At 35.5% G+C, this 288358-nt stretch overlaps 5 protein-coding genes and 1 non-coding gene across 7 annotated transcripts in view; 4 read left to right on the top strand and 2 right to left on the bottom strand.

The window, feature by feature from the left end:
* The window catches only part of LOC112048445 (UDP-glucosyltransferase 2), a 7570-nt gene extending 3088 nt beyond the window's left edge, over positions 1-4482 (top strand). Inside the window, exons 2-4 of the mRNA XM_024085976.2 lie at positions 1198-1420; positions 3513-3729; positions 4172-4482. Of these exons, the coding sequence (XP_023941744.2) occupies positions 1198-1420; positions 3513-3729; positions 4172-4481 (750 nt within the window). The 3' untranslated portion in view covers position 4482. The remainder of the gene's footprint in view (positions 1-1197; positions 1421-3512; positions 3730-4171) is intronic.
* Positions 4483-61241: 56759 nt separating this feature from the next.
* Positions 61242-226617, top strand: LOC112048444 (nitric oxide synthase-like protein). 2 transcript variants are annotated; one of them, XM_024085974.2, is made up of 23 exons: positions 61242-61441; positions 79139-79538; positions 182184-182320; positions 183039-183201; positions 199092-199183; positions 199658-199799; positions 202226-202365; positions 204515-204689; positions 205826-206007; positions 209744-209858; positions 210340-210579; positions 212145-212249; positions 214266-214327; positions 217681-217793; positions 220292-220521; positions 221499-221747; positions 221819-221972; positions 222382-222551; positions 222872-223082; positions 223757-223844; positions 223914-224184; positions 224263-224454; positions 225098-226617. In XM_024085974.2, the coding sequence occupies exons 2-23, from the start codon at positions 79263-79265 to the stop codon at positions 225206-225208; spliced, it is 3618 nt and encodes a 1205-aa protein (XP_023941742.2). In that variant the 5' UTR covers positions 61242-61441; positions 79139-79262; the 3' UTR covers positions 225209-226617. The 2 variants fall into 2 exon arrangements, with proteins under 2 accessions (XP_023941742.2, XP_023941741.2); XM_024085973.2 differs by lacking the exons at positions 61242-61441; positions 79139-79538 and adding an exon at positions 173085-173477.
* LOC112048449 (5S ribosomal RNA) lies at positions 74451-74569 on the top strand. Its single transcript, XR_002887022.2, has one exon. It is a non-coding gene; the product is annotated as a 5S ribosomal RNA (ribosomal RNA).
* Positions 226618-239029: 12412 nt separating the features above from the next.
* Positions 239030-286020, top strand: LOC112048436 (nitric oxide synthase). Its single transcript, XM_024085960.2, has 22 exons — positions 239030-239468; positions 265962-266098; positions 267784-267946; positions 269207-269298; positions 271306-271447; positions 273824-273963; positions 276232-276406; positions 278020-278201; positions 279044-279158; positions 279937-280164; positions 280873-280977; positions 281776-281849; positions 282439-282596; positions 282851-283077; positions 283168-283413; positions 283766-283919; positions 284005-284174; positions 284297-284507; positions 284588-284675; positions 284764-285040; positions 285221-285412; positions 285737-286020. Exons 1-22 carry the CDS (start codon positions 239217-239219, stop codon positions 285860-285862), a joined length of 3654 nt encoding a protein of 1217 aa, XP_023941728.2. The 5' UTR covers positions 239030-239216; the 3' UTR covers positions 285863-286020.
* A 423-nt stretch (positions 286021-286443) lies between these two features.
* On the bottom strand, positions 286444-287960 carry LOC128198108 (nitric oxide synthase-like). Its single transcript, XM_052881704.1, has 4 exons — positions 287711-287960; positions 287249-287406; positions 286752-286978; positions 286444-286657 (listed from the first exon to the last, which is right to left on the bottom strand). Exons 1-4 carry the CDS (start codon positions 287758-287760, stop codon positions 286487-286489), a joined length of 606 nt encoding a protein of 201 aa, XP_052737664.1. The 5' UTR covers positions 287761-287960; the 3' UTR covers positions 286444-286486.
* A 218-nt stretch (positions 287961-288178) lies between these two features.
* LOC112048432 (cilia- and flagella-associated protein 299-like) overlaps positions 288179-288358 on the bottom strand; it is a 5055-nt gene continuing 4875 nt past the window's right edge. The window contains exon 4 of the mRNA XM_024085954.2: positions 288179-288358. This exon is cut by the window's right edge and continues 34 nt beyond it. Coding sequence (XP_023941722.2) covers positions 288222-288358 — 137 coding nt within the window. The 3' untranslated portion in view covers positions 288179-288221.

Consider the following 288358-nt stretch of genomic DNA (forward strand, 5'->3'; position numbering starts at 1 on the left):
ATAGTTTTTGTAAATATAATACTTAATATGTGTCCCGTAATTAATGGATAATACGCAAATAGTTATTACAACACATTAAGTATCTAAAATTAATTTGAATAGTTTTCCAAAAATCTTTAGGGTGACCAAGTTATTTTTTTTTTTCGGATTTTTCAAAATTTTCTTTCTTGAATTAGTTTATTCAATGCTGTAGGTGCTGTAATTAAAATTTTGAAGATCTGATTTTTGTAATACATTGCGAATAAAATTATCAATATACTTTAATACTACATTTATAAATAATGTTTTATTTGTTTTGTAGAAGAAGCTTTGAATGCAATAATTATTTTTCTTTCATTAAGATGACCCGATTTAAAAAAATGTCCTGTAAAAAAGTTTATAACTTGGTCACCCTAGGGATTTTGGAAACTATTCAATTTAGTTTTAGATAATTAGGTGGTGTATTTGCATATTAAACATTAATTACGGGACAACCCTGTATATTTTTTTTTCGCTTATTCCCTAAAATGCGTACTAAGTATACTTTATTTGAGCGTACTATAATATTTTATTATAGCTTAACCTGAAAAATACTACATTTATCTCAAAAAAGGTTGGCAACCCTACAGTATAACTACACATTACATGTGCCAATTAATAGTTTTATGCCGCATGGCACAGTGGGTAGCCTGTTTTCTGCATGGAAGTGGGTTCGATTCAACTGGAAAATATTTGTTTGATGAGCATGGGTGTTTTCTAGTGTTTGGATGTATTTATTCATAAAACATGTAGTTCATAGATATATTTGAAAAAAAAATTCAACCGACTTCCACACACTCAGTAGGTATGCTAACACTAAAAATAAAGAAATGAAAATTGTGCTTGGGTAAAATGCCTAGCCGTAGTCACGGTCGGAGGCCCTACCACACACCCCCATCCGAAGGCCGATGTATAATAAAGTGCGCGGCCAGAGGCTGCGCATTTTATGTGCTTGGGTAAAATGCCGAGCCGTATTGTATAAAATTCATTATTAACAGACATCTACCAACTTTAGACCACCTTTCTGCTATTTTTCAAGTTTGTAAGATCAAGCTTTTTATTCAAAAAACATTGCCAGTTATAACAATTGTAGCATAATTACTTAAGGAAAATATTGTATGATTATTATTATTATTATACCAATTGTCGCAATATATTATGTTCTATTATAATTCACAGGATATAGAAAAGTTTATAAACAGCGCAACACATGGTGTGGTGTACGTCAGTTTCGGCTCTAATTTGAAGGCGAGCACTATGTCCTCTCAGAAGTTGCAGCACTTTATGGATGCCTTTCGGAAGATCCCACAGAAGGTCCTCTGGAAAATGGAGAATAGCTCTCTTACAGCTGGCAATGACAATGTGCTAGCTGATGACTGGTTCCCTCAACTAGACATTCTATGTATGTATTTTTTCCTAAATTAAGTTACTAAGTTCTTTTATTAACAAATTAATGATTAACCGATAACTGCGACCTGATATTAAGGATATACTATACTAAATCAAGATGCTAAATGGAATAGAATAGGTGTACTCTGACCAAAGTTCTGATGTCTTCTGATGTTAAGAACTTCAAACGTCCAAGCAAACGCCATATTTTTTATTCCTTCAGAGTTAGCGCAATACAATCTTAAATTACATTATGTAACTTCAGGTGAGCGGTGAACACAATCATGCGGTAAATTTTCAATGATAACAAAAAGCATAGATTTTTAAAACAGGAATAGTTATGCATAATGATATTAGTAAGTGGTACTTTCTTCAACCCGGGGTAAAGAAAGCAGAGGCTGTAATTATCAAAGCGCACATTTATGTCATACATATAACAAACAAAAAATATAATATGCAGAACATATGTTTATAACATATTTTTTGCTCGTAAAGAATTTATAGTAATGTGAAATGTGCGAGTTTTTTTTTTAATAGTAAAACGCACTGTTTATCAAGATGCTCCGTTTAAAAACGAACAATATTTTTTAAAATTTTATATGACAATGAGCTCTTGTTCATCGTCATCATCATCATCATTATGATGGGCGTCCAACTGCTTGACATACGCCTCTTGCATGGACTTTCAAACAAAACGGTCTCGAGCCTCCAGCATCCAGCGGCTCTCTGCAACCCGCGTGATATCTTCGGTCCACCTAGTGTGAGGTCGACCAACAGTGCGCTTTCCGGTACAGGGTCGCCATTCCAGCACCTTGGGACGCCAACGAGCTCTTGTTACTGTTGCTTAATTAATTCGACAATCACTTTATTATTTAATAATAAACTGAGATAGTCACATTGTCCAACATATTGCTTGGTACTTTATCACACGCTCAGAATTTGTCAATCCCTGCTACTCCTGCATCAAAATCTGAAATGGTATTTTAAAGTTCTCTTATACAACATCTCATTATAGAGCTCACTGTAAATTCTCTATTAAGAGCCAACAATGTAACGGCTATCCTATATAGACCGCTACAGTTTAGTACGGAAGTGATTGAGGCGGAAACTAGATCGCTTAGCCACTTGGTTGAACCTTGTACGGCCATCACCTGGAGTTAGTTTACGCCTCAGTTGACAAGGTTGAGGTTAAGATGAGTATTATCTAATTCTGAAGCTGCCTCCGGCCATAACTCTTGTTTAAAATTATTGTTGGACTTCCTACTAGCGAACTACGCATCTTTCGATCATCTGTGAAAACGAAGCTACGAGTATATTATGGTTGAAATACGAGTATGTCACTAGAATAACCAAACCATCGCCAAAATCATAATTAAAAATAAATTGCTGTTATTGTGTAAACTGCGTCTTGCTTATACAAAAACTAAACGGCTTGACTGATTAGATTTTTTTAATTCATGTGCTCGAGAAACCAATGTGGCAATATACGAAAATTACCACATAGATTTTCTTTGTACTCTTATATCGGGTATCGGTATCGGTCTTGGACATCAGCAAACTATTTCATTTAATTTGATACCGCCAGAAATAATCAAGAATGGTGGACAAACTTGGGCAAAGAAATAGACAATTCAAGTCAGACTTCGCGATTGTTGTAACTTATCGCGATTTGTGCAGTCTAGGTATGAGAAAAAATTACAGTTATAGAGTTTATTGATAGCTTAATTATATTATTATTTATACTTGATAACTTAATGACAGTTATTACATTATATATATACACTTCGTCGGTGACACGAACGCATAAGATTTCACCGACACTTTGACCCACCCAAAAAGTGTCATTGGGCGCGTGCCTCTTTCATGAGCATGTCGTTGACGAGAACCCATAATGCTTCTCACCATCGAATACGTTTGCACGCCTGAAGCGCTAACAGCAGGACATTCGATAAAACTGATCGTTTGTTGGTGTGCATGATGTCATACAGATGACATAGATATACTTATAGATAGTGAGTGACTAGCATAAGATTTTCCCCTACCAAAATGTGCCCAACGCGGCTTTGTTTTTTTTTAATAACATTAATAATTTATTTTGATTCCAGGTCACTCTAACGTCCTAGCATTCGTATCACACGGTGGTATGCTGAGTTTTTCCGAGGCGGCGCATTGTGGCAAGCCGCTCATTACGATACCCTTCTTCGGAGACCAGTTCTCCAACTCGGCGGCCGCGAGGGAAAGCGGTCTGGGCATTACCATGTACTTCCAAGACATTACTGCTGATACTTTGTCCGAGGCGATACGACAGTTAACATCACCAAAGTAAGTATGTTTTGGAGAAATTGTCAACATACTAACTCGCGCATTTGTAATTATGTATTCCGTGACTAAGCTACTTACGTTAATTAACGTAGGTCCTTAAGTTAATTACATAAGTAATAATGATAGGCTAATTATCGTTGACTTTGTATTTGTTGACAAAAGGATTAGATATTAGGGAAAAATAAATATAATTTTTATAATTAATAAGCATAATATTTTTTTTATGCTTAATAATAGGCTTGCGCTTGACTAAAATTATGCCTGATAGAGAGCAACGATGATGTCTAGATGACACACTTGAAGGTATTTAAATTGTATGTGGCAGGAAACACATTAGACGCAGGAAAGGCATTCCATACATTGGTTACTTGGATTAGAAACGAGTAAAATATTTTTTAAAAAACTGTAAAAGATGAAATTCTATAATATTTAATTGTTTTAGGATGCAAGAAAATGCTAAACGTGTATCAAAACTGTGGCACGATCGACCTCAAAACGTGATGGATAGCGCCATCTATTGGACGGAGTATGTGGCACGACACGGGGACGCGCCGGCTGCTTTGCCTTCCACGAGGAGGACGTGGTTCGAGAGTACGCTACTAGATGTCTATAGTGTATTGTTAGGCGTTTTGTTAGCAATTTTGTTTGTAGTTTACTTAATTATTAGCAAAGTAATATTAATATTAGCAAGTGTGTTAAAATTATTCTCAAATGGTAAATCGAATTGTACAGATAATAAAAAGAATGCGTAGAGGTCGGTTTCCGTCTTATATGGAAAATCGACATGTTGAAACATTATCCAAATATTATTACGGTGTGCATGGTCAGGGTTAGAAAAGTAATTATAATTTTAAATCATCTATTTATTATTGGTAGGAATACCTACCTAATACCCTAAGGATGATCTCAAAATCTAGCCAATCTCAATTTTAAAAGATTGTTTTCTTTAAAAATGTACTTACCGATTAGGTATATCCTGTATAAGGTTGTTTAAAAAAATATAAAATTACATTTACCTACGCACAATTGTACATGACTGTTTTCAACTGTACTTATAAATGTCAGGCTAGATTATATTGGATAATTACTCGATTATTTATTCTTTACAAGTTAGCCCTTGAATACAATCTCACCAGATGGTAAGTGATGGTGCAATCTAAGATGGAAGCGGGCTAACTTGTTAGGAGACGGATGGAAATCCACACCCCTTTCGATTTCTACACGACATCATACCGGAACGCTAAATCGCTTGGCGGTATGTCTTGGTCGGTAGGGTGGTAACTAGCCACGGCCGAAGCCTCCCATGAGCCAGACCTGGATTAATTAAAAAAACCTCAATCGGCCCAGCCGGGGATCGAACCCAGGACCTCCGTCTTTTAAATCCACCGCGCATCTGCCTCCGATTTCGGAGGGTGTGGGTTCGAATCCGGTCCGGGGCATGCACCTCCAACTTTTCAGTTGTGTGCATTTTAAGAAATTAAATATCACGTGTCTCAATCGGTGAAGGAAAACATCGTGAGGAAACCTGCATACCAGAGAATTTCTTAATTCTCTGCGTGTGTGCAATCTGCCAATCCGCATTGGGCCAGCGTGTTGGACTATTGGCCTAACCCCTATCATTCTGAGAGGAGACTCGAGCTCAGCAGTGAGCCGTATATGGGTTGATAACGACGACGCATACCACTGCGCCACGCCAGGCCGTATACATATTTTGTCATTATTTACCTACTAATTTGACTACATGGAGGTACATAATATTTAACTTTTAAGTAAGTAGGTATAATAATGCTTAATAATTAATACTAATTCTAAGCGCATTAATAATTAATTAAGTACGTAACTACCTAATCACTTAATTAGTATTAAGTGCACGTTGATACGAATTCAGTCTTACAGAGATTATTGGAGAGTATCTACCACCTAGTAGCTACAGGAAGCTCTAATTAAAGTGTTAATTATTTCCATTTGTTTTATTATATTAATTACCTGCTTAGATCAATTAAGATTTTCTTATTTTTCTAAATTAGTTTTTAATTGTTAGGGTTTTGCCGTGGCTATAGTTACCACCTTACCGGCAAAGATGTATGGTCTAGCAACTTACTCGTATGTCAGCCACTGACGATCAAGTAAGCTCACATGTCTACAGCGCTAGCGGTTTAACATCAGAGGTAAAATGATACGATCAATTTTATCGGCTGTCAAGTCCATTTAAGATTATTAATTTCATCAGAAAATTAGGTAATTAACAAGTACCACATATTATTATTTTTTATATGAAAATACTTATTTATACCGTTTCCAATGTAAAAGTCAACCTTGTTATTGTATTGTTGTATAGATCTACATTGGTATTTTCTGGGTCTCGTTTGTTATCAGACCTTCAATGATTTCTCGATAATATGGGATCAAGGATCGAATAAATTGTCGATTTAATGTAATATGATTAATGTTTATAATAATGAACTTGCGTATTTTCTAAGCACATTATGATAAGAAGATACATTATAAAGAATATTGATTCGACGTTTTCTTAATGATCTACCATTTAGTATGTTATTAGTGAATCATTATATCAGCCGATGGACGTCCACTGCAGGACATACGCCTTTTGTAGGTACTTCCAAACATCACTATCCTGAGGCGCCTGGATCCAGCGAATCCCTGCGATTCTCTTGATATCATCAGTCCATCTGGTGATGGGTGTCACCAGCGTAGCGTTTTCTTTCACTGCGTTTTCATTTGCATTTTGCGCTTATTTTTTCTTTTTCCTTATTAGTATTAAACTATAAGGGCCTCATAAAAAGGCACACAGCGTTCGATGGAACGAGCTATGTTCAGAATGTCTATATCCGTGATTGAATCAATCAAAAATGAGGTGATCCGAAGAAGAACCAAAGTCACGAGTCGCGAAGCTGAAGTGGCATTGGGCGGGGCTCATATTATTTCGAAGAGCCGATGTACGTTGGGTTTCCAAGGTGCTGGAATATAAAATATCAAAAATAATTTTGCTCGTTAAATTCAACTTAGTACTGCAATGGTAAATATTTTTAGGGTTCCGTAGTTCACAAGGAACCCTTATACTTTCGCCATGTCCGTCTGTCTGTCAATCCGTCCGCGGCTTAGCGCAGGAACTATTACTATTAGAAAGCTATAACTTATTATAAAATATAATAATAAAATATAATAATATATATTTTTTTATTAAAGAGAGTAAACATTTTATAAAGCTTACGTTATACTTAGCTATGTAGAAGTAAATAATAATAGACAATAGCATACAATTCCAACTACCCTACAATATTACGTGGATTTTTTATTAAAGTGTTTTACACTTAAGAAAATGGCTTTCCATTCACTTTGTGTGATTAAAAGGATCACATTACGCACCGATGCATTTTGTGTTCGCTCTTTAGAAAAGTTCATCATTCTACTTCATAATAATGGGAATCTATATGGGAACTGAATAATGAGTTTTATTAATTTTCCTCGTTAGTATCTTTTAGGTTTAAGTATGTTTGTTTATTTATTTATTAGCACACACTTTTTTATTCAGTTTTTATAGAGAACATTTGCCATATTTTTTTTCAATACGATCAACATTCCTATTCGTCTCCAATTAGTCGGAAAATAACAGTATATATATAGTCCACCGGACGGGGATTGAACCTATGACTTCTTGGTGTAAGTCTGGCCCCTTTACCATTGAGTTATTGAGGCTTATCATTCATAAATCATTGGACCTATTTTTATTAAGTTTTTGTGTAAATTCTTAAGTATGCAGGTTTCCTCACGATGTTTTTCCTTCACCGTTTGAGACACGTGATATTTAATTTCATAAAATGCACACAACTGAAAAGTTGGAGGCACATGCCCTGGACCGGATTAAGTAAATAATACATATTAATTAATTAAAAAATAAATCGCTCGGTACCACGTATAGAATAAGCTTCTTTATGGTTCGCTGTGTTTAATAAAATATTTTTATTGAAATATACCTTACAAATATCCTTAATATATTAAAAAAAAAAAAAATTTTTTTTTTAAATATTTTTATTGAAATATACCTTACAAATATTCTTAATATATTTGAAGTAGGGACAGCGTATTTTCACACGCTGATTCACATTCAGTCAAGTAACAAGCACTCACACGTTGACCTTTACTAGACGTGTTATCTTCCGGGTTTCTGCCCTGTTAGTGTTCGCAGTCATTTCTTTTAGCCTTCTACGAGTACTATTAATGTACATCATATCTGGCGGGATGACCGGTGTGTGGCTATTTTTTATTATTTTTATTATCAACCCATGTTCTGCTCACTGCTTAGTTCGAGTCTCCTCTCAGAATGAGAGGGGTTAGGCCAAATAGTCCATCACGCTGGCCCAATGCGGATTGGCAAATTTCACACACTCAGAGAATTAAATAAATTATATGGTATGCAGGTTTCCTCACGATGTTTTTCCTTCACCGTTTGAGACACGTGAGATTTAATTTCTTAGAATGCACACAACTGAAAAGTTGGAGGTACATGCCCTGGACCGGATTCGAACCCACATCCTCCGGAATTGGATGCAGAGGTCACTAGGCAATAGAAATAGAGTCACGCGACTCTAGATACTAAGTATCTACAGTTACAGTTCTTACAGAAGGGTAAATGATTATAACCGTTGTAATTATTTGTAACCATAACATTTTATTAATATAAATAAAAAATTAAGTTCAAGAAATGAAATTCTGTAGAATTTGCACGTAAGGGCGAAATATTGTATTTACTTTTAAATTGTTGACATCGTGTCCACATGTTTTGGTGTAAATAAATAATAATTTGAAATTTGAATTTGATAATTAAAAAGAGTTACTGCTGAGTTTCTTGCCGGCTCTTCTCAGCAGGTCCTGCCTTCCGAACAGTCCGTAAAGTTACTAGTCACAAAGTCCTTGTAAACAACCTACGAAATTGAAATTTATACGCTATTTTTAAAGCCGCGTTACGATTTCTGTGGAGGATTGAAATGTTCAGCCTATACAATCATCATGAATAGTTTCGACCGACCTTGAATATTCACCCGGTGAGCGATATCAGTAATGTGCATTTTTAAAAATTAAATATAATGTGTCTCAAACGGTGAAGGAAAACATCGTGAGGAAACCTGCATACTTGAGAATTTTCTTAATTCTCTAAGTGTGTGAAGTTTACCAAAATTGGCTAATAGTCCATTAGCCTAACCAGTGGCGTGCACTTCATAGATGCAAAAAGGCACTGTCTACCCAAAGGATTCTATACAAACCTATGTTGGACCATATAATACATAGTTGGACAAGGAACTTTGTAATTGTTTACTTACAGTGCATACCCTTGTTTAAAACTTTATGCTCGCCACTGGGCCTAACAATTATGAGAGGAGTAACTAACTCTGTAACTCGTGCTCAACAGTTAGCCGAATATGGGTTGCTAATTATGAGCGACGTCAACATCCAGATAACTGATGTCCATTATGACTCTTACCATGTTGACCTTTGCTATATGAGACGCCTCGCCTTCCGGGTTTGTGCCCTTTCTACCTTGATAGCTACTTGATGTATTTGGGCAATTTTTGACGAGTTGTGTATTTTTATTCGTATCACTTGTAGTCTGTAGTGTAATATTAAAGAGAGAATCCTAAATTATTCCTAACTAGCGGACGCCCGCGACTTCGTCCGCGTAAATTTCGATGTCACCTTTACTACTACCCCTACCCTACCCTACCCCTACCTTAACCTACCCCTACCTCTACCCTACTCTACCCTACCCCTACCCTACCACTACCCCAACCCTAACCCTAACCTACCCAACCTCTACCCCTACCCCCACCCTACCCCTACCCTAAACCTATCCTACCCCCATCCTACCCCTACCCTCCCCGTACCCGATCCCTTTCTTACCCCTATCCCACCCGTTCCCCTATCTCACGCCTATCCTACCCCTACCCTACCACTTCCCTATCCTACCCGTACCTCTATCCTACCACTACCCTACCTCTACCCCTACCCTACCACTACCCTACCCCGGCCCTACCCCTACCCTACCCCTACACAACCCGTACGCTTCCCTACCCGTACCCTACCCTACCCTATAACTTCTCTATCTTACTCCTACCCTTAGCAAATCGGTCCAGTCCTTCGAGAGTGGTAGTATAACCAAGGGAAATAGAGACTTCTATGCTAATAATATAAAGAGGTAAAGTTCGTGTGGTCGTAGGAGGTAATCTCTAGATCTACTGGACCGATTTGGAAAATTGTTATATCAATAGAAAGCTACGTTATTTGCAATTGTCATAGGCTATGTTTGATCCCCATATTCACACGGGAACGGGAACTACGTAAAAGAAAGCGCCGGGCGTCATATAGCGGAATCTCCGAAACTATTTAAGTAATTAACATACTGTAAAGGGCAAATCTTATCTCCATAATATCCTTGTAATTATTAAATAATTTATTTTAATAAGGATTAAAGTTTAGTTGTATAAATAATGACGTAAACCTAAGTATATAAAATTAATAATTTTTAAAACACAAAAGGTACTATATCTGCTAATATATAGAAGATAGATATATGGTGTCGCGGACTTTTTTGTAGAACTTTTAAAAATACATAAAGTCTCTATACATTAATTTCAATTTTACACAATAGTTAAGGCAGCGCATGCGAATTAGTCTATTTAAGAGGATTTTCAGTCCGACCTGTATGACAAAAACTGTGATAACTCGGCTAATATATATGATACCAATATAAAATATATATTGCCTATAGCACTCCCCGATAATGTAGCATTCTACTGGTGAAAGAATTTTTAAAATCTGACCAGTAGTTCCGAAGATTACCCCATTTAAAAAATGTTACAAACTTACAAACTTACAAACATTACCTCTTTATAATATTAGTATAGATAAATATAGCTTGCTTGTCCCTTATGAACATAACATGTTTTAGATGTTTATGTGAGGAAAATAGACAAATATCTTTTTTGTGTTAGATTTATCAAAATATCAATTACTAGCATAAGTAGTTCCTCCTATTTACGTCAACATACGGGGATAAAATATAGCCCATGTGCATTCATTAATTATCAACCCATATTCGCTCACTGTTGAGCTCGAGTCTCCTGTCAGAATGAGAGAAGTTAGGCCAATAGTCCACGCTGGCCCAATGCGGATTGGCAGACTTCACACACGTAGAGAATTAAGAAAATTCTCAGGAATGCAGGTTTCCTCACAATGTATTCTTTTCACCGTTTGAGACACGTGATATTTAATTACACGTGATAGCCTATGTTGCTCGTTGATAATGTAACTTTCTATTGGTGAAATATTTTTTGGAATAGGTCCAGTAGTTTCAGAGTCTACTCAATACAAAAAACAATCAAATCTTTCTTCTGAATAACAATTAAATAGTATAGAAGACATTGTAGACGTTTATAGGACATCACTAATCATTAATCAATTAAATTTTAACGATTCGTCAATCCGTTTAATAAACAGCTGTTCAATATCACAAATCCAACGGAAAAGCACATTAAAATCCATTGCCAAACGCATTTTTGCATCAATCATCTTAACGGCCTCTAGGAATAATCGCCGAATTTGCTCTAATGTACCATCCGTGGTGACCTCTGCTACAATTGTGGAGCAACCAATGCCGAGGTCGATGTAGACCTGAATCACTGGATGTGACGATGCTCTTGTTTACTAGCTATGTAACCAATTACCACAGTTGACATTCTGGAAAGCCAGGGAAAATACTAGGACGTTCTAGTAACATACTTGTCTAGGTTGACATTCTGGTAGTCAAGGAAAAGGCTGGGAATCCTGTGAGCCTCTAGGTATAAACGCCGAATTTACATAAAATATTTGTGCCTATATCTATTGTTTATTTAATATACTACCCGTAGTGATCTCGGCTACAATTGTGGAGCAGCCAATGCCGAGGTCGATGTAGACCTGACTCACAGCCTGGATGTGACTTTTATTAGCTATGTAGCCATGTAACACAGTTGAAATTCTGGAAAGCCAGGGAAAAGGCTAGGACTTTCTAGTAACATACTTGACTGAGTTGACATTGGATAGTCAAGGAAAAGACTGGGAATCATCTTAATAGTCTCTAGGTATACACGCCGAATTTGCTCTAATATTTGTACATATAAATATTGTTTATTTAATGTACTACCCGTAGCGATCTCTGCTACAATTGTGCAGCAACCTGACCTGACTCACTGGATGTGATGATTTCGAGTATACTTTATTTGCACACCACAAAGACAAAAACAAGTGAAATAAAAAACAAATTAGGAAGAGATCAGCATACAAAAGGCGGCCTTATCGCTAAGTAGCGATTTCTTCCAGGCAACCTTCGGTTTAGGAAAACTTAAGGACATCAGCAGGTGGCGTAAAACAAAAATAACCATAGTATTAGTAAAACACATACATACAAATAATTTACATCCTAATACATAAACAATATTACACAAATACCTACAATATTGAATAAAATACATATCAAAATATACTAATAAATACCTTATATTGAAAAGAAATAATATATACAGATCGACTTTACTGCACCAGATAATGAGACTTTACGGCATGATGCTGTTGTTTACTGGCTATGTAGCCAATTACCATAGCTGACATTCTGGAAAGACAAGGAAAATAATAGGACGTTTTAGTAACATACTTGTCTGGGTAGTCAAGGAAAAGACTGGGAATCATCTTAAACGCCGAATTTGCTCAAATATTTGTGCCTATAAATGATTTTGAATCTTTTTCGTTTTCTTTATAATGGAAAGGATTGTTTGTTAGCATTTTGATCACACTTAAAAATATTTGTAATAATTTTTGTATTAGTGGTCAGGGAAATTGGTAATCAATGGTCAAGTAAAAATCAATGCTTTCTTCGTATAGCGGACAAGATTAAAATGATTCCAGGCTTTTGTGTTTCGTGTGACAGCTACGAGTATTAACATAAATAACAATGATAATATGATGTAGGATAAAGTACCAGAACAAAGGTAGAAAAACCGGAGATCGTTCGATAAAACAGCTTTAGCGCACACTAGGTCATAAAATATGTCTGTATGTTCGTTAGCATACTAAATAACATTTATTACATTACACAAAGCGAGTTGTTGTACATTTTGTGGTTAAATAAGGAAAAAAATGGTTACAGTTAAAGATATACCGTGAGTATTTATTCTGGTTTTTTATTTGGGAAATTATATTTCAAATAGTAGTTATACGCAAAGCTTTTATTAATGTAGAATGTTATTACGTAGGTATTAAACTGGCAATACTAAACTTATCACTTGGGATATGAAAAATAGATAGCAAAGTACTGAATATACATGTTAAACTTCATCAAAATAGGTGAAGCCGTTTCGTATTTATTTAATTAAATAACATAAAACGTTAGTATAATTACTATATTGTTAAATATAACGTTAGTATAATTTTGAAAACATGAATATAGGCATTTACTATTGTATTTAACTATGGCAGCGTTTTCACCGTTAATTTAGGATTATATATATCATGCCAGCCACTGACGATCAAGTAAACTCATGTGCCTGCAGGGCTAACGGCTTGACAGCCGATAAAACTAATCGCGTGTTAGTCGCGATGTGCTTGATATCATGTCGATCAAGTGTGGGAGATTACTTGATGCGTCTGTGTCCAAGCAGTCGGTTTTGGCTACATTTTGAGTCTATTCATCATTATCAGCCTAATTAAATTACTTCAGGAGAAGGAGATTCTCGAATTAAATCAAATGCCCTTTCCCTATAGTTTTAGCGGACTCAGAAGTGATTACAAAAATAAGAAAACTAATGTCGAACATTTTCCAGGACAACTTAATAAAAATAAGACCCTAGCATGGCAGAGAATGACCTTGAGTTAAGTCACGCACTTGTGAACGTTGTGTATAGGGTTAAAGGATCCTTCGACTGTTAACAAAAACTCCCCTTTTCCACTCACGTCACTCTGCCCGCCTATCCCAAGTAACTCATAAAGAATTACACAACAAGAGATGTGGACGGCTCGAACGCCACGAGGACACTGAAGCCGTCCGTACCGCAAGTCGTTGTAACGCGGCGATAACAATAGGATAGGAGAGAATTGAGCTTAGTTGATTTACTCGGTATATCTACAATACTAGTAGTATCCCTGCCATTGTGCTTTACGAGCTACACCGTGTATTATCATGACAATAACACTCGTGAGCGCACAGACCCAAACTTGGTGCCGTCCATTCATAGCGTTCAACTCATATGCAAATAGCGGCGACGGGTAAAAATGGAAATGCAGATTTTTAATTAGGTCTCCAGCTTCGAGTGACGGAAGTTTTGAGTTCTGTTCTGTTGTTTGAATTCTTTATCTACGAGATGAAAAGATTTTTTAAATACAAATTATACATGTCAATTAGCTCAGTGGATATGACCTCAAGGGCGTAGTTTCGAATGCGGTCTTGAGCATGCACCTCCAACTTTTCAGTTGTGTGGATTTAAAAAAATAAATATCACGTGTCTCAAACGGTGGAGGAAAACCACCGTGATGAATACCTGCATATCAGAGAATTTCTGTCTGTCTGAAAGTCTGCCAATCCGCATTTGGCCAGCGTGGTGGACCTTTTTTGGGGGTGGAGATTTATAGATAAAGTATTAAGCAAAGAATTTGTATTGCCATACAACGTGGCAATACTGCCAGCCTTCTGGGCACTTTACCTATGATCGTCGATTCGGACGAATTCTACGACGCCTGAGCCTTTAGATATAATTTAAATTTAGTATATTTTCTTTTTAATTTTTATGATATGTAGTTATAGATTATTAAGCAAATTAATTAAATTATAAGATTAGTATTGTTATAAAGGCGGCCTTACGAAGCGGCGTAGTCCAAAATGGACTCAGCTCCTTAAAATAAAGATTGAAAATAAAAATTATGATGATGAAACATATCAATTAATGTATTGTCAATGTGTTGACTACAAAATTGAACTCCAGAATAGGATTAACTCTTGCCAACCTGCATTGGAACAGCGTGCTGCAGCTTACGGTGTTTGAGTCAGAACGCAAATCAGATTTTAAATTTCTCTGCAAAAAGTCGTCGGATCCTACATCCTTGAACGTACTCTAAAAAGGGAGCATCTTCAGGAGGATCATCTTCTTCTTCTAAATAAGACTTTTCCACAGCTTAGATAGGTCATCAATAAAGAAATCTCTGGGGTAAAATCGTCCACAAGCAATGAGTAAAAATAAAGTAGGTATACGTGCCCGTAAGTATGCCGTAGGAGTTTCTCTAAAAGGAGATCTTTTATTTCAGTAAAGGTAAACGGCTGGCATTACCGTTTATACGTCATAATGCAAGCCCACTTCGGTTTATGGGCCATCAGGATTGCACTATTTGCACTATACTGCTTTCAACTGCTCCCTAGAGACTGTTACATGTATAAGCTACCTCTAGCTTTTATGGTTAGGTTACAAGGATCGACTTAGCGGTACGCGGTTTGGCATGCAAGGTTTTTGCGATGCTGGTAAAAAATGTGAATTTTTATGGGTCAGTTTCGCTAGCATCTTGAATAACTATGTTTTTTTTTAACCATTAAAAGTACTCTGCTAACAATACAATTATTAGTACGATAATGGACAAACCCCGCTATATCCGCCGCTGTATGCGCCACTAAGTCTTGGTCTCACTTATTGAGCATAATCTCGGTTTTAATAATAAATCGATTTGAGTACTTTGAGCAAATTTATAAACGTCTTCGTTCATCTTATAAGGAATCGCTCGATATCTCCTAAATGGGGATACTTACTAGTATGTCAGTAAGTACCTACTTATTTTATTTAATAGTATGTGGAATTAATTAATAGGTCTGATTGGTATTCTGTGTTTAAGATTATAACGAGAAGTAGGTACTAAGGTTGGATTTCCAGATCGGAATCTCAATTTAGGATTTTTATGGATTTTTAATTGACTTTAATAATTTTTAAGTCGTGGCTAGTTAGGCTAGTCGTTACAAATATCTATTTAATTATTTATAATTGTGCTACTTTATCGTTGTCATGTCTATAGCAATATCTTTTCTATTTTATCTCTTATTAGCGGATGCCCGCGACTTCGTCCGCGTGGAATTCAGTTTTTCACAAATCCCACGGGAACTATAAATTTTTTCCGGGATGTAAGTAGCCTGTGTTAATTCAGAGTGAAGTCTATTTCCATTCCAAATTTCAGCCAAATCGCTTCAGTAGCCGCAGCGTAAAGGAGGAACAAACATACACACACACAAACATTCGCCTTCATAATATTAGTATGATTTCTATCTTCATTTTCTTTTTCTTATTTTAGAGTCTATTTTGACTTTTTAAGAACTTTTTACAGTAGGGTTTGTCTACGAGTACCTAAGGGTTTGCGTATGACTTAATAATTACTTAATGATAATAACTTTAGTTGTAACTAATTTCTCGGATACAAATGTTGTTCTAGACATAAGTACGTGTATCTCTACGATTAGGATTCTGTGCTCTCGTCTAATAAATCACACGCGTACAGAAGCTGCGCCATAAATCAACAGCGAATAATGGATAAATCAAGCTTCGCTTATGTTTCTATGTCAGAAATAAATGCAATACAATCTATTAAGTTGCTAGATTTTCTTTAAGTTAAATGAGGCAAGAGAAATTAGAAGGCTCAAAGTCACTCAGCGGGCGATGGAGCGAGCTATGCTTGGAGTTTCTCTGCGTGATCGAATCAGGAATAAGGAGATCTGCAAACGAACCAAAGTCACTGACATAGCTCAGCGAGTCGAGCGGCGAGGCCACATAGTTCGAAGAGCCGTTGGACGTTGGGGTCCCAAGGTGCTGGAATGGCCACCCCGCACCGGAAAGCGCAGTGTTGGGCGACCCCCCACTAGGTGGACCGAGGATATCAAGGGGGTTGCAGGGAGCCGCTGGATGTTGGCGGCTCGAGATCGTTGTGCTTGGAGGTCCATGCAAGAGGCCTATGTCCAGCAGTGGACGTCTATCGGCTGATAAGGTAAATGAGGCAAAGCTACTACGAGTGCATCTTCTTGTTTTACATCTGAAAGAAAATTAAAGCTGGTGGAAAATTTTGGCTGGTGGAGAGACTTCGGCCGTGGATAGTTACCACCCTACCGACAAAGACGTACCGCCAAGCGATTTAGCGTTCCGGTAGCGTGTAGAACCAATTGAGAAATTTTGGACCAATTGAGAAAACCTCAATTGGCCCAGTCGGGGAATCGAACCCAGGACCTCCATCTTGTAAATCCAACGTGCATACCACTGTGCCACGGAGGCCGTGTAGGTTGGAATAGTACGTCCTAGATTTACTACTACGGTAGTGCGTTATTTATGCTATTGCATACCCTAGAATGATATCAGACAAAAGGAAGTCAATGCAATGAATGTGATATTGCTACGTGATATCATTCTACTATCTTGTTGTTCAGTGGTTAGTTTTTAGCTGCTGTGGGCTAGTAGTAGTCAGGTTCGATTACTGGTGCTGTTTATAAAATTGTTAAAGGGTTTCATATTAGTTACTTTGTAGGACTCTTATAAAACGCTTTGCGTATTCTTTTCTCATACGCACGGCTAGGGTTTTGAATACCCTTCCCAAGTGTGTGTTTCCTGAGTCTTATAACGAAGCCTTTGTCCTACAGTGGGATATTTGTAAAAGCTGATGATGATGATAAAATAAGATAATGAAATCATTTTACAGGCCTTTTATTTGATAAAATACCGAGCAGAGATCGAGGCAATGGCAACATAAAACTGCAATAAGTAGTTAGTAGTTAGTACCGTTCTTTGGAATTATATACCTAATACTTCAAAACTTTATCATCATGACTTTAATAAATAAAATTCTTGAGAGAAGATGAAGAAAATAGCCCTATAACGAGCAAGTCTTGGCTACAGCAAAAATATTAGAAGAGGCCAGACTATGTAGTGAATAGGATCAAAATAAAGAAACTCCTATTTACAAAATACAATAATTCAAAATGTTTACCAATACGCATGGTGCCGGACACATTAAATTCATTCACAAACTAAACGTCGGTTAAGATAATAATTATCGCTTCGTTTCGATATCAGTCATTCACGTTGATTGCAAAACAACGCACAGGTGCGGAAAAGCTCGACTCTGAACGCTATTAAAGTTCTGTGCACATACATGTGTTAGAAATTTTAAATATTGGTCATATCAAGTCATGATACTACGTCATGATACGTTGGTATTGACGTACCAAGACGTAGTACCATGATTGGACCAATATTATTTAAAACTAGCGGACGCCCGCGACTTCGTCCGCGTGAAATCCTACTACCCTACCCTACTCCCACTTTACAACTACCCTACCATACAGGGGATGAGTAGGGACTCAACCCTACCCCTACCCTACTCCTAACCTACTCCTACCCTACCCTACCACGCAATGGAAGCTTAAAAAATGGAGTAACTTTTCCCGTTTTCCCAACATTTCCCTGCTCTGCTCCTATTGATCGTAGCGTGATGAAAGTACACTATAACCTGCCTCGGAAAATAAAGAATAATTGTACCAAGTTTCGTTAAAATCCGTCGAGTAGTTTTTGTTTCTATAAAGAACATACAGACAGACAGACAGAGAGACAAAAATTTTACTGATTGCGTTTTTGGCATCAGTATCGATCACTAATCACCCCCTGATAGTTATTTTGAAAATATATTACATGTACAGAATTGACCTCTCTACAGATTTATTATAAGTATAGATTGTTAACACATGCGTGAGTTAGGATTGGATTTTTGTGATTCTTACGCAATGGCTATCTAAGTCTCATAGCTCTAGGGTTAATGGGCTGGACCCAAAATCAGTAGATCATGATCATGATCCTTGCCCTCTGGATGTTTACACAATTAATGAATTAACTAACAAGGACATAGTCGTGAATAACACACAATTGATTAATTTGTTAATGACAAAGATGCTTGGTTGGAGGCAGTTGAATAGGCTTGTATCTTCACACAAGAAATGGAAATAACAATTATTATGTGTAATCATAGTGATTATCGTCAGCAATGACGATTTTAAAAGAGCTGCTGAGGTTTTTGTCAGCTTTTTTCAGCTTAACCTGCCTTTAGAACCAGTGATAATACCTACAAATAGTGAAACTTGAGGTTTCAATAGTTAAATTAAAGCCACTTGAAATAAACGAATTTTGAATTTAGTTAGAAAATGGTTCGTTCTAATGTAAAATGTTATGAGGCCTGATGGGGCCAAAAAGGGGTGATAGCTTATTTAGAGGAAGTTTTAAAAAGAAAATTACTTTATCAATGTATTGTGTTTATGATAATAGCTATAATTAATTCGCGTCGCGTTAAATTTGTCGAAATTAAACCCAAATAATTAATTCTAAACGCATGCAATTAAGCAATGACATTGATCCAGATTTCTTATAAAACTAATTAGGTAATTTAATTATTTTGCAGATTAGATGTTGGTCAGGGATGTTACATCTTATTACCAGTTGGTGGTAGGTTGGTAATTTTAATAAAGGTGATTTATCATTTTACTAGCTACCGCCGCGCGGTTTCACCCGCATGGTTCCCGTTCCCGTAGGAATACAGGGATAATATACAGGAAGAAAATTTTTTTAGGATATTTTTATATTTTGTACATAAACAAAATTTAATGATCACGTATTTTTTCTTTTTTTTTTAACTCAAAAATAACAAAATTATCGTTAGCTAAAGTTATTTACTTTTGAACAGAATTTTAGGGTCACCCTATTGTGCGTTTATTTTATTTTCGTTTGATACCTAAAGAACGTCACCAGATCACTTTTAAGCTAAATATATCTTGTTTAGTAATAATATGTACATTATTTTGTTATTTTAGAGACATAAATTAAAAAAAAATTACATAAAATGTATCGAACTGTTTGTAGATTTATATTCTATTAATGATACAGAACCACGAAAAAAAATATCCGCACTAAAGACCGAATCACCCTGTATAGCCTATAGCCTTTCTCGATAAATGGGCTATCTAACACTTAAATAATTTTTCAAATCGGACCAGTAGTTCCAGAGATTAGCGCGTTCAATCAATCAAACAAACAAACAAAATCTTCAGCTTTAGATACAAGTTTTTTTATGTATGTAATATGGCTACGACTTTTCTATTCGTTACGTCGATAACGTTACATATCGATGTCGAACTTTGACCCCTATACAGTTTTTTAGTTTTCGTGAGCGTTTTTGATCGTAGAAAGTCAACATGGCTAGGCCAGCAGGTACCGGATCGATGAGGATTTTTTAAATTTTATTTCTAATTATGTTTTGAATAATATTACCAATTATCAGCTTTATGGAAATGTATGTATCCTCGGGTGTTTAAATTGACTTTGTACATTAATCGGACTATTATTGTACAAAGCCGGTAAACAGTAAGCCGGTAAGTGTATGCAATAAGTAACGTTGAAACAACTTCACGGTCAAAGGTAAACGCACCTACCTGAACTTGACTTCGATACGCGCGTATGTCTCGAACTTCGCGCTAAACGCACATCGATTTGTCGATGTATCTACGCCTACGTATGACTGAATATCCATGAATTGTCTATGCTATGTGAACTCTGGATCTACTGAACCGATTTTGAAAATTATTTTACCACCAGAAAGCCACGTGAGTTTGAGAGTGCCATAGGATACATTTTTTTATTTTCCATGTTCTCACGGGAACCGGGTGGGTTATGAACGTGAAGAAAATACATGGGAAGTATGTTAGAACAGTGAAAGAAATATGAAGAGAGGCAAGCGATCAGAAAGCTGGTGTTAGTTTCAAGTGGAGGTGGGCTTGCACCAAGGATCTTCTTTAAGCCCCTATTTGTTTCTCCTAGTAATTAATGCTCTGACATCCGACATACAGCAAGAAGCACCTTGGTGCATGCTGTTAGCCGATGATATTGTTCTTGTCAGAGAAAACGCATCTGAGATACAGAGCACTCTGAGAAAATGGCAGGAGTAATTGAAAAGTGTTGGCTTACGAGTCAGCTAAACGAAAACTGAATAATTATTCTTGGACTTTGGCACATCTCAATATTCCAAAATTGCCGTAACTGGTGTAACTCTACCAGCTTGCTGTGTCAAGAATGGATAAAGTAAGGAATGAGTATATAAGAGGTGGTCTGAAAGTGACGCCAGTACCAGAAAAATTGAGAAAAAAAAGTTTACCTTAGCATGGACATGTATGAAAGTCATATTACTAGAAAAATGTTGAATTGGCAGTGTTGAAATTGCCAGTGGAAGGACACAAGAGGAAAGAAGGCCGAAGAAGAGACGGTTGGAGTGTGTGAAAGAGGACATGTGTGTAAAGGGAGTGGATGATGAATGGACGAGTAATACAGACGAATGGAGAAGATTGACATATCCAAAAATTTTAACACAGAGTTCTTGGCTTCAGAACAGAAAGTTTTTACGGTCTAATGTTAGAAAAATATGTATATAATTAATGTTTTTTTTTCAGCAAATAACAAATAATTAGCATTTTAATTTAGCATTTGCAGTGGACGTCCATCGGCTGACATGATGATGATGAAAGTAGTGTACTCACCATTAAAGAGCATGGGGTGGCAAACTATCAGCTTTTATAAGATGAGGAAGGTGTGGTCATTACAGTCTCTTAAGCAGGGGAATCCTCATTTTAAATTTAAGAGTTGAACGTACTCTTGTACATAGTTGTATTGATGATCGTGCTCAGCAATACGTGTTATGAATTAACGGACAAGACAAGTATTATTCAAGCGTTGAGCTTCTAGCTTGACATAGGCCGTAGATTTGGTAATATTTGAAGATAAATCGGACAAAAGTTCATAGGAGCTATAGTCCGGTCAAAACAATTAACAAAAGTTTTTTGGTTAATATTTTTTTTATTTAAAAAATCGAGTATTTTAAGAAGAAGAAATACTTTATTGCACACAAAAATACAATTATAAATTTAAACATTAAAAACATAAATTAAACTTAGCATGCAAAGGCGGCCTTATTACTATAAGTAATCTCTACCAGTTTAGTTGAATAATTAAAGAATTACTTTTGTACATTAATCGTATCGTTGGTTTTATCTCTATTTAAAACATAAATTAGTTAGAAATAAAGCTAATATATAGCTTGTAAAAAAGAGCAATTTGTCATTCGTTTAAAAAAACTTTGAAACCGGGATAAATTTAACATTTCAGTGATAGTTACATTATCATCATCAAAATTCAAAATAAATTTATTTCAATTAGGCTTACTTTACAAGCACTTTTGAAATTCGAGTTATGCCATAATTTAATTTAATTTAATGGTGGTAATAATAGTAGAAAACTTAAAAAAAAAATTAATAATGTTTTGTATTTTATATTTATATTGTTAAAAATTAAAAAAAAAGAAGTAATAAATAAATGAGAGACTGTAGAAAACTTAAAATTAAAGTTACGAGGGTTCCAAAGCGCCTTGGTCCGAGAAGAGCCCACAACAAATTCAACCAAGCTTTATTTATTTTTTGTTTACCACCATTTTACAAACTTATCTAGAACTAAGCACACAGTCGTATAATGCAGTATAATACCAAGCTTTTTTATCATTTATTTAATCATTAACACTATGATTATATAAATGAAAAAAAAAAGCTTCACCATCATCATCATCATAAGCCCGTCATCCCGCATTAAGGTAGCGTAGTAAGCTTAAGCCCTAAATTATTACTTCTGTAAGGAGAGATGCCTGCTTCTGCAGTGGTGCATTTAAATAGGTTGATATGTTGATATAGATGAATTCCAGCCTAGTTGACAGCTCCAATGTAAGTCAATTACAGTTATTGCGTCATCGATTGCCTCCCTAGTCTAGACAGTGCAGAATGTATGGATATTTTGTTCCATTCCTGCTTACTGGACAACATTCTTGAAATAGCAGCTTGTGCAATTTTAATCATTATTATTTAATTTATCCAGGAAGTGCAGTGAATTATGATGAAAAACAAAGTATATTTGTTTTCCTGAATAGCTATTTGAATATTGTACAAGTAATTAATAACATGCGTCATTAATCTTCTTTGTTAACCTGAATCACTTGATGTTTCTCAATAATTTTACCCTATTTACGTTGTCATATATGTCGAGAATGTGACTAAACTATGCACTGTGTAAGGATAATTTATTTACTGTGTAATTCATATTTTAGAGTAATATCTCATTTTGTGAAGTTCGTAAGGTAATCAAACGGATAAAGGTATTTTTTTAATCTGAAAGGGAAACTAATAAAACATTATTATGCCTCAATAGCCTACGGTAAAGGAGCTGAACTCAACACTGAGAGATCATGGGTTCGATTAAAGCCCGTTGGATTATTGGAATGGACAACACAGTTTTCCGAATAATTGGAGGGGTCGAGGAAAACTGACAATATTTAGATATCAACATTATACGGATTATTTTGAAAGGTGCTGGAATGGCGACCCCGCACCGGAAAGCAAAGTGTTGATCGACCCTCAATTAGATGAACAGAGGACATAGAGCGGGATGCAGGGAGCCGCTGGATGCTGGCGGCTCGAGACCGTTGTTTTTGGAAGTCCATGCAAGAGGCCTATGTCCAGTAGTGGAGTGGACGTGCATCAGCTGATGATGATGATGATGATTACGAATTATTTTGTAATTATTTTCGAGATGAAGAAGAAAGGGAAGTTTGCAAGGATGGAAGGAGAAGTGGTCTCTGCGTACCTTTACATCAATGAAGAGTGATAATTATGTAATTATGTATTTTTGTGTTATAAAATGTAACCGAACTCGTTTAGTGACGAAGTTGTTGCTAAGTTGTATGATGAATGGAGTCAACAAACTTTGGATGCAAACTTTCCTCTCTGAAGAAATGGACTGCAAATTACATCGTTCCAGCCTATAGTAAACACTTCAATGCGATTCCCGACCACAGACCGTGAACCCGGCGCGTGCGCATGTTTATCTCCAACCAGATAATCCGAGGCCGGTATATAAACGGGTAACAAGAGCACCCGGCACCATTCGCGATTAAACCACCGCCGAGAGCTTCCGCGCGCCGAGGCCGCTCTGACCGTCATCCGAATTGATACAATTGGCACTTAGCACCCTTCCGCGATGTCTTCCATGAGATTACTAATTTTTGTCCTTCTAATTGCCGCACTGGCAGTCGACGCTGCACCGTTCTTCGACGCTATATACGACGCCCTAAATGGGAACACGAGAAGATCTTACGGCTACACCGGCTATGGCAACTACGGATACAACTATGGCTACAACAATGGGTATAGACGTGTTGAAAGGCCGAGGCAAGGGAAAACGTGGAAAGAACTCTGCAGAGTCCACTATCCTGATGCCGCCGCTGTCCCCGGGACAGGGGGAATAGTGTGTCCATACTGAGAGTCAGATCGCGTGTTCTACGCAATGCAATTGCTTCGTCGTCGCAACATCATGAGAATGGGATGATCTAGATATGAAAGGAAGGAAATACAACTTGCATAAATAATATTGTAAGAGAACATACAACAGTAAGGATAGAAAAGCCTTCTCATTTCGACATTTAACAATTGACACACTTGGAGAAATGTTTCGGGAGATTTTGGTGTCACCAAAGAAATAGTTTGCCCTCGGTTTTCTCGTATTATTAGTAATTTAGAAGATTTGATCGAGTTATTAGAATCTTTATTTGACTTTCATGTGTAGTGAATATTTACTTCTATATGTGTTGTGACGTCTGTGATAATATGAACTGGCGTGATATTGTAACCTTGTGATAGTTTAGTGGTTGTTCGATACATTTAGTGTTAAGTTTATTAGTTTAAGGTCGATGCCAAATGAACACTGCCTAGAACACGCGATCTTAGTCCTAAATCTTTGTAACAGATACTCGAATTATTGGCTTTTTGTACTTAAAAATTATATTGCATTATATTGCTTTTACCGTGTGTACCGCTTTCTTAGAGCAGCAGTAAAATTTACTAATGAATATGTAATTTGTTTCTTGTTGATTTAAAAAGGTTTGTGTTCTATAAAAGTTTTAGTGATATTTCGTGTCATTTATGTAGCTTTAAGTTATTTTAATTCCCAAGGTATAGTTTAAGTAGTTGATGTTTTAATCAGTTGGGTATTTCAAAATAATATCTAAATGTTTATTATTATTGATTGACAAATGCTCAAGTGGTTAGGTTAAAAGTTATCTTTATGTTAAGAGAGTGCTTTCTTTTGTCGTCAAATCTTTCTTGCTTTAAAAATACATTTGGTTTATTTCATTCAATATTCTATCATTTTGATGATTTATACATGAAACATGTTATCATTTTGTTGATTTATACATTCCGAAAATGTCTGAACTAATTTTCAAATGTAAATAATTCGTTTAACTTTTTGGATAACTCAGACATGACAGTCCTATTTCTTATTATATTTCTCAATTCCTTCATGTTTAGAGCCGCAGATTATTTTGTGCTGATACATTGTTTGTATTAAATGAAAAAGTTTGTTCCAGTTAAATAATGGGTCAACGAAACACAATTCAACACTTGTTCATGTTATTCTGTAAATAAAATAGTTACCTTAATACTTGTTTTTGAAGTTATTTAAACCTTTAGCTCCGATAAATATTATTTATGTTGTTTGTTACCGATGTCTTCTAGGTCGTGATTGTTTTGTTATGTTATTGGACTATAACTTTACCATCGAGTCGAATGGACTAAGCGCCTATAGACTAAAGACTGATATTTCACATTGAAAAAAACCTCTCTGGTGCAGTTGTTAGTGCTGTGGTTCTCAACAGAGAGGTCCTGGGTTCGATTCCTAGCTAGGTTTAGTTTAGGTTTATGTAATTCTGTAATGAATTGGCTTAGGTCTGGTCTGGTGGTAACATATACAATACATCGGCCGCAAATTCCTATTTTTTAAACTTTACTTAGGAGCTCAAAAAATGCTGGTCACAGGAATCGAACCCAGAACCTCGTGATCTGAAGTTATGACTACATAGGCTAACCACTGGACCAAGAAGGCAGCATATATTTTGTTAAAAACCTAAATATTGAATTGTTAATTGACTATAATTTATGACTAAGCCCTCATTCGCCCGAGAGTTTTTTTAACGAACGTTAAAAAAGCGTTCAATTATAGTAGAAAGTTATATTTTTTAATTATTTATAACGCCTAAAATTGAAAATGCAACACTGCTCTAAAAAAAGCGTCGTTTTTTAAAAACGCTGTCGTTGAACATACTTAGGAAATCCATTTGTCGTATTTGAACGCTTTTTTAAAGTCGGTTTAAAAACTCTCGTGCGAATTTGGGTTTACCTAACATAGTTGGAATAATCTTTAAACAGACTCGCTTTTTACATGCAGTGACCAATTCAATTAACTTGTCTGGCGGTTTGGTTGCTCATTTTTAGGATTCCGCATCTAAAACGCAAAAAAAAACATTTTTAGAATTATTAGTGTGTTTGTTAGAACTAATAATGTGATAGTTTCATCAAAAATGCCTCAAAAATGAAAGCCTGTGATGTGTGCTAACTCCGTGTTTTTATAAAAGCATTTTCAACCCATGTTTCCAGTACGTAAGTAGGGTAAGCATCTCTGGGGTTTAGATTAAGTTGGGTTTGGGAGGTATACTCTGATGCAATCTTTATAAAGTCTCCGAAATAAGGTACTCTACGTGCAGGTCATACAAAAATCTAGATGCGTGAAGCGCGCGCGTAGTGATGCCCTGTCGCCGCGCCCCTGCGTAACCGGGTATACCTAAAATTTTGCATCGCGCAGCTTAACGTATGATGTTTGGAAATCTCAAAAAGATTGCAATCTGACTATAGCTGGTTACAATCATCCAGACCCTTTTCCAAGTTTTAAACAAATTTACCTACAAATTTTCTTAGTTTTGTTTGGAAAAATCACAAATATGAGTTTAATAAATTGACTTATAATTTATTAAACTCATATTTGTATTTTATAATACGCGAGGAGATAAGAGGTATTTAGCGATAGCTCTAAGAATGCTGAGGGGCAGTTCCAACAGCATTCTTAGAGCTATCGCGGCAAGGCTCGACTGTATTTATGTTCGTCACTGCTGTGACAGACATATTACAGTGCCCATGCCGATACGGAAATTGTAAGTTAACCTGACAGACTTTAATAATATTGACCATACTGCTTTTCTATTGACATTTCATATTATTCTGACATTTTAACAATAGTATTTCGACTTCTTAATTTTACTTTTGTTTTATATCTTTCCTAATATGGGTGTATGCCTGAAATAAATGAATTTTATTTTATTTTTTTCATTATTTAATTTTTTTATCTTGCTAGCTGACGTAACAAACGTTGTTCTGCCACATAAATTATTTCATACAGAAATACTAAAGTTTCTACTAAAGTTTCTATAAAAAATGGAAACATATTTTCACCACCAAATGTTAAAAAAATATTTCGTTCAAATCAGCCTAAACAACTTTTTATTGTCTCAAACGGTGAAGGAAATCATCGTGAGGAAACCTGCATACTAGAGAATTTTCTTTATTCGTGCGTGTGTGAAGTCTGCCATCCGCATTTTCATTGAGCCAGCTGGTGCTTATATATGCCTAACCCCTCTTGTTCTGATAGGCGACTCGAGCTCAGTGAGTGAGATGTGTAGGTACTGGGAACATTATACGGAACCCTCTCTGTATGCGTATGTATTTACACTTGGCCGTCTTTGTTTACGAAGGGATCACGCATTCGCGTCGTTTGTGCCATTGAGAACGCATCAACGTTATTAACTGTATGATTACTACCCGCAACGGAACCGAGATGATATGCGTGAGGGGGGAGAGGGAGGAAGGTGTGAAAACTACAACGTTAAGTCCTACTAATATTATAAACGAGAAAAATTGTATGGATGTTTGTTACTCTTTAACGCCGCAACTACTCAACCGATTTGGCTGAAATTTAAAATGAAGATACATTATGCTCTGGATTAGCACATAGGCTACATATATTTTCATCCCGGAAAAATCTATTAGTGAAAATTTAATTCCACGCGGCGTCCGCTTTAATAATATAAATCCATCGTTTCATATTTTTTTTATTCTTTACAAGTTAGTCCTTGACTAAAGTTTTACTTGATAGTAAGTGACGATGAAATTTAAGATGGAAGCGGGCTGACTTGTTACGAGGAGGATGAAAATCCATCGATTTATACATGACATCGTAACGGAACGCTAAATCGCTTGGTGGTACGTCTTTGTCGGTAGGGTGGTAGGTACTAGCCACGCCGAAGTCACCAGCCAGACCAATTAAGAAAACTTCAATCGGCCCAATGCGCCACGGAGGCCGTCAAAATACCAATGGATCTCCACTATTAGGTATAATATTTTGAAATGACGGGCTATGTTAGGAGACCTTCTTTGCTAATTATTGTTAGGTCAAAAATTAAAGGACGTGTCAAAAAATACTCAAAAACTAAGCTTTTAGAAAAAATAAAAAGTGATTCGAATTATAGGCTTCAACACCGCGCACACATGCACAATTTTGTCTTTAATTTTATTATATATTTATGTATAATATATAGTTTTTACACTTTCCGAACACACAACTCAACATTGTAGACAATTTTAAGGTATTATTTGTTTAAATAACGTTCGTTGTTAACCACAACTAACATTGAGTTGTGTATAAATTTCCTCTTTTGAGCGCCTCATTTTATCATCTAACAGTATTTAACATCATTGGACATAGTTTATTAAGTGCGTGTATAGTATGCTAACATTGTCTCAATATATCAGTTTGTTCATGCTTATAAAGTATTTGATATAAACATTTATATTCATAAGCTTATAACAGAAGGTCCTAAACACGCAATGCTCGTAATAAGTTATACATACATCTATACGGTTTGTTTTTATTTCAATTGTATTTACATAATTCATCTTCCTAGAATACCTACCTATTATAAAGACAAAACGCTGTATTGTGTGTATGTTTCTAAGTGTGTATTTTGTTACTATTTATCGCCGCAACTACAGAACCTAAAATAATTTGAATCTACAATAGGAAAGAAAGGTTAGGTGCCATAATCAGAAATTCCACATAGACGAAGTCACAGGAGTCCACTAGTAATAAATGCTGTTATTTATTAAAACGGCTTAAAATATTTGTGAGTTGAGATTTTTCACTGGAAGACGTATTTTAAATATTTTTTGATTTTTAATATGAAGCATGCATAGGTATAAACCTATTATGTAAATGACTCAAGGTACCTATAATCAAATAACGTGATCTAAATGTAACAAAAATGACTCATAAAATGACATTATGTATTTGCCTAGTATTATGTTAGCAAGCAGTTAAAGTTGGTTTATGAATAATTTAATAAATTAAAAAACAATTTTCAACAAGTAAAAAAATACTGATATATTTTTTAGTTTAGCGAATTCAGTAAAATATCTACATTCAAAGCGTTTTTACGTGCTTAGAATTTTTACAAGCAATTATATAATAAAAAAATATACCCTTGGACTTGCAAAATGGACAAAATATTATTTGTCCTTATAAATATTGATTGCGTATCTAATGAGACGTCTGTTGAATTTTTATTGCCGTTAAAAATCCTTTATTCCATTTTATTAGTCATCTGGAGTAAAGTACCGCAGTTCGCAAAAGGAAATAACTCGATTATTATCTTTGCCATGTCTAAGGGTCTATGTACTTTGGTATTATTTACTTTGTACTAAGAATACTTAAAGAAATTTTCATTTTTGGTATTTTTGTTTGAAACTTTGATTGGACCTACTTTTTATTGAGTTGTTTTTAAATTACTAATGAAGAATATTTTTTTTCTTTACAAGTTAGCCCTTGACTACAATCTCGCCTAATGGTAAGAGCATGCAATCTAAGATGGAAGTGGGCTAACTTGTGAGGAGGAGGATGAAGATTCACACCCCTTTCAGTTTCTACACGATATCGTACAGGAACGCTAAATCACTTGGCGGTACGTCTTTGCTGGTAAGAATAAAAAAAAGAGAGATACCATTCTTAAGGAAGCAGATTTTCCAGAAATCCCGATTTTAGTAAAGGATAATAATATTACATGAGGGGAATGTTAAAATTGGTTATATTATAAAAGATATCGCAAATGTTCTTTAAAAAAGAAATATTTGGCTCACTGCTGTGCTCAAGTCTCCTCTCAGAATAAGAGGGGTTAGGCCAATAGTCCACCACGCTGGCCCAATACGGATTGGCAGACTTCACACACGCAGAAAATCAAGAAAATTCTCTGGTATACAGGTTTCCTCACGATGTTTATCCTTCACCGTTTGAGACACGTGAAATTTAATTTCTTAAAATACACACAACTGAAAAGTTGGAGGTGAATACCCCGGAATGGTATCGAACCCACATCCTCCGGACCTCTGGCAGAGGTCATATCCACTGGGCTATCATATATTGATTGATATTGAAGTAGGTGCGAAGACATAATGCCCTACTTTAAAACAAATAAGATAAAGGTGCCGCTGTACAATTTGGTATCTCCTATCTAGGTCATAGCGACCTGACCTAAATGAAGATTTGTAGCCCCTGCGTTGTTGTGCATTTTCATTGTAAAAATTGATCCTCAGATGGACTATTCTTATACTATCAGTCGTCCTCCGCACAGGCTTTTCGATAAGTTGAATGTTAAGGGAATATTGGACGTGTTTGAAAATGAAGACATTGGTAAGATTATTCAAAAATATATTAATAACTATTAAGTATTATTATTTGTTATGAGAAAAACATAGAAATACAATAAAAACTTAAGCTAACGTAGACTAATAGCTATACAAATAATGTCCCCGTGGAATGCTGGCATTTCTGCGTTGGACACTGTTCCATCGCCGAAAATTTTATAGACAAGAAAGAAAGGAATTACGAAAGAAAATAAAAGTATTGAAAGTGTTACTATCAGTTTATAAACTAGTGAAAGCCTGTAACCTAAGCAGAATTGGTGTACAGTAATGTGGGTCTAAATCTATATCCCTTGTCCTATAAGCCTGACTTTCTAGTGAGCCGTTAATATAGAATAGGAAAAACCTCTATTGACCCAGGCTAAGATACAAATAATAATAAATCGTCGTCATCAACCCATATTCGGCTCACTGCTGAGCACGAGTTTCTTCTCAGAATGAGAAGGGTTAGGTCAATTGTCCACCTAGCTGGCCCAATGCGGAGTGGCAGACTTCACACACTCAGAGAATTAAGAAAATTCTCTGGTATGCAGGTTTCCTCACGATGTTTTCCTTCACCGATTGAGACACGTGATATTTAATTTCTTAAAATGCACACAACTGAAAAGTCGGAGGTGTATGCCCCGGACCGGATTCGAACCCACACCCTCCGGAATCGGAGGCAGAGGTCATATCCACTGGGATATCACGGCTCAATAATAATAATAATAAATAAACTGTACTAATAATAATGAATATGATCGAATCAGAAACTGATGTGACAATCGGCAGGGCTTAGTTTAAAAGCGTTGGTCGATCCATTAGGTTGACTGACGACATCAGGTGAGTCGCAGGGATTCGTTGAATGCAGGTGGCTCAGGATCGTGATGTTTGGAAGTCCCTACAAAAGGCCTATGTCCTGCAGTGAACGTCTATCGGCTGATACGATGATGAAGATATGATGAGGATACAAACCCATGAGCTCTTCATTATGAAGTATAGCATTGCCAACTGCGTCAGAGAGGTAGCTAGTCATTTATCACAAACATGTAAGCCCCTTATATTCTACAGTTCGGAATTAACAGTGAGAAATGAGTTTGTTTATGATATCTACTAGTTTCAGACGATTGACGACTAAAGTTTCAAATTCCGAACTTTTGGATCATAAACAATTTTCGGCGCATTAGCTGTCATTTGGTATTGTGAGGAAAATTAAACTTTCAGCCTCACAAGTTTGAAAATGCCTACAAAATCCTACTTTACTGTAACACAATTATCTGCTCTATGATTTAGTGCTGACAAGTTGAAGGGCTTAAATATCTTACTATCTAGGTTAAGTTTGATTTTAATTCTTCTATACTTAAAATAAATCAGTAGAGAGGTCAATTCTGTACATGAAATATATTTCCAAAATAACTATTAGTGATCGATAGTGATGACAAAAATGCAATCAGTAAAATTTTTGTCTGTCTGGTTATAACCAAATAGACTAGAGAGCACTACAAGGCAAAGCCTCTCTACTTATAGGAGATACGAATTGAAACCCACTGAAACCCACTGAGCTGGTCCAATGTAGGCTGTGGGCTATATAGGGTTTAGGTTAACATTGTTTCAATATGTAATGAGCTCTGTCAGACTTTTTTTTTTTTTATTCTTGACAAGTTAGCCCTTGACTACAATATCACCAGATGGTAAGTTATGATGCAGTCTAAGGTGGAAGCGGGCTAACTTGTTAGGAGGAGGATGAAAATCCACACTCCTTTCGGTTTCTACACGACATCGTACCGGAACGCTAATTCGCTTGGCGGAACGTCTTTGCCGGTAGGGTGGTAACTCCCACCGACCAGACCTGGACCAATTAAGAAATTCTCAATCTGCCCAGCTGGGGATCGAACCCAGGACCGTTTTGAAAATCCACCGCGCATACCACTGCGCCACGGAGTCCTTCATACTTAATGACGACTGTCCGTCTGTTAACCGTATGTGTGACTCTACTAACTCCAACTGCAACTGAGGATTTCTTGAAAGAAATCATCATCACTTTCCATTCCTAGAACGAAGTTTGGCTTCCACAGTGCGCTTCAATTTTTTTTTCATTCTTTACAAGTTAGCCCTTGACTACAATCTCACCTGATGGTAAGTCAAAGATGGTAGCGGACTAACCTTTTAGGACTGTAGGACGAAGATCCACCTCTTTCGGTTATTGAATTACGGTAGATATGATTTTTGGATTAATACATTCTTAATGATTAGGTGTGAAGCTGTTTCAAGAAATCTTAAACATGTTCCTGTGTAAAAATAATAATTATTCAAAGTCATAAATATAGGTGAAGCTAAGTTATACCGCAATTTAATAAGTGGACCATCGATGTCGAAGTAACGCAATCAGCATACATTAATTGTTTCTTTTCACTCTTTTATGATGATCAGTTTCAATGTGCTGTTTGAAATTATTGATTCCAGTTCATTTATAATTGGGTTCTGGATTTATATTTTTTTGAAATTGTATAGTACAGATGTCCACTGCTAGACATGGCTTCTTGTTAAAATTTCAAACACTACAGTTTGCATCCAAAGGCACATGATCTGATCATGATCATGAGAGATAAAACAACTTCGTTTTTAGCGGAAATTAAGAGTGCAATCATTCGCCGTCTCGGAGACACTAATCAGGAATATCGTTTAGATAAACTGTATCTAATCTATCAAGTTTCAGTTGGAAACTTCCATAGAAAAGACTGCCTGATTCCCGTGAGAAAAAAAACGGTGCATAGTCACAGCTAGTAGTAAGCACTTTAAAAGTATGACTCAACTTCGTAACCAGCTAAAACATTATGGTATAACCGCTAGTAACGTCTTTTTGTAAGCCTTTACCAACTGACCAGGTAATAGAAATTCTAAAGATTGTTTATCTATCGAATAAGGCACGGTTATTGACTTGTTATATTTACTAATACCTACTGTGATTGATTTCGCAACTTAAGAAAGGCCTGACCTACTTTTAGATATTATTGTACTTATAGAACTTGAGCCTGCAATAGCAACACATACCTTATTTTACGAAGGCAACTGTTAAATCTCTTTCCATAGATAAATACAACCAATCATGGAGTATGGACTATGGTAGCTTTGGAAAGTAAATGGTTTCAAAGGCCATACCCTGAATGGAGATGACGACAGTTTTTTTTAACTAGCGGACCCGGTCAAACTTCGTGTTGACTTATATGCACTTCTTTCATACCCCTACCCTACCCTACTCCCACCCTACACCTATCCTACCCCTACCCTAACTCTACCCTACCCTCTAAAAACGTTCCATACTAAATAGCACGAAAGAATGATGTCGTCGTTCAAACAAAATTACAAATATCTTTGTTGTTTTTACGATCATTTGTATACTTCACATGAAAAAAAGTCACACTGAAAGCAAGGAAGCTGAAAATATACGATCTTTCATCTAATACGTCACAGCATTTTGATTGATTTTGAAATTGTACAACTTTATTTATTTTATAAACATCCCCACAATCTTTGTTATTTATGCATTAATTACTTAATATTAACATTATTTTCCCGAATGTCTCATAAAAATCAGTAAAAACTTAGTCATCCCAAGTGTCCAAGTTTAAAACGAATTTTTTTCCTTATTATATTTTCTACGACATGAGTATCGAGTCGCCCGACTTGGGACTTGTGAGTTGGGACATGATGATATCAGCTTTGTCGCAACCCTTAGCAAGAGACCCTTATAGGTGTTTAATTTTTATGGTAGGAGCATGGTCTGATAAACTTTCATCCTTCATGAATGAGGTATGTCTGGCTATTGCTGGCTCTTAGTCTTTTATGTTATAACTGCCTTATAAAGTATATTATAGGGCTCTCGCACACGAGCCACAGGCCACAACCACAAAACACCGTTACCGGCATATTTCCTGTACTTTTCATACATTTTATTTAGCGTTCCGGTACGATCTCGTCTAGAAACCCAAAGGGGTGTGGTTTTTCATCCTCCTCCTAGCAAGTTAGTCCGCTTGCATCTTAGATTGCATCACTGCTTACCATCAGGTGAGATTGTCAATGTCAAGGGCTAACTTGTAAAACATAGGCATAGAGCATAGGTGTTTTCCAGTGTCTGAATGTATTTATACATTAAATACGAGTAAGTATTATATTATGTAGCTGGCACCCGCCACCTCGTCCGCCCTTAGACCTTAATCCGACTCTAGCACAAATCCGTTCTTAGCGGACGTTTATAAACTACATCTTTGCGAAATTTCGTCTTTCTACAAAAGTGGTTTTCGAGATTTCGTGATGAGTGACCTTTCGCTTTTATATATTTAGATAATAAAAGTATATAATAAAATGAGCTCAGAAAAATAGTCCTTGGAAAGGCATACAATGTCTTGGCAGTTACTTATAATTATTATTATAAATTACGTAAAATAAATTACTTTTCTTTTAGTGTGTTACATCTTGTAAACTTTGCTCTTTTAAAATGCTAGGACACTGGTGGTCATTGGTTCTCTGCCCGTTGGGTTATTGTCTTTATCATTATCACCCTATATTCAGCTTACTGCTGAGCACGAGTCTCTCAGAATGGGAGGGATTAGTCGAACGCTGGCCCAATACGCAGGTTTTCTCACGATGTTTTTCTTTCCGTTTGACACATGTTTGGGTTTGGGTTTTTGTCCTATACATTCGTTACACATATTCGACGAGGTCGTGGCGCAGTGGTATGCGCGACGGACTTTATAAAACGGAAGTCCTGGGTTCGATCGGTCCGATTGAGATGTTTTAATTGATTCAGGTCTGGCTGATGCGAGGCTTCAGCCGTGGCTAGTTACCACCCTACCGGCAAAGACGTGCCGCCAAGCGATTTAGCGTTCCGGTACAATGTCGTGTAGAAACCGAGAAGGGTATGGGTTTTCATCTTCTTTGTAGCAAGTTAGTCCGATTCCATCTTAAATTATTTATCACTTACCATCAGGTGAGATTGTAGTCAAGAGCTAACTTGTAAAGAATAAAAAAACAGTCCTTATGACAAATTGGAAGGGAAAGATTAAAAAAATATAGACAATTATTCTTTTAAATATAAAAAAATATATTTTTGTTTCTGAAAACTATATCGAATATAAATAGACATCCGATAACTTTATCGCAAGTATCTATCGATCTGTCTCAGCTGGTAATACTCGTAGAATGTATTCATTCAAATAGTGATTTCAGACTAGCGTATTTTTTGCGCGCATACGTTTCAGCATACGCGCTTACACGCGCGCTTCATTACGCGCTTCAATAAGCCGGACTCGCGAAAATGGGCATATTTCGGCGTGTTCGCTCGAACCGGTGGTGTAGTGTCAGTTTCAACATAACATATATGTGTGACGAGCGAAGCGAGCGAACGAGTGTTGACGAGCTTAGAAGCGTGTCAACACTCGTACGAGTTGAGTTTGATGATGTTTAAGGCGTATGGACTTCCAAACAAAACGGTCTTGAGCCGCCAGCATCCAGCTGCAACCCGCTAGATGTCTTCGGTTTACCTAGTGGTCGACCAACACTGCGCTTTCCGGTGCGGGGTCACCATTCCAGCACCTTAGGACCCCAAATTCCATCGGCTCTTCGAAAAATGTGGCATATACATGCTTTAAACATGCGCTTCCAAAAACGAGCTCATACGCGCGTATAAAACGCTAGTCTGAAACCGTTCAAAATGCACTTCCATGTCTCCGGTTCTTTTGTTCCCCAGTCCGTAAGTAGATCGCTGTAATACTTGCCGAGTGTTGTCAAAGAGATCACTCGATCAGTAAGCTGTCAGATATAGGTCACGCATGATTACAGTTACGGGCCAGTGTTCGTTCAGTAAGTAGGTGCAATATCGAATTTGTGACGGCCGTGGCGCAGTGGTATGCGCGGTGGGTTTACAAGACGGCCCTGGGTTCGATCGCCGGCTGGGACGATTGAGGTTTTTTTAATTGGTCCAGGTTTGCCTGGTGGGAGGCATCGATCGTGGTTAGTTACCAGCCTACCGGCAAAGGTGTGCCGCCAAGCGATTTAGCGTTCCGGTACGATGTCGTGTAGAAACCGAAATGAGTGTAGATTTTATCCTCCTCCTAACAACTTAAACCGCTTCCATCTTAGATTGCATCGTCACTTAACATCAGTTGAGATTGTAATCAAGGGATAACTTGTAGAGAATAAAAAAACATCTCTGCTATAATAAAATAAATAATAATTATACGCGACTCCCCGAATGATTTATGTTCAATCAAGTAAGTAAATGTGTTGATTCTATTATTAATTTTCAAGATAAGAAACATCAAAAAATTTGCTATCTAAACAAATAAAAATACACTAAAAATATTTTTATTGTCAAGTACGCTCTATAAATTGTAATAATGACAACAAAATTACAAATTGATTAAGAAAAAAAAAACACAAATACAAATTCCATTTCGAATTTAATTCCTGTCACCTGCCGCAGACGTTTACAACAAACAACTTTTCGCCAAAACAGAGATAGAATTTTGGTCAAAATATTTTTTTTTAAACAAACGTCAACAAAACAAGGGTAGGAATTTTAAATGTCTTCACGTCCCGTCCTGAATCGTTCTCAGCGATAAAAAGGACCCGTCGACGATCAAAAGCGAACAGAATATTTTTCATAAAATTTTCTGCGAGAAAAATAATACATTTTTTATTTTGCCACTCGAATCCTTCACCGCTTTTTTGTTTTTACATTTATTTACGTTTGATATGAATAGAAGATATTTGATTTATTAATTTGTTATCAATTTGTTGTGATAGATAATAGAAACTAAAATGTGATTGGTTTAAATATGATATTATCGCTTATACCTTCCCAATACCTTTCCCTTCTTGCGTATCTTCAAAACTGGTATATGGACTGAATAGGCACCTTCCATCTTAGACTGTATTTACACTTTTTTTTTTATTCTTTAAAAGTTAGCCCTTGGTAACAATCTTACCTGATAGTAAGTGATGATGCAATCTAAGATGGAAGCGGGCTAACATGTAAAGAGGAGGATGAAAATCCACACCCCTTTCGGTTTCTACACGACATCGAACGCGAAATTGCTTGGCGGTACGTCTTTGTTGGTAGGGTTGTAACTAGCCACGGCCGAAGCCTCCCACCAACCAAAAAATTTACCATCAGGTTAGATCATGGTCAAGCGAGCGACTCTATTTGCATTAAAAAAAACCTTGCAAACTGATAGTAAAGTCACTTACAGCTAGATAAACTTGAAGTTTCAAAAGTGATTGTATAGTAACGGATTTGATCAATTTATTTACTTTTGTCTGTCTGTCTATATGTTTGTTCCAGTTATGACTTTCTCTTGCGGATTGCTGATATTAAAAGAAGTAATATAGAGAATATTTTATACCCTTATTTCTTCAGGAACGGAAACTATACACGGGTGAAACCGCCGGGTGTTAGCTAGTTATGTTTAAGAGTTATATAATAAATCTATTCGGTAATAAAAATAAATAAAATCATTGCTTTCCATCAGCCTTGATTGTGGTCAAGCGTAAGCCTATAACTACATAAAAAAATGAAAAAAAAACCTTTACATAACGCAATACAAAAGCAACTTGTTTTGGAAAAATATCCATAGACGGTTGTTCGTTCATAGTACAAAGTGAAACGTGAGTCATACAAGCGTATAAATCTTTTTCAAAATATAAAATTTCTGCCCTATATTTGTTCATTGTTGACAAAAAAAGGGATACATTTTTCCACTACATCATCATTTGGTAAGATAAAAAGGGTGACAGGGGCCGGATCTCGACCGGATAGACAAATTGGACCGTTTTCGCAAACATAAAACAATAACGTGTGTTACTCTCTCCAGTGGGCAAATACATGTTTTGCATCAAAAAAATCCTTTGTAGGGTTGGATAACTGGCGTGCAAAAGGTTATTTAACTAGGGTATGCACTGAATGTATTACACATAATGGAAAATTTCCTCTGAATTTACTAATAATGACGTAGATCTTGTTCGCTCTACCTACTTCACAAGCTCAGATGCAGGTGGCTTACCCTGTTTGTTCATACAAGAGGCCCGTGTGTAGTAGTGGACGTCCATCGGTTGATAACGCTGATGATGAATGTAGTAAGTACCCAACAAAACCACTTGATCTCGGCATCTCACGAACACACTAAGTGAGGGTAGTAAGAAAATTAATAATGACGTAGATCTTGTTCGCTCTACCTACTTCACAAGCTCAGATGCAGGTGGCTTACCCTGTTTGTTCATACAAGAGGTCTGTGACCAGTAGTGGACGTCCATCGGTTGATAACGCTGATGATGAATGTAGTAAGTACCCAATAAAACCGCTCGATCTCGGCATCTCACGAACACACTAAGTGAGGGTAGGAAGAAAATTAATAATGACGTAGATCTTGTTCGCCCTACCTACTTCACAAGTAAATGACTCCTCAAAAATACGCACTGCGATCGACGCGCACTCTACGTAATTGGCTCTCGATAATAGAACGGCTGAGGTTTTCTCGTATTTAATGGACGTTTATTGCCCTGTATAATTGGTATACAAAACAGCAAACAGTGACAAATATATACCTTGATCGAAGAGTCAAAACCATCATACGGCATTACCCATATTGGAACGACATTGTGGGCTCAAGGTGTACCTAAAACCCCTTTTATATGCCCGCGTGAAACCCATCTATAAAAGAGAAATATGGAATTACACTAAACACATTACATACAATAGTGCAGTAGTTAAAAAGTCGATACAATACATCAGATCATCAAAAGAATTAGGCAGCGTTTTAGGATAGACTTTTTCCGACTGTCTAAAAAAATATCTTCGTATTTCTAACAATTTACACAAAAACTTGACAAATTCTATATTTAAACATTCCACATGAATCACTCTATCAATCAGTAACCATATGAAAATCAGTAGTTTCGAGTTTATCATGAATAGATAAACAAAAAATAAAAAAATAAAAATTTTAATAAAAAAAATTCAACCGACTTCCAAGTCAAAAAATAACTAACTAAAAAGCAAAAAATAACATCTTACCTATGTGCTACCTTCTGATCAGTTTGAAGGCGGTGCCAAGCCCGTGATGTTTTAATTAAACACCATTTAACTACAAAATTTCTGTGGTTTTTTCAGAAACAGCTTTAATTAAAACACAACACTCAAACCCTACAAAACAAAAAAAGAATTTTCAAAATCGGTCCATAATTGACGGAATTATCGCTGGACATAAAAAAACATACATACAGCCGAACGTAAAACCTCCTCCTTTTTGGAAGTCGGTTAAAAATAAACATCTATGTGTTTAGTTATAAACACAGTCCTCTTTAGCGTCGTGGGCTGAAACACTCCACTATGAGCGTGACCAGCAAAATAGATACCATTATTACACCTGGCGTGTGAGTGTCCGACGGTGGCCATTCTAGTAACAAATGAGTGTCGCTAGAGCAGATTACCGCTGTCCGCCTCTAACGGATAGTGTCGTAAACGTGTAATTAGTTATTACGTTACAAACTGAATCGTAAAGGTAGCATTTCCGCACTAGTGTTCAGTTTCACGATTTTATTTTTTAAAGAAGCCGTGAAATTTGTCTATGGTCTGAAGTTTTAAAGTGTTAATTCATTAGTAAATATGTAATTATTACGTTACAAACTGAATCGTAAATGCAGCATTTCCGCACTAGTGTGTGGTTTCACGATCTTGTTCTTAAAGGAAGCCTTGAACTTTGTCTAACTATAGTTAGAACTAACTTATAGTTTATAAAACTTTCAGACTTTGTATGGTCTGAAAGTTTCAACGTGTTAGTTGTACTTCAAATTAGTGGTTTTCTGTAGTTGCTATGTGTACAGTCACTCGTATCTCAGTAAGTCGTTTTGCCTTTGAATTTAGTGGTTAGCTGGTTAGTTCACATATGTGTGTAAACGAAAGGAAAGTAAGGACCGTAGACACGCGTTGATAAGTTGTTATTTATCAATTCGTATATTTTATATTTTATGTATTGTGTATTTAGAGTAAAACTCAAAAGATTTTCGTTTCTTTGCTCTTGGGTTTGTTTGTATCATTTGTCTTAATAGACGTAGATGCAGCATTTCCATTCTAGTATGTGGTTTTTTTTCAATTGTTATGTTATGTTTTATTTGTTTAAATAAAGTTCGTTGTTGACCACGAGCAACATTGAGTTATGTATACATTTCCGCTTTTGAGCGCCTCATTTTTCATGCCCTAGTAACACATCTAACAGTATATAATATCATTGTTCGTAATATATATTTATGTATGATACCTTCAAACCAGAAAAAAAATTAAACTAACCAAGCCGCGTTTTCAATATATCTATCAACTAAAAGATTATGTGGATATAAAATAATAGATTATACAATAACTTATTTTTGACTTGAAAAATGTAGCAATGAATTTCTTTCAGAGCGCCACTATATCCGTTGCGAAATAGGCAAAAAGGTTAAATTTATTATATTTTATTTAGGATACTAAATATAAATGTTGTAATCATATTTTAGTGTTATGAAAGTTGTTTTCAGTGTGCATTTACAGACAGCTTTTTGGAACTAAGTTCATCCGGAGAATTTAGGTGTTACCGCCATGAAGCAGCTGGAGTTTTAGTTCCTCTTACTAACCTTCTTTTTTATATACAGACTTGTAGACTCATTAGATGTTCATGATAATGACTGGGACACTCAACGTGCTATAGACAAGGTGGTGTTATAGTGTATGGTTTAAGATCCGGCGAAATGAATATATATTCCATAAGCTGTATCACGTACTATACACCACTGAATAACTGGGAAGAAAGGGGGACTATTTCGTAGCCCGATTCAGAAGATTATTCCAGGACCAAGTTCAGTACCTACAATACTAACGAGGCGGTCTAAAAATACCAAACATCAAAAACAAAATATTAAAATCGCTACATCGAGGGCCGACGTCGATTAATTTTGATATCGATTCCGGTGAGTCGCCCACAATAGCTGGCAGATCGGTAGCTGTTAATTAAAAGCAAACAGGAGCCGAGAAAAATCGCTCCGCCAAGACAGCTACTTTTAATTTATCAAAGATTAAATCTAACGTAATCGAATTTCAAGTAAAATTCGTCTTATGGCACGCATGTTATTAATTTTTCGTCAGTGTTTATCGAACTAATTGAGACTTACGAGAGAGAGATTACTAATTCATCATCATCATCATTATAGTAGGGGAGCCGAAGAGGGGATTTTTGCAGTTACTCGAGCGCGGCAGATGAACCGTGCACGTTGTTCAGTACCTCCACCAAGTATGAGCCTTTAATATTGGTGGGTACGTTTAGGGCAACCAAAAATTTTCATCCTCCTCCTAACAAGTTAGCCCGCTTCCATCTTAGACTGCATCATCACTTAACATCAGGTGAGATTGTAGTCAAGGAACGACTAACTTGTAAATAATAAAAAAAACTAACTTTAGGAATACTCAACTAGTACGTTAGATTAAGATAAAATTGGTGAGTTGATAGCTGAGTTGATAGAGATGCATTTCGAAAATCTGACGATTTGAGTTGAGGTCTTATAGTTTTGTTATCGAGCCACGTGCGCGGTTAATTTTTTACTTATTTTGAATGAAATAATCTCCTGAATAATCGCTCATGTTTTCTGACGATTTCAGTAAGCCAAAGTGATAAAAGTTTTTTTCCCCACCACTAAAAGCGTAAAAAGTATATCGGTATCACCTGATTTTAATTGCTGTTAGGGGACTTCCGCGATATTGCTGAGCTCGAATCTCCTTTCAGAAACTTAGGGGTTAGGCCAATAGTCCACCACGCTGGTCCAATGAAACCTAATAATCCGGTCCTATTGCAAAATCCGTTGACAGCGGACACCTATCAACTATAAACTACCTCCCTGCCAAATTTTATCTTTGTACGGGTTTTCTTTTATATGGGGCGTTTTTCAGGGATCCGCGGCAGCACCGCAAATCTGACCCTTTAAATCCCTATAGTTCCGAAAGTAATGATCTCAGATACCCTGTTACTTTTACAAAATTGCTTTACTATTAGTGTACTTCTAATTTATATACAATTAAAAAAACTATCATCATGCCTTTATATATTTTGAAAGATTTTGAAACATAAAAAATGTATTTTTATTTGTTTATTTATCTTGAACAAAATGAGGATTTATAACGTGCTCCTTTTTATCAAACGTAAGAAACAATCCACAAGATCGATATCAAAGCTCCGACGAAACAGAATCTTCACAAGAATGTTCAATAAAACCAATCACCACGATAGCGTAGCCTGTTGCTCCGATATTCGGCCATAATTGCTTTCTGACGGCAGCTTCCTATTTGATTTTCTATTCGCATTTCTACCGAGTGTATTAGGTTTGCGTAGTGATGTCCAAAACAGATAAATTTTAAACATGGCCGTAATTTCGTGAAAATTAATTTTATGTACCACAAAATGCAACGCAATATGACACAATTTTAAAATACACAAATGTTGATAAACGGAAGACCATGATAATAAAAATGATAATGATAAGTGTTGATTGAATTTCTTGTTTCAATCATTGAAACGTTACAACTGAGTCGATCACATTAAATATTTGCTAACTGGAAGTTTGTTAATCTTAAAATCTTTAGGTATTTTTTAATTTGTTCTAGTCTATATTATTTATTATTCCCAAGTAATTTTGTATTCTCAAAGATTCGTGTGAGGTACTTTTTATGATTTAGCGCCGCTTTATGTACCCAGTGAAGCGGGGAAAACAATAAAACACGGCGTTTTAGTGAAAATGGCCTTCTCGGTATGTACCACGTATACTAGCTAAGAATTTAGCGTATGTACGTGTTTGCTGGTTCATTTAACGAATGAATAAGGTCGAAGCTTGTAGTACTATATATAACCTATTTTTATAAATGTTCTACTTTATATATTTTTAATTATAAATTGAAAGGAAGAGCCTTATGATGTTTTGTGGAAAATCGCCCATAACACACGTACTAGCTGACCCGGCAAAAAAGGCAAAACAAATACAAATAATGGTAAAACTAAAGCAAAGAAAATGCAAGAAGGATGATAATGCCTTACTAATGCGCTATCTCCTGATTTATAGGTACATTTAAAGAATGGAGGCTCCTCTGAGGATATTAGTAGAGAGTGCGAGAGGAAGCCATTAGGTACCTTAATTAGGGTGTTACTTCATATACTAGTGGGCAAACAAGATGTCGGTACTTATTTGTAATATTATTCCAATTTATTGACTGACGTGGTTCGCTGGGAAATGGATGTTCCATGTGTTGAAACATTAGCACCGTGACGTCATCAGGGAGACAGAATCAAGGCTGGGAGCCGCGGCAGAAAAAGCTGAAACCGGTAAGTGGCTCAATTATGCCTCTCTGACTGAGAGTTACATATTTGTTCCTTTTGCCGTGGAGACCCTTGGATCATGTAGCTGGGCTTGGGCTGGCTCATTTTTTGCACAAAGGGTCAGCCTGGATATCTAGTGCCGGAATGCAGCCAGTATTCTTGCCATTATTCCACATGGGCATGATTTGTGTATTTACTAGGGTATGTTAGCCTAAGTGCCTTAGAACTACTGTGAATCATGACCGATCGCGTTTGGGCTCGTATTTTCAAAATAAATTAAATTTTTTATGTATTCATGTCTTAAAAAAATTTATATATTTTTTTCAATCTAGTCGAACGATAATGAACAATGTAAGACCCTTTTAAAAAGTGTGAACTAGCCTATTCTGTTTCAGGAAGGTTGTTTGGCCTTGAAAGTAATAGTAAAGTGAAAATGGGAGTAATATCCATGTAAGGTATCCAAGTATGTACCGTGTACAAGGCACGCCCTGGGTTAGAGTTGGTCTAATATAAATCATCCCTTATACGACTTGATATCTATGCTAATATTAAAAAACTGAAGAGTTTGTTTGTTTGATTGAACGCGCTAATCTCAGGAACTATTGGTCCGATTTGAAAAATTCTTTTAGTGTTAGATAGCCTATTTATCGAGGAAGGCTATAGGTTATATTTTATTTATTTCCTACGAAAACGGGAACCACACGGGTGAAGCCGCGCGGCGTCAGCTAGTAAAATCATAAAACCTATTTCAATTTCCAGCATCAAACGGTCGTTCTATTTTTATACCATAATATTGTAGTGTATCTAAAGTTAGCACGAGCAATGAACAAGTGTAGTGAGGGAAATGAAGTGGAACACGATATTGAATCGGGGAATAATCTCGAATGCACCGCGGAGGCAACTGGGGCGGATTGATGCATGTGGCGGCAAATAGACGCGACTAATGGCGCAAACTGTACTGTTTGAATCATTTGCACCCTATCTTTTTAAGGAAACTATACGTGAGTTTTATTTTTATTTTTTAATATTTATATTTACACTGGTTAAATGTGTGAAATCGCAGGCACAGCCAGTTTCTAATAATTGTAGTTTAAGCAGGCAAGATATCAGGTTAGCACTATAAATCACCAACAAAGTATATTTAAGATGAATATGTATCTTCATTTGGATTACCACCCTTGTAAGTGCAGTTGAGACTCGCTGTATTCCTGAAAAGAAAAATTAAAACATTAGTGTGTCAACTCCAATTGATAATTATAATTTTCATTTTGATATTTGGGGATATTTATGTTAAGGAAGTTGTAGTAATTTACGTACGTTCTTAATTTTTTGTAAAATTGTAATAATGTACTTTATCATCAATGTAATTATCATACTCGTAAGTATGATGTTACAACCGAGACCGGGCATAAAATGTTCTCCGAGGCACACACGAGGTCTAACTACTTAACTTCCTAACTGCAGACTATTCCTTAAATTTCTTGAAAGAAGAATATCACTATTTCATAGCTTGACCTACATTCGAACTCAGAATGTTACGACTTATGATTCAAAGTCATATAGCATAGGCAAGCACAAGCCCAATGAGGCTGTTAATTCCTTTTTTTTTTTTTTAATTTTTTTTATTCTCTACAAGTTAGCCCTTGACTACAATCTCACCTGATGGTAAGTGATGATGCAATCTAAGATGGCAGCGGGCTAACTTGTTAGGAGTAGGATCCACACACCTTTCGGTTTCTACACGACATCGTACCGGAACGCTAAATCGCTTGGCGGTACGACTTTGTCGGTAGGGTGGTAACTAGCCACAGCCGAAGCCTCCCGCCAGCCAGACCTGGACCAATTAAGAAAACCTCAATCGGCCCAACCGGGGATCGAACCCAGGACCTCTGTCTTGTAATTCCACCGCGCTTACCACTGCGCCACAGAGGCCGTCAAAGGAGGTCGTTTATAGTTAAATTCACAGACAAGCACGTTTGACTAGTCAAAGATATAGAATATAGGAACGCAGAACCAATAGTTGATCGCATACATTTGTAATTTGTACCGATCAAATCAATATCGGATCGAAATTGCTAGTGTCTGGCATGCAGGCGAGAAGGCTACTGAGGCGTGTTGATGCGTTTGACACAGATATAAGCAATGTTGGTTACACGAGGGTTGCCATCAGTTGATATTTTCTCGGGGAGTCTCGGGAAAGGAGGACCACAAAATCCTTTCGTATAACGACAAAAACCTGGCTCTGCAGTGGGCCTATCGAAGACGATTAGCAAAATCGGTTACCATAGTGAGATAACGATTCCGAACAGTTCGGGACCTGTGAACCTAGTTCATATAATTTGATTTTACTTGTATTTTATTTTGCTGTTTTTTGCAAGAGCATTTATGTATTTTTCGCATTGTCATCAATGAGTTTCACAAGGAATGCTGAATAAAATTGTATACTGTCATTTAATTTATTTTTTAATAGGTAATGTTTTTATTACCCGACTGTAAGAAGGGTTATGCTTTCGCGCGTATCTTGTATGTAATTATACAAAAACTGAAAAGAAAAAAAACAAGCTCAGTCCAGAAGTGTAGAAAGCAATTAGAAAACAGTCGGGACCTGTAAAAAAATTTAGACGAAAATCATTCTATTTAATATCCCGACTGTTTTCTAATTGCTTTCTACACTTCTGGACTGAGCTTGTTTTTTTTCTTTTCAGTTTTTATATAATTTATGCAGTTTGGTATTTAATTGTTTAATTTATTTATTTATTGATTGTTGTTATTACTTTAAATCAAAAACATGAAAAAAACATTATCAAATCAAAAAAATGATTATATATATAATATTATATATAATTGAAATTACATTAATCTTACGAATGAATTTTGCATCTTCAGTTCATGGACTTGGAATCTTCTTCATTATTTGTTTTTTTAATGTATAAAATTTTAAAATGTGACGTCACTCAAATAAGGAACTCTCCTACTCTTTGTCACACAATGCCATGTCATTGAACCCCTCCCTTCCTTTTAATGTGTGAATTGATTTATGTATATTTATCCCTTCCTTTTAATGTGTGAATTGATTAACCTTTATCTGGCTGTAGAAGTTCTATATTTTTACAGCATATCTTTAGTTTCTAAAAAAAGGGAGAATAGAGAATCTTAAGCTAAACATTCTAGCGAAGAAACGCAGAACAAAATGATCTCATAAAATATTTTTTTTGGTAACTGTTAAAATCGTTTGAGTATAGGTTCTTTCAATACCCGGTCAGAGGATCGTGGGCATAGGTTCTTGGCCTGGTCAGAGTTTATAAAGCTCACCATGTAAACTTGGGCAGTAACATCGGAATTGTATCTGTATGCAGCCAAAGTAACTGAATCGTGTTGATGCATGTGGCAGAAAATAGCTACGTCACGTAAGCGTAGGGTTTTCCCCTTTAAATCATCGAGTTTTGATGACCTCGGGATTTATTGGACGTGCACGACTTTTATGTGAATACATTTAATGGGAATCAATTTATTTCCTTATCTATGGGGCACACGTGTGACATTAACTCGATATAAGTGTATGCAAAGATATGTCTTTTGTCATGTAGCTTTACCAATACATCATCTTTACCATCATCAGCTGATGGACGCCCACTGTTGGACTTACTCGTAGCCAGTGGCGTGCACAAATTTTTTAACTAGGGTATGCACTATAAGTGAAAATTGGAAAATTCTTTGTCCAACTAACTATTCTGCAGTCCGACATAGGTTTGTATTCAATCCTTAGGGTAAGCAGTGCATTTTTGCATATATGAAGGGCACGCCACTGCTCGTAGACATTAGTGACATCCATACACGACAACAATGAAGTCTCCAGCTGCATCCAGCGACCTCCTGTCATGAGGGGTCACATTCCAGCACCTCTTCAACTTCAAACCTCAAAGTTCATCAGTCTCGAAATATGTGCTCCGTGCTGAAACCTAATCATCATTACCATCATCATATCTTCCGATGGACATCCGCTGCAGGACATAGACCTTTTGTAAGAATTCCAAACATTATGATCCTGAGTCACCTGCATCAAGCGAATCCCTGCGATTCGCTTTATGTCATCAGTCCATCTGGTGACGGGTCGACAAAAACTGCGCTTTCTAGCGCGGGGTCGCCATTCCAAAACCTTGGGATTCTAAAGTCCATCGGCTCTTTGAACTATGTACCGCCCATTGCCCCTTCAGCTTCGCGTTCAGCTATGTCGGTGACTTTGGTTCTTCTGCGGATCTCCTCATTTCTACTTCGATCAAGCGGGTAACAGAAGAACCTATTAGTACTAGATCATAGCTTATGTATGTTGAAGAAACTATAACGAAAACCAGGATAACATTTTTTCATTGTCAAAGGAATTAAAATAGTTTTTACTATCAAATTCGAATTTATTAAAATGTCTTTTGAATGTCTCCGACCCACACACCGAATCACTCCACCAACTGCCGATATTTATAAAAGCAAATAGCCGGCAAATAAGCTTTTTTATGATTGCAGCATTTCGATTCGCGTGGAAGTCTGAATTCGAATATTCATTCAGCGATTTCACCTTTAATAATCGTGTATTGTTTCCATATTATTATCGGCCATTTATTATTGCCGTAATTGCAAGTTTCATTCTGATCTTTTTTCATTTATAAAACTGACTATATAACTTATATAACTTAAAATAATGAGCTGTGATAGCCCAGTGGATATGACCTCTGCCTCCGATTCCGGAGGGTGTGGGTTCGAATCCGGTCCGGGGCATGCACCTTCAACTTTTCAGTTGTGTGCATTTTAAGAAATTAAATATCACGTGTCTCAATCAGTGAAGGAAAACATCGTGAGGAAACCTGCATACCAGAGAATTATCTTAATTCTCTGCGTGTGTGAAGTCTGCCAATCCGCATTGGGCCAGCGTGGTGGACTATTGGCCTTACCCCTCTCATTCTGAGAGGAGACTCGAGCTCAGCAGTGAGCCGAATATGGGTTGATGACGAACTTAAAATATAATTTTCAATTAACTGAAAAAGTTGTTTTATGTTTTTGTAAAATTATTTCTAATTAGAATTAAAATATTAAATAACAATAATAAAACACAACTAATAACTTCAAGCGTAACATGCTCACACTTTGAAAAGATAACAAAAAGTTTTAATATAAGGTTATTCAGGGGTGGATAAATATAATTAATGTGGATAAGTATACTTTGTAATTTTGCCATATATTAGCATTGCCTCTGGTGTTACTAATATTCATGAGAGGCTTTTTTATATTCTTTACAAGTTAGCCCTTGACTACAATCTCGCCTGATGGTAAGTGATGATGCAAACTTAGATGGAAGCGGGCTAACTCGTTAAGGGGAGTATGAAAATCTATACCCCTTTCGGTTTCTACACGGCATCGTACCGGAACGCTAAATCGCTTGGCGGTACGTCTTTGCCGGTAACTAGCCACGGCCGAAGCCTCCCACCAGACTTGGACCAATTAAGAAAACCTCAAACTTTAATCGGCCCACTCGGGGATCGAACCCAGGAACTCCGTCTTGTAAATCCATCGCGCATACCATTGCACCACGGAGGCCCGTCAAAAAAAAGGCTTTAATTCACTTATGGCTAAGTGACCTACGTATACTTGTTTGCCCGCTATTTCTATACAGAATTGGTTGAATAGTTGGTTTGTTAGTTTGTTTGAACACGCTAATCTCAGGAACTACTGGTTAGAATAAAAAAAAAAATGTGTTGGATTGTCCATTTATCGAGAAATATAGCCTCTATATAAAATCACGCTACAACCTATTGGAGAGGAGCATTAATGAAAAATTGGACTTTTTGATAGCGAGTAAAAGCTTCCGTTGCTTGTTCTGCATGAAATTTTAGATTTTAAATACCGTGTGTGATTGCTCCCCTTTGAAAGTTCTAAAAAAAATCCGCGACAGCAATTATATGAAGGTTTGAAGGACACTATACAACCTTTTTTATGGTAAATAAATTTGATTATTATGATATTCCCCCTTCCAATAAAGTACGAGTAATTCGTCTTCGTTACAAATATTTAATTTTGAACCAAATTGCCTTGATCTTATCTTTTGCTTTCAATTTGAAAAATAAAATAAATAAATTGATAACGTGGTTTGATATTACAGTTTACATATCAGTCACTCTACCTTATAGAAATGTTTTTAGAAGGCTCAAAATCACTCAGTGGGCAATGGGGCGAGTTATGCTTGTAGTATCTGTGAATCAGAAATGAGAAGATCCGCAGACGAAACAATTCACTGACATAGCTCAGCGAGTCGCGAAACTGAAATGGCAATGGTCAGGCCACATAATTCGAAGAGCCGATGGACGTTGGGGTCCCGAGGTGCTGGAATGGAACGACCCTGCACAGGAAAGCGTAGTGTTGGTCGACCCCTCACTAGGTGGATCGATGACATCAAGCGGATTGCAGGGACTGGATGATGGCGGCTCGAGACCGTTGTGTTTGGAGAGAGGCCTATGTCCAGCAGTGGACGACCATCGGCTAATGATGATGACTCTACTTTATGCATACATTATTTGCATAGAGTATTTAGCAGTAGATATTACTCTACCAGCAAAGTACGAATAGGTATTTAGGAACAACAATGTGGTTAGTTCGAGCATTCCATTTACGCACCCGATCTCCTGAGTGAGTTTGTGCATTCGTGAAGCAAGCGCATTGTGTGGATATGGTAATATGAATGTTGTGTGTATTCTGTGTTACACTGCCCTATTGGTCGCTTAGCGAATGTGGCTTTAGATGGTGAGGTCCTAGGTTTTCAGTTTCGGATCTGACTGTAGTCTGGCTGTGAAAAAATGAGCTTTTCTTTATAATATATATTTTAACTTGGTGGCTAGCAGAGCACATAAGGCTAGGTAATTTATGCAGGTTGCAAATTCTAACATCAAATTCTAACTCGAAGCCCGCCAACCCGCTTTGAAGCAGCTTGATGAGTCTAAACCCCTCGAACATTGCATCTTGTGCTCTGAAGTCACATACTAATTACTAACGAGGCAGTTTAAATGTTAAGCATATTGTACCTATGCAACCATACTTATCGTTTAATTTGAGCTGTATACTCACAAAGTCTACCACAAAGAGCACTGCTACGAATTGCCTTTCAGTTTGAACTCTACCACAAAGACCTCTGCTACGAATTGCCTTTCAGTTTGAACTCTACCACAAAGACCTCTGCTACGAATTGCCTTTCAGTTTGAACTCTACCACAAAGACCTCTGCTACGAATTGCCTTTCAGTTTGAACTCTACCACAAAGACCTCTGCTACGAATTGCCTTTCAGTTTGAACTCTACCACAAAAACCACTGCAGCGAATTGCTTTTCAGTTTGAACTCTACCATAAATACCACTGCTACGAATTGCCTTTCAGTTTGAGCTCTACTGCAAAGACCACTGCTACGAATCGCCTTTCAGATAAAGCTATACTATAAATATCACTGCTACGAATTACCTTTCAGTTTGAGCTCTACAACAATGACCAATGCTACGAATTGCCTTTCAGTTTGAGCTCTACCATAAATACCACTGCTACGAATTACCTTTCAGTTTGAGCTCGACCATAAATACTACTGCTACGAAATGCCTTTCATTTTGAGCTCTACCACAAATACCACTGCTACGAATTGCCTTTCAGTTTGAGCTCTACTATAAATACCACTGCTATAAATTACCTTTTACTTTGAGCTCTACCACAAAGACCTCTGCTACGAATTACATTTCAGTTTGAATTCTACCATAAATACTACTGCTACGAATTACCTTTCAGTTTGAGCTCTACCATAAATACCACTGCTACGAATTACCTTTCAGTTTGAGCTCTATCATAAATACCACTGCTACGAATTACCTATCAGTTTGAGCTCTACCACAAAGACCACTGCTACGAATTGCCTTTCAGTTTAAGCTCTACTGTAGATACCACTGCTACGAAGTACCTTTCAGTTTGAGCTCTACCACAAAGACCACTGCTACGAATTGCCTTTCAGTTTGAGCTCTACTATAAATACCACTGCTACGAAGTACCTTTCAGTTTGAGCACCACAAAGACCACTGCTAAAAATTACCTTTCACTTTGAGCTCTACGACAAAGACCACTGCTACGAATTACCTTTCAGTTTGAGCTCTACCATAAATACCACTGCTATGAATTACCTTTCAGTTTGAGTTCTACCACAAAGACCACTGCTACGAATTGCCTATCAGTTTGAGGTCTACCATAAATACCACTGCTACGAATTACCTTTCAGTTTGAGTTCTACCACAAAGACCACTGCTACGAATTGCCTATCAGTTTGAGGTCTACCATAAATACCACTGCTACGAATTACCTTTCAGTTTGAGTTCTACCACAAAGACCACTGCTACGAATTGCCTATCAGTTTGAGGTCTACCATAAATACCACTGCTACGAATTACCTTTCAGTTTGAGTTCTACCACAAAGACCACTGCTTTCAATTGCCTTTTAGTTTGAGCTCTACTATAAATACCACTGCTACGAAGTACCTTTCAGTTTGAGCTCTATCATAAATACCACTGCTACGAATTACATATCAGATTGAGCTCTACCACAAATACCACTGCTACAAATGGCCTTTCAGTTTGAATTCTACCATAAATACCACTGCTATAAATTACCTTTTACTTTAAGCTCTACCACAAAGACCTCTGCTACGAATTACCTTTCAGTTTGATCTCTACCACAACGACCACTGCTAAAAATTACCTTTCAGTTTGAGCTCTACGACAAAGACCACTGCTACGTATTCCCCTTTAGTTTGAGCTCTACCACAAAAACTACACTACGAATAATTTATTTGTCATGTACACGCTTTCATGACTCGATGATTCAATGAAAGCACAACACGCTGATGGATTTGCTCGCTTTGCGGAGGCGATCAGGCGATGACTGGCGGAATAAATGAACGTTAAATCCCTCATAAGCCAGCTGGTTGCACTACTATCAGAATGTATACCAAGTTACATGTGCATATTAGCATCCGTAGGTATTATTATTGCAGTTTACACTATCTCAACCGTGCTAATATGTACTATCTCAAGCGTAATATAAGTAATGGACATTATGTTCTATACTTAAATTAAGAAAATAAATAATTAAAAATATTTCTTGATTTATCGTAGTTAATCGTAGTTTTTTTTTAATATTTTTACTTATTCCAATATAATATTTTGCTTTAATGTTGACGTTTCTCTGAATATACTAAAGAAAGGTCTCATTAGATCCATCCAGTATAGAATAGCACTGCTTGGATTCGAGCTTTTACTAGATTTAATATATAATTGTTCTGAACTCTGGTAGAGTTATAAAAATGTAAGCGGTTCTAGTATAGTAAACTTATGCCAAAAAATCCGTTTGGTGTAGGTAAATGTTAGTTTAGGCGTGTACACTGCTTATTATAGCTTTTTTTTTCAAAAGCCTGCAGATAAGATGCTCCTCGTATCTAAACGCAAAAACACACGACCCCAAAAGATTACTTACGATCATGTCTAACTGTCAGTCCTTCTGCCACACTTGGGATGAATCGAGATCCTCTGGCTAAAGAAAACACGCGTTTTCTTGATTTGTTTTTTTTTATCGCAACGTATATAAAAGGAGCTTACTTTCACATAACTTTTTTTCTTTTGTTTATCAAATTCATATCTCTTTAACTCTCGTTACACGTCTAATTCTGTTTTCGGCGAAATTGTATAAAGTAATAAAGGAGCGAATTTCAGAAATACGTTAACAATGCCAGGACCTCGTTCACGGGACCCTTGAGGTTTAATTCATTTTGTGGATGATGCTCAAGATCTCAATGATTTAATATTATGCTCTATTTTATAATCAAAATATCAAATACAAACCAAGTTTGTACTGTAGCTATTATTATGATACTGTGCTAAAACATCGACGTCTTTACAAAACTTATATTAATACTAAATAAATAATCAAATAAATACACACAACACTACTTAGCACCAAAGTAAGAGTATAGCTTATTTTATGGATACTAAGATAGCTGGCTGATTAAATCATGGCATCATTATTTTTTTGGCGATTTCACATTGACAACATTGTAATTCAATTCAGTTGTTTGAAATAAGGTCTATTTTTTTAGTTCCTCCTTTACATATAAAGTAAAGCCGTGAAGAGGTAACAGATAGACAGATAAACTTACTTTGGCATTTGTTATTTTCTATAATATAAAAATGAATCGCTAAATGTGTTGCTAAGCACAAATCTCGAGAGCGGCTGAACCAATTTGTCTAATTTTTTTTTACAATATTCCTTGAAGTACGATTGTTTTAGGATTTTTGAAAATGTACAGGTTATCAAGATTTTTTCGATATAAGTAAATTACCTGATAGGCCGGGGATGAGCATTCCCTATTGTATCTGTATATAATATTTTAAATGCAAAACGTTGTTTACATTTAAACAATTTAAATGTCCGCCATGAAACAACGCGTATCGTACACGCGTATTGTTTCTCTCAAACCAAAGCTACGATAAAATCATTATCACGCACCAAATTAACAAAAACCTAAAACCAATGTGTCGGAAAATACGCTGCGGTTTAACGTTGACACAACAAAATGCCCGGTTTAATATTTAACCTTATCTGATTGTTCATTTCAGATTACAACAATACTTAGAGCCTTTACACACTGACTGTTATATACGCGCGTTTGTAACATGAAGCGTTTTATTAAGTCGCCTGTTCTGTTGATGTTTAAAGTAGATTACTAACATTTTTTTATAAACCACCAAGATTTTTTGACTCACTGCGCTCTGACTCATTTGCGATATCACGTGATTAATGCGTCAACTTGGAAGATATACAAGTGTAGTTTTGTACACAAAGTAATTGCCTTTTTTCAATAAAGATTAAAGTATTAATAAATTAATATACTTACACTATAGACACATCATTACTGAGCCCTGAAGTAAGCGTATAGTCTGTGTTATGCCTGTGTGACTTAGATAGCGTATCAGTAATAAAAATTTTAATTACAATTCAAATTTATTTTCTAATCTAATCAGTATACGAAGAATCAGCTGAGTTAAGACAACCTCGCATTTTAGAATTTTCGAAACGTCAACAAAAAGCGCTGATTAGATAATTATGAGGTTTTTATTGTGTCGCCTTTAAAAGTTAGCAAGTTTCAACGTTCCAGACCGTCAGTTGTCTAAGTATAAAAAGTTTTTGTTTTTTTAAGCAAATCAAATCGTTAGCCGTCTGGTGGGCTTTTAAAAACAAGCCCTTCGAAATATTGTCAGTGTGAATCGGCTCTTAGAATTTATATGAACACATAACATTGAATACTTTCCTAAATATACATCATGAATGTGACACAATTTATCGATTACGGAGATTACAGCATGGACGTAAATTTTTTATGATGTTACGTGTTTATTAGGACTCATCATCATTATCTGCCCATTTTAACGGCTTATTGGCCTTCTTCCTTATAGGAGAGGGCATATGGAGCTTAGGCCCACCATGCTGCAGGGGTGAAAATGTTTAATTCTTTTGCGACCACTGTTACAAGTTAATTATAATGCTTAACGTGCTCTCCAAGACGGGGGGGTGTACCACCACTAATTTCCCAAATACGGGCTGATTTTATTGAAAATTTCAGAGTAGAAAGGAAACTTCATACCCCTTCGTAGATATTAGGTAGATGACATTTCTCAGTGGATTTGATGTTTATTCTAATAGGTTGTTATTAAAGACCATAATAGTGAATAGGCCAGAAAGACCTCTTATTCCGAAGCCACATAAATTAAACACTCGACCATTATGGATTAAGAAGTTCCAGCGGATGTTTTTGTAAAACGAATTAAAAAACAGAAGCGAGGATTTTTAAAACGACTTCATCTATATTCTGTACTGATATTTAAAGCTGAAGAGTTTGTTTGTATGTTTGATTGAACGCGCTAATCTCAGGAACTACTCGTCCGATTTGAAAAATTATTTTAGTGTATCATAGCCCATTTATCGAGGAAGGCTTTATATTATTAAATTGAGTTTGAGTTTTGAAATAAACGAAATATGACATACATACACGTAGAAGTATTTAGATCGAGCAATGAAGTCGTATATATGAATCAAGGAGACCTTGGAAATCTTATTTTATTATCGAAATTATGACTTTATAAGAATTTAAATTTTCAAAAAAATACTTGAGTAAATTTCCAGGCCTAAATGTATTTTTGAAAATGATCCACAATATTGGCTTACTTACGAACTGATGATATAACGCTTTCTGTTTGCATGTGTACAAAAAATATAACACTAACCTGCAGAGTATCGTAGTCAAGGACATAATATCAGGGCACCTTTTCACAGGCTGTTCAAATGTGGGTCAATTCTACATCTTACAGAATCTTTTGATGTCCGATATTTGGACGATATAAAACTCATACTCACTCATGGCCACTTATTTGCGTCTTTTAGAACAATTTTCTTTTTTATGAATTTTGTGCTATAATACAAAAGTAATATTGGTTTAATCTATGTTTGTATTCTCCAAACTTGATGATGATGATGATAATTATTTTAAAATGACCAGTGTTCGTAAATATTCATAACTAGAAAACGTCCATTTATTTTTTATTTTTTTTATTCTACAATCTCTCCCAATGATGATGCAGTCTAAGATGGAAGCGGGCTAACTTGTTAGGAGTAGGATGAAATGCACACTCCTTTCGGTTTCTACACATCGTACCGGAACGCTAAATCGCTTGTCGGTAGGATGGTAACTAGCCACGGCCGAAGCTTCCGACCAGCCAGACCTGGACCAAATATCAGCCGGGGATCGAACCCAGGACCTCCGTCTTGTAAATCTACCGCGCATACCACTACGCCACGAAGGACGTTTACGTCTGCATGAAGATCCCTTTTGCCAGATAACTTTCTTTCTTCACATAACAGCTTGATGCCGTAAAACTTACCCATATGTCGATGGCATGTACATCTGGTACCTGTGAAAATCACATGAAAATCCGTTGCGTAAGTTTTGAGAAAAGCGTGGACAAACAGACATTATCTATCAAGAAAACCTCAGGATCTGACATTTGGCTGTTTTGTGTTACCTTTACACCCGAAAGTACTTGTCAGTAGTTTATAATTGGTGCCTAGACCTGATATTAATATAAAAAACTAAAAAGCATTTTGTCCTTTGAATGGGAACCCGGACTTAATCCCAAAGGTACAGTTGGGGGTCGCAGTTAAGTGATACACGTTTACTGTTTTTGTGTACTGTTATGTGCGCGAGATCTATTTGCAAAGGGTTTTGTTCACTAGGGACGCAAACAAATCCCATATAATATGTTCGTGGGATCAGGCTATTGTTCACTACGTTTTTGTTAGATCTAAAGGGTAGATTGTATGTTCCTTGTTAACGGTGACGTGGAATGGTTATTTTAGACTGTTAAGGTTAATACACTAACTGCATGAGTGTCTTTATGTGTTTGAATAATAGATAGTAGGTAGGATTTGTCTGCGAAGAAACAATTTGTTCTGGCTTCGCGTGGATATAGATATAAGGCCAACATTTTACACTTAATAGCCTTTTTTATATAGCCAACTTCCTGAGTAACTTATGTAGTATTTCTACCCTCGATAATCTCCTTTTTGTAAGGACATCAAAACAACATTTAGCTGCCTGTATCCAGCGGCTCCCAACAACTTGACCATAGTCGATCCACCTGGTGGGGTCGACTAACACTCGTCGAAGTCCATCAATTCTTTGAAACCTACCATTGCCACTTGTAAGTTACTGTTACTATGTTGGTGAATATGGTTTTGCGGATTCACGCAGAGATACTTCGTCACTCCATCGCTATAGCAAGAAAACTCTGAGGCTTCTTATGAGGGTCATGATTAAAGACCAAGTCTCGGTTCCATTTATGTCATCACTGGTAACATGCACTTTGCGGAGACATTCGTCTGCAGGCGCTTAGATTTTTTTCCTAAACTTTCACATGCAGTATACTAATTTTCATCAAGATCGATCTAGTATCTATTTTTTGTATTTATTAACGCATTTTATTTTAGTCTTAAGACGAACAAAAATACTTTTCCGAGAAAATAACCCTATATTTGGTATTAGTATTAGTATTTTTCTATTACTCAAGTAGAGTGATAGAAAAATACCTTTAAGTACTTATTTCAGTTGGCACTAATCTAGCTGACAAAATCTACTTGCAAACGAAATCTAGCAAAATCTGGTACAGAATATATCAGAGATTTGTCAAGTGGTGCTAAGCCGAGTCCAGCCCATATTACCTGTCTTTATTTAATGGCGACACGCGGCCATAAAGCGTGCCGGGATAACGCCGGTCTTCGGTTAGGTGTTATTTGTCGAGAAATCTTTACCTAACCTTGGTTATTAGGATTTGAATCGTACAAATGGTGTAAAAGTACGAAAACTGGAAGTTCCTTGAAAATAAATAGATACGATTACATATATTTTGACTAGCGCTACCAGTGGCGTGCATAAGGTTTTTTAGTAGGGTATTTTTTTATATTCATTACAAGTTAATCCTTGACTACAATCTTACCTGATGGTAAGTGATGATGCAATCTAAGATGGAAGCGGGCTAACTTGTTAGAAGGAGGATAAAAATCGGGCTCTACACGACATCGTACTGGAACGCTAAATTGCTTGGCGGTACGCCTTTTGCCTATAGCCAGTTAAGAAAATCTCAATCGGCCACGGTTCGATCCGCGGCTGGGCCGATTGAGGTTTTCTGAATTGGTACAGATATAGCTGGTGAAAGGCTTCGGCCGTGGCTAGTTATCACCCTACCGGCAGAAACGTACCGTCAAGCGATTTAGCGTTCCGGTACGATGTCGTGTAGAAACCGAAATGGGTGTGGATTTTCATCTTACGCCTAACAAGTTAGCCCATTTCATCTTAGATTGCATCATTGAGATTGCAGTCAAGGGCTAACTTGTAAAGAATAAAAAAAAAAAAATCAGGTGCATATAGGAGTTATTGATAGACACACATTATCACGTAAACATACTGACATTCTAATTACAATAACAACTATCGCTGTAATAATGTAATACTTTTCAGAACTGAGTTATTTCATCTGTACGTGCCATATAAATACGTGGTTAATTTTTTTTTACTCATTATTATTTGCTTTACAACAATGTAAAAATAGTGTCTTCAAACGAGCTACTTAAAGGTATTTATGATAAAATTATTTTTAGATCGACAGATTCTACACATAATCGAAACAATCTATACTTGTAATAAATCTGTCTACAAATCTCAACCAAAAAATTATTCTACTATCCAAGAATCTTCCGATAATCAAAATGATATGAAGAATCTAATAAATATGTTCAATCAAATTATGAATCAATTATGCACCGTAACAAATCTACTCACCAATTTAATGACAGTCATGTGTCATTCGAGCAGCTCAAAATAGTTTTATGGAACCCAAATGGCCTGTCACACCACTCTTTAGAAGTTAAACTATTTTTAGAAACAAATGGCGTAGTATCGGAAAACCACTTCACACAAACGAGCTACTTTAAAATCCCGAACTACAAGTTATACCATACAATGCACCCAGATGGCACAGCTCACGGTGGTTCCGCTAACAGTTCCAGTCAAAAATGCTGCGCATGATTACCAATGCTCCTTGGTACATCAAAAATGATCGCTTGCATCGTGGACTAAAAATTAAAACTATAAAGACAGAAATTGCACACTCAATGAAAACATACCAAAAGCGTATTCGTAAACATCCAAATCAACTTGCAAGGAACCTAATGATGAAGAAACCTGGTACAACTTTCAAAAGGCTCAAGAGACCGAGCACCACAAGATGTCATGAAATAGACACTACATTATTATATTTGGGAAAATCACTGGATTTCGCGCCTTAATTCAAATACTTAAAATCCCGCTGAATGTCTCACGCAGATTGCAGGAATATGAAGAGACTAAATAAAATAAAAATAATAATAATAATAAATCTGTAATTCTGTACATGACATATATATCAAAATAAAAGGGGTGATTAGTTGTCGATGCTGATGCCAAAAATGCAATCAGTTAAATTTTCGTGTCTGTCTGTGTGTATGTTCGAAATAGAAACAAAAACTACTCGACTCTTTTTGTTAGAGGTCGTCCAGTTCAAGTAAGTAAATTCAAGTTTTGTTGTCTTCCAATCTAAAGAATATTGTAGCCGGTGAAATTATAGGAACATAATTGTAGCACTTAGAGAAATCCTTTATTCTTGTATACGCGTTATATTATATAGCTAACATCAAAGATTTTATACTGTTCGATATGTCACTAACGCGTCGAAACTAAGGCGAACAAAGTTGGCTAATTGACAATGCAGTTTTGTCGTACCATGTGCTGAACTTTAGTTTATAAACTAACTAACGTAACCTTATTACTTAGGCGTTGATTTTATGTTTGGTAATTATTTTTGAATAGTTGTTTCATTCAAAAAATGGGCCAATTGTTTTTTACGTTTAACGATTTTTATTGCGTGCACTTTTAAAGGTCACTTTGAAAAAAAATGTACTAGGCATCAGTCCAAAGAGTGAAAAAGAGGTTGTTAGATTATTTTATTGTTAGGTTCATGATAATGTTTGAGTAAAACTTAACTTAATTAATTATTAATTTGTTAATTTTTTGCATTAATATAAACTGTTGGTAAGTTTAGTAAAGTGAAAACTAAGCTATTAGGGTTCTAAATGCGCCTAGCCTAGGTCTTGGGTTCGATTTTCCACTGGGATGATTGAAGTTTTATTAATTGGTCCAGGTCTGGCTGGTGGCCGTGGCTAGTTACCACACTACCGGCAAAGACGTACTGTCAAACAATTTAGCGTTTCGGTACGATGCCGTGTAGAAACCGAAAGGGGTGTGGATTTTCATACTCTTCTATCAAGTTAGCCCGCTTCCATCTTAGATTGCATCATCACTTACCATCAGGTGTGATTGTAAGGGCTAACTTGTAAAGAATAAAAAAAAATCTGGCTGAGTTTTTTTATCACTATCTAAAAACATTATATAGAATTACATTTAAGTTAAGATAATTTCCCAAAGTTCAACCAAAACCGTCCTTGTTCAAGGTCAAGCCTATCTAAAACTTATCCCACTTCTGAACCCTTTGACAAGTTGTTAATAAGCCGCGCAAACACCTACATATCTGTCGACCTGAAAAACTTTTCTGCGGGCCGATTTTCCGAGAAAACTTTGTAAGGTGGAGCCTAAGCGCGCATGCGTGATACGGTTCCTGAAGAGTTGTTGGCCATTGTCGACAACCGCAGGCCACCGAGACGCCTGAAGCAGTTACCGCGTAACCTTTGAGCCATGCGAACGCATTCCATGCACTGCGCACAGTAACCGGGAAAACTTTGAAAACATAAAAAAAAACTTTAATAACTCGACTACGTCACAACTCGATTGGACAGCCTTTCCGTTCTTGTACCGTAAAGTTTTCTGAAGTTTGTAAACTTTTTTTTTATACGGGTGAAAATTCGTCTCTAGGTAAATTGATATAATATTCTATGCGCTTTTTTTTATTTAGCACTGATAATAATCTATGGTCAAATTTATAATACAAATTTAAACAAAATTACTTATATTTATCGATAATTAACGATTTATATTTTTATTTATTTTCTTCTTTAAAATAATTTGTTACAAACTATAAGCAGGCTATTTCCATACTTCACATTAAATTTAGACACTATAAAGGACTAAACCTATTATAAATAACTTATAATATGAATGAATATTGCATATTATTTATATCCTTATTAATTAATTTACTAAATAAGAAACAATCAAAAAACTACTGCGTAGTTAGTATTCGAGTAGGAGAAATATTTTGCAGTAGATACCAACAGACGAATACGGAGAGGGAAGGAACTCTCTCTACTCTACTTTGAAAGTTCTCCAAATAAAATAGTAAATTTTAAATCCGCTTTTTATATGGCTGGCGTTTTGTATTTAACTAAGCCTTAGTGTCAATTATTTCAGGTCTAATAGACATTTTTTTCGGTCAGTTAGTATATTGAAAATACCACCGTACCGATAGACATCTCCCTACGAACGATTTAGCGTTTCAGTACGTACGTTGCTGCGTAGTACACAGCCAGATGAATTATCTGTACTTCTGTTAAGTTAGCGAACTACAATCCTAGGCTGCATTACAACTGCTTGAATATTTAACTTAAAAAACCTCCGGCAGTCAATTATAAGAACGGTGTATACTTATTGTCTAAGATTCAAAATATTCTTTCATCATAATGAAAAAAAAATATCTTTGGATTAGATTATCCGACCTTCAATGCACATAGCTACAAACATTCTCCAATAATTAATTGTTTATAATAAAAAATATTACTCTTAAATATTTTCATTATAAAAAACTGCGCGTGGCCAGAAACAACTAACCCAATCAGAACCGAATAAACCGAAACCTGAACATCTTCTGCCTCTAGAAATAGCAAAATAAACGTCAGAGCATGCGATAATGTGATCCAGAGCTTAGGACCTATGCTCCTATTAAGTTAGCCCGCTTCCATCTTAGATTGCATCATCACTTACCATCAGGTGAGATTGTAGTCAAGGGCTAACTTGTACAGAATAAAAAAAAATACTATAGATAATAACCCCTTTGTAGCAAGTGTGTAGAGAACCTTGCCTTTAACTGAACAAATAGGGTGTATATTCTGTGTTATCAATTAATTAATATGTATTTTCTTTAAATGTTTGTTTGAATATTTTCTAATAATTATTATAATCTTGTAAATAGTATAAGTTTAATAGTAAGACAATTTTTTAAATAAGAGTTTTTCAAAAGTCATCAAAATTTAAGTCCAACTGAAAACATAAATAATAAGCAAAATGTATTCATAAACAAACAAAAACCATTTTTTCGTTATTAAGAGTATAAAGTCCGGTGCACCCGTTATCTATAGCAATTAACCCTTAAAATGCTTAGCAAGAATTGGCGAGCAAACATTGTAATTACTCATTAGAGATTCCCTGTGGTCCAAACGACCGCGATTAAACTATGAACACGTTGGCTTCGTGTTAAGTTTGTAGAGCGGTGTATGAGTAAACAAGCAAACGTGCATTGTCTCTGTTAACTTTGCAAATACAAAACGTTCTCGTATGGACCAAAAACCTGCGTTACCTAGACTTACCTCATTTTAGGAAGCCTCACAGTTGGTCAGCATATGTTTCCAATGATGGTTTTTTGTGGTGGGTTTGGTAGATAGCAGGTTTCTACCGTCGAAGTAAAAAGCGATATTTTTAATATTTCCCGCGACATAATATGAAAAACAAGCAGTCATTTAGTGTCGCAGCAACTTTTCGGACATCTTTCAGGATTTTTTTTTAAATTTAAAGGTCTTTATTAACATTTTACCACGAACCTGTCAGTCTGGTGACTTGCAATATGACTCCACATAGTATCATGTAGAAAATATCAAAAAATTACGTTTTGGCAAGCCAAAATCATAAATGGCCGATGTTCTATAGCTCGTACAAGATAGTCAGGGACTACCACGCGACGTCGCGTTACCGGCCACAGCGTAAAATGCCGCTTCACGCGACGTCGCGTGGTATGACAATGAAAGTGTTAAACTTTAATGATCTGTAGCCTTGAAACCTGATACTACTGTCCAAAACCACTACGGTCCAAACTCCTCAATTTGATTGTGCCTTACTTACTCATAACTATGATAGAGCATTAACTGAGGTATGTGTGGCTAACGCAGGCTTTAGGTCTAGTACTTTCGAGTGAAAAAGATTGTGCAAAATGAAATGGGAACCCGAATTCTAACCCGCAACAAGTCAGACAAATGTGATGTACATTCATTTATCTTGCTTTTACGAAAATGAAGAAAACAGGTAACAATATTCATGTAATTTTTTATAGTGGTATAACTGACGGCCTCCGTGGCGCAGTGGTATGTGCGGTGGATATACAAGACGGAGGTCCTGGGTTCGATCCCCGGCTGGGCAGATTGAGATTTTCTTAATTTGTCTAGGTCTGGCTGGTGGGAGGCTTCGGCCGTGGCTAGTTACCACCCTACCGGCTAAGACGTACCGCCAAGCGATTTAGCATTCCGGTACGATACCGTGTAGAAACCGAAAGGGGTATGGATTTTCATCCTCCTCCTAACAAGTTAGCCCGCTTCCATCTTAGACTGCATCATCACTTACCATCAGGTGAGATTGTAGTCAAGGGCTAACTTATAAAGAATAAAAAAAAAAGTACTTGTTGCACTTGTCATGCTTTTGAATACGAGTATCTACATGTGCGATATTAATTTGTATAAGAATCAATAACAAAGATGGACTGAAACGGAAACGGAATTAATCCATCTTAAAGCGTTTATTTGGTCTTCCATTTTGGAAAAAGGTCCCACATTTAGTTTCTGTGAGTCTTTTGTAGTATCCGCAGCTCAGATTTTCGCTTATTTTGTGTTAAAAACATTGCTATTATCCTAATTTTTATATACAAAATCGATAATCACAGTTATTACGATAAGGATATATTTTTTCTCGGTTTTTAAGAACACATTTATCTGATGCTTAACATTAATGGATTTTAATAATTAGAGTAGATCGTAACTTCCTAGTTCATTACTAAATAAGCAGTCGACAATACTTTATCAAAAATAATAGTATCATCAATACCACGCTACCGACGGGTAAGTGAAATGTGGCTATATTTGTGTGTACCTAATTCGTGATTGCCTGAAAGATAATTTCATTGAAAAAAAAAAATTAAAAAAAACATTATATTTTATACCTTCAGAATTTTATACGTGTGATTGAAGCATTATTACTTAATATATCGAAGAATACCATTCCCCATTTAGCCTGTTTGAAGTCAGTAGACGAGTACACTCAAAGGGGCTAACTATTGTTCTGGAAAAGGTGAAGCCCCAGGCAAAGGCATAACCCATCAAATAAGCAATGAATGAACATAATAGTGATTGGAAATCGAAGTGTGAAGCCTTCATGACCCCACTCTTATGTCATATCCGACAATGATGCCCATTGTCTTTTTTGTGCGAGCCTTTTGGAATGCCCCGAAGTTAGATTATTTAACGCCAATTTATGTAATGAAACGTCAGAAATAGAATAAATCGTTTAGGTTTTGTTCAAACAGTATTATGTTAGAACTAGAAACATAAATCAAGAAAAGAAAAATCTTTGTTTTGTTCTCTGCAATATTAGACTTTTATTGATTAAACACAGGCAATGACCAGGTATGTTGCTAAGTGTGGCTTAGCAAAGCACCTGGCCAATTGAAAGAGATCATAAATAGGCTTTAAAATAATTTTTTTTTTTAAATATCTTCTTAACTGCATAATGTGCATATTAACTACATACAATATCGAGGTAATACCTTTACATTCCGTTTAAAAACATATAGATGTCTCAAACAACTTATATTTTTAGTTTTCGTCAATATTTCCGAAGCTAAATAAAGAAAGGGTATAGGATGCTATGGGAAAATGTGTGAGATATTATGATAGTGTGGTATATTTTACTAGTGTATTACACTAATTCAGACTGATAGTGACCGCAATAAGATATATGAGAGATATTTCTAGCAGGAAAACAAAAGGTAACTAAAAATACTTACATTACTCGTATATCATATAGCAAAACTAATTATGTAACTAGTTGATTGAAATATATATTTTTCTTGAGGCGCATTTGGCACTCACGTAAATTTAATGTTATATTTGCAACTTTACTTATCACCGTAATACCAAGTTAACAACATAACCTAACGTCTCCAAAGTGACTTTGACTTTGAGTTGTTTTGTTGAAAGTGTCGTGGATTAATCTACACCTGGAAAATATTAAAATATGATTAATGTTTATGAAAACATTGTTAGAGTTCGTAAATTTAGTTTTTAATATGCTTGACTGTGATATCACCGGATGCTAAGGGATTGATTCATAGCGTCACATGAAAAATACAGTTATATATAATATTTACCGTATGGTTGTTTTACATACCAGAGTATACGGCAGATTATATTTGTAGTCGATTAAATTGAATCCCATTTTTGATAAAATTGGCTATATTATGTTATCTCTACATTGCTTTTATAGTTTTCCTTGTATTTTCATTATATATATCCTACTTCCGTGAATTTTTCACGTATCCATAAACAACCGTTTAGCTGGTAGAGGGGAGGACACTTGACTCTAATAAAAAATCAGATTTTAAATGTTAAAATTATAAACGGACCCCAAAATCGAAAAATTGTGTTTCCAGACCCACAACATTTTTAAAAGACCTAATCATAGTATGGCATGAGATAAAAAAAATGCACTTTACATGCAGGGGAGGCATCCTAAGAAAATATTTTTCATGATTTTATTTAATGACTTGTTTGACATTTTTAATGTTTATACTCATGCTAAATTACAGTTTTCTAGTAGTAAGAGTATCTGCGCTAAGCCGCAGACATATAGATAGACGGACATGATGTAACTATAAGGGTTCCATATCGTTAATAAATATTTTGGATAACGTCGGATTTATTAAGATTTCTCAGAAGGAAACATCTTCTCAAAATAGATCAATTCAAGCGTACAATTCATCAAAGAGTAAAAATTGTGAAACACATTCGTAGGTTGAACTAGCGCGAGCTCTCAAACTAATGGAAAACGAACGTATTTTATAAAAATGAAACGTACACTGTTGGCCTTTTAACTCGACTGGAGCTGTGAAAGTCGGCTTCATTCGCCTCTGCTGGAACTAATGCAGTGATATACTGAGAATCCTGTTTTATTTGAAACTTTAATGTATGATTTTATAACTGTATAGACATTCTGTGGGGGTGTCATTTCTTTAACATACCTTATCAGCCGATAGACGACCACTGCTGGACATAGGCCTCTTGCATGGACCTCCAAGCACAACGGTCTCGAGCCGTCAGCATCCAGCGGCTCCCTGCAACCCGCTTAATATCCTCGGTCTATCGAGTGGGGGGCCGACCAACACAGCGCTTTGGGTCGCCATTCCAGCACCTTAGGACCCCAACGTCCATCGGCTCTTCGAACTATGTGGCCTACCCATTGCCACTTCATCTTCGCTGTCAGTGACTTTGGTTCGTCTGCGGATCTCCTCATTCCTTATTCAATCACGCAGAAAAACTCCAAGCATATTCTAACTCCAGTTCGCTCCATCGCCCGATGGCCGCTGACCGCTTTCTTTAACATGTCACTACTTAACCGTTGTTCGAAAACTAGAAAAATGTATAGGGATAACCGATCTTTACCTGTCGATAGCAAATGTCATTCCCATACACTTTTTCTAGTTTCTAGTTTTCGAAGCGTTTGCGATCGTAGAAAGAGAATCGACGTGCCACTTGGCTACAGGGGGTTCTTTTACAATGTATACGCCAGCGCCCTACTGCAGCCATGCCTAAGATTGTAGGCCAGGGCTACATAAAAAAAATTAGGAGCGCGAATTTATTTTTAAAATTTTTTAAAATTTTTAAAAATAAATTCTAGACGAACTTAGGATAGGATAGAATTAGGATACTTGTATCTCAGATATAAGATATCCTATCGAATGTCTTGTATATAGCAGTAGATCTAGTAAATACTCGTAGACAAAGTCTTGTCTTTCTGTAGTAGTATAAGTATTAATAATAATTTATTAACAAAATTAGCTGACTTTAGCTGTCGCCCCGCGTAGTTCCCGTTCCCGGGAAAACGGGGATGACACTCACAAATAACGTGGCTTTCTAGTGGTAAAAAATCAAAATCGGTGCAGTAGGTCCAGAGATTATCACAACTTTTACCTCTTTATAATATTAGTATAGTCGTATATGTATAGATTAATATCCAAAATGCCTAGATTAGAAAATACCTAGATTTATCTATCTACATAATTGGCTTTCTGCAAATGAAACATCAAAGCAAATACGTTCCAATCCTTTTGATCAAGCACGCTTTTTACATAGCCATTGGCGCGGCTAGTGGAGGCATTGATAAAAGTTACAATTTACCTTCAAAGACTACAATACCTTTTGTCTGATGTCAAATGATATTACTACGAAATGACTGTGTTCAAAATGAAATTGTGATCAAACTAATTGAGTCTAATGAACTTTAACAAATAAGTAATTGGAATTTTAGTTTTATCTAAACCTAAGAGACACTTTAAATTAAGATTTGACAAAGACCTAATGCGATATCTAAATTTATAGCCTTTAGTTCAATATTTATAATCTATACTATATACCGAGCCGTGATAGCTCAGTGGATAGGAACTCTGCCTCCGATTCCGGAGGGTGTGGGTTCGAATCCGGCCCGGGGCATGCACCTCCAATTTTTCAGTTGTGTGCATTATAAGAAATTAAATATCACGTGTCTCAACGGTGAAGGAAAAACATCGTGAGGAAACCTGCATACCAGAGAAAATTAATTCTCTGAGTGTGGTGGATTCCTGGCTGGGCCGATTTTCTTAATTGGTCCATGTCTGACTGGTGGGAGGCTTCGGTTGTGGCTAGTTACCATCCTGCCGAGAAAGACGTACCACCAAGCAATATAGCGTTCCGGTACGATGTCGTGTAGAAACCGAAATGGGTGTGTATTTTCATTCTCCTCCTCACAAGTTAGCCCGCTTCCATCTGCATCATCACTTACCTTTAGGTGAGACTGTAGTCAAGGGCTAACTTGTAAAGGATAAAAAAAACCTTCGTAACTTCAATTTTAAGTTTTTAGTTTTATGGCTAATATGATAAAACCAACAGTTAAATATTAATAACAACATAACCTGATAATTCAAAAGTTATTGTAAACTAAGCCTACTTGAAGCTAATGAATGGTTTTGATTTATACTTAAAGCACTAATTCTCAACCTAATGAATTATTATTGGTCTAATTTGATTAAAAGTACCAACATATCGGGTAACACATTTACTTACGCTTTTGCGGAGTTTATAATCGTATGCGGGGCACATCGCGATTATATTTTCTTGTCTTTGAACTCGGTTCTTGATAATTTTCATTTCAGGCATCGTTCGCAAACTTCTAAATCTGATAAGAGCAATAGAAATCTCTATGGATTTCTATTAGTTTCGAATCTAAATCCACGGTGCTGTTGTTGCAAACTTTATTTATTACATTCTTTTAGCCTCCTACCTACATCTGTACTGCTCAAAGTATGTGAGAATAAAAAAATCTGCAGCTTTATTTTTACCCGACTGCAAGAAGGGTTATGTTTTTCGCGCGTATCTTGTATGTATGTATGTATGTATGTATGAATGTATGTAATATTCTTTATTACCTCATATCTTCCAAACCACTAAACGGATTTACGTAATTAGATAAATCGTAAGATTTGTCTCAATAACCCAAGTGTTCTTAGATAGGTGAAACTAAAAAAAAATAATAAGACGACTGTGAGACGCTATAGATTCTCGAGGTGAAATTTTTTTTATTTTTTCTAATATTGTAATATAGGTATCAAATTCAAGAGCCTTTTGTGAGGATTCTAAAATGGTATATCATGGCCATGTTTAAAAAAAACTACAATTAGAAAAACGTTATTTATTAGTTGTCTATACAAAATACGCGAGGCGGACGACTATTTATTTTATATTTGTGAAGTGAAGTTATAAAATAGGCTAAATTAAATATATTGGTTATAAAAATCGGCTAAGGGCGAGTCGGATTCGCCCACCGAGCGTTCCGTAGAATATATTGAATACTTGCTTAACCTCGGTTGGACGTATAAATTATCGTACTTTGTAATAAACGTAATAAATAAATCAGAAATTAACCATCTATCGTAACTAAAAAGTGTCAAATTTATTTATTTAACTAGCGGACGCTAGGTACTTCGTACGCGTGGAATTTCGTTTTTCACAAACAATCCGCGAGAATCATGAATTTTTCCGGGATGAAAAGTAGCCTATGTAATCCAGAGTAATATCTATTTCCATTCCAAATTTCAGCCAAATAGCTTTAGTAGTAACGGCGTTAAAGAGTAACAAACATCCAAACAAACATCCATACTTTTAATCCATGGTTCCCGAAGGATTTGTGAAAAACTAAATTTCACGCGGACGAAGTCGCGGGCGTCCGCTAGTTCTATAATAATTGCAAGTTTCAAATGGATTTCTTTTGTTGTATAATGTCACTGAAACTTTTTTTTATTTAAAAATAAACTTACACAATGGCTCATGATATTGATCAATCAGTTGCCTGAAACTTTCAGGGTGTTGTTATTACCCTAAATTTACAGAAATAGCACCTTTATCGGGCTTCTATAGTATTAAAATCGAATTATCGTTTATTAGATTAGTTTTGGGTTGTATTTTTGTTGTCACGATTTATTTAATGATAATGAAATAGATACATTGATTGATTTTAATTCTTTATTTGTTTATAAAACTTTCCTGTTTAGATAATTGGCAATAATGTATGTAATGTGTTGTTTCTCTTATTTCTCGATCAGGGAAATGATTGTTGCAACATTAGAGAATCAAGTTTACGTCAGATTCAGAGAAATTCAAGTACTTTTTATTATTTTGTATAATAGTCTTGCGTTTGCCTACAGTTACACCTAATTTTTTTGCTTAATTATGCTGTTTAAGTTAGGTAGTCGCAGTTTTAACTGAATAGTCGAACTGTTTAGTTAAATCATCCATGTGTAGTGTCCGTCAGTTTTAACTATAAAGATTTTTCTAATGAATTTGATTAAAAATTCGATTAAGGTGCTTATAGACTTGAGCATTCACTTGTAATGAGCATTATGTGTCACCGAAAAATACGAGAACATTTTTTGAATTGATTGAAATGGAAACATCGAATAGAGCGTTCGCTAGAATTATCAAGATGTACGAAACAATATTTGGTTCTATTCTTGGCTCGGCTCGTTATTTAATTCGACAAATAAAAATCGGCAAATGCTCGATGTTCTGTTACTGTGTGAATGCTCAAGTCTATCAGAACTTTTATATAAAACTGTACAATTTAAACTGAGCAGTTTAAATTGCAGGTATGTAGCGGATATCCATAAGGTATGATAGTTGATGCACCACTCAATTTCGAAACGAGAGAGAGAGACAGATCGACACCAGAATTCATACTATGCTAACTCGAATATTAAATACGTGAAATGTGTTAAATTGAGGTTTTTTTTAATGTGATAAAAATCGTGATGAGATATGCAAAATAACGGAACTACAAATCTTGTCGACCAACAGCGGCTAAATCTAAAACACCGCTCTCTCTTCCATGCCATCGCAACAAAAGATAGACCAACATTTAATATTGACCGACGATATACACAAGAAATGTCGTTGTAGCATCTTAGATCTAGGCCTTATTATGTGAACTGGCCAAACAGAGAATCCAATCAAACGTTACGCAAACAGCAAAGCTAACTTAAGTTGCTATCACATTTGAAACTAGTAAACGGCTAACATCTGCTAACTGAACTAGTAAAGTTAGTAAGAGGATCGTTACACCTTGAGTTGTTTATTGCTTGCTAGTTTTGCAGTTTGTCTTCAATAGTCACATTAGTTTGCCACTCAGTTGCTAACTTACAAAGCTGTTGGACAGCGGACTAAAACTATATTGCTACCTAGGTATTAGTTAATAGTTCTATATTATGTACTTTGTACTAGTGTTTAGCGGTAAAACGGTAGCTTCACTTATTAGATGTCAAAATTACATTCACTTTGAATGAACATCAAGCTATATGTCCTTTTACTAAAGCTGCTAGCTGTTTCCAGCCCAGTTTTGTTAAGTTTAGCGTTTTATAGAGGCTGAACAATGATAATTTTATATTATAGATAGGTTACGTCCCTACAAAGTCACCGCAAAAAGTGATCCGAATTTTAGCTATACCATTGAGCGCACAGATGCACAATTTTGTCTTGAATTCCATTATATATTTTGATGGTTTCCGTAGCGCAGTGGTATGCGCGGTGGATTTACAAGACGGAGGTGGTCCTGGGTTTGATCCCAGGCTGGGCTGATTGAGGTTTTCTTAATTGGTCCAGGTCTAGCTGATGGGAGGCTTCGGTCGTGGCTAGTTACCACCCTACCGACAAAGACGTACCGCCAAACGTTCCGGTACGATCTCGTGTAGAAACCGAAAGGGGTGTGGATTTTCATCCTCCCCCTAACAAGTTAACCCATTCCATCTTAGATTGCATCATCACTTACCATCAGGTGAGATTGTAGTCAAGGGCTAACTTATAAAGAATTATGTTAGTTGTGTTATGTTATGATCAGCAATGACATTTTTTTTTAGAAAGATTGGTACGGTGGTAGTCGCCTGTATGATATTCATAATATCCGCCCACTTTAGTATGACGCGAGTATATTACAGTGGAGGGATAATTGTGCCTCTGAGTATATGTCAGAGATTTAAAAAGCGGAGACGTACGTTTCGGCCCGGTTGGCATCAATCGTCAGGTGCGGTGTGTTAAAGATACCCTGTAGTACAGACTAATTATAATATTTGTATCTATATAGCATTGGTGCAAAGCCTATTGGTGTCGCTTGTTTATTAATATTACGGATAAAGAGAATATTTAACTAGTTTCCGTAACACTAAGATTCCCTTTATCCGTCTCTGATGTTAATACAGCTGTCCCGTTCATGTTTTATGTGAAAGCGACATTATTGTCGCCGATAAATATTAGAGCGCCATCGATTTGCGAAGCGAAAGTAGATAAGTGTCATCCCAAACTTTGACAAGATAAGGCAAGTTTAGTACGATCTGCTTCTCTTTGAGTTCGTTTCCATTATTAAGTTATTCGTTCCGTCTTTTTGTTATAATTTCATGTCGTTCAACTTATATAATCCATTATATTATATACTATATAATCCATAGTATACGCCTATTAAAACCACCACCAAAAAGGACTCCCGGGATTAGGAGCTTAGACTTTACTGTTTCATTCTTTTTGTATTAATGTTTGAATCTTAAACGATCGTTACCAGGTGTAAATTTTAATGACTGACATGAACTCTCAAACTATATAAATAATATTTATATATTTTCTTTTCTTTTAAAAATAACTGATGAGATTCTTGATAACTCTCTCGGTAGAATCTGTTTTTCGAACTGTTAGTAGAGTCAGTACATTGTGACTAACTGATGAGATTCTTGATAACTCTCTCGGTACAGTCTGTTTTTCGAACCGAAAGTAGAGTCAGTACATAGTGACCGACTTAACTTAATTCTATTCAATTTCATTTTCAGTATAGGTATTGCGTTCGCTTGAGAACAATTTCATTTTGGTTGTAAATACCAAATATTAGTCTGATTTAAATTACAATGGTTAAGCCAAAATAAAAAGGTCACTTAAGTATATTCTAACTTTATTTAGTAAACTATTAGTAACTAGCGGACGCCCGCGACTTCGCCCGCGTGAATCTCGATGTAAACTTTCAACTACCCCTACCCAACTCTACCTCTACCCTACACTACCCTACCCCCTACCCTACCCTACCCCTACCCTACCCTACACCTACCCTACCTTACCCTATCCCTACCCCTACCCTACCCCTACCCTACCTCTACCCTACCTCTACCTTTTCCTGAAATTTGCTATAAACCTTACGGAGCCCAAGACCTTTCCAACGAATGCAAAACCGTGGAAATCGGTTCGTGCGTTCTGGAGTTATAGCGTCAGGAAGGAAAACCCGACTTATTTTTATATAGTAGATGTTGAAATTATATAAGTATTTTTACAATAGCGAAAAAAAGTTTTTTTTAAATGTTCATATTTCTGAAAAAGCACGGCTCGGTTTTGTACAATGGAGACGGTCTTTTTGACACAACTTTGAGGACTATTATTACAGAGGCTTTGTTTCGTCAAAACGCTTTCAAAATATTGCTTCATTATATTTTTTTTGTCTGACGATTCTCCCAAGCTCCCTCACAAAACCACAGTGAGATCTGATCATTCGAACGAATTGGGGATTTTCTTTGGACAAAGTGTATAACAATTCATTGTATACAGTTTATAGCCTCAATAGCTCAACGGTTAGAGCGGTCTGACTCATCACCGAAGGGTGGTGGTTCGATCCTCGCTCCGTTGGTCTATTGTCGTACCCACTCCTAGCACAGTCTTTCCCGACTAGTTGGGAGGGCAATGGGAACATTGGTCATATTATACAAGATATGGCAAATATTCTTTTAAAAAAAAAATATCCAAGAGAACTTTTTCTTGGTTAGTAGGCTGTGTACAAATGAATAACAATTTATTTATAAAACAATTTATTATATAATCGAAGAAAAATATTTATTATTTTTAATCCATACTGATATTATAAATGCGAAAATAAGTCTGTCTGTCTGTCTGTTACCTTTTCAAGGATAAACCGCTAAACCGACTAAGATGAAACTTTAAACATTTTTGTGCCGGAAAAATCAATGCGGAATTTGAAAAAAAAAAAACATTGGCGCAAATGGAGTCGCGGGCGTCTGCTAGTTAATACATATATTCTAACCTTAAAATTTCACGACTCATATGCCAACGTCCATACCATGTTGAATACACCGGTTCTCGTCCGATCACCGAAGTTAAGCAACATCGGGCGCGGTCAGTACTTGGATGGGTGACCGCCTGGGAACACCGCGTGATGTTGGCTTTTTCTCTTTTTTTTTTAAACTTATTTACAATCATATCGAACTTCACTGCGTGTTTATGTGTAAAAGCGTCTATTCGCGCTGTTGTGACTCTTGTGAAAACGCAGTCTACTATTTCACTTTTCTTGATTGAAGAAGTTCGTCTATGTAGCCAATACCGATGCAGGAATGACATGGTAACAAGTGATTCGTATAACTTGTTGAACATGTTTTATATCTGTCAACTGGGGACAAAGCAGATGGTCCATTTCAGGTCCACTCTTGTACCCCGTATCATTATAATTTAAAAAATTCAAGGATTTTATTAAAATTTATTAAAGTGAATAAGTCTAACAAAATAAATATAAATATATAAAATAATAACCCAAGTTTTTGAGATATATCAAGATGGCGCCAATATAACAACTATGACATGACAATTGACAGCAAACGTCAAATCGATTACTGCATTGAAAAGTCATCTATCCGCCATTACGCTTATTAGTGTTGCATTTCTTGGGAGATAATGAATATTATTTCGGAAGAATTAAAGTAAATTCGTAGATTTGTAAATAGTTAAAAAAAGTAGTTAAAAAAATATCTTCTTTATTTCCGCTAGGGTACAATGACTGATCTCTATACAATTTTGGACCATCTTCTTTCCTCAGAAAGTCCTACACGGCAATACTTATGCGTACAATTAAAATGATGCATTTCGCATCTTGATGGATCTGCCTAGATATTGTCTATGATATGCCTCTGTCATATTTTCCAATTTTAATTTACTTTGACCATTATTTTGAATGTTCAAGTGAAAATGAGAATCTATCCTAATATTATGAAGCTGAAGAGTTTGTTTGAACGCGCTAATCTCAGGAACTACTGGTCTGATTTGAAAAATTCTTTCAGTGTTAAATAGCCCATTTATCGAGGAAGGTTATAGGATAGGATTATCCCCGTATTCCTACGGGAACAGGAACCACGCGGGTGAAATCGTGCGGCGTCAGGTAGTTGTACAATAAAGTTTTTTAAAGATCGTACAAATTCGAACCTCCGTAATATTGTCTTACTTATATTGTCTTAAATAACGCTTTTATAATCTCTCATTTATTTATTACTTCTTTTTTTTATTTTTTAACAATATAAGTATAAAATACAAAACATTATTAAAAATTTATAAAAAAATTCACCCTCCCGCTGCGGGACATTTGAGTGTCCAAGCAACCGGTGGTCAGGGCTCCAGAGTGAGGAACCTCTAAAATTATTAATTAAAAAAAATAAGATATAATTTTAAAAGCAATGTCTTAGCTCGACATTTTCTAGTTATAAGCTTTTCACCCGGCAACGTCATCGCTCATCTTCTCGCAACTAGACGCGTGACAAATTGCTGTCTCTATTACAAGCTTCTATGTTAGATCTTATCGAAGTTACGAAAGAACCTTGTCATAGTAATCCTACAAAATGCGACGTCACCGCCAAAGAAACTCAATTAGTGTTACTCATTATAGTAGCAAAAGTTTCACGTAATAAGTCTTAGAGAACTTGAACTTTTTTGTATCATATAGGCCATGTCATGTGGTAGGTATTTTTTTTTATTCTCTACCAGTTAGCCCTTGACTACAAGCTCAGCTAATGGTAAGTGATGATGCAATATAAAAAAAATATAATCATCCATCGATCGTAGATCGTTAGATGGGCCTCAAAGCGTCGCGGAATTGTCATTGGTTTCGCACATTCAGTACGTCATCACTCGTTTCACAATTCTCTTTATTCATGTTGTGGCTTGTATTTTTACACTTTCAAAATGAACACGAAGGCATAATTAAGGGATTAAAATAAGAAAAAAATAATAAATACTCGTCCACTCACACCAAGCGCTTGTTACGTACTAAGATAAGATGTGCGTCTGAGCGCACGTCTTTGGGTGATGACATAAAATTGTGCGTTCTCTAATATAGAGGGGCCCATCTAACGATTTATATCGATGTCTACATCCTATATATTTTATACTAGAGATAGGGCACTAGCGTATCAAAACTGAGGCGGACAAATGTGCATAAATTGTCTTAATTTCATTTAGTTGCAAAGTAAACAACGAAAGTTATTTAAACACAATACCTATATATTGTGTACATACATTTGTATGCTTAGGAAGTGTAAAACTATATATACATAAATATATAATGTAAGTAAACATGAAATTGTACATGTGTGCGCTCAGTGGAGTCGCTAAATTCGAATCACTTTTTGCAGTGATTTTGTAGGCACGTAACATAATATCTTTAGTAAAAAATAACTATTGCCGGGTGTCGAAGACAGAACCTTCTTTTAGAGGTGGTTTCAAAATATTAGGTATTCTTTTTTTAAATAGCGCAACTGTAGAATTTGAATCTATGACCTTTTGTATTAAAGTCCAACCTTAGATTTGAAACTACAAATAAACATTTTATTGTATTTATTGCAGCTTATGTAAATGAATTCTGAAATAGACTGCTTTACTTGACCTATTTACCTACGCTAAGTAAACTTTCCAAAGCGTATATTCTAAGCTAATTAACTTCATTAGTTTATCTTCAAGTTGCGGGTAGGTAATAGCTTTCCCATGCTACTGTAACGTTGAATATCTCTTGAAGTTCTCGCTTCAGAGCGGAAATGTACGTCACTAGGTATTGAGTACTATGACGCTATTATCTTCAGTCAAAGTTTCTGGGTGACTTTATCTATACTAATATTCTGTGACCGCAATTTAAAAATATCTCTGAGGATGAGAGTAGCGCGATGTTACGTTTTCTCTGTGTTACTTTATGGGGTTGAAGCCTGGACACTAACGCAAGTGATGTGTAGTAAGCTTGAGGCATTTGAGATGTGGGTTTACAGGCGGATGCTGCGAATATCATGGAGGGATCGTATACGCAATACTACTGTGCTGCAAAAAATGGGAAAGCCAACAGAAGTTCTGCAACAAGTCCAAAGGAGGAAGCTCGAATACCTGGGTCATATAATGCGAAACTCCAAATATCACCTGCTCCAACTTATTATCCAGGGAAAGATAAAGGGGAAACGAAGGCCTGGTCGTAGACGTACATCTTGGCTCAAGAATTTACGCCAATGGTTTAATATGAGTACCAGATCACTCTTTCGGGTAGCAGTGAACAAAGTTAAATTAGCCTTAATGATTGCTGACCTCCGATAGGAGATGGCACTATAAGAAGAAGAAGATACTAATATTATAACGCTGAAGAGTTTGTTTGTTTCTTTGTTTGGTTGAACGCGCTAATCTCAGGAACTACTGGTCCGATTTGAAAAATACTTTCAGTGATAGATAGCCCATTTATCGAGGAAGGCTATAGGCTATATTTTATTTTCAAAAAAATTAGGGATCCTTCCGGAAACTCCAATAATGTAACCCGAGGTGTATAAAAGTTTTGTTTACATGGCGTGCGCTGCAAAATTATTGATGTTACAATAAAATAATGTAGTACAACATTGCAGAACACATTATTTTCAACAAAAAATGTCGCGACAGCAGATATAGTAAATTTTGTACTCTAATAAATTAATTAAATCATATACAAAGGTTTAGGTCTTTATTTATACAACTAAACTTAAATCCTTATCAAAATGAATTACTTAATAATCAAGAGTATATTATAGAGATAAGATTTGCCTTTTACAGTATGTTAATTAGTCATATAGTTTCGGAGATTTCTAAAAGGCGGAAAAAATGCCGCTAAAAGACGCCCCGCGGTTTCATCCACATAGTTCCTGTTACCGAAAGAACACAGAGTAAAAAGTGCCTATGACACTCGCAAATAACGTAGCTTTTTATTGGTGTAAGAATTTTCAAAATCGGTTGGGTAGATCCAGAGATTACCCTCTTGCAAAAATATTATATAAGGGTGTGAAATAGGGATTGAAAGTTTACATCGATTTTCACGCGGACGAAGTCGCGGGCGTCTGCTAGTAGAATAACATACACAACTTGACGTTCAAAGATGAAATTTGACAAGGAGGTAGTTTACAGTTAGTAGAACCGCTAAGAACGGATTTTGCAAGAGGGCCGGATTAAGGAGGTTTAAGGGCGGATGAAGTCGCGGGCGTCTGCTAGTATCAGTATAAGTTTTCAGCCCCTCAATAACAATTATGTAAACGATATTATGTAAACGATAGTTAATGTATCAATTATCTTGAAAGTAAATTGAAAAATATATCAACTCCTATAAAAGCCCGCCTACGCACCCACTAAGCCCTGAGTGAAATTATCCATCATCATCATCATACATGAAGGAAATTTTAAATTTTTTTTAATTATTTATCATGAAATATGTAAAATTAACATTGAAACAAATGTTCACCCGTTTGCAACCTTATGATTTATTCATCAACTTTTTATAAAATATAACAACTATCCACACCTGTTGTCATTTAAACATAATTAGGATATATTCAGCACTTCGGTGTTTTATCAACTTTTAGTTTAAAACCAAGTTTCATAAAGTACCTAGCTGAAAGTCTTCACGCTACTAAAACTACACGATCAAAACTTTATTCATAAAACAAAGCGGTTGTTAGAGACGAATTTTCTCCCCTAGTTTCAGAATGTGATGCATTTATAAAGTGAAAATATTTACATAACTTTTAAAAGGACAGTCATGTACTTACGTTTGTTCGAATTCGGTTGATTTAAAAAAAAAAAGTTTTGTTTGAACCATCAAGATGATGTCCCAACACTTATCGAGCATGTTCGAACAGCTCGGGAACTTTACAAAGAACAATCTGACGAATAATAGCAAACTGGTGAAGGAGAAGGAGAATAAGTCAAGTGCAAACCACGTAGGAGCCGGCGGAGGCGGAGGCGGGAACCAGCAGCCGTCTCCCTCCCACAAACACTGCCCGGCGCAGCCTTTGCCGCCGTTGAAGAAGCCCTGCAAGCTCAGAAATGTGTCTTCGAAGGCCGAGTCTTATGACACTCTGTATGGAAACAGTATTTTGGTAAGTTTTAGATTTTACTACTATTATTAAGAATTTTACGGTGAAATAAACATATAATGTGCATGCATAAGTTACCAACATAAATGCAAGTGTGGCCAGCAACTAAAAACAAACAAAAACTATGCAACAAATCTTTGCTTTGCAGGTACATTTTTCCTAAAAAAACTACAGTCACTGACTGTAGACTGTCAGTCAGTACGCTACCTTAGTACCTACTGTACTACCTTATCTATCTATATGTATATGTATATCTATACTTATAATAGTAGTGGTCAAATTCTATATATTACTTCGCTATTTGAGATTTTACTTATACCATCTGTAACACCAAACGTTACCTTGGCATAAAGGATTACTAGCGCCATCTAGAACTTATAATAAAACTGTAACAGGTATTTTTTTTACATTCTGTACATTGAAGATATTTTGAAATTTTTTGCCGTGGGGCATTATGTAATCGATACTGAAGCAAAATGTTTTTTTTCGATTTTTTGTCTGACTGTATGTCCGTGTGTTTTTGTTATTCGGGCATCACGTTGAAACTACTGAATGAATTCAAATAAAACTTTTGCTCGGTTTGAGACCATAATATGGAGAAGGTTATAGGATACTTTTTATTGCGAAAATAAAATAAGAAGGGGGTGAAATAGGGGTTGAGAGTTTGGATGAAAATCTTAAAAAAATACGAAAAGTTTGCATGGAAAGTCCTTCATTTTTAGAAATATAGTTTTAAAAATTTGTTCTAAAATCTTTAAAAAATACGAAATATAATGTGATTCGAAAATTTTTATAATTCAACCCCTAAAGTGGTGAAATAGGGCTTGAAAGTTTACATTGATTTCCACGCGGACGAAGTCGCGGGCATCCGTTAGTAAATAAATAAATCAGAAAAAAGTCTGTTAGTTCAAACTTTGACCTTTGTTTCACAGGCAAATCTTTAACTCAAAATTAAACCCCGTAAAGGGTAAGATTTTGAGATGGGTCAGTGTAACTTTGTACTTCAGTATAACACGAGTGTTTGTGATGGCAGAACTGACAAATTAACAATGTAGTCATTGTTCTCATTGAGCAGGCAATCGTGTGTGGGTCTCTGAACAGCAACAATGGATGTTCGCGTCGGTTTCCCATTCGTGTGGATGAATGAACGTAAATAAGATCGATACAAATAAAATTATGATAACATTGACAATATTGGTGGTGTATGTTACGCTTAATGAATACACCGTTAATTATATGAGGTTTATGAAATAATTAATTTCTAGGACTCATTTTAATTAGATAATTTTAATAATAGGTAATATTTTATTTTTAATAATACCTACTATACTACAGCCTTTCTTGATGAGCCTTTACCGACAAAGAAATTAGAAATGAAGGTAGAAAACGCATGTCATTTCATAACTTATTTATTTTAAATTATGTATGGTTTGTTTATAAAACGTTATATATAATATATTAACCATATCTAATTGTTCTAAGCTTATTAATCAATAATTATTGCTTATTGTCATTAATCTAAGAACAAGTTAATTATAATTACTAAATCAAAAATCAAAATCAAAAATCAAAAATCATTTATTTCAAGTAGGCTCAGTTTACAAGCACTTTTGACACGTCAGTTGACTATTTGTAAAGATTCTACCACCGGTTCGGAAGGCAGGTTCTGCTGAGAAGATACCGGCAAGAAACTCAACAGTTGCTCTTTTGAAAAAGTCATACAGTATTATAATTTACAATTAATAACAATTACTGTTTACATTTTTTATAGTTTTACTTTCTGTGTGAAGGTGGAAGCTGATCCAACGACCTCCAAGCATCTTTATCATTAAGGAACTCATCAATGTTGTAGTACCCTCGACTAAGTAGATGTTTTTTAACACATTGCTTAAAGCTATGCATTGGCAGGTCCATCACAGTCTTGGGGATCTTATTATAGAAGAGTACACCCAAACCTACAAAAGATTTTTTTACTCTTTGAAGACGATATGCAGAAATAACTAACTTATGCCCGTGTCTAGTAAGACGTGGGTTTAAATCTCCTTTTCGTTTGTACAAATTAATATTTTGTCTTACATATACTATACTGTTATATATATATTGACAGGCTACTGTTAGTATACCTATTTCTTTAAACTTTTGACGAAGGGACTCGCGTGATTTTAATTGATATATGGCTCGAATTGCTCTTTTTTGAAGAACAAATATAGATTGTATATCGGCAGCCTTGCCCCACAATAAAATACCGTAAGACATTACGCTGTGAAAGTACGCAAAATAAACAAGCCTAGCTGTATCAACATCAGTAAACTGTCTTATTTTTCTCACGGCAAATGCCGCTGAGCTAAGTTTACCAGACAGTTTTTCTATATGAGCACCCCACTGAAGTTTACAATCCAAGGTCACTCCCAGGAAAACTGTGGAACTCTCCATTTCCAGTGTTTCACCATCGATCATTATAGACTTATCTAATTTTTTAACATTTGGCAATGAAAACTCAATACATTTAGTTTTCTTGGCATTCAAAAGTAGATTATTTGCAGTGAACCAATGCGACACATGTGATATGGCACGGTTTACGTCGTCAGAGTTATCTTTATTTCTGTCGGACTTAAAAATTAAGGATGTGTCATCAGCAAACAGTACAATCTCACATATGCCGCTGACATGGTATGGTAAATCGTTTATGTACACTAAAAATAGAAAAGGACCCAGAATTGAACCCTGTGGGACGCCCATTATGGTAGAGGAACCGTGCGACTTTATATCATTTATGCATACCTTCTGCGTTCTATCACTGAGATAAGAGGCAATGAGATCGAGTGCAACACTTTTGATGCCATAGTGGCTTAACTTGAGTAGAAGGGTGTTATGGTCAACACAATCGAACGCCTTGGACAGATCACAGAACACACCAATAGCATTCTTAGAACCTTCCCATGCTTCATAAATATGTTTTATAAGTTTAGCCCCTGCATCAGTTGTATTGCGACCTTTTGTAAAACCATACTGTTCAGGATGAAACAAGTTATTTAAATTAAAATGACATAAAAGTTGATTTAATATGATTTTTTCAAAGACCTTGCTAAGTGTTGGCAATATTGTAATCGGTCTATAATTATTAAGATCTGATTTGTCTCCTGATTTAAAAAGTGGTATCAATTTGCCATGCTTCATTAGGTTCGGAAAAATACCTAAGTCCACACATTCATTAAAAATAATGGCTAAGTGGGGAGCAATTACATCAATTATATTAGATATTACTTTCACTGACATGCCCCACAGATCTCCGGTTCTTTTTAATTTTAACAAATTGAAAGATTTTTTAATGTCTGATACAGTTATGTGGTGAAATTCAAAAAGAACGTTGCACTCTTTAACATTGCCTCTTAATAGTCTCTGGGCTTCCGTAGCAGACGAATCTAGTGAATCAGTTAACAAGATAGGAACATTCTGGAAAAAATCTTCAAAGGCATTAACAACCTCGATATCAGTGTTTACCTTTTTGTCATTGACAATTAATTCAAAACTGATATCCCGCGGTTTGATTTTTCCTGATTCTCTATTAATTATATTCCAGGTGGTTTGTATCTTGTTCTCAGACTCAATTATTTTCTGTTTGATGTGTAACGATTTCGCAAGAATACAAACACGTTTGAAAATTTTTGAGTAACTTTTGACATAATCTAAATAAGTTCGCGTTTGAGTATATTGTTTTTCCTCGTACAACTCGTACAGTTTGTCTCTACTTTTGTAAATGCCTACAGTAGCCCATTCGCTAAACTTTAATTTTTGGCTAGCATTAATGCGTTTAAAGTTAAAAATTTTACTAAACTCTCTGTCTATTGTCTTGAAAAGTGTACCAAAGAGCATGTCTGGATGATTATTTTCAAATGCAAGACTTGGAATTTTAGAAATAATTGTGTTTTTGAATCGCTTTAATTTACTTTCAGTTATTGGCCTACACTTTACCCATTGATTGCTATTGGTTTTATTATTTAAGATAGTAATTATTTGACCACTATGATCAGAGCTTAATTTATTTATTATCTTCTTTCTCTCAAGCACACAATTATAAAATATATTATCCAGACAGGTACCTGAAGTTGCGGTTATCCTAGTAGGTTCGTTAAAAGCATGCATCAAATCAAAACATTTAAATAAGTTAAGAAATCTAACAGATTTTGAGTTTTCTGTTAGAATATCAACATTAAAATCGCCGCAAATCAGTATTTGTTTGGAAGATGTGCACAATCGCCTCATTACATCTTCCATTACCTCTTCAAATTGATCAAAGTCAGCAGGAGGGGGTCTGTACACGCATACTATAATAATTTGTTCCAACTCCACACAAGAAAGTTCAACAATGCATTCCACAGAAAGACGAACTACATCTTTTCTATCCTTACATTTTAAGTTATTATGTAAGAAAATTAAGGAGCCACCATGACCAGCCCTTCTGAAGAACACAATTGACAATGAATAATTATTAATATTAAGAACTGACAGCTGTGAGTTAGTGAGCCAATGCTCCGTAATACATAATATGTGTATATTGAATTTTTCTACAAATAGTTCAACTTCTAACTCCTTGCCGTTGATGCTCTACTTGTGAATGATTATGACTATTACTTGTGAAATGATTAGTGATTTATACCAGAGTACTCATCAAGAAAGGCTGTAGTTATAGTTGGTGTTTCTTCTTAGCAATTTTCAGATAAAAATTCTCAGCCCGGAATTACCTATGAGGCAGTAAGATATTTATATTACATAGAATCTATTATTATCAAATCAAATCAAAAATCATTTATTTCAAGTAGGCTCAGTTTACAAGCACTTTTGACACGTCAGTTGACTATTTGTAAAGATTCTACCACCGGTTCGGAAGGCAGGTTCTGCTGAGAAGATACCGGCAAGAAACTCAACAGTTGCTCTTTTGAAAAAGTCATACAGTATTACAATTTACAATTGATAACAATTACAATTTCTTATAGTTTTATTTCCTGTGTAAAGGTGGAAGCTGATCCAATGGCCTCCAAGCGCTTTTATTTTTAGATACATTGATGTAAAATATCAACTAAGCGTGTATAATAATAAGTGTGCTTCTGCTCTTATATTGCGTTATAATGTTGCTTATCATTGAAAAGATAAAGCGACGCGCACTCTTTCCATCTAAGTAGATTTTCATGTATAGTTTTTCATACTTCATCTCTTTAATTGTATTGTGATAATGATGCTATTGTTCTGTCGCACTATAATTATTCCTTTAACATGATAATATTTTTTTTCAACATTCACATTATAAAGTAATAGTCTTCATTATTCGTTGAAAATTCATATTACAAAGTAATAGTGTTGATTTATTATTGAGAGTATTGATCTATTTATTACTGTAAAAAACTGCGAAATCGTAGGTTCTAAATTTAAATTGGTGATATTGGATTCAAAAAATGGTATATGTTAGATTTTAAGTACCTACCTACAAGCAGAAAAACAAAAAAATATGTCCAAAAAGTTTTTTGCGAATGGTTTTTTTTTTAATTCGCTCACAGTTACACTAAACGTGACCTCACGAGGGTATTCTGAATGAAAAATAAAGAATTAAAAAAAAATTAACTAATTCGTTTGAGATTCAGCCACAGAATATATATATTGTAGTTCAGTCAGTTAAAGAGATAACTGAAGTAAACTTCCACCAGGACGTACTATCATCTTCACCAAAAACCTTTTATTTTATTAAAGGAATATTTATATAACTAAAAGGTACTTATGGGATATGCTAACGCTGGTATACTGTTTTTAGGGTTCCTTAGTCAACAAGGAACTGTTATTGTTTCGCCATGTCCGACTGTGTGTCCGTTGTCGGTTACCACTAGAATAAAAATTACTCGTAGAATGTTAAGACAAATTTCATCTCATTCTGTTTCATTTCGATGTTAAGTCCTTAGAATGAATTATGTCTAACTTAATTACCACGCTACAATCCTAACCACCGAAAGAAATCCTACTATTAAATTAAAAGAATCGATATAACTAAAGGTATTCATTTAGTTACCCGCATTACAAAGCGTTTGTAGTTTTGTAATGTGGGTAACTAAATTTTATTGCTTGAACTAAACTACCTGCCACCAGAATTCACTACCATTCTGAAAACCAAAAAAAATCCCGTCATTAAATTCTATAGCTAGAGGTATTTGTTTAGTTACCCACATTACCAAGCTACATAAACCTTTCAATCCGACCATGTTATACAATGAAACGGAGCGAAGTTCCCTCACGTACGCCACTCGTGACCCACAATACTGGATCATTGGCTTCGTAGCAGGGTTTATATTGTATCTTACTTACTCATAGTAAGATAGTAGTCTTTTAACTTTGCCTTACATTTTAAAGTTATGATATATTGCTAAATTCTACTTTGTTTGCAACAATGTATTCGCGGATTTAAAAGTTCTGATCTTTGCTTGGTCTTAGATATGGTAATGCTGTTCCTTATTCATGACTGATTTAAGTTTGTTGTGACATTCATGGGTTGTCGGATAAAATTATGGTTGTAGCGAACCTTGATATTGGGGTGTTTCGTTTCCAAGATATCTCCGATGCAACCGATAACTAAATATGCCCCCCGCAATTTGTACAACAAGGTTGCCACTTCATTAAAGCAGAATGGCGAGATTGCATGTATTTTGGGACTAGCTGATAGAGGTATGCATAATGGAAACCTATTAATAGTTGTTTATTGTGATTAAATCACACTTCTAAATCTCACATCACACTAATATTATAAAGGCGAAAGTTTGTGTGTAAGTGTGTAAGTATGTTTGTTTATCTTTTACGCTGCGGCTATTGAAGCGATTTGGCTGAAATTTGGAATGGAAATATATTTTACTCTGGATTAACAGATAGGCTACTTTTCACCCCGGAAAAATTCATAGTTCTCGCAGGATTTTTGAAAAATTGAATTTCACGCGGACGAAGTCGCGGCCGTCCGCTAGTTAAGAATAAAGTAAATAGTAAGCAGCCTTGAAAAGCAGGGAGAAAAGATATACCTTAAATTAGTAAGTACCTTATCTATACATAAATGTGAAAAACACAGCCGCTGACATACAACTGCGTGATAAATAACGACAAGCCGCTTTTGCAGACGACTTTTTTGTTAATAAAATGCCCCTTTTTTCCTTTGGTTCCCGTTCTGTAAAATCTCAATATTTTTTTAATTAATATAAATGTATGAGTGTACGACACTTCAGAGTGTGACTCCCACTTTCGCCAACTTCCTTTATCTTACTTTACTTGTTAGCAAAAGTCGTTGTTGCTAAAAGCCATTTTGGAAAAAGGACTGTTTCCGATTCAGGTTTCCGAGTATATAATAACATATTGGTACACAAGTTAATCAACCAAAGCTATCATGTTTCGATTTTATAATTCAATTGAAACACCGCTTAGTAAGCTCGAAAGATATTTCCTGGATAATACAATAAGTCCTTGGAAGAAGTAAAGCTTTTACGTAGCGGTATCGTTGCCTGAGTGCAAAGGTACTTACAGATTTATTGTTAAAGGTTACACAACTTGTTTATGGAGTTTCAGAGAGGGGTAAATACGTTTTTTAACCAACTTCCAAAAAGGATGAAGTTCTATGTTCGGATGTATGTTTTTACAGATGATAAGGACAAAACAGTTTCACTTTTGTATTGAGTTAAAATTGATGTGTAATTTTCGAGAACCTTTCTGACGCATTTTATAGTACTGTGATGTTCATTAATGAAGCCTTGAATTACATTTGGGTTTGAGTAAATTTAGGATAATAAATTGTCTAAATTGACTCAGGTTTGGTCTGGTGTTAGGCATCGGCCGTGGCTAGTTACTACATTACCAGCAAAGGCGCCAAGCCATGTTCCTGTATAATGTAGAATTCAGAAATGTCAGAGATATGAGAATAAAACTGTACCTTTTCCAAGTTGCCCTGCTTCCATTTTAGACTACATCGTCTCTTACATTAGACGGGATCGCAGTCAAGGCTTAGTCATTTGAATAAAAAAAAAATTAAAACAATTATCAGGGATAGAATAGTTTGCCTTACATTGAACTATGTAAAAAATAATAAATAATCTTAGACTTACGCAAACTTAAAACAATCCTTTATTAAAGGCTAAGGCTACCTTTGTGGTACTTCAAATTACCTGAGAACAAAAAAAAAACATCAAGCGATAATTTTAATGAAATAATTATGAAAAGAGCTAATATTCATAAAACTTTATAGTTGGATCAAAAGAAAAATTCGCGGAACAAGTTTAATTAAAAAAAGGTCCAAGTTTTTAATTCTGCAAATAATTGGGTATTAGGGTGTTAAGTGCTTGCTTAGGGTGAAACTTTTTAAATTGATGTCGGTAAAATAAAGAGAATCAGTATTTAATTAAAGTGGAAGCAGAAACTGTTACGAAGAATTCCAGCGGTCTAAGGCTGAAGGCACACGATGCGTCGCATCGTAAAGATTTCACCGTGTCAGCGGGCACACGAGCGGTGCGGCGCCGCAACGTTGTTTTGTAGCAGCAGCGCCGTAGCGTTGGCGCATTGGACAGTCTGTTAATAAGAGTGGGGACACACAATGCGTTGCGGCGCCGCATCGCAAAGATTTCTGATTACCGCTGAGCGGTGCCACTCCAACGTCGCAACGCCTTCACCCCTCCCCGCCTCGTCTCGGTGGTTGCAAGTCCGGTGCGGCACAGGGCGTCGTGTGACATGCCACAAATATTTCTAAGTAAGACGACGCAGCGGCACCGCTCCGGCACCGCACCGCCGCCGCAACGCATCGTGTGCCCCTGCTCTAAGACACAAAGCCCGCAGTGCTGTGGTCGCCTTACAAGAATACAAGGTTTGTAGTAAGGAAATGCCGTTGTCTTGGAAAATGCACGAAATACTCGTAATTACTGTCTTTCTACGAAAAGAGTCAGGAGCTTTACTGTACTTTTAAATGGAACGAAGAAAGACATTTTGGGATTTCTCTAGTAGAATTTTGTCACAATTACTAGTAGAATTTTGTACAAAAATAAAAGAAAGAAAAGATTTATTTGATTAGCCGAACATAAAATAAAAATAAAAAAGCATACACGCATTGCAAGGAAATAAACACAAATAAGTAATTTTCGAGGATAATAAGAAAAAACGGACGTTAAAAAAGCGTTCAAATACAACAAATTCAATCTCAATTAAATGTTTTCGCGTTTTTAGAACATGACGCTTTTTATTAAAAATTGATTATGATATTATTATGATATTACACGGCTAAAACTCACGTTATATTAGGTCGGAGTATGCCCGACTAGTTTCGAACCCATACGGGGCCCTTAGTCATGAGCTGGTTCTTGCATCGCAATCAATTATTAATATGAATAACCCTCACGATAGTTTAAATTCTAAATTGACGCTTTTTTATCGAGCACTGTTGCAATTTAATTTTGGGCGTTGGAAATAGGACCTTCATTCAACTTCATACTATACGCAACGTCCGCCAACGCTGGGTTTTAACGCATCGCTTTTTTAACTCTCGTGCGATTAAGGCCTCTCCAAACGCCCGCAGGACGCTGTTGAAAGTGATAAAACAATGCAATTATTTATTAGGTACTTTTTTTTTTTTTTAATAAATTTGCGCATTTTCCATTTCTCTTGCAAAAACAAATAGTTTAAAATAAATGTATATCTTCTACGCAAGAAAAAATTAACAAAAATAAATTTAATTTAATCGTAAACGGTACAAATGAACCTGTAAGCGAGTGCACATTATATATTTTAATTAAAATGATTTCATTAAATGTAAACGTCGACAAAGTTAATTGGTCGCTATACGATTTTATGTTGTTCGCCTTCGTTTCAGTTGTAATTTTATTATTGTTGCGCTATTTAAAACTCTTAACGGATATAAAAAAAAAATTGTGAAATCTATAACTATGAAAAAAAGAATGTCTGTATTTTGAATAAAAATACTTTTTAAAAATCGACATCGGGCGACAGAATATCAGAAAGTACAGTAAATTAATATTTATGATTCTCTTTCTTTCACTTTACATACTGATCTATCAAAATTCCTGAACATATACGGCATTTACAGGTAGGTAAATAAGTCTGTAACTTTTTATACGCATTGATTTATTTATCCAAATTATTTACGTACGTTACGTTATGAATTTGGAAAGTTGTACTATAGTGTCTATAATCTTTTTTTTAACGTGTTCTTTATTATTTATTTAGCCAACAACAAATACATATAAGTTTATAATCTTATATAAGACAACAAAAAATACCTATATAATACAGAAGTCTTAATTTTTAACGTGTCCCCATAATTTTTCGTAAATAACGTAACGGCCTTTGTATTTACCGAAAATCCGCATACTAAAGGATACTCTTAGCACCAATTTAATTCACAAAGTACGCTATACCGACCATTTTAACGAGATGTACCTTTCATTTAGAGATTGAGGGTACATGTAGCCGGATAAACAAAAATAAAGGAGGTCTATAAAACAAATAATAAAGGCAGGAGAGCCGATGCCGTTAAACTCCATTTTATGTTCTGAAGAGACCCGAATAAGCCCTTGATATATCTAAATTGTACAGTTTTTCGGGGTTCTCCAACCGAAACGTTCGAAGGGGAATTTACAGCCGTAACCACCTCGAGAGCTTCATCCACATAAAAATGCTATGAAATAATATTCTAACTGTTTTGTTGCGGTAGGTACAGCCTTGAGCTTAGTTACTTTAAGACGGAGAAACTCTACGCACGTTTTTCCGTCTCAAAGTTAAGGGAAGAAATAATTTGTTGAATAAGAAACAATGTTTGTTTTTGAGGTCATTATAACTAAGCATGAAATGCAATATTAGAGGAAATCTTTCAAGTAACTAATTTAGTTACATTGATTTTTAAAAAATAATTATGTATATCTTAAAATATAAACGTGCGAAATATCGAAAGTTGATGACGTAGAAAGATGAAATTTGGCAGGGTAGTCTATAGTTATAGATTTTTATGATAGGGTCGGATTAAAGAGGTCTAAGGACAGACAAAGTATCAGGCGTCCGCTAGTTTTTCTATGTTGTAATTTTTTAAGAATTGATTTTAAAATAAAGAAATTATTTTAAAACATTATTTGGATTCTTTTTTTAATTCACGAGTTGAAAGTTTGTCTAAAGGATAATGATAATTTGTCTAAGTATTTATTTTTCTAGGATTCTAAACATACAATACGGAATCCTCTAGTATTCTGCTCTTCGTATCTTTTAACATTCGGATGATATTACGTATTCTTTGCATTTCCACGGATTTCAAATTTGCTTCTGTTTCTTAACGTTATTTGTATGAAACTTGACAAGTCACGAATAGCAATATTTGTGCATTACTGTATTTCAACGTAATTCTATATAACAGATGTGTGTATCCGGATCCTTACAACTTGGTTAAAAACTAAATTGTGTCTTACAAGTTCCAATAAATAAATGAAAACTCAAACAAAATCCAATGAACAAAAGTCTATGCTATCTAGTTATTTACACGGTTTCATTTGAACTTGTCATCATATGAAATTGTTAATCATCTAAATATATATAACTCAAAGGTGACTGACTGACATAGTGATCTGAAAATGGAGGGCTTGACTAGCGCTCCGACTAAGCCTCGGTAAAAAGTATAAATATTGGTCCTATAATTTAAATAAATAAAATCCGTCTATTTTTAAATGGTATGGATTTCATTTAATTTCCGGTGTGTTATCGGTTTGTTTCGTCAAATATTAGTTTAAAAAAAAACAATATCTACTCTTCTGTTTTTAACCTTCGACGTAAAACCGAAAGTGTTATTTTGACGTGTTTGTTGTGTGTTTGTCGGTAACATCGTAGCTTATATATCTATATTCAAAATTTTCGATTAGAATCTTAAGTTAAGTAATCGATTACAAAATATACAATAGTTATACATTCTCGATAATTTTTCTATGAAACTCTGTATGTTGTTGTGTTGATTGTTTTGTTTGATTTTAACAAAACAAATAAAACCGTTCATATCCGTCAAACTAGGTTTCTTTAAATCTGAAAATCTGTCGATTTTTCGATTAATTAATATTTTAATAGAGCATCAACTCATACAGTAACTGAGATCTATACAGCTGGGTCATGTCTCATAAATAAATCCATTCCACTGAATAACCTTTTTAAAACACCTAATTTTTCAATCCAATGAGTAAGCACGAAAAAGCTCAACAACTATGCTCGGGTGAAGTTTGATTGCGATATGCAAAATTTACCCGCTTTGAAGCGGAGGAAATCTGAAAAAGTGCTTGCCTTACTCGCGCACTTTAGTAATTTGTAAATTCCAGGTCGCTTTTGGCGTTAGCGGGTTAACTTTTCATTTCACTTTGTGTTTTCCTGGCAGATTCTTTTTTTTTTCCTTTTTACCATAACGCTGTGAAAAACAGACCGGGCCTGTAATTGTATTTGAAAAAGTATAGGCATATGCAGAAGCATCCAAAAACCAAAGCATTAGAAACCAAATTTTGGAAAAATATCAAATATTTAGTATACCTGCTGCAAAAATTACTTTTTATATAAGGTTTATTACAAGATCTTTGTGATAAAAGCTTAACCGGGGAAGTATTTCTGTATCTTGTATGATATATCTACTCTTAGCATAAAATGAGACCACTGTAAAATGGATCATTCTATCAAAGGTACTGCTGGTAATAAGTTCTTTAGCATAATCAAAACCAACTTCTCAGCTCTATGAAATGTTTACAAGTGAACAACGGAACCTGCGGAAACAAAATAACAGTATCACATGTAAAAAGTCTTATATGCGCATCTTATTTTAAATATTATTATAGGTATCAGTATCATCCATTAACTTAAAATGAGACGTAAACAATTGATCATATATAGCAAAATTAACCGCTGCTCTATAGGAACTGTTTGTAAGTAAACAACGCAGCTGCACAAAGAAAATAACAATATCACAGGTAAATAGTCCAATTTGAGCATCTTATATAATATAATATAGGTGTCTGTATTGTCCATTAACTTAAAATGAGACGTAAAAAATTGATCATTTATAGCAAAATTTAAATCAACTTCGCAGCTCTACAGGAAATGTTTGTAAGTGAACAACGCAAGTGCACAAAGAAAATAACAATATCAGGTAAATAGTCCAATGTAAGCATCTTATTTATAATATTATTAAAGGTATCTGTATCTCCCATTAACTTAATAGGAGACCACAGAAAAATACTAACAGTCGAATGAAAAAAATGGCTCATGTATGGCAAAATTAAAATCAACCTCGCAGCTCTATAGAAAATGTTTATAAGTGAACAACGCAGGTGCGCAAACAAAATAACAGTACTCGTAGGTATTACAGGAAAATAGTCTAGTGTGGACACATCCCGAACTATCCCAGTTTATTTAGGACTGCCAAACGGTCCGTTACGTTTGGTTTGGCCATACGACTTATAGTGGAAGCCAAATGGTTTTTTGTCATTCCGCAACAATGAACAAACACCAGAGAGAGTTTGTTTTTAGAAAAATAAATGAAATAGCTTCGATTTAAATATTTCACGATTGGAATTTTCGAATGTTTTTCAATGGTAGTGTTTTTATTTACACTGGGATTGTTTAGAAAATAGCTATAATACTTTAAACAAATATACAACCCATAAGCCAAGCAAATCAGACTAAGCAAATCAATTCATTTTACTTAAATTAAAAAGTTTTCGCAACTTTTACAAATTACTATTCCATGTACGAATTATTGTTTATTGATGTGTACGAATTAGTGTTTATATATTAATATTTATATTATCGTTTATTTTAAACAGTCCTAGTTTACAAGATATAATTTTTTTTTTTAATTTTGAAACGTAAAATTTTACTATTTTTGGAGACTCATTGCAACCCGTTTAGGACAGGGTCGAAAGTACAAGATAGGTAAAATGTACCTGTAAATGAGTTAAAAAACTTAGGAAAACTTTTCCCAAAGTTGCAAAAAAAGAACACTAAAAAGTTAAGCATATTTTTAAGAAAAATTAATAAGTTATCTACATACTAACCGTGATAGCCTAGTGGATGTGACCTCTGCCTTCGATTCTGAGGACGTAGGTTCGAATCCAGTCCGCGGCATGCACCTCCAACTTTTCAGTCAAGTGCATTTTAAGAAATTAAATATCACGTGTCTCAGACGGTGAAGAAAAACATCGTGAGGAAAACTGCATACCTGAGAATTTTCTTAAATTCTCTTACGTGTGTGAAGTCTGCCAATCCGCAATGGGCCAGCGTAGTGGATTAAGGCCTAAACCGTCTCATTTTGAGAGAAGACTCGTGCTCAAAACTGAGCCGAAGATGGATTGTTAATGATGATCTACTTACCAAATACTTATATTACAAACATCCACAATATTGGGTTCCTAAAAAAAAGCATACAGATTAAAAGCTGGATAAACGAGTAGTTTGCAAACTTTGTATTGTTTTGAAACATATTCTACTGAGCACTACATTACAAACGTTCTGTTTTAGCACTAGACACTTTGTCTGCCATCTTTTTTGCACTAATTTATTTGTCCCGTCGCTCTGTAACACTATAAATGTAGTGTCCCACAAGATCGTGTTTCATTCGGTGCCGCGGGCTGCTTTGTTATAAAGTGCTGTTTATGTTGACAATTTCACTATTTTTCTATTATAATTACGCATAGTTTGACTACTTTTGGAAGTATATTTGGTTTAGAATGTAGTGGTAAGGTATGCATACAAGCATTGGTTGGTTGGTGTGATTTTTTTTTCTTTTATTCTTTACAAGTTAGTCGTTGACTACACTCTAATCTGATGGTAAGTTGTTAGGGGGAGGATAAAAATAAAAACTTCTTACGGTTTGCGGTACGTCTTTGTCGGTAGGGTGGTAACTAGCCACTGCCAAAGCCTCCCACCAGCCAAGGAACTTGTGTGAAAATAAAGGATCGATCTTAGACGAAACGCACTTTTAGTTTATACATACATAAGTTTATCATGGCATTCTGTAATTAATCGCACAACACATTTACAACAGTTATACGTGTAACAAAGAGCAAACTATACTAATTGTTCTCATAATAAGCAGCACTTTAGTTAACTATTCTTCACACTCGCGTGTAAGTTTGAAATTGCTGCTCAGCAGCACTTTAAACTGTCTGCGTCCCATGGGAACCTGGCCTTATTTCTGGCACAGCGGTGTGATATGGAAGTTGGGAAATGCATAATTTTGAACGTCGGTTTTGTAGATGAAATGTGTGAAGTTTATTATACGGTCGTCATCTGTTTGTATGTTATACAATGTATATGATCGCCATGTGTATGATATACGTGTGGCACAGTGCATGCAACGCCGTGGTTTTGATTCTCATAACTGGACAAATTTGCATGATGAGCAAGGGTGATTTCTATTGTATGGATGGATTTTTAATTTAGGATTTTCAATACCTATAACACAGGCTACGCTTATTTGGGGCTAGATAGCGATGGGTGTAAATTTATATTTGCTATATTTTTACACTACAGATAGTTCCGGAGGGTATGGGTTCGAATCCGGTCCGGGGCATGCACCTCCAACTTTTCAGTTGTGTGCATTTAAAGAATTTAAATATCACGTGTCTCAAATGGTGAAGGAAAAACATCGTGAGGAAACCTGCATACCAGAGAATTTTCTCAATTCTCTGCGTGTGTGAAGTTTGCTAATCCGCATTGGGACAGCGTGGTGGACTAGTGGTCTAACCCATTTCATTCTGAGAGAGAGGATACTCGAGCTCAGCAGTGACCTAATTCCATGTAGCTATTTATTAATTCCGTGACCCAAAATAACTGCTTTTTTTTTAAGCTGATTTTAATTATTGTTTTTTTAAACATCACTCATAAACTAACTGACCGATTTTTTAATGATTACGCCAAAAAAAATATGTGAAGAAATAAGTTATTTGAGTCTGACCGAATTTTATGCTAAATACTCTAAAAATAGGGGAACTGTGGAACAAATTCTTTGAGCTCTATTCGACCATTGCATTTGCATTACATTGCAATGCAAAATCTACATCGCTTGTGGTGTGTACAATCATTAAAAATAATAAAGATTTTTTTAGCAACGTGGTTTTATGCCTAGCAATAAAACCGCTATAAAAAAAACTTATGTATAAAGTATTAAAGTTAAGTTGAGTTAAAGAAATAAGATGAAGTATTTTTTTATTGGTTATTATTCAATATTATATTAATTTACCCAATTGTTGTTAGTGTTAAATTTTTAAATACAAATTATGAAAAAGCTTTGTATATGCGGATGTCAAGGAGACTCGTGAATTTTGTTTTTTTATGGGTTTCACCGGCTTTAGCACGCAGTTTGTAAAGACACTCTCTGGTTACTCTTTGTATAAATATTTAAAATTCAATAAAATCATTAGTGTATCATTCAAATAATCAGTTATTTGAATGGTACACTGAGATACATACTCGTAATAACCCTGCAAAACAATAGAAATATAAAGGAGATCATTCACGCTCCATACATTTCTGGGCTCTTTTTTGAAAGTGCCGGCCAACAAAAAAAAATGGCACGACTCGTTAGAATTAGCCATTTAGAGCAATTGCTAATATAGCATAAAAGTTGTAGGAGGGCTCTGAACCAAGTTATACAGGTTCGACGATTCGTTATTTCCATACATTTTGTCGATTTTCAAAAGTGCCAAGAAAAAAAACTGATACGTATCGTTAAAAGTGCCCATTTGGAGTATGACACAAATATCCTATTTTTATATTTCTAGTTTTTTTTTCTCAGCGGGCACTTTTAAAAGTTGACAAAATGTATGGAAATAACGAATCATCGAACCTGTGTAATTTTGTTCAGAGTCACCTGACAACTTTTATGCCATATTAGCTATTACTTCAAATGATTAGTTCTAACGATTCGTGCCATTTTTTTTTTGTTGGCCGGCACTTTCAAAAAGGGCCCAAAATGAATGATCTCCTTTGTCTTTATATTTCTACTGTGTTGCAGGGTTATTACGTTTATTTTGTTAATTGGTGTTGCATCTGTTTTCTGCAGAATATTGTTCAAACACAAGACGTGTTCCAATGTAATTGCTCAGACACGATACACTTGCCCAGTGAATTGTGTTTATACTGACTCGGTTAGCTAATAACCAAAGCGAGAGGAAGTGAGCTTGCCAGTTGGTTTTGCCAGTTATAATTAATATTGTCCATTTATCGTTTGAACCACGTTGCTATCACACTAATATTATAAAGGCGAAAGTTTGTGTGTAAGTGTGTAAGTATGTTTGTTCTTCTTTTACGCTGCGGCTACTAAAGCGATTTGGCTGAAATTTGGAATGGATTTTACTCTGGATTAACACATAGGGATTTGTGAAAAACTGACACGCGGAAGTCGCAGGCGTCCGCTAGTAACCAATATTCTCATTCCCCTCCTCATTCAACTAGTCGGGAAAGACAGTGTCAGGAGTGGGTACGACAATAGTCCAACGAGCGGGGATCGAACCACCACCTCTCGGTGAAGAGTCTGACCCCTTTACCATTGAGTTATTGAGGCTATTGAGTGTTGAATTTGTTTGATAAGATGATGGGCTGCTTTAACAATTTTTGAATCCATTTTTTCTGAGTTCAAAAAATTTTTTACCTTTCACAGAAAATGATTATTATCATGATACTCGTAAATAAATAGAATAGAATAGAAACGTAGTAAATAGAACTTTAAACCTTATAATTGAAGTAAAAGTGTACTAGGTATATCGTATTGAAGGTTATTATGCCCAGGAAAATATAAAAAAATACGGATAACACACATTTGAAAGTAAATACGAGTATTTTCAATTTATATTAAATTACCAAAATGTACCTAATGTAAATTATATTCATTAACGCATCTATTTGTACTCGTAGAATTAATTATTCAAAAGAATAAGTGATGCGTTATAAAAATATAAACAACAAAGTTTCATAATATCTTTTGTATAAAGTTTAATCGTGTGAATGACAAGAGAGTTGAGTCAAAGAGAAAAAGGAGAGAAAAATAACAAAACTCCCTTTATGGTTAACAAACAAAAACTTTTGTAAGCTGCGTGCAACGGGGTTTAAAAGTTGTTCTTTTAATAAAGGCAAAGAAGAAAAGAAATTCATGTAAATACCGTATAACTTGAATTAAACTCTTTGTACTTACGAGAAGATAGTGTAAGAGATTTGTATTCAAATAAAAAATAAATTGTGAACAATGTTTTAGTAGGCATATGTTTTGTTTTGTGATCTTATATTGTGGTCAGTTTTAATGATTTTACATGCTTTTATTGTTATTTCGAACGAAACTTATTTAAAATTTCCGTTAATTGATATAAATTACTAGCGGACGCCCGCGACTTCGTCTGCGTGAAATTTTTAACAAATTCCGCGGGAACCGTGGATTTTTCCGGTATAACACATAAGCTATAATCCAGAGTAAAATCTGTTTCCATTCCAAATTTCAGCTAAATCGCTTCAGTAGTAGTTAAAGGTGTAACAAACATGAACAACAAACATCCATACAAACTTTCGAGTTTATAATATTAGTAGGATAGTAAGATTCTTTAATAATGTTTTTTCTAACAATTTCATAATTATCAGCCGATTTAACGGTCCGCTAATGGGCGATAGTAGACTGGGTATGGGTCTTAGACCCACCAGGCAGATAGTAAGACCATGCGAGTTGGCGGGGGAATACGATCTAGTGATATACAAAATGTTTATTTTAAGCAAAGAATTAAAGAATTTTATTTAAGCCTCAATAGCTCTGTGGTTATAGAAATATACATTTGGTATTATTCTTACATTATTAAGAAAGAAAGAAAAAAGCTTTATTAGTGAATTATGCCACACAACACAATTTATTCTTTAACAATATCCTGCGATGTGTGGCACAACCCAGTAAAGGGATCCAACTCAGCGTAATGCTACATACTCTTTAAATAAAAAGAGCATGCAGCGCTGGTTTATTATAAAAATGTCTAGAATTTGTTGGATCTCCAATGGCCAATTTTATTGATATGCATTTGAATCTCTTATATAATCAATTTATTTTCCGTTTTTCCCATACCCGGGTGGAATTGTTGACCTTTTCATAATATCCGTTGCAATTCGGCTCCGGATCTGTGAATATCAGAGTTCTTTCTTTCACGGCACGTTTCCAAATGATTGGATTCATCAGCTTTTCATTATTAGCAATGAATATAAAATGAAGTGTGTTCGGTTCAGGCGAAAAGTTATTAAATAAAAACGTGATATTGCAGTTAAATCGGTGCTAGATTCAATAACAGTGAAGATTGTGTTGCTATACAAATTAAGGAATTTCCTTTATTGTAAGTTCATCATCATCATCATCATCATCATACCAACCGATGGACGTCCACTGCAGGACATAGGCCTTGTGTAGGGACTTCCAAACATCACGATACTGAGCCACCTGCATCCAGCGAATCCCTGCGACTCGCTTGATGTCGTCAGCCCACCTGGTGGAGGGTCGACCAACACTGTGCTTTCTAGTGCGGGGTCGCCATTCCAGCACTTTGGGACCCCAACGTCCATCGGCTCTTCGAACTATGTGCCCCGGCCATTGCCACTTCAGCTTCGCAACTCGTTGAGCTATATCAGTGACTATTGTAAGTTATTACACAAAAAAAATATAATAACTTTGACAAATATACCTATATGTGTGTGGCAATTAGTATTAGGTACTAGGTTTATTATGTTATTCTCGGAAGACGGTTTTGTTTTAGTATTAGTGGTAAGGTGTACAGATGGTGCGTTTTAGTAAGAAGCGGAAGGAAATCAAACGAACTACTAAAACCGAAACATGTTTATTATGTTAACTAGTGTATCTTAATATTAACATATTAAGACACTAGTTTTTGTTTTATTTAAAAATACCAAATATTTATGATTTTACATGCATTCAAAGTTCGCATAAATATCGACTCCCGCTAACGGTCGCGATATTGTACGTGACGTCATCACACAACATTTGCTACCTGTTGTAGGCAATTTCGTACTTCTGCCTTACCTACTGACGAACTAATGGTTAGAATTGATTTTTTTTTGTGTTAAAAAGCCCATTTATCGAGGAATGCTATAAGCTACATAACATCAAGCTACGACCAATAGGAGCAAAGCACCGATCAAAAATGTGGCCAAAAAATAATATTTGGTCGTCGGTTAGTTTTCCTAATATCTAAATGCGAAAGTTCATTCTCACGAAATTTCAAAAACCGCTTGATGTACAAAGATGAAATTTGGCAGGGAGGTAGTCCGTAGTTAGTACGTATCTGCTAATAATGGATTTTGCGATAAGGCCGGATTAAAGAGGTCTAGAGGTTCTTACAAGTTTGTATGAAATTCTTTCATTTATTTTGAATCCAAAACTACACCAAGATCTTTAACGCTGTCTGCTGAGTTTAATTCTGTACCACAAAGTTTGTATTGAAATTTACTAACAACTTTTTTTTTTGTAAATCTAATTAATTTACACTTATTTAATGCTAAACTTAATTTGTTTTCCTTGCAATACGTAGAGAAACGGTCTAGATCTTCTTGGATTTTAACATGATCGTACAAATTTCGAATTGAGGAGTAAATTTTTAGGTCATCAGCATATAAAAGTATGTTGCTATGCTGGAAACACGTATTTACGTCATTTATAAATAGAATAAATAAAAGAGGACCTAATATAGAGCCCTGTGGCACACCAGAGGTTACAGTGCTAGCATTATTATCTTTACAGTACATAACGTCTGGTATTATGGTTGGACTCTTTTTACTACTACTTACATATTTCATAGAACACAGAATGAGGTCCCCAGAGATGCACGAAACCCTTATTTTGAAATTAATACGTGTTTGTTAAGGTCGTTAAATTGTAGCTTAATTATTACATTGAACTTGAGACTGTTATACTCTTATTACTCGAACATCATTAAACTTTGCGTTGTACATTTAGGAATTTTTATGCTATCGATACCAATCCGAACTTCATGTGTAAAGAGCGAAGATCATGAGCAATGTAGAGGGACATCCTCATCGTAAATCCATACTATTGTAAATAGTAAACGAATAACATAGTTTCCTAATATTACAATTTCCTTATTGATATTGACGGCTTCAGTGGCGCAGTGGTATGCGCGGTGGATTTACAAAACCGAGGTCCTGGGTTCGATCCTCGGCTGGGCCGATTGAGATTCTCTTAATTGGTCCAGGTCTGGCTGGTGGAAGGCTTCGGCCGTGGCTAGTTACCACCCTATCGATAAAGACGTACCGCCAAGCGATTTAGCGTTTCGGTACGATGTTGTGTAGAAACCGAAAAGGGGTGTGGATTTTCATCCTCCTCCTAACAAGTTAGCCCGCTTCCATTTTAGACTGCATCATCACTTACCATCAGGTGAGATTGTAGTCAAGGGCTAACTTGTAAAGATTAAAAAAAAAGTAACACGTAAGTAAGTGAAAGGAAAGTTAACACTGGATAAATGGTATAAAATATAGCCTTATAGCACCCGGGGATATTGCAGCTTCCCAACAGTGGAATAATTCTGAAATCGGTTCCGTAGTTTTGGAATGTTTCAATGCAAACAAACACTAGATTGAGTGACGACTGATTTAAAAAGTGGTATCAATTTGCCATGCTTCATTAGGTTCGGAAAAATACCTAAGTCCACACATTCATTAAAAATAATGGCTAAGTGGGGAGCAATTACATCAATTATATTAGATATTACTTTCACTGACATGCCCCACAGATCTCCGGTTCTTTTTAATTTTAACAAATTGAAAGATTTTTTAATGTCTGATACAGTTATGTGGTGAAATTCAAAAAGAACGTTGCACTCTTTAACATTGCCTCTTAATAGTCTCTGGGCTTCCGTAGCAGACGAATCTAGTGAATCAGTTAACAAGATAGGAACATTCTGGAAAAAATCTTCAAAGGCATTAACAACCTCGATATCAGTGTTTACCTTTTTGTCATTGACAATTAATTCAAAACTGATATCCCGCGGTTTGATTTTTCCTGATTCTCTATTAATTATATTCCAGGTGGTTTGTATCTTGTTCTCAGACTCAATTATTTTCTGTTTGATGTGTAACGATTTCGCAAGAATACAAACACGTTTGAAAATTTTTGAGTAACTTTTGACATAATCTAAATAAGTTCGCGTTTGAGTATATTGTTTTTCCTCGTACAACTCGTACAGTTTGTCTCTACTTTTGTAAATGCCTACAGTAGCCCATTCGCTAAACTTTAATTTTTGGCTAGCATTAATGCGTTTAAAGTTAAAAATTTTACTAAACTCTCTGTCTATTGTCTTGAAAAGTGTACCAAAGAGCATGTCTGGATGATTATTTTCAAATGCAAGACTTGGAATTTTAGAAATAATTGTGTTTTTGAATCGCTTTAATTTACTTTCAGTTATTGGCCTACACTTTACCCATTGATTGCTATTGGTTTTATTATTTAAGATAGTAATTATTTGACCACTATGATCAGAGCTTAATTTATTTATTATCTTCTTTCTCTCAAGCACACAATTATAAAATATATTATCCAGACAGGTACCTGAAGTTGCGGTTATCCTAGTAGGTTCGTTAAAAGCATGCATCAAATCAAAACATTTAAATAAGTTAAGAAATCTAACAGATTTTGAGTTTTCTGTTAGAATATCAACATTAAAATCGCCGCAAATCAGTATTTGTTTGGAAGATGTGCACAATCGCCTCATTACATCTTCCATTACCTCTTCAAATTGATCAAAGTCAGCAGGAGGGGGTCTGTACACGCATACTATAATAATTTGTTCCAACTCCACACAAGAAAGTTCAACAATGCATTCCACAGAAAGACGAACTACATCTTTTCTATCCTTACATTTTAAGTTATTATGTAAGAAAATTAAGGAGCCACCATGACCAGCCCTTCTGAAGAACACAATTGACAATGAATAATTATTAATATTAAGAACTGACAGCTGTGAGTTAGTGAGCCAATGCTCCGTAATACATAATATGTGTATATTGAATTTTTCTACAAATAGTTCAACTTCTAACTCCTTGCCGTTGATGCTCTACTTGTGAATGATTATGACTATTACTTGTGAAATGATTAGTGATTTATACCAGAGTACTCATCAAGAAAGGCTGTAGTTATAGTTGGTGTTTCTTCTTAGCAATTTTCAGATAAAAATTCTCAGCCCGGAATTACCTATGAGGCAGTAAGATATTTATATTACATAGAATCTATTATTATCAAATCAAATCAAAAATCATTTATTTCAAGTAGGCTCAGTTTACAAGCACTTTTGACACGTCAGTTGACTATTTGTAAAGATTCTACCACCGGTTCGGAAGGCAGGTTCTGCTGAGAAGATACCGGCAAGAAACTCAACAGTTGCTCTTTTGAAAAAGTCATACAGTATTACAATTTACAATTGATAACAATTACAATTTCTTATAGTTTTATTTCCTGTGTAAAGGTGGAAGCTGATCCAATGGCCTCCAAGCGCTTTTATTTTTAGATACATTGATGTAAAATATCAACTAAGCGTGTATAATAATAAGTGTGCTTCTGCTCTTATATTGCGTTATAATGTTGCTTATCATTGAAAAGATAAAGCGACGCGCACTCTTTCCATCTAAGTAGATTTTCATGTATAGTTTTTCATACTTCATCTCTTTAATTGTATTGTGATAATGATGCTATTGTTCTGTCGCACTATAATTATTCCTTTAACATGATAATATTTTTTTTCAACATTCACATTATAAAGTAATAGTCTTCATTATTCGTTGAAAATTCATATTACAAAGTAATAGTGTTGATTTATTATTGAGAGTATTGATCTATTTATTACTGTAAAAAACTGCGAAATCGTAGGTTCTAAATTTAAATTGGTGATATTGGATTCAAAAAATGGTATATGTTAGATTTTAAGTACCTACCTACAAGCAGAAAAACAAAAAAATATGTCCAAAAAGTTTTTTGCGAATGGTTTTTTTTTTAATTCGCTCACAGTTACACTAAACGTGACCTCACGAGGGTATTCTGAATGAAAAATAAAGAATTAAAAAAAAATTAACTAATTCGTTTGAGATTCAGCCACAGAATATATATATTGTAGTTCAGTCAGTTAAAGAGATAACTGAAGTAAACTTCCACCAGGACGTACTATCATCTTCACCAAAAACCTTTTATTTTATTAAAGGAATATTTATATAACTAAAAGGTACTTATGGGATATGCTAACGCTGGTATACTGTTTTTAGGGTTCCTTAGTCAACAAGGAACTGTTATTGTTTCGCCATGTCCGACTGTGTGTCCGTTGTCGGTTACCACTAGAATAAAAATTACTCGTAGAATGTTAAGACAAATTTCATCTCATTCTGTTTCATTTCGATGTTAAGTCCTTAGAATGAATTATGTCTAACTTAATTACCACGCTACAATCCTAACCACCGAAAGAAATCCTACTATTAAATTAAAAGAATCGATATAACTAAAGGTATTCATTTAGTTACCCGCATTACAAAGCGTTTGTAGTTTTGTAATGTGGGTAACTAAATTTTATTGCTTGAACTAAACTACCTGCCACCAGAATTCACTACCATTCTGAAAACCAAAAAAAATCCCGTCATTAAATTCTATAGCTAGAGGTATTTGTTTAGTTACCCACATTACCAAGCTACATAAACCTTTCAATCCGACCATGTTATACAATGAAACGGAGCGAAGTTCCCTCACGTACGCCACTCGTGACCCACAATACTGGATCATTGGCTTCGTAGCAGGGTTTATATTGTATCTTACTTACTCATAGTAAGATAGTAGTCTTTTAACTTTGCCTTACATTTTAAAGTTATGATATATTGCTAAATTCTACTTTGTTTGCAACAATGTATTCGCGGATTTAAAAGTTCTGATCTTTGCTTGGTCTTAGATATGGTAATGCTGTTCCTTATTCATGACTGATTTAAGTTTGTTGTGACATTCATGGGTTGTCGGATAAAATTATGGTTGTAGCGAACCTTGATATTGGGGTGTTTCGTTTCCAAGATATCTCCGATGCAACCGATAACTAAATATGCCCCCCGCAATTTGTACAACAAGGTTGCCACTTCATTAAAGCAGAATGGCGAGATTGCATGTATTTTGGGACTAGCTGATAGAGGTATGCATAATGGAAACCTATTAATAGTTGTTTATTGTGATTAAATCACACTTCTAAATCTCACATCACACTAATATTATAAAGGCGAAAGTTTGTGTGTAAGTGTGTAAGTATGTTTGTTTATCTTTTACGCTGCGGCTATTGAAGCGATTTGGCTGAAATTTGGAATGGAAATATATTTTACTCTGGATTAACAGATAGGCTACTTTTCACCCCGGAAAAATTCATAGTTCTCGCAGGATTTTTGAAAAATTGAATTTCACGCGGACGAAGTCGCGGCCGTCCGCTAGTTAAGAATAAAGTAAATAGTAAGCAGCCTTGAAAAGCAGGGAGAAAAGATATACCTTAAATTAGTAAGTACCTTATCTATACATAAATGTGAAAAACACAGCCGCTGACATACAACTGCGTGATAAATAACGACAAGCCGCTTTTGCAGACGACTTTTTTGTTAATAAAATGCCCCTTTTTTCCTTTGGTTCCCGTTCTGTAAAATCTCAATATTTTTTTAATTAATATAAATGTATGAGTGTACGACACTTCAGAGTGTGACTCCCACTTTCGCCAACTTCCTTTATCTTACTTTACTTGTTAGCAAAAGTCGTTGTTGCTAAAAGCCATTTTGGAAAAAGGACTGTTTCCGATTCAGGTTTCCGAGTATATAATAACATATTGGTACACAAGTTAATCAACCAAAGCTATCATGTTTCGATTTTATAATTCAATTGAAACACCGCTTAGTAAGCTCGAAAGATATTTCCTGGATAATACAATAAGTCCTTGGAAGAAGTAAAGCTTTTACGTAGCGGTATCGTTGCCTGAGTGCAAAGGTACTTACAGATTTATTGTTAAAGGTTACACAACTTGTTTATGGAGTTTCAGAGAGGGGTAAATACGTTTTTTAACCAACTTCCAAAAAGGATGAAGTTCTATGTTCGGATGTATGTTTTTACAGATGATAAGGACAAAACAGTTTCACTTTTGTATTGAGTTAAAATTGATGTGTAATTTTCGAGAACCTTTCTGACGCATTTTATAGTACTGTGATGTTCATTAATGAAGCCTTGAATTACATTTGGGTTTGAGTAAATTTAGGATAATAAATTGTCTAAATTGACTCAGGTTTGGTCTGGTGTTAGGCATCGGCCGTGGCTAGTTACTACATTACCAGCAAAGGCGCCAAGCCATGTTCCTGTATAATGTAGAATTCAGAAATGTCAGAGATATGAGAATAAAACTGTACCTTTTCCAAGTTGCCCTGCTTCCATTTTAGACTACATCGTCTCTTACATTAGACGGGATCGCAGTCAAGGCTTAGTCATTTGAATAAAAAAAAAATTAAAACAATTATCAGGGATAGAATAGTTTGCCTTACATTGAACTATGTAAAAAATAATAAATAATCTTAGACTTACGCAAACTTAAAACAATCCTTTATTAAAGGCTAAGGCTACCTTTGTGGTACTTCAAATTACCTGAGAACAAAAAAAAAACATCAAGCGATAATTTTAATGAAATAATTATGAAAAGAGCTAATATTCATAAAACTTTATAGTTGGATCAAAAGAAAAATTCGCGGAACAAGTTTAATTAAAAAAAGGTCCAAGTTTTTAATTCTGCAAATAATTGGGTATTAGGGTGTTAAGTGCTTGCTTAGGGTGAAACTTTTTAAATTGATGTCGGTAAAATAAAGAGAATCAGTATTTAATTAAAGTGGAAGCAGAAACTGTTACGAAGAATTCCAGCGGTCTAAGGCTGAAGGCACACGATGCGTCGCATCGTAAAGATTTCACCGTGTCAGCGGGCACACGAGCGGTGCGGCGCCGCAACGTTGTTTTGTAGCAGCAGCGCCGTAGCGTTGGCGCATTGGACAGTCTGTTAATAAGAGTGGGGACACACAATGCGTTGCGGCGCCGCATCGCAAAGATTTCTGATTACCGCTGAGCGGTGCCACTCCAACGTCGCAACGCCTTCACCCCTCCCCGCCTCGTCTCGGTGGTTGCAAGTCCGGTGCGGCACAGGGCGTCGTGTGACATGCCACAAATATTTCTAAGTAAGACGACGCAGCGGCACCGCTCCGGCACCGCACCGCCGCCGCAACGCATCGTGTGCCCCTGCTCTAAGACACAAAGCCCGCAGTGCTGTGGTCGCCTTACAAGAATACAAGGTTTGTAGTAAGGAAATGCCGTTGTCTTGGAAAATGCACGAAATACTCGTAATTACTGTCTTTCTACGAAAAGAGTCAGGAGCTTTACTGTACTTTTAAATGGAACGAAGAAAGACATTTTGGGATTTCTCTAGTAGAATTTTGTCACAATTACTAGTAGAATTTTGTACAAAAATAAAAGAAAGAAAAGATTTATTTGATTAGCCGAACATAAAATAAAAATAAAAAAGCATACACGCATTGCAAGGAAATAAACACAAATAAGTAATTTTCGAGGATAATAAGAAAAAACGGACGTTAAAAAAGCGTTCAAATACAACAAATTCAATCTCAATTAAATGTTTTCGCGTTTTTAGAACATGACGCTTTTTATTAAAAATTGATTATGATATTATTATGATATTACACGGCTAAAACTCACGTTATATTAGGTCGGAGTATGCCCGACTAGTTTCGAACCCATACGGGGCCCTTAGTCATGAGCTGGTTCTTGCATCGCAATCAATTATTAATATGAATAACCCTCACGATAGTTTAAATTCTAAATTGACGCTTTTTTATCGAGCACTGTTGCAATTTAATTTTGGGCGTTGGAAATAGGACCTTCATTCAACTTCATACTATACGCAACGTCCGCCAACGCTGGGTTTTAACGCATCGCTTTTTTAACTCTCGTGCGATTAAGGCCTCTCCAAACGCCCGCAGGACGCTGTTGAAAGTGATAAAACAATGCAATTATTTATTAGGTACTTTTTTTTTTTTTTAATAAATTTGCGCATTTTCCATTTCTCTTGCAAAAACAAATAGTTTAAAATAAATGTATATCTTCTACGCAAGAAAAAATTAACAAAAATAAATTTAATTTAATCGTAAACGGTACAAATGAACCTGTAAGCGAGTGCACATTATATATTTTAATTAAAATGATTTCATTAAATGTAAACGTCGACAAAGTTAATTGGTCGCTATACGATTTTATGTTGTTCGCCTTCGTTTCAGTTGTAATTTTATTATTGTTGCGCTATTTAAAACTCTTAACGGATATAAAAAAAAAATTGTGAAATCTATAACTATGAAAAAAAGAATGTCTGTATTTTGAATAAAAATACTTTTTAAAAATCGACATCGGGCGACAGAATATCAGAAAGTACAGTAAATTAATATTTATGATTCTCTTTCTTTCACTTTACATACTGATCTATCAAAATTCCTGAACATATACGGCATTTACAGGTAGGTAAATAAGTCTGTAACTTTTTATACGCATTGATTTATTTATCCAAATTATTTACGTACGTTACGTTATGAATTTGGAAAGTTGTACTATAGTGTCTATAATCTTTTTTTTAACGTGTTCTTTATTATTTATTTAGCCAACAACAAATACATATAAGTTTATAATCTTATATAAGACAACAAAAAATACCTATATAATACAGAAGTCTTAATTTTTAACGTGTCCCCATAATTTTTCGTAAATAACGTAACGGCCTTTGTATTTACCGAAAATCCGCATACTAAAGGATACTCTTAGCACCAATTTAATTCACAAAGTACGCTATACCGACCATTTTAACGAGATGTACCTTTCATTTAGAGATTGAGGGTACATGTAGCCGGATAAACAAAAATAAAGGAGGTCTATAAAACAAATAATAAAGGCAGGAGAGCCGATGCCGTTAAACTCCATTTTATGTTCTGAAGAGACCCGAATAAGCCCTTGATATATCTAAATTGTACAGTTTTTCGGGGTTCTCCAACCGAAACGTTCGAAGGGGAATTTACAGCCGTAACCACCTCGAGAGCTTCATCCACATAAAAATGCTATGAAATAATATTCTAACTGTTTTGTTGCGGTAGGTACAGCCTTGAGCTTAGTTACTTTAAGACGGAGAAACTCTACGCACGTTTTTCCGTCTCAAAGTTAAGGGAAGAAATAATTTGTTGAATAAGAAACAATGTTTGTTTTTGAGGTCATTATAACTAAGCATGAAATGCAATATTAGAGGAAATCTTTCAAGTAACTAATTTAGTTACATTGATTTTTAAAAAATAATTATGTATATCTTAAAATATAAACGTGCGAAATATCGAAAGTTGATGACGTAGAAAGATGAAATTTGGCAGGGTAGTCTATAGTTATAGATTTTTATGATAGGGTCGGATTAAAGAGGTCTAAGGACAGACAAAGTATCAGGCGTCCGCTAGTTTTTCTATGTTGTAATTTTTTAAGAATTGATTTTAAAATAAAGAAATTATTTTAAAACATTATTTGGATTCTTTTTTTAATTCACGAGTTGAAAGTTTGTCTAAAGGATAATGATAATTTGTCTAAGTATTTATTTTTCTAGGATTCTAAACATACAATACGGAATCCTCTAGTATTCTGCTCTTCGTATCTTTTAACATTCGGATGATATTACGTATTCTTTGCATTTCCACGGATTTCAAATTTGCTTCTGTTTCTTAACGTTATTTGTATGAAACTTGACAAGTCACGAATAGCAATATTTGTGCATTACTGTATTTCAACGTAATTCTATATAACAGATGTGTGTATCCGGATCCTTACAACTTGGTTAAAAACTAAATTGTGTCTTACAAGTTCCAATAAATAAATGAAAACTCAAACAAAATCCAATGAACAAAAGTCTATGCTATCTAGTTATTTACACGGTTTCATTTGAACTTGTCATCATATGAAATTGTTAATCATCTAAATATATATAACTCAAAGGTGACTGACTGACATAGTGATCTGAAAATGGAGGGCTTGACTAGCGCTCCGACTAAGCCTCGGTAAAAAGTATAAATATTGGTCCTATAATTTAAATAAATAAAATCCGTCTATTTTTAAATGGTATGGATTTCATTTAATTTCCGGTGTGTTATCGGTTTGTTTCGTCAAATATTAGTTTAAAAAAAAACAATATCTACTCTTCTGTTTTTAACCTTCGACGTAAAACCGAAAGTGTTATTTTCACGTGTTTGTTGTGTGTTTGTCGGTAACATCGTAGCTTATATATCTATATTCAAAATTTTCGATTAGAATCTTAAGTTAAGTAATCGATTACAAAATATACAATAGTTATACATTCTCGATAATTTTTCTATGAAACTCTGTATGTTGTTGTGTTGATTGTTTTGTTTGATTTTAACAAAACAAATAAAACCGTTCATATCCGTCAAACTAGGTTTCTTTAAATCTGAAAATCTGTCGATTTTTCGATTAATTAATATTTTAATAGAGCATCAACTCATACAGTAACTGAGATCTATACAGCTGGGTCATGTCTCATAAATAAATCCATTCCACTGAATAACCTTTTTAAAACACCTAATTTTTCAATCCAATGAGTAAGCACGAAAAAGCTCAACAACTATGCTCGGGTGAAGTTTGATTGCGATATGCAAAATTTACCCGCTTTGAAGCGGAGGAAATCTGAAAAAGTGCTTGCCTTACTCGCGCACTTTAGTAATTTGTAAATTCCAGGTCGCTTTTGGCGTTAGCGGGTTAACTTTTCATTTCACTTTGTGTTTTCCTGGCAGATTCTTTTTTTTTTCCTTTTTACCATAACGCTGTGAAAAACAGACCGGGCCTGTAATTGTATTTGAAAAAGTATAGGCATATGCAGAAGCATCCAAAAACCAAAGCATTAGAAACCAAATTTTGGAAAAATATCAAATATTTAGTATACCTGCTGCAAAAATTACTTTTTATATAAGGTTTATTACAAGATCTTTGTGATAAAAGCTTAACCGGGGAAGTATTTCTGTATCTTGTATGATATATCTACTCTTAGCATAAAATGAGACCACTGTAAAATGGATCATTCTATCAAAGGTACTGCTGGTAATAAGTTCTTTAGCATAATCAAAACCAACTTCTCAGCTCTATGAAATGTTTACAAGTGAACAACGGAACCTGCGGAAACAAAATAACAGTATCACATGTAAAAAGTCTTATATGCGCATCTTATTTTAAATATTATTATAGGTATCAGTATCATCCATTAACTTAAAATGAGACGTAAACAATTGATCATATATAGCAAAATTAACCGCTGCTCTATAGGAACTGTTTGTAAGTAAACAACGCAGCTGCACAAAGAAAATAACAATATCACAGGTAAATAGTCCAATTTGAGCATCTTATATAATATAATATAGGTGTCTGTATTGTCCATTAACTTAAAATGAGACGTAAAAAATTGATCATTTATAGCAAAATTTAAATCAACTTCGCAGCTCTACAGGAAATGTTTGTAAGTGAACAACGCAAGTGCACAAAGAAAATAACAATATCAGGTAAATAGTCCAATGTAAGCATCTTATTTATAATATTATTAAAGGTATCTGTATCTCCCATTAACTTAATAGGAGACCACAGAAAAATACTAACAGTCGAATGAAAAAAATGGCTCATGTATGGCAAAATTAAAATCAACCTCGCAGCTCTATAGAAAATGTTTATAAGTGAACAACGCAGGTGCGCAAACAAAATAACAGTACTCGTAGGTATTACAGGAAAATAGTCTAGTGTGGACACATCCCGAACTATCCCAGTTTATTTAGGACTGCCAAACGGTCCGTTACGTTTGGTTTGGCCATACGACTTATAGTGGAAGCCAAATGGTTTTTTGTCATTCCGCAACAATGAACAAACACCAGAGAGAGTTTGTTTTTAGAAAAATAAATGAAATAGCTTCGATTTAAATATTTCACGATTGGAATTTTCGAATGTTTTTCAATGGTAGTGTTTTTATTTACACTGGGATTGTTTAGAAAATAGCTATAATACTTTAAACAAATATACAACCCATAAGCCAAGCAAATCAGACTAAGCAAATCAATTCATTTTACTTAAATTAAAAAGTTTTCGCAACTTTTACAAATTACTATTCCATGTACGAATTATTGTTTATTGATGTGTACGAATTAGTGTTTATATATTAATATTTATATTATCGTTTATTTTAAACAGTCCTAGTTTACAAGATATAATTTTTTTTTTTAATTTTGAAACGTAAAATTTTACTATTTTTGGAGACTCATTGCAACCCGTTTAGGACAGGGTCGAAAGTACAAGATAGGTAAAATGTACCTGTAAATGAGTTAAAAAACTTAGGAAAACTTTTCCCAAAGTTGCAAAAAAAGAACACTAAAAAGTTAAGCATATTTTTAAGAAAAATTAATAAGTTATCTACATACTAACCGTGATAGCCTAGTGGATGTGACCTCTGCCTTCGATTCTGAGGACGTAGGTTCGAATCCAGTCCGCGGCATGCACCTCCAACTTTTCAGTCAAGTGCATTTTAAGAAATTAAATATCACGTGTCTCAGACGGTGAAGAAAAACATCGTGAGGAAAACTGCATACCTGAGAATTTTCTTAAATTCTCTTACGTGTGTGAAGTCTGCCAATCCGCAATGGGCCAGCGTAGTGGATTAAGGCCTAAACCGTCTCATTTTGAGAGAAGACTCGTGCTCAAAACTGAGCCGAAGATGGATTGTTAATGATGATCTACTTACCAAATACTTATATTACAAACATCCACAATATTGGGTTCCTAAAAAAAAGCATACAGATTAAAAGCTGGATAAACGAGTAGTTTGCAAACTTTGTATTGTTTTGAAACATATTCTACTGAGCACTACATTACAAACGTTCTGTTTTAGCACTAGACACTTTGTCTGCCATCTTTTTTGCACTAATTTATTTGTCCCGTCGCTCTGTAACACTATAAATGTAGTGTCCCACAAGATCGTGTTTCATTCGGTGCCGCGGGCTGCTTTGTTATAAAGTGCTGTTTATGTTGACAATTTCACTATTTTTCTATTATAATTACGCATAGTTTGACTACTTTTGGAAGTATATTTGGTTTAGAATGTAGTGGTAAGGTATGCATACAAGCATTGGTTGGTTGGTGTGATTTTTTTTTCTTTTATTCTTTACAAGTTAGTCGTTGACTACACTCTAATCTGATGGTAAGTTGTTAGGGGGAGGATAAAAATAAAAACTTCTTACGGTTTGCGGTACGTCTTTGTCGGTAGGGTGGTAACTAGCCACTGCCAAAGCCTCCCACCAGCCAAGGAACTTGTGTGAAAATAAAGGATCGATCTTAGACGAAACGCACTTTTAGTTTATACATACATAAGTTTATCATGGCATTCTGTAATTAATCGCACAACACATTTACAACAGTTATACGTGTAACAAAGAGCAAACTATACTAATTGTTCTCATAATAAGCAGCACTTTAGTTAACTATTCTTCACACTCGCGTGTAAGTTTGAAATTGCTGCTCAGCAGCACTTTAAACTGTCTGCGTCCCATGGGAACCTGGCCTTATTTCTGGCACAGCGGTGTGATATGGAAGTTGGGAAATGCATAATTTTGAACGTCGGTTTTGTAGATGAAATGTGTGAAGTTTATTATACGGTCGTCATCTGTTTGTATGTTATACAATGTATATGATCGCCATGTGTATGATATACGTGTGGCACAGTGCATGCAACGCCGTGGTTTTGATTCTCATAACTGGACAAATTTGCATGATGAGCAAGGGTGATTTCTATTGTATGGATGGATTTTTAATTTAGGATTTTCAATACCTATAACACAGGCTACGCTTATTTGGGGCTAGATAGCGATGGGTGTAAATTTATATTTGCTATATTTTTACACTACAGATAGTTCCGGAGGGTATGGGTTCGAATCCGGTCCGGGGCATGCACCTCCAACTTTTCAGTTGTGTGCATTTAAAGAATTTAAATATCACGTGTCTCAAATGGTGAAGGAAAAACATCGTGAGGAAACCTGCATACCAGAGAATTTTCTCAATTCTCTGCGTGTGTGAAGTTTGCTAATCCGCATTGGGACAGCGTGGTGGACTAGTGGTCTAACCCATTTCATTCTGAGAGAGAGGATACTCGAGCTCAGCAGTGACCTAATTCCATGTAGCTATTTATTAATTCCGTGACCCAAAATAACTGCTTTTTTTTTAAGCTGATTTTAATTATTGTTTTTTTAAACATCACTCATAAACTAACTGACCGATTTTTTAATGATTACGCCAAAAAAAATATGTGAAGAAATAAGTTATTTGAGTCTGACCGAATTTTATGCTAAATACTCTAAAAATAGGGGAACTGTGGAACAAATTCTTTGAGCTCTATTCGACCATTGCATTTGCATTACATTGCAATGCAAAATCTACATCGCTTGTGGTGTGTACAATCATTAAAAATAATAAAGATTTTTTTAGCAACGTGGTTTTATGCCTAGCAATAAAACCGCTATAAAAAAAACTTATGTATAAAGTATTAAAGTTAAGTTGAGTTAAAGAAATAAGATGAAGTATTTTTTTATTGGTTATTATTCAATATTATATTAATTTACCCAATTGTTGTTAGTGTTAAATTTTTAAATACAAATTATGAAAAAGCTTTGTATATGCGGATGTCAAGGAGACTCGTGAATTTTGTTTTTTTATGGGTTTCACCGGCTTTAGCACGCAGTTTGTAAAGACACTCTCTGGTTACTCTTTGTATAAATATTTAAAATTCAATAAAATCATTAGTGTATCATTCAAATAATCAGTTATTTGAATGGTACACTGAGATACATACTCGTAATAACCCTGCAAAACAATAGAAATATAAAGGAGATCATTCACGCTCCATACATTTCTGGGCTCTTTTTTGAAAGTGCCGGCCAACAAAAAAAAATGGCACGACTCGTTAGAATTAGCCATTTAGAGCAATTGCTAATATAGCATAAAAGTTGTAGGAGGGCTCTGAACCAAGTTATACAGGTTCGACGATTCGTTATTTCCATACATTTTGTCGATTTTCAAAAGTGCCAAGAAAAAAAACTGATACGTATCGTTAAAAGTGCCCATTTGGAGTATGACACAAATATCCTATTTTTATATTTCTAGTTTTTTTTTCTCAGCGGGCACTTTTAAAAGTTGACAAAATGTATGGAAATAACGAATCATCGAACCTGTGTAATTTTGTTCAGAGTCACCTGACAACTTTTATGCCATATTAGCTATTACTTCAAATGATTAGTTCTAACGATTCGTGCCATTTTTTTTTTGTTGGCCGGCACTTTCAAAAAGGGCCCAAAATGAATGATCTCCTTTGTCTTTATATTTCTACTGTGTTGCAGGGTTATTACGTTTATTTTGTTAATTGGTGTTGCATCTGTTTTCTGCAGAATATTGTTCAAACACAAGACGTGTTCCAATGTAATTGCTCAGACACGATACACTTGCCCAGTGAATTGTGTTTATACTGACTCGGTTAGCTAATAACCAAAGCGAGAGGAAGTGAGCTTGCCAGTTGGTTTTGCCAGTTATAATTAATATTGTCCATTTATCGTTTGAACCACGTTGCTATCACACTAATATTATAAAGGCGAAAGTTTGTGTGTAAGTGTGTAAGTATGTTTGTTCTTCTTTTACGCTGCGGCTACTAAAGCGATTTGGCTGAAATTTGGAATGGATTTTACTCTGGATTAACACATAGGGATTTGTGAAAAACTGACACGCGGAAGTCGCAGGCGTCCGCTAGTAACCAATATTCTCATTCCCCTCCTCATTCAACTAGTCGGGAAAGACAGTGTCAGGAGTGGGTACGACAATAGTCCAACGAGCGGGGATCGAACCACCACCTCTCGGTGAAGAGTCTGACCCCTTTACCATTGAGTTATTGAGGCTATTGAGTGTTGAATTTGTTTGATAAGATGATGGGCTGCTTTAACAATTTTTGAATCCATTTTTTCTGAGTTCAAAAAATTTTTTACCTTTCACAGAAAATGATTATTATCATGATACTCGTAAATAAATAGAATAGAATAGAAACGTAGTAAATAGAACTTTAAACCTTATAATTGAAGTAAAAGTGTACTAGGTATATCGTATTGAAGGTTATTATGCCCAGGAAAATATAAAAAAATACGGATAACACACATTTGAAAGTAAATACGAGTATTTTCAATTTATATTAAATTACCAAAATGTACCTAATGTAAATTATATTCATTAACGCATCTATTTGTACTCGTAGAATTAATTATTCAAAAGAATAAGTGATGCGTTATAAAAATATAAACAACAAAGTTTCATAATATCTTTTGTATAAAGTTTAATCGTGTGAATGACAAGAGAGTTGAGTCAAAGAGAAAAAGGAGAGAAAAATAACAAAACTCCCTTTATGGTTAACAAACAAAAACTTTTGTAAGCTGCGTGCAACGGGGTTTAAAAGTTGTTCTTTTAATAAAGGCAAAGAAGAAAAGAAATTCATGTAAATACCGTATAACTTGAATTAAACTCTTTGTACTTACGAGAAGATAGTGTAAGAGATTTGTATTCAAATAAAAAATAAATTGTGAACAATGTTTTAGTAGGCATATGTTTTGTTTTGTGATCTTATATTGTGGTCAGTTTTAATGATTTTACATGCTTTTATTGTTATTTCGAACGAAACTTATTTAAAATTTCCGTTAATTGATATAAATTACTAGCGGACGCCCGCGACTTCGTCTGCGTGAAATTTTTAACAAATTCCGCGGGAACCGTGGATTTTTCCGGTATAACACATAAGCTATAATCCAGAGTAAAATCTGTTTCCATTCCAAATTTCAGCTAAATCGCTTCAGTAGTAGTTAAAGGTGTAACAAACATGAACAACAAACATCCATACAAACTTTCGAGTTTATAATATTAGTAGGATAGTAAGATTCTTTAATAATGTTTTTTCTAACAATTTCATAATTATCAGCCGATTTAACGGTCCGCTAATGGGCGATAGTAGACTGGGTATGGGTCTTAGACCCACCAGGCAGATAGTAAGACCATGCGAGTTGGCGGGGGAATACGATCTAGTGATATACAAAATGTTTATTTTAAGCAAAGAATTAAAGAATTTTATTTAAGCCTCAATAGCTCTGTGGTTATAGAAATATACATTTGGTATTATTCTTACATTATTAAGAAAGAAAGAAAAAAGCTTTATTAGTGAATTATGCCACACAACACAATTTATTCTTTAACAATATCCTGCGATGTGTGGCACAACCCAGTAAAGGGATCCAACTCAGCGTAATGCTACATACTCTTTAAATAAAAAGAGCATGCAGCGCTGGTTTATTATAAAAATGTCTAGAATTTGTTGGATCTCCAATGGCCAATTTTATTGATATGCATTTGAATCTCTTATATAATCAATTTATTTTCCGTTTTTCCCATACCCGGGTGGAATTGTTGACCTTTTCATAATATCCGTTGCAATTCGGCTCCGGATCTGTGAATATCAGAGTTCTTTCTTTCACGGCACGTTTCCAAATGATTGGATTCATCAGCTTTTCATTATTAGCAATGAATATAAAATGAAGTGTGTTCGGTTCAGGCGAAAAGTTATTAAATAAAAACGTGATATTGCAGTTAAATCGGTGCTAGATTCAATAACAGTGAAGATTGTGTTGCTATACAAATTAAGGAATTTCCTTTATTGTAAGTTCATCATCATCATCATCATCATCATACCAACCGATGGACGTCCACTGCAGGACATAGGCCTTGTGTAGGGACTTCCAAACATCACGATACTGAGCCACCTGCATCCAGCGAATCCCTGCGACTCGCTTGATGTCGTCAGCCCACCTGGTGGAGGGTCGACCAACACTGTGCTTTCTAGTGCGGGGTCGCCATTCCAGCACTTTGGGACCCCAACGTCCATCGGCTCTTCGAACTATGTGCCCCGGCCATTGCCACTTCAGCTTCGCAACTCGTTGAGCTATATCAGTGACTATTGTAAGTTATTACACAAAAAAAATATAATAACTTTGACAAATATACCTATATGTGTGTGGCAATTAGTATTAGGTACTAGGTTTATTATGTTATTCTCGGAAGACGGTTTTGTTTTAGTATTAGTGGTAAGGTGTACAGATGGTGCGTTTTAGTAAGAAGCGGAAGGAAATCAAACGAACTACTAAAACCGAAACATGTTTATTATGTTAACTAGTGTATCTTAATATTAACATATTAAGACACTAGTTTTTGTTTTATTTAAAAATACCAAATATTTATGATTTTACATGCATTCAAAGTTCGCATAAATATCGACTCCCGCTAACGGTCGCGATATTGTACGTGACGTCATCACACAACATTTGCTACCTGTTGTAGGCAATTTCGTACTTCTGCCTTACCTACTGACGAACTAATGGTTAGAATTGATTTTTTTTTGTGTTAAAAAGCCCATTTATCGAGGAATGCTATAAGCTACATAACATCAAGCTACGACCAATAGGAGCAAAGCACCGATCAAAAATGTGGCCAAAAAATAATATTTGGTCGTCGGTTAGTTTTCCTAATATCTAAATGCGAAAGTTCATTCTCACGAAATTTCAAAAACCGCTTGATGTACAAAGATGAAATTTGGCAGGGAGGTAGTCCGTAGTTAGTACGTATCTGCTAATAATGGATTTTGCGATAAGGCCGGATTAAAGAGGTCTAGAGGTTCTTACAAGTTTGTATGAAATTCTTTCATTTATTTTGAATCCAAAACTACACCAAGATCTTTAACGCTGTCTGCTGAGTTTAATTCTGTACCACAAAGTTTGTATTGAAATTTACTAACAACTTTTTTTTTTGTAAATCTAATTAATTTACACTTATTTAATGCTAAACTTAATTTGTTTTCCTTGCAATACGTAGAGAAACGGTCTAGATCTTCTTGGATTTTAACATGATCGTACAAATTTCGAATTGAGGAGTAAATTTTTAGGTCATCAGCATATAAAAGTATGTTGCTATGCTGGAAACACGTATTTACGTCATTTATAAATAGAATAAATAAAAGAGGACCTAATATAGAGCCCTGTGGCACACCAGAGGTTACAGTGCTAGCATTATTATCTTTACAGTACATAACGTCTGGTATTATGGTTGGACTCTTTTTACTACTACTTACATATTTCATAGAACACAGAATGAGGTCCCCAGAGATGCACGAAACCCTTATTTTGAAATTAATACGTGTTTGTTAAGGTCGTTAAATTGTAGCTTAATTATTACATTGAACTTGAGACTGTTATACTCTTATTACTCGAACATCATTAAACTTTGCGTTGTACATTTAGGAATTTTTATGCTATCGATACCAATCCGAACTTCATGTGTAAAGAGCGAAGATCATGAGCAATGTAGAGGGACATCCTCATCGTAAATCCATACTATTGTAAATAGTAAACGAATAACATAGTTTCCTAATATTACAATTTCCTTATTGATATTGACGGCTTCAGTGGCGCAGTGGTATGCGCGGTGGATTTACAAAACCGAGGTCCTGGGTTCGATCCTCGGCTGGGCCGATTGAGATTCTCTTAATTGGTCCAGGTCTGGCTGGTGGAAGGCTTCGGCCGTGGCTAGTTACCACCCTATCGATAAAGACGTACCGCCAAGCGATTTAGCGTTTCGGTACGATGTTGTGTAGAAACCGAAAAGGGGTGTGGATTTTCATCCTCCTCCTAACAAGTTAGCCCGCTTCCATTTTAGACTGCATCATCACTTACCATCAGGTGAGATTGTAGTCAAGGGCTAACTTGTAAAGATTAAAAAAAAAGTAACACGTAAGTAAGTGAAAGGAAAGTTAACACTGGATAAATGGTATAAAATATAGCCTTATAGCACCCGGGGATATTGCAGCTTCCCAACAGTGGAATAATTCTGAAATCGGTTCCGTAGTTTTGGAATGTTTCAATGCAAACAAACACTAGATTGAGTGACGACGTTGGGTTACATGGATTTTTGCACATCAAGAGATCAATGAACGTCCATATGCGGTACTTTTCAGAAAAAGAATTCCCAAGTAGGTAAGTAAAATTTTTTTAAGACAAACCCAGAATAATGCGAGCGAAGTGTAATGGGACATTTTTTTAATGATAAAGGACTCCAAAAACGTGTTAAAAACTCATTTTTGGTTTAAGATATTGTTACAATTTCTTTCAGTTGTAAACTCCATTTCTATGCAGTCAAGTCCCCGTTGGCTGTCGCCGAGACGTCGCCGACTACGGTCGTCGGTCGAGTTGACGTGTCACCAACATGTGACCTGTATTATAAAGCAAAACTTATCCATAAATTGATCGATTTACTGAGGATGAACCACGGGTATCGGCTAGTTCGATATATTTCAATATTACATCGAAGCTGGAGGCGACCCCCGATCATGTCATTCAATAAATGTCGTACATGGCTGATGCAAAAACATGTGGCCACAATCCATTTTCCAGTAAATACCGGCACATTGCATCCGCGACATGTCGCCTGAGGACATCGAAATGAAACCTTACATGTGGACGGTTATAAATTGGAATATTATTACAACATGCTAGGTTATAATAGGTAACTATTGATATTGTCTTTAGGGTTTAAAAAAATCCATAAGGGTTTTAGTAGTCGGACTATGAAAATGAAACCCTTACAGAATCACTAGCGTGTAAGTCTGTCCGTCTATCACTGTAGATTTTCAATTCTTGTGATCCAAATGCAGAGGTGTTGCATGAATAGATGGCTTCTGAGTATCAAGGTAATTATGGATTGGTATTTTTTTATGGGTTGGTTTTTCAGTGACAGGGTGGATTTATAGGCGCGATTGTGTGTATAACTGACGGTAGACTTTTTATATTATTTACAAAAAAAAGAGCTTTGTGCCGGGAGCAAGGGCTGACAAACTTTTAGCCTTCCTAAAATTAGGTATGACTGGCTATAACATTTTCTAGGTGTATCATATCACAGATATAAGAAGTAGAAAAGAAAAAGTAGCCACTCCCCTGTGTTACTTGTACTGATTAAGTAATATTTTTTAAATCAAAATTGTATTTTTATATCGTCACCGCAAACGCCAATCATAAATAATGACGTCATTCGCTAAAAGGCATCGGACATCGGGCATAAAATGCAGACGGGACAAAATAAAATATAACTTAATACTTCATTATTTCAGTTTAAACAATACTCGTATTTAAAAGACAGGCAAGTAGCCTATTTAATGATCGTTTCTGTTTTTTTACGTACGTCTTCGGTTTACATACATTAGTTCTGTTAATTTAATACCATCCAAAGAACGTGAATTACGTTAAATTTTAGAAGACAAAGACAAGAACAGATTATTTGTCAAAGACGCAGTGAGGGAGAGTTTAATTGCAATGCAACCAGTTGCAACTCAATTAGCATTTGGACAATCAACTTTGACCTGAGTTCGTGTCTCAACATTTGGTGCTGCTATGCGACGGCAATTAACTAAGGTAAACCGAATTGGTGTAATAACTTAGAAGGAATGTACATGTTTTCCTTAGCATATTTGTTTTATATAAAGCATATATGCTTAGTAAATTGAATACCAAATTGAATTAAAAGTAATAGTAGGGGAGCCCGGGATGCTAAATTTGCAGTAACTACAGCGTCATGAGAACAGATTACATTTGGTAGATTAATTCATAGGAAGAATAAATGGTCATTTACATTTTTCGCTTTTAGCAATGGAAAAAAAACTACATACTTTATAAGGAATATTTATTACTTTGTTTTACTGAAATTAAGCGATTATTTAAGAGATTATTTCCTTCAAAATGAGTAAAAAATAATCGTAGTCAAGAACTAAAACTTAAGGGTTTTATTTTATAAATTTGGGACCCTCCATTCTATTACATTACCCTCAAATCGTTTGAATTTCAAAATGCACACTTTTAGTAATTAACTAATCTAATATATCCTTATCTGACGTGCTGGTTGAGTATTTCTAAAATTCTTTTTTTTTTGGTTGTCCTAAACGTACCCACCAATACGCTCATACTTGGTAGAGGTACTCAACAACGTGCAAGGTATAGTCCCTTAGGTTTATCTGCCGCGCTCAAGTAACTGCAAAAATCTCCTCTTCGGCTCCCCTACTATAATGGACAGCTAGCCCGTGATAGTTATATACGATATACCTTATTTTATAAAGGCCTGCCTGCCTGGTCAGCCTATGCTCCTACCAAATTATGGATCCAAGTAAGTAAATTATAGTTTGGATTTACCATGCGTAAGTAAAATAGGGAGATTGGACTTTTGCCACTTTTTTTTTTAATATTTGCAATATTTTTTTTTATATGACCAATATTCCCATTCACCTCCAACTAGTCGGGAAAGACTGTATTAGGAGGTACAAGGTTTCTAGGGTTCGGGCGGGAGGCAGCTCAGGACCACTGTGTTGGAAGTCCCTACAAAACAGTGGTGTAATTAAGGTTATTGACTAGGGTAGCTACTTAAACTTAATGTAAAAATAGAAAATTGCTTGGAAATGAAATTAACATGACAGGCTATTTATATACCTATTGTTAAATGGTGATAAACTAAAAAAAGATAAACCTGACTGAGTTTGTTGTGGGCTCTTCTCGGACCAAGGCGAGTTTGGAACCCTCTTAACTTTAATTTGAAGTTTTGGAATAATTATTATCACCATTATCTTAAGTTTAATATTATTACCTGACGTTTCGAAAGAGCTTGTAAACTAAGCCTATTTGAAATAAATGAATTTGACTTTGACTTTGACTTTGACTTTGACTTTGACTTTGACTTTGTAGAGTTCTCAGGGTAGGCAGTAGATTTTTGCATTTATGGAGTGCAAGCCACTACTACTGAAGTGCTGTGGTGTGAGGTTGTTCAGTATAAATTTATTTGTTCATCTAGGAGAATATTAGATGACACGACATGTCCTCTTGCATATCAGTTTAATGAACAAAGTTTGAATGTTTGCGCAATATCCAAGTTGTGTACACAAGTATTGAGAATGCTTCAACAACTTTGACACGTAAACGCATTAATAAATTGTATTATGCTTTGCTTTAGGACTCTGAGGGCTTTGTTCTGGGTTGGCTTCCCTGCTCCGTCTAATCAGAAATTTTCATTTTATAAATTGGTTCAGGTCCCAAAATACTATCAACCCATATTCGGCTCAATGCTGAGCTGAGAGAAGACTCGATTCTCATAGAATGAGAGGGGTTAGGCCAATAATCCATCATGCTGGCCCAATGTGGATTGGCAAACTTCACACACGCAGATAATTAACAAAATTCTCTGTTTTCTCACGATGTTTTTCCTTCACCGTTTGAGACACGTGATATTTATTTTTTTTAAACGCATATAACTGTAAAATTGGAGTTAATTTCACTTATTAAAGAACGAAAGTTATTTAAACACTTATTCGGTACTTAAATATTACAATGTCAAGTTTTGTATTAAGGAAGTGTAAAAAGTATATACACATAAACACAAAATGGTGCATATGTGCGCTCAGTAGAGACCTTAAATTCGGATTACTTGTTGTGGTGATTTTGTAGGCACGTAACACATCTATAGTATAAAATAATCATTGGCTTAGGCCACATCCACACTAACTATAATCAAACGTGCGTTTATTCCATATAAAAAATCTTTTTTTTAACATTGTTTTCACAAAAAAAAAAACAAACCGCTTACACACTTATCTTTAAGACTGGCAATCATCATCACGCTTACCTACGAGTATATTTCAGCAAACCCAAGCCAGACAATGACGCGCGAGTTAATCCTATTTATTTATCTGAATCACCACGAACATCAGTACAAAAGGCTTCTATTAATTTTACGAGCCCCTGCATACCCAACAATACGTGTACTTCACATGTCGCATAAAATTATACGTAAGCTCTTTTTGCGGTATTCATAAACGCTGTTTTCTCGTTTCGCCGAATGATATTATTTTCTCGCAAAGCGGGACTTGTGTTTTGCATGTATATTGTCTGACGAATTATGCTCTTGGTTTGCAAGAACTTTTTCTGTGATACTTAAAAGTTCATTTCTAGGAATAAATTGGTACTGCATTGACTGCATCGCATTAGATTAGACTTATTAGACACTAGCCGACGCCCGCGACTTCATCCGCGTGAAACTTGATGTAAACTTTCAACTACCCCTATCCTAACCCTTCCCCTAACCTACTCCTACCTACCTCTACCCTACTTTTCTGGTTGATTTTTTACACCTTGTGTCCAAAAAACCAAAATATCTTACGGAACCCTATTTTTTTCCAAAATAAAATTTAGCCTACGTCACTTGTGGATAATGTAGCTTTCGAATGTTGAAAGAATTTTTAAAATCGGTCCAGTCGTTTTTGAGCCTATTCATTACAATCAAACAAAAAAACAAACATACAAACAAAGTTTTCCTCTTTATAATATTATTATAGATAATATCTCTATTACTCACTAGCGCGTCGAATCTGAGACGAACAAAAGTAATTGTCCTAATTTCATTAGTTCGCTTATTAAATAATGAAAGTTATTTATATAAATAATACCTAAATATAGTATAAATTGTCGACTTGTGTGTTCAGGTACTGTAAAAACTGTATATACATAAATATATAATGGTAATAAGCATTAACTTTTTAGTTGTGTGCATTTTAAGAAAATTAAACATCACGTGTCTCAAACGGTGAAGGAAACCATCGTGAGGAAACTTGCATACCAGAGATTTTTTAATTCTCTGCGCGTGGAGGACTATTGGCCTAATCCCTCTCATTCTGAGAGGAGACTCAAGCTCAGCAGTGAGCCGAATAAGGGTTGGGTTGATTAAGCACAAAATTGTGCATGTGGGCGCTCAGTGAAATAGCTAAATTCGGATCACTTTTTCCTAATGATGATTTTGTAGACACGTAACATATCTTTAGTATGAAATATGTTTGCTGCATCGTCAGTTCGTAACACTCCCAATGCGGGAGCGGGCCGGGGGGCGTGTAGCGATGATTAAAAAATCCAAGACTGACCCACCTCACCCGCGCAGTCTTTTTCCTCGTCGCCCGCATACCATGGAAGAGTCAACAACGAACTTGCCAGACTATAATATGTTATTAAAAATGTCCAGCTCTCCAGCTAACTGAAGTGCTAGGTAAAAAAATATACGTGCAGTTCAAATGTCGTGCAAATATTCTGAAAAGTCTAACTAAGCAAAATCCTGTGAACAAATTGCCTGCTCTCGAGTAAGGTGCAAATAAAAATGCACTTGATGACGCAAATTTACATAGCGACTCTTTTAAAATGTACGTACATTCTCGTATGAAGCATAAATATAGAATTAGATGGTTCATTTTATTTATTTGCAACATATAGGAAAATAAAGAATATGTTATAATATTACAGCTAGTATATCATTATCAACCCATATTCGGCTCACTGCGCAGCACTAGTCTCCTCTCAGAATGAGAGGGGTTAGGCCAATAGTCCACCACGCTGGCCCAATGCGGATTGCCAGACATCACACACGCAGAGAATTAAGAAAGTTCTCTGGTATCCAGGTTTCCTCACGATGTTACACGTGATATTTAATTTCTTAAAATGCACACAACTGAAAAGTTGGAGGTGCACGCGCCGGACCGGATTCGAACCCACACCCTCCGGAATCCATTCATATCCACTGGACTATCACGGCTACCAAGGCTGTACTTACTTCTGCAAAAAAAGAATTGCTGTCAAAATTGCCGCTGCAGCGCTAATCTGTAACGATGTTTTCATAACTCGACAGCGTGTTTCGAATTCGTGTATCTCTCATTCATCGAACGGCCCCCTAAGTCGACATTCGTGTCTCACAGAATACGCCTATAGTACGTTCTTTCAGATTTCGTAATTTGCTTTTAATAATTTACGAGTCTCCTAGCAGTTTTAAACCCCTTAGAGAGTCGTCCCATTCATCTTTTCTTCTCCGAATTGCTTCTGCGCTCGCCCAAAACCCCCACTAACGCCACTGAGGTCCCATTAAGGAGCCTATTGCAAAAACAGGAGGTAAAAAGACTATCTTTCTCTATCTATGTTTTCGTGTTATACAGGAAGTAATAGAGACAAATTCAAAACACTCCCACTGTAGAGTTATAAAAACATCGTTCCAGAATAGCGCTACAGCTTGCAGTTAAGTTGTGGTCACTACAAAATGTCGATGTGGTTGCATTCTGGCTAGTTGCGATGTGGTTACGTTGTGGCTAGATTAGCTGCAATCGCCAATAACGCGCGCGCCTTGGCCAGTATGTAACGTTGAGCTTACGATGTGGCTGGCCACTATGCGATGTCAGGGGTGGTTAGCGTGTTTGGCGGCTAACTGTGGTCCGTGCTTCTATACAGATCAAGCTTCAATAGTTCCACTGTAACGGGCCAGGTGAAGCCATGTGGCAGGTCTATACTCTTTCTACAATTGCTAACGCTTTGAAAACTCATAAAATGTATAGTAATGACAGATCTGATCGATATCTTGACCTGTCGATAACAAATGTCATTCCCATTTATGAGTTTTCGAACTGTTAGCTTTTGTAGAACAAGAATCGACGTGCCAAATAGTTGCAGGCCGTTTCATATATTTTTTTTATTCTTAACAAGTTAGCACTTGATTACAACCTTCACCTGATGGTAATCATTATCAACCTATATTCGGCTCACTGCTGAGCTCGAGTCTCCTCTCAAAATAAGAGGGGTTAGGCTAGTAGTCCACCACGCTGGCCCAATGCGGATTAGCAGCCTCGCCTTCGCCGTTTGAAACTAGTGATATTTAATTTCTTAAAATGAACTGAAAAGTTGGAGGTGCATGCCCCGGACCGGATTTGAACCCACACCCTCCGGAATCGGAGGCAGAGGTCAGATCCACTAGGCTATCACGGTTTCCAGGTGATGATGCAATCTAAGATAGAAGCGGTCCAACTTGTAATAAGTAGGATGAAAATCCACACCCCGTTCGGTTAAGACACGACATCGTACCGGAACGCTAAATAGCTTGGCGATTCGTCTTTACCGGTGGTAACTATCCACGACTGAAGCCACCAGCCAGACCTGGACCAATTAAGAAAATTTCAATTGGCCCAGCCGGGGATCGAGGCCAGGACCTCCGTCTTTTGAATTTTGAATTTGTATATCCAACGCACATACCACTGCGCCACGGACGCCGTCCAAGTATAAAAACATATGTTATTGTGGAACAACAATATGCTATGTGCATCTACTATTACCATAGATTACGTCCATTTCACAATAATCTATACTTATAATAAATCTGTAGAGAGGTCAATTCTGTACATGAAATATATTTCCAAAATAATTATCAGGGGGTGATTAGTGATCGATACTGATGCCAAAAATGCAATCAGTAAAATTTTTGTCTGTCTGTCTGTCTGTCTGTCTGTCTGTCTGTCTGTCTGTATGTTCTTCATAGAAACAAAAACTACTGGACGGATTTTAACGAAACTTGGTACAATTATTCTACATACTCCTGGGCAGGTTATAGTATACTTTTCATTACGCTGCAATCAATAGGAGCAGAGCAGTGAAGAGAAATGTTGAGAAAACGGGAGAAGTTACTCAATTTTTTAAGCTTCCGTCGCGTATATAGCCTTAATGGTTAAAGCTACATAGAAATCATGTATGACGGAAATGTTTTCCTTAAAATTATCTATAAAACACAACAGCATATATATATATATCTATCTTTTATGGTTGACTCACAATAGCACGTGTAACTCCCGATAGCTTAGCAGTTCGGAGCTTTCTAATTAAATTTGTCTACTCTTATGTTTATAACACTCATCACTCATCCCTAACTAAAAAAGTTAACATTATTACCTATTCAATAAAAAAAGAATCATAAAAATCGGTAAAGAAACACCAAAGTTATACAAGAAATACGCTAAGCCATCGCGCGTGAATACTAATTCATGCTATATGGATTATTTTTGTGTAACGGTTGCCGCGCTCGACGCGACTCGCGGGGGGGGGGGGGGAAATAAATAAAGAAGTGCAGCCTTAATGAGTAGGGTAGGGGTAGGGTAGGGTAGGGTAGGGTAGGGTAGGGTAGGGGTAGTGTAGGGTATGGGTAGGGTAGGGGTAGGGCAGGGGTAGGGTAGGGTAGGGGTAGTTGAAAGTTTACAACGACTTTCACGCGGACGAAGTCGCGGGCGTCCGCTAGTAACTAAATAAACAAATACATAGATATTAATAGGATCATCTGAAAGCAATCATCGTAATCCAGGATAATGACATTATGCGGAACTAATCGAAAATCATATAGTACTTAACCGCTTTTATCTCATTTCCTGATTGAAGCGAGAAAGCTTGTGTCGACATTGATTAACCACTGAAATGATTTTTATTATAACCCTTCATATAACTTTCTAGATTTTGACGTGACAACGTCTTATAATTCGATGAAGCCAGACGCAAACTCGAAAAAAGATGACGTCATGCGTCGTTCCCTCGCTATAGGGTTGCCAACTTTTTTTTTTCAAGAAATGAATATCTCTCTCTTTCTTTTGAAAATTGCAACCATTCCAGCAGTATTTTCTGACGTTGTCACGTTTAACTATCGTCAGTAAACCGACTTTACAGACTACCGATTTTTTTTTGGTTTAGTTCAGGTTGGTTGGACGTTGGTGTAGAGATTGTAGATTTTGAGTTTATAGTTCATCTCAGAACTTGGATAATAATCATAACTTTCATCTTAATGTTAATAAAACAGTGTTTATGTATAATTAACGATTATACCCATATGTAGTTAGGTATGTAGGTATAATCTTTATAGTGTCAACTTCCTTGAATTTCAACATACTGAATTTACTTGACTAAAAAGTCAAGATAAATCAATCTATTGCGTAACTTATACAGCCAGGAACGTCCCTTAACATTATGTGATATCACAAGGTTTAAGGAAATAAAGTAACAGCTAAATTAAATGTAAATATAATCTAACGCTCACTCAGCATCAAACGGATTTTTAAACTTATGTTGCATTTTAAAATTTGGACGTTGGAAATATTTTTTAACTTCATATTATATTTGAACGCTTTTTAAACGTCCGTTAAAAAAACTCTCATGCGAATGAAGGCTGAGTGTTTAATAGATGTGTAGGTTAATGTTGTAACATTAAATTGTAACTCATCTTAACTAATTAAACAGTTATGTGGACAGTATTGTTTTATGTTTTACGAGATTAACTTTAAATGTAGTAGAAAGTAAGTATCACGTTCGAATTAATTTACTTTTTATTTGTAAGTTTTTATAGCTATTACCTACATTTTATTAGTGACTAGCTGTGCCCGGTGGTTTCACTCGCGTGTACCTATAACCTTATATTAGATAGCATTAGACACTTCTCTTAAACTTCTCTCCGTCTGGCTATCTATAATAAAAAACTAATATTATAAAGAGGAAAGATTTGATGTTTGTATGTGACGTCCGCTAAGAACAGATTTTGCAAGAGGATTAAGGAGGTTTAAGGACGGACGAAGTCGCGGGCGTCCGCTAGTATGTTATATTTATCCTCATATTTCACAGAGACGAGAGCTACCCGAATAAAACCCAACGACTTTATATTGTACTTGCGTTGGTGAAACCGCATAGAGTCTGCTAGAATAATATAGTTAGAATAATATAGTTTGAAGGATACGAATTTATGATGAATAAAATTAATTAATTAATTTCATCAAGTAATTTGAGTTATTTGAGCCGACGTTTTGTGATAGCCCAGTGGACATCTGCCTCCGATTTCTGAGTGAGTGGGTTCGAATCCGGCCCGGGGCATGCACCTCCAACTTTTCAGTTGAGTGCATTTTAAGAAATTAAATAAAACATAGTAAGGAAACCTGCATATCAGAGAATTTTCTAATTTTCTGCGTGTGTGAAGTCTGCCAATCCGCATTGGGCCAGTGTGGTAGACTATTGGCCTAACCGCTCACATTCTGAGAGGAGACTCGAGCTCAGCAGTGGGTTGATAATATTGAGCCGCCGTTTTGTAGGTTGTTAACAATACTTGCCTTTTTAGGGAGGTTTGTCACCTTCTCAACTCCGAGCTGAGAATTATTACTGAGGACTTTTAGAAGAATGAAAAGCTCAATATTTTATATCACGTCTAAGAACTCGTATTAAAACTTCGTTATTTCAGATTAACACACGATCAGTTTTATCGGCTCAAGCCGTTAGCGCAGCAGGCATTTGAGATAACTTGATCGTCAGTGGCTGACATTATGTTCCTAGTATTGTCATACTAGAAACATACAAAGTTTTTCACACATAACTAGCGTCGGATTGCGGTGTTCATGTCTTTTGTTCCTTTATGCTACGGCTTCAACAGAACAGACCTGTTAAGCTTTTTATTTAGGAAAAGAGCGGAATTTGCACCTACACATAAATAACTTTGTCTTTAGTAAATACAGCTTTGTTTATTTTTAGGTTAAAGTAGAAGAATCTAATGAATATGATTAATCTATTCTGGGAAGTCCATTTGGATTTGGTCGTAGTGGTGATATGATAGTGTGTTTGTGGGTATAAACGTTGCATTAATAGACGTCCCTTGTTTTACATCGTTACGTTTCGTTGTTAATGTATAAAAAATGGTTGTTCTTCTTTATTTTTTCAAAAAGATACAATTTATTACAGAACTAGCGATGCTATTTTTATTCAAAATACTATTTTTAAGGATTAATTAATCCCACAGGAACCATATTTTTCTTGGAATTAAAAGTTCTACTCCAAGGTTTCATTTTACACTGTACCAATATACATTTATATAAATTCAGCGGTATCTATATCTAAAGGTAACAGACAGACGGATGCATTACAAATGAGCATAATATTAGTATGGGTATTCTTGTTTTAATTCATTTATTCAATTAAAAATAAACTATAACTTGGCTGACGCTCTTCCGCGCGTCTCAATATACCAAAGCGTTTGACACATATAAATACGAAACATTTTTAATACTGACAGTGTTGAGACCTACAAATAAAAAGCGTTTTGTCTCATATACTTTTAGAGTTTCCCATAAATTTTCCGATTAATTCTATTTGCTCATTACATCGTACGTCCCCCGGCGTCCCTCGATAATCGTGTTACGGTGGCTCCTAACTAGCGGATTAACTTTTACAAGGTTCTACCTCCCGATTATCCCGATTTTCTGTACCAACTTAGCATCATCCATATCTTATATACAGACTGCCTGAAAGAGATACACTATTAATGAAACACTATACGATCTGACGTTTCTGTGAACGAAAAGTTCTAATTCTACGACTATGTTGCAGAAAATTAATCAATAAAGAAGTCGTTCTGGAAGCATTGAATTAAAAACGATCGATTTGTTAATTATATTGCTGGTAAATACAGATAGACTTGTACTTACACAAAAAGCTATAATTTCAATAAAAAACGAGTAGGACTAAAAAAGAAGTAGTTTTTCAGTGGTGTTCACCTTTGCCGCTGATGGTAGATTCCCAGTCTAAATTAAATTCAGTAAAGAAAACATAAAAAAAAATTAAAGATTGTGTACATTTTCTTCTGCAGTTTATCTTTAGAATTTCTAGTTTTTCTTGTAAAATACATAATCTCGTCTTTATTTTTCTATGCATAAAAAAACTTTCAAGTTGCTGTTAACATTTTTGACAGAAAAACGGATTTTTTTGGTGTAAAGGATTTAACCAACACAGATAATAAAAAAATCCCTTAATAACTTGTACTAATTCAGTCCAATTATTTTTAACCCTAAAAAGGTTCACAAATAACCCTTGTAATAAATAAGGTCACGCAATGCGTATTAAAGACAAGGGGAATATAAACAAGACAAGAGCACTATCAAGTTGAAGTTTTGACTTCAAATGAAGGTTGTAAATTTGCTCTGCTATCCATTATGTCGGGAACGTACAGTAAATACCCCAGTAGATTACATATGCCTGGAACCCGGACCCATCTAGTGACTTGCAGCGAATTCTAAATGTAACTGATGTCTTAATAACGCCTAAATTAACACATACATTGTGCATTTGCGTAAGAATGCCATCTAATAACGCGGCCACCATTTTGAAATACAGGAAAAATATTTTAGGAATAGCTTTTGAGCGTCAGAGCTCGGTTGGGGAATACTGTGTAAGGGCCTTAAAATCAGCAGTCCTAAGAGAAGACAGAAAGACGATAATATCGGTCAATAGCAAAGCAATCGAAAACATCGTATCAGAGAGAGCTATATTTCAAGTTGACCGCTATTGGTCGATAATAATATGTCGCTGTCGCATGCTAGACCTACAGATCAACTATCAAAAATTACCTTGAAAATATTTTGAGAAGCCTTTAGGCTATAATATTAAAATGCTTAAGTAACTAGTGAAAATAACAAAATAGAGACAGCCATTGTAAAGATGCACAAAGAAAATAATGAAGCAGTTTAAAAGATGGGAAGGTGGCATAAAGAAAGTATGACGAGCATTATAATGGTTAAAATTGAAAGGAAAAATGAAAAATGCCTAAAGATGAGGATGCTAGTTGGAATAGTTAAATAATAAATAAATAAAAGTAGCCTAAATACGCTTAATAAATTACTAATTTAGAAGTATCTATAAAAGCAAAGTTTCCCAAAATATATTGTATTGTTATATCTCAAAGGCAGAGTCTTTGATAACGGTATTGATATAGTATTTGACTTTTCATTTGTTTATTTTTTTCGTGCTTCTTTTTTATCATAAATCAGTCTACTTTTGGTTTTACAATATGTGGAGATATATTAAATTCTACATAATTATTGGTTAGCTTAGAGCATCGCCGAAAGGTTGCCTGCCTATCTGTGTTCTACAAGTAACAAGATATAAGTATTTCGGGGAGTGCGCTCAGGAACTTTTTGATCTTGTGCCACCTTCGCCGTTTTACCACAGGACTGCTAGGCATCGCAGAGATCTGCACCGCTACGTTGTCGAAATCCCTCCGACGCGTTCACTAAGCGGTTTAGTTCCTCTTTCCTTATACGCACTGCAAAGATGTGGAATGCTCATCAGTTTTCCCCACCACCTACAATATGTGTATTTTCAATTCAGGTGTGAATAGGCATCTTCTAGGCAAGCGCGTTCCACCATGGGCTGTATCATCGCTTACCATCAGGCATAATTGCAGCTAAACGCTTGCTTATTCAAAAAAAAAATTGGTTGCCTGTAAAGTCGGTATACGGGCGAAAGTTTTACGTGACAACGACTTTGAGTGGTAAAATAATTTTAATGTGAATATTCATTCGTATAGTAGGAAGAAGGATGAAATAATAGTAACAATTTAAAACATTTATTTATACAAAGAATTATATTTAAAACATTAATTTATACAAAGAATCTCGCACTGAATTTCATATTAACAAAATTTTATTCACTCGCTCTCATTGTGAGCGCATAACGTGAGCGGAGCGTAACGCAGTTTCTTGAAGTGTCACCCGGCAAACCAATTTATAAGACGTTATCACGTCAAAAAAAAGTATTTGTATCGCGCACTTAGTCACCATGGAGACATTGTACATAGCCTAGGACAGCCTGTTCTAGAATTCTCTATGGTCCCTCGCTATATTCTGCAGTTCCTTTTCGGTAGACCAAACGTCTTAGTTAGGTAAGTGAATAACCTAATATAAAATTCTTTATTTCTTTTTAACCCTTACCAACTTTATAGTCAGTGTATATACGTATATTTAGCACGAAAAATACTGAATAGGTACAATGTGTTACTCCAATGCGCTTCTTAAAGTTTAGAATGCGTTGAATCTGTATCTATTGCGCGATGTGTCTCAATTCCAAGCCAACGAACAAGGCGATAGTGTTGCATTTTAGAAGAAGACATTATTTTTACTTTTCTGCAATATAAATGGAAGTTTATCCTGTTTCTAGCTAGCTCCAAAAGTAGGTTTTTAATTCGATTGTATTTTTTTCGTATGTATTGTAAGTTTTCAGAATTTGTTAACGGAGCAGAGATAAATTAATATCTTGTTATGTTGTTTTAGATCACTACAAATTAAATATCAAAAACCATTTTGAAGTTATTTCAGTTAGTGATAGTGTGTTAATTTAGTTAATAAATTAGCAATAAAGTTTCTAAAGTTGATTTTCATGATAATCAATTAAATTAAGGAGTGAAAAGGCTGCAGAAACAACCAAACTCAAATTACTTACTTATAACTTTATTTACTAATAAATTAGGTACTACGTTTACTTACTAACTTTTCTGATGGTAGGCTTCGATCGAGGCTAACTCCCGGAAAATACTTACCGCCAGTGATTTGGCGTTTGAGTACGATGTATCCTCCAATCGGTTCCTCATGACTGAGGATCGTGAGTGACCACCTTGGTTAGTCATCATTCGGTATACAATACTCCTCCATCGATAACGGTCGCTGGCCGTTTGTACGGCAATGTAAAAGGTGTGGCTGTGGTGTATAAATAAATAGAATTATCTAAAGAACATTTAAACTAGATTCCAGACCTTTAAAGCGTAACGTGGGTGTATTTTTTGTTAGCAAAGTGTACATAGAAGAGACCGCCGCGCTGTAAAATAATGGAACAAAGGTATATTCCTCGAGAGTACTCCCAGCTAGGCTACATCTGCTAGGGTTGTCACCTTACAATTTTACATTGAAAGAAAGAAAATAAATTTATTTAGATGTAAAAGTAACAGATACTCAGATAGTACTCTACCATGATACATGCCTGCCTATAACCCTTAAAAATAAAGGGTATACCCAAAAAATAAAGGGTATCCAGCATAGGATGTGCATAGAAGCATAATACACGCTCAACTAATGCTGAGACCCGCGTGACGTCACAGCCCATATAAAAATATATTCAAATAAATTGAATGTTAAGCAGCAATATGCAAATTATTCATTACTAATTAAACTACAACTATAATGCAATGGAATATATAATATAAATGCACTATTAGTTTTTTAAAGATATACAAATACATATTTCAAAAATAAAATAATCATAAAACTCTCTAAAAGACGGAGAGAAATAAGAACATACATCGATACAAGATCAACTAACTTCGGTGTGTCCGATAACAAATATGCCTCTTGAAAATTGTACCCACTTTTTGAACCAAACATTTTAAATATCTTTCTACTATTTTGCAAACATTGACTTTTAGGTAGTAAATTTTTTATTAACAACATTTACAAAATAAGAGACCCAATTGTTTCGTAACTTTCAAAAAATAATTATAGATTAATAATTAATCATTACATTAATTACGCTCCTTAGATATAGACAACCCTGTTCATTAAAATAATATACGGAGGTAAAATTAAAATATAAAGCACTCTTTCTATCTTTTCATTGTCTGAGAAACTCAGATAGGTAAGTACCTACTTATAAAGCGGCAGGCGACATAAAACACGATGTAAAAACAGATTGAAACCTCAATAGCTCAACGGTAAATGGGCCAGAATCATCATCATCATCATCATATCAGCCGATGGACGTCCACTGCAGGACAAAGGCCTTTTTTAGAGACTTCCAAACATCACGATCCTGAGCCGCTTGCATCCAGCGAATCCCTGCGACTCGCTTGATGTCGATAGTCCACCTGGTAATGGGTTGACCAACACTGCGCTGTCTAGTGCGGGGTCTATGTTCCAGCACGTTGGGACCCCAACATCCATCGGGTCTTCGAACTATGTGCCCCGCCCATTGCCACCAGACTCATCACTCGTCGTCAAAGGTCGTGGTTGTATTCCCGCCCGCTGGATGTCTTCCCACTCCTGACACTGTCTTTCCCGACTAGTTGGAGATAAATGGGGAACTGATCATATTAAAAACATGGCAAATATTCTTTAAAAAAAGATGTGCCACATTGTCTCATAATTTTCTCATACTAGTTGGAAAGATTCTCCTCCAAGGAATCGGAAAAGACTAAATATATTTAGTCTTTTTCGACTATGGGTCTAATGGAATTTACTGGACTAATTGGTCTATGAATATTGGTCATCTATAGTCTATACTAATAGATATTATAAAGAGGTAAAGTTAGTGATATTGAAGGGGGTAATCTCTGGATCTACTGAACCGATTTTGAAAATTCTTTATTTCTTGAAACCCACGTTATTTGTGAGAGACGTTATTATAGATATGGCAAATATTTTTAAAAGAAATAATAAATAGAAAACGTACAAAAAAATAACGAAGAAATTCACAATCCAGAATAGTTTTAACTCGAATTTAAAAAAGAAGGAAATTTTCAACTAAGTATAGTTAATTTTTGAGTTGTATCTAATGACTGGGTAATTATACTACAATTTTAAGTAAGTACCTAAGCAAGAAGTTAGGAACAGGGGAGTAAAAGTTTTGTAATAAATTTTCTACTTACAAGCACAATCGATAATCGATTGCAGAGTCGTTTTATTCATTGGTGTTTCTGTTTACATAATTTATTTATGACGCAAGTTCTTAGCATTTTCAAAACAAAACGATTTTGCACATAATATAAAAAACACATTGTCTCGTTTTATTTTTTCTTTACAACCGACCCTTGACTACAATCTCACCTGATGGAAAGTGATGATGCAATCTATGATGGAAGCGGGCTAACTTTTTAGGAGAAGGATGATATCCACACCCTTTCGGTTTCTACACGACATCGTACCGGAACGCTAAATTGCTTGGCGGTGCGTCTTTGCCGTGTAGGGTGGTAACTAACCTCGGCCGAAGCCTCCCACCAGCTGGACCTGGACCAATTTAGAAAACCTCAATCGGCCCAGCCGGTGATCAAACCCAGGACCGTTTTGTAAATCCACCGCGCATACCACTACGGCACGGAGGTCCAGTAGTTAATTAGGCGGATCGTGGGATCTTGGGAGTTAAAAACCATTTTTGGATCGGGATATTAGGTTTATCTATCTTCTAAAATAATTGTCAGTAGGTTCGAAGTAGAAAAAATTGGTTATATTTACTTATGGAGCATCAGTACCTAATACAAAACCATTAAAAATAGTTTTTGCATAAGTGAAGTAAGTTAAATTAGTTTTTGCATACCACAGTAACACTAGTGATTATTTATTTAAACGTTCTTTCACTTATCACCTACAAGACGTTAGTATTGTACTACTGCATCCTAAAGCAAAGTGTCTTCCGGAAATAGAAGTACTATGGCTACTTGTAGTATCTGGGGTAGGTAATACGAGTAGCCGCCCCCCAAGTCCAGCAAAAAAGAGGCACGGTCGTACATTTATCGAAGCAATTGATGCCATTTTCGACCCCTTTTAGGTAGGTTCCTTCGTTGTGGATGAAACCAGAAGCCTGAATTTTCAAAACCCTAGCTTTCATTGTATAGACACGGTATATTTCATATTTTTTTTTTGTTATTTCCAAAATTAAAATATAAGTTAATAAATAAATTAAAAATTAGAGAAATATTATATAAAAGAACACTACACCAATTGTTTAAGTACGGTATGAGCGTGTTTTTATTTATAGCACTTACGTTATAAAGTTTGAAGATTTTTATGAAACTCATTCCTGTTTCATAAAACTTTGGGGAAGTTAGAGTCTATTTAATGTTATACACTTAAATACTGCCCAGTTCCAACTTTTGATATCTTTTTATGTAAATGTAATATACCCAATTATAATGCAAATTATCTTCGTCCTTACTGATAAAATGTAAGTATATTCTCCGCTTCTTTGTTCAAACGAATAAAAATTATTTTATGGGGAAAGATATAATTATTTTTTTGTATTACGGAAGAGTTTTTATTGAAAGTTAGAGAATTAGTCTGCAGGTCGTTGCATTGTTTCTAAGATAACCTTATTGCTTTATCTTACATCTGTTAGATGTTTTATTATGTACTTAATAAATATAAATAACGTACAATATTCGTCATTCTATTGTGCGGAATATAAGATTATCTGCAGTGAATAAGTTATTAAAAAATATATATATCGTAGAACAATTCATTTATTGAATTATTATGAAATATTAAGTTTTGTTTAGTTTTTTGGTACTTAATTGTTTTTGTTTTTATCTTGGATGACTTTTGAGCATTATTGTCTATGGTACAAGAAAAAGAGATTGTTTTTGTAGAAATAGTTTAGATAATTTTATTTTATTTATTATTTAATTTATTAGTTTTATTTACAGATATGTTTGGAAAAAGAGTTAAACAAGATGATAATGGTGTATTCCACATTACCATCTTGTTTAACTTTAAATTAAATTATTCATGTTGTTGTTTTATTTCGCTTAACTTTCACATCTTATTTGCAAAATCCATCATTTTCCACCCATTTTCGGCTCTCATTGTTAAGCACGAATCTCTACTGATACTGAGAGGTTTTAGGCTAATATGGCCCGCTGGCCCAATGCGGATTGGCAGACTTCACACACGTAAAGAATTGAGGTTTCCTCAAGATGATTCACCATTATTTCACCGTTTGAGACAAATTATATTTAATTTCTAAAATGCACATAAATGAAAAGTTGGAAGTTTAGAGCCGTGAAAGCCCATTGAAGATATAGTATATCAATATAATTTGGGTACAACAGGCGAGATGTTTGTAAAATATTTTCATTTACATACTAAAAATACAAAAGGACTTGTAAACATCTGTAAGTCTTAATGATTGCGGTCCTCATTTCGCGGTCCGTCGACCCTTAATAATTGCGGTCAGAATATTGTTTTGTATGCTATGAAAATCATTGAACATGTGTGTCCCGTGATGAAGGTACCGGTGTATTGTTTGCATTCGTATTTTGCACGTAATTATTATGAAGGCATCTTCATATCATTATATACATTCATAAAAATCTTTTTAACTACTCTTGCTCAAACCACTGTCATATTACCACTCCACAGCAGGGCTAAACAAGCATTTCAGCCTCTAGGGGCTAAAGTAATTTTGTTTTTTTAATTCTTGTCTGTTACGAGTACTAGCCTACTATAAAACGGAGGAGGTTTTGTTCGAAAATAGAATCATTATAGGTAAGTAACTTACATATTATTCAACAATAATTGTTATTGTTGTCTTCATCTAGTGAGAATGGTGATCCTAATTTGGAGATGGATGAAATTTTCAATCTGTTACCATCAAAGTCGAGACGCATTTACTTACATACCTACCTAGGTAAAGTGGAGAAAACAACAACGAATGGATTCACTTACGAAAGTAGTTTTTAAAACTATTATCTCCCACGTTTACCTCACATACTCATTAATCATCTTCACAGTAGTCGGATTTTATGTTACCGGGTAAAATAATCTCCCTTAATATCCAAAATTGTAGACTTTTTACATTTAATTTTCAATTAAAATAAATCATTGAATATTGTACTATACTATTTTATTTTCTCGCAATCGTAGGGAAAATCAGAGTGTAACACGTGGGGCTAAACCCATTATAAACTCGGTTTCTATTTAGGCGGAATAAAACCTAAAAATACCTCGTATATAATAATGGGTCTTTTTAGCCCCTTGTATAACAATCTACTATTGCAGGTTTAAGTGTACTCTTCTATAACAAGATTCTCAAGACTGTGATGGACCTGCCAATGCATAGCTTTAAGCAATGTGTTAAAAACATTTGCTTAGTCGAGGTTACTACACCATTGATGAGTTCCTTAATGATGAAGATGTTTGGAGGCCGATGGATCAGCTTCCACCTTCACACAGGAAGTAAAACTATAAGAAATTGTAATGTTGTCATCAATGGTATTAATAAAAAATGTAATCAATGGTTGTTATAATATTGTATGTTTTTTTTTAAAAGAGCAGCTGTTGAATTTCTTGCCGACTTCTCAGCAGAATCTGCCCTCCGAACCGGTGGTAGAATCTTTACAAATAGTCAACTGACGTATCAAAAGTGCTTGTAAACTGAGCCTACTTGAAATAAATGTATTTCGAATTTTGAATTTTTTGAATATATCCATACTTATATTTAATTTGATGGCATCCGTGGCGCAGTGGTGTACCTTACCTTACCTTACCTTATCAACCGATAGACGTCCACTGCTGGACATAGGCCTCTTGCATGGACCTCCAAACACATCGGTCTCGAGCCGCCAGCAATCAGCCGCTCCCAGCAACCCGCTTGATATCTTCGGTCGACCAACACTGCGCTTTCCGGTGCGGGGTCGCCATTCCAGCACCTTGGGACCCCAACGTCCATCGGCAATTCGAATTATGTGGCCGGCCTTCAGCTTCGCGACACGCTGAGCTACGTCAGTGAGTTTGGTTCGTTTGCGGATGTTTTTTTTTTTAAAGACGGTTAAAATCAACGATATTTTATACTATATAGATAATAAGTTGTGATATGTTTAAATAAGTGTCGTTGTTTACTATGCGACTAAATGAAATTAAGACAATTATTAAGCCACCTTTGTTTGCCTCAGGTTTGACGCGATAATGACATGCCATAAAAAACAACACTTGTAAAATGTAGCAATTCTCGCAATCAGTTATTCTACCGCAAAAAGTTGTGAGATCCATGTAATACCAAGTCGATTACTTTATTCTGTCCGTAATTAAGGGATTTTTCAGTTTCAAGCTATTACGTTTTTAGCTAACCCAACAACATCTTAAAGTAACCATATCAATTTTAAAAATCTTTTAAATTTTAAATAAATAGATTGACTTGGCCATCGCATATACTCGTACGTTACAATTAATAGATAACTAATAGTATAAAATCTTTAGTTAAAATACGATAAAAAAAATTACGTTCTAAATCGTTGAATAAAGTTTTTTACAATTTATGTAGAGCATCAGATATTATCACACATTGTATGGGCGCGTAAAAAGTGCGTAAAGCAATGTTGATCGTAGTACCTATGTTTATCGTCGAGTAAAAAGCCTCGAAAAAGAATATGTCTTTTTAGAATATGTTGTACATTTTTTGGGGTATAAAGATTCATTCTATCTCGATAACGGGGTGATAAACTATGTACAAGCATTTTGTATCGCGTAACAATCTTGTTGCCTTTATAAAGGGTTTGTTGAGGTGGTTTTTGGGGCTTTATACATATTTGCAATTGTTGCGTTCATGGTTTTTCTGTGAATAATGTTATTTTTAAAGAATGTATTATCTACCTTATTTTCGGGGTATATTTAAGGTAGTAATTAAATTTACTACTAAGTTTTTGATCGCTAACTATAGGCCCCATAAGAAGGCTCAGAGCTTAGAACGAGCTGTGCCAGGAGTGCGTGCAGTCAGAGTAAAGAAGTATCTTTACTTAAGTATAAGTGGAGAGCTCTGCGTTATCGAATCACGAGAAATGAGATCCACGGAAGAATCAAAGTCACCGCTATAGCTCAACGAGTCGCGAAGCTGAAGTGGCAATGGGCGGGGCACATAGTTCGAAGAGCCGATTAACTTAGAGTCTCAAGGTGCTGGAATGGCGATCCTATTAGAAAACACAGTATTGCTTAACCCCCCCCACCAGCACATCAAGCGAGTCGCAGGGATTCACTGGATGCAGGGGGCTCAGAATCGTGATATTGGGAAATCCCTACAAAAGGTCCATGTCCAGAAGAAGAAGTGTACGTCCATCGGCTGATTAGATGATGAATTGAATTGAATTTTGAGTGTCCATGAATAAACTATTGTAGAAAAATAATCCCTTTTAAATGCATTTTCATAAATAAATTGTATGCAATTTTTACTCTCATTTATTTATTTATACATACTTTTATTTTATACTGTGAATGTTTGTACCTCTTATTTTTTTAATACTAGTTCAATATTAAAACTTTTTCTACAGTGCAAAAGATATTCTTTAACTCGTGCTTCTGACAACAATGGAGTATCTATTTCCAATCGTGAACTGCGTGCTAACGACTTCTGTCGGATGTTTTTTTTATATTTCTCTCGTTTAGGTATAGTTATTATGCAATACCTATTCCATTCGATTTGAGTCCAAGAACTATTTTTCGAAGTGTTAGTAGTAAATAGAAATATGATAACTATACATTTACCTATTAAATGTTTATTAAATCTGGAAAGTTCCAGATTTGGATTTGGATTTTTTAAAATCAACGGGCAACTAAAGTTCGTGCGCCGTAGCATGTTGCGGGTGACAGTTGCCTGTATGACGTTCATAATACTATTATCGTGAATTTGTAATAATTAATGTGCCAATGTAAATATCGCGTGGCAGATATTGCAACGTAACGCGTTCTGTATTTTTACTAATTTTGCTCTAAGTTTTATACATAATAATATTTACTCTAATGCTGGAGGTAATTATGGTAATTTACACTTTGAATACTGAATTTAATGTACCCGTATACTAGTTATTAATGATTATACTTTTGTACTAGCGTTGCGTTGACTTCATCCGCGTGGAATTTAGTTTTTCACAAATCCCTCGGGAACCATGGATTTTTCCGGGATAAAAGTAGTCTGTGTTAATCGAGGCTCTAAAATATATTAATACCAAATTTCAGTGTTGAGGCTTGAAAGAGTAACAAACATTCATATCATCAAAATCATCACTTTTCGCAAATCTCGGAAAACCATGGATTTTTTCGAGATAAAAAGTAGCCTATGTGTTAATCCAGAGTAAAATCTATTTCCATTCCAAATTTCAGCTAAATCGCTTCAGTAGTAGCGGCGTTATAGAGTAACAAACATCCAAACATCCATACAAACTTTCGCGTTAATAGTATTAGTAGGATAGGTTAGGATGTGTAATTATTTAATATAACGATTATACTGAATAAAAACTTGATCATTGTTTCAGAAACCAGTGGTAAATGTTTTAATGGTGTGAATTAAGTAACCGCAAGCTGCAAAAACGCTTCATTTTATTTAATTCCTGTTTACGTGGAGATTTCCTCGGAGTTGAATTTTTCAGTATTTCACGCCCTCAATTTAGCTCTTAGCAAATAATTAGAGATTTTCCTGTTTCGTTCGTGACAAAGTCCCTACTTACATAATTTGTTGCTGAGTTTGTCGATTTGGGCAAACTTATTATACACGTCTCGCAAGAATTAATTAGAGCCTCAGAGGGTTGGAAGCTTGAACTGTCGGCTACGGCAAATATGAAACGATTAGGAGATTAATTGCACCACGTGGTCTATAATTAAGCTAAACTATCCCTGTAGGCAAGTGGCATGTCGATTCTATTTCTACGATCGCCAACGCTTCGAAAACTAGAAAAAAGTATGGGAATGACAGATCTTGATCACGTGACCTGTCGATAGCAAATGTCATTCCCATACATTTTTCTAGTTTTCGAAGCGTTAGCGATCGTAAAAAGAGAGTCGACGTGCTACTTGACTAGGGGAGGTAGGAAATATAGGACGAGTTGAGCGAGAGCTTGTTATAAAGAAATAAATTTAGGAAATTTCGATAGTATAAAAATTTAATTAAATAACTCATAGAATACATTGTTAATAATTATTGTTTTAATCTTAACTTACTTTAGTTTGTTAGTTGGCGCTATAACTACAGTTCAACTAATCAATTAATGTAAAAAAATATGGTTTCTTACTATAAAAGTTTAGAACTGATAAAAATAAGAAAAAGCTCTTGTGTTTTTTTCGCAATTCCGAAATTCACAGAACATTGTAATACATTTATGAAAATGAAATTCCCCCAAAAGTCCGTAATTTATGCATTTGAATATTAACGAAGGCAGCGATACCAAATCAAAGTTAAAAGTTTTATTGGAACATTTCTCTGATTCTAAACGACTTTATTCATCCCATGAATTTTGTTATTCTATACAAAAACTACTTTTTGTAAAGTTTCCTGAATAAACTGTTAAGTTTTCAGTATTTAGGATTATTCTTTTACTTCACAAGGTCATCTCTATCAGTATCGTAGTTTGAATATTATAATAATTTCTTTAACATAAAAATAAAACCGACTTCAAAGACGTTTTCAGTTATTTTGATTTAAACACAAATTTACGAAACCGATTTTCATGAAAATGAAATAGGACCAATCTAGAAGTATACTCTTTCAAACAAAAAAAGATTTTTCAAAATTGATTAATAAATCACCAAGTTATGAGGTTTGTTACCTCATAACTTGGTGATTTATTAATCAATTTTGAAAAATCTTTTTTTGTTTGAAAGAGTATACTTCTAGATTGGTCCTACATTAAAAAAAAACATACGCTTTGGATTGAGAACCTCCTCCTTTTTTTGAAGTTGGTTGAATCAGATTTCAATTTAGTTTAACTCTTTGACTCCTAACCAGTGTGTCCAAAATTATTGTTTCTCCAAGGGCAATGTAACTTTGTAAGGGTGAAATCGTAAATTAATTTCGACATCTTGCATTGTAATTGTAAAGTTAAGGTGAACTCCCACCTAAGAAACTTCTGAACTTAGTTGACCAAATCGTACCCACTTGTTGTTAAGCTTACTATGTTTGAACACTTACCTATTCATACATGAGTTGTAGATGCCATATTAATTATGTTACGAAACATGTTACTAATCTTTGCAAACAAAAATAATAAAATAATAAATTTGTTAGATACATATAAAAAACCTATAAAAAAGTGAACCTTTATATAAATAAATATATTTTAATGCATTTTTGTTCCTTTTGTCTATTCAATACTCAAGAAAAGTACAAAATATATTATTTAGAGCACAGCGTTAATTATTAAATGATGACAATTAGGTACTTTAGTAAAAGTTGTTTATTTAATTATTAACTTTAAACAGTTAATTTGAATTTGGTGGTAATGCTAGAAAAGATAATTTTCTATCTTTTTAAAACGATAGTTTTTCAATGAACGAAAGGTAGACAAAGTAAATACTCTGTTGGAATGAAGTTCCTTATAACGCGTTGCGAAAGGAGGCTAGATGGAATAAATTAAGACCAAAAGTTGTAACGACACTTTTTGCTATAGTTGTAAGCCGTGCGGCGTGCACTTGTTTCTCTGTCTGCCTCTCTCTCTCTCTCTAAGAAAACAAGCCAGCTATTTTCGTTTCGTCTTTCTATTTGTCATTGAATCATCGCGAATTTTACATTATATTTGTTAATAATAAAAAATATATATTTAAAAAAATATTAATTAATTTATTTATTAAATATATTAATTTGTTATTTAAAAAAAAAGAAATAAAATTACAATACCTCCACTAATTGATCGAAAGGAATTTCGTTCCATCCGGGTATACATTGACACCTCTTGAGCTTTTATTTTATATATTTATTATTCTACAAAATACATGTTCAAATTAAGCCTAACCATAATACTCTGCGTGTGTAAAGTCTGCACATTCCGCATTGGGCTATTGGCCTAACACCTCTCACTGTGAGAGGAGACTCGAGCTCAGCAGTGCGCCGATTATGAGTTGATAATGATGATGATGATAATGCACCATAAACCACAGTCAGTTTTACTGTGCACTGACTAATTTAATTACTTATACAATATTAAAAGCTCAAAAACAAACACAAGGAGAGAAAAGAAAACAATCATTGGCGGGTAGTAAAATAAAAGCATAATTATTGTATAAGTGTGCCACTGCTGAGGAAGAGGTTGTCCCAAAAAGTATACCACCAATTTCCGTATATACGTTATCAGTGGTACATACCAAATAAACAAACAAACTCACATTGAAATTTATAATATTATTCAGACTCATGGCAACTCAGGGTAGTTTCTAAAACGAATGAACGAGTGTCTGAACAAATTTTGTAGGGTGCAATTTTATTTATTAGGACGAGAAAGGACTTATTTAGTGGACGGCGACCTTATCTCGACATAAAGGGCCCTTCGTCCCACGCATAATTGTAAGGTTAATATCACGATTAGCCAGTAACCTGAGCTCTTGCCGGCACCTGGCTGCTTTTGTTATGAGAATCCAGATTAATCTCAAATTTATGCGTTATTACATTAGCATGCCAGGTTTGCAATCGCATACTTCGTCATCAACCCATGTTCGGCTCACTGCTGAGCTCGAGTCTCCTCTCAGAATGAGAAGGGTAAGGCCAATAGTCCACCACGCTGGCCCAATGCGGATTGGCAGACTTCACACACGCAGAGAATTAAGATAATTCTCTGGTATGCAGGTTTCCTCACGATGTTTTCCTTCACCGATTGAGACACGTGATATTTAATTTCTTAAAATGCACACAACGGAAAAGTTGGTTGGTGCATGCCCCGGACCGGATTCGAACCCACACCCTCCGGAATCGGAGGCAGAGGTCATATCCACTGGGCTATCACGGCTCTATCGCATACTTAACTATGTAGAATTGAAGCTACCAAAGATGTTATAATATTACAATGTTAAATTATGCTGCGAGTTGATTTATTCGTTTTAATTTGGTTAAAATGTCAATGTCAAACGTATTTACTTTGAGATATTATTTTGTAAAAGATACTAACTTTGTTTTTGGATGTGACTAACCACTTGAACGCCCATGATATCAAACAGGTAAATAAACAAACGCCCTGATAAGCCCCGCTTAATAAATATTGCCAAAAATCCGCAAAAATTACCAAAATTCGACAGATGCCGACCTACTAAAAACGTTACGACGACTTAAGTATCTCACGTATTTGAAAATAAAATACCTCGTCGTGCAGGGGAGAATATAGAGAATACTAGAATACTTTACCGTTGTATTTAAACCGCCAAAAAATATCTACTTTTACATAAAAAATGTTAAACTTTGACTTTTTTTTAATTAAATTCGCTTCGCTTCGAAAACTAGAAAATGTATGGGAATGACATTTGCTATTGATAGGTCACGTGATCAAGATCTGTCGTCCCCGTATATTTTTCTAGATTTCGAAGAGTTTGCGATCGAAGAAAGAGAATCGAAGTGCCATTTGGCTATAGGGGCAGCTGGGATGTGATTCCTCTATTTTATACTCCTCAATGTAATTAATATTCGACTACAACTAGAACTAATTTTAATAGAACTAAAACATTATTTCTATGGGATGCCAAAATTAAAATGTCACTAAAAACGAAGTAGCCATAATTATAAATAAGCGATGTCACATCACTGTTTCGACTCGTTAGTGATCTAAGTAATAGTTTATAATCTTTGTACTTAGATGTTTTAAAAAATGTTTATTTATCCTTAAGGTTACCGTGATTATGTACAAAATCCTTATTTAATATGCTGAGTGGTGACCCTTTTGGATCACATCATGCAAGTTGCAATGTATTTAATTTATTGTTTTTTTTCTCTCTTTTCTTTGTATGATGTGTATTCTGAATAAACTTTTCTTTCTTTCTTTCTTCTTCTAATACACGTAATTGCTACGCTAGGACCTATACAATAGAAAATAGTTAGTTTTATAAGCAAATGGCTCTCCAATTCGTCACCCGCAAAATTTAACAAGTGGACCACACGTCGCGGCACGTAATTGGATTTCAATCACCGATACGTTTCATACGAACTGTAACTTTACAAGCTTGATCAAATACAAATTTAGACTTGATTGAATACAAGGATAATATATAACCTATAGCCTTCCTCAATAAATGATCTATCTAACACAGAAATATTTTTTCAAATAGGACCAGTAGTTCCTGAGATTAGCGCGTTCAACCAATCAATCAAACAAACAAACAAACTCTTCAGCTTTATAATATTAGTATAGATATTTGCATTTCTGTTCCTTTTGTCTATTCCATACTCAAGCAAATTACAACATATATTGTTTAGAGCACAACAATTATTAATAAATTATGACAGTTACGTATTTTAGTAAGATATGCTGTAGCGGGTAGTAAAATAAATTATTTCGACGCGTTAGTGATCTAAGTAATAGTTTATAATCTTTGTACTTAGATGTTTTGAAAAATGTTTATTTATCCTTAAGGTTACCGTGATTATGTACAAAATCCTTTGTGTGTTTTATTAATACACTTTTATTGCTGCGCTAGGACCTATACAACAGAAAATAGTTAGTTTTATAAGCAAATGGCTCTCCAATTCGTCACCCGCAAAATTGAACAAGTGGACCACACGTCGCGGCACGTAATTGGATTTCAATCACCGATACGTTTCATACGAACTGTAACTTTACAAGCTTGATCAAATACAAATTTAGACTTGATTGTTTTGAACAAAGTGGTTCTATCGATGTGAAAACGTTTGAGTGGTTACCTCTATTCGATATGGTGCTTTATTTAATATACGAAATCATATATTCGTCTAAGATTCCGTATATAAGACGACCTTTACGTCTGTAAAGGTAGTCTTATATACTGGATGAAAAGTTGTTTTATATAAAAATAATAATATCAATAAATACATTGCCAATGGACTGAAAGTTTTAGGAAACCTATCCTACTAATATTATAAACGCGAAAGTTTGTATGGATGTTTGGATGTATGTTACGCATTAACGCCGCTACTATTAAAGCTATTTGGCTGAAATTTGGAATGGAAATAGATTTTACTTATTATCCCGATAAAATCCATGGTTTCCCGAGTTTTGCGAAAACTGATGATTTTGATGATATGAATGTTTGTTACTCTTTCACGTCTCGACTACTGACCTGAATTAGCTGAAACTTGGTATTGAGATATATTATAGCCTGGATTAACATATAAGCTACTTTTTATCCCGGAAAAATCCTTGGTTCCCGAGGGATTTGTGAAAAACTAACGTGGACAAAGTCGCGGGCATCCGCTAGTTGGTAATATTGATATAATAATCCTATCCTACTTAATATTATAAACGCGAAAGATGGTATGTTTGTTTGGACTTGTGTTTGGATGTTTGTTACTCTTTAACGCCGCAACTACTGAACCGATTTGGCTGAACTAAATATAGAAAAAAAATATTCAAAGCCTTAGGAGAAAATAATAAAAACTAATAATTTTCCTATCATTCAGCAATCATTTTAAATTTGTAACAAAATAAATATTTAAACCGCTTTAACACTGTGGGCCATTTAAATTATACGGTCAAGTAGATACGAGAGAATCGCCAATAAGGTCCGAAGGTAAGCCGCAATAGCTAACAATCCTGAGATGAATAATTAAAGGTACCCCAGCCCAAATAGTTGACTGGAAAATGGCAGGACAATTTTAATAAATTTGTAGTTGAAATATCTTATCTATCTTCCCGTTCCATGTGGAATGCGAGATAATTCGTAGATAAAAAATAATTTGTCAAAGTAATCTGAGGGCCTAGTGGCAGATACTGTTACTGTCACGTAACGTAAACGCGAATTTCTAAGGAATTGAAACAGCGCCATCTAGTGGCACTACTGCACAACTGTTTCAATTCCATATAAATTTGCGTAAACGTCAACGTGATAGTAACAGTATGAAAATATTGAAAACTCCCACTAGGCACAGGTTAAATCCGCAAAACAGGAAAAAGTGTCAAAATACTTGGACCTTGTTCACGAGATTTCTGCCATGTGGAATGTTGAGTCAATTATTATAGTTCCGATAGTCGTTTCAGTCCATGGACTTATAGCAAAAAGCTTCGACGCTTAAGAAGCTTTTGCTTAACTGCTGGATCAAGGGTAGGATACAGAAAGCAGTGATTCTTGAGTTTCAAGGGCAGGATACAGAAGGTAGTGATTCTTGAGTTTCCAATTAACCTCTATCGCTCTCTGTCTAACACGATACTATAGAATGAGAAAGATAGAGGTGAATTCGTAACTCGAACTCGCAAGTCATACATAACATCGTTATAGAATACCCCTCCAGGTCCGAAAGCAACAATTGTGACATGACGGGTAGCAGCGACAGTGACTGTACATTATTTTGTGGTAGAGGAAACACCTCGAGCAGGACTTGTGACCTGAGAGTGGGTTTAATTTTTTTTTTAGAATACATCAACACACACCTTCCCTGTTTGACATGTTCTCCATGCCCACACTAAACAATTTATTATAAACAATAATTACAACACAAAATCACTAACGCGACTGGCAGCGTGACGGCGTCTACTCTGCCTAACAAAAAACTGAGTAATCAAATACCCTCATATTTATACCAACACTGATAGCTCCCATCTACAATAACATAAATAATAAATGTTAATACCACTTGTAATCGAGGACCTTGTAACACAATATACATTCAATTTTCATTCTACAAAATATGAATAATGTAAACTCATTGGTTAACTAGTATACAGCTTTGTAGAATACAAAACTATTCGCCGTAAGCCATATTTTCGCAGGTACAAAGTCTCGGAATTTACATAAGAATGTTAAAGTTCTAAGAACGGAGACTGTCAGCCGAAGTTTCTGTGAGCTGAACGTGCGAGTAATTGGAAAAGCGCAACTTTGCGACGTACTTTCTGAGACGTAACGAATCTAGCTCTCGATATTGAATACAGATTTCTATTACTCATCTGTAATGTATGTTTTGAAGTGCGACTTCTCAAATGTATTTCAGATAGCATGGGTACGGTGACAGTCGCCTGTATGACGTTCATAATACGTACTATTACTGTGAATCGCGGGAATTTTCAAGAGTGAAACGAACTGTCACCCACACCATCGTACATGAAACGAACTGTAGGCGGCGATACGATTTATGACACTCGCATAATAACGTGGCGTTCTATAGGTAAAATATTTTTCAAAATCGTTTCAGTAACTCCAGAGATTTCGACATAAAACTTCATAGACTAACAAAATCCCTCTTTGTAATATTAATGATAAAACATCTGAACTAAGACGCATTTTTACACGTTTATTGAAAAACGTAAAAAACTAAAAGGAAGAAAAGGATTTAGGGTTATAAACATAACATAAGCATCGCTTAAGATGAGAACGCAGTGAGGCGTTTTCTGTAATTAAATTTAAAAATATATACAAGGTACGGCCTAAATAATCGTGAAAAGAACAATATTTTAAAATCAAAACCAAAAATGACAAATTTTGACGTTTTAAATAATTATCTCCCGAGTATTTTCAGCATCCGGAGATTAAGGAAAGCCGCTGTCTCAAAAGCCTGAGGTGAATAATTAAAATTCTCCAAGCTGTGGATAAATATCACTCAGATACTCGGGATGATTTTATTTTTAGATTAACTTGCATTATGACAACAAGATAAAACGTTTTTTTAGTTTGATATTTATTTTCGTATCAAGTGTAGTTCGTTCATTATCAACCCATATACGGCTCACTGCTGAGCTCGAGTCTCCTCTCAGAATGAGAGCGGTTAGGCCAACAGTCCACCACGCTGGCCCAATGCGGATTGGCAGACTTCACACACGCAGAGAATTAAAAAATTCTCTGGCGTGCAGGTTTCCTCACGATGTTTCCTTTCAATTGTTTTCGTTCAAGCGTAGGTACATCCATAATTATTATAATTGCACGCACACATATTCAGGTAAACATTCATCAATAAGAATTTATTTCAATGGCCACACTGGGCCAGGTCTCTATTTTTTTTTACAAGTTATTTCTTGACAACAATTTCACCTGATGGTGAGTGATGATATAATCTTGAATGGAAGCGAGCTAATTTGTTAGGAGTAGGACGAAAATCCACACCCCTTTCGGTTTCTACGACATCGTACTGAAACACCAAATCGCTTAGCGTTACATGTTTGCTAGTAGGGTGGTAACTAGCCACGGCCGAAGCCTCCCATCGGCCAGATCTGGACCAACTAAGAAAACCTCAATCGGTCCAGCCGAGAATCGTACTTAGGACCCCCGGGTTGTAAATCACTGCGCCACGGAGGCCGCTAAAAAGGCCTTTATATTTATTGGAGAGGAAAAATGGAGCTCAGAACAAACACGCTACTCTAATGTAGTTAAGCGGGTTAAATAAAATTAATATTAGCCTGTATCAAGTTTTACTAGAATTTGAACTTTATTTATGGAATGCCAAAAATAAAATGTCACTAACAACAAAGTTGCCATGGAAATGAGCGATGTCACATCGCTGCAATTTTGCAGAATGCAGGGACTGAATCTGGTTTGTAAGGTAAATAAGGTTTGTTATAATCTGTGAGATTTAACCCTGTTTTGTATAATAGATTGTTGTTTCAACAAACACAACATTTTATCTCTACAAGCTAAGCTTTGTAGAATTGTGTTAATCGGACAACGGGTGTGTCACAGCAAGACTAACAATAGCAAGAAATGCAATATTTCTTCAAGACTTTACTAAGTAAACAAGACTAGTGGTGAAAATCCACGGACCAATCTTCGACCGTACTCGCCGCGGTTGATATCGTTACTGATTTATAAATTGTTCTCGAGTAAACCTCCATAATGACGTGGTTATTTACAGACAATACAAAATCACATTTTTCAAACATTGAAATTTTGATGGCTCCAAATATAAGGGGCCATACTCAACACTGAGTTTTCGATCTTCAGGCGTTTGTTATACCCAACACCGTCTTTCAGACCATGACGTCCTAGGTTCAAGCCCTGGATCTGCCCAAGAAAAATTGAGTTTTCCTTTTTTTTTCGAAGTTACTAGTGTTAAACCCACATTTTTTGGAGAGCACGTTAGGCTTTTGGTGCTTGTTATTCTCATCAATATAATAAAATATCGATTGTTACAGAGTCAAACATCACCCTAAGCTTGCCAATCCGCATGGAAGAACATGGAAATCTATATAGGCTGATAATGATGATTCTTTAATAAATTAAATGTATAAAATAATTTTGATCTACCGCGACGTGTACGATAGAAACTCGCTCCGTGTGTGTACAGTATTGAGCGATTGTAAACTATGTCAGATATAAATCTCGAGTGGTTTAAGAGCCTGTAATTGCCAGACCTTCGACATTTTATAAAAGCGGAATGTTCGTCAAACCATTCTCCAACCATAGGAAAATACAATACAGTAAGCAACTATGGAGTCTGAGCTATTAAGTGTATGTCGTTGAATAATTAAATGGTACCTCATTCGTCCAAGTACCTACTTATATAGTGTCAATTTTGTATGTATTTTTCGGCGAAATATAACCCATGTCCCCTGCCGCTGAACACTTAGTTTCGTGGCAACACTTCGAAAACACCTTGAAAGCTTAAACTATGTATGTTAGGTTAGGTTAGACTCTGGTGAATCTAGAGTAGCAACATTGTAAAAAGCTTTAATGCGATCTCGTAGCACGTGTTAATATCTGAACCAAAATAAATTGTTAACTCAAAGCTTGGGCCTCCTAATCTGTAGCTGTATAATATGTTAGTATCTGAACCAAAATAAATTGTAAACTCAAAGCTTGGGCCTCCTGATCTGTACCTGTATAATATGTTATTATGTGGACCAAAGGTGTACTGTAAATAAATTAAGTTTAAACATATAAGAGTTACAACATTGCGTTTAGCGATAGAAGATGTAGCAGTGCTACGAATCCCATTTCAAATATTACATCTCGCCCTTACTTGGTGGGTTTTAAGCTGTCATTTAAAAATTGTTGAAAGAAAACTCGAATATTTCATAGCTCAACCCAATATTCAAATCTAGGACCCTTGTAATATCTCTGAGCCTAAGGGGCAAAAACGTTGGAATAAGCTATAACGATGGGAGGTGTATAGCTTGGCAAATTCGTTCGTAACACTCCCGATGGTGTACGCGGGCCGGGGGGGGGGGGGGCGGTTTTAGCGATGCTCTGCGCGCACGACTACATATCCGCGCAGTCCTTTCCTCTGCCCTGCGCGCACGACTTCACAACCGCGCAGTCCTTTCCCCACGTCGCCCGCATATCATGGGAGTGTCATTAACGAACTTGCCAAGCCATAGCACGTGCTACGAAGACAATTGTGATTATTCTGTCTTGCTCTTACGAGTACTTGGTGAGGCTAAAGCTGCTATTCAAAAATTGTTAGAAGAAACCCTAATAATATTTGGTCAAACCCTTTATTCGAAAAATCCTATTCAGAACCTTATGATATGTACCCGATTATTTTAAATCTCTGGACCAAAACGGCAGTGTAAGTAAATGGTGTTTAAAAACATAATAGTAGGCGAGCCTGGGATACTAAATCTGCAGTTACTAAAGCGTCATTGGAATCGATTGTATTTGGTAGATTAGATGTGAGGAAGAATAAAAGGTTATATATACTTTTTTCGCTTTCAGCGGTGCGGAAAAAAACTACCGTCTTAAAAAGACAATTTTTATTACTTCGGCTTACTGAAATCATCAGAAAATATGAGCGACATTCAATATTCTAAGATAAATTCTTTCAAAATAAGTAAAAAATTCACCGCGCGTGGCTCGATAATAAAAATATAGGGGTTTTATTTTGTAACTTTAGAACCCTCCCATTCCTTTAAGTTACGCTCAAAACGTCAGATTTTGGAAATGCACACCTTTTAGTTATCAACTCACCTACCTTATCTTAATCTGACGTGCTGGTTGAGTATTTATGAAATTTGTTTTTTTGGTTGCCCTAAGCGTACTCATCAATATTAAGGGCTAATACTTGGTGGAGGTAATCAACAACGGTATACTCCCTTATGTTCATCTGCCGCGCTCGAGTAACTGCAAAAATCCCTTCTTCGGCTCCCCTACTATAAGAGTTGCAACATTGCAAAAAGCTATGCGATGGGAGATGTAGCACGTGCTACGAAGGCAATTGCAAATATTCTATCTCGCTCTAACTCGGTGGAGTTTACTTTACTGGAATGAAATGCAACTATTTATTCTGGCAGAGAAAACGCTGTGTAAGCTGTCAGAACGTTTATTATGTTTAAATCTCGTTGTGATTTGAATGCAACTTGGTTTATTTACCCTAGCTGTTAGGTTTTTGTAACGAAAACGTTCATTATTGAAGCAATAACATAATGTTTTTCCCATGAAACTTGTTTGGTGGATTTCTCGAATGTTATTTTATGAATTTGTATGTCGTTTTTAGTTAAATTTGTTTTTTTTTCAATATTTTTTCCGTGTATTTTCTAAGTACAAACGTAGTTGTATAAAATGATAAACACGGTTTTTTTTACTACATTGGTCCTGAATCAAAATTATTTTCTTTTTGAACTTTATTTTTGTATTTTATTATTGTTATTTTATATTGTTCCTGTAAACGCCAGTAAGTAACTTAGACCGAATAAAAAAAATACAAGCGAAAAATAACATCATAATATGAATATGTTCTACCTGCTGATCAGCATGAAGGCGGTGCTAAGGCAGTGATCTATTAATTCCAAGCCATGTAAGAATATCATAAAGATTTAGATTTTGCATACAGTGCTGTTTCATGTTTTCCGCAAAATAAAATAGTAAATAAAAAGCTTCGAGCAATCGGTGTACATACATAAAAAAAATACCGATCTGATTGAGAACCTCCTCCTTTTTGAAGTCGGATAAAAAGCAATAACTTGGCATCAAAATAATAATGTACGAGTAAATACTTCTTCAGTCGAGCTTTACTATTACCCAAAATCACTAAATGAAAAAAGCAATTGACCAAAAACTGTAATTAATTAATAATAAGTTACTTTTTAAACTTGACCCAAATTTGTCAGACGACTAATTTTAGGCTACACGTTTATTAATTTAGTCGGGAGGTGCTAAAATCGATGATAGGGGCATCACGGGCCATTGCTTGCACGTATAATGTGATTTGGGTCACCAGTGACTTACGCATCGATTGAGCTAAAACGTATCATAATTTGTGCTCAACGATCTCCTTGGCACAGTGGTTAACTGTCATTAACAACCAATATTCGGCTCACTGTTGAGCACGAGTTTTCTCTCAGAATTACAGGGTTAGGTCTTACTCTACCACATAGGCCAAATGCGGATTGGCAAATTTCACACACGTAGAGATTTAAGAAAATTCTCATGTATGCAGGTTGTTCTCCTCACGATGTTTTTCCTTCACCGTCACGTGATATTTAATTACTAAAAAGGCACCTAACTGAAAAGTTGGAAGTGCATGGTCCAGACCGTATTCGAATTTACGCCCTTTGGAATCGGATGCTGAGGTTATGTCCACTGGGCTATCTTGGCTGTCTTTTTATTACGGATTTATTCGGAATACAAAGTAGCCTATGTGTTTATCCAGAGTAATCTATTTCCATTACAAATTTCAGCCAAATCGCTTTAGTAGAATCGACGTTAAAGAGTAACAAACATCCAAACATCCATACAAACTTTCGCGTTTATAATATTAATAGGATAGGATAGCTACATATTCTATACTTTTACACAAATGTCTAGTCTGCTCGTCTGATCATTCAGGCAAGTTCTGAAATGAGTATTCAGATAAAACATAATTAATAGTTACAATACTTAGCAGAGCAAAAGAGCAAACAAATAAGTAAGTTAGTTAATGTTCGAGTAACTGTCGGAGTTGCTACTTGCCACTAAGTTGGGAACAACATTCGATGTTCGATGACAGCTTAGCCCTCATTCGCACGAGAGATTTTATAACGGACGTTAAAAAAGCGTTAAAATACAACAAATGCATTCCCAATTATATGTTCACGCGGCAGCGTTTTTAAAACACGACACTTTTGGAGTTTACTGCTAAAGAATCGATTTTACATATATAGCCCCGGTATGAAGAAAATATGGGTAGTATTCGATGAACGAATGACAGCGTTACGTTTTTGTGCGCACCTTTCACCGTGTTCTGTCACTTTTCAGGCGTACTTATTGAGACGTACATAGTGTATGCTGCGAGGCAACATACACCTATTTAGACAGTCGATCTGAAAGAGAAAACTCCATTTGTGCGTCGGAGCTGACACACGCTTTTTTTTCGAGCAGTGTTGCATTTTCAATTTTGGGCGTTGGACATAGACAATCATTTAACTCCATACTATATTTGAACGTTCATTTAACGTCCGTTAAAAATACTCTCGTGCGAATAAGGGCTTAAGGACAGTCCGCAGTTCGGTGAACGATGTAATCGATTAAAAGATAGTTTGATTAATGTAATGTAATATTGATGAATTGGATAAACAATGTTTGCTTATCGGTTAAATTTCATTATAGTTATTATTTATTTTGTGGTGGCGTTGTGGTTCGGCTCAAATAAAAATTACTCAAATGCTATTATTAATGAGTATTCATGTGTTTTTCTTATTTGTTACTCTTTCAAGTCACCAATTTTTTATAGTAGAATATTTTCCATATCCTTTGAATATGACTAAGGGTTCCGCAGTTCGGTAGGTAGTGTAATTGATTAAAAGATAGTTTGATTAATGTAATTTAATATTGATGAATTGGATAAATAATGAGAAAACAATATTTGCTTATCTGTTTAGTTTCATTATGGTCATTACTTATTGTGTTATGTTGTGGTTTAACCATGTAACCATGATTCCATATGGGAAGTTCATATATTTGTTATTATCGGGTGTGTCTCTTGTGATACAACGTTGGGGTATGCCCGACTAGTTTTGAACCCAAACGTTAGTCATGAGCTGGTTTTTGCAACGCAAATAGTCAGGGAGGGATTGAAATTGAACCACAACCTCTCGGTGATGAATCCGCCCCCTTTACTATTGAGCTATTTAATTTGGAAAGTTGCAAGGGCTAACTAGAAAGGAATAAATAAAATATTACTAATTGAAGATATCTTGATATTTTTTTGTTGGCGGGCATTATATTATAATCGATAATAAAGCCAAAAATGTATGTTTTTTTTTTCTTTTTCTATCCTTGTTTTTTGTTGACGCTGAAACTACTGAATGAATTCAAATGAAATTTGGCACGATTTGAGACTTTTTGCCGTGATAATCAAATAAGAAGGGGGTGAAACGAGTTGAAAGTTGACATCGATTTCCACGCGGAAGAATTAGCGAACGTCGTTTGGTGAATGAATAAATAAACACCCGACTGATTAGAACTACTGCCACAATAATACCAAGTTAATTAAGAACAATAATCGGCTTAGTTGTCGATTACTACGGCGCCGATGCTAAGACGTATTTATTGACTCAAGATAAAATTAACTAAAAAGATCTTCTTGCGGATTAGATGGGATCTTAGATAAGTATTTTATCCCATTATTATCTATACTAATATTATAAATCTGAAAAGTTTGTTTGTTTGTTTGATTGATTGAACGCGCTAAGCTCAGGAACTACTGGGCCGATTTCAAAAATTCTTTCAGTGTTAGATAGCCCATTTATCGAGGAAGCCCCCCTTCCCGTATTATCCCCGTATTTCTACTGGAACGCGAACCACGCGGGTGGAACCGCGCATCGTCAGCTAGTCAAATCAATATTTACAAATTGTGTAGTTTCTCTGTTTGAATTTTCTATGTCCTGACTTCGGGGTATGGGATTTTGGTGTACTAACGCAAGCAATTCCTGTCATCACTAAAAGTCGTATACATGGAAGATAATAAAACTCCAATAAAATATAATTTTATTACGGTCAGCGTATATCTATCGGTTATTATATTACAACATTTTCCTTAACTATCACATACTTACTTATTATATACTGTACTAACAATTTTGGGATGATAGTCTCATTACATGACTTCAGTCTGAAATAATTTTATCGATTTAGTCTATCTACGTGGAGAATGTGACAGTCGTGAACCGTGACCGTGACCGTGTGAAACGTGAGAGCCGTGACAGCCCAATGGATATGACCTCTGACTCTGATTCCGGAGGGTGTGGGTTCGAATCCGGTCTAGGGCATGCACCTCCAACTTTTCAGTTGTGTGCATTTTAAGAAATTAAATATCACGTGTCTCAATCGGTGAATGAAAACATCGTGAGGAAACCTGCATACCAGAGAATTATCTTAATTCTCTGCGTGTGTGAAGTCTGCCAATCCGCATTGGGTCAGCATGGTGGACTATTGGCCTAACCCCTCTCATTCTGATAGGAAACTCGACCTCAGCAGTGAGCCGAATATGGGTTGATGACGTTTACGAAGATTATCGTTTTAGTCAATTTATGCCTATTTTAATAAAATAAATTGCACCTTTTCCATTTTAATAAACTAAGAACTAGGTTATTAAATTATGCTTAGATAATTATGATAATTAACCACCGATTAGAGGTCTTAAACGTCTGCATTCAATTAGTTTGCAATCTACGTCTTTGATTGCATGTCACCTGAGTAATTGTATTGCGGTTCGTCTAAAATGACGTGTACATGTGTATAATATTTAACAAACCTATTTTGATACTTTTTACTTCAATATTTTTAAGGCTTCCGTCGTCCACAGGAACCCTTAAAGTTTCGCCATGTCCGCCTGTCTGTCCATCATTCTATCCGCGGTTTACCGTAGAGACTATTACTACTAGAAAGCATAAATACTTATTTAGCATGAGTCATCATCATCATCATTATCAACCCATATTCGGCTCACTGCTGAACTCGAGTCTCCTCTCAGAATGAGAGGGGTTAGGCCAATAGTTCATCACGCTGGCCCAATGCGAATTGGCAGACTTCACACACGCAGAGAATTAAGAAAATTCTCTGGTGTGCAGGTTTCCTCACGATATTTTCCTTCACCGTTCCCGTGATAGCCCAGTGGATATGACCTCTGCTAGCGGATGCCGTTGAATTTGTCCGCATAAATTGTACCCCATATATCATTTATCTCTATTTCAAGATCTTTTTGCATGAAATCGTAACAGATACGCATAAGTAACATTTATCTCATCTCATACTAATAAAATTGTCAGGGGTGATTCCGCTATTTTAAACTTGACGATGTAATATTCGCCTATAACAAGTTTTATTTGAATTAAAACTTTATTTCTATGGGATCAAAAATAAAATGTCTCTAACAACGAAGTTTCCATGGAATGTCACAGCACTGTAACTTTACACAATGCGGGGGCTTTTATAATCCGCGATTGCGTTTACTCTCATTAGGGATGTTTGTGCAGAGTAGTGATAAGAGTAAGCACCTAATTTCCCATTAAGGATTACGAGTATCATGAGGTGAGCTGTTAATAGCAAGAAACCATGGCTTGGTAATGTTGTGCCTTTATCTGTTTCTTTCATCATTATCAACCTATATTCGGCTCACTGCTGAGCTCGAGTCTCCTCCGAGTTAGGCCACGCTGGCCTAATGCGATTGACAAACTTCACACACGCAGATAATTAAGAAAACTCTCTGGTATGCAGGTTTCCTTACGGTGTTTTTCCTTCACCGTTGAGACACGTGATATTTAATTTCTTAAAATGCACACTACTGAAAAGTTGGAGGTGCATGCCCCGGACCGGATTCGAACCCACACCCTCTGGAATCGGAGGCAGAGGTCATATCCACTGGTCTATCATGGTCCCATGTGTCTGTCTGGTCTGTTTCTTTAGTTATCAGAAACAATCGAAATATAAGTACCACAGAACATAAAACACTGGTACGCTATAAGTACATTTTTTTAAGTTCCCACGTGACGTAACCGAAGTACGAAAAGTAAAGTGATTGTGTACTTAAAAATTTAGTATCACTGAGTAGGCCGTATATTCACAAATCTTTGCTAGTGGCAGGGGATAAATTGAAAAAAATACTGTACCTACAACGCTACATTATGAAATAGGAGTAGAAAAATTATTTTTCTGCTCCCATTTTTAATCGACTTCAAAAAAAGAGGAGCTTCTCAGTTCGACGCGTATGTTTTTTATGTTTGTAACCTCATAACGTCGTCATTTCTTAACCGATTTTGAAAATGCTATTTAATTTTCATGAAAACCGGTTTAGTAATTCTGTGTTTAAATGAAAATAACCAAATTTCCTGTACTGTGGCGCTATATTTCACTAGGCTAGGACACATTAAAAAAAATAAACCTACTTCAAAATTACAAAAATAAAAAAAGCGAAAAGCAACATCGCATGTGCTACCTTCTAATCACTTTGAAGGCCGTAAGCCGCTACCCGTTACCCCCCTCCCGGCCCGCGCGTACCATCGGGAGTGCAACTAACGATAACGTTTTTAACATAATTACGTGAGATGAGCAGCTTGCATGTCCAAAAAGCGTCGCCGCAAATACAGCACTCAACGTATACGGTATGTAATTGGCTGGAGTTTGAAGCTTTGATCCGTTGCATTCAATCAATTTGCCAATCTGTCCCTTAGATTGCACATCGCCCATGTAATCGTTTTGCGGCACATTTGAGATCAATCGGCGCAACATGTCAATGTAGTTTAACGCTAATCGTTGTTTAATCGACGATCGTTTGACAAGGAACTGTGTAAACTTAGATTAAGTTCTTAAGCCTACAAATAAAATATTTATTCATGATCATACTACTCAAACTTTGTGCATTAAGGCGAATCGGATAATTATGAACGTTGCGAACCATATAGTCCATATATATATCCGGAAAGCATTTTTACAATGATTACCTATTATAATTAGTAACCCTAGTAATCAAGAAATTTCGTATATATATAAAAGTTAAGCGTCTCATCAAGATGAAGCTACTCACGAATAATTAACTTAATATTAATCGATAGGGTAGTTGACTCATATAAAATTTAATATAAACAAGACTTTCGCATAGTACATGGAGTAAGGGCCCAAAATATAATGATATTAATTAATCAAAACAAAATTTAAAAATCATGTTAATTTTCAAATTTTCCAAACGTCTGAAACACTGTCGTCCATTTTCTGTGTACTAAACGTCAAACTAATTGTTGTGTCAAACGCTCCGTTTGGTAACGGAATGGTTAACGTGACGTCACGAAACAGTTGAAATATAGACCATCATGGCTGACAGCGTTTTGACTCGTATTATCAAACAAATATTTAAAAATTAAAATCACGTCTCAAAAAAATATGATAATTCTTTTTAATCTAGTATAGTAGAACGATAATGATAAATTTAAGACCATTTAAAAAAAAGTGTCCATTGTAAAAATGCTCCCCGGACTTTTTTTGGTGGGGCGTTTTTCTTCCAAGTTTATTTTACCGTGTGATCCGAAGTCACATAGGCAAATCTCAGTTCAACAAGGCAATAGGTAACTAGGTAAGGTTACTTAATCGTTGGGTAATATTCTCGTCACCAGTGTAATTATTTTACGAAACGCCTGAGGTCGACTTAGAGTATATTCCTCTGTCGCAGATGGAATATTCATACGAGCAATTAGCTTCAGAATTACGTTAACACTTCGTAAGCTTACTTGAAATTTACACAGCCTCAATAAGTTAAGATCGTGTATATAAATACCAACAATCGGATAAAAAATAAAACCGACTGTCAACGACCGAAAAAGAATTTAATGCATTATCATATTTTATCTGCGTAGTATAAGAAGTCATGATAGCATTCGTCAGATACTTAGCTTCGTGGTTACCACTCGATGGAGATACTTACGGCCTTATTAATAAAACATAGGTTAGGGTTTAATAGGGTTTAATAGGGTTTCTTCAAAATAAAATAAACTAAAAACAGCAATTATAAGGTCCACTTTCTGTTGAAGAAAATTGAGATTGAAATGTTGATCCAAGTTTATACATATGTGGTTTAATGTTTAGTCATCGGTGTATTTCTAATAATTGCCATGTATTGTTCATCCCAATAAATTTCGTTCTTTAATTGGTCGGTTGATGGTCTGGACCTTTGAGCTTTTGCTACCTCCCAAACGTTTTGAAACGACGTAATCCAGTAATTTACAATATTTTTAGTACATTTTTTATATTTGTATCGCGGGCTCAATTTCGGACATCTCCTTTAAAGCTTTTGTAAATTAACGAAGGTCTGACCATTACAGATACTTTCTTTAATATGTATAGACGTCTCGACAATAACATAACATACCAAACATTACTTACGTAATACACTTGTGCGATCTAATTTCCTGCAAATATCTAATAGACAATAATGATAAAGCCGATATAAATTAGCACTACGGTGAATTTATTTGTCTCTTTGTTTGCTTCTATGTTATTATCAAAGTAATAAGTGCCGTATCAGGTCATTGACTTACTTAACGGTGCATTCATGTTTGCCGTGCTTCCCTTCGATTGAAAAACACTTGTCTTATTTGATTAAGGTGTTATTAATAGAGTACCTAAATAGTTTACCTATCTACTCAATATTTATGCTAGTACCTACCTGAAATATAACGTATATATTTTTTTATAAAAGCCTAGAGTTGGGGCGCCATCCCAGCACCTTTAGTCAATCAACTATTCGAACTTTGTACTATTTGCATCAGAAACGTCAACGCAAAGTTTTTTACTATAAATGCATTTACTTGCCTAAAAGTTCAGGAATTTAAGACTAAATACTGTCTCATAATTGTATTGTACTTTACTAAAAGTCTATGTCCTGTATAGACCTACTTATACATCAACATCAAAAAAATGTTTCTTAATCGTTTTTAGGATTCTGTACTCAAAAGGTAAAACGGGACCATATTACTAAAACTCCGCTGTCCAGACTGATATCTTATGAACCATTATAGTTCTTATTCTTCTTCGAGTGCCTGTCTGACTAGTGAACCTTAATGTTGGCCAAAAGTTGGCCGCAATTCGCATTCAATTAAGTTCACATCATAATTCACATTCAACTCTCCTCCTTGTCTTGGATGTGACCCAACCAAGTCTTCTTTCTGTGACCAACGCCTCTTCTGCAGCAACTTTACCCATTAAAATGAGCTGTATGAGTTCGTATCTTGTAAAAAAGTTGCATACTTTCTAAGTGATACGTAATCAGTAATAGGCGATTATAAAAAAGCATAATTTTTTTGTCCAACGCGTGACTTATCTGCCATCCTCGGGGACCGAAATTGCTTATTAATCGAACAACGCTACTACTGGTTATATTTGAGAGGGTCGAGCCGATAATAGGACTTGAATTTATTTACTCGATAAATTTTATTAGGCGGATGGTCGAACGTCGAACCTCAGGCGTCTGGTTCGTTCGACGTACGTTCATAATGTGCATGTAGGTATTAATTGAACATCTATGAATATTACTACCGCCACAGAATACATAATTATGTACAAGTACAGAAATGTCATCCCGCGACGTCATTAAAATAAATAGCGACTCTCGCTATGACACAATACGACACAATTCAGTTCGAACAAAATTTTTAGCATGCCGTTTTATTTACCAACAGCTCTAATCTTTATTACATCTATTCAAACAACGTTAGGGTTGCCTTCAAATACTAAATACTTGATACTAGATACTACGCGCGGCTATGTTTGCGTACTTTGTTGATGAAATACATACGTAAGTACTTGAACATTAACAACATATCATAAACAAGAACATCGAAGTATTTATTCGGTAGATATTATTAATTAAGCACCTACTTAATATTTGTGTTTATTGACGTACGACTGAGATTTCGTACGCGTAAAATTCAGGTCTTTACAAATTCCGCGGGAACTGGATGGGTTTTTCCTGGCTACATGTTGTGAGCCATGATAGCCCAGTGGACATAACCTCTGCCTCCGATTCGAAGGGCGTAGATTCGATTCCGGTTCGAAGCATGCACCTCCAACTTTTCAGTTTTAAAGAAATTAAACATCACGGGTCTTAAACGGTGAAGGACAAACATCGTGCGGAAACCTGAGAATTTTCTTAATTTTTTGTTGTTGGGCCGTTAGCCTTACCCCTGTCATTCTGAGAAAAAATTTGTGCTCAATAGTGAGTTATGGGTCCGAATATACCGAATATGGGTCGTTAATGATGTCGATAACTAATCTTCTTGTCCTATTAAAGTCTTTTAAAATCGGTCCTGTCGTCCGCCAAGTAGCATTACAATGTTTCAGTCAGTAAGGTTGATGGTGAAATTACACGGATCTCATGTCCCATACCTTCTGCATACCTCATTTTAACGAGCACAGAATAGTATCAGTAGGTATATCTTTTTTTTATGCAATATAGGCTTGCGCTTAACTACAATTAAGCGTGATGGAAAGCATTAATGAAAGAAGAAAGAAAGAAAAAACATTTATTTAAAAAAATTGTGCCACACACCACAATGCCTAATTAAGCACTATTGTTGTGTCTGATGCTTCAACCACCTGATCAATTGAAAATCAAAACTAAAGTAGTTGAAGCATCAAAAACCACTTCGTTATGTTTGGCACAACCTTGAAAAAAGGTAACAGCTCAGCATTGTGCCGCATAAACCAAGCAAAGTACTTGGCCAAGCGGCGTTGATTTTCAGCTGCTACCTCGATCCAGGTGACACCACGGATATACATAGCCACAGTGACAATATGCTATATTACCTTTTAATTAAAAACAAACAACCTTGAATTAATATGCTAAATAATAGGATTACGCTAAACAAATAAAAGTGTTTCAACAAATTAAGCAACAATATAAAATTAAAAGGTATAAATAAAACACACACACACATACACAATAATGATAAGCCTTATATCTAACAATCTACGAGTATAATAATTGAAACATGAAATGAGGAAATAAAATAAAAATAAAAACAAAAAGAAAATATTTTTTTGCATTAACTAGTTTACAAAACTACTGTAGTATGTACCTAAATAACGAAATCTATGAAGATTACTAGGAAATTTCATTCACTAAAGAAGTGAAAACTCCGCCACATAATCCTGTAATTCCTCCTGTTTGCTAAGCAAATATCTTTTTAATTTCTTCTTAAATGTAAACTTACTCTTAAGGTTCTTTATAGGCGGAGGGATATTATTCCAGCATTTAGTGGCGGAGTACGTGAATGAGCCCCTAAAAGCTGCAAGTCTAATGCGGTCTAAGTTAAGTGCGCTTACCTAGAAGATCTGCCGCTGGACGTCCACCGTATGATTTAGGGCTTAGTCTTTTCCACACACTACGGTCTTGAGACCGTTTGCATCCAGTGACTGTTCGCTAGATTTTGTGTCTAAAAAAAAAATAAGATAGCCATAAAACATGAGTGTTAGATGTAAAAGTAAATATAGAAACACCTGACGTTTATAAGGATTAGCTTATAGCGAATGGTTCAATAGCCGTAATAGCCTAGTGGATAAGACCGATTCTGGAGGGTGTGGGTTCAAATCCGGTCCGGCGCATGCACCTCCAACTTTTCAGTTGTGTGCATTTTAAGAAATTAAATATCAAGTGTCTCAAACGGTGAAGGAAAAACATCGTGAGGAAACCTGCATATTAAAGAATTCTCTGCGTGTGTGAAGTCAGCGTGGTAGACTATTAGTCTAACCCCTCTCATTCTGAGAGGAGCCTCAAGCTCAGCAGTGAGCCGAATATGGGTTGATAATAATGATGATGATGAATGGTTCATCAATTTAGGTAATGGGCTAAATGAATAAGTAGCGAAAATATTTCATAAAAGTAAGGCAATAAAACACACAAGACGTAAGGATTACTTCGGAAAGGTCGAGCTTTTTTTACCCTTTTTCGTACTTTCACGTATTTTCGCAAACTTTCTTTGAAATGGGTTAAATATCGTGGACCTTAAGTCGCCTAGTTTAGCCGAGGGCAATTTTAGGCTGCGTAATTCTGCTTTTTTGTGACACATCTTTTAACCAATGATATTTTAAATCTTCTTCGTTATCTTTTTTTATATTCTTTACAAGTTAACCCTTGATTAAAATCTCACCTGATGGTAAGTGATGATGGATTCTGAGATGGAAGCGGGCTAACTTGTTAGGAGTAGGATGAAAATCCACACCCCTTTCGGTTTTTACACGACATCGTACTGGAACGCTAAAGTGCTTGGAGGTAGGTACGTCTTCGCCGTTAGAGTGGTAATTAGCCACGGCCGAAGCCTCACACCAGCCAGACCTGGACCAATTAAGAAAACTTCAATTTCTTTTAATAATATATATTTTTAATTCAAATATCACGGGTACTGAGTGGCTTCTATCATTATCAACCCATATTCGGCTCACTGCTGAGCTCGAGTCTCCTCTCAGAATGAGAGGGGTCCACCACGCTGGCCCAATGCGGATTAGCAGACTTCACATACGCAGAGAATTAAGAAAATTCTCTGGTATGCAGGTTTGAGAGGCTTCCACCGTCTTCATATTCACGCAGTTCATTCAACTCACGTGTACGTCATTATCATCATTATTTATATCAGCCGATGGACGTTCACTGCAGGACATAGGCCTTTTGTAGGGACTTCCAAACATCTCGATACTGAGCCACCTGCATCCAGCAAATCCCTGTGACTCGCTAGATGTCGTCAGTCCACCTCCCCACCAGCCATTCTTGCACATTGGGACCCCAACGTCCATCGGATCTTCAAACTATGTGCCCTGCCCATTGCCACTTCAGCTTCGCGACTCGTTGAGCTATGTCGTTGACTTTGGTTCTTCTGCGGATCTCCTCATTTCTGATTCGATCACGCAGCTCCTAACATAGCTCGTTCCATCGCCTGCTGTGTGACTCTGAGCCTTCTTATGAGGCCCATAGTGCACGTTACATTTTAATTGTTTATTTGATCAAATCACATGGCGTTTGCCGCGATGTTTGTGATACCTCTTGATATTGATAATGCCACTGCAAATATTTGGCCAAGAACAATAACAGTATGTACTCGTTACTTCACGTGATTATATCCGAATGGTCTGTGCAAATGATTACTTTTGTCAATATGTGGTGCACTCATTATTCGTTTTTTTTTTGGAGTTTACGAATCGATTTTTCATATAATATAGCTCCCGGTATAAAAAAATATGGGCAGTAAAATTCGTTGAACGAATGACAAGACTTACGTTTTTTGTGCGCAACTTTTCTGCGCACCTTTCACTTTTCAGGCGTAAGTATTGAGACGTACATAGTGTATGGCAACATACACCTATTTAGACAGTCGATCTGAAAGGGTAAAGCTACTATTACACATGCTTGTTGGATTCAGATTCGGTGGTTCACCTCTTTCTCGAAATTGGACCTACTACCTAACTGGATCATTTGTCCTAGGTATATATATATGTATTCGTCTACAATTTCGAGTGGCATCATATTGTAATTTGTATTTTGTAGTTATTTAATGTAATTTTAATCGACTTTAAAAAAAGGAGGAGGTTCTCAATTCTAGGCGTTTTTTTTATGATTGTTACCGCATAACTTCGTTTTCGTAAACTTCGTAATTTTAAAAATTCCTTTTTTTGTTTGAAAGAGTATACTTCCATAACTAAAGCCGATTTAATGATAAAATTGAAGGATTTAAAGATAGTTCTTTCTCGGGGTTCAAAATATACTACACACAAAGATTTCTGCTATGCCCTTAAATATGACAGACTTTATGAGTGTTTATTACGCGATCCATAGAGCTGGTTATATACTAGAGCGACCAAATGCATAATAAACATGTAGCTATTCTGGTATAACTTAGGAGGGCGACACCTAATGAATATTTACATCGGATGTGGGCTGTTTCTGAAATAACCATGCAATATTAACTATACACTTCAGGCAGCCACTTGTAGAACTTAAGATATGGATTAAAGTGGCTTCAGCTGCATTGCGATTATGTATTTTTTAATTAGGATTAGGTCATTTGGCAAAGTCATAGATACATAATTTTTATATTAATAAAGTTATTTTTATTTGGTTCATCATCATCATCATCATATCAGCCGATGAACGTTCACTGCAGGACATAGGCCTTTTGTAGGGACTTCCAAACATTACGATACTGAGCCACCTGCATCCAGCGAATCCCTGCGACTCGCTTGATGTCATCAGCCCACCTGGTGGGGGGGTCGACCAACACTGCGCTTACTAGTGCGGGGTCGCCATTCCAGCACTTTGGCACCCCATCTTTTAACTTAACTTAACTTTAATTGGTTAGGTTAGATAAAATAATTGAAAAATATATTTAGAAAATTAATATCGGAACATTTTTCGATTACAGAGCCTGGATCGATCACACTATCACACTAATATTATAAAGGCGAAAGTTTGTGTGGGTGTGTAAGCATGTTTGTTCCTCGTTTACATTGCGACGACTGAAGCGATTTGGTTAAAATTTGGAATAGAAATAGATTTTACACTGGATTAACACATAGGCTACTTTTTATCCCGAAAAAATCCATGGTTCCCGAGGGATTTATGAAAAACTAAATTACACGCGGACGAAGACGCCGGCGTTCGCTAGTACCTAAATAAAGTAATAAAGCTATATCGTTTAGGATTATAACATCTTAAATAAAATAACAATAAATAAAATAACAATCGGCGCCCAATATGAATTCGTCCCGTTTGGCGTCGAGACACTAGTGCCAGAGACACTCCACAAGGAGATCAGCAAACGCCTCAGAGAGGCAACAGGCGACCCTCGGGCGGGCAGCTTTCTCGCGCAAAGAATTTCAATCGCAATTCAACGCGGGAATGCTGCCTGTGTGATGGGCACCCTACCAAGGGCGGCGAATTTTGATAAGTATTTTTAGTTATTAGTTTTAATTTTAATTAATTTTAATTTTGTAGTTGTAATTATAATAATATTTCCTTATATTTTATTTTTATAATAAGTTTAGCCTATTTAAGTATTATCTTCATTAATAAAATAAATATATTTTTACAATAAAGGTCTTTATAGTTAAAACATAGAGATTGAAAGCCGGCAATATTTGTTGCGACACGGCCCTTTAACGCTCGAGATCTACCTATTCATATTTTATTAACATTTGCACATCCTAGATGTTTGCCGATTGGATGCGAAACAGATACTTACCTACAGTTTATAAAAAATGTACATCAGGTAGACTTTTATGGGATACGGTTTTATTTAGAGACATAAGCTTTTTATAGACTCACCAGGGACATATCGCAAGTTAGTTTTGCTAGATTTACTAAACCAATTTTTCTTATTCAAAATGTAACATTTTGTTTATACCAATTTCATTTTATTTTTTGTATTATATAACACTCAAATAGTATTTGTAAAATGTTTCTTTTTTTTGTTAACTGTAAAATGCATTTTTTTCATGTAAACTGATTTTAATTTATTTTAATATTCGGAAATAAAGATGCCTTGTCTACTATAATTTGATTGTACAGAGCCTGATATTTGTAGTTTTTAGATTGTAATTATGTAACAATCACTAGTGGACCAAATAAATAAATAAAAATAGGGTTTGTTAGAATTGCGTACTCAAAAACTATTAAACTAATTTCTCATACTACTAAAATAGAACCTTATTCTTTTTTCTCTCAGCCTATCCAATTTGTAACAGTCTAATATCCAAATCGGAAAAGACCTTCACCTGTTTAATGCATGAAAAGAGTCTTAAATAACTTGAAATAGCTTAAAAACTAAAAAAATGCACGCTTTAAGCTCGCACTAAAAATTACAAATATTGGATTTAAGTCGCGTGATTATTTTTTTCGTATTCCTGATAGCAAACCCTTTCATTTGATATCCATAAATTTCATCCTGCACGAAGACTGGGAAGTGGGTCTTAGATTCCAAGATTTGTCTTTCGTACATCGATAAAGTGATTGTCCCCAATTGCCGCCATATTGGATTTGTAATGATGTTTCTTAGTTAGTCATGTATTGTCATCAGAACTCAGAGCGTGTGCAAAATTTCATCCTTATCGAAAACCGGGAAGTGGGTCGAATTAAGATTCCAGGATTTTCTTACATACATAGTTACAAGTGAAGCTAATTTAAAGCGTGTAAAAAGTATGTAAAAAATAAATTATTGCAAGTATATTTTAACGCAGTTATGTTTTTTAGTCTAATATTTTCCTTTTGTTTAATTATTCTTTGAGTATTTAAATAAGTGAATAAATCAGAGAAAAAGTAAAAAACTTAATAAAATAACTTTACATAAAAGAATCTTTTAAATTAACTGATTTATTGGTAGACAACTATGAACGTTTGTCGTCTATGGTTCACACTACGGCTTACTGAGCGATTGTACGCACGATTAACTTTTTTATTAATACTCAATGGCCAGGAACAAAGCTTTGCGCTGGTTCTATCACTTTGCAGTACGTTACTAAAGAGTTATTTAACACTCACAGATTAATCACACACATATGTAGCGTAGGGAACATGACGGTGTCATGCCCGTCACGAATACGAAATTCAAAAACGAATGACGTTTCGAAAGAGCTTGTAAACTAAGCCTACTTGAAATAAATGAATTTTGACTTTGACTTTGACTTTTGAATACGTTCTCTTTTCAGTACGATACGAACCGTCGCATCAGTAATTTTTAATCAGGAAAAATGGCGTCTTATGTTTTTAAATATTTTAAAAACTGTTCTCAAAAACTAAATAAATAAGATGGAGTTTTTTTATTGGTTATTATTGATTATTATATTAATTTACGTAATTGTTGTTAGTGTTAAATTTTGAAATACACATTATGAAAAAAGTTTGTATATGCAGGAAGATGTCAAGGAGACGCGGGACTTTTGTTTTTTTTTTTTTTGTGGTTTGCACCGGCTTCCAGTTTGTAAAGACTAATACTGAGATAATAATTATTGTTATAGTGTTGTATAAGCTTGACCAATGAATAATGGAATTATTTTTCTTTGCAAAAAAACCGAAAAAAGCGACGTTATGCAAACAGTTGCAGCGATTTTTAAAGTTGACTATTGTAGTAAGCCTCAATAGCTCAATGGTAAGAGCGGTTGGACTCATCTCCGAGGGGTGGTGGTTCAATCCTCACCCCGTTGGTCTATTGTCGTACCCACTCCTAGCACAGTCTTTCCCGACTAGTTGGAGGGGAATGGGAATGGGTCACATTGTAAAATATATTGCAAATATCCGTTTTTTTTTTTTAAAAAGTCAACATCCCCAACAACAACCATTAAAAGGGTTTGGTTTCGAAGTGAAGGGTTTATGACGATTAAATACGGCTTATCTGCTTGAATTTGCTAGTTTATTTGTGAAGAATAGAAAAATAAATCAATTAGTTAATATCTTTAATGAACTATCAGTAATTACTGTTTCTATTAATTTGATAATTTGATTATAATTATGGCGGAGCTTAATAAACGAGTACTGTCATTAATAATAATTGTTATTACCTACATAAGTAACGTATTTGGTTAACAGTCATACTCTAATGTTATAAATTATATCATTATGATCCCATATTCGGCTCACTGCTGAGCTCGAGTCTCCTCTCAGAATAAGGGGGGTTACGCCAATAGTCTACCACGCGAGCCCAATGCGGATTGGCAGACTTCACACACGCAGAGTATTAAGAAAATTCTCTGGTATGCAGGTTTCCTCACGACGTTTTCCTTCGCCGTTTGAGACAGCTATAATGTACCCTTATATTTCTAGGATAATTGGAACTAGACGGGTGAAGCGACCGCTATCTACAAGTAAATGGTTCTGTATATTAAACGTACCGAGTATCGTAGGTTAGTGTGCGACTACCTTTGTACCGTAAAACTATTACAGTGGAATCAATCAATCTCTGTGATGTGTTATGACTATACGAAACAATCGCTTTACGAACGATAATATTATGAGATAATAGTCAAAGCCGACCCTTGCTTTGGCGCGGGACCAAACATAAAAACGTCGTTATTTTCATTTCCTAAAGTGAGTCGGACGAAACGTTTCATTTTCTTCGATACAAATTGTTTCTTTTGCGTTCTTTTTGCGGAATTACGTTACACAGTTTTGTGGCGTACCTACTAAATATTTTTGAAGGATTTATTACAGCGATTCTTTTATTACTTTTTTATATTTCACTCGATAATTTACAAAAGCAATTTATTACAGAATGGATTAGTAAAAGTTATGTTTTTATTTCATGCTTGGAGTTTCAATGCAGTAGTTACACAAAGTACCTACTGCATTAGAACTGGTTACTTCAATCAAAGCCTCCATATTGTTAGTGGAATATTAAAATAGGCCTATATCAATGGATCAGGAAGTAAGCTTTTATGATAGGTTTAAAGAACCGTGACCGCGTGGCTTAAGAAATTAAATTATGAAAAGGTTGAAGAACTACTTCTAATTATGAAGTGACTTTAACAGTTACGCTGAGACACGAGACACACACACACACACACATTGACACGCACTCACAAACACACTCACACACACAAACAAATACACGCAGTCATACATTCATACATAATTACATACAAATTTTATAATCATAGATGTAGACAATCATACCATCTGAATGAATACGACTAAGTGAATACTGTCTAAGAATGCATAAAGTAAGATATTAGTCAAGCATTACATTGTTATTGATTAATTATTTATAGACAAACAGTTAATCAAGTGACACAGTTTTAGTGAATCACGCGATAAGCTTTCGTCTACGAATGTTAACTATCTAGATAACATTTGTTTGTAAATATTACGGAGTGTATACACAAAACCTGTGAGCACACAACCCGGCAGATTCAAACGGCTGGTCGTTACTTGTGCTGTCAAACCTCTTTACTCAAACGACTTTTCTAACATGTGCTACCTTCGATTCGGACGTCAAGTTCTGTGTGTACACTCCATTAAAATCAAAGTATTTGTACTGTACTCGCCAAAGACGATAAAACTGTTATAAATACAACGGTAACACCTACTTACAATTAGTGCGTCGCGAATGCTATCCTGTGTTGTAACTTAAGTTACGAACAGTGAGCGATACGTTGGCCAGATAAAATGGCACCCGGCGTCATTAAAAATTCAGACACGGTCATAAATAATACATTAGAGGCAATAGCGCACGATGAGGCGCTCATTACCGAGATAGTCAACGTTAAAACATGCCCTATCGACCATCTTGGTGCCGAAGTTATTGAACAAAATGGCGTGAACGGCAAAGATGTGGCCAAGATACAAATAACGAAGCTGGATAGAAGGCAGCCGCGTAAAGTGACCAGACCGAAAGTGTTAAAGAATATCGAGTCGAGGAATTATTTGTACGATCGGCTTTATGATACGACATGTCCGAGGGTGGTGAGTGGGGGTTTATTACTAAACTAGCTGACGCTTCGCGCTTTCACCCGCGTGGTTCTAATTCCCGTAAGAGTACGGAGATAATATATATAAATATAATAAATAAATAGCCTATAGCCTTCCTCGATAAATGGGCTATCTAACACTGAAAGAATTTTTCAAATCGGACCAGTAGGTGCTGAGATTAGCGCGTTCAATCAAACAACACAATCAAACAATACAAACAAACTCTTTAGCTTTGTATATTAGTATAGATATATTTAAAAGTTTGAGAAAGCCAGTAAAAGCCAGGAGTAAAATCGAGTAAAAAATATTATTAAAGCTTATTCTTTTAAAGATCTTTTGCATTATATCTATATAAATAATTTTACTTGACATCGTCTATGAATTAATAAAATTTGAAATAAATTGTAGTAGTTACATTGATAAATAATTTTAATTAAGGAATTTAATTAAATAATAGTTGCTAAAATATAACTTTTCATTTGTTTACTTTTTCCACGGAGAAAACTTTATTGTGGAAAATCAAAATAACATGTACAATTTCATATAGAAACAAAATATATAAAGCCCGATTTTTTATGAACATTTCCAATTAGGTATTATTATTTTCCACTTTATTTATGTTTTTAGTTATAAAACATTTTATAAAGCTATCGTTACTAATATTAGTATTATTAATCGTTATGTTAAAAAAAACCTTGTTTGACTCCTTGCTTTTCCAATAATACTTGGTCGTTAATTGCATTACATATTTCCAATTTCAATAAGTAATTACCAAATGTATACCAAAAGTACAAACAGCTATATCAAAAAACTAATACTAAGTTGTGTAGTATATTAAATTTTCATTATTGTATGTTCTAAATACTTTTATATAGTTGTGAGTATTAGATCATCTCAATATTGCGTATTGGAATTATTTAAAGATCTGTATTGTTTGCTCGGTCAATGCAAACCCAGCTTTAAGGCACCTCACACATTAGACGTCCACTAACTCGACCGGTAATATAGTGGCCAACTGTCGAGTTCTTCGAATTGATATTTACTTATTTCCTATTTATGCCTTCGCACGATTTGCAAGAGCCAGTCTTTAAATAATTTTTTTTTATAAAATAACTAGTGGACGCCCGCGATTTGGTCCGCATGAAATTTAGTTTTTCAGAAAAACAGGATGAAAAGCAGATAAAGATTAGTCTATGTGTAAATCCAGAGTAAAATTGATTTCCATTTCAGCCCAATCGGTTCAGCAGTTGCGTTAAAGAGTAACAAACATCCAAACAAACATCCAAATAAACATCCATACAAACTTTCGCGTTCCCTATTTAGTGCCAAAAATGGTCAAATATATTATACATCGTTCGTCATTGTCTATCAGTTTAATAAATCACATAAAAGTTTAACTCTTGGTTAACCTTCACTTCACTTGTTCACGTATAAAACTATAATGAATAAAATGCATACTACTTTATGCAATAAAACTCTAAAATTCAGTCTTAGAGTAGGCGCAGTCGGCGGTCAAGTGCGCGATGTTCATTATTATTTATTCAGTGAGCCTGCAAACTAATTCACTAACTTTGACGTATGATACTTGACGTATACGAAATTGAGATTCTATGTAACAAATGTCGTCCGGTGCCTACTGACAACCCTTCGTGGATATCATACAGTAGGATGACATTTATCTGTTGATTTAATGTTTATTTTAATAGCTTGTTAATAAAGAACAAATTAGTTAATTGGTCAACTGGTCGTAGTTGTGGCCGCGTAGTGTGAGAGGTGCTTAAGTAAACGTGTTAAATGTCAATAGCGTACATATAAAAAAGCCTCAATAGCTCAACGGTAAGAGCGGTTGGACTCATCACCGAAGGATGGTGGTTCGATCCCCGCGCCCTTGGGCTATTGTCGTACCCACTCCTAGCACAGTGTTTTTTGAGGGGAATGGGAATTTTGGTCATATTATATTATATAAAGATATGGCAAATATTATTTAAAAAAAATAGTTATTAGTCTAGGACCTCATGATCAGAGGCAAATAGGTTAAAAACGTGACCAACAACTTGCAAATTAGGGCATGGGCTACATTTTTTAACCTTTAATTTGAAATATCAAAACTTGGTGGTCTGCCTATGCAGAGACAGATACGAAAACCAACTACATATAAACAAAAATACCCGCACTAGAAAGCGCAGTGTTGGTCGCCCCCCCACCAGGTGGACTGACAACATCAAGCGAGTTGCAGGGATTCGCTGGATGCAGGCGGCTCAGTATCGTGATGTTTGGAAGTCTCTACAAAAGGCCAATGTCCTGCAGTGGACCTCCATCGGCTGATATGACGATGATGATGGTGATAAACAAAAATATAATTATATCTACTTATTTTATATTTTTTACTGACCATATTATTATTAAATAAATTTCTTCTCTCCTTTAATTGAGCTGTGGCGTCCATTATGCATTTCGAAACTAGATATACAAGAATATTAAAATTCGTTATGGTCACGTACAAGCATATTTTGAAATTAAAATTCCACTTTCGCGCATTCAAAACTAACGTGGGGCACAATTTAAATACTCAACTAAACTGATAAGCGAACACCATTTTGCCTTAATTTTGGAATATGAAATCTAGGTTATATAATTAACCGACTTCAAAAAGGAGGAGGTTCTCAATTCGGTCGGTATTTTTTTTTTTTTTTTTTTTTTTATGTATGTACACCGATTACTCAAAGACGCCTGGACCGATTTCAAAAATTCTTTTTTTGTTTGAAACGGTATAGCCCCCATTTGGTCCCATTGCCATCATGTCAAGATCTGATGGTGGAATCCTGGAGAAATTGAGGGGAACTTTCGAAAATTATATGGGTGTCTAGTGTGTTCGTATACTTTTCCATTTAGTACTTTTAAGCTCTATAATTTCATGAAGGTTTAAAGTCGATCTGATGATGGAGCCATAAAACAGACGAGGGAACTCCTCGGCGATTCACAGCAGTTACCTTGTGTTTGGGCTTGATTAATTTGTATTAATGAGAACTTTCCACATAGATAGGTTGTGACTGTCATTTAGGGGTTTGGTGATGAAGACCAAGGACAATTAAGGGAACTCCTTAACAGCTTACAGTAACTACCTTGTGTTTGGCCTTGATTAATTCGTATTGCTGAGAACTTTCTACCTATATGAGTTGTGTCTGTTATTAGGGGTCTGATGATGAAGACCAAGGTCAATTAAGGGAACTCCTTAACGGTTTACGGTAGCTACCATGTGCTTGGGCTTGATTAATTTGTATTGCTGAGAATTTTGTACCAAGATGGGTTGTGACTGTCATTAGGGGTCTGATGTATTCGTCTGAGATGAAATTTTACACTAAAAATGGAAAAATAATAAAAATTTTAATAAAAAAAATACAACCGACTTCAAAACCTAAAAACGTACCCGCTAAACTAAAAAGTGAAAAATAACATCATAATATGTTTTACCTGCTGATCAGTATGAAGGCGGTGCTTAGCCGGTGTTGTCTTAATTAAAGCCATTTCTGACAGGACCACATGAAACAACACTGTCTGCAAAATCTAAATCTATAAGATATTCTCACATGGCTTGAATTAATACATCACCGGCTTAGCACCGCCTTCATACTGATCAGCAGGTAGAACTATATTATGATGTTATTTTTCACTTTTTAGTTTAGCGGGTACGTTTTTAGGTTTTGAAGTCGGTTGTATTTTTTTTATTAAATTTTTTATTATGATTTATTTATTTTGCTATCAATCGAACGAATCCAAGCGACAACGTCACCCAGGTCCGACAAAATACGTACCTACGTTTTACCCCTAAACCGGAGCATCCTCAGGAGATGTTGACTCTACAACGTTCAATTGCAAAGTCAAAGTTCTTTGGACTTTGGACGCATAGATTCGTCGACTTTTCGCGGATGATAGCAAAATAAATAAATCATTATATAATCATGATGAACTTCCGCAAAGTAACGCCTGTTTCTATCCAATATGAAATCTAGGGACAATTCAACAGAATATTTTTATGTTTATGGTAGGGGAGCCTGATTTTTTGAATTCATTCGAGCGCGGCAGGTCAAGGCCACCTTGCATGTTGTTCTAACAAAAAAACTAGAGCAAAAAACTAGCACGTCATATTAAGTTATGAAGGGTTATTATAGCCATAGCACACGTATCAAAGGGATCGGACTCGTATTAAAGTTAATTTAATTGTTTTAAATGAATATGAATTTATTTTCAACTAAAATTTTGAAGTTTTACAATAATATTAAAACTACGTACCTACATATCTATAACTACATATTATAAAAATTAAAAAGGAAATATACTAAATTTAAATTATATATAAAGGCTCAGGCGTCGTAGAATTCATCCGAATCGACGATCATTATAGTAAAGTGCCCAGAAGGCTGGCAGTATTGCCACGTTGTATGGCAATTTAATTTGGCCAAACATTCACATAAGGCAGATATTTTGTCTATACCTACATCATATAGTAGAATAAAGAGAGACCTAAAATGCAATAAGATAAACAATTAGTGATTACTTTACTGCATGTGTGCGGATTGGTCCCTGTTTGTACGAGTATGTCCAATTGATTTTGCGCCTTCATTTATGTGGTACCAGAGATAACATTTTGGAACATAAAATTCATTTTATGCTCCATATCTCCGAATTTATTGAGCGTAATTAGAAGATAAGACTCGATTCTAAAATGGTCCCCAAGCTACCGTGGAAACTGTTCTTACCTATATTTGTATAATTGTTTTTGACGCCCTCCGTGGCGCAGTGGTAAGTGCGATGGATTTATAAGACGGAGGTCCTGGGTTCGATCCCTGGCTGGGCCGATTGAGGTTTTCTTAATTGGTCCAGGTCTTGCTGATGGGAGATTTCGGCCGTGGCTATTACCACTCTACCGACAAAGTCGTACCGCCAAGCGATTTAGCGTTCGTCGATGTCGTGTAGAAACCGAAAGGGGTGTGGATTTTCATCCTCCTCTTAACAAGTTAGCCCGCTTCCATCTTAGATTGCATCGTCACTTACCATCAGGCAAGATTGCAATCAAGGGCTAACTTGTAAAAAATAAAAAAATAAACTCCATTGAACCAGTGGCGCTAACATCCGACCAACGAGATAGTCTTGTGAAGATAGAAATAGACAAAATCAACCGATGGCAGGATCGTATCATATTATCATATCGTATCATACCTATCTATCTTAACGTACCAGTACGACACGACTCCACATGGAACCTAGCCAGGTGTATGAATTGAAAACACTGTAGGTCCTCAAAGTTAGCTTAAAACAATAATTACAGACTTTCATTTATCAAGAAGTGTGATCATAAACAGGATTGAATTTTAAAAAATTTTGAATCACATATTTACACATTTCGTATTTTTTTATGATATACGAACAAATTTTTAAAACTATAGCCCAAAAAATGAAGGAGGTATAAGTAAGATCTCAAATTGCGAAGTAATGTATAGAATTTGACCAGTTTTATTATAAGAATAGTTATAGATCTTTCGCTCGCAGTCTTGTCAGAATAACTGACAAAGTTGTTCAGAAACTTCTCAAAGAGGCAGAAATGTAGTTTCGCGTTATTTTATCTTGTTCTAGTCTTCCTGACTATGTTTCTCAATATTGTATTGTATAGTGTAATAGCTGATAGGAAATTTCGAAAGTTTATTGTTTGTTTTAGTTGCGATCGTCGACATTCAGTTTAACTGGTTGAGCAATGTTGATGCGGTTCCTAAATTGATGTCTTACGTCCTGGTTTATTACTTATTTATTTAAACATCACAACGTTTTATTTTATTTATTTATTATAACCAACAGCGTTAAGTATAACAAAATTACGAAATAGTTTGCAAATTATAATCTATACTAATATTATAAAGCTAAAGAGTTTGTTTAATTGAACGCGCTAATCTCAGGAACTACTGGTCCAATTTGAAAAAATCTTTCAGTGTTAGATAGCCCATTTATTGAGGAAGGCTATAGGCTATATATTATCCCTGTATTCCTACGGGAACGGGAACCACGCGGGTGAAACCGCGCGGCGTCAGCTAGTTAAACATAAAAATAAGGCAACTTAAAAATTACATAATAAATTACAGTGTATAATAATACAAGAATAAAAAAATACTAAAAAATTCATATCGCACGCAAGAAGCATAATTAAATCAGTTTTCTAGTATAACTTCGTATACTTATTAATGTCCAGAATAATATTGTATTATACAAGGATTTCAAAAAGCCTTCACTTTAATCATGTTTATCCACATTTTTATTTTAAACGTTGGCCGGAAGACGTAAACATTATTTATGACTTTCGGGAGTGCCTACATAAAAGTCGAAAATGTCCGGACCGGAAAATGGGACCTGAACTTTGGCCATACAAGACTATTAAAATATCAAAAAATGTTCGGACTAAAAAAGTATACTCATACCTAAAACTTGGGTTATAGATACACTGCAAACAGCAAATTTTAAATAATAAAACTTCTTTTAAGAATACACTTATGTAATAAAATACACATTGTAATTTCATTGACGCGAAAGATTAAATTAATTATATAGAAGAAATAAATAAAATACTTAAAAAATTAAATAACCCGACTGCATAAAATATAAAAACTGAAAAGAAAAAAAAACAAGCCCAGTCCAGAATAATAGGCTACTTGCCTTTTTTGTAAACAGTGTTTAAACTGAATTATGGAAGTATTATAAGCTATATTTTATTATATATAAACACAACACATTAGCAAGTGACGTCATTCATAGAGATAACAGCGTGATTGGCGTTTGCAGTGATGTGATATATCACGTCACCGCAAGCGCCAATCACAAACTGATGCCTTGTAGCGAATGACGTCACAGTTTATGATTTGCGTTTGCGGTGACTTGATAAAAATACAATTTTGTTTTAAAAAAATATTACAATTACGAGATTATTTGTTTCTAGGCATCTAAATTGCCTATATGCAAAAAATCTTCTTAGATTTTTATACCGCAGGCGAGTAGCATATTGTAGAAAGCAATTTTTTTTTATTTACCGTGACTCAATGGCGTCGTGTTTGTTTTTTTTTTAATTTTTACCTATCTAAGACCACTTGGGTTATTAAGACAAATCTAACGATATCTAATTATGTAAATTGTAAACAAAATTAATGAATTATGTAGAAAACGTCTTTTCCGTAGGCATTTGTAGAACTGGGAACTAGTAAATTTAATTACTTAGCCGAAATCGTGTTCTGTATTCCTACAGCACAATCAGAGCTTCCATATAAGGAACATTATTTACTTTTATGGACAATTTTCTTTATGGCCATCGTAAAACGATTGAAAGATGTGCTCCACGAAAATTGACGAATTTCAGTATCATTCTTAATAAACCCAGTAGAGTCCTTGATACGACATTGATTGTTTTATAAACTTCTCATTTTGTTAAGTTTTATATATTTACGAACGTATAAATTGTATATTAAAAAAAAAATTAAAACATGTATGCGCTAGCGCTAATTTGTAACGATGTTTTTAAATAACTCGATAGTGTGAGTTTCAATAACATCGCTATTTCTCTCTGTTTTGTGCTAGACAAAAAAAAAATAGCTACTAACTTCTTGGTGGGAATTTCTTTTATGTACCTGCAAGTGGTGTAATTTTGAAACTTTAAATAAGTACATGCCTGATAGTTCATAGAAATAGTTTCAATTCAATGTTTTGATAAAAAAGTGACTGATAATTATTTTTTTAAAACAGCTTTAAATGAAGTTGAGAAGATTTTGTTTCGTGTTTCAGGATGGTAGTTCTAAAATACATTCAATAAGAAATGTACCAGGTGTCGTATTATATTTAGGTAGATACCTATGTAATAAGAAAAAGACGTTCAAATCTACCCTCTAAAAAGGGTAAATTCAATAAGTCTTTCTGTTCATTCATGTTCCTAATAAAATGTAAATTGTAACAAAGTACAAATGGAATTTGGAATTGTCCTATTATTATCTATAATGCTAACACCAGTTGGGATTTCGGGAACAGAATAAAAATCGAGGTATGGTCAACAAAATTATAACCAAATACCCAAGTAGATAAGGTTAACGGATCTGTTTGTTACATTGAATGTAACAAACAGATTGTACTGTCTGTAGTCCAGAGTTGAGCTGTGATTAGATCAGATTCTTGGAGATTCTAGAGGGAAGGCATAGAAGCACTGACCTCGATTTTGCTTATAAGTTTTGATTTTTAGCAATATTTTCATTTGACTGTTTTGATTTTTTAGGCTTGTGCTCGTTACACAAACACTTGCACACATCTATCCAATTAAAAAAAATATATGATTTCAAATAGTTTGAAGACATTTACAAAAGTTGCGTGCGCGCAGTTTTTTTCCAATTTATGAAGCAAAAGGTGAAAGTCAACTGACCATAGATGATACAGTATATAGCAACTGACAGCGATAGTCGCGCTAGCTGCACCAAATGTCAAACTATCAAAGATAAAGAGAAATTACTGTGGAGGGTGTAAACGAGGGTCGTTTTTGGAAAAGGTTGTTAGTAATAACTCTATAAGTTTATAAAAGCTAAGCAAATGCTCGTCGTTTATAGGTAGTTAACGATCAATGGTGACGTGTAGTTAATATTACATGGGTTATTAAGGATTTAACCATTTATTGTTTGTCCGCAGCCTACGCTATGCAACGAGAAGTCATGTTTGGGAAGCGTCATGGCGATACCTGGCCGCGGAGACGTGCCACGGAGTCCAGAAGAAGTCCTCAGCGATGCCAAAGACTTCCTCGGACAATACTTTGCATCTATCCGAAGGTAAACACTGAGGCATCCAAAAATTTAAAAAAAATATTTACTTACGACGCCGGCGACTTCGTTCGTGTGGAAGTCAGTTGTTCACAAACTCCTCGGGAACCATGGATTTTTCCGGGATGAAAAGTAGTTTGTGTGTTAATCCAGGGTATTTGTTTTAGCCAAATCGGTTCAGTAGTTGCGAAGAGTAACTAATATCCAAACAAACATCCATCCAAACTTTCGCCTTTATAATATTAGTAGGATTTTGGAAATTACACTTACTATATTAAGTGTAGATTTGGTCTAAAATGGGGCATGCTTAACTAGAAGATATCTATTCACTCTAGTTGTAAAGATACCCAAGTTATAAGAAGCAGGAAACACAGATTTAGGAAGGATAATCCAAACCCTAGCCGTGCGTTAGAAAAAATAAGATTGTATGAGTTCTAATGACTATGGGATCAAAAACCCCGGTGCCTTGCAGTACTGTGGAAGAAAAGCGAAGGATATAGTTACTGATGACACACATTGAAATATTATATCTTTTAACACACCGACAAACTGACAACTTTTCACAGTTGTTTGACAAGACGTGGTCAATCAATGCTAAAGGCTTTCCTGGCTTGGCAATCCACAACATCCAAATCAGAAAATTGTTTAAGATTGGCTTATACCGAGGCTAACCAACAACTGCCTTTAACCTTAATGATGATAATGACGTTACGTTTTTGTTGTACAGGGCCAACACGGTAGCTCATGAAGCTCGCTGGAAGGCGGTTCAAGAGGAGGTGGTAAAGAGTGGCACCTACCAGCTTACCACCACCGAGCTGGTGTTCGGAGCCAAGCTGGCCTGGAGGAATGCAAGCCGCTGCATTGGCAGGATACAGTGGTCGAAGCTACAGGTCAGTGCATTTTGTTTATATCGACGATGAAAACTAAATAATATACTTTTTGTACTCAGAGTTCCAAATCTACTCAATATAAAACCTCAAATCTTATCACAAACCTATTCAATCCTACAGGGCGTTTGGTAATATTCATTATCACACGGGTAGACCGCTTTTTTTAAATTTGTAAATAGTTCCATGTACTTGGTTGCTAAAATTCAGGCTTCCAAGTTAGAAACAAATCTAGGAGGCCACGCAGATACGAAAATCGAGGAGGCCATGCCCATCATCATCATCATTTCAGCTGATGGACGTCCACTGCTGGACATGCTTGGACCTCCAAGCATAACGATCTCGAGCCGCCAGCATCCAGCTGCTTCCTGCAATCTGCTTGATGTCCTCGGTCGACCTAGTGGGGGGTCGACCAACACTGCGCTTTCCGGTGTGGGATCGCCATTCCAACACCTTGGGGCCTTGGGTTCGAAGAGCCGATGGGCGTTGTAGTCCCAAGGCCATGCCCAACGCCAATCATATTATATTATTTACCAAGTTTTGTTAATTCTTTAATTTCTTTTATCACGGTTCTAGAAAAATGATTGTAAGTCACTGTACGTAATTAGCGATTGTAGCACTCATGCTTCAGTTGCCCCCATTACATGAAAGTGGCATATATGACTATTGTAGTCAAATCTAAAATTGCGACACGCCGAACATCTCCTGCATTCTGTCAAGTTACTGCGCCTTGATATCGTTCGTTACCATGGCAACTTCGGTTCAAAACCCAAAAAAAATGTTGATTTTTTTTAATTTAGATGATTGCCGAAGATAATCAAAGTATCGCTTACACCAAACTAGAGAAACACATCTAATTTGAGCTTTTGTATTAGTAAACTTTGTTCGTGAAAAAAAAATTTAATTAATTAAAGTTTATTATGAAACGAAATCGTAACTTAATATATATAAACATATCTCATCTAAACTAGACGAGTACTTTAAGCCCATTGTTTTATCAGACTGATTACACTAAAACAAACAAAGTAATTCGCCGCTAACATAAGAAAACATATATGACAAAGATTTAACAGTTGAGACATAGTTGAAACAATCAATTCGCGGCGCAAACAACGGGGACAAATTACAAACTATAGTAGTTACATTGAGTGTTGTGTGAGTAAACATTAAGCACATTACATTCACAGCCAGTGCGGCTCATGATGCTTTATCTTATATTAAGGTGACGCTTCACTGTATTGTGGCGAACTCTTTCGTTTGTGTGGTCTGGCCAATGTAAACGAGTCATATGTAGCGGGACATTGTTTCACAACTTTTGCAGTGACAACTACGTGAATGTCGAGCGATAAGTATCTACGACATGTCGCCTAGTGAAAATGGGTAATTTCCTTTAACTCAACACTTCGACCTCTTATAACAAAAGGACGCACATGTATAAAATTTCACTTAAAATCTGGCCAATTCTGCTGTGACAGTTTTAGAATTATTGGTAAAGAAAAGTATGTTAAAAGGCCTTTAAATATAGCCCAATATTCAATAAAATCCCAAATTCAGAGTAAATTCAAGGTTTGAGTTTAAGGTCAAATTTGCAAATGCGGCTACTTGAATTGAGTGCAATCTGAAATATTTTCTTGTTTCGTTCTTTTTAGACCCCTTTTTATGTAATCGGGTTATAGTTTTTAAACTTTATTTGTATTTAATAAGCAACTAAATGAAACTAAGACAATTATACACATTTGTCCGCCTCAGTATTGAAGCGCTAGTGCCCTATCTCTAGTATAAAACATCGTTGGTTTTAACTGTATTGTTTTATTTTATCGAAGTTTCAATAAAAAACATTTGAAAAAACTTTATTGTTAAAACTGTACAAGACACTTGTCGCGGTCTTTTCTCATTGTCGCCTGTATTATATGAAAAAGATTTAGATTTTTTATCGCCACAACAAACAAATAATAAAACAACTAAATTATAAAAAAAAAAACCAGCAATACTTATAAACGATTTGACATTTATAGGCACAGTGTATTAAGTCATCTAGATAGACCGTAGACTGTTACAGTTTTAGTCAAAGTTCGCGCAATCCTTTTAGTTTAATGCTCGTGTGTGTGTGAGAAGCCACTATTATAATGTATAAACATTGTTTATGTGATTTAATATACTCGTACAATGTTTGTAGGCTTAGAAACTTGTTCAAATCTGACGGCGAAAAGATATTTATGTACACGAAAGTTACGACCGAGTTATGCGAGGAATTAGTAGTGAGGTCGTAAGCTCTTGCTAATCCTCCGCAAACATTGTTTGGTCCCCATTGGTTAATTTTATTTGTCCGGCTTTGTTGCCAATAGCAATTGTAATTACGAGGGCACCTACGAAGTTAACCATTAATAATTTACAAAACAAGCTAACTTAAAGTTTCTTATTCTTTTTTTTGTTGAGTTTTTTTGTCTAGGGGAATCCGTATAGACGACATACGAGTAGATATCTTAATATTAACTAAGCGCACATATGCACAATTTTGTGTTTTTTTTCCATTATATATTTTAGTATAAATAGTTTTTACACTTCCTGAACACACAACTCGACATTGTAGACGATATTTAGGTATCATTTGTTTAAATAACGTTCGTTTTTTAATAAGCGACTAAATGAAATTAAGTCTGTTTTCCACATTTGTCCGCCTCAGTTTTGATGTGTTAGTGCCTCATCTGTAGTAAATAATGTCATTGAAAAGCGGTTTAAAGGCGCTGTCAATTTTAGTTCAGGTTTTAGCCGCGAGACTTCTTTCGTGGCGAGGAGTCTATGTATTTTGTGAAGACCTTAGATAATAATCTTACACAACATAATATTATTGTCAATCACAGAACAGATAAAACGTAAGAAATAAATGATTGTTGACAACACAGTTAATAAAAGGTTGACAACAATAATGAAATTAACGAATACAACAATTCAGAACTGTCTAAACGACGTTGATTTTTGTTCGGCGCTATATCCCATGTGAAAATTGGTGGAACTAAATTAATTTGCTGGCACGAATAGAGAAAGTTCCGTTTTCCCGTCGACAACAAAAACACAGGCAATTACCTGCTTGTTTTGGAGAGCGGAACTATGTCAGATATCCAACGAAAAAATGTTCGAAGCTTTCCTCCCACTCCATCACTCCGTCAATGTTCGGAGTGCGAAAGTCAATTTAAGCGTGCATTCTTTTAGGAGTTCCTTAAGTTGGAAGTCAGAAAAGTTACTTTAAGAGGGCATTAATTTACTTAACATACGGTTATTAGGTAAATTTTGGCATGCACTTTGTTATTTAATATCTGCGCGAACGAGCTTTTTTATTTTTTGTTAAATCCTACATATAGGTTTTTAATTTTTTTTGATTAGCGCAGGCTTATCCATGACTCCGTCTGTCTGAAATTATGTTTTTCACAAATCCCGGGAACCATGGATTGTACGGCATAAAAAGTAACCTTTGTTTTGTTTAGTAATATACTCTATTTTCCAGACTTAGCCTGGACAAAAAGACAGATAAAAGCTTGTTTGTAATTTTATTTTCACGTGGCTGAAATCGCGGGCGTCCACTAGTACCTATCACAGCCCAGTGGATATGACCTCTGCCTCAAAATCCGGAGGGTGTGGGTTCGAATCCGGTCCGGGGCATGCACCTCCAACTTTTCAGTTGTGTGCATTTTTAAGAAATTAAATATCACGTGCCTCAAACGGTGAAGGAAAAACATAGTGAGGAAACCTGTATACCAGAGAATTTTCTTAATTCTCTGCGTGTGTGAAGTCTGCCAATCCACATTGGGCCAGCGCGGTGGACTTTTAGCCTAACCCCTTTCATTCTAAGAGGAGACTCGAGCTCAGCAGTGAGCCGAATATGGGTTGATAATGGTGATGATTGTTACCTATCATTTAGAATGGAAATGTAACTCATTTTATAAGGAATATCAATTTAAAATCATCTATAGTCGTCACGAGGAAAAAACTCCGTAAGAAACAACAGCAAATTGCTCTTACAAGAGTTATAGTATCTATCCATCATGTGCATTACCCGCCTTCTACTCTTCGACCCTTTAGACTTAGAACTTTGTACTTGCCCCTCCTTATACCTACTTGTAAAGAGCTTCAAATAAGCAATGAGCTTTTAGGTTGAAAGTTCAATGACATTTTTGTTTTAGATTAATAAGCTACTTGCCTCGTTTGTAAACAGTGTTTAAACTGAATTATGGGAATGCTATATTTTATTTTGTCCAATAATAATCACTATAAAATTTAATATAAATGAAAAAATATCTACGTGAAATTTTTGCCGCCGAAACACAACACATTAGCGAGTGACATCATTCATAGAGATAACAGTATCATTGTGATTTTATAAAAATATTACAATTACGAGAATATTTTCACAAATAAAAATGTGATTAGAGTTTCTAGGCATCTAAACTGCCTATATGATAAAAATCTTCTTGGTTTTATACAGCAGACGAGTTAAATTAAATGTCTCTTATTATGCTATAAATGCATAATATTATAAGTACATTATAGGTACATATAAAGTGTGTAAATGTTTACACACTTTATATGTACCTATAATGTATAAATACTTATATAATGTATAAACCCATAATTGAAAACACCCCTGCTCATCAAACAAATACTTACTAGTTTTGGGAATTGAACCCACGGCCATGGTTGCAAAAACCACTACCCACTGCGCCACGCGGTCGTTGTATTAATAAATATGGTGCATGTATGTGTGTATAATGTATACGTTTGTATGTAACATTCTCATATCTTTTGAAACATGATATTCTAAAAAAAGCATCGTGAGAAACCTGCTTACCTGAGAATTTTCTTAATTCTCTACGTAAGTGAAGCGTGGTGGACTATTAGCCTAACGTCTCTCGTCCTCATTACCAACCTATGAGTTGGTAATAATGATTATTAATAAAGGCCAGATCTAGAATATCATAAACCGACAAATTCGTTTATAAGGGTTGAGGAGAATGGAAAAAGTAAGGCAAATATGCAAAGATCGTAGCAATTGGAAATACATTATTTCTGCCCACCCCTATCCTGTAACAATGAAGCGTTATCATAATAATTATGAATGCATGTATATTTTTTTAATGAAATCACTTTATGTATATTCAAAATTTACCTAAATTAATTTATTCAAATCATCATAATATTGCCTTATTCTGCTGCAATGTTTATTTCCCACGTTGTCATAGGAAGGAGATACGAGTACATACGGTTTATGTATGTTTTAACATGTGCAATGTAGAGCACGGATCGACATAACAATTTGAAACTAAGTAATCTTACAATGTTTACTATAAATTACAAGGGAACGTATAAAATATGAACTAATTAGTCAAGGTATATACGTACGTTTGTCCAAATAGTACGAGAGCTAACATAAGAAATATATACCCTCATCTGTTATTTATTTGGGACATCGATCTCCAGAGGTCAATGATTTGTGATAAAAAATAAATCATAGAAAATATTCACATTACGCATTGCAAATAGTTCTTTAGTTAAATTGCGGCCGGATAATATTAAATGACTGAATTTTTCATTTAAATTATTTAAACTACTTACCTTATTGGTTAATTTAAAAAATCTACTAGTGCACTAGTTATAAGTATATACCCAACAGAATTTAAACACTGCTTTCACTACTGCAACTGTGCGGTGAGTAAATGTAATTTAAGAGTATATACCCTCATTAGTATATTTTTTGTTGCTTAAATTAACTATACTCCTTGCAATGCGTTACTGTGAATATTGTATATAATTCATTTCTTATCATTAATAAATAACAGATGAGGGTATATATTTATAATGCCAGCTCTTAGACCACAACGTTACATACTAATATTATGTATGTCACCGTGTAATAAATGACGTTTTGGAACGATAACAGTTACGTTTTCAAAATACATACAATTTTCATTCGTATACCATATGAAATACGGATCAGAGTGCGTAAATGTTTTCTAAATGAAAGGATTAGTTAAGTTAATGAAACATGCCTACAGGAACACAATGTGTTTATATGTATGTATCCGCAAACGAGAATTTGAAATCCACGTGGAAGCTTAAATCATATAATACGTTTGCAATGTTAACTATTATTTGTTAGGTTTTTATAGTTTTGCACACCTTTTTTGGGCTTTTACGTCTTTTACATGTTCTTTGATGGAACATAATATATAAATATTGCGTAGAAACTTTACTTTTGCCATATATTATTAGTGTAATATAATATAGTACTATTTAGTTACAACTCAATAATTATTCAAATATTATATGAAAGAGTAAGAAGGTAGGCAAACTGCGACAGAGATAGACAAGTAAAAAATTACATATATTTTATACCAAGAAGTATACTGTTGTTTCAGTTTGAAGAGTTTGAAACGTATGATTACTGATATAATTATACTAACCACGAACATAAAGGCTATAACTGCCTTGTCGGTCCAGTGGCTAGCCTATGTGGTTTCCGATCACGAGGTCCTGGATTTCATACTGAGTTAAGTTCTTTCTTCTAAATGTAGGGAAGTTGGTAGTGTTACAGCCCCGTGACTCGAAGAGCACGTTAAGCTCGAGCCCGGTCATTATCATTAACACCCTAAGCCCGATAACCTGCATTTTAGCTGTGTCGGTTTAAGCTCCATATCCCCTCTCCTATATAGGAAAGAGCCCTAGGCTTATAGTCATGTAGTACCTCGATTCTCTTTCTATAATCTTGCGATTATAGAAAGAGAATCGAGGTGCTACATGACTATAAGCCTAGGGCTCTTCGAAAATTAAAAATGCATAGACATCATTTTGTTATCGACAGGTCACGTGATCAAGTTATCGATCGGATCTGTCATTCCTATTCATTTATTAAGTTTCCATTTTCGTTAGCGTTTGTAGAAAAGGAATTGATGTGTTACTTTCCTACAGGCTCCGATTCTGTAATGGACCGTTAAAATGGGCTGATAGTGAAAACTTTACACGGTCGTTCGAGGTTGATGGACACAAGCGCAGCCACAAAGCCTGTTCTCTATTATACAGCAACGATTATTTTAAACTATAGATATGTTACATGCCTACAAAATCAAAGCAAAAAGTGATCCGAATTTAGCTACACCACTGAGCGCACAAGTGCACAATTTTGTGTTCACTTTTATTACACATGTATATAATCGTTCAACACATTCTTTAAACTCGAACACATGAGAGCGTTCATACTTAATTAAACACACACTTACATACACACAAACACACAACCACACAAAAATTTATTTATTTGTGTTTGATCTTGTTTTACGAATGCAATTATCTTAATTTTAATAAGTAACACTAATGGGCATCCATTGGCTCCCAAGATACAGTTACAGCTAGTTTGGGAGCCAGGGATCTACTCTATTATTGTATTAGAAATTTGTTACTGTTTGATTAATAAATATATATATTTTTTATATACATATATAGCTTTTACAGTGCCTGAACACACAATTTTTTGACATTGCAGACTTTCGTAGTTTACAATGCGACCAAATGAAATTACGACTCACCACTTTCGTCCGCATTAGTTTTGAAACATTAGGGTTCACTTACACGTGCTGCAACTCGTTCGCGACTCGACTGCATTCGGCGTCGTCTCGGCGGCAGGCGACGGCGTCGCCGACTGCTGTCAACCCTCGGCGGCGGTCGAGGGCGATCGCCGACTGCAGTCGACTGCCGTTGGCTGCCACCGAGACGCCGCTGACTGCAGTCGGCGACCGCCGTCGTCTGCCGCCGAGACGATGCAGACTGCAGTCGTCGATAGCAGCGCCACTCGTGTAAATGAACACTTTTTGATATAAAATCTTTGTTATAAAGCCTGTTATTAAATTAAAAAGAAACTTAACATACAAAAGATCAAAAGTCACTTTGATTCTTTTAGTTTAAACGAAGTTGACATAATAAAACTCATATTCCAAATTACTTTCCCAAAACTTAAATTACGTACACCATTAGGAACACTTCATTCTTTTCGTTATGACCATAATCAAAACTTTTATATCGGTTATACTATTCTTTTTGGATAGGTTAAGTTAGTCAGTTGTAAGAGTCAAGACCAAGGTCACTTCTAACTTTTTTGATATTATTTTCGAAGTTGACTGCAGAGTGTTTTCTTTATGAAAATATTACGAGTGTAAATATATTTTGAATATTTGGAATGAAACGCCTGGTAACTCATATGAGACTTTATTCCACTACTTAATTTGAGTATCGATACACACTTTCCAACGTAGGAAAGTTGTTGTCCAATATCGTAGCCGAGTTTAATTTTGCTTACGTGTATCGGTGGTTTCACTTGATGTAACTCCACTTCGTTCCGAAGTTAACTGCCCCGAGCATCGTCGTCGTCGCGTATTTATACCCTTGTGAATGATTCTAGAAACTTCACGCGTGTTGTTTATTCCACGAAATTCGAAAAAAAAACAATAACAAAAGATTGTAAGCAAATCAAAATGTAAACAAGACGATATAGGCGAGTGATTATGAACCTTATTTCTCTAATAATAGGGTTCTTCGTAACAATATTCTATTTTTCATAAACCCCGCGAGAACCATGGAATATAAGAAAAAAGTGGCCTTTATTTTCCAGGAAGTAGCCTAGGTATGTTAAATTTTCTTACGGTGTGAAGGAGTATGTAGGTACCTACCTATCTAACATACAAACTTATCAACAAACTTTCACCAATATATTGTATTAATAGCGTGATTTATTTTGATGTTTGTTATTTAAAACGCGGTTAAATTTATTTAATTTTCACTTTAACATTTGGATCAATAGTTTATATTCCTACTTAATATAAAAATGTAATGCAAAGTCAATAGTCAATATTCATTTATTTCTATAAGACTTAGTCAATAGGATTATAAAATAATGGTGATAATATTAGTCGAAAACTTAAAATAAATATCTCGCAACTTCAGTCCCGTCATTCATAATGAACAACCACGAAATAAGTTTAAAATCATTAAAATAAAAAATCAATCAATATAATTATCAAGTTAATAAAGTAAAAATGCAAAAAAGGAAGGTTTATGATTAAAATGACTTTATACACTCAACATTCTGTATGCGTTAATCCATCAAACTGTCTACTGTTTTGTCTTACTTATCATTTACTGTAATGACAATAATACGGCGCGTGAGAAATATCTGATATACCGTATATTGCTATTAATTCGTTTTGTCAGTGATTGATTTACGATATAATTTCATCCATGATTTTCCCTTTCTCCTCTAACTTAGTTCTGACACAACTGGTAATAAAACAAGCCGATATATAGGATACTAATTGAATATCACCATCATCATTGACAACCCATATTTGGCTCACTGTTGAGCACGAGTCTCCTCTCAGAATGAGAGGGGTTAGGCCTTTGTCCACCATGCTGATCAATTGCGGATTGGCAGACTCCACACACGCAAAGAATTAAGATAATTCTCTGGAATGCAGGTTTCCTCACGATGTTTTCCTGCACCGTTTAAGACACGTGATATTTAATTTCTTAGAATGCACATATCTGAATGGTTTGAGGTGCATGCCCCTGACCGGATTCGAACCTACTCCCTCCGAATCGAAGGCAGAGGTCATATCCACTGGGCTATCACGTCTCTTGATGAATTATGAGACGTGATAATTGAATATGCAACTTCAAAAAGAGCACTCGTTGGATATTCTATCAGAGACCTAAAATACAGGGTGTCCCGTAAATGTTACGACATACGTTACAGGGTGATAGCACATAGTGACATCAAGGCCTACTAAAAGTCTGCAAAATGTACCGTAGGTACAATGTAGGAGTATGTCGTTGCATTCTACTCGTTTTCTAAAATATCCCTTGAAAATTAAAAAAAAAATACGTTATATACTAGGATCTGGATAGAACCTTTGTGCAACCACACATGCACAACTCCGCTAATCGCACACATGCACAATTTTGTGTGTACTTACTTTATATAGCTTTTACTTCCTAAACACACAACTTGACATTGTAGACAATATTAAGGTACCTGCCTAATATGTGTTTACAAAACTTTCGTTGTTTAATAAGCGCTTAATTAAGACAATTATACACATTTTGTCCACCTCAGTGTTGATACGCTAGTGCGCTCGAGTATCCCTAAGATTAAAAAGTCGTTGACAATAAACAAATGAAAGTCACTAAGAGACCACGCAGTGCAGCTCTTTTGTTAATTATAATTAATTAATTAGCTCTCCTGATTGAGTCGCCAACGTCGTTATGTTGCGAGTAATTTATTCATTTGCCTCATTCGCCGCCTCCGGGGTTTTACATCGGAATTACTAGACGGAGTTTTAAGTCCTTCTGATGTTTGCGAGTTCATTTCGTAATAACGTTGCTTAAATAGATTGCTCGAGTTAATCTGCTTAAAGCCTGGTTGGCAGCCAGTTAGCGGAACGTTTTCTTATTTTTTTTTTCAGGAAAACGCTAGCATTGAAATTTTAATTTGACTGAATGCATTCAGTTTATTATAAGAATTATCCACTTGGACTTTTTTTGCCAAGTAACTTAAATTGGTAATCAACATCAACGTGATAATTATTTTTATTATAGTAGATTGTTATTCAAGGAGCTAAAAAAACCTATTATATACGAGGTATTTTTAGGGCACGAGCCGTAAGGCAAGGGCCGCTAAATAGAAACCGAGTTTATAATGGGTTTAGCCCCGCGTGTTCCACCGTCTTATTTTATTTTCTCGCAATCGTAGTGAAATAATTGTGTAACACGCGCATTATAAACTCGGTTTCTATTTAGGCGGACCTCGCCTTCGGCTCGAGCCCTAAAAATACCTCGTTTAAAATGTGTTTTTTTTAGCCCCTTGTATAACAATCTACTATTAATAGCCCTTGGATTCAATATCCCCATACCACTATAGATTATTATTATCAATTTATTCTCAACTAGCGTAAGTCTGTGAATTCGTCTGCGTGGAAACCCTGAATCACGACTATTTAATAAGTTAAGTATACGTACAAAACTTCTAATTCAGTTACTCTATAAATTGCTGAAAACAGCAATAATTTTTATTTATTGCGTGGATTAAAATATAAATTAAACACACCAACAAGCGCGGGAAAACACTTTGCTTAAAACTATGTTAAGATCATTATCAATTACTATTATTGTCAAAAATTTTTGAAATTTTGATCTTTTTGATTTAATAACATTAAATTAATTATTTTATTTCGTTCATTTCACTTTAACACTCCGCTTTTACGCGGAAAATTAAAAACGCTCAATGCATTTCATACTAATTTTAATACGTATTTTAAATTAATTTAATATATAAATTAATTTGTTTCATTCCATTCAGATATGTACATCACACAGATTAATCTGGTTTTTGCGGAAAATGCTTAGTAAATTAAATTTGTGGCATTGGAATGCCAGTCCGGAATAAGCCACTTAGATTAAGTTCCACTAATTAGTTAATATGCATTGTGGTATATTAATTAATTACATAAACTTAATCTAAGTGTATAAGTGACGATTGCTTAGGTTAAGCTTAACGGGGTGTGTTGACAAGGTCAGGAGTTCCAACCTGATGGGTAATTCCTGATGAGTAATATTAATGTCTGGATTCTACCTCCCAAAACCACCACGGTTCAAACGTCATAATTGCCTTCATAGTATAAGAACCGGCATAAGAAATATATACCTTCATCTGTTATTTATTTGGGATAAGATTTTTTTTTTGGAGTTTAGTCCTTATGAATCGATTTTTCATATATAGCCGGTATGAAAAAAATATGGGCAGTAAAATTCGATGAACGAATGACAGCGTTACGTTTTTTGTGCGCAACCTATTCTGCCCACCTTTCACTTTTCAGGCGTAGGTATTGAGACGTACGTAGTGTATGCTGCGTGGCAAAATACACCCACAACTATTTAGACAGTCGATCTGAAAGAGTAAACTTCATTCGTGCGTCGGAGCTGACACACACTTTTTTTTTAAAATTAATCAATGATCCCTCATTGATTAATTTAAGAAGATAATTTTTCTTAAGAGACTTGTTTTATTAATAAATTACAAAAATAGTTACAATAAAGTAATAAAAATAGTACATGTATTTATAATTACTAATACTAACCAAAACAATAATATCTACTACTTTCAACTGTATTAAAAAAATATAAAACTAAAAACTTAGGAGTCGTAGAATTAATCTGAATCGATGTTAGTAAATTAAATAAATTTAATAAAAAAATTAATCATTTTATATTATCCTACCGCAATTTAACTAGGTAACCTATTTGCAATGTGTCACTGTGGATATTATCTATCAATTATTTCTTATCACTAATTAATTGACAGGTGAGGGTATACATTTCTAATGCCGGATCTTAGACCATTAGAGCTTAAGCTGAAAAACTTTAAGCTTTTACAAAATGAAAAATAGCCCGGCCATAAGTTCTTAGTCCAAAAGATCCACCTAAAAAAGAACCACTCTCTAAATCTAAATTAGTTAATCGTATGACTTCATTCTCAAAACTCTATCTAAATATATAAAACTGACATAGTGATCATCTATCAACGCACAGCCGAAACCACTGGACTGATCGGGCTGAAATTTGGCGTGCAGGTTTATGATTTTGATCAATTCTACACCTAAGGGTATGAAAGTTTGTATGAAACTTTGTCAATTTTGCGGCGATCTGGCTGTAATTTGAAATGAAAATATATCTCGGAAAAATCCATGGTTCCCGCGGGATTTGTGAAAAACTGAATTCTACGCGGACGAAGTCGCAAACGTCCACTAGTTTAATTTATAAACCAGTATAGCGGTAGAGCCTTATTGTCTAAGTTTTCCAAACCACCGGCTAACAATTCAGCTTCACTGAGTGTTTCGTCGTCATAATCAACCCATATATGGCTCACTGCTGAGCTCGAGTCTCCTCTCAGAATGAGAGGGGTTAGGCCAATAGTCCACCACGCTGGCCCAATACGGATTGGCAGACTTCACACACGCAGATAATTAAGAAATTCTCTGGTGTGCAGGTTTCCTCACGATGTTTTTCTTTCACCGTGATATATTTTTTTTTAAATGCACACAACTGAAAAGTTGGAGGTGCATGCCCCGGACCGGATTCGAACCCACACCCGAATCGGAGGCACAGTTCATATCCACTGGGCTATCACGGCTCTTAACTGAGTGTTTGTATATTGTTATTGTTATTGATTCTGTCTACCACATAATGGGATTGCTCCTTTTAGTTAGATGGGACTCGATATTAGAAGCCGTTTTAAGTCGAACACATTTTAGTAATTAAATTCGGTTGAATTGATTGTTTGGGTTAATCCGTTCATCAATGGTAATGTTTACACAAATCATGGAAGGGTTGGAATGGATGGAAGGGTAGGATGCTTTTTAAAAATAATTTGTTTGCTATCTATAATCTATTTAACATTGTAAGAAACAATGTTGCTCTTCTACTAATATTTGTAAGATATGGTACGTAAGGGTGCGTAGTCTTTAATATCTAATTTTTTTATTTGCTATTTTCGTCAACAGATAGAATACAGTATAGTTTAATAATAATAGTAACATTCTCTCTCATTATGCTTAAGTTTTATAGCCTGCATAACTCATCGGTATCAATCACTGTTGAGTTCGAGTCTCCTCTCAGAATGACAGGGGTTAGGTCAATAGTCCACCACGCTGGCCCAATGCGGATTGGCAGACTTCACACACGCAGAGAATTAAGAAAATTCTCTGGTATGCAGGTTTCCTCACGATGTTTTCCTTCACCGCTTGAGACACGTAATATTTTAATTTCTTAAAATGCACACAACTCAAAAGTTGGAGGAGCATGCCCCGGACCGGATTCAAACCCACACCCTCCGGAATCGGAGGCAAAGATCATATCCACTGGGCTGTCACGGCTCTGTCGGCTGCATAACTATTGGTCTTCAATATTAAAGTCTAATGGCTTTTCTTGTGATACATGTTTATATACAGATTTTACATGCTTCGTCTAACTATGACTAAAGTCACTGGTAGATCTGAAACTTGATTTGCTAGTCTCTCCACACTATTCACACATTCAATAGATATTGCTGTCACATCTAGATCTGAATACGTGACCAGCCTAACAGTAGTTAATTATTTGGTATTCATTGACCGGGGACTGGTTTGTTGTCTTCTAGGAATAAGGGATAGGTTCATAGGTATATAGAACTTAATATACATAATAAGTGTTGTAGCGGATTGCTCTACATAAAGTTATATGCAAAGTGACTTTGCAACGTTGTTGACTCTACAACGTGCAATTGCAAAGTGACTTTGCAATTGCACGTTGTAGAGTCAACATCTTCTGAGGATGCTCCGGTTTCGGGGTGAAACGTACGTAGAGAGTATTTTGTCGGACCTGGGTGACGTTGTCGCATGGGTTCGCCGAATTTTCGTGGATGATAGCAAAATAAATAAATCATTATATAATCATGATGAACTTCCGCAAAGTAACGCCTTCTTCTATCCACTACATAAAGTTAATAGTGCTTATATTAAAAACGGCTCACTACATAGTCTGGCGTCTCTACTTTAGGAGAGTCGTTATGGAACTTAGACCCACAATGCTGGTACAAAGCGGGTTGACGAGCTTCGGTTACAATATTCAATAATGACCCGAACCAACGCATACTTGCATGAACGGGGTTCACTATCAATTTATCAACTCTGGATGATAATTTCTCGAAGAAAAGGAATACTTAATATTTGACAACCCGACCAAGGATTCGATCACCAGCACCTTGTGTTACGAAGTCTTGTAGGGTAACCACTTACCTATATACTTATGGGCTAACGAGTCAGGGAAGTTAACACAATACATTATACTTTTAATCGTTGTTTGATATCTCCGTATCTTTGTTAAGATAAATTAATGTCAATATCTCTAACAAATCATCGGCATTAGTGATTCGTCTCGGCACCTTTTGCGTGATTCAAACCCTGCATGAGACACGCAAGTCCAATGATTTTGTATAATCTTGTAAAGTAATTAAATAAGCAAGAGATATCTTTGGTATGTTTAGAAATATCTATTTAACATGTATCTAACAGAATAAGTAGGTTACCAATCGGAAATTGGTTCAAATATTTGAGCAACTGCAGTTGCATGTTAAGTAGTTGGTGTACTGGATACAACAGAGATAGTACCTACTTCTAAACATAATACGACAAGTAAGTCTAAAGTGTCGGTTTTATCTAACACTAACTAACGCCGCGTGATTTTACCCGCGTGGTTCCCGTTCCCGTTGGAATACGGGGATAATATATAGCCTTTAGCCTTCCTCGATAAATGGGCTATCTAACACTGTAAGAGTTTTTCAAATCGGATCAGTAGTTCCTGAGGTTAGCGCGTTCATTCAAAAGAAACAAAGAAACTCTTCAGCTTTATAATATTAGTATAGATGGGAATAGGGCTTGGAATCTGGAACGAGGTTTTTGTAACTTGACACTGTGAGTTTCGAATTTGTGTTACGTCTTTCTGTCTGATAAATAGCTAGCAGTAGACAGAAAAAGCTAAAGAAGATATATTTTTAAAGAATATTTGCCATATCTTTTAAAAATTCGTAGGCTTGATGGAAATTACGAACTTTTGATCATTCTAAGCTCCATTAAACGTCTTCATAAAATTTTAATGTAACTGATGCCGTAACAAACAGACCATAATTCCCAATAATCTTTCGTATCATTTTGGACATTAAAATATTATTGTACATTTCCAAATGCATAATTAGTATACACAAAAATATGCTAATTAATTAATGCAAGGTTATTGTGATTTAATTAGCTTTTTTTGATTGCCAGGTTTTCGATTGCCGACAAGTGACCACAACAAGTGGAATGTTCGAAGCCCTCTGCAATCATATCAAGTACAGCACAAATAAGGGAAACATCAGGTACGTTGTGATTTGTAGTACATACAATATGTTGGCAGTCAAATTTCATGGCTGGACTAATTAAATTTAAAGGGTAAAATACCAAGATTCTCTATTGACCCTAAGAACATTGAGACGCTAAAACATTCGCATCCTTTTGTTGTTAACATCCAGTAGACTTGTATAAAACGTTTGGCGATATTATGCAATGCCAAAAACATTTATTATTCACTCTTACTTTGAAGGTTCTCACATCACACGTGACAAGAAACGCGGATGTCGGAAGAATATTTCGCCAATAAGAATTTGATCAAAAATGTTAAGTAGTTTGATTTATTTGTATTTAGATACAAATCAATTGAACATCAACCTCAGATATACTCGTAAGATAGATCGCTTAAGCGCTTCATCTATGTTTTGTTGTTCACATTCGGTTGATCTGAACCCCCACGAAATCACCATGAACTTCATTAACGAAAATGTATAAATCCGCAGGTCAGCTATCACCGTGTTCCCTCAACGCACAGACTGCATGCACGACTACAGGATATGGAACAGCCAGTTGATCAGCTACGCTGGCTACAAGCAACCTGATGGGACTATTCTAGGAGATCCTATGCACGCAGAGTTTACTGAGGTATGTAGGTATACTTTAATTTTAGACTGTGTTGTCATACTCACCTTTAAAACAATTAAGACATGGTTGGATTATCAGATGTTTGTATCTTATAATCCAACTGTTGAAAATCCATTAGATATAGTTCGAGATCCGGCATAAGAAATATATACCCTCATCTAGTACACATACGTGTTATTTATTTGGGATGAAAGATAAATGATAGGAAATATCATTTATTTCTTTACATTGACACAGCAAATAGGATGCTTAGTACAATGGCAGCCGGATAGTATTAAAAGTTTTTTTAAATCTACTTTTATTGGTTAATAAAAAAAATCGTACACTAGATAAATTAATATACCCAACAGAATTGAAAACGTAAAGGTTGCCTGCTTTCACACTACAATTGTGGGGTTGCCAGATATAAAAAGTTAACTAATGTCATATAAATACCATTATCAGTTATTTAGCAGCGTAATATGTCAAATGATAACTTATTTTATGTATAATTTAACTGTATTAAATTGCCTTTGATCTAGTTCATGTTTTCCTATATTTTGTATGAAATTTTACTAGTCAACCTATTTGCAATGTGTCACTGTGAATATTTTCTAACATTTATTTCAGATACCAAACAAATAACAGATGAGGGTATATATTCCTTATACCGGATCTCGTACTAATGCGTACGATGCGGTCAGTGGACGCCTACCATAACAATGAGACTACTACAAGTATCTCAGATCTCGCTGATTAACAATTAGCACACAATGTTTGTCAGTAGACACAGCTTCTGACTGGAATTTGGAGACTGTAGTTAACTTTAATCTCATTGTTACCAAGTGTCTACTATAATTGGAACTGGGAATAAAATCCCTCAATATTGTCCCATCGCAGTTCCTGGTTTTAGTTTAGGATTAACTTTGATGTTTTTAGATATTGAATGGCTCTTATTTGATTTATGTATTTTATTATCTGTGGATTTCTTGTTCATATTATAACTATTTGGTCGTAATAGGATTAGTATTATTATTTTTTATTAATTGAGAATTAAATTTCCGTCGTATAAGAGTTACATTAAGTTTTAACTATTTCTTTTTTTTTTTTAATTCTTTAGAAGTTAGCCCTTGACTGCAATCTCACCTGATGGTAAGTGATGATGCAATCTAAGATGGATGCGGGCTAACTTGTTAGGAGGAGGATGAAAATCCTTTCGGTTTCTACACGACATCGTACCGGAATGCTAAATCGCTTGGCGGTACGTCTTTGTCGGTAGGGTGGTAACTAGCCACGGCCGAAGCCTAACACCAGCCAGACCTGGACCAATTAAGAAAACCTTAATCGGCCCAGCCGGGGATCGAACCCAGGACCTCCGTCTTGCAATCCACCGCGTATACCACTGCGCCACGGAGGTCGTCAAAAACTCGAACTAAGAATGATAAAAAAATAGTTTGCTTTTTCTTATAAGATGACAAACCTTGTTCTCTGGTGCAACTGTGTATGTATTGTTTAGTTACTGATATCTGGATTCGATCAATACTGGCTCAAGTGTTTTTATTTGGTAATTTATTTTTTGTTTTGCTCTTTACGCCTTCCAATTTCCCCTAAAGTCTATAATATCTGGAGAAAGTCCAGTCATATTGCTTAGTTTGGATAAACAAAAAAAAAAAATTGCAAAATGCACACAAAGTAGGGTTTTGAGAGTTTAGGCATATTATAGTCAAGCGCTTTCCATCATAGGTTGCTGCTTACCATCAGATATGGTTGCAGCCAAGCCAAAAAACAATGTAAAAAAAATGGCCTGACGTTATCCCGAAAATCTTTGTGCCCTTAGGTATACTGTACCTTAGGTGTAAGTTAATGTATTCTAATAATCTTAATTGCTATTGTAAATGGTATGTGGTACATGGTACAAGTACGTGGTAAGGACAAAATATCAAAACTTTTCTTTTGAAAATATTCATAAACATTAACAAGATCGTTATGGTAAAATTACCTGCGTACCAGTCTTTATTTTAAAATAGCTGACGCCGCGCGGTTTCACCCGCGTGGTTCTCGTTCCCGTAAAAGTGTGGGGATATTATATAGCCTATAACCTTCTTCGATAATTGGGCTATCTAACACTGAAAGAATTTTTCAAATCGGACAAAAAAAAAAAAAAAAATTAAATATCACGTGTCTCAATCGGTGAAGAAAAACATCGTGAGGAAACCTGTACACCAGAGAATTTCTTAATTCTCTGCGTGTGTGAAGTCTGCCAATCCGCATTGGGCCAGCGTGGTGGACTATTGGCCTTACCCCTCTCATACTGAGAGGAGACTCGAGCTCAGCAGTGAGCCGTATATGGGTTGATATCGATCGATAGAAGAAAGACAAGAAATCTGCTTACGTACTAGGTATTACCTAGACAAAGATATACATATAATCATTGTATTCCACTGCAGCTCTGTCTGAAGCTGGGCTGGAAGCCGCCACGTACCGCGTGGGATATACTGCCGCTCGTGCTGTCAGCTAACGGCAAGGATCCCGACTACTTCGAGATCCCTCGGGAGCTTGTGATGGAGATCCATATGACTCACCCCACGTAAGTATATCAACAAAAAAATATATGAACCACAAGCCGACGCGTTTTCACCCGCGTAGTTCCCGTTCCTGTGAAAATACGGGGATAAAATATATTTTATCCCCTAGTTATTTTCTAGTCTATGACGATAACAAATAACGTAGCTTTCTAGTGGTAAAAGTATTTTCAGTACATCGATAGTTAGTAGATAGATGGTATATATGGATGGTACATATAGATAATAGATAGATGGTCGGTAGATCCAGAGATCAAACTTTACTTTTTTATAATATTTTTAAGTATAAATAATATCTAATTTATATTTTACAAAGTTATTGTGTATTTCACCACACACATATGTATTTAGTCTCGCACAATGGGGATAGTGACTAAATTTGAATATAATATTGATATTGATTTTTTATGAATATTAACTAATTATTGCATAAAAAAACAAAGACCCGAAATGTTCGTAAAATAAATAAGATTATGAAACCCATACAAAAAAAAAAAACAAAAGTCGGGCGTCTCCTTGACCTCTGCTTAAACAAAATTACCAACTTTTTTCAAAATTTGTATTTCAAAATGTAACACTTCTACTACAAACTACTACATCTTATTTGTTTAGTTTTTGAGAACAGTTTTTAAAACATTTACAAAAACATAAGACGCCATTTTTCTTGAATAATATTGAAAATTACTGATGCGAGTTTTTGCATTTTGTATTTGTGACGAATACAACACCGTTGTGTTCCGTACGCTCCTTTTGCCTATTATTGATTAATCTGTGTAATTTATATACAATGGGGATGATGACTAGGTTTCAATATATTGATTTTTATAATAAATTCAGGTAAATAAGGTCAATGTTAACTAATTTATATATAAAAAGAAAATATTGACTGGATATTTGCAAAATAAATAAGATTATAAAATTTCAAAATCTATTAAATTTTTTTTATCGTAATTAGATGAAAAATCATATAGTTTTAGCTTCCTTACATTAAACGTGACATTTTTTAATATTTGAACTATAAACATAAACGCAGAAATAACAAAGATATTAGTAATTTTGTTTAAACGCACATACAAATCTAACGATCATTAAGTGCCTACGACGTCATTAGTTCGTACCATTTTGTATGGGGCGTTTTTCAGGGATCCGCGGCAGCGCCACAAATCTGACCCTTTAAATCCCTGTAGCTCCGAAAGTAATGATCGCAGATACCTTGTTACTTTTACAAAATTGCTTTACTATTAGCATACTCCTAATTTATATACAATTTAAAAAACAGTAATCATCCCCATTACGATTCAAATAAATTAATCAATTGAACCTTTTAATAGTAGATCCTTTTATAATACAGCTACTTACTGTGACGTGTAACACATCCTATCGTTTTTCATCTCACATTTATGCCGACATAAAAGTCAGAGAATGCATATTGTGCTTTGTAAAGGCCCGCAAATTGGCGTCCACCGCCCATACAGAGCAGATTGCTTATCGTAAAAGTGTGGTCCAGTGATCTCCAATCTGCTTTTATAGGCGATAAATCCACCTCATTCAATAATGTTTCGGTATTGATAATGTTAACAGGTTGTAAGTGGTGTGATAAGTTGTGATTGAATACGGTCTCATAGAAAAGGAGATTGTACTTATTCTCGATACCGTGTTTCATGTGAGGTAAAGATTGTGAGGTTTTAGGGGGTAATCTCTGGATCTACTGAACCTTTCTCTGGATCTTTTAGATCTAATAGAACGCTACATCTATATTTTATCCCCGTATTTACGTGAGAACGGGAAATATGCAAGTAAAACACATGGCGTCTGCTAGTAGACAACATCTGGGCCATTTTTTTTTCTAACTTGTTAGGAGGAGGATGAAAATTCACACCCCTTTCGGTTTCTACACGGCATCGTACCGGAACGCTAAATCGCTTGGCGGTACCTCTTTGCTGGTAGTGTGGTAACTAGCCACGGCGGAAACCTCCCACCAGCCAGACCTGGACCAATTAAGAAAATCTCAATCGGCCCAGCCGGGGATCGAAACCAGGATCTCCGTCTTATAAATCCACCGCGCATACCACTGCGCCACGGAGGCCGTCAAAAACTGGGTTGGGTTACTAGGTTGGGTGTTTGAATTTAATACCTATATTATTTCCTCTCTAGACATGACTGGTTCGAGGAGTTGCAGCTGCGCTGGTATGCTCTGCCAGCCGTGTCCAGCATGCGCTTCGACTGCGGAGGGATAGAGTTCACAGCCAACGCCTTCAACGGCTGGTACATGAGCACGGAGATCGGCTGCCGGAACTTCTGTGACACTAATCGGTTGAATATGCTTGAGGTAAGTAATATCCATATCATTGGTCCGATGGTCACGTTTAGCCTATCTGGTTTCGGATAACGAATTTCGAATCCTGGGTCGGGGTATGGGATACGAAGTTTTTCTTTTTTCTAAAAAAAAATCAGTTAAATGATGGATGGAGTTGAGAAGTTGCACTGCTGAGCTCGAGTCTCCTCTCAGAATGAAAATCTTCAGGTTAGGCCAATAGTCCACCACGCTGGCCCAGTGCGGATTGGCAGACTTCACACGCCAGAGAATTATGAAAATTCTCTAGTATGCAGGTTTCCTCACGATGTTTTTTCTTTCACCGTTTGAGACACGTGATATTTAATTTCTTAAAATGCACACAACTGAAAAGTTGGAGGTGCATGCCGCGGACTGGATTCGAACCCACACCCTCTAGAATCGGAGGCAGAGGTTATATCCACTGGGCTATCACGGCTCACTTACACCTCCGTGCCTTGGAAATATTATTAAATGCACCCTTATTGAAGTAGCGTGGTTCTAAGCTCCGTATCCTCTCCCATATCCTCCTAGAAAACCTGGCAGGGCTTGGCCCAATATACCGTGTTGTAATAGTGTTAATGATGGTGCTGTTCGGTCCCTCTCTTCTCTTCTTGGTCGCATTCCTCATTGCTGAAGGTCGTGTCCGCACTGCAGTCCCTTCGATGCGTTGTTAACGATTCCCCTCCACACAGTCCGGTCCTCAGCTTTTCAAATGGCTGTTGTTACAGGGAGTCCAGTGAGTGACTGGTCAGACCAGCGGGTAGGTGATCGGCCGCGTGGTCGTTTCCCTTCCAGCTTGCCCACCACTATTACTTTATCCAGGTTATCGGGAAGGCGACTGTTCGGTCTACATAACAATAATAAACCGTTTTTTTTAATAAATGACGAAGTAATGAAGTAAAAAATAAATCTCTCTCTCTCTCCGCGTCGTGTTCCTCATTACTGAGGGTCGTGACCCCTATCACACATTCACGACTTTTTCCCGCACGATGTCACGCCATGCGGCCAAAATTAAAACATACGCGTCGAAAAGCGTGCTTGTGCGACCTCCTCCTTTTTTAAAATTGGGTAAAAAGACCTTTTTTCTCCCAAAACTTTATAAATATACCACCTTTTTTGTTCAAAAACAGAAAGTAGCAGCCAAAATGGGCTTAGACACGCGCACCCCGGTGAACCTGTGGAAGGACAAGGCGCTGGTGGAGGTCAACGTGGCGGTGCTGCACAGCTTCCAGCAGCACAACGCCACCATCGTGGACCACCACACCGCTTCCGAGAGCTTCATCAAGCATTTGGACAACGAAAACAGATTACGGTAACTAATTGTTTACTTCTAAACTTGTGAGGGTCCTAAGTTCGGCTGTTTGTATCATCATCATCACTATCAACCCATATTCGGCTCACTGTTGTGCACCAGTCTCTTCTTAGAATTAGAGGGATTAAGCCATGCTAGCCCAATGCGGATTGGCAGACTTCACCTTACCAAGCGATAGACGTCCACTGCTGGACATAGGCCTCTTGCATGGACCTCGAAGCACAACGATCACGAGCCGCCAGCATGCTTCAAACGGTGTCTCAAACGGTGAAGGAAAAACATCGTGAGGAATCCTGCATTCCTGAGAATTTTCTTAATTCTCTACTTGGTAGGTCGCTGAATCGAATCCTGGTCAGAAAAAAGAAAAAAATTGTTTTTAAAACGACGAAGTAATGAAGTGAAATTTTCTTATTTTTCTGTGTGTGAAGTCTACCAATCCGAATTGGGCCAGCGTGGTGGACTATTAGCCTAACCCCTCTTATTCTGAGAGTACACTCGTGCTCAGATAAGCCGATTATGCGTTGATAATTATGAAGTTGGTGTTATCCTTTATAACTTCGCTAAGATATATATTTCTCATTAAGTAGCTACGTAATCAAAATATTGAACAAAAACAAAGTACTCGATACTATACATTAGTGATTAATTAATTACATGCATCCAGACATAAGACTATCATCGCCGCATCCTTGCCCACGTCACACCACACATGTGGGCAAACAATCCGTGCGACTGTTTGTGTCTCGTAGATTGTTATTGCGATCACAAATAACAGCTCCGGATCTACGATTTTTTCAAACCGAAGCACATGTTTTGTTTTTCTGATGAAGTATTTACTGAAGGCTGTCATTGAGGGATTTGGACAGCAGTAACAAGGGGGCCTTAGCAGTGTGGCACGTAGATCCTCTTTCTACAATGTGTGGGATTGACAGACCCGATCGACAACTTGTTCACGTGATCTGTCGATAGTTAGAGAATGTAATTTCCATACATTTTTTTAATTTACGAAGCGAGAGATTTTTTAAGCCAAGATTTTCATATAGGGTAGGCACTATAAATACAAATTATACAAAATGGGAAATTCCGTCTCCGATACAGGTTCGTAATGAGTCCTTAGTCTAAGGGTAGGTGATCTTTCTTCTTCATTATCAACTTGTCGGCTCATTGTTGACCACGGGTCTCCTTTTAGAATGAGATGGCTTAGTTTAATAGTAGGTACACCACGCTGGCCCAATGCGGTTGGCAGACTTCACACAAGTAGTAATATCAAGAAAATTCTGATGTATGCAGGTTTCCTCACGTTGTTTTCCTTGACCGTTTGAGACACTTAATATTTAATTTCTTAAAACGCACATAACTGAAAAGTTAAAGGTGCATGCCCCGGATCGGGTTAGAACCTACGCCCTCCGAATCGAAGTCAGAGGTCATATCCACTGGGCTATCATGGTTTCAGGGTAGGCAGTGCCATTCTGCATTTATGAAGTGCACTCCATTGGCCCTAGGGATAGTCTTCTGTGAAACTCTGATCATGGTTTAGAGTAACCCTTCTTAAATACTACGTATTATTTTAAAAATATCAAAATTTTAGCTCTCTCTGATACTACTGCCTGGGAAAATGTCACCCCTCTAGATGCAGGGCTACAGAATACACCTTTTTTCTTTGTTGGTTTGTCTTAGTAGGTTATTGGATTTTGAATCGGAACCAAGACTAGAAACACTAGTGACATTCTAAAGCGCTTGGTAAAAATTCAATGGACTTAACTTATTCTCTCGAAAGATTTCTGAACTATTCTATTTGAATTCAGCAAACTCGATTGAAGTATTTAAATGAATGTCCATTACTCGATGTCTCGGTTCTTTCGTTTAGTTTTGTCTTTTCTTAGTGGGTTATGATTTGATCATAACTCACTAAGGAAAGAATAAATAAAATTAATACATTCATCATTTTTACCTAAACTTAACATCAATAGTATACCAGAGAAAAGGAGAAAGAATCTTAAAAACAAATAATATAATACCATGGTACACGTTTCTACAAAACTAGCGGACGCCCGCGTCCGAGTGGAATTCAGTTTTGCACGAATCCCGCGGGAACCATGGATTTTTCCGGGATAAAAAGTAGCCTATGTGTTAATCCAGAGTAAAATCTAATTTCATTACCAGCCAAATCGCTTCAGTAGCCGCAGCGTAAAAGAGGAACAAACATACTTACACACAAACTTTCGCCTTTACAATATTTATGTGAAGTGTGATAACAAACAAACAATAAAATGTAAACACATAAAGGAGAACTTATTGCTACAATCAATCTCTTACGGGCAATTATAAATTATTTTATCAAATATTCATACTAATATGAACAATAAGCAATTCTCTGATATAATCAAAATATTACAATGAACCATTAAGAGAAGATAATTATTATTCACATCATATGCTACGAATTATTTTCATTGTATATGATAACAGAGAGATGTGTTAATTAATTAGTGTTTTAATGCAAATATTCAGAGTGATAAAGCAATGTTCCCACATTATTACCAGATTATGGAACTGTGAAATGAACGTTTCGTATCATAATGCTGCCTTTGACGAGGCTTTCGACTCGTGATAGCGAGTCATAATAACAATTTGCAAATAATGATTGTAGGGGATATTATTTACTGAATTGTGAATTGTGGACTGTACAAAGGCTAAAAATATAAAGGTGTATTGTAAAAACTATAAATGAAAAAAAAAGTTGTGTTCATTTTAAGAAATTTAATATCACGTGTCTCAACTGTAAAGGAAAAACATCGTGAGGAAAGCTGCATACCAGAGAGATTTGAGATTTATACAATTCTCTGCGTGTGTGAAGTCTGAAATCCGCATTGGGCCAGCGTGATGGATTATTGGCCTAACCCCAGTCATTCTGAGAGGAGACTCGAGCTCAGCAGTGAACCGAATATGGGTTGATAATGATGATGATTGTAAAAACTGTAGCAATTTTTTACACAACAAAATAAAAGTCTCAATTTTCATAAAGATTTTAAAGTAGTATAATAATGTATTAAGTGTGTGTATTAATACAATATCTATGGGCGACATTCGGGAATATTCGTTTGTAATAGCTAGCACACGAGTTATAATAAAAAAAATCAAAAGTGGATGGACTATCTATATATATATATAAAAGAAAGTCGTCTTAGTTACTCCACTTATAACTCAAGAACGGCTAAACCCATTTAGCTCAAAATTAGCAGGGAGGTAGTTTAGAGCCAGGAGAGGACATAGGATACTTTTTATCCCGTTCGACAGCATTCCCGTGTGACTTGACATGAAACGCAAAACGCAAATGAAAGCTATGTAATTGACGAATAATGACAGATATGTAATGACGTATGGATGACAATTTGATACTTTATTATATAGTAGGGTAGGAGTAGGGTAGGAGTCGGGTAGGGGTAGGGTGGGGATAGGGTAGGGGTAGGGTAGGGGTAGGGTAGAGGTAGGGTAGGGGTAGGGTAGGGGTAGTGTAGGGGTAGGGTAGGGGTAGGGTAGGGTAGGGTAGGGGTAGGGTAGGGGTAGGGTAGGGCTAGGGTAGGGGTAGGGTAGGGGTAGGGTAGGGGTATGGTAGGGTAGAGTAGGGGTAGATTAGGGTAGTGGTAGGGTAGGGGTAATTGAAAGTTTACATCGAGTTTCACGCGGACGAAGTCGCGGGCGTCCGCTAGATGATAATAAAATTTTGTACTCTTAGATCCGGTTGCCCAGCGGATTGGATATGGATTGTGCCACCGATGTCTTCGTCTATCACGCCAGTTTTTCATCAAGAAATGGCGCTATACTACTTAAGGCCCGCGTATGAATATCAGGTAATATTACTTTAGAATACCTATTTTTCCCTAAAATACCCTACATCGATATGTAACGTCCAAGCTTAACATATCTGAGTAATGATTTAGAGAATTATTTTAAAAAGATTTATTGTCCTTTTTATTCTTCTTTTAACGTATTCTCCCAATTTTTGATAACATTCAATAAATCAATAAATATAATTTAAGTTTTTACTATTTTACTTTACATATACAAGAATAATTACGCAAACATGAAACTAACCCATTTAAATACTCAAAAACTGGCTGTATATTACCTACCTTTTTAAAAATCCATTCATACTTATTCATTGTTGTAATGAATATATATGGATGTACGAGAAACCGGATTTTGTATCAAACGGTATGAATTTCTTTAGGACGGCTTGCCTCAAATTTCATCCTTCGCCACTGTTATCTACTTACTATTCTAACGTTATTTCACAAAATGCCAAGTAGTTGCAGTGACATTTTTTCCCAGGAACCAGCGTGGAAGACCCATCAATGGCAGAAGTCAAAGCCGATCACAGGCAAGAGGCCTATAAATAGAAAGTTCCACTTCAAGCAGATTGCGCGCGCGGTGAAATTTACATCCAAACTCTTTGGTCGAGCACTCTCTAAGAGGATTAAAGCAACCGTTCTGTATGCAACCGAGACCGGCAAGTCTGAACAGTATGCGAAGGAATTAGGAGTTATATTTGGACACGCGTTCAATGCTCAGGTATTTGTGAGGCACAACCTGAGTGCTTTAGTACAGAATTGCTCGCATTATTTGGTGAGGGAATTAAATGTTGCAAAAGTTTTTACCGAATGAATAACGTATAGCGTGAAAATAATACGCATTTTCATATTTCTCTTTTTCCAAAACGAAATCTGTTTTCACATTTTATAAACTCAATTAGTCAAAATAGTCATAACTACGCTTATTTATACAAAATTTGCGTTTTAAAAATTTTTCCAGTATGATTATTGAGATTATTACAATATTAACTACTTTATATTTTCTATCGACGCTAATTTAGATACGAGTAAAGCTATACTACAACCTTTCTTGATAAATACTGTTTACCAACAAACGAATTAAAAATCTATACTAATATTATAAAGCTGAAGAGTTTGTTTGTTTGATTGAACGCGCTAATCTCTGGAACTACAGGTCCGATTTGTAAAATTCTTTCAGCGATAGATAGCAAATTTATCGAGGAAGGCTATAGGCTGTATATTATCCCTGTATTCCTATGGGAACGGGAATCACGCGGGTGAAACCGCGCGGCGTTAGCTAGTGAGAGTATAAATCACTAGTCATTTCACACCTAATAATAATTATAATTAACTTGTTCTTAAATTAATGAAAATAAATTTGATTAATAAGCTTAGAACTTAAAATATATGGTTATTATATTTTATATAACATTTTATAAACAATGGTTTGTTTATAAAATGTATACATCATCTAAAATAAATAAGTTATGAAATGACATGTATTTTCTACCTTCATTTCTAATTTCTTTGTTGGTAAACAATACACACCAAGAAAGGCTGTATAGATTGTTAATGTGTAAAATAATGTCAGGCTTACAATAATATGGTAGGCCTGCATTTATTTTTCATTACAATTTATTATAACTATTAGCGTTTTATTATTTCTAAAGATAACTTGTACGAAAATAATTTCGCAATCACATTTCTGAAAATATAAATAGATTATTTTTGGGAACTTAACAGTTTTATTAGTACCTACAAATTCTTATTAAGGTATTAATAAGAATTTGTAGGTACTTTTAACCACGTTACTTTTTGTTTTTGACGAAACTATATTTTGAATTGTCTTATCAAAATTGGCTTCAAACTTCGGTCAATCTACATGCTGAAAACCACGTGAAAGTACGTTAAATAGTTTCTGAAAGTTTTAGAATAAAAAAGTGTTTAAAAATTGTTTGGTGTTGCTATTTGTTAGTTAGTAATTTTATTTAAATTATAGACAACCGATGGTAACTTTGTTATAATATGTAATATATACGACATAATTTACATGTTACATTCCTTAGTAATTTTCTTTCCTCGATTTTCGTAATGTATTCCTGATTCTTAATTCAAATTTAAATACAGAAGTAAAAAGCTTCACGTTAGAAGTTAAAATAAAGTGTGTTAATTCAAAGTGAGGAAAAAAGGAATTTTAATTTGAGCGCTCTCGTTGGATTTATGGTAATATTTAAAATAAACTTTTCAAGAGTTCCCGTTGAGATCTTTAGAATTTCTGCAGTATATAGTCGTTATACTTCGCAGGTCCATTGCATGATGGATTATGACATCACGTCCATTGAGCACGAGGCGCTTTTATTGGTGGTGACGTCGACTTTCGGAAACGGCGATCCGCCAGAAAATGGAGTCGTAAGTAGTTATTTTTAAATTTTAAAAAGAAAAAATTTGGTCGTTTTTTTTTAAATAATCATGTCAGAAGCCCGAGACAGAGGCATCCAAAACACACAAGAGAGATAGATTATTTAAGCATTACCAATATACTCGTAATTCCTCTTTCCTTTGCAACTGAACGAAAAGTTTGCGCTTGGGGGTCAAAAGACCAAAAACGACAATAGTCTATCGGGTGGGAATAAACCTGGTCTGTCTACTAGATCTAAGAATTTGTGTATTTATTAATTAAATTGGGATTTTTTTACTTTAGATACGAACCTATTTTTGGTTAACTTTCCTAAGATTCTCGTTTGTAGTCATCATTAAATATATCATACCATATTATATTATAGTCATATTATAGTCATAGTCAGTCATATTATAGTCATAGTTTATATCATTTTACATAATAATAATACTTATAGAAACGGTGTCTTCTGTTAAATTTTTATTTTTTATTAAAATCTTTTTCATTAATGGCTAACGTAGAATTTGATTACAGTTTTCCGAACACTAGCGAATCGAATTTTTTATGTATAAAAACAAGGAAAATTTTAAATCAATTTAAATTTAACACCGTAGATACTTGATTAAAACCAGTAGCAAAAAGTTACTCGTACAAACGCAATCTCGTTATAATTGGAGAGAAGCGAAATTGACAAAAAGCCCATTCGCTACTCAAAAACTATTCGAGTATTAATCGTGTATAGTAAATTACTAAAGTATTCCGGAATTAGGGGGATTTGATACTGTACGATTTATTATTGATATGAAAACGTTACTTTTTTGTTGTTGTTTAAATACTTCTCATCAAAAAAAATTGAAACAGTCCGCAAATACAGGCCTATCGTTTCGATTTTTTTTTATAAAATGTATATTTATCTTGTCCATGCAAGAGGCGTATGTCCTATCGTTTCGATTTTTTTTTATAAAATGTATATTTATCTTGTCCATGCAAGAGGCGTATGTCCTATCGTTTCGATTTTTCTTATAAAATGTATATTTATCTTGTCCATGCAAGAGGCGTATGTCCTATCGTTTCGATTTTTTTTATAAAATGTATATTTATCTTGTCCATGCAAGAGGCGTATGTCCTATCGTTTCGATTTTTTTTATAAAATGTATATTTATCTTGTCCATGCAAGAGGCGTATGTCCTATCGTTTCGATTTTTTTTTATAAAATGTATATTTATCTTGTCCATGCAAGAGGCGTATGTCCTATCGTTTCGTTTTTTTTATAAAATGTATATTTATCTTGTCCATGCAAGAGGCGTATGTCCTATCGTTTCGATTTTTTTTATAAAATGTATATTTATCTTGTCCATGCAAGAGGCGTATGTCCTATCGTTTCGATTTTTTTTTATAAAATGTATATTTATCTTGTCCATGCAAGAGGCGTATGTCCAGCTGTGGAGTCCATTGGTTGTTAATGATGATGATGATTATATTTATGTCTAGGATTCTATAGTTTACTCTTTATGTTAAAAAATATAATCTGAGTTTAAGAATATTGTATGATATGCATGTTTATATTTTGTCATTCATTTGTGTGTATGTCACCTTACGTAGGTACAGATAGCATACATTTATTTTGAGATTATACTCCTAATAAAAAGCTCTACTTGATTGTGGTAGGTTGATTGTATGATGATGTATTAATATTATACAATAATTAACCATGTATTAATATTATTAAGTTGGCGATAAATATTTGAGAGCCGATAGACACCCACTGCAGGCCTTTTATAGGACTTCCAAACATCACGATCCTGAGCCGCCTGCATTCAACAAATCCCTGCGACCAAAGATTACAGTGTATTTTTGCGACTCAGTTGATGTCGTCAGCCTAAATGATGGGAGGTCGACAAACACTCCGTTTTCTAATGCCATTCCAGCACCTTGGGACACCAACCTCCATCGGCTTTTCGAACTATGTGCCCCGCCCATTGCAACTTTACAAGTATGTTTTTCTCACAAATTGTGTTCTTTCACAGGCATTCGGGGAACATTTATGTGAAATATTGTATGCAGACCAAGTTGGAGAAGACACGTCTGGGTAAGAATTAAATTAATATAGTCAATATATTCTTTATTTTTGCTAAATTTCAATCTACTCGTAGTTTTAATGAGAAAAACATTAAATTAAGTACTTAGACGTATACTATTATACTACTACATACAACGTATTCGAAAATTTTTTGTGAAACAGGGTAGGAATTTTGTTCAATCAATAGCTCCTACTGGTTTCAAAATGAATCAAAATCTGAGCATCGAACCTGGGATCTGTCATTTATAAAGTGCTGTCTGAAGTGTAGTCTAAGCTTCATATTTTTTTTTTACAGGTTTTACCTTCTAGTATTTTACTGTTACAGTTTGTGAATTCTAATTTTGGGATTTTTTAAATTAATATTAATTTAAACTGAGGGTGTAAGATGGTCGAGTTTAATTTACGTAGTCCAAAAATATATTGAAAAATGTTTATCTTTTTCAATAATAAGTGTTTTATAAAACCTTTAATGCCTCGTTCGCACGAGAGTTAAAAAAGCGATGCGTCAAAACCAAGCGTTGGCGGGCGTAGCATATAGAAGGTATGAAGTTGAATGAAGGTCTATTTCCAACGCCCAAAATTGAAAATGCAACACTGCTCGATAAAAAAGTTTGCAATTGCACGTTGTAGAGTCAACATCTCCTGAGGATGCTCCGGTTTCGGGGTGAAACGTACGTAGAGAGTATTTTGTCGGACCTGGGTGACGTTGTCTCATGGGTTCGTCGACTTTTCGCGGATGATAGCAAAATAAATAAATCATTATATAAAAAAGTGTCGTGTAACACTGTTTTGTGAACATATTCTTTGAAATTTTTGTTATATTTGGACGTCGACGTGTTTTTAACGTCCATTAAAAATACTCTCTTGCGAACGAGGGCTAACTGACTGGTTTTAAGACTTTATTCGCACGAGAGTTTTTTTAACGGACATCTAAAAAGCGTCCAAATATAGTATGAAGTTAAATGAAGGTCTATTTCCAACGCCCAAAATTGAAAATGCAACGCTGCTCGAAAAAAAACGCCGTGTTTTAAAAACGCTTTCGTGTGAACACATAAACTTCGTTTTTTTAGAATTGCAAAATTTTGTAAACAAATATGGCCGTATTCATCACTGACATTAGTTGTGACGTCATCCTAGGAATGGGCCGTTGATGAACTATATCGAGAATTAACTACTAATAATCGAATTTTATATCAATTGTAAAAAAATCACTTTACTTAAAAACTCACTTCTAAGTTGGCAACACTAATCACACAGTCAAAATATGCGCGATATTAACTATCTACCTCTTTCTGTTGCATATTAATTAATACCTATCAAATAACATTTTTTTCACTTGTATCTGTTTGTTATAAATTAAAAGAGTTCTAAAAAATTTAGGCAGTACTTGTTAACGCATTATCTTTTTTTAACATATAAGTACGTAACTAACTAAACAGCGCTATGAAAAAATTACTTTATTCAAATTACTCAATTACGATATCGATACTGAACGGAATACATTCGATATTTACAATCGGTAAATCGTTCATTTTTAATCTGTGGTGACAATTTTACTTGGCACAACCTTAGAGAGACGAAACGTCAAATTAACATTTAAATGTAATCTGTGTGCATAATTTCGTGTTTAATTTCGTTTATTTCTAAAAATTTTGATTAAACCCTGTGTAAATTAAAAAAATGTTACGTTTGTATGATTCTCCATAGGTGGATTGTAAAGAACAAAGTGTTTGTGCGTGTTTTAATAGTTTGATGGTTCTGAAAACTGTTATGAAAGTTTGGCATCGACAAAAGGGTTTGTTTATTTACCAAATAGCGCAATTCAATCTGGACATGGTATACTATTGTATTTGAGCGCTTTTTTAACGTCCGTTAAAAAAGCTCTCGTGCGAATGAGGGCTGAGCGTATAGACCTTTATTCCAGTGGCTCCCTGCAACATGTTTTATCTCAAACCTGCTTGGTCCATCAATTATTACTACGAAAATAGTTACGAAACTTATAAATTAAAGTTAACCATTAAAGTATTACTAACGGTATATTATAATTACACATTAAAAGTAATACGCTTGACTTGATATGCCGAAACACATTTGAATAAGTAACTTCTAAATTACCCACCGCTAAGCCTGTTTAGTATAACGGTTTAAAATTTTATGGATGATGAGCTAAGTTTTAAGCTCTTAACAAATAACTTGTTTAATGTTGTAATAGATGTCATGAATTAGTTCGGTGGCTGACTTAAGATGAATAATGAGTGATGAGGAAGCAGTTTTAAGGAGTAAATATGGAATGTTTATTATTTTAATAGTTTTAGGCCTTGGCCTTACTGCAATAAGTTCATTATTAGAACGGGTATAAGCTGCTCTAGTAGGATCCTACCAGATTTAGTTGGACAAGAAAAACTACACGAGCAGAGAAGGGAAATGTTGACATGATAGTTGGGACAGAAGTGTCGGGCTCTGCTCGGAGTTTTGAGTAGAGAAGTTGAAATTTTACGCACGCTTGTCCAGGGGGAAAAGGCTCGTAATTGCAAAACGTTACAAAAAGTTTAATCGATCGAGGCGGACGGACGTAAAGAGGGAAGATAAAGACGTTTTACAATCATGTGGTCTAACGCAACGGACCAGGATCGCGAGCGCCGCACAACTATTTGCCTCGCAAAAGATAGAGAGGAATTTAGGAAGCTGACTAATAATTAATCTTCGATAGTCGGATAGGCAAAGTAAAAGAACGTACTTACGCATGTCGCGTCCCATAAAAGGCATTTGCCCATTTTGCCACGAACAAGGGTTAACCAATCCGGAAGCCTACCGTCCGTGCGGCACAAACCTGGAGGTTCCAGCACGCAGGGGACGTTAGCGGAGATAAGGGCCCGGCGAATAACGTCATTCAGGGCGTGGTGACGTGGGAATCTCCCCGAACAACGAACGCAACTTAAGGCGTGATGTATTAAATTAAATAATTTGAATTTGTTAGCGCCTTAACGTCCTGCATATCGAGATGACATAATCGTCAAATAAATCACATTATACTTGTTAAAGTATACAAATACACCTAAAAGGTAATGTATGTACGGAGTTGGGACCCTATACTAGTGTTAGTAATAATAAATTGTAAACTACTTTAGCATTTTGTTAATAAAGAGCTTACTTAAGTGGTTAAAACATCGGGTTACCAATCGTGCTTTCCCACCTCTAAGAATTACTGATGTGTGATTTGACTTATATTTTAGTTTTTGAGAATATTTACCATATCTACTCATATTTTTAACTCGAATTTTTTTAAACCATTTTTTTCTATTTCAGTATTAACTTTAAGCACTATTATTAACAATTTGTGTTTATATACTAAATTGTTTCAGGTCCTCTCAGCTGCTGACACCGAAATCCTTAATCAAAGCGAACACCCAAATCGAATATCAAAAATACGCCGTCGGCAATCCGAAACAACTTAGCCGATTGGAGTCTTTGAAAGGTAATTTTGATTTACAATGGATTCTGACACAAATACCGGTTGTCATAGCGAAGTTTAGTTAACCATTATTCTGATTAAATGGGTGATTCTTACAACCTTCTATCTGTAATTTAGTAAAGAAAAGTTAAAAACAATGATTTGTATACTCATGGCAAACATTTGAGTTTATTGCTACAGAATGTTTAAAACGATTCTTAGAGACATCATTGTGTACATCGATCGTAAATCGTTAGATGGGCCCTAAAGCGTCGCGGAATTGTCATTGGCTTCGCAAATACTTACGTATTAATTAATAAAGTAATTGTAACAACTTTCTGATTATTCGTGTTGCGGCTTGTGTTTACAGACTTCCAAACTTAACACGAAGGCATAATTAAGGGATTAAACCAGAAAAAAACAGTAAAATATTTTTTAAGTTACAGCATGAGCTTGTTGCATACTAAGTCAAGATGTGCGTGCACGTCTTTGAGTAATGACATAACATTGTGCGTTCTTTAATATGGAGGGGCCCATCTAACGATTTATATCGATGATTGTGTATGTAACCATGTACCCGCACCAGTGGAGTTCATTATATTACGCCTTATGTTATTCACTGATAATGCTGCTTTCTATTGGTGAAAGAATGGGTAAGACGTCCTGTGGTTTCACCAGCTCCAGTGGGACAACGGGGATTAGTTATAGCCTATGTTGCTCGCAGATAACACAGCTTTATTATTGGTGAAAGAATTTGTTAAATAAGTCTAGTAGTTTAGGAGTTCTTCGCTACAAACAAACAAACATTTTTTTCTCTTCATATTATAAGAGGAAAAACATCTTCCGTAGAAAATTATAATACAGCACGCAGTTGCTAAAAATACGTCCTACAATACGATGCTCTGCGCCTGACCTTTAAAGGTCACGTGAACATAGTTATAGAAATTTCAAAGAAAAATGGTAGCCGATTATTTTTAAAATGACTTAGTTTTTACCAGACTTTGACTTAGTTTTACGTCATTATTAAAAAGCGTTTAAAATTATTTATAAGTTATAAAATACCTCTCTATCAATAAGCATAGCGAAGTACATAATAATTATTTAGCTCTTCACTTGCCCCTCAAATTTTACTCGAAAAATCAAAAAAATATAAGACATGTTTTTTTTTATTCTTCACAAGCCTTTACTTTTTAAGCCCTTAACTACAATCTCACCTAATGATAACTGAAGATGCAATCTAAGATGGAAGCGGGCTAAATTATTAGGAGTGGGATCAAAACCACAGCTCTTTCTGATTCTACACCGTACCGGAACGCTAAATCGCTTGGCGGTACGTCTTTGCCGGTACAGTGGTAATTAAGAAAACCTCAATCGACTCAGCCGGGGATCGAACCCAGGACCTCCATCTTGTAAATGCACCGCGAATACCACTGAGCCACGGATGCCGATAAACCATACCTACATGTAAATTGTGATTATACAAGAACCGCAAGATCTCAAGTTTAGTTGTCATATGCAGAATCTATCTATTTGGATTCGAAATACCAATAAATTACTTACATATTAGCGTACGTCATCATCATTATCAGCCGATAGACGTCCACTGCTGGACTTAGGCCTCTTGCGTGGACTTACAAGCATAACGGTTTCGAATCGCCAGCATCTAGCGGCTCCCTGCATCCCGCTTGATATCCTTGGTCCACCTAGTGGGGGGTCGACCAACACTGCGCTTTCCGATGCGGGGTCGCCATTCCAGCACCTTGGGACACCAACGTCCATTGGCTCTTCAAATTATATAGTCTACCCATTGTCACTTTAGCTTCGCGACTCGCTGAGCTATATCAGTGACAGTGACCTCGTCTGCGGATCTCCTAATTTCTGATTTGATAATTTATTTTAGCGTACGCATAATGAATAGTCTAGCAAACTGTTGTGGTTTCGCACAATTAAAGACGCTGTATGACATACGTATGTGTGAAAGTATCAAATACAAGTTATTGTATAGAATGTTGAATATCAAATAGCTCCTACCTCTCATTATTTTTTTATTATTTGATACTGATTTGTAGTTTCAGCTGTTGTGAAAAGGAATTAATTTAAATGTTAGCAATGTCAATAATAAACCATGCTACATTGTGCCTCGACGGGTGTTCGTCAGCCCAAAGCATTGCTTTTGCACATTTGTGCACTATTTCATGCGTTGCAAATTAAATTTTGTTTAGATTATACTTTGAATCATTTTGGATTTCTATTTGTTCATCAGAAGACTTATCATTATTATTATGTATATCGTAATGTAAGGTTAACATTAGGGAATAAGTATATAAGTATAACATGGAAAGCGCAGTGTTGGTCGGCTCCTCACTAGGTGGACCGAGGATATCAATCGAGTTTGCAGGGAGCCGCTGGATGTTGGCGGCTGAGGTCCATGCAAGAGGCCTATGTCCAGCAGTGGACGTCCATCGGCTGATAATGATGATTAATGATGATTTCGTAATGTTCAGTAACTATTCTAATTATAGGAAGTGCAACAGACGCGACATCAATCGACAGTTTCGGTCCGCTGAGCAACGTCCGCTTCGCCGTATTCGCCCTTGGCTCTAGCGCCTATCCGAATTTCTGCAACTTCGGCAAATACGTGGACAAATTGCTCGGTGACCTCGGCGGGGAACGAATCCATGACCTTGCCACAGGCGACGAAATGTGCGGCCAAGATCAGGCCTTCCGGAAGTGGGCCTCCAGTGTCTTCAACGTGAGTTGCTATTGTGTTAATAGGCTGACAACCGGTTACGGTATTCGTTACGAATTGGGTTTTTCGATCTACAAAAATGTTCTAATTTCTTACGGAAGCTTTTAAATAGGCTACTTGCCTCTTTTGTAAACAGTGTTTAAACTGAATTGTGGAAGTGTTATAAGCTATATTTTATTTTGTCCCGTCAATAATAACCAGTAAAGAAATTAATATAAATAAAAAAATATCTACGTAAAATTTTTGCCGCCGAAACACAACACAAGCAAGTGACGTCATTCATAAAGGTAACAGCGTGATTGACGTTTGCAGTGATGTGATGTGATACATCACGTCACCGCTAAGCGCCAATCACAAACCGATGCCTTGTAGCGAATGACGTCACAGTTTATAATTGGCGTTTGCGGTGACGTGATAAAAATACAATTTTGTTTTATAAAAATATTACAATTACGAGATTATTTTCACAAATAAAAATGTGATTAGAATTTCTAGGCATCTAAACTGCCTATATGCAAAAAATGTTCTTAGTTTTATACAGCAGGCGAGTAGCCTATTGCCGTTCACCGTGGGAATATTTATCATCTGTATCATTAATTAGTACTGTGTGAAATATACAGCCCGTAACTAATTTTCTTTTAAAACCTTTACATCATTTAAGATAATATATGAATCAGATCATTATAAAAACCCAATATTAGATTTGCTAATCGTTTTATTAGGTACACAGGGAAAATTAGTTTTTCCTTTATTATCCTATTCCAGTAAAACAGCTCGTGCAGCAGCTTCATCTTCTATGAATTACTCTTATCTTATCTTATCTATGTTTGTTTGGTTACTTTTCAAAAGATACTAAAGTGATAGCTTATCATTGAATTCTTATAAAAACATTTTCCTAGTACCGTAGTAAGCGTGACGTTGAGATAAAAATAGTTAATCTCATGAATCATTGAAGGTCATCTATGGTTTATATTTACTAGGTGGCGTGTGAGACTTTCTGTTTGGATGATGATGAAACTCTGCAAGAAGCTAAGAGGGCGTTAGGAACGGTTGCACTGAGTGAGGAAACAGTGAGATTCACAACTCCCGAAATTAAACCACCTGGATTACTAAACGCCTTACAATCAGCTGTAAACAAACAGTTAACTAAATGTGTAGTCATGGAAAACAAAGATTTGGGAGATTCATCAGCTGAAAGATCGACAATTTTCATTGATATGGAGCCACTGGTAATTATTGTAATAAAACTAGGAAATGAAGTATAATATTGCAACAATTATAATTATTTATATGTTTTCAGGGTGAAATCAATTATGATCCCGGTGACCATGTTGGCATAATGGCTTGTAATCGTAAAGAATTAGTTGATACACTGCTATCACGTTTGAAGGACGTTGACAATCATGATGAACCGTTGCAACTGCAGCTTATGAAAGAAACCCACACATCGAGCGGTGTGTAAACATGTTACTCTTAGAGCTCTGCCTCATTAGGACACCATGGCCACGTCACCGGCTACGTATCCAAACAGTTAATATGGAAACGTATAGTACCTAACCCACTTCGACTTCGATCTGATATAAAAGGATGAATCCATAGTTTATTTTTTTTTATTTTTCTACGACGTAGATAACAAAGAAGTGCGATTTCTTCTACGTCCATTCCTGACGATGTAAATGAACTGACTGTCGAGGTGGCCACTCGTTTTGGCGACCTTCGGATAACAGAAGTATTCAGGCCTGTGTCGCTGGCGACGTCGCCATATCGTCTTAATGAGGAAGAGCTCTTAATTTATATGCATTTAAAGCTTACTTTAATTATATTACGTAACATGAAAGAATTAATACCTTGCCATTTCTATAGGTCCTGTGAAATCTTGGGAGCCCCATGAAAAACTACCACCGATCACTGTGCGTGAATTATTCACGCGGTTCTTAGACATTACTACACCACCAACTACTATTCTATTACAATATTTAGCTACCACATGTGACAATGATGAAGAAAGAAAACAACTTAGCACGCTTGCTACGGTGAGTACCTACAGTCCTACCTACAGTTGAGAGTACCTACAGTTTGTCAAAGCGAGATAGAAGACGTAAACAAATTGACAAAATGATTGTTAACAGGATAAGGACATAATACTTGCTCGCTTGCACATTATATAACCTAATAATAGGCAGAATGTATCGATATTTTATCTCGCTTTGTTTAACGCATTATAGTACACTTTATTGTCTATAGAAAATATCATGAATAACACATAATTGACCATCGGAAAAACTTATCTTTGCTCCATTGTGTTATTTCTTCTTTTTATGTTGAATTCAATAAAATTTATTTCGCAATTCAGGATCCAGCCGCTTATGAAGATTGGCGCCATTACCATTTCCCGACTCTACCAGAAGTATTGAATCAGTTCCAATCAGCCAAACCCAGTGCATCACTGCTGGCAGCCATTTTGTCACCGCTGCAACCGAGATTTTACTCTATCTCCTCATCACCGATTGCTCATCCAAAAAGGTTGCATCTCACAGTTGCCATCGTTACATACCGAACTCGAGGTATGTATTGTATTACAATTTGCTGGAGTTTCGCTATTGAAAGTAGAAATTTATAATACATAAAAAATTTTGAAAAAACGTATATGTGTAAAAATATTACTATTTACTGTCTATATAAAAATAAACTGCAAATGTAAAAATGAGTTATTCGAATATTTGCAAACAAATTTATAAATATTACGTTGAAAACTTAAAATCATTAGTAGATAAAGTAGTGGGAAAACTACTAGTACCTACGATGATGTCATAAAAAGTGACTTTTTGAAAGCCAATATTTAAAACATGCCGGAGTATATTATAAATCAAACCATGTCTCTTTTATTATGTATTTACGGCAATTATACCATAGTATACTCTATATATAGGTATTACCTACAATAATAACTAAGGTAACTTCATTTTACTAAAAATTACGGTTAACGCCTAAATGCACACGAATGTAGTCATAGGTAATTACTAGTAGTTTGTAATTCTGTTTGCCCACGAGCAATTTGCGAGTAAATCGCTTTTCTTCAGAAATTATGATTACCAAACATTCTATTTTCGTTTCAGTCGTAATGTTGCGGCATTGTTTGAAAATCGTTTATTTTGGCTAAGGTGTAACAAAATCTTTAACACGATCCTTTATTTATATTATATACCTCATATAGTATGATGATGTAATATTTACGCAGATGGTGAAGGCCCCGTCCACTACGGTGTTTGCTCAAATTATCTCATGGATCGTAAGCCTGGAGATGAAGTTTATCTATTCGTCAGAAGGTAAACACATCGTCAGTTGGAACGCTTTTTGTTCCTCTTTATTACGTCTAACAACGTTGTTTGTTTCAGTGCGCCAAATTTCCATCTACCCCATGATTTATCCGTTCCCCTTATACTGATAGGTCCGGGTACGGGTATTGCACCTTTTAGAGGGTTTTGGCATCATCGCAAAGCACTTTTGAACTCTCGCACTCGTTCTAGTGCTGGACCTGTTTGGCTTTTCTTTGGATGTCGCACGAGAACTATGGATTTATATAGAGAAGAAAAGGAACAAGCACTTAATGAACGAGTATTATCTAAAGTATTTCTAGCTTTATCTAGAGAAAAGGATGTTCCTAAGGTACATTATATTACAGAATTAAAAACAAATAACTTTGACTTTAAATAGTTATTGTCGCTAATTGCTTTTAATTTTTAGATGTATGTACAAGAGCTAGCTGAAAACGAAGGAGCTGAAATACACGATTTGTTAGTAAATAAAGGTGGACACTTTTATGTTTGTGGTGATTGCAAGATGGCTGAAGATGTAAATCAGAAGTTAAGAGGAATAATAAAGAAACACGGCAACATGACTGATGAACAAGTACAGAGTTTCATGTTTGTGTTAAAGGTTAGTAAACAAAAAACTGTCTCAAAATTAAATATCCGTATAAACGAAATATTTTATATTCATTGCGTTTTGACATTTATATTACGAGTGCTAATCTAATTATTTGAGTTAATTCAATAAAAGCTATAGCTGTTATTGTCTCAGTTGATTGTTATTCCTTAATCTACGATTGGACTTTGATATAAATTGCGACACAAGTGTCAGATATAAATCTCTATACTATTTAGACTCGTAGGAATTAATTTTTACACGCAAAATAATTTCAACAAACTTTTTGGAAGCTTTTCAACCATACGAGATATTTGGACACAATAGAGTCACACCCGTTGAAGCGACACTTAACGTGTCACAATAAGTTATATTATGAGAGGGTTATAGTCTAAACGTAGCTTTATTTATGGTTTTTTTTATTAATTACAAGTTAGCCTTTGACTACTCACCTGATGGTAAGTGATGATGCAGTCTAAGATGGAAGCGGGGTAACTTGTTAGGAGGAGAATGAAAATCCACACCCCTTTTGGATTTCTACACGACATCGTACCGGAACGCTAAATCGCTTGGCGGTACGTCTACGGCCGAAGCCTCCTACCAGCCAAATGGTATATGAGAGCAAATGTTTTATGTTATTATTTATTTTATTTAGGAGGAAAACCGCTATCATGAGGATATCTTCGGCATCACACTACGTACAGCCGAGGTCCATAGCGCCTCACGAGAGTCGGCTCGCAGAAACAGAGTCGCTGCGCAACCATGACGGCGGTCTTCAAGGTATTATTCCAGTCAGAACCATGCGGTGAACCAAACATAAAATTTCAGTAAACACGTAATTTATAATTAATATAATTAAATTTACTATCATCTATAATATCTAAGGCTTGAAATATTTTGAATTATCTCATCAAATTCGATAAAGATTTTATTGGTCTTCTTTGATCCAGCTTTTACTAGGTTAGGCAATTTTAGTATGAGTTTCTAATATTCATGAAATTAATGAAGTATTGTTTCCATATATTTTTTTTTTTATTTGAAATGAGTTTACTGTTATTATGTCAGTTACAAAACTTTGAGTTAATATGACTGAATAATTTTCGTTAATCTAGGTTTTCTGGAAAAAATAATTTTGTATATTGAAAAATAACAACCTTATCATGTGTTTAAGAATTTCATAAAATGATGTGATATATTTTCAATTTGAATTTGTTGTTATTATGATTTCACATTTTAAAGCAGGGTTGAAAATTTTACGCACAATCGGTTTATGTAATTTTTAAAAGTTTCGATGAACCATTTAATAATATAATATTATGATCTTTGAAATGTATTTGCTTTATGCTTTTAGAAAGTAATTTTCATAACTAGCAAGTAAAATTCCCAAAAGATCGCGCTTTTGAAATGATTTCCTATTTTGTATTCATCTCCGCATTTGTGACATTCCGATCTTCGATATCATGTAATTAATGTGTTTAATTGAAATAAATATGAAATGGAATTATGATGGGTATTTTTTATAATGTTTTAAATTTCATTGTAGTTAGTAAAAGCAACGAGAGTTTTATTTTTGTTTAAACGTTTGTGATTGCCAAAATGTGTACAAAATTTTGTAGCTAGGTTATTTTGGTCTTTGTACATAAAATTTAAATTTATTTTTACCTTTATTCATTCATTATTAAAGTCGCATTAATGTAATGAAATTAATTTTTTAACATCCAGATATATGAAGAGAAATATTTTAATGCAATTGTTTAATATTATTTTAAGATAGAAAACGTAAAGTTTTAAGGGATATTATCTTAACTACGTAATTTCTATTGTTCTATCAACTACGCTGTTAGTCGTGAATGTTAAATTTTGTGATCTTTTACGCTAGTCCTAAGAAATGTATTCATATTTTCTATTATAATATTTCTAATAACTACTATTTCTATATCAACATAAAAATGAATTATTGTCTTTACCAGATATTTACAAATCGAAGTCTAATTGCACATTTGGGACTAAAATTAATGTTATTATCAGATTTCATATCAAGATATTCGCACTATTTCAACTATTATCAACATATTTGACTGCGCGATAGGAACAATTGATATTGCTATTTGCGAATATTTGATTAATAAATTGTCTGTTATTTATCAAATAAAGTTCCATATTATTCGGAAATGACTTCTGTTGTTTGATTTGCACCCGATCATATGTATTCTATTCGACTTGGTTTACAGCTTTAGCGTTATCTATACTAATATTATAAAGCTGAAGAGTTTGTTTGTTTGTTTGATTGAACACGCTAATCTCAGGAACTACTGGTCCGATTTGAATTCTTTCTGTGTTAAATAGCCCATATATTATCCCCGTATTCCTAAGGGAACGGGAACCAAGCAGGAGAAACCACATGGCATCAGCTAGTGAGTTATATGGCGACTGAGGATATAATTTCCTATATTTTATCCAGAAAGCTCCAAGTTCTTATAAAACTTTTATTTTAAGTTTTGGACCAGTATAACTATCTCTATATCTCTCAAATCCACTATAGTCTAAACTTTAAAGTTGTCTACCGTACTTACCTAGAAACTGTCTGCAAATTTTTCAGCTTCTATAAAATGATTAAGGTCTGGATATCAAAGGGTTCCACTGTAATTGAAATTTTTATTATTCATTTGTAGACTGCGGACTTCAAATATTTCAATTTTTGATTTTCATCAGTCATTTAAACATACCGGATTTGTTTGGAACTTAAGTCAGGCCTTTCGAAAATAACGCCTTTATATTGATTCTTGGTAACCAAATCTATAATGTTGCAACAGCTATTGTACCGATTTAGGCAAATCAGTGAAAGGGTACTTTTAATATTACAATTTGTCGGGCGTATTCAAATAAGTGGCAAAGAACCGCGCGGTCAAATCTTGCGATTAAAATAATAAGTAAGTACACAAAAATCTACTTCTCGTACCATACAATACATATCAGACACAAATTAGATTGGAAAAAATAGTTTAAATATTGTATAACTTTAGCTGTTGTAAAAAAATAAATGAATATAAATATTCTTGAAAAGTTGTACTGGTTTTAACGAAATGTTCACTGGAAGTTAAAGAACAGGTTATTGAACAAACATACGAATAAAGGAAGGATACATATAATCGTCCAGAATTTGTATGAATCTGAATTTCGCGAAATGTCCACTAGTCGTAAATATAAGTACAACTACTTTACATAAATCACAGTAGTAACCGCACGGCTATATTTCTCTATTATGACACGGCTTTAGAGCGGTTGCAGACGATGCGTTGCGGCGCCGAAGTGGTGTCGCAGCGTCGTCTTACATAGAAATATCTGTGGCATGTCATACGATGCGCTCCGGCGCCGCACCGGACTTGCAATCACCTAGACGAGGGAGGCAGGGAGGGGTGAATGCGCTGCGACGTCGGAGCGGCACCGCTCAGTTGTCTATGCGTCACAACATTACTTTATTAACAGACTGTCCAACGCTGCTATGGCGCCGCTACACAATAACGTTGCGGCGCCGCACCGCTAATGTGCCCGCTGATACGGTGAAATCTTTGCGATGCGGCGCCGCAACGCATCGTGTGCTACCAGCCTTAAGTACTTAATTTGAATACAACCGATAGTCATGTTCACTGTCATACAAATTCAATGACCTTAAGTGGGGCTTTCCTCTTCCTCTTTCTAACGTTCGCCTGACTCAGGATTCAAGTATTTCTCTGTATTGACGCAAGCTGTAGTTAACTTAAACTAATACCTAATATTGGGTTTTACTAAATCCATTGGCTAAACCGAATTGATTTTAAATTTGTAGTTATAAATGAGATCGGTTTTTTGTTACATTCTAAATGAACTGTTGTGACATTATGTTTAAAAACAGTGCATATTAAGTATGTAATTTCGTAGAAGTGTTTTTAAATATTATCTACAATATATTCTGATCATGATTACTTTGCCTGACATTATGTTGTATTGTTGTTATTCTTTTACAACCTACTTGAATATCTAATAACTAGCGGACGCCCGCGACTTCGTCCACGTGGAATTTAGTTTTCACAAATCCCTCGGGGACCATGGATTTTTCTGGGATAAAAAGTAGTCTATGTGTTAATCCATGCTATAATATATCTCAATACCAAATTTCAGTTGATTCGGTTAAGTAGTCGAGGCGTGAAAGAGTAACAAACATTCATATCATTAAAATCATCAGTTTTCGCAAATCTCGGGAAACCATGGTGTTTTTCGGGATAAAATGTGTTAATCCAGAGTAAAATCCATTTCCATTCCAAATATACCTAAACTTTTGTCGTTAATTTAGAAGATTATTATTTGTAGGTGATAGTTGACGGAAGCAGAGGATCCACCTTTATGTCAAATGTAAGCCCATCGCCTATAACCACGGTCAAGTATACTGGTCCTGTCATCCTGAAAAATAAAAGTTAAATCTCGTACGGATTAAGTTGACACCTGGCTCGTTTGGTTTGTTTGTTTGTGTTTGATGACCAGGTGTCAAGTTAATGCGCACGTGTTATACATGTGCTGTAATTCCTTCAATGACTACACCGAAAAATATCTGATTCAAAAAATAGATGGAATAGATCTTGAAGCGGGTATCTATATTTTATTAAAATATACTTCCCCGCAATATATTTTGTCAAAATTTGAGCTCAATCGGTGCTCAAGTTCTTTAATTGGTGAACACAAACCAAATTGTACATTTTCATATACACCTTATATATAAACACAGTCATAAACCGAGATTCGAACCCTCAACCCGCTACTAGCATATCGCTATGAACCTAATTAATTGTTACGTAATGGACATACATAATGCTATGCGCCACCTTTTAATTAAAAGAATAATTAATTCATATCCTTGAATATCGTTGTTAATTGGATTGATAGGAAGAAAATTTTCCGCGTAGATATTAACAATGTTGGGTCATAAATGTCATGTTATTGTTAGGTTGTTCACACACTCTATAATATTGTTAGGGGGATCATTCAGCCGCTGAGTGTCGAATCTAACCTCTATTTATTTGAGAATTTAACACTCAGCGGGTGAATGATCCCCTGGGGGTGCTCCTACAACGTTTGTAAAGTCCACTGTTACACACGTGTTGTGTGAGCTTCCTTAGTTGGTACAGTATCTTAGTTTCTTCTTTCTTCGTTCGAGACCTTATTATTAATCGGCCAATCTGATGTTAGTAAAACAGAGACAGGCCTCCAGAGATAATTTGTAGCAGAGACTTTACGATGACGAATGGCTTCGCGGTTGTTACTGCTCTCAATCGAATATCTGGAATAAAAGTAAAAATGGTACTGAATTTTGCGTAAGGTAAACTCTTCTTTTAGTGTATAAGTAATAAGCATCACCATTAATACATAGTATAAAATAAAGCCACTTCTGCTGTATATTTGCTAAGATATATATTTTTGTTCTTTACAAGTTAGCCCTTGACTACAATCTCACCTGATGGTAAGTGATGATGCAATATGTGATTGAAGCTGAAGCGGGGTAACTTGTTAGGAGGAGGATGAAAATCCACACCCCTTTCTGTTTCTACACGATATCGTTCTGGAACGCTAAATCGCTTGGCGATGTACGAATGTACGTCTTTGCCGGTAGAGTGGTAACTAGCCACGGCCGAAGCCTTCCAATTAAGAAAACCTTAATCAGCCTAGCCGGGGATCGAATCCAGGACCTCCGTCTCGTAAATCCACCGCGCATAGTTACCACTGAGCAGAAGGCCGTCAGGCCGGAGTATGATGATGATGATATATGGAAAAACCTTAAAAAGTTGGGTTGGGGACAATAAGAGTAGTTCATCATCATCATCATATCAGCCGATGGACGTCCACTGCAGGACATAGACCTTATGTAGGGACTTCCAAACATCACGATACTGAGCCACCTGCATCCAGCGAATCCCTGCGACTCGCTTGATGTCGTCAGTCCACCTGGTGGGGGGTCGGGCAACACTGCGCTTACTGGTGCGGGGTCGCCATTCCAGCACTTTGGGACCCCAACGTCCATCGGCGTGCGAAATCATTACCACAGTGAAAGTGTTAGTGGTAATACCACTGTATATATTTTCTTAATTTAGTTTTAAATGTGTTTAACGATTTGGCACCGCCCATTGCCACTTCAGCTTCGCAACTCGTTGACCTATGTCGGTGACTTTGGTTCTTCTGCGGATCTCCTCATTTCTGATTCGATCACGCAGAGACACTCCTAACATAGCTCGTTCCATCGCCCGCTGTGTGACTCTGAGCCTTCTTATGAGGCCCGTAAGAAGGCTCAGAGTCACAAGAATAGGTAAATACAGTAATTATTTCTTTTCTTGCTACCCGCGGTTACTTCTATGTTCCATTTTTAAACAGTAACGATCAAACAAGTTCATCAGCGGCACCATTTTGTTTGTAGTTTTTGGATTGTAGTGAAATTTTTATGGATAATAAACGGATACTAAATCTTTGTCTGCCATTCAAAAATAGTTCTGTTTGAAAAGATCGCTACGCTTGAATTCTTTTTGGTTTTTCATTAACATTTAATCATTAATGATCCCATTTTTACTAAGTCGAGGTTAACAATTTATGAATTTCATAATGACAAATCAAGGCCATAAAAGCAATGGGGATGATGACTAGGTTTGAATGTATTGATTTTTATGATACATTCAGGTAAATAAGGTCAAAGATTGCCCGGATATTCGCAAAACAAATAAGATTATAAAATTTCAAAATCTATTAAATTTTTTTTATCGTAATTAGATGAAAATTCATACAGTTTAGCTTCCTTACAATAAATGTGACATGTTTTATTATTTGAACTACAAATATAAACGCACAAATAACAGAGATATTAGTAATTTTGTTTAACGCCCATACAAATCTAACAATTATTATCTAACTACGACGTCATTAGTTCGGAGCATTTTTATGGGGCGTTTTCAGGGATCCGCGGCAGCGCCGAAAATCTGACCCTTTAAATCCCTGTAGCTCCGAAAGTAATGATCGAAGTAATGACTCTTAATTTTTATACAATTTAAAAAACTGTCATCATCCCTATTGTAATGAATTTTAACTATAGTAATCTGTAGAAGACAACTGTTGAGTTTATTGCTGGCACCAGCAGATCCTGCCTTTAGAACCGGTGGTAGAGATACTATATCTCTATGTCAAAATTACTTGTAAACAAAGCCTACTGGAAATAAATAAATTTTGAATTTCAACATTGATAACATTAGTATCGTAAGCAGATGTTTGCATGGTTTGCTGTTTAAAGTGTTATAGTTAGAGTTGTATCTATTGAACTCGTGAGAACCAATTCTCAAGTGCTCTAAAACAAACATTGACGACAAGAGTGCAGACACTGGTATAATATATATACATAGAATCACTGGAGACGTTTGATAATATACTTATAATAAATCTGTAGAGAGGTTAGTTCTATACATGAAATATATGTCCAAAATAACTATCAGGGGTTGATTAACGATCGATACTGATGCCAAAAATGCAATCAGTAAATTTTTTATATGTCTGTCTGTTCGCTATAGAAACAAAAACTACTAGACGAAACTTGGTACAATTATTCTTCATACTCCTAGGCAGGTTATAGTATACTTTTCATCACGCTACGATCAATAGAAGCAGAGCAGTGAAGGGAAATGTTGGGAAAACAGGAGAAGTTACTACCATTTTTACAGCGATACTACTGTAAGGGCTGGATTAAAAATGTCGAAGGGCGGACGAAGCCGCGACTTCGTCCGCCGTCCGTCCGTTAGTAAGTAAAGTAGCTATAAACACGGTAGTTCAAGATACAGCTAGCCTGAAGATCAGCTTATAGCATTTTAAGGCCTCTGGACCTCTTACCTGTAGTACTTATAGAAGTACCTAACCACAAGACAAACAATGCATTTATACGTTAACCACTTATTATTCAAAAATGTGTTAGAAACATGATATTTTACACTAGAGACAGGACACAGGCGCATCAAAACTAAGGCAGACGAATGTGCATGGTTGTATACATTTTATAGTCGCTTATCAACACGTTCGCTGCGGTACGAGGTCAATTGACCTCGTACGTCTTGTATCGTCAAGAGATACGAGGTCTGTGGACCTCGAACCGCACCACATAAAGTTTTAATATGAGGTCAAAAAACCTCGTACCGCACCAGAGGAAAGTAAAGAAAAATCAGTTCCTTAGCGAAAATGTTAAACAACGAAAGTTATTTAAACATATAATACCTAAATATTGTCTACAATATCAAGTTGTGTTTTTAGGAAGTGTTAAAACTATTATATAGGTACATAAATGTATGCATTATTTAAGTAAACACAAAATTGTGCATGTGTGTCGCTCATTGGAGTCGCTAAATTCGGATAACTTTTTGCGGTGATTTTGTAGACACCTAACATATCTATAGTATAAAACAATCATTAGTTAGAAACACTCATTTTCAGAGTATTTTTTTTTCCTTTTGTAATATACGATGCCACAGGTAAGGCAGGTAAATCCAAATTTAGGAGATATCTGGTATAACTCACGTAGACATTCCATCATACCTGACTTTTCCTAATTACAAAGAATGAGTGAGCTAGTCAAATACAAAACTGCGGGAATAACCTACGTCTATGGATTTGTCACGTAGCTACTGCCAATCGATCATAGCACTTGTCTTTTTCATTAGATTTGCAGGTGCATGACGTCATAGGTCACTTGACCTTTCCGTTAAAATATTGGTTAGCTTTTTGCTATCACTTCTGATGACGACAAATGGAATGGAAATGCTTGCTTATAAAGCTGCTATGTAAGTTGTAGAGACATTGGATTTTACACATTCTAAATGCTCTAACTTTGACTGTTGAATTTAGTTGCTGACTTTTTAAAAATATTTTTGCTCCAATTTTGATTTAAATTCAATTGTTCATAGATATACCTATAATAATTAGTTCTTCTCGATAGTTCCTTAATCTAAATATTATATATATATCTAATAGATTATTTATCAATTTGAGGGTACTTATGATAAAGCTACCTTACTGCTCGAATGCGAGTGACCGGCCGGCTATTGAGACCCGTTTGCACGACACGAGCGGGGCTTGTACGCAATTTTTGCGATTGCAGTCGCAAAACCCGGAGACGCGGTTCAATTGCGATGCAATTCGGCACTTTTCTGACGTCTCGTATTAATTTAATTTCATTTTGGTGTGCAGATGACACCAACTTATAATTTTCGAGGCTACGGCCCAGTGGCAAGTGTCTTTGAAGCCATTGTCAAGGTGTCCTGACGAGGAAGCTGTCTTCTAGGAGGGTTTGCAGCATCGAAAGGCGTGATTGCTTTCGTTTCGGTGGTGAAAACCTGTTCTAGTTAAGTAAAGGAATTATCGTGTTTCCTAACCAGCCACAGTCTATTCCCGAGGGAGCATTGCATACTATCACTGAAACCATTAGAAAATTACTGAGCAGTTTTATAGCATGCACCTTCTTTACATAGTTGATTTCATCTTACCAGCACGTAGATGGGATACTATGATATAAAGTAAGAGCTGATCTCCTCATCGTCAAAACCTTGGACATTATGGATATTATATTGGATATTAATTGATATTATCTTCTTTCTTTCATCATCATCATTATCAAACCATATTCAGTTCACTGCTGATCTCGAATGAGAGGGGTTAGTCCACCACGCTGGCCCAATGCGGATTGGCAGACATCACACACGAAAATTCTCTGGTATGCAGGTTTCCTCACGATGTTTTCCTTGACCGTTTGAGATACGTGATATTTAATTTCTTAAAATGCACACAATTAAACCCACACCCTCCGGAATCGGCGGCAGAGGTTATATTCACTGGGCTATCACGGCTCTTCTTTTTTTTATTTCAATTTATGTTGTGGTGTCTGTTGAGACAGTATACAGACAGTATCTAGTTGTCATTCCTGCTATCAGTGCTATATTGGTTCTGTATTGTAAAGGGCCCTACTCACACATCTGCCGCAGGGGCAATCTAGGGTGCACGGCGGTTGTGGCGATATCGGAAGTATCTCTACACACTTGCCTGCCGTGCAGTGTTCCAGAATAAGCCGAGCTGAGCACACGTATTGAGAATGGCACCCATATTATCTATCGACCACTCAAAAGATTGGAGTAGCCTTGGCGCTTTCTGTGGTGCTACCTCAAAAAAAAAAGGAAAAGGAGATACTGGGTGAAGAAATGGCTACAGAAAAGAAGTGAGTTATGCCACATGAATATTATAAAAGTACACATTTTGATTCTACGCTGTCTGTACGTGCACTCCGTGTGACAGCTGCTGACAAACTGACTGAGAAATTGCCTCAATCGCGCTACACACGCACCGACGGTAGGGACGACTTAGGGATCAAGGATAGTCTCGCGCCCCTGCCGCCCTGCCGCAGGGCCATCCTCTCAAATTGCCCCGGCATGCCTACACACATCACAATTAAGGATGCAATTAAGGGTCATCCCCACTCCTACACCCTAGATTGCCCCTGCGGCAGATGTGTGAGTAGGGCCTTTAACATAACTTGTTTTGTATTCTTCTTATCGAATGATTTCAGGTAGATATGATAGGTATCTATACTAACATTATAAAGCTGAAGAGTTTATTTGTTTGTTTGATTGAACGCGCTAATCTCAGGAAATACTGATCCGATTTGAAAAATTCTTTCAGTGTTAGATAGCCCATTTATCAAAGAAGGCTATAAGCTATATTTTATCCCCGTATTCCGACGGGAACGGGAACTACGCGGGTGAAACCGCGCGGCGTCTACTAGTATACTTATAAATGTGATCCCCTGTCACCTAAAAAGCACTCGTATGCAAGGCTTTAGTTAGCGTTTACCATTATGCTTTAAATGCAAACGGGAGCTGCATATGATTATTATAATGAACACTTATTGTAGTCTTATCAAGAAGGCTATCACGTTTCGCACGGGTTGCGTTGTTTATTATTTATTATAATAATATGAAAATTCCATGATTGCCCGATGCTGGTGTAACACGCTTTTTAACTCTGTAAATTGTAAGTAACCATATAAACTTCAATATTGAAGTATTGGTACCTATATGTAAATATATATTTGAAACGATGTAGTTTTTAATTTTAATTGACTAAAATTTAATTAAAGACAAAATTTAATCAAACATCAAAGACGTATTTTCCATAATTATCCGAAGATGCCTGGTTCGATTTTGAATAATCTTTTTTAAGTAAGTACGGGTTATTGCTTACCTATTTTATTTCAGAAGTCCTCGTAAAATAATAAAAGAAAGCTCTATTAAAAATTTATAAAAACAATAATAGTGTTTAGATTTTTGAAATAATATTAGTAAGAGGTAACATTTGGTTTTTTATTTGTTTGTAACGATTTCACTAAAAACTACTCGACTGATTTTAAAATATCTTTCACCATTTCACATAATATTATTATATGCATAATAATTGTATTGTATCGTATAATTGTAAAATATGCTACAACTTATACCGCACGAGTATCCCGCCAACCCGCAGTGGCGCAGCGTGGTGGGTCTAAGCTCCATATTCCTTTTCCTATAGGGAAGGCCCAGAATTGAAATAGGCTGACAAATGATTCCCACGAGAACGGGAACTACGCTGGTAGCGGAAGCGTTAATTAAATAAAAGGTAAACTTACTCATAAATTTCCAAATACACTGACTAATAAATAACAATGGAACTTCACTAATTAATGATCACTATGACTCCGTGTAACACATACGCATAATACCGCGTAAGTACTGATATAAGGGACGGCCCTGAGAGATGAGAAACCGCATGTTGACTTCGTTATAGGTATATTGCGTGGGAAATACTTATTCTCGTATCATGATTATCAGCTTTCAGAGGAGGAAATATGGAGCTTAGACATACCATGCTGCTACAATGCGGGTTGGCGGGTTTAGGTTGGTTATTGATATCTTTAACGACCATTATTTCATGTTAGTCGTGTAGTCATCTGGACTGACGTCTGCGAGGCACGAAGATAACACCAATGTCTGAACATGCAGATAAATTTTACATACCTACTGTACTCGATCCGCACTCGAAGATAAATAAAACAACCAAGGCACTAGCTCGCTCCAATGCGAATGTTGTTTATTGTAAAAAAAACTTCACAATATATATCCTAGGGTAGTAACTAGCCACGGCCAAAGCCTCCCACCACCCAGACTTGGACCAATTAAGAAAATCTCAAATTGCCCAGCCGGAAATCTAACCCAGGACCTCCGTTTTGTAAATCCACGGCGCATACCACTGCGCCACCGCCCAATCCGCCATCCGCCCAGTCCGCGCATTGGGCCAGTGTGTATTGCTCTAACTCTAACCCATTTCATTCTGAGGAGAGACTCGAGCTCAGCAGTGAACCGAATATGGGTTGATAATGACGATGATGATGATTAAGTTATATTAACATTAAAGTCAATTTTATCTAAGTTATCAGCCATATAAAGTTATTAGTAAGTCGCATACTTAATCATCTTCATCACTTCCTAAAACCACGATCTAGATCCACATATATATCAACCCGGCTTCCTGTTATTCGCTTAATATCATCGGTCCATGTGGTCTGGTCACATCACACTTATAGCTTGTTGAATTCGTTCGTAACACTCCCGATTGTCCGCGGGGGCCGGCAGGCGGGAAGCAATGACAGATAAGCCCACAACTGATGCAGCCCACTTCCAGCCTCTGCCCCGCGCGCACGACTTCACACCCGCGCAGTCCTTCCCTCCCGGCGTCACCTGCATATCACGGGAGTGTCCTTAACAAACTTGCCAAGCTATAGGGACCTCAACGCCAATCAACAATAAATATTTTAGACGAAAAATGGAAGCGCATGCGAATGCGCAAATGCATAAATAATTGCATAATTAATTAGGTATAACACTGATAGAACTATACTAATAACTGAATAGATTTGAATTGAATAAATAATAAGTTATTTAGAATGTCAATGGCAACCTTTGACAAACAAATCAAAGCCTAATTAAACTCTTAAACTTAAAACTTTGAATGCTTATTTCTGATGACAGTACAATAACCAATACGTTAAAAATCTATACAATATAAATTTTATATAATTGCTGAAATATTTTGAAGTATACGATCAATATCTCTTGTTGATCACTTTTAAGCCTCAAAGTGGTAGAGTTACGTAAATATTAGGTGTTAAAGCTATTTAAAAACTACAATATTGCAAATTGATTCGGAAATCATTCTTACTAAACGGATTTGGTTACTAAACGGATTTAGAAACAATAGCAGGTAGGCACTTTAGCTTTGGAAAGTCCGTATATAACTTAAATCAAATTGATACCACTCTAGTCCAAGAGCTAGTGAAATATTTTTCATTTCTTATACTCGGAAGGTAGTGTTGTTTTGATCTGAGTATTGGGTGGAAAATGCTGCTTCCCTCCACAGGGAGGGTATTTACAAATTACTTCTCACTAAGGGCCGGAATGAACTTTAAAAATAGAACTGCTGTCAGCTGTGAAGAGATTTTATGATTTTTTTTTAATTTGTATACGACTAAGTTCGGACAGGCAATGATTAGACGTCAATGAAGTTCTTGAGGAACAGTTTTATGTAAATAATAAACTAATTATAAAAAAATGCTGCGGCCATGTGAGTTTCTTAACTTATCGCAAACTTTTTTAACCGGAATTAATCACAACAATTACGCGGTGAGTTCCATATTTAAAATTTAAAAAGTCAACATTAATTGGTGAGACATTAATCTGTTATCTGTAACGGAATTAAAAAAAATAGGTAATATTCTTGTAAAGTAAGATTTATTATTATTATTTTATTTTTTATTTTTTAAAAGAATATTTGCCATATATTTTACAATATTCCCGTTCCCCTCCAACTAGTCAGGAAAGACTGTGCTAGGAGTGAGTACGATAATAGACCAACGCGGCGGGGATCGAACCACCACCTCTCGCTGATGAGTCCGACCGCTCTTACCGTTGAGCTATTGAGGCTTCGTTAAGCTATTGAGGCTTCAAATTTGATTATTAAAAATGAGTTCAATAATTAATAAAATATTACATAACTAAAAATATATTATTTTTAATATTAATTAATTCGGATTGTCCTAATTTGACAATTAATTTTAATAGATACTACTAATATTATTATCATACTATATAAATGCGAAAGATTATTCACCTTGGGTCACCTGGCGCATGGATCAATTTTTGTAGTAGTTTTACAAATTTACGTCATAAGAAGATGCTCATAATTTAAATTCTCTTCCATTTTCTAATAGAGCAAAACATCTGTTGTTCAGTCAAATGTTCAGTCGACTCTAGGATTTTTTTTTCAAAGTGCGAATTCTCGACAAACGAGGAACATGTCTTAGGAAATAAAAATAAAGGTTTCGAAACGAAATCCCTCCACCATCTCTTATCCTATAAGTATTAGTTTAATGGACGTGACGCATGATTGTTGATATTTTTTTTTTCTGACGCTATTTAGTGCTGCTTAGACCGGTTGCCGAGACAACGCCGGAGTCAGTTCGTCCGTGGATCTACACTCGATTACATATATATTATGTTGCGGCGTGCATAATCCTCAGTGCATTAACCGAATTACATGCATAACTGTGCACGCGAGTGTTAAATTAAAGTGAAAAAAAAGTTGAATAAAAGATAAATTTATAACGATAAAATAAAATAAAAAGACACGTAGCAGGGACCCCTAAAATGGAAACGGATGTGGGTAAAATGGAAACGGATTTCGGCAAAATGGAAATAGGTGTCGCGAAAAATGCGGGACATTCGATAAACGGACACGCGATGTGTCCATTCAGTGGTAAAATTGCAGTGCAAAATCAAAAGCATGAAAAACCTAATCTAAAGTTAAAAGTTCCTCAGCCAATAAGATTGAAGAATCATCTTGTCAGTGAAGAAAATTACGATGTTCTCCATTCACAGATCGATGAAGTCGCCAGTTTTGTGAGTATTAATTTTTAAATATAAATTTGGAAGAAATAGTTCAAAAATAGATTGTTGTTTAATCTGTAATTTTTTTTTGGTTATAACATAAAATTGATATTTTATGTATCAATTTCAAAAATATTAAATCAAAAGTCAATCTCCGATGTTCGTGGTTGTTACATAACAACGTTTATAACGATTACCTCAATTCGGTCTTAATTCTGTTGAAAATATTTAATTTCAATATATTTGACACACTATACAAGTGTAGACCTAATTTATTTTTTAAATAAATAAATAATTCAGAATTTCTAGACGACCAACTTTGACATTTTAGTTATGAATGAATGAATGAATGATATTTTATTCATGAAAATGTAGGTTTAACATGATGGTACATATTATACAATTGAGCCTTTATACATTTTACCATAACTGGTGTATGAATTATCTTAAATAATTAAATACATTTGAATGAAGAAAAAAAAAGAATCTAAATTAATACAATGTCACAATTAGAAAATAATAAGTTAGAAAATGTCCATGTCCATAAAATAATCTTGAATGTCATAATAACTTTTTTTTAATAATAATTTATAAATTTTACATTTAAATATTGACCAGGGCATCTCTTTAGACTATGAGGAAGTTTATTATATATTTTTATTGCCATACAAAAAGAACTCTTGGCATATATTGTCAATCTTGTGGGAGGTCTAACCAATTTATTTTTGCGGCATGTTCTCTGATTTGCGTTGTTGGTGTGAATAGAGAATAGACTAGGGTTTCTTTTTACAAAAAGAAGCATTTGATATATGTACTGACTAGGTAATGGAAGAATTTCAAGTTATGTTTTATCTACTACATTACGATCTTTATAAATACAGCACATACGGAATACACAATAATACGCACGAGTTGTAGACTCTAGTTTACGATAATTATAGTGCGTATTGTCATGATATTTTCCAGTTGTGGGAATCGAACTCACGACTTTGTATGAAGAAGTCATGGCCACTATCTGCTGCGCCACTTGGTCGTTAAATATTCAATTTATAAAAACTTTGATTCAATTTATAAAAACTTTAAGCGGTTATGTTACGATATCTCACATAAGCATCGGCTTTTTATTGACCTGTAACTTGGGATTTACCGTAATAACTGAAATGCCGTAATAGATATGAAATGCGACTTTTTTTTCAAACCCGGTCTAATTGTTGTGCAAATCATTCAGCTCTGTTTAGCCGTTGAAGAGTGATTGAATAACAAAATATCCTTAATTTAGTCGTATTTTTCATTCATTTTGTCAATTTTTATTTTCATAAGAACCTTCTTGTGACAATATCAAACACAAAAGAAATAGTGAATTTTAACACAATGACACATCGATTCTTTAGACGCAGTTTGTATAAAGGTTACGCACAAAAATCGAAAACGCTCAGTTAGCGGAAAAATAACTCACAACGCGTTGTGGTCACAGTAAAATATCCTCCTGGCGAAATTCGTGTAATGGTTCTAATGAAAACCCGCATGACTCGTAGTGGCAATCACACAAATACCAAATAGCGAAATTCGTATCGTAGCTGACATGCTAGTCGATCTCAACGCGTTGTGGCAGTTAAGAAAAGCCATGACGCGTTCAGAACATTCATTGTTTCATGTGTGCAAAGACGCATTAAAACATAAGCCAGTGCTAATTATGAAGAATAAACCTTACCAATAAAAAATACTCCATCTTATTTCTTTAGTTTTTGTAAAAAAATTAAAATATTTAAAAACTTGACGCCATTTTTTTTTAATAATATCGAAAATTACTGATGCAACGCTTCGTGCCGTACCGACTCTTTTGGATTTTGTATTGCGAACGTCTACGACACCGTCGTGTTACGTGCGCTCTATCTGCCTATTATTCTTAATCTGTGGTTAAGACAGTAACCACAGATTAAAAATAATAGGCATAACATTAGCAATAACCAAAGAAATATAAGCGTAGTCAGGATTGTTTAACCGTAGTCAGCATCGACCGAAAACGACAATTAGCGCTTGGTCTATTGATTTTTACGCGTAAAATTGATTGTGTGTAATTATGTAGATTATCAAATAGATCCGCTTGTGGACATAGCGTGATAATACAATACAAACTTCCTGATTTATTAAACGTTCCGCGAATTCTCGATTAATAATAATTACGTTGTCATGATAAAATACAAGTTTAATTAATGCCGTTACAGCGTTGTGTTTACACTCATACTAATTGAAGTAGGTGTTAGTACAGCGTATAAATATTTTAAGCCTATATCAAAATAGATTATTAAGACTTTCAATTAAAAAAAAAACTTAAAAAGCATTGTCAACATCACAGAACATACATATCTCTAAAGCTAACGCTCTAGTATTTATTAATTACGTGATCAACATAAAATGACTTGATTTATTTTATTTACTTACATGTACACAACAGAAACAAAAACAAGGAAATATTCATGAAAATGACACTCCAATAAATTAAATAAGGAGTAGAAATGAACCTAAACGGAGTTTAAGGCAGTTTTAGAATTAGTCCCTGCATTCTGTAAAGTTACAGCCATGTGACATCGCTTATTTCCACTACGTTGTTAGTGACATTTTATTTTTAGCATCCCATAGAAATAAAATTCTAATACTTATAAAACTTGTTATAGGCGAACATTACATCGACGAGTATAAACATCACACCCAGAACAGTATGCAAACATAAAACAAAAGTCTACTGCAAGTTAGTGTTTTGTCCTTATGGCTTTGCAATTTGTGCATTTAGCTACTCATCAAGTAATAATTTTTTGCCAATTGATTTGCCATATAGAGCGAAAGTGGTCAAATATAGTCCATCGTTCATCGTTATCCGTCAGTCGGTGCTAGTCAAGTAATTTCAAGCTTTAGTAAGACGAAGGCCGTACCAAAGTTCTGATATAGTCCACCAAGAAAATCGAATCACTTAAAACACTATTGCTCAACCTACACTTGCACCTTTATAAAACTATATTATATTAAAATTCATTCTACTTTCAGCAAAAAAGTCTAAATGCAGCAAATCAATAAAAAAAAACCGACTTTAAAAACATAAAACATACAGACTAAACTAAAAAAAAATAACATTATTCCTTGTATTTATTTTCTCTTTTTCGATTGGTTGTCTGGAAGAGATCGCTCATTAGCGATAAGGCCGCCAGTAGTTACATTAGTTTTTTTAAGTTAATTTCTTGCTTGTATTTTTTTTGGTGTACAATAAAGTATATTTTATACATTCATTCATTATCATCATATTGTGTTCCTGCTGATTTGTTGTTGATTCAACTGATCAATTTGAAGGCGGTGCTAACCAGTTGATGTATGTATGTTTAGTTATTTCAGTGTTCTTTCAGAAACCACTTAATAAATTAACACGACACGGGCTTCACAAACCAAGTGGACTAACTGTTTGGTTTGTTAATTATTATTAAAAAATACAAACAAACATACCTACTAATAAAAGTCTAACACTTAAACTAATTGGAAAAAAATAAAGGTGCTAAAACATTATACATATGGGAATTTTATATTGGTCATAATGTAAATACCAAAATGGTCTTATAAGAACAAGTATGTGGTGAAGTCCCAATAATAAATATCACCATTAATTTGTAATTAGTAAGCAAATGAGAGATTTGCTATGATGAGGAAAATATTATGCTATAGGTAACAATTTGCTGTGTTCTTGAAACACTATTTGAATATGAATATAGATTTTACGTAATAAAAATTCTGAATATTAAAATACATAAAGCAAAACAGATTGTACAAATATTTGATGAATTGATGATTTAAGCCAAGTTTTATCCTTACGTAATGCAAAATACAGGAAAATATGAAATTATTGATATGAGAGAAAATAATGAGGTATTTTTACGGCTTTTCATTTTAGGTCAGTTTTTTTCTTATATGCTATTAATGTTGCTCGTAAATAGCTGGTTAAAATAATCTTTAAATAATAATATTTTATTGTAAGTAAAGCGGTGGAAAAAATTATGAGATAAAAAAAGTCTAAATTATCGGCGATTTTTTCAAATGGTTGCTGTATCTTTGATAAAAAATTTCGTATTGGAGTAAAAAAACATTCACATAAAAAACATACACGTACGTATTTTTAAATAAAATAACACTTCAATGTGTTATTTTATTTAAAAATATTTGTTTCACTTTGTTTCAAGTCACAAGTTCCAATTTAGGTAAGATATATAATAGTAATCCTACATAACTTAGACTAATTAGACTGCTCGCTAGACGGTACTTTTCTGTCAATGTATATGATCAACGATCTAATGCGATTATAAAAACTGTCTGTATAGAATATATAATGTTTCATAGTTGAAATCGTGTTCGTCGGTTAAAGAGCTCCGCAAGAATCTTTTTTGTGTAGTTGAATGGTGTAGAAAACGGGCAAAAACTTGTAATTTAGTATAAGATATATCATAGTTGTAATCGTGTTCGTCGGTTAAAGAGCTTCGTAAAAATCTTTTTTGTGTAGTTGAATGGTGTAAAAAACGGACAATAACTTCTAGTTTAGTATGAGATATAGAATAAGCTCATTTTCCTCATAAAATGACAGACAATTATGTCCGTAAATTTGGGTGCAGTACTAGTCCTTATCTAATTATTCTGAGCGACATAATCATTACATAGTATAAAATGAAGTCGCTTCCGACGTGTGTTCGCTTAGATCTCTTAAACTATTCAACGAATTTTAATGCAGTTTTCTGCAATAGAGTGATTCAAAAGGAAGATTTGTATTTATAAAAGTTTGAAAATATATCAGAGATTTAAAAGGAGGCTCAGCGGCTGCCGGGCCGTACGTTTCTTCCATCTGTGCAACGGTTGGAAGGCGCGGAGTATGTTATAAAGATATTGTGTATTATAGACTAATCATAATATTATTATATACATAGCACGCGTGCGAAACCGGGGCGTGTCGCTAGTAATATAGTAAAACGCCCGCTCAAATAGTTCTCACTTTATTCATAGTGTAACAATGGGTAACCTATTTTTTGTAGTAATTAATAACCGGACACATGAAGTTTTTATAGATTCTCCATACCGTTTAGTCATATCTAAAAAAAGTTATGATCCATTGAACGATGCTGAGAGACTGGTTCCCCTGAATACTAAAAGACCACAGATTTAAAGCTGCAGGTAGGTAATTACCTCCATTACAAGCAAATCAAATTCATTTAAAAACCTTCTACACGATTAAATACATTTATTTTAATAACCTAATAGAGTTTATATTTTTCAAACAGTTTAGATTACATATTTTGTTTAATTACAAGTTTTGTCCAGATAGATTAACTTTTTAAAAGAAAGATAAAAAAGCAAAATTTAATTCTTTCTAATGTATTTTATAACTGACAACCCGATGCCCCGCTATTTCACCCGCGTAGTTTCCGTTCCCCTGAAAATACCACAAACTTTTATCATCAACAACCCCTATTCGGCTCACTGTTGAGGACGAGTCTCCTCTCGGAATGAAAGGGGTTAAGCCTCAGTCCACCACGCTGGCCCAATGCCGACACTCCTTTCGGTTAGCCCGATTCCATCTAAGATTGCATCATCGCATACCATCAGGTGAGATTGTAGTCAAGGGCTATCTTGTTAAGAATAAAAAAAACGTGAATATTGCCCAGTAACTTATTTTCAAAGATTAACCTTGGAAACGAAAACTCTTATTCGCAGGTGTCCATTGATGCCCAGTTTCCTCTGCAAGCTTAAACAACACAAAATTACAATCTTACATTATTGTACATCGGTAATACACCAATGTTTACATTTAGGCATCCATCAATAGATCAAATACGTTTGTTTGTTTATTAATACTTACATGCACGATAACATTAGCGCATGTTTGAGGCAAACGTAAATGTAAATGAATCATTGTATTTAATTTTATAATAACTAATTTGTGACCGGAAAGAGTTGGGAAATTCACCGATGCAATTAGTTTTGATTTAGTGTTTATTGGAATATCTAATTTATAAAACACTAGCTGACGCCGCGCGGTTTCACCCGCGTGGTTCCCGTTCCCGTAGGAATACGGGGATAATATATAGCCTATAGCCTTCCTAAATAAATGGGCTATCTAACACTGAAAGAAATTTTCAAATCGGATCAGTAGTTTCTGAGATTAGTGCGTTCAATCAAACAAACAAACAAATAAACAAACAAACTCTTCAGCTTTATAATATTAGTATAGATATTCATTTAAATCCTACTAATAACATAAACGCGAAAGTTTGTTACTCTTCAACGCCACAACTACTGAACCGATTCGACACGTGACATCGCTCATGGCCACTTCGATGGTGACACTTTATTTTTGGCATCCCATTAAAATAAAAGTTGTTATAAGCAAATACTACATTACGAGTATAAAATAAATCACACCCCTGGATCTGTTAACACTGGTGTTAAGCTAAATATTTGCAAAATAAAACAATTAGAAAAACGTCATATTATGCTGCAATCAGAGAGATATGGTGTAACCTGTAACATCAGAGTCATACTATAAAACCCAATGCAGCAATGATGCTTTGCAGAAATAAGCATAGAGATTGGAGGTAGAAGTTCCAGGTCGAGTTCCGAATAGTATTGATAAAGTAACTAAAATTGTAACTATTACTTCATTCTGGTATCTTTTGGTCATCATTAGCTACGTATAATGTCACTAAATACTATCAAGTTGTGAACTATTTTGAAATAATTTAATGAAACTTATCTTGTGGGTTTACTAAAACTGCTTTCTCATCTACGGAATGATATCATGTCGTAAATTTTGGAAGTTAAGCGATGTAATCGTAAAATTAGACGAACATTGGATAATAACAGTCATTTCCTCAATAATGCGAACGATGGTCCAATAGTTCCTTGGCTTGCATTTGTTATTATAATTTTCTGCTTTGTTAGGTAATAATCTTGAATAATTACCGGGACGGACGACTTATCGTGCTTTCCAGGGCGTAGGGGTGTAAAACCACCAACTTTCCAAGTCCAGGTTGTAAATTTTGTAGAGATGCGCCGACTAGTCGATCAAGCCAACTAATCGGCAAAGTCGCCGACTAGTCGGTAAAGCCGATTAGTCGGCAAAGAGCTCCGACTAGTCGGCTTATTATTTTGTATGTATTTCTCAATAATAGTATGCATGAAGGAAGAAAATACATCTTAACTAAAGATTTTCTTTTGGTCATGATTAAATTTTAAATCAACTCTTTCACTTCCATGAACAACAGTATTATTTGTACAAAAAAAAATATATTTTTCATCTCACTTGCTTGGAAAAATTACTTTTGCTTGATATAGCTGACACACTCGCAGGCGACTTGCGCTTAAATCAGCTGTATTTAAAGTTACCTTTAGGGAATACCTCAAAACCGTGATCGGCATTGCTGACTAATCGGCTGACTAGTCGGCATCTTTGCAACCGACTAGTCGGCTAATCGGCAAAAGTCATAGTCAGCGCATCTTTAAAGTTTTTATTCCCGATGGATTCGAACACAGGACCTCGTTATCTGAAACCACATGCAAACCACAAGACCAACGAGTAAGTGTAGTCAGTGAATATGTACAACCGATTAAACAGTAAACTGTATGTAGGCTGGAACATAACGTCGAATTTATGGTTTTGTAGTAGTAACACGCTTTATGAGAGTTAATTCGGGAAAGTACATGACTACCGCCATAATTATTTATGTCGTCTAGTAATGCTACTTGGCTAGCAGACTTGCTGGTATTGTTTTCTTTAAAAGTGGTTTTAGTGTAAGGCACAAATCAAATAGACTTATCAGTTATCACCCATTGCGGACGAGCGTATTTTGATGTTGTATTAAGTTTATGCGAATGCTTTAGATTAGGCGGATCAGATAATTCAAATATATATCATCATCATCATCATCATCGTCATCATCATCATCATCATCATCATTATTAACCCATATTCGACTGCTGAGCTCGAGTCTCCTATCAGAATGAGAGGGGTTAGACCAATAGTCCACCAATGCGGATTGGCAGACTTCACACACGCAGATAATTGAAAAAATTCTCAGGTATGCAGGTTTCCTTGCGATATTTTTCCTTCACCGTTTGAGACACGTGATTTTTAATTTCCTTAAATGCACATAACCGAAAAGTTGGAGATGTCCCGGACCGGATTCGAACCTATATCCTCCAGAATCGAAGGCGGACATCATATCCACTGGACTATCACGGCTCTATATATTATCAAATATATATATATAATACCTAATATTATTAGCAAAAACAACACCATTAAGTAATTTTCTTTGGCTACAATTTATTAAAGCGTTGTTCTTTACAAAATAAAGTTGCTTCCCTCGTTTGTACTCTTTGATCTTTTAAATTACGCAACGGATTTTAATGCATATTGGATTTGTAATGAGTTTCTTAACTAATAGCTAGTCATATATTGTCATCAGAACTCAGAGCGTGTGCAAAATTTGATCCTAATCGAAGACCTGGAAGTGGGTCAAATTAAGATTCCAATATTTTATTACATACATAGTTAGTTACAAGTGAAGCTAGTTTAAATGTGTTAAAAAGGGATTAGGATATTGTTATTTGTGTAACAAAGTACACACAAAACCATTGTTGCTATGCTGTGGTCGCCGTTTTTTAGGCCTCACCGTGTAATTGTAATTTGAGACCGGTTGTTTGCTGCTGTGACTAATTTATTAAAGCCAACGGTGATTTTACACAGGTTATCTAATCAAACGATGTATTTTAGGCTATTGCTTGTAAAACTTACAAGAAAAGTGAATGACTAAATCGTACATAAATAATTTAAGTAAAAGTGTTTTTATTTTGTTACTGGAATTGTTTTTAGGAAGTGTTTTTTGTGTATTTGTCTTATTTTAGTAAAATACATAAGATAAACAACAAATTCGCCTTCTATTTCGTAGCCCGTAAACTTGCATTGCAGAAGTGTATTTAGTAGACTAGTCCTGAAATGGGCCTTTAAAATATACTGCAAATGATGATGATGAAAAATGGATGGTTCAAAATTCAAAATTCATTTATTTCAAGTAGGCTCACTTTACAAGCACTTTTGATACAGTCAGTTGCCTGTTTGTAAAGATTCTACCACCGTTTCTCAAGGCAGGTTCTGCTGAGACAAAACCGGCAAGAAACTAGAAGAAACCGGCAAGAAAATGATGATGTTTCGGCTTAGTGTTAAGAACGAGTCTCCGCTTACTCAATACGGCTTGGGAAACTTCAAACACGTAGAGAATTAATAAAATTTTCAGGTCTCACAATATTTCTCTTTCACCGTTTATGGCACGTGATATTTAATTTCTTGAAAAGTTTGTGGTGCATGCCCCGAACCGAATTTAAATATACGCCCTCCGAATCAAAGACAGGAGTCAAATGGGCTGGGCTATCTCGAATAATTCTGACAAAATAATAGATATTGGCGACCCCGCACCGGAAAACGCAGTGTTGGTTGACCCCCCACTAGGTGGACTAGTGGGGGGCCGCTAGATTCTGGTGGCTCGAAACCGTGTTGTTTGGAAGTCCATAAAATTTCAACAAATTTTTAAATCAAGTAATACAATATAAATGTACAAAAATGTTAAAGTGACATACAGGAAAATTACCACAACTATACCAATAATGAAATAATTCTAAAGTAATAATGAAAATAATAAAATATTCAAATAAAGTTTATGTCAAATTGTGAAAATATAATAAATTAGTCCAAGTGATTTTAATTTAAAAAAGTAATTTAATTCGTAAATACTATTTTGGCTGAGGGCATTAAAAATGTGTTTTTTTGAAACTCTGTAATGGCATTTCTTTTGTTTTTTCTGACAGGTTTATACAGCCATGCAGTACACATTTTTTTTTTTAAAAGAGATAGTTTCTTATTAGTATAGAGTTAGTATAGATCAGACAAAACCATTCTCAGCGTAGATAATATGAGTAACTATAGGTACTGTATCAGATCCAATCTCTAACGCCTTCGCTGATACGATAGATTGTATCTCGTAGTGAAATGAAGGATCGGTTTTTTACACGACCGCTCCCATCAGATTTTAATTTTGCGATAACAAAATTGTAACAAGTGGTTCTGTCAATGATAAATAGTTCAATATACTTTTATGATATTGTGTTTTTTCAATCACTGTCATTGATAGCCCATTGTTATTATTATATCGCTTTGAAAACTTTCACATTGCATTGTTATCATTAGGTAAGTACCTATTTAACATTGGTGTAAGTTAAGGCTATTTATAAAACGACTGTGCGTATTTTAACACAGTTTTCTTCAGAGTGAATTTTCGACCCTTTTGAATGAATATTTCCGATGCATGTGCTAGGGCAATTAAACTTAGTTATTTTATAGTGGAACACTTTCACTCAGAAAGAAAAAATATTTAACTTATAGAGAAAAAAATCCCAAGAATTCTCACCGTAAATGCCTTTTGAGTCCATCATCATAACCAAGTGAGGCTCCAATTTTAATTCAAAATATTTAATTTTGAATAATTCATAACTAACATTTTAATTCATAACTAATAATTCATAACTTATTAAAAAAAACATTTAGGTACCTATTCGTGTAAATTAATTTTTACTTTTTACCGACATGCTGGTGGGTTGCTAGTACGTAATATTGTACAGTAAGTAATTGAACATTTCAGATACAGAGTTTTTGACTAAGTTATGGAATCTGCATAAAAATAATATAAAAACAATAAAACATCTTCAACATAATAATATCAATCTTTGATACTGAGACGATTGATAAGTGCGACATCACGGATATGGGAAAACCCCGAGTTAAAGTTGCTCGGACGCTGATTATAATCTTTGAGGTACTTACCTACCTATAAATAACCCCAGGGGTTTGATGGCACTAAATAAAAAGGCGTCTGATGGCACCTTATGTCAGCCACTGCCGATCAAGTACAAATAAAACTGATCGTATGATCTGCATGATGTCATGCCGATCGCGACCAACACACGATCAGTTTTATTGTATGTCGAGCCTGCGCTGCAGGCATGTGAGATTACTTGATCTTGATACACTTTTTCAATACCAATTAAGGAAACCTGAATCGGCCCAGCCGGGGATTGAACCCAGAACCTCCGTTTTGTAAATCCACTGCACATATCACAGCGCTAAGGAGGCTGTCAAAATCTGTCTCTATTGAGAAAGCAACTAAGTTAAAAGAGCCATTACGTAATATTTCGGCGCCACACGAAACTAAATAATGTTGGAGACGCAATAAATTAATGAAGCACTAACAAGGAGTTTGGGAAACTCGTTCGTTATTTTAACGCTCGCTCCCGCGGTCAGGCTGGCCTTTGTTGTTGAATTAGCGCCTGCGATTGTTCTCACGGTGCACTACGTTGAGGCTCTTGCGGAAAAGTTACGTGCATTGTTACCATAACGACATATAACTATCTAATCATCATTATCTAATTTTAAATGGCCGTCTAGAGGCCGGCCTCTATAATAAGTAAATATCATCATCATTAGCTTGTTTTCGACTCACTGTTGGGCAGAATTCTCCTCTCAGAATGAGGGGGGTTAGGCCAATAGTCCACAGCGTTGGCGCATTGAGGATTGGCAGACTTCACACACGTTAGATAATTAAGAATATTCTCAGTTAGGCAAGTTTCCTTACGATGTTTTTCCTTCAGACAAGCGATATTTAATTTCCTAAAATGCGGATAACTGAAAAGTTGGAGGTGCACACCCCGAAACGGATTCGAACCTACACCCTACAAATCGCAGATGTCGTATCCGTCTCTTGGGCAATCCTAATATATTTTATATAAATATATTAGGAAAATATACGCAATTTGGCACCATGGCGTAGCTTGAATTGCATAATTAGGGTTCCGAACGTACGTAGTACAAAAACGGAACCCTTATAATACCTCGCGCACATTTTAAAGTCTGTCTGTTTTTTTACCATTTGGTCAGTGCATGCAACGAAAACTCTTAAATGGAACATATTTTCCCATTTTCTTCACAGTTTTCATTGATATGCGCTCTTATTGCTCGTAGCAAGATGTTATTCAACCTATAGCCTTCCTCGATAAACAAACTATCCAACACAAAAATAAATGTTTCAACTCTAACCTGCAATTCCTGAGATTATAGCGTTCAACCAAACAAAAAACCAAACTCTTTACCTTTATAACATACTCGTAAGTATAGATCGAGGCTCTAATTTTTAGATTACATCAGGTAAGTTTTTGGTTCAATCTAGTGGCGCAGCGTTCCTTGGACCCCTTCCTTACCCTCCTCCTGGTCAAAATTTGTTGGGGTGAAGATTTCTCACAAAACCTATGTAGGATGTTTCCATTTTTTGGGCTCACGCTTAACCCGGGAAAACAGATTTCTTTTTTTATCATTTGTCATTGAAGTAAAACTCTATAAGCAATTTTTTATATGATTTTTTTCCGGAAAGAACCAGATCAAGTGAGATTGTGGATTACATTTCACCAATTTTTTGCTTTTACCAGGGGCCCCTTGTGGTCCAGGGATCCGTCAACATTGATACGGTGGATACGGCGCGGCGGTAACTGCGCCCCTGGTTCAATCTACTATTTTCTATAACAAAAACAGTTCTATGAATCCAATGTAATAGATCGTGGAGTTGTACGTCCACGGCTGTTCTTAGGAACTTTGGTACGTAATTAAACTTTAGTCATCAAATGGTACACAAAAAGTTTCCTAGTTCCAAAGTGTATCAATTATGTTGCCAGTGGCCAATTCCAGCTAATAAATAACGGTAAAGTATAGTTATAGGGACACTGAACTCGATCGAGATTTAATACCAATTGCTGTGGTCACGATTGTAAAGATCCGGTGTTATTGCTCAACAGTTGCAATCACCATCGCCTTCATTTATAAGTGTTTTTAATTTTAATCACCAATAAATCATATGAAATAAATGCATCTTCTGTCGGTAAGTTTATTATTAACAAATCAACGAATGAATGAATGAAATAATCATTTTTGTATGACATTATAATTTAACCTGTTTATTTAACAGTATTCTAAAAAGTAAACAATAAGCAAATTACAAACGTACATTTACAATTCACACTGAATGAAAAGCTGGCCTATTCACTATTTTGGCCTTTGTCAAATCAATCAATCAATTGAGAAAATGTCTTCTACATACTGTAAATAATATCCACCAGTTAACACCGGATGACATTTTGTTAATTAGAATCTCAATTTCGTATATGTCAACTAGCATACGTCAAAGATAGTGAATTAGCCTGCTTAGTAGGTAGTAGAGTAGGTATTTACTTACTGACATAATTTTCTTCTCCATTATAACATATTCCTTTTTCACTATCTGTAGATTTCAGAAGGAATACTGAATTAACTGATTCATTTCCATTATCTACTTAAATAATATATCAAAGTTACAGTAGTTATTTTATATTTTCAAAATGTAATATGTTGTAAACTACATTGTGCAATGACCCTTATGTATTACTTACTTATTAACTAGAAATCAAAATGGCAATGACGCCAATGATTCATAGATTTGAATAAATCTATTGTATAGATAGTGTCACGTAAAAAGAACACTGACGGTCAATGTCATGTCTCACCTAATCCTAAGAAGAAATTGAACATGATTGATTACACTAAAGCATAATACATATTATCTGCGTCGTTGATGCAGTTGTTAGCCTATCTTCAGAACATAAATTCCTAAGTTAAAATCCTGGGTCAGGTTATCAATTATTAAGCTTTTCTTTCTACCAAGAAAATCTCAATAGTGTACTTCGGAGAGCACTTTAGGTTGATCCCGGTGATAATAATTAATAGTTTACTATGATCGTTATAAATTCAAACATTATCACTCTAAGGACCTAACCCACCGAGCAGCATTGGAGCAGCGTGGTGAGTCTAAATTCCATATCCCCTCACCTACAAAGAAGGAGGCATGGCCTTGCAGTGAATCATTCAGAAAGGCTGATAATAATTTATCACATATAAGCGAATTACTATTCTCACGAATCAGTTTTTATTATTATTGGCAGTATTCAACCTACCTTACCTTCAACTAGAAAACACAAAGAAAACACGGATTTTTAGAATTGAATTTATTGTTTTGCTAATGTAAACAATACGTGATTGCTTATTCAAATTATTCAAAAGCACGTATAATTCTATTGTTTTTTATTATTATTATTATAGCTTTATTTCCACTTAACAGTTTTACAATACATAAAATGTTACAATAAATTTTAAAGTAATTCTGTTATTTTGTTATGTGGCCCCCTATGGGTAAAAGCCTCCTCCATCTTTTTCCATTTTTCCCTATCTTTGGCCATATGCATCCAGTTTTTTCCTGCTGTTTTTATTATATCATCGACCCATCTCTTTTTCTGTCTTCCTACATTTCTTTTGCCAATTGGGCCTTGCCATTTAGTTGTTTGGTAAGTCCATCTCTTATCTTTATATCTTGATAAGTGACCAGCCCAGTTCCATTTTTGTTTTAAACTAAAAAGAAGCGCATCTGTTAATTTAGTTTTCATTCGGATGTCTACGTTTCTTGTTTTTTGTATCCTCCTCAATTTCAATATGCTGCGTTCCATAGCATGTTGACATGATGAAATTTTGTTTTTTACTTTTTCTGTGTAGATCCATGTCTGACTAGCGTAAGTTAGGCTCGGGAGAATGCAAGAATCCATTATAATCTTTTTTATAGTAAGGCTATAGTTCCCTTTTAGAATTTCTTTTAGGGCCCAGTATTTCTTCCAAGCCGTACTTATTCGTCTGTCTATTTCGTTTTCATTACTGTTTGGATCGAAAGACACAGATTTACCTAGGTAAATATATTCATCCACGTAATCTATTGGTCTTTCCTCTACTGTAATTGGTTTCCTATGGCTGTTTGTCATTATCTTAGTTTTGGATGCGTTCATGTGCAAGCCGATCTTTTTACTTTCTGAGTTTAATCCTTGGAGCATTGCTTCTAGACTTTTCGCGGATTCGCTAAAAAGAACAATGTCATCTGCGAACCTTAGGTGTGTTAAGTTTCTATTTAATATCCATATGCCATTATTCTTCCAATCAATCTTTTTGAAAATGTCTTGAAGTACAGCTATGAATAGCTTTGGGGACAGCGGGTCTCCCTGCCGTACGCCTCTTTCAATTGCGAACTCCTCCCCTAGTTTTTCCAGTTTTACTCTGCTTACACTTTTAGAATAGATGTTTTTAATGACATTTATATATGTTTCATTTATGTCATTGTTTCTTAGAGCTGTCCAAATAGATGGGTGTACTATGCTATCAAACGCTTTGGAGTAGTCCACAAAAGCTATGTACAGCGTTTTATTGAATTCTTTGAATTTCTCTATTACTTGTTCCAAGGTATGTATATGGTCTATCGTTGAGTAGTGTGGACGAAAACCCGCTTGTTCTGTTGGCTGATTACTGTCAATATCTGGTGCTATTCTTCTCAAGATGATTGATGAAAAGAGTTTATATATTGTTGATAGCAAGCTGATAGGCCTATAATTTCCGATGTCACGTGGGTTTCCTTTTTTATATAATAATATTATGTTAGATTTGCTCCATTGTGATGGTACTTGCTCTTTTTCCAGAACTAAGTTGAAGAAGACCGCCAGATATGGGGCTAGAATTGTCGCTCCGACTTTTATGGCTTCGTTTGTGATGTTATCATCTCCTGGGCTCTTCTCAGATTTTAGTCGTTTGATTTGAGTCATTATTTCTCCTTCCGTTATTGGATCTAATGGAGTTTCTCCTGCATTTTCTCCAGTTGTATTATCATTATTATCATTTTCGGCATCCTGTGGTGGACCTTTATAAAGAGAAGTATAAAACGCTGTGGCACATTTTATTATATCTTCCCTATTTTTGTTTTCGCCCATGTCACTATTCAAGCTTTGTATCCAATTCTTGTGTGTAGATAGTTCTTTGAAAGCTCTTTTTGAACTTCGGAAAGTAGACATGTTTTTCTCTATTATTTCTGTTCTATGGTTGGCATAATCACGTTTGATTGATCTGTTGGATTGTTTGAACAGCATTTTCAGTTCCTCTCTCATTTCTTTAGACTTTTTCTTCGTAAACATAAGTTCAGTTCTTCTACAGATCAAGTTTTGTGAGTCTTCACTAATGATCTTTTCTCTGTGCATGTTACTTACTTTTTCATCACTTTTGAGACTTTTTGTAATTGCATCTTCCAGTTTGTCACTAAAGGATTGTACAGTCTTGTTTTCCTTTACAAATTCTTGCAATCTTGGTAGGATCTTTTTCAAGTTCTCTAAATAACTGCTTTTTTCTTTTGTGCTCTTCAATTTGTTGGGCACGGATTTAAATGATCTTCTGTTAAGTTTAGGTTTTTGAATTTTTATTGTGCTTCTTACAATCCTGTGATCAGACGGAAAGCTTATTTTGTTCAGAACTTCTACATTTGTTACAGTATTTGGGTTGGGGCTCATTATAAAGTCAATTTCGTTTTTTGTTTTATGATCTGGTGATATCCATGTCCACCTTCTGGAAGATTTCTTCTTAAAGTATGTATTCATCACTGCCAAGTTGTTCTCTTGTGCATATTGTATTAGGCGTTCGCCTCTGGCGTTCCGTGTGCCATAACCATATTTGCCCATTATAAAAATTTCGTGTGGTTTAGGTTGTCCGATTTTGGCATTGAAATCGCCGATGATTAGCCTGTTTTTATCAGCCAGTTCTTGCGCTTCTGTTAAGTCATTGTAGAATTTTGTGATTTCTTCTTCACATGCACTTTCGGTAGGAGAATACACTTGAATTAATGATAGTGGACCCTCCTTGAAGTTTAGTTTTAGTAATGCGACTCTCTCTGAAATACCCAGAAATCCTACTATGTTGCCTTTTAATGATTTCTTTATAAGGAAGCCTACGCCATTAAGTCCCTTTGTTTCTCCTATATAACAAAGTAAGTGGTTTTTATGTTCTTCGATGGTGTATCCTACCTTTTTAACTTCTGCGAGTCCTATGATATCCCATTTTATTTTCTCTATAGCGTAATTTAATTCTAAAATTCTTACTTTATTTGAGAGGGATCTGACATTGTATGTGCATATTCTAAGACCTTCTTTGTTGATGTTTGTGTAACTGAGGTTATATTTATTGCGTTTATTTAAATTGTTTTCTTTTGATTTATTTGATGAAGGGTAGTGGTCATCTAGCCCCACGGTGACCAGCCGGCTTGGGGTGAATGGTTCAGAGTTTGATGTTAATAATGTTGTGGTAGTTGTTTTAATTTTATTCCGAGTGCCGGTGGTCGTTGCTAGTTTTTTGAGGTTTCGGATAGAGAGGCTGATCTAGCACGTTCCACATATTTAAGAATATTTGGTTTTATAACTTCTTTTGAGACATTCTTGGCAAGTGGTGGTAATGAGGTTTCTTTGGAGTTCAATTTCTTTTGGCTAGATGACTTAGGTGAGCTTGATTCTTCCCTCTTTCTTTTATCTCTATTTTTATCTGTTGGTTTCTTTACTATCAGTTTGTCATATTTGAGAAAAGCAATATTTCCTTTCTTTCTCTCCTCTTCTAGTATTGGTTGTAGTTGTTTTCGCTTTTCCAGTATTTCTTTGGTGAAGTCCTCTTTGACACTTATGCCAGGTGGTAGTTTTGCCCTTGTTTTCAAAATAATGTGTTTTTTCCATAAAGACGCGATGGTGACCACGACGGGGCGACTTTTATTATCTTTTTTACCAATTCTGTAAATGTTTTTAATTTCATGACTATCTATGTATGTTCCTGATTCAATTATTAAGTTCTTTATGTAGTCTACCATCTCTGCCTCTGGTATATTAGACTCCTCGATTCCAAAAAAGACTAGGTTGTATTTTCTTTTTTCCAGTTCCATTATGTTTACTTTATGCTCCAATGTAGAAATTTTCGCTTTAAGTTTAATATTCTCCTCGGTTATTGTTTTCAGTTTCTCGTCAATTGCCTCCATCACATTTTTTGTAATAATAGTGGTTTGTTGATTTAGTTTTTCATCCAATTTTAACCACAGCAACTCGAAACTTTTTTCCATTTTTTTGGGGTAAAACTTTTGTTCTGGCAATACTGGTACAGTAGTGGATTATTTGTTTAAGCTGGTAACCCTACTTGTCAATGTCGGAATGACTTTAACTGACACCTGACATTCGTTGGTTATATTGGTAGCACTGCTGTATGATTTGCAAAAACTTTTAGGTTATGTTATTGTTCGGATTTTAGTAACACTTTTAACTTTTAGATTTGTGTTTTGCACTGTGATTTTCCTTTAATATTGTCCTTTGGTGCCGCAGTAATGGATTTTGCGTTGGGACGCCACTAATTCACACTGTTTACACTGTTTTGGATTTTTATTTTCGGAGTACGTTGATATACGTGTTCGTTGTAAGACCACCGGAAGCGGAAAAGTTTTCTATTGTTTACTTTACCACTATTCCACTTGAAAATTGTAACACTTTTAATTCAGCGGCGTACTTTTTCAATGATACCTTGTATACCACTCTTAATTTACCGACCATTATTGTTAGATCTAGATTCTAGATAGTATTTCTAGATAAAAGCAATGGAACGAATCTAGTAACAATTTATTTCGTGAGTGCACAATGCATTTCAAATCTTAAACAGGTTCCTGAAATTTCTATTGTTAGTAACTCAACAGAAATTCTAGGAACTGCCATTGGTTCTAAATTACTACTGAAATGTTACAATACTCCTGGTTAATGCTACATAACTACAATGGGTTAAAGTTATGTGTTTGTTTTATTTTATTAGTTATCCCTTAACTGCAATTTCAGCTAATTATAGGTGAGTATCTGTTAGCGGGCTAACTTTCAGAAGATCTATATCCAACGCCCATAATTGAAAATGCAACACTGCAATAAAAACGCTGCCGTGTGAAAACTTGGGAATGCATTTATTGTGTTTGAACGCTTTTCAACGTCCGTTAAACAAACTCTCGTGCGATTGAGGTTTTATTATACGTAATAAATAGCTTAGCCGTACGTCTTGTCTCTATGTTAAGCCACTGACCACTGTTGATGCCAACAACCAAACCAGCTAGGCTATTCTGTACAATATTTTTATAACTCGAAAGTGCGAGTTTCGAATTTACCTTTATCTCTGTTTAACAAGATACTATAGAATGGGAAAGATGGCGGTGAATTCAAAACTCGCACTTGCGAGTTATACAAAACATCGTTAGAGAATAGCCGTGCTGGCCTGAGCCAATTTTGAAAATATAACATTTTACACTAGATTTAGGTTTTATCTTACACTTGATTGAGGTTTTCTTAATTGGTCTTAAAGCCTCTCACCAGCCAAGTCTGGCTGGTGGGAGGCTTCGGCCGTGGCTAGTTACCACCCTACCGACATAGACGTACCGCCAAGCGATTTAGTGTTCGTCGTATAGAAACCTAAAGGAGTGTGGATTTCGTCCTACTCTTAAAAAGTTAGCCCGCTTCCATCTTATTAATAATATATTAATAGACCTCTCTAAGAAGACCTTATGAAGTTAAATATGACGTGTCTCAAACAGTGAAGGAAATACGTCGTGAGGAAGCCTCCATACCTAAGAATTTTCTTAACTTAACGTGTGTGAAGTCTGTCAATCCGCATTGCCAGCGCATGGCCAGCGTGGTGGACTAAGGCCTAAAGGAAAAATATAAATTACAATACGAAGTTGATACGGAGACTACATAATTAGCACTTCTTTTGATATGGTAAGTGGCAAATACCGGTGTCTCGTAAATCGTTACTATACTCGTAGAATACACGTAAATTAGGTCCCAAATATTCACACTAAATTACTGTGTGATGAGGGTCTAACAAGTAACATTTTTTCTTTTTTCGGAAACAAATGACATCTGAATTTGTGAACCAATATAATTTTGGATTGTATAGATTTAAAAGCGTCGATTCTGTGGGAATGGCTTCGAAACTTATCTATTCTCTATACTAATATATAAAGCTGAAGAATTTGATTGTTTGTTTTATTGAACGCGCTAATCTCAGTAACTACTGGTCCGATTTGAAAAATTTTTTCGGTGTTCGATAGCCCATTTATCGAGGAAGGCTATAGGTTATATATTATCCCGGTACTCCTACGGGAAAGAGAACCACGCGAGTGAAACAACGCGGCGTCAGCTAGTTTAATATATAAAATTCTTTTGTCGCTCTGTTCTTTACCAAACTCCGAAACGGCTGGACCGATTTTTGTGATATTTTGTGTGTGACATTCGCCAACATTTACTTTTCATAACCCTTAGTGGTAAGGATGGATTTGGCTTTGTAACTCTAAACTTTATTTACTATATGTTTTATATGAAAGAACATTTAACATACAAATCTTCCCTGCTTATAATATTAGTTTAAATAAATGTTTTATTATTTTCTGAAAAAAAAAAGTACATTTAATTATTATTATTATAAATAAATAATACCTACATATTTAATTACTTACTTAACATTCCGCATGATTAGCTGCATACATAATAAGTTCTAATAGAATTATGTGTTCAAGCATCTGTTATTGATATACACAAAAACGAGAGCCTGCGACAGCCAGACATATCTTCTTTTAGGAAGGCAAGAAAGCTTGTAGACCTTTGCTCTTAGAATGGTTTCAGACTAGCGTTTTATACGCACGTATCGTTTTTGGAAGCGCATTTAGGCGACACCTCCCAGACATACTGTTGAAGTGCGTAATGTAGCGCGCGTGTAAGCGCGTATGCTGAAACGACCGTATACGCGCAAAAAAATACGCTATTCTGAAATCACCCTTACCAATACACCTGCAGTACGGTAGCCTATTACGGAGTTTGGGCCATGGTGCCTTTGGAAGGCTTTTGACGGCCTCCGTGGCGCAGTGGTATGTGCGGTGAATTTACAAGAAAGCGGAGGACCTGGGTTCGATCCCCGGATTAAGGTTTTCTTAATTTGTCTAGGTCTGGCTGGTGGGAGGCTTTGGCCGTGGCTAGTTACCACCCTACCGGCAAAGACGTACCGCCAAGCGATTTATCGTTCGTCATGTAGAAACCAAAAGTGGTGTGGATTTTCATCCTACTCCTAACATGTAACATGCACCTTATTTTTATATTATAACTTTTCAGTTATGTGCATTTTAAGAAATTAAATATCACGTGTCTCAAACGGTGAAGAACAAACAACGTAAGGAAACCTGCATACCTGAGAATTTTCGTGTGTGTGAAGTCTGCCAATCCGCATTGGGCCAGCGAGGTGGACAACTGGCCTAACCCTTTCATTCGGAGAGGAGACTCGTGCTCAACAGTGGTGACAAACTCTTTCATAAAATGAAGCATGTCTGGCTATTGCAAGCTTTCAGTCAAGTAGGTAATTATACTCTAATGCGTTTCCAATCCGGTTTGTCTAGTGTTTGTTTATAACAAATAACATATGCTAATATTATAGACACCTACCTGTCTAGTTGGTTTAGCGGCAACTTTACCAGCTGATATAGATACTGAAACTTAATTTTAACTCATACCTATGAGTTAAAATTAAGTTTCAAACCGGACAAGTGCGAGTGGGACTCGCCCACCAAGGGTTCCGTAACTATAATTTATAATAATTACAAGTACAGGACCCTCGGTGGGAAAGTTCAGAATTTAATTGTGCAGTTTTATACACCCATGTTTTTTTTAGATTTAATTACAAACTTAAGTAAAGTTTTTAGATTTTTCTTGTAGTTATGGTCTATATAGATGCTACTTCCCAAATTTCATAATGGGAAGTGCTCTATGAGTTTTGATTCCCTAGAGTGTCGATTTAAGGAAAATTTGCTGAACAACACAGCCATGTTTTTTCATAAGCTTGGAAGTTTTCTTCTTGGAAGAATCTTCATATAAGGGTTCACTTATTTCCTATTTAGGTACAGAACCTTAAAAAAAGCAAATAAAAAATTGTAAAGGTGTTTTAGAAAAGCCTCGTTTCTTGCTTTTCTCAGTATATTTTGCCTTCCTACTCGGTAATTGAGTCACTACAGAGAGTCTCGACTCGGCAAAAGTACCTATAGAAAGTCATATCGCGTAATACCTGGTAGGAAGTTACTAAAGCGTATTTTTGAATTTATAGAGATCATGAAGCACATTTACAGTTTTTCATTATAAAATAGCTGGTTTAGATTCTCGACTTTCAACTTATTGTACCGCTGAGTGTCCCTGGGGGTGCCCCTACATCGTCTATGAATTCCACTGTAAAACCGCTTTTTGTCTCGGAGAGCGAATTCCTCCTATTATTTATAAATATATATATCCTATTGATAAAAGTGGAAAAAAAATATTTTTTTCTTATGTAAGTACCTACTACTTCATTCACAGACAGACACTTTGAGTGATGACCCCCGTTGGACCGAGGTTTCGTGGTATTTTGATAGCCTAGCCACTTTTTAGTTACCGTTGGTAGATAATAGATATAACTACTTATAATAAGGTCATAATCCTGTCCCAATAGTCCGTCGCGTTTAATCGCAATTACCGGTGGGTACTTGTAATTTATTATTTTTTTTATTATCATTATCATTAGTGTAAATAACACACAGAGTCGCACATTGCATCATTACCGGGAAGCTAATTATGCGCCGGTAATTGCTTGAATGATACGAACAAAATGTCTGCACTAAACGTATGTAGGTGTAAATTGTTGCTGTAATTTTCTGTGAATTGTTCCCGACTGAGAGTCGAGCACATGTTAACACTATAACAGGTTTAAATAGTTAGCATACCGCCGCGAAACTTGAAGGCAATTGGTGGCAGCTTGAAGGAAAATTCGTACAATATGATGGATACTATGAATAGTTTCTACCGGCTTGTATTGCAATTTCCCTCCAAGATACTATTAGGACTGACCGTTGCGTCATTAGATTTTTGGTAAGCTGGAGTTATATGGTCCAGGGTTTGAGTCAGATAAGCAACAAGTTATGGGATTTTTTTTTAAATAAAATCTCAATAGTAGCCTAAAGTTGTGGAGTCATCGTTGTTGCAATACATAATGTATACTGTTACATAATGTATTATGTACAAAAATACATGAAACGTTGTCGGTCCTGAACCATTTCTCTCACCGGTCGTGTTGCTTCGACATCCATTCAGATTATGATAATAATCCGAGAGTGTGTGATCAAACATCATGCACTCTCTGAAGTGCATTTGTCTTTTTTTTTTTTATTCTTTACAAGTAAGCCCTTGACTACAATCTCACCTCATGGTAAGTGATGATGCAGTCTAAGATGGAAGCGGGCTAACTTGTTAGGAGGAGGATAAAAATCCACACCCCTTTCGGTTTCTACACGGCATCGTACCGGAACGCTAAATCGCTTGGTGGTACGTCTTAGCCGGTAGGGTGGTAACTAGCCACGGCCGAAGCCTTCCACCAGCCAGACCTGGACAAATTAAGAAAATCTCAATCTGCCCAGCCGGGAATCGAACCCAGGACCTCCGTCTTGTATATCCACCGCGCATACCACTGCGCCACGGAGGCCGTCGTCTTTGTTCAAACTCTTATGCAATATAATAATAACCTGCAAAATCGGTCAGGAAGACAATATTATGCGACGAATCAGTGTTTGTCTTAACTACTATTTAGAGGTAATGTTTGTAGTATTGCAGGGGTTGTAATTTCTGTATCTAGTGAACCGATTTCGAAAATAAAAATTCTTTTACCACTAGAAAGTCACGTTATTTGTAAGTGTATATATAGAGTGGAGTGTATATTATATTATCTCCTTATTCTCACGGGAACGGGAACTACAGGGGTGAAATCACGGGGCTTCGGCTACTTATGAATAAAGAGATAAATTATCGTGCAGCTTAGACAGTCTGTGACGTGACGAGTTGCAGCGACAATGACTGTACCATTATCTTGTGGCAGAGAAAACACCTCAAGTTCCCGGACTTGTAGCCTTGGGAGTAGGTTTAAGGGGTCCCTTTAGAATGCATAAACACTCACCTGACCTGCCCAACATGTTCTTCATGCCCACACTAAACATAATAATAAAAAAATAATTAGTTAATATATAAGTAGTATATATACTGTTATGTATATGTGAATTTTAAATAAATAAAAAGCGAAAGCTTTTACATTTAATATAAAAAAATTACAACACAAAACATAATTGCACCAAATCACTAACGCGACTGGCAGCGTGACCGTGTCTACGCTGCCTAACAAACAACTGAGCCCAAGTCATCAAATACCCTCATAATTATACCAAAACTTTCAATAACATAAATCATGAATGTAAGTATCACCTGTAATCGAGAATCTTGTAACAAGACATCTTTTGCTGTATCTACTTATAGAACAGTTTATTCACGCATAGGTTATTTTTATTTGTATATAGGATGTTCACTTTTCTCATGTAAGTTTCTTGATAATCGCGTTAATGAATATTAATATGGATATGTACGAGAATAAATTTAAATTACTGAGAACGTAATACAATGCGATACAATATTATGTAAGCTAAGTGTAATACGTATTGACACATTGGCTAACTAGGTTTACACTTAAATGAGCATCTATAAATAATTATTATTAATAGATTAAACTAATCTCGTCGTAATATTCAATTAATGGATTAATAAAGACACGACATTTTTCGGCGTAGTTTGAAATTCTCTTTGATCTTGTCCGACCGCTTTTAAGATGTTTGGATTCTTTTTTTTTTGATCTAAGCTTTTATTTCTTTTGCCCTGTTGTTATATTAATTGTGGCTATGTGTGGCTCAAATCTTAGAACCTAACCCATTTCTAATGTTTAAAAATTAAAATTCTGAATTGATACCTACTTTCTTTATCTTCGGTAACAATTCAATTATTATTACCAAACTCCTCCCAAACGACTCGACCAAATTTTTAACAGAAATGATAAGGGTGTTCCCAAATTTTTTTAATCCTAAATAAATAATTTATAAGGCAAAACTACGTTTGCAGTACCTAAATAAATACTTTTTAATAAATAAATTTTGCAATGCTTATATTCTGCCATGTTAAAATAATACAGTACCAAAAAATAAATAAACAGGTTAAAAATTATGGTTTAAAAGGTTAAATTTCAAATTAAATGAAATGAAAAAACATTTATTTCGAGTAGGATTAGTTTATAAGCACTTTTTAGAAGTCAAGTTCGACTATTAGCAAACACTGTAACCGGCTCAAAAGACAGATTCTGCTCAGAAAAGTCGGAAATAAACTCTTTAAAGAAGTTGTATATTCATACATTATAATTTACAATTTTTGTCCAATTCATTACAGTTTATTTTACTTTACTTGTGTGAAGGTGGAAGCTGATCCAATGGCCTCCAAGCATCTTTATCGGAATTTATCGATTATGTAGTAGGTACCTAACCTATTCCTGATTATTATTATCATTGGTTAAAAAATAAAATGTAGGTATTCATTCATCTTAATCATCATTCTCTAATTGAAGGAACAGTAACAGCCGCTTTGTTTGATGACTAACTCTCAATCAAAATACATTGAAACTCCCTTGCAGACGTCGGTCCTTGGGGAAATCCTTACAAGAATTACTCGATTTCGATTACCCGAAGGATGCTGTTAACGTTGTTTCTAAATAGGTGATTGACCCTTAACCAGTTGATGTTGTGAATACTTAATCGACCTTTAGCTACTAGTATTTTAAATATACGGAAATAACAATTTTTTTATAACTGTCATATTCTTGGTATCCTAATTTGGTATCAGATAAACATTTTTATGTCGTAATTAAAAGTAATGTTTATAATAATTTAATATTACACTCACAGTTTTTAGTGAGTGAGTTAGTTATGGCGATGGAATTACTAAGCTCTATATTTTCGTTTATTGTATTTCGTACGCGAGTTTGTATAGTTTTCATGTAATCACGTGATGGATATTAACCAACCCCTATGTACTCAGTATGAAATACATATTTCAATTAGAAATTACAAAGGAAACAAAGAGGTTTAAAATTACGTGTGAAAAATACCGTAATTTGTATTACAATTCCAATGACAAATATTGAATAATTAATTTATTTTGCTATTATATGAAAAAAACACACGAAACCAAGCGGCAACGTCACACAGATTCGCCAGAAAATCCTCTAGTACTAGCCACATATGGCCCGATATACCCACATGCCTGCAGCGCTGCCGGTATGACGTTAGGTACGAGTAAAACTGATCGTGCGTTGGTCTTGCTTCTTGCTCATAAGCTTCAATTCACGCCATCAATGTATCGGATTGTGGGTGGCTTAAACCCGTTTCATCCCCACTCTACAACCTAAATTCTCTGACGGATTTGTTACCGCTTGAACTCACGCATAACAGCAAATAATTGAATTAGTCTATGTCTAGTTAATTTGTCTGTAACAAATTTCCTAAAATTAACCCCTGCTTACTTAATAGTTTAATATTTATCTTAACGATTTTGTTTCAGAACACAAAATGCACAGAGAAGGTATGCCAGAACAGTATAATGGATATTCCAAACAGAGGAGACTCTCCGCGCTCCGAGGAAGAGGTTTACAAAGAAGCTCAGGCGTTTCTCAAACAGTACTTTTCTTCAATACGCAGGTTTGTATATCTACAGTTAACAGACTGACACTTTTATATTTTTTTATAGTAATAGTTGGACGAGACGACCAGATAGCCCACATGATGATACTCGATCCTTATTAAATTAAAGTATAACAAAGCCAGCAAATTACCAGCTAGTATAGCATACCAGGTGGACTGACGAAATCAAGAGAGTCGCAGGGATGCAAGCGGCTCAGTATCGTGATGTTTGGAAGTGCCTACAAAAGGCCTATGTCCTGTAGTGGACGCTCATCGGCTGATGATGATGAAAGCCACCAAATTGGGACCCCAACGTCCATCGGCTCTTCGAACCATGTGGCCTGCCCATTGCCACTTTAGCTTCGCGACTCGCTGAGCTATGTCAGTGACTTTGGTTCGTCACTGTCTCCTCATTTCTGATTTGATCACGCAGAGAAACCCCAAGCAAAGCTCGCTCCATATATATATGGAATGGTGATTCCAGCCGCTGTATGCTGGCGGCTCGAGACCGTTTTGTTTGGAAGTCCATGCAAGAAGCCTGTGTCTAGCAGTGGACGTCCATCGGCTGATAGTGATGATAACAAAGCCTGCATTTTATATATCTAGATTAATACTGTCCTTAAACCGATTCGTCTCAGAAATGCACATACAAGTGAAACATAAGGTTTGTTTTGAAAACCAGTGTCAATGCTCACTATGGACTAGAACTGACTACTGAGGCAATCATCTTTTGTTTTCGTTTGTACGCCACTCATGTGTATAGAGCCTATACTATAATATGACAGTAGAGTCGTGACACGCATGGCTTCATACAGCACTGAACATTCATTGTATGAAGCGATGTGCATGCCTCGGATTGTATCGTATGTAATGAGTATTCATCTTCCGACTTTCTTACGTTACGTGGTATATGAGAAAATTAGAAATTTTGGTTTTTATGTCTAACTCATACATGATAAACATACGAATTCGACACCTACAGAGGGCCTAGTGGCAGTTTGATACTGTGATGATCACGTTAACCTAAACGCGAATTTCCAAAGAATTGAAACAGCGCCATCTAGTGGCTCTACTGCACAACTGTTTGAATTCCATATAAATTCGCGTTTACGTTAACGCGAAAGTAACAGTATGAAAACATTGACAACTCCCACTAGGCAGACAGATCTAGAAATCGAGTCCTGTCATAAAAATCTCATTTAAATACTGCACCGGTAAGCGCAGTGTTGGTCGACCCCCCACTAGGTGGACCGTGGATATCAAGCGGGTTGCAGGGAGCCGCTGGATGCTTGTAGGTCAATGCAAGAGGCCTATGTCCAGCAGTGGACGTCCATCGGCTGATAATGATGATGATGATGATATTAGGTATAATGTAGGTTATAAAGTTGTATAAATAAAAAAAAAATCGTTCTATCTATCATGCATGTTAAAGTGAGACCAATATCTTAGCATTCCATGGATTCACCGTGGAGGTGCTGGGTTCATCGCGTGGTAGAGAGAAAAACACCAAGCAAAGTCCAGGACTTGTGACTACTGGATGTAGGGTTAAGGAATTCCTTGACGATCGATCAACACTCCCCTTCTCTGCGCGTGTTGTTCTCCCTACCTATCCTAATTTGGTAAGATCCTATTAGAGCAGCTTGGGATACTCGTTCTAATATCGTTTAATTATATGAAATTCATGTAATTTAACGTACTTGCAGAGAAAACACAGACGCGCATATATCAAGACTACATGAAGTAGAGAGAGAGCTGAAAGAAAAAGGTACCTACCAGCTCAAAACACCGGAACTTGTGTTTGGTGCTAAGCTGGCGTGGAGGAATGCATCCAGATGCATCGGCAGAATACAATGGAAGAAATTACAAGTTAGTATCATAAAAGCCTTGTCAGTGTTGGAAACGGAGTGTTGGTTGACCCAAAAGGGATTCGCTGGATGCAGGCGGCTCGGCGGATATTTGGAAGTCCCTACAAAAGGCCTCCTGCAGTGGACGTCCATAGGCTGATATCATGATGATGATGATGATGAGAATTTGAAAGTCGTCGAAATATGGACCATTGACAAACCTACATTTGACGTAATTGCACCGACCCACCGGTGGCACAAAGCCTCCGTATCTTTAAATTAATTTTCATTCCATAAATTCCATAAATTAATGTATTATTGTATACATTATGGACGCAGTAATTACTCCACGTACGAGTACGTACCACTCATTATAAGTTAAAAAAGTTGAAGTACGTCCTCGTTAAAAGTTTAGCTCCAACGACTCCACCAGTGGTCACGACAAAACAAACAAACCTTACACAGTACTGAGAATGATTTACCTTGTTTACTCAGAACACTGTGGCACAGTGGTATGCGCTGCGGATTTACAAGACGGAGGTCCTGGGTTCGATTCTCGGCTGGGCCGATTGAGGTTTTCTTAATTGGTTCAGGTCTAGCTGGTGGGAGACTGTGGCTAGTTACCACCCTACCGGCAAAGACGTACCGCCAAGCGATTTAACGTTCCGGTACGATGCCGTGTAGAAACCAAAAGGGGTGTGGATTTTCATCGTCCTCCTAACAAGTTAACCTGCTTCCATCTTAGATTGCGACATCACTTACCATCAGGTGAGATTGTAGTCAAGGGCTAACTTGTAAAGAAAAAAAATATATCATAGGGAATATACAGCAGAAGCTGTTTTATTTTATACTATGTATTAAGTATACACTTACGGCCAGTTTCTTCATAGTAAGTAACAGTCAAAGTAACGTCATAAAGCAAAAGTGACGGTCTTAATCGCGGAAAAATAAAGTCTTCTTTACTACTTACTATTTTTACTGTTACTTTAGCTTTACACGAAGAAACTGGCTGTTAGATACTAAAAGAAGAGTTTACCTTACGCAAAGTTTACCTTGCGTAAGGTAAACTCTTCGTGTCTCAATCGGTGAAGGAAAACATCGTGAGGAAACCTGCATACCAGAGAATTATCTTAATTCTCTGCGTGTGTGAAGTCTGCCAATCCGCATTGGGCCAGCGTGGTGGACTATTGGCCTAACCCCTCTCATTCTGAGAGGAGACTCGAGCTCAGCAGTGAGCCGAATATGGGTTGATGACGAAAGTTTACCTACCATTTTATTCCAGATATTCGATTGCAGAGCAGTAACAACCGCGAGCGGTATGTTCGAGGCGCTGTGCAATCACATCAAGTACGCCACGAATAAAGGAAACATAAGGTAATGTTCACATGAATAATATAGCATCGCACACTGTTGCATGCTAATGTGAGGGTATTCGCAGTTCGCAGACGTGCTTTAAAGTGGGGCGGTCGGAGGTCGCTAAAACTTACACCCAACTTAAGAATTTGTAGGAGAAACCAAAACTTTGTGGCGATTTTTTGAAAATTCGACCTATATCACTGAATCCTACTAATATTATAAAAGAGAAAGTTTGTATGGATGTTTGTTTGGATGTTTGTTAATCTTTAACGCCAAAACTACTGAACTTATTTGACTGAAATTTGGAATGGAAATAGATTTTTCTCTAGATTAACACAGGCTTTTCATCCCAGAAAAATTCTCGAGGGATTTGTAACTAAATTTCACGCGGACGAAGTCGCGGGCGTTCACTAGTAATATTATAAATCAATGTCCTACTTGTTGTTATTTTCAACTAATGGGCTCTCGGCACCTACCTAGCTACAATTCAGTAGATATCTACGCGGTTCATTATAATATGATCGTATTTATCTGCTTCCTACTAAACTTTACTTCTGAACTTACCTTTTATTACCATTTGAAGGGGAGTGGTGATTTATTGTTGTAAAGATAATTTATCGAATTCCCCGGTACTTCGCATGAATTGTACGTTGTAGAGATATGTGGAACCTTTCATTGCTTTAACGCACTGCGGTTTTCTGAAATGGTTTCCGGTGTATGCAAATGAATGTTCAGACTATCGGATGAATTGTATTTGAAAGAAAATTTCCCAACAATTTTTTTTTTTATACAGAGTGAACGAGTGCATTATTTATTAGTTAGCTGAAATAGAGATACATTACACTTTGAATGAATGAAAAAGTTACTTTATCCAAAAAAAAAACCATGATTGGTGAAAAAAAAAATCACAAGTTTTGGTTTTTATTTGTGTTTTACTCATAAACTACTCGACCGATTCCTAAAATTCTTTCACCATTATAAAGTTACATTTTTACCGAGTAACATACAGGAACCACGGGCTGTATGCTAGTTATCTTTAATATGAATAGTTTCGATAAGTTGCTAAGTCAAGACGCATAATGCAAAATAAACGGATAATGAAATGGTTTTTTAACCTACATAAACTTCGTTAATAAACCACGAATGATCCGAGTGGAAACAAAGTTGTGCTTTCCTATTTAAAACGTAACAAAACGAGTGAAAACATAAAAGGGTACAGTTGACGCGGTTACAATTGTCTTAATGAATGAATGGGAAGGATAACTTTTGAAACCTATTGTGGCTGAAAAAAAGGAAATTACTTTGTTATAACCTTTTTTTATTTTTACCCTCATTTTGTTACCTGAATTTCGCTAGGGAGTTATTTTTATTGAAACCTGGTAAATGTTAATATTGAAATCAAAACTAAACTATAACTTTTAGAGTTTTGTTTTGATTTGTGAAAGTCTGAAAAGGTACGTAAAGGTCAATATCTGAACGAAATTTCAGAGCTTTTAGGTTCATCGATTTGGACTATTTGCTTACCCAATTGTATAAGTTGGGAAACGAAAATATTAGTTGAAAATAATGGCCAATGTTTTTTTACAAAAAAATACAAATTTTATTAAAAAGTGTATAATTTCTAGATTTCGCAACTTATATATTGAGAGACAGTCAACTGAAGGAATTTTAACCTTAGAAAATTTACCAAAGCGAAAGAGTATTTTTCCGCTAAATCTGTTAATCTGTAAGGTACACTAGTAAGTACTAGTAGAAGCTAAAGTGGCAATGGACGGGACTCATAGTTCCAAGAGCCGATGAACATTGGGGTCCCAAGGTGCTGGAATGTCGACCCCGTACTAGAAAGTGCAGTGTTGGTGGACTGACGACATCAAGAGAGTCGCAGGGATTCGTTGGATGCAGGCAGCTCAGGATCGTGACGTTTGGAAGTCCTTACAAAAGGCATTTATCCTGCAGTGGAAGACACTAGTAAGCTATCCGATATAGTCCTCAAAACGATTTTCAAAGATTATTTGTTTGCAACAGGTCAGCGATAACCATCTTTCCCCAACGGACGGACGGCAAGCATGACTACAGGATATGGAGCCCACAACTCATCAGCTATGCGGGCTACATTGAACCAGACGGCTCAATATTGGGTGATCCAGCTAGAGTCGAATTTACAGAGGTAAATATTTCACTTTAATAGTTTTTTTCTTACATAGGTACCTACATTATGAAACGGGTTTAAGTTTGTAATCATTAACGCGAAAGGTTAACAATTCTTTTTATTTTTTTAATTTAATTGAAAAGAAGTTTAACGTGTGTTTATCTATATGCTCGTAGCATCGAACTCGTAGCTCCTAAAAGGATGGAACGATTTTTACAGAAAACTGATATCATAGAGACAGTTCTTCGTGTCTCTGTCTTGATTGTTGGAATATAATGAAATAAACACTTAGAGCTCTTACTTTTCTCTGACTAAAATTAAAATTGAACAATTGTAAGCATCATTAAAGAGAACAATAAAGAACAATTTACTGACCATTTGCGGTAACTAGGTTACCGACGTTCTAGATAATTCAAGAATTCAATTGTTCCAAACGAGCAAATAAAATAGATAAAATCTGAGCGAAACGTTTGAAACATAATTTTATTGCTGGAATAAGATTTTTGGCTTACACCAATTTAGGACAAAAAATACCATTACAAATAGAAGAGGTTATCACTGGCAAGAGCCTGTTGCTAGAGTACTGAAAATTTTCCGAGGAAATATTTTCCGTCGCATAAACGAATTTATCTGTATATACGTTTTCTTTGTTTACTTTTATTATATTGTCTGCTTTTGTATCTTCAAAATACTAAAATCGCATTTTCAGTAGTACGTATTTTCAAAAAAATATTGCGGAATTGTAAAAAGCTATTTGTACATTCTATGTAAAATAGCATCACATCACATGTTCATTAATACACGACAAGAAATATTGCTGGCTTGAACGCCACAAACATACTGAACCCGACCGTACGACGGGCGCCTTATATCGCAAGTCGTTCCCGCCAACCGATCGTCACCCCTCTCGAACTCCCTACTCTTTACAAAAACAAGTCGCGCTACCTAGCGTCGGCACAAGCCAACCCGAGATCGAGCGAGGTCATATCCGTCGCAGACTACTATTTCCTACAATAGTTTAAAAGGCTTGCAGCCAGCGGAAAGTAAATTTATTTTATAGGAGGGTACTACGAGTATGTTGAGATTAAGATTAAAAATAATAAATTCTAAGAATTCATTAAAAGGTCAAGTTAAATCGGTACTTATTTGTTATACATTCTGAAATAATTTACTACTATTATTTTTATCCAGAAAGCGGGTTTAATTCACTCGGGCTTATTTACGACCGCCGAACAATAACACTTTTGAAAGCGCATATTTAAGTACACGGCGTGGAAACTCAGGTTATTTAAACAAAACTTCGTAAAGCCACGTAAATTTTAGCACAACATTGCAACCGAAGGTTTATTTGTTTTAAACAATAATACAAACGGACTGTTACAAATTAAGGTAACTTACACACTGATTGTTGGTAGCTGAAATAATAATTCGAATGTTTTAATTATCAAGTTTAATTTAACCAGTTGAATACGCAGACTTTAGTCCAGTTGTAACTGTGATAGTTACAACTGGACTAAGACTGGTGACACTGTAACTATCACTTTGTTCATCTGTCTGTTTTTATACATACTTTTTTTATAGGAAGTATGTGGCAAAATGCTAAGTTAGGGCCTTTTCTAGGTCATTCTTTTTTTATTGCTCCACTGTTTGCGTGGACAATGAAGCTATGTAATAATGTAATATGTGGCATTACTTAAAAATAAAGATCTTTCTTTCTTTACATAGCTTGGAAATAATTTGTTTTGAAACTGAAAAGGCAATGAGCTGGGCTTATGTGCATATGTTCCAAGAGCCGATGGAAGTTGGGGTCCGACGGTGCTATGATTGTGACCCCGCAATAGAAGCGACCCCTCATTTTTTGCGGTGATTTTTTATGCATGTAACACGTAACATGTATAAAGTATAAAATGACGTTGATTGCATAGTTTTAGCAGAAGGCTTTCAAAGTGGATTTATAATAAAAGAAAACCAATGTTGAACAACGATTATGATTCACAATATTTGCCAGACCAACTTAATTAACAAATCAAACTGTAACCAAAATAAGACCCTAGAAAGGCAGAGAATGACTTTGAGTGAAGTCACGTACTTGTAAACGTTGTGTGTAGGATTAAGGCCGCCCTTAACAGACTAGAAAGCGACCCCTCACCAGGTGGACTGACGACATCAAGCGGGTCACAGGGGTTCGCTTGTTCGCTTTAACCCATAAATAACATATTCAACTGGTTCGAACGAATATTGAAAAATTCCAATTTATTAAGATGTTTAATTATGAAATTATAAGTACAGATTTACTCATATACCTACTCATATATATATATATATATATATATATATATATATATATATATATATATATATATTAATACAATATTTGTTTTTTGTTTGTTTTAGGTATGCATAAAACTGGGATGGAAGCCGCCTCGTACAGCGTGGGATATTCTTCCTATAGTAGTGTCAGCTGACGGCAAAGATCCTGAATACTTTGACATACCACGCGAAATTGTTATGGAAGTGAAGATGGAACATCCCAAGTAAGTAAAGGTCCTCCCTTCAATAGATTTCTAAGCCAAATATACGTAACGTACGTAATAAGATGTAGGTAGCTAATGGAAAACTCCAAGATAAGTTATAGCTACTCGTAATTAATAACTTTAAATAGCTTAAAAATCTATGTGACCCGCGAATGCCTCTTAGACTTAAGGGTAAAATATACGAAACGGTTGTAAGACCTGTCGTGCTGTATGGATCAGAATGTTGGGCGGTGAAAGGGACGGATAGTAAACGAATGCATGTGTACGAGATGCGTATGTTGAGATGGATGTGTGGTGTGACAAGAATAGATAAAATAAGGAATGAGTATATAAGAGGAAGCCTGAAGGTGGCGCCAGTGACAGAAAAAATGAGGAGTAGAAGGTTAGTTTGGTTTGGACATGTAATGCGTAGGGAGGAAAGTCATATTACTAGAAAAATGTTTAATGTGCAAGTGGAAGGACGTAAGAGGAGAGAAAGGCCAAAGAAGAGATGGTTGGATTGTGTGAAAGAGGACATGTGTGTAAAAGGAGTGGATGATGAGTTGACGAGTAATAGAGACGAATGGAAAAGATTGACATATTTTTCCGACCCCACATAAGTGGGATAAGGGTAAGGAGATGATGATGAGCTTAAAAAAACCAAAAAACACGCTTTTAGCAGGCACTAAAAATACAAATATTGGATTTAAGTCACGTGACTATATTTTTCGTATTCTTGACAGCAAACCCTTTCATTTGATATTAATATCATAGTCCATCTTGGGGCGGCCGCCATATTAGATTTGTAATGACGTTAGTTAGTCATGTATTTGTCATCATAACCCAGAGCGTGTGCAAAATTTCATCCTAATCGAAGACAGGGAAGTGGGTCAAATTAAAATTCCAAGATTTTCTTACATACATAGTTGCAAGTGATTGGGGAGGCCGCCGTATTGGATTTGTAATGACGTTTCTTAGCTAGTCCAAGTATTCCAAGATTTGATTTTCTTACATACATACTTACAAGTAAAGCTAATTAATATAAGCGTGTTGAAAATTATTATATTTACGACTAAGTAGGAGGTAATACTACTCATAATGATAAAAAACGAACAAAGTAATACCTATCATATTTCTTTAATTTTCCTACTCCTTTATTTATTCATATATTATTTAATAATAATTAGTCGGTTGAGAAACTCTAGAAACATTAATCCCACAATAAAGTCTGAGGTGCGCTATTAATGATGCATAAGTTGGCTTTCGTTGCCTTAAGCTTAAAGTACGTATTAAAGTTGCTGTAAGCTTCGAGAAATAATAAACAAGCTTAAAGTTTAACTGAACTTTGGAATACAGTGAATAGGTAATTGTGAATACGTATTCACAATTAGAAATAGACATACGTTATGTATATTTGTTTAAGACTAGCTGACGCCGCGCGGTTTTACCCGCGTGGTTCCCGTTCCCGTAGAAATAAGAAAATAATATATAGCCTATAGCTTTCCTCGATAAATGGGCTATCTAACACTGAAAAAGTTTTCCAAATCGGACCAGTAGTTCCTGAGATTAGCGCGTTCAAACAAAAACGAACGAACGAACAAACAAATCAGTTCAGCTTTATGATATTAGTAGGATAGGATAGTAAGATTTTGGAGAGGTTTGTTCAGGTTTTCACAAATCCCACCTGAACCATGGATTTTCCGGGAAGGTTTTTCCCAGAAAATCCATGGTTTGGGATGTGTTAATCCAGAATAAAATCTATATCCATTCCAAATTTCAGGCAAATCGCTTCAATAGCCCCAGCGTAAATGAGGAACATAAACGCACACAAACTTTCGTCTTTATAATATTAGTGTGACTATTATTATTTAGATTAATAACTCATACCCTTAATCTACTCCAAATAATTTGGTGATAATAATTATTATTATCACCATTTGAGTTGCTGAAGCCGTGATAGCCCGTATATGACCTCTGCCTCCGATTCCGGAGTGGGTTCGAATCCAGTCCAGGGCATGCACCTCCAACTTTTCAGTTGTGTGCATTTTAAGAAATTAAATATCACGTGTCTCAAAACGGCGAAGGATAAACATCGTGAGGAAACCTGCATACCAGAGAATTTTCTTAATTCTCTGCGTGTATGAAGTTTGCCAATCCGCATTGGGCCAGCGTGGTGGACTAATGGCCTAACCCCTCTCATTCTGAGAGGAGACTGGAGCTCAACAGTGAGCTGAAATGGGTTTATAATGATGATGATGATGAGTTGCTAATTTTCTGGTTTTGTTACAGATACGAGTGGTTCAAAGACCTAGGATTACAATGGTATGCCTTACCCGCAGTATCAAATATGAGTCTGGACTGTGGAGGCTTGGAGTTTACTGGTACCGCCTTCAATGGTTGGTACATGGGTACTGAGATTGGATGTCGCAACTTCTGCGATTCAAATAGACTGAACATTGTTGAGGTACGTGAAAAAGTTCTTGTTGGGTTTTTCACAAAAATAAACCTCGGATTTTTATGTTAAAAAGCAGCCTTTTTTTATTCTTTACAAGTTACCCTTAACCACAATCTCACCTGGTGGTAAGTGACGATGCAGTCTAAGATGGAAGCGGGCTAAATTGTTAGGAGGAGGATGAAAATCCACACACCTTTCGGTTTCTACTCGACATCGTACCGGAGCGCTAAATCTTTTGGCGGTACGTCTTTGTCGGTAGGGTGGAAACTAGCCACGGCCGAAGCCTCCCACCAGCCAGATCTGGACCAATTAAAAAAATCTCAATCTGCCCAGCTGGGGATCGAACTCAGGACCTCCGTTTTGTAAATCCACCGCGCATACCACTGCGCCACGGAGACTGCCTTTGCTCTGATATAAAGTCTAATAACTCTTTGCTTTCTAAAATGTATCAAAATCGATTCATTGGTTTAGTCATGGTAAGGACAGAGGGATAGTAGTATGAATAAACCATACATCTGTTAAATAATTTAATTGAATAATAACAAAAGTATAATACACATATAAATTGTCATCATCCAATTATTTATTAATAGAAATAACTTGTATAATTATCGTGATTCAAACTTAAAAGGTCTCCTTCGTAAAATAACCATAAGCACTATAGCACCATATCCATAAGCACTATATCCATATGCACTATATATTCTGTCTGTCTAAAACTCTTGTCTTGTCTCAATAGTAAATGGTCAATAGTCCTTTATTCAAATCATTATTAAGATTCCAACCTTAAGGGTCAACTGTTTTAACCAGCCTTTATTGGTGACCATCTTAAGGAGTGGCGTTTTAGTTCAGTACAAGTTAGCCCGTTGATTGAACAAATAAACCAAGACGTTGATATGTATCGCATGATTAATGTATGAAGGAGCTTTAATACAAGTTACTTTTTTATTAAATAAACAAACAAAACAACTGTCTCGTTGGTTCAGTGGTTAACCTATGTGGTTTCTGATCGTGAGGTCCTGCGTTGTAATCCTTGGTGGGGCTATGAGATACTGAGCATTTCTTTCTTCTAAGAAATTTTTAGTAAGTAGTTTCGTCCGAAGTTGTCATTTGATGGTGTTATGATGGTGTTATCATTAACATTAAAAAAAAGAATATTTGCCATAATCTCTTACATATGACCAACATTCCCTCATTAACATCTAATACTTAGTACATTATTACTCTAAGCCCGTCAACCCGTGATGAAGCAACGTGGTAGGCTTAAGCTCCTTACCTTACTGACATGGTCAGTCTTATAATCCTCAAAAAAGTCTTACAATAATTAGCCTATTGTGTAGACTTATTACAGGGTCAGTCTTCCCTTCCTTAAAGACCCATTCCTTTAAGGAAGGGAAGACTGACCTGTAATAAGTCCTCAAAATAGGCTAATTATTATAAGACTTTTTTTAAAGAATTATAAGACAAATTAGGCTAATTACTAATAAGACTGAACTTGTAATAAGTCGTCAAAAAAGGCTAATTATTATTCTAAGTAATAAATGCCAGGGCCTTAGTGTCACGAAAGATTTAATATAGGAATTTGTGGTATGTTTTTCCTTCACTATTTAATTCCATTACAGAGTATAGCAAACAAAATGGGCCTAGACACAAACTCGTACGTGTCATTGTGGAAAGACAAAGCATTGGTGGAAGTGAACATAGCTGTGCTGAACAGTTTCCACAGAGACAATGTGTCTATAGTTGACCACCACTCCGCGTCGGAACAGTTTATCAAACATCTGGATAATGAGAACAAAAGCAGGTAATGGAAAACTCTGTTAATTAGTTAAAGAAAAACTGACATTAAAATGTTCAATTCTATTTAATTTTGGCTAGTGGGAGGCTTCGACTGTGGCTAGTGACCACCCTACCGAGAAAGACGTACCGCCGAGCGATTTAGCGTTCCGGTACGATGTCGTATAGAAGCCGAAAGGGGTGTGGATTTCATCCTACTCCTAACAAGTTAGCCCACTTCCATCTTAGATTACATCAGATGAGATTGTAGTCAAGGGCTAACTTGTAGAGAATAAAAAAAAATACTAGCGGATGCCCACGATTACGTCCGCCCTTAGATCTCGTTAATCTGGCCCTGTCGCAAAATCTGCCCTAAGTGGACATCTACTAACTATAACCTCTATGCCAAATTTCATTTTCGTTTGTGCGATTTCTGATATTTTAATCGACTTCCAAAAAGGAGGAGGTTCTACGTTTGGCTGTATGTATGGTTTTTTTATGTATGTCCAGCGATATTTTCTGATGACCTCCCGTTTTAATACGAGTATATTTAGATAAGGGTTAATAGTCAATAAGTCTACTAATATATTTCTGAAGTCCTGAATTAGAGTTCTATACCGGGATATAAAAACATGGGGGTTTTCTGTCTTCCAATGATTTCTAAAGTCCCCCTCCCCTTGTCTCGGATACATATATAGGCCGTCGATTCCTGACTTTATCATCTGGATTTAAGCTCTTGTTCGATAGGACAGGCTATTAGGCTATATAAATTTCATAATTTCTAAATTTAATCATCTCATCCTTCTCATCTGAACAATATTTAGTTGATAAGGGCAATGCGTTAAAATCTTCTTCATTTTTCTTTTACAGAGGAGGCTGTCCGTCTGACTGGGTTTGGATTGTGCCACCGATGTCTTCCTCTTTAACTTCAGTATTTCACCAGGAAATGGCTTTATATTACTTACGCCCATCGTATGATTACCAAGTAAGCTTATTTTAAAAACATCACTATAAATGCTTCATTGGTTCTTTTATTTATATACTAAGCAAATTTATATTTTTTAATGTTTGTTACTTCATAACTTCGCTATTTACTAACCAATTTTGAAAATTCTTTTTTTGTTTGAAAGAGTATATATTGCAGATTAGTCCCGTTCCATTTTCATGAAAATCGGTTTACTTATTTTTATTTGAACACAAAATTACTAAAGTCTTTTAAGTCGGTACCATTTTTATGTTAAAAAGATTATAAATGTGACTAATATTCCTGTTCTCGTCCAATTAGTCAAAAAATATTGTGTTACGAATAAGTACGGAAACATTCTAGCGGGCAGGGATCGAACCATGACCTTTCGGTAATGAGTCTGACCCTTTCACCGTTAAGCTATTGAAGCTTGATTAATGAGGCATCATTTGGTACACCGAGTTTTTATTCACTTTCTTATTCTTTAATGGACTTAAATATTGACCAATTTTGATAACGTACAAATTATCAATCAAATCAATCAATCTTATCTGCTGATGGACATTAACTGCAGGACATAGGCCTTTTGTAGAGACTTCCAAACATCACGATCCTGAACCGCCTGCATCCAGCGAATCCCTGGCGATTCGCTTGATGTCGTCAGTCCACCTGGCGAGAATCGACCAATACTGCGTTTTCTAGAGCGCGGTCGCCATTTCAGCACCTTGGGACACACTCTTCGAACTATGTGCCCAAATATTAAAACGCAAATATTTAAATCTAACATTTTGTATAACAGGAGCCTGCTTGGAAAACTCACCAATGGGTGAAGTCAGAAGATAAGCCCAGAACTAGAAAGTTCCACTTCAAACAAATTGCCCGCGCCGTCAAGTTTACATCCAAACTATTTGGCCAAGCACTCTCCAAGCGAATTAAAGCGACCATACTTTATGCCACAGAGACAGGCAAATCTGAACAGTATGCCAAAGAGTTAGGAACTATTTTTGGACACGCTTTCAATGCTCAGGTAAGTTTTAGGGTTGTCTCGCTGTTACAAAATTTGTGTAAGCATAAAGTGCAATATTACTTGTAACAATTGGAAGAAACAATTACAAAAGAGAAAAATAACGTAATCAAAATTAAAATTTTACAACAGATTAATGGATCAATAACGGACGGAGTTACTAGTACTAAGATATCGTGGAATAAAGAAAAATTTAATAGCTCGACCTAAAATTATAACCCAGGACCTGATAATCAGGACCTGTATTGGTTATGGTTAACTATCACTAAAACACCATCTGTTATATCAAACTTATAAGATTTTGAATATTTAACCCTTTTTTAAATTTTTTTTTTTTTGAAAAAGATATTTGCCTTAACTTTTATAATATGACCAATATTCCCATTCTCCTCCAACTAGCCCGACTAGTTGGAGGGGAATGAATGAAATGGAGACTGTGCTAGGAGTGGGTACGACAATAGTCCAACGGGGCGGGGACCGAACCATCACCCTTCGGTGATGAGTCCGACCGAATCTGACCGTTGAGCAATTGAGGCTTAAATATGAAGAGATTCTAGATATATTCCGCTGTATCTATGTATCAAAATATAGAATTCAAAAATATATAGAATTAATATACAGAATGTTCACTAGTTTCATAGTGATTCTGCAGAAACTAGTCAAAAAATTATAGTATATGATTTAAACACTCTAAAATTATTACCCCTACAGGTGCATTGTATGTCTGAATACGACGTATTTTCGATAGAACACGAGACCCTCTTACTGATCGTAACTTCTACCTTCGGCAACGGTGAACCACCTGCAAATGGCGAGGTAACTATTTATTGAAGTTTATAGGTTTGATTCTTACACTGCCTTGTTTGAGAACTAAATAAAAGTTATTTGTTAAGTTAAATTTATTCACTTTTAATTTAGCAAATAGAGTTTTAGCCGTGTTTAATAATACATTTAAAATGAATAATCCTCACGATAGTTTAAATTCTAAAAAAAAGGATAGAGATTTAAAAGCTTATCAAATACGAACGGCTATCAACGTAAATTAAATTTTCATTTTCTCTCTCAAGCAGTTCCTAGAATGTTGTTCTGCTAAATGCTATGTTTTCCACAAACCATCTATAAAATTAAGTACAAACAAACCCTTTTACATACATATTTTACAACATTCGTTGTATTTTCTGAATAATAAGTTTACATACAATTTGTAGACGAGATTTATTGTATGTTGGTATAACGCCTACACTAGGATGTTGGGTGCCATATTAATCAGAAGCAAACAACCTAAAAAGGTAACGTCGGCCTGACACTAATAACTATAACTAATTTGACAAACACAAATCAAAGAACCCAAAATCTGTAAATGTTTTTAAATATCAATTGGTATACCTTAGCAAATTTGTTGACGACACTCCCATGATATGCGGACGACGGGGGAAAGATGGCGCGGGTCTGAAATCGTGCGGGGAAGTGAGGTGCATCAGTCGTGGGTTTTCATTCATCGTTACACGCCCCCTGGCCCGCGCGGATCATCGGGAGTGTTACGAACGAATTTGCCAAGCTATAATGTTTATTTTGTTGGTAAGTATTTGGTTGACTTGAAATTTATCATTCCAGGAATTCGCAAAACATTTGTTGCAAATGCTATATAATGAAAAGAAGAATCAAGGAGACCAAGTTGATAGTGCTGGGTAAGAAAAGATTTTTGTTATTCGCATCTAAATTTTATTTCATACTTATAAAAGCATTAATTTACGTCCATGTTAAACGGATTAACCGCCTCTCTGCCTCCGATTCCGGAGGGTGTGGGTTCGAATCCGGTTCGGGGCATGCACCTCCAACTTTTCAGTTGTGTGCATTTTAAGAAATTAAATATCACGTGGCTCAATCGGTGAAGGAAAACATCGTGAGGAAACCTGCATACCAGAGAATTATCTTAATTCTCTGCGTGTGTGAAGTCTGCCAATCCGCATTGGGCCAGCGTGGTGGACTATTGGCCTAACCCCTCTCATTCTGAGAGGAGACTCGAGCTCAGCAGTGAGCCGAATATGGGTTGATGACGTGAAACGGATTAGACTGAAATCTGAGAGGTCACTCCCATTTGCATAGATGCATTATGTAGTTCTCAATTGCGCCAGAATTTCCATAAAAAGCAGTATTTTAAAAATAAAACAAAATGACGGCGAGTTATAGGACAAGGCCCGTATCAAAATCTTGGAACCCCTATAAATAATGTAAATACATTGTATTATATTTACTAAAACTTTCTATATTTTGCAGGACTGTCAAAGTACACACGCCCAAATCACTAATACGAACAAACAGTGCCATGACGCCAAGTATCGACTACAAAAAACAGTTGTCTCGTATGGAGTCCAATAAGAACTCAAATGCTATCGACTACAAAAGACAACTATCACGTTTGGAATCCAATAAAAGTAAGGATTACAATATCAATAAACTAGAAATATGAAAAAAAAAAAATTTAAAACAAACATTTTGTCTACTTGTTTTATAGCCGGTCGCTGAGATATTATATAATTACAAAATCTGAAATATTAAAACTCATTAACGCAAATTAAGGAACCGATTGATGATTTTGACCCCATTACAGTAAACTAACTTATAAAATATAATTTATGAAAATTATATATATTATATTTATATATAATTTTCGTTAAATTGTTCGCAGGTAGTATAACTGCATCAACACCCGAAATCATAGGTCCATTGAGCAATGTATGTTATGCTGTATTTGCTCTGGGCTCTAGTGCGTATCCAAAATACTGTAACTTTGGAAAAACTATGGATAGAGTTCTGGAAGAGTTAGGAGGAGAGAGGCTATTAGAATTAACATGTGGTGATGAAATGTGCGGCCAAGAACAACAGTTTCGTAGTTGGTCGTCAAACATATTTCAGGTAAACTTAACTTTGATATAATGTATTGCCTTAAGTTTTATAAAAAAATTTACTCAAGAGTTAGATCTGAATAATATAAATTGATTTCAGGTAGCGTGCGAATCATTTTGTCTTGAAGAAAATGAAATGGTTAAAAATGCCAAAAAATCATTCGGCATGATGCCACTCACAGAGGAAACAGTGAGATTTAATAGAGCAGAAAAACAGCAGTGTCTAAAAACAGCCTTGGAACAGAGCTACAGGAAACAGATTGTTACGTGTCATGTAAAAGAAAATAAACATTTAGGCGAAGTTTCAAACGATCGTGCTACTATATTTGTGGATATGGAATCTACTGTAAGTTTACAAAGCTCCGTATGTTTAAGTATGTACAAGTATTTATTTGCGGACAAATGCAATTTGCAAATCCTGTTTGTCACAAATTTCTCAGAAATTTATCTAGATAAAAAAGTTGCCTATATTCTGCTGGTAACTACAATAATAAAATATAGGACCTTGATTCTATATTTTATCACTGTAGAATAAAATCTTTAACTGTAGGTACTAAAATATATCTAAATAGATTCAGCGGCTTAGCGTACAAAGGTAACAGGGATACTTTCACATTTTACGATATTAAAATGAATTCCTGTTCAAAATATATTGTTGACCTAATTGTTGTCCTAATATAAACATTTTAAAATTTTAGACTGAATTAAATTACGATCCAGGAGATCACGTCGGTGTAATGGCTTGCAATCGTAGCGAAATAGTTGATGCTGTATTAAAAAGACTCAAAGGTGTAGATAACTTCGAAAGACCTGTGCAACTTCAAGTTATGAAAGAAAAACTTACTCCAACAGGTACAGTTCTAGTATTTGATGATGTTTTTTTTACTAGATAATGTTATCCAGTTATTTGAATTTAAGGAAGCTTTATTGTTTACAGGCACTGTAAAGTCTTGGGAGCGCCATGAGCGTATACCTGTTGCAACTATCCGCCAGATTTTTACAAGGTTTTTAGACATTACAACACCACCATCCACCAAAGTATTAAAATATCTAGCTTCAGCTTGTACTGATGAAAATGAGGCTGATTATTTAAGAGAACTCATAGAGGTAACAAGATTTCATACATACGTATGTACTTTAGTATTCATGAAAGATTTAGAACCGCAAATGATATTTATTTTAGTTTTAAGTAATTGTACGTTCTTTATTTTGAATTCTTATGGTTTCAGGATTCAAACAAGTATGACGATTGGATGCATCACTATTATCCTCATCTTGCAGAAGTATTCTCTCAAGTTCCATCTTGCAGACCGCAAGCTTCGCTGCTAGCTGCATTATTACCTCCTTTACAACCTAGATTCTATTCCATATCATCTTCATCATTAGAACATCCAAATAAAATCCATGTGACGGTTGCAGTTGTTGTTTATAAAACTCAAAGTAAGTCTTTTTCACTTTTACATTTTTGGTTTCATTAAAAAAACGAGTTGGGATAAATTTATTTTGAACTTCCTTTTTAGATGGTGAAGGTTCAACGCATTATGGCGTATGCTCGACCTACTTACAAAGTTTAAAGCCAAAAGATGAAGTGTATGTTTTTACTCGCAGGTAAGGTTAGGTTAGGTTGTATTTAGGTCTTTATTTTACGAACTTTACCTTTAAGAAGCTGTGTTTCATAATAAATGGTTTCTTTTAGAGCACCAAGTTTCCACATGCCGCAGGACATATCTGTACCTCTCATATTAGTAGGACCTGGCTCTGGCATTGCACCATTTAGAGGATTCTGGCATCACAGGAGGCGACAAATTCTAGATAACTCAACAAATGGCAAGAAACCAGGTCCCATTTATCTACTTTTTGGCTGCAGATATAAAGGAATGGATTTATATAAAGATGAAAAAGAACAACTTGTCAGTGAGGGCGTACTAACGAAATCTTTATTAGCACTGTCCCGAGAAGAGGGAGTTAGTAAGGTAAATAAAAGTAATGTATTGACAAATTTCTACACGCTAGCAAAAACGTGGAAATTGGGATCTTACCAGGACCACGATCTTCAGAAATGAAGGAACGACCGCAGAGAGATAGAGATAAAAAAAACAAAGTTTTTTATAATATTGACCTCGTATCTAAAAATTAAATGTTTGTATTTTCAGAAACATGTTCAAGCTTTATTAGAAGATGAAGGTGCTTATATAACACGTATGCTGGTAGATGAAGGTGGACATTTCTACGTATGTGGAGATTGCAAGATGGCAGAAGAAGTACAGCAAAAGCTAAAGGATGTTATTAAACGGCACGCACGTTATTCAGATGAAGAGGCTGACGATTTCATATTATTTTTAATGGTTAGTAAACATTTCTTTCCGAATAATCTTTTTAACATAAAACGGAATCGACTTCAAAGACGAATTTCAGTTATTTTGATTATAAAACAAAATTACTAAACCGATTTTCATGAAAATGAAATGGGATCATTCTGGAAGTATACTCCTTTAAAGAAAAAATAATTTTCAAAATTGCTTAATAATTGACAAAGTTATGAGATGACAAATTTTAAAAAAAGATCATACGCGTCGAATTGTGAACCTCCTTCTTTTTTTGAAGTCACTTGAAAAAGTTTAAATCCGTCCGTCCGTCCTTTAAAATTAAATATATATTTTATTTTTCAGGATGAGAACAGATACCATGAAGATATATTTGGTATCACACTGCGTACATCGATTGTACATAAGGCATCGAGGGAATCTGCGAAAAGAACCCGTTTACAATCTATGCAATCTTTTTGTTTATCGTAGTTTATGATATTGAGTATTTTGCTAAATATAAGAGAAATTCTGATTTAAATGCTTTATTATACATCGGTTTAACAATATCCTTTTGAGGTTAAACTTACTTTAAGTTATTGTATTTAGTGGTGTAAATATAATGATAATAAATAATTAATACTGGACAATATTGTTATTTTTATCAATAAATAAAATAGTTCATAAAATTAATTTTAACTATCTAATGGTACTAAATTGGAAAACTTTTGGAGGTTACCGACCGACGTTTCTTAACACCGGCTTTACTTAACTAACTTTTTTAAGAAAAGGCTTTTTTTTAATTTTCCAACAATATAAAAATTAAATCATCGTGTTAACAGAAGAACCAGAGTTTTCAGAGTAACTTGTTTCTATTGCTGTAAAAATAGACGAACATATTATTATAATAATATATTAAGGATTAAACCATCACACCGAAATAAGGCGTGCAAGTCCATTAAAATAACAATACATTTTAACTCAAAAGGTCATACTTAAACAGAAAGTCTCTCAAGTCAAATCTAAACTCTTTAATAATATTATGTAAATGTTAATAAAGTTTGTAACAAATGGATTATAAACTGGCCGGAATTATTCTTGGCATGAATCAAATTCTCAAGTTTTTCTTCGAACAACGTGATCGTATATTTCGATCTGTGTGTATCGTTTGGTATACACTCTCTGCTTAGTTGTGTTCTGACCGGGATCGTGTCGCGGGTCGGGGAAAATTATCTTGTGGTCGTGACGATTTTGGAAAAGCAGACCCCTCTCTGTATCCATCAATGGCTGTGGAAAAATGGGATAACGATTTGATATTGGTAATTATCTATACTAACATTAGTATAGATAATTACCAATATCAAATCAAAGTTAAGTTTACCTGAAATATGTTTGACGACCAACTACGAAACTGTTGTTCTTGGCCGCACATTTCATCACCGCATGTTAATTCTAATAGCCTCTCTCCTAATAACTCTTCCAGAACTCTATCCATAGTTTTTCCAAAGTTACAGTATTTTGGATACGCACTAGAGCCCAGAGCAAATACGGCATAACATACATTGCTCAATGGACCTATGATTTCGGGTGTTGATGCAGTTATACTACCTGCGAACAATTTAACGAAAATTATATATAAACTATTTGCTTCATAAAGTCAATCAACATTAAGAATCGGTTCCTTAATTTGCATTATTGAATTTTAATGTTTCAGATTTTGTAATTTAAAAATTATATAACTCAGCGATCGGCTGTAGTGGCTACTTGTTTTACGCAAATTAAGGGACCGATTGTTAATGTTGATTGGCTTTATGTGTTTTAAAGAAATGAAATTTTCTTTTATAATCTTTTCCAGTGTAATGAGATTGTAATCCTTACTTTTATTGGATTCCAAACGTGATAGTTGTCTTTTGTAGTCGATAGTATTTGAATTCTTATTGGACTCCATACGAGACAACTGTTTTTTGTAGTCGATACTCGGTGTCATGGCACTGTTTGTTCGTATTAGTGATTTGGGCGTGTGTACTTTGACGGTCCTGCAAAATATAGTAAAATGTAGTAAATATGGTAAATATAATACAATGTATTAACATTGTATAAAGGGATTCCAAGATTTTGGTACGGGCATTGTCCTATAAGTCGCCGTAATTTTGTTTATTTTTTTGAAAATACTTCTCTTTTGGACATGCTGTCGCGATTGAGAACTACATCATGCATCTATGCAAATGGGAGTAGAGTCATTGACCTCTCAGATTTCAGTCTGATACTTTCAATCGGACGTAAATTAATGCTCTTATAAGAAGTAAAATTTAAATGCAGATACCAAAAATCTTTTCTTACCCAGCACTATCAACTTGATCTCCTTGATTTTTCTTTTCATTATATAGCATTTGCAACAAATGTTTTGCGAATTCCTGGAATGATACATTTCAAGTCAACCAAATACTTACCAACAAAATAAACATTATAGCTTGGCATATTCGTTCGTAACACTCCCGATGGCCCGCCCGGGCCAGGGGGCGTGTAGCGATGAATGAAAAACCCACGACTAATGCACCTCAATTCCCCGCACTATTTCACACCCGCGCCATCTTTCCCCCCGTCGCCCGAACGAAATAAAAATAGACGAACATATTATTATAATAATATATTAAGGATTAAACCATCACACCGAAATAAGGCGTGCAAGTCCATTAAAATAACAATACATTTTAACTCAAAAGGTCATACTTAAACAGAAAGTCTCTCAAGTCAAATCTAAACTCTTTAATAATATTATGTAAATGTTAATAAAGTTTGTAACAAATGGATTATAAACTGGCCGGAATTATTCTTGGCATGAATCAAATTCTCAAGTTTTTCTTCGAACAACGTGATCGTATATTTCGATCTGTGTGTATCGTTTGGTATACACTCTCTGCTTAGTTGTGTTCTGACCGGGATCGTGTCGCGGGTCGGGGAAAATTATCTTGTGGTCGTGACGATTTT

The sequence above is a fragment of the Bicyclus anynana genome, chromosome 5 (assembly GCF_947172395.1).
Source record: "Bicyclus anynana chromosome 5, ilBicAnyn1.1, whole genome shotgun sequence".
Classification (NCBI taxonomy): Eukaryota; Metazoa; Arthropoda; class Insecta; order Lepidoptera; family Nymphalidae; genus Bicyclus; species Bicyclus anynana.

Coding starts and splice junctions, on each gene's coding strand:
- LOC112048436 (XM_024085960.2), top strand. CDS start 239,217: ATGGAAACGGATGTGGGTAAAATGGAAACGGATTTCGGCAAAATGGAA. Junction 280,165..280,872: donor GACACGCTTTCAATGCTCAG/GTAAGTTTTAGG, acceptor TTACCCCTACAG/GTGCATTGTATGTCTGAATA. Junction 283,920..284,004: donor AGAAAAACTTACTCCAACAG/GTACAGTTCTAG, acceptor TATTGTTTACAG/GCACTGTAAAGTCTTGGGAG.
- LOC112048444 (XM_024085973.2), top strand. CDS start 173,181: ATGGCACCCGGCGTCATTAAAAATTCAGACACGGTCATAAATAATACA. Junction 199,800..202,225: donor TGCACGCAGAGTTTACTGAG/GTATGTAGGTAT, acceptor ATTCCACTGCAG/CTCTGTCTGAAGCTGGGCTG. Junction 224,185..224,262: donor GAGAAAAGGATGTTCCTAAG/GTACATTATATT, acceptor TTTAATTTTTAG/ATGTATGTACAAGAGCTAGC.
- LOC128198108 (XM_052881704.1), bottom strand. CDS start 287,760: ATGCTATATAATGAAAAGAAAAATCAAGGAGATCAAGTTGATAGTGCT. Junction 287,407..287,710: donor GATCAAGTTGATAGTGCTGG/GTAAGAAAAGAT, acceptor TATATTTTGCAG/GACCGTCAAAGTACACACGC. Junction 286,658..286,751: donor GGTCGTCAAACATATTTCAG/GTAAACTTAACT, acceptor ATTTTTCCACAG/CCATTGATGGATACAGAGAG.